This window comes from Pseudorca crassidens, chromosome 8 (genome assembly GCF_039906515.1).
Source record: "Pseudorca crassidens isolate mPseCra1 chromosome 8, mPseCra1.hap1, whole genome shotgun sequence".
Taxonomy (NCBI): domain Eukaryota; kingdom Metazoa; phylum Chordata; class Mammalia; order Artiodactyla; family Delphinidae; genus Pseudorca; species Pseudorca crassidens.
Genome location: NC_090303.1, coordinates 49,807,827 through 50,096,184, shown reverse-complemented (window position 1 = coordinate 50,096,184; position 288,358 = coordinate 49,807,827). Strand labels below are relative to the sequence as shown.

At 38.8% G+C, this 288,358-nt stretch overlaps 1 long non-coding RNA gene across 1 annotated transcript; it reads right to left on the bottom strand.

The window, feature by feature from the left end:
* Positions 1-81,229: 81,229 nt before the first annotated feature.
* LOC137229054 (uncharacterized) lies at positions 81,230-287,609 on the bottom strand. Its single transcript, XR_010945516.1, has 5 exons — positions 287,556-287,609; positions 262,395-262,508; positions 135,308-135,485; positions 101,846-101,948; positions 81,230-84,552 (listed from the first exon to the last, which is right to left on the bottom strand). It is a non-coding gene; the product is annotated as an uncharacterized lncRNA (long non-coding RNA).
* Positions 287,610-288,358: the final 749 nt, after the last annotated feature.

The following is a 288,358-nucleotide window of genomic DNA, read 5'->3' as shown; positions in this document are numbered from 1 at the left end:
GCAGATCCTGGGACTTCTTAGACTCCATAATCCCATGAGCATCCCTCCACCCTGTATAAATATGCGTTATATATATGTGTGTTATATATATATGTTAACTATATATATATTATATATATACAATTAGGGATATTTGGGTGGCAGAGGGGAGAAGGGGTATCTGGACTGCAAAGTCAAGTTTTATGTCTTATGGCTTAGCTTCACTTTGGGGGATATTTTTTCCCATCTTCAGATTCTAGAAGGTTCACTGTTGTCTTTGGTGGGGTGACTATTAAAAACTAAGTGAGAGATTTTTGTTTTGAGTTTATGCTTCAGAATGCAATTTTAGATATTATACCAGGCAAAAGAATAAACTCTACCAAATAGCATAAAGTGTTGAAAAATTTTCATACCTCCTATATGATGTGATATGATTAAAATTCACATTGCTTTTCCTACGAACTCAGGAGAAACACAGAGGAGAAATCCAACGCATTAATATTCCATGAATACCGGGGATAGGTAAATCTAGCAATTTCCTTTCAACTATGTGCTAGGATTAGAATAATATCATATAGAAAAGACAATTATGCTTTAAACTTATAACCCATGAAAATGAGTAAATTATAAACTTGGCAAATACATTTTCCAATTTTTAAAAGATGTTTAAAAATGAATTCAGAAGGGCATCAGTGGAAAAATAGAGGAAACAACTCTTGCCTTGTGACAAAATAGGAGATAAATAATTTTAAAATGTTGCAGCGCCATATTACCAATACCTCTTTCATGACTTTTATTAACATGCCCCTCTTGAATGTGTCTGTATAAAGTTTCTTGTAAGTTTGATCTGAGGATCAGATTTGGTGTCACTTCTAGAATTACACAGGAATGGGTAGAGTTGGCTGATTTGATTTTTCCAGACAGCCTGACTTGTTTTTTTGGGTTTTCTGTTCTCCCTAATAAGAAAAGAAAAAACATACTTTTTGGTTACAAAAGTTAACCATATACCAGAAACATAGGGTGTTATATTTCCTGTTGCAATGTTTAGAACATGGATATACAATTTAATATTTAAGATTCTTAGTTCATCAGGCTAATTACAATTTATATCCATGTACATTGTACTGCAGTTCTAATTAATTGATAGAATACTAGGTAGAACAGTTCTTACCATACTAATTTTGGTCATCAACTGAAATTAAAGATAAAAACAAGCAAACATTGAACTTCCTGAGCAATTACGGAAATGGTATCTGAGTAATAAATCTCAGGTCAAGTGATTAAGCCAATCCAATCCATAAATTGGGGGATTATCTAAATAATTCAAACTGACCTGCCTTTAATTATATAAATGGAATATAGGGACTGATTTTCTCAAATCAAAGTTGCACTCTAATCTTTATTGCCTAAAGTCATACAATTGAATTTGCTTCCCCTTGTACTCTATAGACCTGACTAACCAAGTAGGACTCTGGAGGGCACCTATTTTCATTCAGTGTTTCAGACTCCATAACAATGGTCTTGTCAGTGTAACAAGCTGAAAGAAAAGCATCTTTAAATGCATGCCAGTCCCCTGGATTGCTAAATTGACTGAATTTGATATACTGAAAAATGTCCTCCCTTTTTCCATGTGGGGAAAAGACGGCAGATGACAAACAAAAAGGGCAGGGAACATAAAAAGGGAAGGTTCCTCTTGAACTATCTGGGATGAAAGCTTCCTTGACTGAAGGATTCTGTGGCTAGAAAAGTGAGAGTGAGGCATCCCACATGTCAAGACCCACGTGCACACCCACAAGGAGTTGTTGGTCTTCACTCAGGTGGTACAGGTCTTGAGCAAATTGCATGAACTCTGTTAGGCCAGGAACTCTAGGCTTCTCAAATTATAGTACATCCCTCTTCCCACTCTTACCCCTCAGCAAATTTTATATACATCTAAGATCAAATGATATCCTTAGATCAACAAGATACAATCAGCTAAATTTTTCTTAACATATAAGAGCTTCGGTTTTTGCTTTGGTTTGTTTAGTTTGGTCATCAATTTTATAAGAACTTCAAGAGAACAGTTAAATAGATAAGTAATATAAAACATAATGTATTGAATGAATTTTTAAAGTTAAACCTGAGATGATGAAGATAGTTTGTATCTGTAGGTGCGTCATCTCTGGCAAACCTTCATACCCTCTGAAGTGCACATTAACTCTCTGGCCATAAGGAATGTATTGACGGATAAACTGACAAGCACTGGAATAAACTGAAAGATCCCTCTAGTTCTACTCTCAAAGAGAATTATAGGGTTTTGTCTCTAAATCTCACAGCAGAGTGGTACATTTTACATTTGAAAGAGCCACTGGAAACCTATACTTCCATGTTCTTACTTTAAAAAAAAGTCCTGTTAATGCCTATCTATCTGGCCAATTTCGGGTGCTCCTGTTTGCGTTCTCTCACGTCTACACTAAGATATGAGAAAAACTAAATAGCTTTGAACAATAACTTGGTACTATTCTTTAGTCGTTTTGTTTTAAAATAATTTTAGATTTACCGAGGAGTTGCAAAAATAGAATGGAGTTCCCATATACTCTGTCATCCAGTTTTCCCTAATGTCAACATTTTACGTAATTATGATACATTTATCGGAACTAAGAAACTAACATTGGTACAATACTACTAAATTATAGACTTCATTCAGATTTCCCTAGTTATTTCACCAATGGCCTTTTTCTATTCCAGGATCCAATTACATTTAGAGGCTATGAATTTTTGCTTTCCCTTTTTTATAAATAACACAATGGACACAACATTACTATTAAAATTTTTGATCTTTCACGATTATCAAAGGCTATTAATAGCTTCCTATTCTTTTAAAAAATAGTGTTAAATTCTTGCATTAAATAGGCTGAACTGCTTGAAGTCAATAAGAAATTTATTGAGAGAAATTTTAAAACTTGAGTATTGCAAGAAGGTGGGTTTAAAAACAAACTATAGCCATTTCAAGACAGTATACAATCTCTTTCCATCTAGCAAAATCCTTTTCACCTAAGAAATGATTTTCTAATCGGCTAGATCTGATTCACTACAGAAAGGCTCTGAATTTTTGTTAGGAATTTTTCAGCCCACTTACAGCTCACACTAGCCCTCTCTTATGAAACAAATAGATTTTGAGGTGCTTGGAGGCAAGGACCTGTTCTTATCCATTTTTGTATCCTTAACATTGTCTTAAACTTGATAAATATTTGTAGAATTAATGAACATATGAAATTTCCTAGGGTCTTCAGGCTGGAGAGAATTTGAAAACTTGACACTTTCAGGTTAATTAGACTCCAGAGCCTTCACCTCTGACTGCCTTTGGGATGTTTTGGTGTAGATAGTGTCAAAGAGGTTGATAGGTGATGTATTATAGACAGCTTCATGGAAATGTCATGAACCCTTGTAGAATACTTACTGCCAGAAAACTTGCCAAGTTTAAAATGCCTGTTTCTTTTTTCTGAAAGAACAAGAGCCCTTATCTTCTTATGAATGTGCAATCAAAATATTATAGAGAAGCCAAGATATTACATGAAGCTTTGGGCATATCCTGCTTAGTTGTAAGCAATTTCCTGGTAATGAAGGAATCATTCAAAAAAGCAATCATTCTGGGGCTCTAAATGCTGATGCGTACAGTGCAGTAGGACCTAATATGCCCAGCGATCACTCTATGATCTCAAAGTACCTGGGTTTTTTTGTCATCTTTCCCTCTCAGTTCTGGAAAATGTATTGATAGACTAAATATGTTTGTATATTCTCTTGATATTACATACAAATAGCTGTTTATATATTTTGTATATAAAATATTAACCTGCAGTACCAAAAGAATTTAAGTAGGAATGCCTTCATATAACTGTAAACAAAGAATGCCTGCCAAGCCGGAAAAAATTAATGATTTTTGTTTTGTTTTGTTTTGTTTCTCTTTAAGCCTAAGACACTTGAAAGTCAGAATAGGTTGTTGTCAAGGCTAATTCCAAAATTTAAATCTTGTGGGCATCAGTTTCTTATAAGTCTATCTTGTCCAGGCAGAGTGTCAGCTGTGTTATAGTGTGATCTGGGCCTCATATGTCATATATTGCCCCAAACACTGAGAAGACAGCCATGGGAGAGGGACCATGGGTCCATACTGCTGCTTGAAAGATTGTGGTGTTGGCCGTGACCCTGAAACTCTGGGCTATGCAAGCAGCCAGTCCCATCATTTCTACTCTGTTAGAGGCTGTTCCCAGGGAAGAGTCTACCTGGGATGACTCAGTAGGAGGTGAACATACCAGTTTGCCCATACAGGATCTTAATAAGCATTGTTGGTTTGATTGGTTTTATGTGGTAGAATTCAAAGGAGAACTGGGCATGGTTTAGATCAGGAGCAGACAAACTTTTTCCATGAAGCACTAGATAGTAAATACATTCAGCACTGCAGACATCTCTCAGTACTACTCAACTCTGCCCTTGTAGCTTGAAAGCAGACAGATAATACATAAACAAATGTGTCATTGTGTTCCAATAAAACTATATTTATAAAAATAGGTGAAAGGGGGGTGCATTTGGCCTTGGGCTATACTTTGCCAACTTGGTTTAAAATAAAAATACGTTCTGGGTCTTTCCTAGGGCAAACCCACATTTGGAACAAACTTAAATGGATTCAGACTCCTTAGAAGAACACCTATGCTAATCACACCTTGCTGTTTTGCTCTGCATTAACTGCCTCCAGGATCTTATGTCTCAGAAGGAGATTCAGGTTGGATATTTGCAGATGGTCTCCTAACATACAGCTAGCATACTGCATATGAAGGAAGAGTTTATTTTGACTCCTGACATATGTAACTCTGTGCCAATTATTTTAATTATAGGCAGATGATTGATGGTAATGGCTCACTCAAAAATGTTTTTATTTTATTTATGCAGAAACAATGCAAAAAATCAAACCTCAACTTAGCAAGAAATATTTGAGGAATGGGTTTCTACCTTGCCAAATTTTTGGTGAACGTTGGGTTAGTCAGGCTCCCATTTACGTCTCCCATTTATGTTTATGTATAAACCTTACTGGTAAAAATGTTTCTCTCCTGACTTAATGAAATGGCTTCAGCTGGCCTTAAGAAGCAGCATACCGTGGCCCTGTTGTACAATCTTTGCTTATTTGCATTTCATTCTGACCTTGCTTCAACAGCTATTACATACCTTGGTGGGAGGAGAGGAGGAAAAGACTAAGAAGCATATGTAAATCAACCACCCTTAAAGGCAGTAATTAAAAATGGTCATTACATATATTTAATATAGTCACAAAATCTGTTCTTTCATTTCCAGTGTTAGGAAATGCTTGGGCTGGGTGGAATTGAGACTTCCTTACAAACATTCCAGTGCCTTCCAGGCCGCTGCTATTAGTAGGCAATTACTTGATGGTTTCTATTAATCAATTGGTCAGGTTTAACTTGAAGTCACTTGCTCTTGTGTTCTGTCTCATAACAGTCGGCGTTTGGAATCAATTGCTGAAATGTCTTTTTCCCCCCCTCTGGCAGCAATGGAAATTAATTTGGTTTTCTTTCTGCTGTGCTTATCCTTGTGGAACATTATTTCTTCTTAGGTCTTGACATGTTGGTTGCTTGATGCATGACTCGTGCTCAGTCTTCCTCCAGGAGGGCACCTGATCCCGATGAAGAAACGGCCCAGCAAGGTGGCCCAGCAGGTGGCCTAGCAGGTACTGAACCCAAATCCTGGTCTGCTGGCCCTTTGCCCTCCTTGTACTACTTCACCGTAGTTTGGGATGAGAGTCTCAAAGGGGCTGTTGTGCAAATCGTAATTTATATTAAGAGACTCTACATTCTGGTAGGAGGAAGAGAGACTCTGAGATTAGATAGACCTGATTTTGAATTTTGACTCCTCTTATTTGTAGGACTTGGGGCAAGTCATTGATCTTTCTTTACCTCAGTGACTTTTTCTGTAAGACAAGAAACTCTCATCTACCTCATAAATTATTGTCGGTATTAAGAGAACATCCACATGCCAGCATATTTACGTCACCCAGCATGCCGGACACATAGTAGGTTAGTAGGTGCTTCATGATTTTTTACTTCGAAGGAAATGTCTTTCCTGCAACCTCAACCCAAAACGAATGGCTGTGACTTTCTGGAGGGATGTCCCCTTCAAGGTCCACTGACTCAAGTAACCTGGGCTGAGTGAAAGGATAGCCTTCTCAGGGCCCTGTGTGCCTGTCACTAGCAGTGACCTAGGGCTTGTGACATCAAGTGTTCACATTTGGAAGCTTCCTGAGGCTGGGCGAGTTTCTGAGGCTTTTGTCTAATGGGCTTTGTGAAATGCTAATAAACACAAAAACTTCTCTATAAACATGTTCCGTGTGGACCCCTGAGGCTACAGTGCCGATGAGCTTATTTTTTTAATGAAAAATAAGATGAACTGCAGGCACCCAATTAGAGAGGCTCAGTCAGATCCCTAGACGCTTTCAAGCCTGGACACAAGAGGCTGGAGCAAGATAAACCATAAGGAGAGAGACACTGAACTTGCCTTTATTCTTAGCAGTGGCTTTGTTTGTCCTCCCTCCAGGCTCAGAGCTGTGCTGCTGGGACTGAACTCATTTCCCAACAAGCTGTTTTTGTTTCTCACTTGCAATGCTCTGTGAATGGACTCTCTGAAAGGCAGGGCTCTTAGTCCCCATGAGTGCAAAGGGTTTGACAACACAATGAGTAGCAGTGGACGTTTTCCAACTCTCACCTAGATGTCTCTTCCTATTGCAAAAGACATCCCCAAACCTAGAATGGTTCTAATCCAGGAATCTCACCCTTGTCATGTTAACAAAGAGGATGAGACTGGGGAAGTGATGCTTTTTGGGCGCCTTTCTTGCCCAGTTTACAGCTCAGAGACTACCACCATGTGTGCATATTTTCAGATCAGTTTGTGAGTGATGGAGTGGCAAGCAGATGGGGCAAAACATCAGAATAAAAGTTCTAAGAATAATGATTCTCCTACCTGCAAAGTCACCTTGAAGTGCAGATATACTCATGCATTTCTGAACCAAGGCTGTACCGTTTAGTGCAGAGCCAAAGATTAAGATTAGGGCTCTACCTCTTTAATGACCTAACCAGATCTGTGACGCAGCAGCAGAGTCCTGATTACATGTGTGCCTTCCTTGTCTTCCTGTAATTGTGCTTCCCCTGCTGGCGTCTCCATCGTTGGTATATCCCACTTTATGCACATTTATGGTATGTTTTTCTTTTGGTCTTTACTTAAGCTTAGAGATAAAGATGTATTTGCTTACCTCTTCTAACTTGGGTCTCAAAGCAGAAGTCTCTGTTCTATCAATTCATCTTCCTTTCCTAATAACCTATTCAGTACAGATACTTACTGTGCACTAATACCAGCCAAACCCTGTACCAAACACTAGGATTCAATGGTGAACAAATCAGACAGACTTTTTACAGCCATAACAAAATAGTCAGATGAATAAGCAGTCATAAACTGTGATCAGCCCCACAGATGAAAAGTACAGACTATAACAAGAACTGTAGCTGGGTAGCTAATAAAGGCTAATGAGTCAGAGAAGCTCTCCTCAGGAAGTGTCCTTTGGACCAAGAACTGAATGATGAGTAAGTGCAGCAAGATGATGATCATTCTGGGTTCCAGGAACAGCATGTGCAAAGGCCCTGAATCAAAAGGAATTTGGCATATTAGAGGAACTGAAAGCAAGAGAATGTGGCCAGTAGACAGAGAACTGGGAAAAAATAGGAGGCAACATTGGAGGGGTTTGTAGGGGGAGAGCACTGGCCACATCAAGTAGCACCAAAGACATTGTGTTTTTATCTTCAAATCAGTGAGATACCATTGAAAGGCTAATAAGAAGAGAGATGTAAACAGATTTGTTAGTAAAAGATTGTGACTGCAGTATATATACTCGATCAAAGAGGGGAGTGTAGTGGTTTTAAAGTATGTCTACAAATTCTTTGATACTCCTTGCTTCAGGAAATGGAGCCTAATTCTCCCTCCCTTGAGTGTGGATGGATTTAGTGACTCACTCCTAATGAATAGGACATGATGGAAGTGACAGTGCTTAACTTCTAAGGCCAGGTCAAGAAAGACAGTGTGGCCCCCACCGCCCTCTTTAATCATTTGCTCTGGTGGAAGCCAGCTGCCATGTCATAAGGAACTAAGACCTTTAGCCAAGAAACTGGGAACTCCTGCCAACAGCCGTGTGAGAAGCCAAAGTCTGCAGCAAATCCTTCAGCCTCACTCAAGCCTTCAGATGATTATAGCCCCTGCCAACATCCTGATAACTCAAAGCCAGACCAAGCCAGCTTAGTGACTCCCAGACTCCTGACCCTCAGAAACTGTGTGAGATAATATTTGTCATTTTAAGCAGCTAAAAGTTGGGGTAATTTGTTATGTAGCAATAGATACTACTAAGGTAAAAACAGAAATAGTAGTAGAAAGTTCCTTCGGTAGTCCAGGCAAATGATGATTATGTCTTGACTTAAAGTCATTGCTACTCAAGGCCAACTTCACTTCCTTTTTGTAGGAATACACTGTGGAGACTAGAGAAGAATATATAGGAGCTGAAGCTTATGGCTCTTGAAATATCTCAGTCCAAGTCAGTACCACCATGATGGAGGTGCTACCTGTTATCATAGTTCTGAGCAATTTTCTCACCTAAATGCTTCAAGAGTACAAGCCAGGGTCATTTGTTGAAATGTTTGCATTTCTTTACAAATATATTCTACCAGTGATGTTTCTAAAAAGTGGTTGCTCTCTAATTCATATGTAAATGATTCTCTTGCATATGTTCCTTTATTTCAAGATGCCTAAGATTGTTTGGGGAAGTAGGTAAGATATAGAAGGGAGTAGGATTCCTCTATAAATCGCCAAGGTGAAGGGGCCAATTCCTCTATTTCTGGGTGGATAGGAAGCTATATGAATTAGGCAGTAGGAGAATTCTTCCCAGAAACTTAATCTAGTTGGGGTGTAGTGATCAGAAATGTTTTATGGAAGTCCTTAATTTCCAGTTGGCACATGGGGCATTACTGACTCAAAAAAATTATGGTTATATATCCTAAAAGTGGTCTATTAAATCTAAGTTAATTTTTGGTAAAATAAACTTGCCAAGGTCAACATTGTTTATATAAGACAATGACTCTGAATTTCTAAAAACTCAATTAGATGGAAGCTTTCGAGAATAATGATCACCTAGGCTTATTTAGGTGTGTTAGTCTTTATTTTATAATCATGCACTGTGATGATTGAAGTCAGTTGCCTGTTCTCAAGTAAGATTTTAATTAAATTGATAAATCCTCAGGAAGAAATCTATGAAGTGCTTATAGTTACCCCTGAGGTTTTCCTCTGTCAAAAGCCTAGCAATAAATGGTAATTTTAAAATAACTCAAGTTTTTGTGTGTGTTGCTCTAAGACCATATAAGCAAATTTATGGTCTCAGCCATGATGAGTAGTTGGTATCGGACCTACCTTCCCACTTTATATAACTATAAAACCTGTAGAAATCTTATAAAATCACTGCTTGCAGTGATAGGACTGGAGCCAAAACAGAGCCCCAATCCTTGATTCACCTCACAAGGTGAGTCCCACATATATTAAGGCTTTTTTCCTAGAGACAATTTCCAGGTTGTGGTGCAGGGAAATGGAGCCCAAACAATGAGTGTTAGATGAAAGGCCAAGTACTTTGAAAACATATTCTATAAAAGTATATGCCTTTCAACTCATTTAACTCAATACCAAAAAACAAAACAAAACAATCCTATTAAAAGTGAGCAGAGGATCTGAATATTTTTTTTCAAAGAAGATATACACATGGCCAACAGGTACATGGAAATGTGCTCAACCTCACTAATCATCAGGGAAATGCAAATCAAAACCTCAATGAGATATCACCTCATACCTGTTAGAATGGCTATCATCAAAAAGACAAGAAATAACAAGTGTTGGTGAGGATATACGGAAAAGAGAACCCTACCATACTGTTGGTGGGAATGTAAATTGATAAAGCCACTGTGGAAAACAGTATGGAGTTTCCTCAAAAAATTTAAAATAGAACTACTATATGATCCAGCAATTCCACTTTGGGGTATTTATCCAAAGGAAATGAAAACACTAACTCAAAAAAATATCTGCATCCCCATGTTCATTGCAGAAAAAAAAATACGCCCTTCATTTAAAGTAGTGTTCTGTTGGACTTAGAAATTGAGACCTGACAATTCACAGGCAAGAGGAAACATTTGCTTCTCCTATTGTGGTATAATACCTTACCAAGCATTTTGTAACCTAAATCTTTTCCTCTTTCACTTTCTACCTTGGACTTCAAGAAGTCTAGAGCTGATGAGTGGGTGGAAACATTGTAGTATATACCGTTCATATCTAATAAAATCAACCTTTTTCTAGTCTCTAAGAATAATTTATTGCATTGAACTTTGAATTAAGGAGTGACTTAATGTATAATATCTGAATGTAATAGTAGACAAGGCACATCCAAAGGTAACTGGATGAATCAACCTGTTGAATTGGATGCTGAGTATGTCTACCAAGGCGAAGATTTTATACTGACGTACTGAGGAGGAGTTATTCTTCCAGATACTTATCAGCTCAAAGTTTCTGTTTCAACTTGAGATCACTTTTAGGTTGGGATAGTAAGGATAAATCAGTAGCACTGGAGATAGGCTTCACTCTTGAGTGACGTTCACCCCTAATCTGCTGGAGGTATTAAAAGTGTGGTTCATCTTCTTGGAAGTTTTGAGGAAATAATCATTTCTTTTACCTTCAACCTCACACATCTATATTGTGAAAATGCAAAATATACATGAACTTAAAACACAAGACTTAAGAAAGGGAGCCTGTTTGGTGCATACCCCCAACATCCCATAGGCATCTGTGTTTGTTCTTTGCTGACACTGGGGAGGAAGTGTTTGGGAATGGAGAGCACATGCTGTCCTATTAGGCTGGGATTCAATCTTGCCTCAGCTTCTCACTAACAGTGTCATTTGGGGAAAGTTGTCTAAAGGCTCTGAGATTTAGTTTACTCATATTTAAAAAGAAGACACTATTATTTACCTCCAGTGTTGCCACAAATTGGAGGGGTACCGTTCCTACCTAGATGGTTCTCTTTCCTCTCTGTTCTTACCCCCTAAATTATGTGAAGTCATTTAGGTATGAGTTAAAAAGGACAAAGAATAGGAGACCAGAGTGTTTCATCACAGACTTGCACTCAGGTTTGCTTCTCAGGGGTTAATTCCTTCACCGCTTCTTTCATCGTGGTGCTGTCATAAAGGCTGGGAAGGAGTCAACCCTGAGAACAAGGCGTGTGTCCCGTGTCTGGCTGCTGCCTAGGGAACCAGGCCTGGAAAGAGTCTTCAGTTGCCTCTGTCTTCTCAATTTGGTAAAGCTGAGTAAGAGCAATGTGAAGTAGGAAGGCCATCCTGAAGTGCTCACCTGAGTGACTCTACAAGGAGTAGGACCCGAGGGTGCAATGGGGGCCCGGCCAGGGCTGCCCAGGGGTTCTGGTGGAGTAAAGTGAAGAAGGTTAGGGGAGGGGGTGGAGGAATGCCAGAGAATCTCTGCAAATGTATGGAGAGAGTTTGGGGTCAGGGGCTAAGTTGCTGTTCTGTCGTCTGGGGCCGTCTGGTGTCTGAGGGTAGCTGTAGGGTGGGAGTGAAGCGGGACCACATGATGGTGTCAGGGAAACCATCTTTAAGCCAGCCATCTTCCTGGCTTAGAAGAAGGCTCTTCCTGGCTCATTCCGGAAACGAGCCATCTTCCTCCCAGGTGGTTCGTTCATGTGAGAGGTTTTCCCAAGAGGGGACTTTGTAGTGTGGGGACTATTTAAAGAGTAGTTTGTTCAGTGATACCTTCATTTATTCCATTTGTGTAAATACGGAATCTCTATTAATGATTATTTGCTGAATGCAAAGCAAAACCAAGGACACCAAAATGAGGCAAGACCCTAAGATTACCATTTATCCATTCTTCCTTCATTCAGCAATACCTAGCGCCCACCATGTACCAGGCACTGGGAATATCAAGTGAAAAGTTCAATGCTTACCCCTAGGAATATACATTCTACCTAAGATTGTATATATCAAGTCACTCACTTTAAAAAAGTTATGTGAAATTCATATTCTCAGTATTCATTTTTATTAATGTAAAAACATTGTCAACAACTTTTTTTTTTCCATCTCCTGATCTGTCAAGAGCTCAGGGACATCTCTGGCACCATTTTTAAACAATAAAAAAATTTTAAAATTTTATGTACACATATAATCTTTGGCTTGATTCTAAACCTATTGGATCAGAATTTCTGCTCCGAAGGCCCAGGAAGCTGCTGTTTAACAGATTCCCAATGTGATCTTATGTAACTAAAAATTGAGAACTATAGTCAACTCTCTTTCTGGACATTCTCCCTTATCGTAAGATAGTTGACACCAAGGACTTTAAAAGCAAAAGCAGATGAGAGCACATCTGCCATGAAATTTCCAAACACAATCTAAGTACGTGTTGGTGCGTAAATGTATTTGTTTTGACTGATTTTATCAGTGAGGCCAATCTACAAAACAGCCATTTCAATCAAAAAGTCATTTCCTTTTGTTTGTGTTTTAACATTCACCAGCCCGGGGCTTGTCACAGGCAAAGGTTACCTGATTACATTACTGTAGCCGGCAGTTGGGAGGCTTCTGTGGGAGCTACAGCGGAGACATCCATCAAAGGGCTTTTCAGTGCGTAGGTCAGTGCTTAATGAAAGTGTCAGTGGCTTTCGCTGAAAGTTTATCTTGATTCCTGTTAACACTCTTGGTAATAAACTTCACACACTCTCTCGATAAATGTTCTTCCTAAATTTTTAAGTAGGCAAAGGTAATCAATTCTAAGAAGACCAAGTGCACTTTTTGACGGGTCGGGTGGGAGGGATCCAGAAGCCTTTTTAGCTGGCTTTTGAAAGAAAGCACAGGGAAACTGGAGTGTGCTGGTGTTCACAGCATGGTTCTCAGAGTCAGAGGGTGCAAACTCACTCTCACACTTACCAGGCTATTTCGGGCAACTTTGTTCAGCATGGCTAAGACATAGTTTTCTCATATGTAAAAGGGAGGGAATAATCACTAACACTTATTGACTGTCTGTTATGTACCAGGTCCACTCCTGAGCATTTGACACATATTCATTCATTTAGTCCTCACAATGATGCTGTAATGGAGATGGTAATATAAACCCTATTTTACAGATGATCTATCTGGGGAACAGAAAACAACTTCGTAGAGTTTTTGAGAGCATTAACTATTGTACTATTTGGAATGCTTAGCATAGAGCTTGATACTTATAAATGCTCAGTAAAGATTTCCATTAATATGAATTGATTATAGTAGCCTTGTTTTTCCTTTTTAAACCCTCTCCAGTAGTTATTTCAAAACTCACATCCTCTTTGGTCAGGACCCTTGGGCCAGCCTGTTAGTTAGGATGTATCGTCTGAATGCAACGTGGTGCTCACTCTTCACACTTCAGAGGAATACACTGAGCTTCTTAAGTTTGTTCCTGGAGAGAAAACTCTTTATTTCCCCAGTATGTGATCCTGACTCATGATACTGGGCAAGACCAGAAAGCACACACCACCAAGGAGAGGTTTAATCCAAAACATTACTAATCAGTCGTTTGGATTACTTCCAAGGGGCACCTAGCAGGTGCTTTGGCTGCATTGATGCACTTTGGACAGCTGATCCAAATGTGAGTTCCTTGATTGGTTGCCCTCAGAAGGGTAGAGCAAGAGGCAGTGTGGTGCAGGAAAAGAGTCAAATCTCTGTCAGGTACTGGGGAGACGAGGCAGAGCTGGAGCTGAATCCTGATCGCTTTCCCTCCACTCAAGAGTCCTGTGATCTGGGGCAACCTAGCTCAAGTACTTAAACTAGAATTACCTCATAGGGCTATTTTGAGAAAGTAAACGAGAGAGTATAGAAAGCTCCTAGTGAAGTATATAAATACAACTGAAATATAAAGTTTATTTTTATTATCACTAATGTTTAGATACCCTAGATAGGAGGAATAGCCTAAACCTATGACCAGGCAGCCAGCATAGAGAGAGATTACAGAGGTATGAACTCTAGTCAGGCTGGTGTATGACTGAGTAGCATACAGAAAATTCTTTTATTGAACCAGTAAATGCTGAGGCTTTTGCATATGGGAAAGCAGGGACTGTATCTAAAGACAAACCCTATTCCAGTTTTCTTTGAAAACATGGGGTCACTGACACAATCTGCTAGCTGCCTTGGTAGAGTGCTTTGAGGGTAGCTACACAGAAAAATAAGTTCCTTCAGAACGGGAATGGAATGAAAGCTGTGGTTGCCAAAGTTGTGGGAACTTGTTCTCAGCCTCCTGAAATCTCCTAGGGTTATTGACAAGACCTCCAATGGCATGTCTGCATGGTATTCCAGAGGAGCTAGGCCCTAGAACAAAGGCTCCCAGCCCCAGGAATGGTGTGGGACCCCAAGTCTGCCACAGAATGGCAGAATCACCAGAACTAAATGGGCCTCCTGGATTTCTCAGTGGTAACCAAAGCGGGCTGAAAACCTAAGATGACTTCCCAATACTTCCAGGTTTTCTAGAATTAACTCTCACCCGTGATTCAATCAAAGACCCTTGTAAAACTGTGGGGAGAGGAGGTCCTAAGATTGCCTCCGATTGGATTCACTGCCAACTTGGTAAGATGTGGAATGAACAAAAAATATACAATGTTTCCTACACACCCAATTATAGCGCAAGATTCATATTTGCTGCATATGTTAGACAGACAGTTTTTGAGATCCCTTGTTGAAATCACAGGGAGATTAAACATAAAGTAAAACTGCACTATCTAGAGTTCTTTTTCCCTTCACGAAAAGCTCCATTGAGTCCCATCTGAAAGCTGGGACCTACGTGCTTCTGCTTGAAATCCAGGATGTAGAGCCAGTTTGTATCAATACCTCTAGCACAGTGGTTTACAAACTTGAACATGCATCAGAATCACCTGGGGAGCTTATTAAAACGAAGGTTGCTAGGCTTCTCTCCTAGAGTTTCTAATCCAGTCAGTCTAATGCTGTCAGACAGTTTTCATTTCTAGTAAGTTCCCATATGATACCCATCCTGCTGGTCCAGGGAGTCTACTCTGAAAACCACACCTACAGAAGGCAGCCTAACAGATTCTGGGTTTGGATTTTCTTTCAACCTAATTTTTAGAGGAAATGCCTTTCTTATGTAGCATGAATTTATATTCTTACTGTCCCCTATCCCCACCATCCATAATTCTGCACAATGCTTGTTACAAAAATGTAGGAAAATGAAGTAAAATATAGGAAGAGAGTAACAAGAATAACCCAAGATCCTGCCACCCAAAGATAATACTGTAAACATTTGGTATTTCTTTTTTTTTTTTCCCTAATCCTGTGGTTGCACTTGTATGAATGAGGACTCATTCTACCTCAGGTGACTGATAATCTGACTCAAATGGAGCTTAAACATAAAAGAGAGTTCATTGGTTCTCAGTGCTAAAAGATCCAAGAGTAGGGCCAGCTTCAGGCCAGGCTGGATCAGGATATCCTCACTGTCCCCAGGTACAGACCCTCTCCAGGCCTCAGCTTCATTCTCGGGCTGCAGGATGCCATCCATGGCTTAGCTATTCTGAACTGAAAATTTCTATTTTTTAATGCCCATTTTTCTTTTTTCATTTTCTCTTTCTTTCTTTCTTTTTTTATTTTTGGCTGTGTCAGGTCTTAGTTGCAGCATGCGGGCTTCTCTCTAGTTGTGGCGTGTGGAAGGCAGATTGTGTGTGTGTGTGTGTGTGTATTTAAATTAGTATACACATTTTTAATCTGAAAAGGCATATGTCTCTTTAAACAGTTAATAAACATATTTTGCTTCTTAGCTGCACTCAAGAAATAGTATTTGAGTACAGTAAATCCTTTCAAAGGAAGGTAGCACTTAAGTAAATTGTTATCAACCAAAAGAGTCAACCAGACTGAGCTGACTGATACCTTGTTTAGGGAACAGAAATCAGATGGCTAAAAGCCTTTATGGCTATTGTGCCTGCTTGTAAGTGGTACAAGGCAAGGATTCACTGTTTTGTTGGGTGGGTGTAGAGAGATTATTTTCCATCCCTGTATGGCTTGAAGCTCTCTGACGGTGGTGGCATTTTGAAACCCAGAAATAACTTTAAAAACCTGCCATCTGAACTTGTGGAAAGTAATAGGCTTCAGTACAGCAGGGACATGCTATGAATTTAACAACCAGCACAATTGGTGCCAGCCCCACGCTACCCCACCTCACAGGCCCTTCTTTTTTATTTCTAGGCCTCAATTTGAGGCCAAAGAAGCTCAGTCTGATGCATAACCTGGTTCAGCTGTCCTCTTCAGACATTCATGCCTGTAGCTGTCCAAATTGTTCTGTAGTTCTTTCTTCAAAACCCGATTTCTCTGCGTATACCCCAGCTGAGCTCAAACAAAGAGCACCAGATGACATATTTCTACAAACATAGCATGTTTGTGTTGTTGTAAATATCTACAAAGACCAAGAAAGTTAAGCCAAACTTTGCAAAACCAGAGGTGCTACCAAGAGAAAGCCACTCCAGTCACCTGACAAAAGAAGGAAATGAGATTTGCCAAAGATAATAAAGAGAGAGCTCACATTTCCCCTCCTTGACATTCTATAGCCAGAGGAAAATGCAATACTGTGATGGACTCTATGCGTCTTAGAAGATGATGGACTCCAGTTAGATGCCTATTAAGGCAATTAGGGTTGCTTTATGCTTAATTCTAAATCAAAGGAAACAACCATTGTATTTATTATTGACCGGGGTTACTTCATATTGAAATCATCTTCAAATACCATTTTGCTTATATTTCCCATTATATTTGGAGATTTTCACAAAGTTTCACTCTCAGAAACAGATGCATGTACTCGGCTTAAAAAATGAAATGTTTCCAATTTCACTCGTTACTGATATAATATTTATATAGTAGAATTCCCCCCCACCCAATTAATCGTGCTGTGTGAGTGTTTGATCTAGGGATCCCCTTTAGGAAATAGAGGAGAAATATATATGAGTGAGGTCAATGGGTGTATGTGGCAGATAAGAAAGACGCATTTGACAGAGCACAAGAAAATATATTCAGGCACAACTGGAACACTAGGGAAAAATAGAACTTTTGCCTAGTGGAGGAGAATGGCTTAGAGGGAGAACTGGTATATCCTTTATATTAAAAAAATTCTCTGCATTATATATGCTTTTTTTTTCCCCCTGGGGAAGGTGGATTCTTTACCGCTAGACCAACCGGGAAGTCCCTCATGCCCATTTTTCACATCAGGGTTTGTGATAGCACTAGATAAAATTATGGCACTCTTCTCTCACATTTTAATGCTTAAAGTTTTTTAATTTGTGTTTTTCAAATTTTACTGTTAAAGGGAACTCTGAACTTGTCTCTTTAGTAGCCTTAACTATTATACATTGAACTTAAGAGTCCTAGGGTTCAAATCAGCATAGGAAAGCAGAGATTGGAATTTGTGATATATATATATATACCATCATTTTATTTTCTTCAAATACAACCTACCCAAGTCTCTTATCTGAGTTGGTTTTAAAAAGCCATTTTGTGTGACAAATTGTATCCAATTTTTTCTTGCACCCTGTAGATATTTTTTCATGGACTGATGAACAGAGTATAGAATCTGTTATAGAAATTAAATAGTGTAGTGGGTAAAAGCATGGGCTTTGCTGACAGATATACCTCGGCTCAAATTTCAGCTCTGTTCCTTCATAAATAAGGGGTGACCTCAGGCAAGTCAATTTTTCCTCTTTGAGCTTCAGTTTTTTCACCAAGTAAGAGATAATGCCTGTACTTTGGGCTGTTGTGAGGGCTGATTTAGATGATGTTAATAATAATAAGCATTCTAAATAGAAACTGTGGTTATTTCTTACAGATGATCATTTTTCCAAATCTTTTAGCCCCTTCTACAACTCACCTTTATAGTTTAGAAAAAAAAAGGTCAGTGGAAAATTAGAGAAAAAAATTTTATTTGGGCATACTGGATATTACAAGAAAGTGCTATTCACAAACTACATGGTTTTCACTTGTTATGGTAAAGTAGATGTGTTTACTCTTATTTTAGTGTTTGTCTGAATCCATATTAGCTAAGAGAATTCACACAGTTCAAGCAAATATCACAGGACTGGAGAGGACTTTTTCCAGCCACATAGATCATATTAGAATACTGGGTTAACATCAATACACATGAAACCATTTGGATAACATCTCTCTCTGCAAACACAGAATATTCATGGTATAAAAGTATTTGCAGCTTGGGTGAGACAAACCTGGCAAATATATGTAGTGAAATGCAGTGAAATCATTTGTGCCAATTTTAATAGCTTTTATCTTTTAAATGCAGTTCATAACATTATATTTCTCAGGCTTTAGTTCTATGTCATGTGAACCTAAATGAAGGTGTTCAGATGGAGCACAGCAAATAAAAGAAAATGACTGGTTCACCTAAGACAAAACCAGATGTTTGTGTTGGGAGGGGCAAAAAAATTGAAATTGATTGGCAGGGTATGGGGTAGCTCACTGAATAAAAGAAAGTGGATGAAACAGATCGGGAGGGAACAAGAAGCAGAAGAGCTCAGGTATCCTGTTCAGCAGGCTGACTCTCCTGGGTGCCGACTGCTTCTCCATCTGTAAGTCATTCTGCTCAAGAGATAAGGGTCCCTCTCCCTTGTCTGGCTCAGGTCAAGAACTCATCTATTGTCAGGAGAGAGCAGGGAACCATGATTGACAGTTCCACCTGTGCCACTGCTGCATACAATTTGTGGTGGTTAGAGGGACTCTCCCCCACCCAAATAGCCTGCTGTTACCACACATAAAAGTAATGGATGCAAAAAGAATGTAGCTTACTAGTACAAAAAGCATATAAATATATTTGTTTACATTTGTTCATTTAACTTGAAAGAAAAGATGCTATAGGCTTAAAATAACAGCCAAAAGCATCTTAAAAATACAACTCTAGCCCACAATTTATCCAAATTCTTAAGCCAGCATGCTATGCACATTGAATTATCTAAAAGTTAGTATTTAATGTAAATATACAAGATGGCAACATAAAACTCATTAAAAGGAATAATGTTCATTTGAAAAGTTAATTTATTTGCATCCAATGCAATAGCTATTTTGGTGTTCACTTTTAATAGCAGCAGCAATAAAAACTTTGGCAATCCTGCTAATTTATTGAAAGTGATGCCTAGTAAATATTTAATACAGCCCCAAACATTTTAATCCACTTTCCATTAATATTTTACTTGACAGTTTTTCTCTCATATAATCAGTTTAATATTTTTAATGCTTAATATTTTAATTGGTCTTCAATTTGGAGAGATGGAATAGGAATTTAAGCTTAAGATATGAAATTATATCTATAAGCTGAAGAAAAAGTTAAAAATCTGTAAACCCCTTAGGAAATGGAAAATTACTCTATTCTAAAATGTATGCCATAAATTTTATATTAAATGAACACTGAATCATAAATGTTTCTTCTTTCACATCTTTAATATTCAACAATTATGTCTCTCCTTAGTATCTTTGGCATTAAATTTAATTGACCTTGGTTTGTGTCAATTAGAAGCACTTGTATTATTTATGGGTTTTTTATGAATTGTCTTTATCAGGTCTGTAGGGCTTCAGGCCACTTGTTTATTCATCACCTTCTTCATCAAATCCCCATCTTAAAACAGTGGGATTTTTGAAATAGTTTCTAATACAATAAAACATCTACTTGATGCCTATATTTTCAAATAAGCGGCAAACATTTTCTGTAAAGGACCAAATAGTAAATATTTTAGGCTTTGTAGGCTACGTGCTGTCTCTGTCACCTCCTTTTCTTTCTAATAACCTTTTAAAATGTAAAAACTCTCCTTAGCTGAAGGACTGTACAAAAGCAGGCTGCAGATTACATTGGGGCCATAGCCTTAGTTTTCCAACTCCTGCACACATTCTTTCATTTTATAAAACATTGTAATACAGAAGGCTATAAGATATGTTTGTAAAAGTAAATAGTAATTTTGGAGTAAACTACCATGATAATCATCATTTAATTCAAGAAGTGGAATGTTGTAACCAAGGCCTCAAAATCTCCCTCTTTGCCTCTTGCAGAATTAATAGCATCTTTGGACATTGTCCTTCATTCATTTATTTTTATCTTTTCAGGAAATTTTTTAGTTGAATTCCTTTTAAAATTCAGTCCGTTCATCTAAAGATATTTAATAAGGATATTTTGTGCTCCAAGCATTCTTCTAGACTCTTGAGGAACTTGTAGTGATGAAGGTAAGTATTGCATACATAAGGAAATAACACAAATTTAATACTAGCTGAAGGTGGGAAATGATGGTGGCTTGAAGATAATATGATAAGTGTTGGGATATATTTTTAAAATAGTGCCATGAGACTTACTGATGGATTACGTGTGAAATGTATATGAGAGAGAAATCAAAGATGATGAAAATTTTGACCTGAGAAGTTGAGTAGGTGGTGATGCCATTTCATATGATGAGGAAGACTCTGAGAGGGGCAGGTTCTATAGCAAAACTCAGTAGTTATATTTGGGCCATGTTAAGTTTCATACTTCTTAGATACCCCAATGGAAATTTCAGTAGACATTAAGATGTTCAAGTCTAGAGCCACAGAGCTGGATGAAGTCACCCACAGAAATAGTAGATAATAAAAGTAGATAAGGAAGAGATGAGGATCCAGGAGCAAGCCCTGGAGAATTGAAACAACTGGAAGTCTACTGGAAGAGGAAGAGTCAAAGGGGGATGGTAAAACATGCCAAGTCATGTCAGGTAAAACACTGGATGGATGTGAGGGGATCCTGGAGACGTTGGGAAGAAAGGAAAGGGAGTTCAACCAAGATTTTTAAAAAAGAAAAAAGAAAAAAAACAGGAACAAGAACTCTAAGAGGTTGAGCAAATTGAACACCTTGCTTTTGGCAAGATATTCTTTATGATCTTGATAGTAGCCACTGTGGAAGAGTGGTAAGGATAAAAACCAGTAACCGGGTTGGAATGAACTGAGCAGAATGGTAGATGCACCCTTCAGAGGAGTTTGCAGTGAGGGAGCCAAGATAAGGTACTAGCTGAAGGGACATTTTTTTCCCTAAAATCAGTAATATTACATGAGCTTATATATAATTTAAAAACAGAAACGACACTCCAAGAAATGTCTTAGTGATATCACCGTAACTCTGTATCAGCTATCTGAGGCTGCATAACAAATCACTTCAAATCTTGCTGGTATAAAACAAGCATTTATTATGCTCAAAGACTTTGTGGACTGTCAACTTGGATAGAGTACATTCAGGAAAGTTTGTCTATACTCTACAACAGGGACTGGCAAACGTTTTCTGTAAAGAGCCAAATAGTAAATATTCTAGGCTTTGCAAATCCAGTAGTCACTGTCACAACAACTCAACTCAGCCATTAGAGCAGGAAAACAGCCACAGACAATACATAAAAGAAAGAGGGTGGCTGCGTGCCAATAAAACTTTCCTTAAAAAAAATATAGGTGTGGGCTGGACTTGGTCTGCAGGTCCTAGTTAGTAGACTCCTGGCCCAGAATGTCTGAGACCACATCTGGAAGACAAGATGTGAAGACTTGGGGGCTCAGGGTGGGGACTTGCCAGCTGGGGCGGGAATGCCGCCGCTCCTCAGGCATCTCTTTCCATTTCAGTGTGGTGACCTTTCCACGGGATCCCTCAAGCGTGGCACTTCAGTTAGTTACACTCTGAAAATGGCTGCTTAGAGCTTGAAAGTGAGCCTCGCAGGAAAAACTGGCAGAATCTGCATGGCTTTTTCTTACCTAGCCTTGGAGGTCATGGAATGTCACTTCTGCTGTATTTCATTAGTTGATGTAGTCACAAAGGTCCACCGAGGTTCTAGGAGAGAAGAAGGAAGAAAAGTTTTCTCTTACTGGGAGGAACGTTAAAATTTATGGACATGTCTAAAACCACCATACTTTTCTAAGAAATAATCAAAAGGTCAAGAGACTTTTTTTTTTTTCAGAAGGAAAGTTTGAAGTTTCATCATGGCTCGGATGATTCCAAAATTTATGTTAAAAGTAGAGAATTGTGGTCACACTGTCATATTGTACTTTTCTTTGGAATGGTACTGAAGAAAAAAATGGCTCCTTACATAATTCAACTATTATGGTGCTTAACTGCATTCAGACTGCCTGTTTTACTAAAAAGAGGAAACACGTTATTGGCTTTATCTTTTGGGTGTGTAGATTTAACGTCAGTTGACATTTTGTGGTTTTGGTTTGTCCACTGAGCATGAGAATGGATATCTTACTCTCAGAAAGGTAAATAAGTCTATTTGGGCATCTGTGGTAGGCTGAATAATGGCCCCAAAGATATCTGCATCCTGGAACCTGTGAATGAGTCTTTATATGACCAAAGGAACTTTGCAGATGAGATTAAGGATCTTGAGATGGAGAAGTTATCCTGGATTATCCAGAGGGGCCTTAAGCATAATCCTAAGTGTCCTTAAACGAGAGAGGCTGAGGGAGATTTGACTAGAAGAGAAAGGGAGGTGATGAGCTGTTGTTTTAAGCCAGCAAGTGGGTGGTAATGTGTTATAGCAGCCATAGGAGACTAAGGAATCCTCTTATAAAAGTTCATGGAATATTTGGTTGACACAGTTGTTTGCACATGTCATAAACTGAGATGACTTAGGAGTTTTCTATAATTCTATGACGGTTAAAATGAAACTGTAGGGCTTCCCTGGTGGCGCAGTGGTTGAGAGTCCGCCTGCCGATGCAGGGGACGCGGGTTCATGCCCCGGTCTGGAAAGATCCCACATGCCGTGGAGCGGCTGGGCCTGTGAGCCATGGCCACTGGGCCTGCGCGTCCGGAGCCTGTGCTCTGCAACGGGAGAGGTCACGACAGTGAGAGGCCCGCGTACTGCAAAAAAGAAAAAAAATTGTAAGTGGAGTGCCTGTTCATGGTAGTTGCCCAATAGATATAAGTTAAATAAGATATATGTTAACTAAATGATTAGAAAGTAGAAGACAATAAAGGCGTGAAACCGGAAGGTGGAACTGGTAAAAGCCACATGAAGGAAAGGGCACAGTGAAGCAGAGTTGAAGTTGAAAGGCCCATGAGAGACTGAAGGGTGGATCTCGGGGTCCACTAGAAGCAGGACTAAGCTGCCTTCCCCCAGTACTTGAATCAAGCCCCCATTGTGGGATGGAAGGATAAGGTGTGGCGTTTATTCATTCAGCCCTGAGGACGCATCGTGTCCCAAGGCTGTGCTCCTCCTGGACCCCTAGTGGGTAGCGGACTGTCTCCAGTCCCCAGTGCCCAGACCAGGCAAGGTTGGTCCCAACGAGTACACGTGGAGGGCAGAGTCCTCCCGCGTATCCTCACTAATTGAAAGTTGTTTCAATTTCTTTTTAAATAGGAATATGTCAAATGCCAGATTTTAATGCTTTGAAGATATTTTTACATCTTAGCTAATAAAAAGCTAAAGTTTCAAGGGGAAAACATTCAGGTTCATAATGCTTAGGCGCCTTACTGAATCTTTGTTTATATCATGTCTATTCCAACTGTACCCTAGAAGCAGCAAAGCAGAGGGCTCACGAGCATGGATTCTGGAGCAGGAATCTGGGTTTGAATCCTAGATTTTTCACTAATTAGATTTGTGACTTTGGACAGAAATCACGTACCCTCTGTGTGCCTCAACTCCCTCATCTGCCAAAAAGGAAAAATAATAGCATCTACGTCACAGGTTCTAGTAAGAACTGAAAAGGCTGACCATTGTAAAACACTGACAGTATCAGCCCACGCTAAGGGCTACATGTTTGTTGAATAAAAGTATTAAAAACTTCTTTAAGACCTCGAAGTTCCTAAGAAAGCACATTCATACTCTGTAAATTGCTTAACTTTTCCAGAGGACGTTTTCCTGTTTGATATTTTCCGTGCTTACTTTCCAAGAGTCCCCGTGACGAACTTCCACTTACCATTCAACAAATGCAGACAGAGCGCCATCTGTGAAAGCCAAGTGAACCCATATGTTGCATGAGTGTCAGTAATGGGGACAGTAAGGGCTTCACAATCTGTGAGGGAGAAGAAAGCTCATGAATGCAATCGGAAATGAGATACTCCTTCTGCCATTTGTAAATCACTTCAAACCCTTTCAGACTGAAATAAGTGCTGGGTTTGTGAATCACAGCTATTGCCTCAGTGTGGAGAGGTGAAACATGTACTGGCTTTGCCAGTTGGACAGAACTGCATTCAAATCCTGACCTAATCCTTACTATTAACATAACAAGCAAGTTCATTCAACTTTCTTAACCTAAAAGGGAAAACTTTGCAACTTTGGCTGAATCCTAAAACAGATACCTAGATGCAGTCCAGTCATTCAGCGAATCATACCTATCCTTGGCTAAACATAGCAAGGATGTTTGTAGTTTGGTGCTCAGAAATTGGAGCACCTACGGCCTTTGTCAGTGAGGAAAAGGAAAGCAGTGCTACCTCAAGCCTGTCTTTCTGCCTTAACTTTTGTTTAGCCTTTTAGAAATTGAGAGCATTCAGGCATTTCCTCTGGCACATAGTAAAGAGAAAGGACATAAACACTTTTTAACCTTTCCAGTGAGAGTGGATGTGTAACACACAAAAGGACAGTGGCAGGTTAGACAGCCCTTTCCAGGTGCAAGGTCCCAGGCATTCATCTCAGATTTCATTCCCTGCTGCTCCTACCATTGACCCCAAAGGAGGAACTGACTCTGCAAATGGCTAAAATCATAGTCATCCTCTTCATTTCCTGTGTGACCATCCCACTCTCCCCACAAATAATCCCACAGCCACATCAGCCAGTGTCAGGGTCCCAGATTTATCTCACTTCTGAGGAAAGTGATGCCTGAGAGAAAGGGCTTTTTATTTGTCTTTTAATTTTGGCTTCTTCTTAAATGAGACAGCTTTTTAGAAAGATTTTCACAGTATCAGGTTAGTGATCTAAACACTTTGTGACTTTACCCTGTATGTAAAGGAACAGGGAAGGGGGCTGGATTAGGATGATTTTGCTATGGTACATCTCATTTTTTATTTAGTTTATATATTCTGTGTTATGAGCTGTATGTGGAACAAATAGGTGTAGGACATGCATTATTATCCGTATTTTATGGATAAGAAAACAGAGAGGAAAGGCAGGTTAAATGATTTGCTTATGGTCACAAAACTTATTAGTAACCAACCCAGAACAAGAACCTAGGACTTATAACTACAAGTCCCGGGCTGTTTTTCTTTGCCCAACACCCTTGGTAATCAACATAATTGAAATCTATTTGGAGGTAAGTGGCTACAACAAAATAAATTCTGTTTTTTTTTTTTCCGGTACGCGGGCCCCTCACTGCTTTGGCCTCTCCCGTTGCGGAGCACAGGCTCCGGACGCGCAGGCCCAGCGGCCACGGCCCACGGGCCCAGCCTCTCCGCGGCATGCGGGATCCTCCCGGACCGGGGCACGAACCCGTGCCCCCTGCATCAGCAGGCGGACCCCCAACCACTGCACCACCAGGGAAGCCCAACAAAATAAATTCTTGTTCCTTTTGTTGGGTGACTTTGATTTGACTTAGATATTAAATTTTCTTGAGAAAGTCTCACTGTATTATTTGGTTATGTCTATTCTGATTTTTTTTTTTTTTTTGACAATACTTATGGCTTTGAGACTGCTGATTTACATTAAGGGAGATAGCTTTTGATAGCTATCAAAGTGGAAGTCACCCAGGTGAATCTGGGTCACCTGTGGAATTCAGACGCAAGACCAGATAAACACTTTAAGTATGCAAAGAATGGAGGGAGCTGAAGGGAGACCAAATGATTTGCTTTACTCTTGGTTTTCCCTAGAGGAAGAGGAATCCTTCCCATTTTAGACCTAAGATGGATCCCAGCCGTCAAGGTTAGAGAGCCATCCTGCCTGCTTCTTTCCAACAGTGTAATTTACTCTCTTCTTTATTCCACTTTGTCTTGTTCTACTGAATAAGTGACATTTCCTTTGGTATTGTTCTAATATCCAAGGACCAACTCACAGTGATATAAACTGGTGAGTGACCTTGAGCCCAGAGGTCTGGTGGCTCATTCCCTGTATCTAAATCAGGGGATAACATTGATATGGCCCTTAATCTCCTCTACTCTCCAGGGAAGACCCTAAACTTCCAAGTAGTAGGTAAGTAGGAAAGCAAATGAGGAATCTTGGAAAATTCTGAATTCCCAAAGCCACACCACTGTATTCTTCCATCACTTGTTTCCTTGGGTCTGCCCCCAGAAAAGTGTGTCCTTCTTAGCATTACAATAACACTTTCCATCCCATGAAAGTAAGACTTGGGAGACAGAACATTGCTATACTGTTTGGGGAAACTTTGCCTAGTAGTTGGTTGGCTTTTGTTTTGTTTTGAAGCCTGAGGTGGCTGATGAGGGGTGAATGAATAAATGTTAACGTCATAAACTATCCTGTGATAGATTATTAACTGATTATAATAAATTTTCCCAGGGGGTCTAAATTCCCCAGGAAACTCTGTCCAGGATTTCTCAACTCTTTTGAGACACCATCCAAAAATGGTGACCTGGATAAAAGAACTCAAGAGCTACATGCAAGTCTTCTGGATGCAGCTCAATTCATATTCTGCTAAAGCTGGTTGATATTTTAAAAAGCCCAGCCCCATGATAAGGGTTTTGGAATTTTTTCACTATTCATATCTCATTATATGGTAAGAATAAGGCAGAAACTGACTAAGAGAAATACACTCTAGAGCCTGGTTGGTGGAGCCAGAGAAAGATGTCATTTCCTAAGAAACAGACAGTAAGAGATATTTAAAAACCAATTGCAGAGTGAAGAACAGAGAAGTGATGAAGATGATTGGGGAGGAGGTGCATCGAGACTAGAGGCATAAAGGAAGAGATCTGTAGACATCTAATAACAAGAAAAAGGGGTCCAATGGCTGAGAGGGAGTAGTTTAGACTTGATCTGTTTGCACCCACAGACCAGTTAGTAAGGAACCCAACTTTCCAAGAGAGATTTAACAGAAATATAAAATTGGTTTGGAAGGAAGGAAATCTGACTTACTAGTTAAAGTATGTCTAGCTAAATGATGTAACTCGGCTGACTATAACTCATTTATTTGAGTATATATTTTATAGATGATGTATCAGAGTATAATAAAACAAATCCTGTACTACAAGGATCTATAGTTGTGATTTGAATGACTTGCCTGAGAAGGATGTGGAAAGGATCCCATGTCTCTTGACAGCAGCCCCCAGGTCAGCCTAAAAAGAAATAAAACATCTTACATCTTGGTTCACAGAGATGGAAGGAATTCAGAGTAAATACAGGGTCTCCTATCTGAGTGGAGTATTGTTAATTTATTGTTAGTTTGGTATCAGTGCTTTCTCTTAAAGATGCTATAAATTAAGGGTCCTCTAATGGATTTTTTTTTTTAACCTGTAAGTGTCAAAGAGTATCCTGTTACAAATCAAGCTTAATCCAGCCCTTGATGACATTGTGTCTGTAGAGTAATTTTTTTTCAGGTAGAGTGGAGTATAACTCAGCATATTTTCTTCCTCACAAGTTGGATTAATTCGTAAAAAAATAGCAAGAAGAATCATGAAAAGTAGCCCAACCAAATACTCATTACTTACTGTCACATTGCTTGGCAATTTTTTTCACTGTCATTTTTCAGTGGAAAAATACCTGAAGTTCATCTACTGAAATTCAACTGAACAGAGTAATTTTAAAAAGAATCAATAGGCATGCTAATAATAAGGAAAAGCATTCCATTGCAATACAACATTTGTTTCTAATTACCACTTCATCAAGTCCCAGTTACAAATTAAGTCTCTTTTATTTCAATTAACAATTTAATGGTGCTTTAGACAGATAAATAATGTTCTAAAAAGACAAACCTCTGATAAAGCACACCCAATTTTCTCCCAAAATAAAACATGATAAAGGCTTCAAGCTATGAAAAAAAACCTGGGGTAGATGCTTTGTGGACGATACTGTCCACCATGGGTAGGAGATGCAGGTAATGTTCTTTGTTTGTTTGTTTTAAGGCTCCTCCCCTTCCTGGGACCTTCCAATCTACTGCTCAAGTGGGTTCTGGTATCCTAGCACAGGGGAGAGGCCAGCTAGTCAGCCATGCATCTATCCAACAAATATTTATTGAACACCTGCTTTCTGCCAGGCACTTAAGTGGTAGGCCATGGGGATTCAGTGATGAATAAGATTCAGGCCCTTCTCTCAGGAAGGTTATTGTTTAATGGTAGAGACAGATATATAAACTAATAGTTTCAGTGTAATGTATCTAAGACAATAACCAAATGAGAAGAGCTATAAAGAAGATTTATAAATTTATTTACTCTGTGGTATATCATTTCATCCAGAAGTTTTTAAATGGACAGAGGAATATTTCACACACACACACACACACACACACACACTCCTATGTATGATGTGTATGTGATGAGGGTAGTGAGATGTCTGATACTCATATAGGTGACCACAAACTCTAATTCTTTGTCTTTAAGGCTGAGCTTGTTAAAAATTTTTATTCCAACTCTGGGCTGGATAAAGCCATAGCATGTTAGGGCTTCAAGGAATTGCTGAGTATGTCTAAATGACTCTCTCATTTCACAGATGAGGAAACTGAGACCTAGAGAAATGAAGTTATTTGCTCAGGAAGACATAGGTAATCATTGGAGATCAATGTTAGAGTTCAGCTTTTCTAATCCTTAGTACAACATATGGGAGAAAATGTTTTGTCTTTACTCAGATGCCAATGCCTGGCCTTATCTCACTTGACCTCCTTGCAGTCTCAGGACCCAGAATCTTGTTCTCCCTCTTCTATACTGCTGATGAAACTTTCCAGGTCAGCAGCCACATCTACTAAGTGAAGTTACTACTCCGCATTTTTTAAATAAGAGAATTAGAAGGAATAGAGATGCCCCAGATAGAAAACCATTCTGAAAATTCTACTCAAGAACTGCAGCTTGTTTTTGAAGGGAGTCACCAACCTGAAATAAATGCCTATAGGGCATGTTTCGGTAAAACGTCTTTTGTCTGATTCATGGACGAAGTATTAGTTTCCTATGGTTACTATAACAAATTATCACCAACCTGATGACTTATAACAACAGAAATTCATTCTCTCACAGTTCCAGAGAACAGAAATTTGAAATCAGTATTGCTGGGCTGACGTCAAGATACTGGGAGCCTCTCATAGAGGCTCTAGGGGAGAATCTGGTCCTTGTCTCTTCCAGCTTTTGATGACTACTGGTATTCCTTGCCTTGTGGTCACATCACTCTAATCTCTTCCCCTGTGGTAGTGTCTTCATCTCCTCATCTCTGATATCTGCTTCCCTTTCATAAGAACACATGTGATTGCATTTAGGGCCCACCTGGCCAATGCAGGATAATTCCCCCATTTCAAGGTTCTTAACCACATCTTTAAGGTCTTTTTTTTTTTTTTTCCCAAAAAGATAACATTCACAGATTCCAGGTTTTAGGATGTATATCTCTTTGGGGGGCCATTTTTTTAGCCACCACAAGTGGGTAACTGGTCATCCATTGTTTAGTTAGAGACTATGACACAGAGTTTCTTGCTTTTGCCCCATTTATTTTGCACATAATTACTGTGCTCGGATATTTCAGGGGCTTTTACTAGAATTTTTCTTTTGCTATGTACCTCAAAAATGTCTTACAATATTTTTCATAACCTGTCATTTGTGATTTTTTTCTAAGTGTTTGGCTATCTATCTTGGTCAGTGCTCTGAAGTAATCAAAATCACTTTGGAACTGAATAAAAAATCAGGAGGAAGAATCAAGAGATCTGAGTTTTACATGTTAGGAAAACTTTGTTGCTCTTTGCGTCTATTTGTAGAGTTGGAGGTAATCTGCTCACAATGACTGCTGTGTTCAAGGAATCAAGTGTTCTTATTCCCGACCACATAGTCCCTCCCATAAGACAACTGGGTGCTTTAATAATCATCATTGACACACTGTCAGATGGATCTGTACTCTATGACAACTTTTCAGTATTATAGACTTTGCCAAGGAGAAAGGCATCCCCTTATTCTGTGTACAGAAAAAAAAAAATTAGTAAATGGAGGTGACAACCAGAAATCTTATGGCAAGAAAATACACATGAAAGTGCCCTTTTATGCCTCTGAGAACTCGTATGCTAGAGATGGACTCTTCATTGTGTCTTGTCTGGTTTTCCAATTCCAGCTGATATCCAGGCACACAAAGCAGCTTTGTGGTAGGGCCAGAGGGCACCACAAATTGTTATGTATGAAGCTCAGAGTCCAGCAAACAGGCCATGCAGGGATAAGACTTAGTATTGGTCAAAGACATTGGACTGAGAACCACTGTGAGACAAGGGATGCAACCACTTCTGAGACTGGTTTCCAAAGCAGGGTGACTCGGTTCCATCCACACAGTTGACCCCTGGCCCAGTTCAGAACAGAGCTAGCTTCAAGTGGCAACTGCAGAGAGGAAGTTAGTGGGAAGGACAGAGACCCAACCCATTACTGACAGCATTAATCCCTGCAGCTGTGTTCCCCATTTTCCTACGAACTTTTTCTGTGTAACAAGTTCCACTCTTCCCAAAGAGAAAATAGTGAGTTCATCTTCATTCATGGTAACTCATCTCATGCTGTAAAAACTTAGATAATGCTGTTTGAACTTCTTAATTCCTTATCATATGTCTCTGCAAGTTCACTGACAGTAGGAAAAGAATTGCCGAGGACTTTAGTTAACATTTCTTCATATGATGGAGAAAAAAAAAATAAATTATTTTTTATATATCTACCTTGCCCTCCAAATATGATGATGGATATCTTTCCTATAAAAATTCTCCGGCCCAAAGATAACCATATTTCCCTCAGATTATTAGTTTAGATTTATTATTCTTATAAGAGATCTTCAAGAATTACAAATAGTAAGGTACTGTTACTATTTTTATTTTGGAAAATGACAGGCCATCAGACCAAGGGAGAAGAAAGGTTGAAGGTGATTTCTGAAAAGGGGGCTTTAGTATATAGCAAAAAGGATATTAGAATGACTAGAAGCCTTGAGTAACTGTGTGGTCACAAGGCTTAGCTGAGCATTAGTGTCCCAATAAGTTAAATGTAAAATAATATTGAACTTGCTGTGTTGTAAGGATAACATCTGTTTTTAAACTGGAAAATCTATGTTAGATGTTTTTAACCACGTGGCTTAGTCATGATGGAGTGATGTTCTTCAGCTGCACGATGATCCTAGTACAAATGAGTAACTAGATCAACATTTACATTCAGGTTCTAGCTTGCTGATAATTTTCTTGGCTCTTTTTCCAAATCAAATGTGCCAGCAGTTGTGACTGAATTAGTCTAACTGCTCAGACACCTGAACTTGTGTTTGGTGCGGTGATCATTCTCATCAGCATTGGCTGCCGTTACGGAGCGCTTGCAAACAGGGCGTCAGCATGTCCCTCAGAGAGCAGCTCCAAGGTCGGCCCCTATCATAATCCTACCAAGCCAGGAACCCCTTCCAGGGCCTCTTCTCTTTAGAGGCGGGAGAAAGAAAACGGGATGCCGAGGCTGGGAATGAGGGGCTTCAGCCCTGCACATTTTCTACCCTTTGTTTTATTCCCTAAGGGGATGAGGAATGTTGTTACTGCTGCTCTGAACCCTCCTCTCTTCTGTTGGACCCAGGACAGATTGGAAGCAGTATATGTGGCCTTACTCATTGTTGAAACACGATATTCTTCTATAATGGTTTGTAAAGAAGTGCTGCACAGAACTCGGAGTAACACACACTGCCAGGTGTCAACCCCAGACCTCCCAAGACCTCCTTCATTTCCAGCCTTGAAAAGGTCAGCCTGGCACAACAGGAGGTCTCCAGACCCCTCTGGCGCCCTTTATGTTTGTGAATAGCGATTTGAATGCCTCTCCTAGCTGTGTCCTCTTTGGCTTTCAGGACAATGCAGAAATTTTCAGGATAAGGTAGAGGATCTATTGCTTTCCATCTGAAAATGGTTAATTTTCATTAAAGAATAAATATTGATCAAGAGCTTACCATGTCCTAGGCATTATTCCAGGTACTAGTGATTTTTCAGATTGTATTTTATGGATTTCACAGGAGAAGACTGTAGCTCAGTCTATCTTGAACTGAAGAAGAAAACTTCCACAGGTATTTATAGATTGACTACTTTGTACTGATTATGACCACCTCCCATCACCATGACAGACCACATTCATTAACAAATGAGGTCAGAGGGCAGCTTCTCTTGGACGCTTAACTCCTTCATCCATGAAATCATACTTTATGTGATTTATTTTTTGAAAAGTCCAGGTAGTTTAATTTCTATATCATACAGCCTAGGAGGAGACAGGAACTTAAAAACCTATTTTCCTCAGAAAATGTAAAATATAGCAGATGTAGTTCAAAACAATTTTAGGGAACAAAAAGATAGCCATTATTCATCCACTTGTCAACACAGCATTAGTTGCTTCCTTCAACTTAGATCCTTTGTTCAAACTCAGAGAGAACGAAGTATGGTGATAAAAAGATTTAATAAGTTTCCTGCCTGTCCTTATATTTCCCTCTAAGTTTCTTATAGTGTTAGAATTCTGCAAGATGAATCTTCCTTAGCACTGTCACACATGGGAGGACACTTCGGAATTCTCAGATGCCACATGAATCCCAGGTATCTTTTAAGGCCTCTGAGTTACTTGACAAGATTTGTATACAGTTCACACCTAGTTAATATACGATTACATGAATATCCAGTAAAAGACAAAATAAATTGGCTCTCTGTCCACAAACAACAAGGTTGCAAGTATGACTTAGTAAAACTCGCATGCCGGAAAACAGAGCGTTGTCACAATGAGTGTGTTTGTCAACCTCACAATGAGTCATAGATTTTCTGTTTGTTCTAGGATTGTAAATATCCCTGTAAAAGAAACAGTTTGGAAAGCTATAGAAAACAACTGGACTCTGTCTAAAGTCCTCAGAGATAAGACTGTGATCAAAATCATTAGGTTGTTATAAAGAAATGTGTGTATGCTTATGTGTGTGTGTGTGTGTGTGTGTGTGTGTGTGTGTGTGTCAGAGAGAGAGACAGAGATGGAGACAGAGAGAAGTGGAGAGAGAGGATGGAGAGAAGAAGAGAAACAGCAACAGAAAGAGAGCACTCAATGAGTCTCCTTCAGATGAGCCTGGCTTTCTGAGGGCCTCTGGGAGCACTAATCGTGGATGACAAACACTCTGATATCCACTGCACTTTAGTCAAGAAGTTGCAAAACAACTCTGGATATTATCATTTCTTTCTATTTGACCCCTCAGGATGTGCCTTCATAACATAAACAAATTTCAGCCATGTTTATGCCGTGTTTCTCTTTTTCTCACAGAGAATACCATGCTTTTGCTCCACAGTTTACACGGTGGTATCATATCCCCTTCTGCATACAATCCTCACCTCATGGTTACCAGTAGGTCTGTTTGAGCTGGTGATCAAGCCACCAATAGGCACAGGTGGCTTTTGGGCTTCAGACATAATGTAGAAGTTGTTCTCCTCCTGGAGCTCAAGGCTAGAGCAGGACAAAGCAGGGCAGCTAACTTTCTGAGAGTTTTGTCAACTGCGGCATCCTTGACTGATTGGATTGTTATTAGGAACCTTCTGATTCAGACATATAACATCATTGTCCAAAGCCTCTCAAAATGAAATGTGGTATAAAGTTTTTGCTTTAGAGTCAGAGCATGGCTTTTGTAGAAGCGTTAAGGAATGGGTACATTTATTGTCTCAAAGTGCCGTCCTAGTGGGACCTGGAAAATGGTTGTGGTAACACTGAGTTATGTCACAGGCCCGTCCAAATACTTCGTGCAGCCAAGGCTTCGTTACCTCAGTTACAACCAGTGTGACTGCTCTCCTCACAGAGAAACTATAAAAATTAAAGAATCATCAAGAATTTGCAAACACAGCCTCATGGAAATGTCTAGCAGCTATGTCAAACATAAGTGTTCTTTTTCTGAATGGGAAAAAAGCATATTTTATTGGATTTTTATGATTGCTGAGAGCCTGACCAAACTGTGATTGCCTGGCCTCCATCCGCTGCATCACAAAATCTCACAACTAGCAGTAGGTTTAAATAACTTACACTGCAGATGAGAAAATGAAGGTTCCGATATATTTAATTACTTGCCTAGGGTCATACAGCTTGTTGATGGCAATGTGAGCCCTGGAAGCCCAAAATTTATGATGTCCTAACTAGTTTCTTTTCCACAAGTCCAGACAGACTTCTAACTTGGAGTTAATATGTAGGAAAAGGATGGTAAAGACGTTACCCTGAGTCTTGATTGATAGGGAACCCTGACTGACTGGCACAGAATCCTGGAGTAGGTGTTAAGAAGGGTTTTGGAGTCACATTCAGGCTTCTCAGAAAAGAGTTCCCAAGGTCAAATGCAATTTTTGTCATGGGGAAAAAATGGAAGAGAGGCCAGATGCCACATGTTTCTAATGTAGGAGCACCAAATTTTCTTACAGTCATTATCAAATGTGTTTAAACTATAGGTGATGGTTTTAGGAATTGATTTTATAAGATTTTAATGAGAGGGACTGCAGAGAATAAGTGAAGGCTTACAAATGGTGATAAAATATTGTCAAGTCAGCAGGTGTCTCCTATTTGCCTCAGCCTGTGCCGGGAGCCATGAGGGCTACAAAGAGAGTAGAAGACAAATCCTTATTTTCCAGCAACCTGTACTACAGTAGGGGAACTCATACAGCCCTCCTGATATTATCATGGTAATTTTATAGGAACATAGTGCTTTATATTTTCAAAGTGCTTTCAATGCATTTTCTTATTTTATATATACAGGGCAAAGGAATACATGGTCAAGTGCTAAATTTTGTGACGCTCATTTGTAGATGTTTTAGGAAAAATACCATTTGAAGGGAGACAGAGAAGAAGGGGAGTTTGTTTAGTTAAAAGAAAAAAAAAAAAACCTCTAAAAAATAAAGGCAGTATATAGTACCTTAAACAATCTATTAATGAATATTTCATTCAGATATTCAAAACGGGAGCATTCTGTCAATAAAAAGTGACTAAATGGAATCAGGAAGTTTATTGTTCACATTTCACTTCTTCAGAAATTGTTTTGAGATTCTCTTTCTATTTCACGGTTAGTTGCTTGTCAGTCCAAGCTGTGGAGCGGCACAGTGCCTTCAGAGTTGTCAGCACGTCTGAGAAGCCAGAGTTCAAGTCAAGCCATCCAAGCATTATTTTGATCATTGCAAATCTCCGCTACCAATTCTCTATGCTTCTGACGTCTGTCTTTCACTCAGTGAACGGAGAAAAAGAAAACTCAATCGGATCTACATTTTAGTTATTTTCAGTTGGATGAGAAAACTCCCTACTGCCTAAAAAGCATGAGAATACTAAAATTCACCGCAGAATGCATTTCACCAAGAGTTATCACTGTGATCTTCCCAGTGGCCAGAATGCCACAAGGGATGGCTCTGCTGCTGGTCAGTATTTCCTCCAATGGGTCCAGTAGATTCACGTTTCTCAAAGTGTCGTCCCCAAGCATCTCTAGAAGAATTACGTGGAGTACTTTTCCTGCTGAAAATGCCAGAGAGGGAGAGAGAGAGAGAGAGAGAGAGAGAGAGATTTATTATAAGGAATTGGCTCACACAGTTATGGAAATGGAGGCTGGCAAGTCCAAAATCTTCACAGCCAATCCCCCAAGCTTCTGTAGAACCAGGAAGAGCTTGATGTCCCATTTTGAACAATTTCAAGCAAGAAGAATCAGTATTTCAGTTTGAAGATTACCAGGCAAGAGACTTAGGGGAAGGTCATTCCTTTGTTCTATTCAGGCCTTCAACCAGTTGGATGAGGCGCACCCACATTAGGGAGAGCAATCTGCCTTACTCAGTCTATCAATTCAAAATGTTAATATCATCCAAAAACACCCTCCTTATGGAATACAGAAACACCCAAAGCAATGCTTGACCAACTATCTGGACACCCTTTGGCCCAGAAAAATTGGTACATAAAATTAACCATTACAGAGAGTATAGCAGTGACTGGCCATAGGAGCCATATACACACAATTCAGTTTCTCCCTCTGCTTAATCTTGTTTCCTTCAGCCATCAGAGATATTGTTCCTGAGAGTATCCACCCCCTCCAATAAACTTCCTGCTCACAAATATCTGTCCCAGAATCTGTTTCCCAGGAACTTGACCTAAGACAATAGGACATAGCAGTGACCCTTCAAAGTGGCCTTAATTAACTTTCACATAAAGTCATTTAAAAACAAAAAGAAATAGATCTACTTCCATTATGACACAACTTGACAGGGGAACTCTATCTCAGAAACATGTGGGGCACCCCTGGGAACATAAGGTGATGTAATAAATAAAACAACTCTGTCCATATCTGTAATCCTCAGAGTTCTTGATGCAAATGTCACATATTAAGCAGAATATGGAAATAGCCATTTTCTAAGTAGATCCCACATAATTCATATAGTACTCAGGGGTTTCCTCTAGGCCATTCTGAACTAACAATTCTCTTATGTTCATCCGAAAGATGGATTTTGGAGCTGTTGCTGTGTTCAATTTACGTGTCCAAAAAAGAGCAAGCTCTCTTGCTAGGGGCATTTAGATGCATGGGTATGGTTTGCCTCTTTCCTAAGGGTCAATTTATTGGCTCTTTACCAAAAGATACAGGATTATTTTGTAGTCTCAAAAAGGGAGATGTGTAAGTCTCACTGTGTTCAAAGTTTAACAGACATCTCACACTATTTTTCAAATTGACTGCAAATGTAAAGTCACAAAGCCTTAAGGCAAAAGTAAGCTGAATCTTGCTGACTCTTTTTAAAATACAGTACATCCAAATACTACTATTTTTTTAAATGTCTGGGACAGCTGGTGATATTTCAAGAGGAAAATTGGAAAAATATTCTTTTATACCTTTAGGCAAGAGTGAATTATTTCAAACAGCAAGTGTTTCAAAATCCCATTGAGCTCAGGAGGCTGGGTTTCCTAGGATTTCTAGTGGGCACTGTATTTGGCATAATAAACTTCCTCTCCTGCTTCATTTCCTCCACCTCAAATAGCCACACGCCCTCTAACCAGCCCTTGAGACAGACCCCAGTGTTGAATGATGGATAATCGTCATTTTCACCAATTCCCTTTAAGAACTATGTTTAGTTTTCAAGTACAAAAGCAACATGAATGGCTCCCTTAGGAAAACAGTAAAAATACAATCAAAACAGTTTAAATTTCAAAGGTCAAATTCATAATTCTACACGCAGCCTAGTTTTCTCCCCAAAGGCGATGTGGTATTACATCCCCTGTAAAGCACTGCATTCACACGGAAGGATTAGTCATAGGCTGTCAGAGCTGGCAAGGACCTTGGAGATTATCCATTTCTGCGCCTTTCTTTTACAGATGAGACAAAAGGCTCCAGGGAAGTGATAGCAGAATGGAGAGGAAAAGAGACACAAAGTCAGATACACAAAGTTTCTTAAGTTTGTTCCTAGACAAGTTGTGACCAGCCTACTGATGGAGAGCATTCTCCTATGCAGCGATTTCTCCCATTTCCTTCACCTGGGCTCCACCCCTCAGCCCTCGTTCCCACCCCACCCTGCCTGCCCTCACCTTTGTTGCCTTTCTATGCAAGCTTACATCTCTGTGAAGGCTTGAGGTGTTAAGTTAGAACCCCTCTGAGGGCAGCTACCACGCTTGTTATGGTCTTTTGCGTCAACCCTCTTTACATAAAATGGATGAGTGCAAGGCTTTGCTGATGCTGGCTGGGCCCTGAATACAGAAGCAGGAAGCTGATTATATCTCCTCTTTCTTAATCACCCTGTGTGCAGATCTCAGTAACCAATGCCCTCCTTCTCTCATGCAGGCCTGAAAAGGTCTCATCTTTGTTTTATTATCAAAATCCAAGCACTGTGATTCCTTGGTCTACCCACTGTAAACTGTCCTGTAACACCTTCTGTCCTTTCTAAGGCTTCCTGAGGTTTCAACCTCTGCCTCAACCCCCCATCACCTCTGTTCCTCTACCTTTTCAACTATACTTGCATGCAGGCACGTTTTAGACAAAAGTCTCTTGTAATCCTGGACAAAGATTGAGGATCTGGGGTGGGAGACTGAGATCTGTTCTAAAATGAAGGGTTGAGAGGTTCCTGGAAGACAAAATTCTGTAAAAAAGATCAAATCACAAGAGATCTTTTACACGTCTTTCTTTTTTTTTGGGGGGGGGGGGCTGCGTTGGGTCTTTGCTGCTCCGCGCGGGCTTTCTCTAGTTGCAGCAAGCAGGCTTCTCATTGCGGTGGCTTCTCTTGTTGCAGAGCACAGGCTCTAGGCACATGGGCTCAGTAGTTGTGGCTCGTGGGCTCTAGAGCTCAGGCTCAGTAGTTGTGGCGCATGGGCTTAGTTGCTCCGAAGCATGTGGGATCTTCACAGACCAGGGCTCGAACCCACGTCCCCTCCGTTAGCAGGTGGATTCTTAACGACTGCACCATCAGGGGAGCCCTGTACATGTCTTTCTAATGCTGCAAATCTTTGCTTTGAAGCTGTGATTTCATCACAAAAGTTAGTTTCCTATCAGGCATTTTGTATGGAGCAAATAGTGAGATGCAGTGAATTACCAAATAAATAGATTACATATATTCTTTTTATAATGTAGACTTTGTCATGTGCAAAAGACAGACTTTGGCACTGGTGTTTGCTAAATGAAGGAGTTGCTGCCGGTGGTCAATGTCTGTGCCACAGCTGATCCATATAGGAAGCATGAATGAAACCTGTGCTCCAGAGGCACCACCAACAGGAGGGTGTAGTGTGGATGAAAAGCAGGGACTGTGGAGGCAAAAAGTCCCGGGTACCAAACCTAATTCAGCCACATCTTACATAACCTTACACAAGTACTGTAACCTCACTGAACCTCAGTTTTCTTATCTGCAAAATGTTTTTTTGTTTTTGTTTTCTTCTTTGCGGTACGCGGGCCTCTCACTGTTGTGGCCTCTCCCATTGTGGAGCACAGGCTCCGGACGCGCAGGCTCAGCGGCCATGGCTCACGGGCCCAGCCGCTCTGTGGCACGTGGGATCTTCCCAGACCCGGGCACGAACCCGTGTCCCCTGCATTGGCAGGCGGACTCTCAACCACTGCGCCACCAGGGAAGCCCTGCAAAATGGTTTTTACAAAACTTACTTCATGGGTTTGAGGTGAGGATTCAATAAGATGATTATATATATGTATATACGTATAATGCGCAGATATGTATGTATATATACATATATTACCATATATGTGATGCCCGTCTGTGATATAAACAGTCAATAAATTGTAGCAATTGTTTTTAGTAATCAAAATAAATTTTTAGAGATTCAAGTTAGCATACACAATGGCAATACTTTGACAATCTAAAAACTATACTACAACATAAACTTTTAAGGCATACGTGCCCATTGAAAACAAACAATTCGTTGCTTTTTCTTTTATTTCTGCATGTTCTGCTATGCGTAAATAGTATAGAAGAGAAGAGCTGAAGTCCAGGAAACTCACAGATTAGATAACTAGGCACTGAATGAATAATTGAGAGTCAACGGAGATGAGTATGAATATTTTAAATGACATCACAAGTTGATATCCCATCTACCAATCAGATTATAATATCATTCATGAAGACATTTGATTTCTATTAAAAACTGAAGAAAAGGCAGGTGTTTTCATTCTTTTTTTTTAATAAATTTATTTATTTTTATTTTATTTAATTTTGGCTGCATTGGGTCATCGTTGCTGCACGCGGACTTTCTCTAGTTGCTGCGAGCGGGGGCTACTCTTCGTTGCGGTGCACGGGCTTCTCATTGTGGTGGCTTCTCTTGTTGTGGAGCATGGACTCTAGGCATGCGGGCTTCAGTAGTTGTGGCACACAGGCTCAGTAGTTGTGGCGTGCAGGCTTAGTTGCTCCGCGGCATGTGGGATATTCCCGGACCAGGGCTCGAACCCGCGTCCCCTGCATCGGCAGGCAGATTCTTAACCACTGTGCCATCAGGGAAGCCCTTCATTCATTTTAGAGATGAAAAATTTGAGGCTTGATGAGTCTGTGATTTGTCCAAAGTAAAAGGGCTTGTTAATAACAAGGCAAGAACTCAGATTTTTTGTTGTAAACTTTTTTTGAGCTAAAACGTATCTGTAGAAAAGTATGCAGACTTTAAGTGTACAGTACAGTAGGTTTTTATAAACTGAACACATTCATATATTCACTACCCAGATCAACAAATAGAATATTAGTAGCACCCAGTGCTACTTATGCTACTCCCAGTCACTACACTTAAAGGTAAACAATATCTTCACTTCTATCACCACTGATTTGTTTTATAGTTTTAAATTTTGATATAAATCAATATAAATGTTCTTTTTTATGTCTGGTTTCTTTTGATCATCATTCTGTTTTTTGAGATTCATCCATCTTGCTGCATGTATCAATAGTTTCTTCAAATTCATGGCTGTATAATATTCCATTATATAAATACACTGTAATTTGTTTATCCATACTTCTATAGAAAACATTTGTGTCATTTATGGTTTCTGTCTGCTATAAACATCATTGGACATCTACTTTGGTGTATATATGTGCACTGCTTCTGTTGAGTATATACCTAGGGGTGCAATTGCTCGCCAATAAGGTATGTATAAAAGAAGCCAGATCTTTTGACTCTGGGGTCAGTCTCAACCTATAAATATCCTCAGCATGACCGGACTTCCTTCTAATATACGCACAATGCAATAGCAAGACCAGGGTCTTGCTATAGCAAGTCTTAGAGTCTTTGCAGTCATTGTTACTTCTGTCCAAATTGTTCATCCCCTTCCTTTCATCTTGAGTAACTCCTGTCCATCCTTCAGGACTCATCTTAATTCTCACTTCCTCAGCACAGCCTTTTCTGATATTCCCAATCCACATTCAGTTTGCTGTTACTTGTCTCACAGAAACTTGCACTTTTCCTTTTTATAAAAATTATTTATCTTAATCGTAGGTTTATAAATGATCATTTTTATAAGTACTGGTTTATCACCTGCATCATTAGATGGTAACTCCTGTGAGGGCAGAGATGTGTCTTTCTTGCTCACCACATGTGTTTGGGGGTGCCCAAGATCACCCTCGGGTTCAATAATTTGCTAGGCGGACTCACACAGCTCAGCAGCGTTAGTGTGAAATGATACGAATATCACACTCAACAAAGGGAATACCAGGCACAAGCTTCCTCGCCCAGTGAATCCCACAGATGCACCTAATTTCCACCAGCAACGCATTGTCACAGCACGTGTGAAACGTTACCAACCAGAGAGATTCTTTAGATACTCAATGTCCAAGGTTTTTATAGGGGGCTGGTAACATTGGTACCCTCTGCCTAGCACATCCCTAAATCCCACACTCTCAGAAGGCAAGCAGGTGTTCCTCCTAAACCACATGGTTTGTATAAATAGTTCAGGCACAGTGAGCTACTCTTTTTTATCAGTTCTGGAAGTGGAGGGAACACTCCCCAAACTTATGTTCCCAGACACCAGGACATCATTTCCACAGATGGTTCTCAAAATAACGGTTGAGTTCAGGAAAATATCAGGAGGTATTGGTTAATAAATTTAATTACTTTTTGGTCTTTCTTTAATTGCGGGAATTTCAGAATCTTTAATTGTATAAATCTCCAAGGTGGCATGGGAAGAGAGAGTATATAATGTTTCCCAAATTCTTTGGCCATGGGAACATTTTTTTCCTCTCTTATTTTTTAAGGGATTAGTGTTCCAGGAAGAACACACTGACAAATGTTCTAATTCCAGCGCCTTCTTTCAGGCCAGTCACCTTCCCACCTCAGCATTCTGCTGACAAGGCTTAGGGTGCAACAGTCCACAGAACATCTTTCAGGTTTCCCATAACGTATTAGAGTTACAGTTGTTTCCCCTATTAATTCTTTTACTTTCTTCTCAGCCACTTGTAATCATGACCTTAACCCCATAACACACATCAGTGATTCTGAATCACACATAATGGAAAAGTCAGGGGTCAAGCATATATGGTCACTGATAACAAGAGAATATTCATCCAACATCCCACCTTATATGACACAATTTCTGTTTCTTGGCAGAATTTTGCAAAGGTAACTTAGATTTGCAGAGGTAACTTAATTGAAACTCATTAGCATGTTACTGACCATACAGCACAAACAGTGCAGAACAGAAGTAATTAACCATCGTTCCAGTTGAGAACCTACATTCAGTTCCTTTTTTATTTTCTTCACAGCTTCTGGGGTTGAGACTACTGAGGTGAAGGCTGTGTCAAAGAGGTCATAAATAAAGCCACTGCTTTGGATAATTAATATATAGTGCTATGATTTTTTTTCAGGCCAAGACTATTACTTTTGATAAAATGTTATGTATATTCATACAGGAACTCATTTAGAAAAATGGCTTTCATATAAACATTAGAGGAACACCTTATTTTTCTTCCCAGGTTTCATTGAACAATTTTAATACAAAGCAAATTAAGTAAAATAGGGTCCAGGCTTCTCTGCAAAGCAATAGTTCACTAAGTTTAGCTAGGTGTATGCTTAATGAAAAACCATAATTTTTTCCATCGGTGGAGGAACTGAGACAATGGTTGTTTGTCAGACAATTCAGACCGTACATTTAGACTCCCCGGCCACTTCTGAAGGTATTGGTGAATTAGCTGGCGTCAAGTCACAGCCGTGAGCAATGAATACAAACAATGCCCTCAAAACTGACAAATTTTCTTCCAATTCTAAAGATAGGGACCAAGGCTTTATATTTTTATCATGAGAATAAAAGAGAACTGCCTCAAAAATAACGTTTGGCTGGAGCCTCTTTTATGAGGTCACTAATCCCATTCATGAGGAATCTACTCTCAGGACCTCATCCCAAAACCTCCTGAGATCATCACAATGGAGATTAGCTTTCAATCTGTGAAATGGGGGTGAGGGACATAAACATTCAGTCTATAGCAGGAATGGTCCACCAACTTAGTGCATCAGAATTAACTGGTGTTGATAAATTGGGAGATTGGGATTGATATATATACACCAATATGTATAAAATAGGTAACTAATAAGAACCTGCTGTATAAAAGAATAAATAAATAAAATAAAATAAAAAGCCATAGGATTCAGGGTCAATATATTTAAACAATCTAACAACACAAGGAAAAAAATTGTAACTATGTGAGGTAATGGATATTAACTAAACTTATTGTGGTAATTTTGCAGTGCATACATACATCAAATCACTATGTTCTACACCTTAAACTCTATAGTGTTATATGTCAATTATATCTCAATAAAATTGAATATATTTAATTTCTATATACTAGCAAATAAATAAATAAATGGGTTACTCTGGCTTCAAAGTTCCGATGAGGAAACCTTAGCTCTCTTAAATAAACCCTTTGATTTATGGCAATAATAATAATTGTAATTTGAACTTATCTGATGCTTTCTTGGCAATTTTTCCTGGTCTCAGTAAGAACAACATATTTGAAGTCTGTTTTCTCAGAATGCCGTACACAGCTGTGTAATGTTTAGGAAATTAAAAGGAGTCTGTATTTTAAATGTTTCTAGGCAATTATTGTGGGACATTGTCTTATGGTGTTGTGGTGTGCTGTGTGTGTGTGTGTGTGTTTCACTGAAACACTTGAGGTGACCAACTTCATTTCATTCTGCCTGTGATATGTTAATTTCTTTAAAAAACAAATCACCAAAATTGGCAATATTAAAAAAAAAAAGAATTAACTGGTGATATTTTTTTAAATGAAGATTATGGAGCCCTATCCCAGATCTGCTTAATCAGAATCATTGGGAGTAAGGCCTGGGAATCTACATTTTTAATATGCTCTACATATGATTCTTACACACACAAAAACTTGAAAATAATCTTTTCAGATGACTGCAGGTGGACAAGATCATATCCTGTTCTCAGGGCCAGGTTAGGTGATTTTTAGCTGAGTTTTGAAAGATAAGTAAGACTTGAGAGTTAAAACTGAAAGAAAGGGGCATTCTAGGTGGAAACAATGGCACGGGTGGATACACAGAGACAGAAAAGTAAATTATATTTATTGAATGGTGAGAAGACCAATTCTGTTGGAAACAAGGTATAATGTAGGACAGTAGAAGAGAAATATGAGAAATCACACAGAGTTGAACAATGGTTGTCTCACTGGAAAGCATCTCCTTCCCATAACCAAGGAAATGCAGATGGTCCCCTGGGTATAGGTGACCTAGGCGAATAGGGAAAACTTTATAGGTTCGAAAATGGAGAATATTCATTTGGGGAGGGGGACAGGGAGAAGAGGGTTTTCTGTAGCATATGCACTGTTTTGTTTTGAGTTGTCTATTTACTTATTAATATTCAGCTTTGATCCAAAAATTTAGGAATAAGCTCTGATGATCTAATTTGTTCATGGCATTAATAAATGAGCTTTGTTGATGTGTCTGCATTCTAACATCCTCTGATAAAGCAGTACTAATGGACTGCTGTGGTGGATGGCGATAAGCACACAAAGACTGTGATGTAGTTGCCCTCGCTTTTTATAATTAATTTTGGAATCTGTTGTGCTGTTTAGGGCCTAAAATAAAATGGTAGGCAGCAAAAGTTTCATCATCAATTCCACTTCATAGCACCGATGGATAGTAGATCTTGCTATTCCATTTAATATTCTATTATATATTTTTTTAATTTAAACTGCTGATCCTATCAGAGTCTAAATTTTCATGCTTTTTCACTCTTAAACTGCTTTAGCTCCCAATTCAGGGGTGTGTGCAGATTACTCTTATCGAGTGGATGGGCTGAACTTTCCATCGACTCTCCTTGGTGGGAAGCCTGTACACTGGGAAAACAATCTAGTGCTAAGCCACAAGCCCCCTGCAGCTGTCATGCTGGAAGGACCCTGGAGCCGCGCTCTGAGCGTTTTTCCTTCTCAGCCAGTCCTTACATCAAGCTATGTCCTACAGCTGCAGTGGAAGAATAATCCAGGACCATGTGCTGCAGAGCATGGTTACCTATATAAGCAACCACCTGAAAGCTCCTCTCATATCCCTCCTTGGAAGGGAGTTGTGGTCATGATAGGTTACACTTGCGGCCTTTCCACTCCAGGTTATGAGATGCTCGGCACAGGGTATTTTAGAGGCAGGCAACCCAGTAGTATGTAACAATGGCATGCTCCACGCTTAAAAAGAGCCAATTCGGCCAAACTCACATAATGAGGGCTTGATTTGGGATGCTTGACCATGACTGACAGATCTCTAGTCCATTGTAGAGAGTGGTACTTATCTGATTTGAGCCGTAAATAGTGGTATAGGAAATGATTTCTGGCTCAAATTTGGTGGTATCAAATTCAAATTTATCAACAAAATAGATAAACCCTCCAGGAAGAAAAATCTGTGTGAAGCTCAACCAGTAGACCAGAGAGAGCACAAAGTGAATGTCCCAGCCTGAATGCAGAGGTGCTCCATGGCTCCAGCGCCTCATTCCCCAAACAAAAAAGCCGGACTGAGCAAATCACTGTGGAGCTGGAGCGACCTCTCTTATTGCAAGGCCGGGTTCTCAGCATCCACAGCTGCTAGGAGTGGGGCTGGAGGCACGTGCAGAGGACAGACCAGTGGCCCCAACTCTCTCATGTCTGGGCTCTGGGCTTCCATGGCATCGCCCCCACCCCCACCCCCGTCCACAGCGCCTAGGAATCCCACAGCCCAGGGCCCCTGCCAGAGCCAACGTGGCTCTGTGCTTCTCCTTCTTTCAGCTGCCGTCTCACTTCAAACTTCAGTCTCTGCTGATGCTAATGTTGTGACTGAAACGACTGATGAATGATTTGAAGCCATTTCCCAAAAGCATGAAGCAGCTTGTCATTCTGGTTTAACACCCAAGCTATTATTTGTAAAAGCTACTTTAACTTCCATATTTTCTCTGCTCAGAAGCAATCAACTACGGCAATCTCTCTGTTTCCAATGTATTTACCTAATATCCCCCCCATTGGGCATGAAACAATTCCATTTCCGCCCTCCTGTCTAAGGAAAGTGTGAGGGTTTTTTTGTTTTTTGTTTTTTTGCGGTACGCGGGCCTCTCACTGCTGGGGCCCCTCCCATTGCAGAGCACAGGCTCCGGACGCGCAGGCTCAGCGGCCATGGCTCGACGCGCAGGCTCAGCGGCCATGACTCATGGGCCCAGTCCGCGGCATATGGGATCTCTCCGGACTGGGGCACGAACCCGTGTATCCTGAATCAGCAGGCAGACTCTCAGCCACTGCGCCACCAGGGAAGCCCGAAAGTGTGAGTTTTTGTATTTGTCTTTTTTTGCGGTACGTGGGCCTCTCACTGTTGTGGCCTCTCGCGTTGCGGAGCACAGGCTCCGGACGCGCAGGCTCAGCGGCCATGGCTCACGGGCCCAGCCGTTCCGCCGCATGTGGGATCTTCCCGGACCGGGGCACGAACCCGTGTCCCCTGCATCGGCAGGCGGACTCTCACCCACTGCGCCACCAGGGAAGCCTGGAAAGTGTGGGTTTTAAACAGAGCAGGCAGATGCCTCCCCCATCAAGTGCTTTCTTTCTTGTTTCCGGGGCATTTTCTTATTGAGGAGTGCCTGTGCCAGGCACCTCATTTCTGCTCCTCTTCCACTGTACCTGAGGATGCCTGAAGTGGCTTGAGGGAAAATCATGCTATTTAAAGTCTGGCAGACAAGTATTAGTTGTGTGACCATGGACATGTTATTAAAGTTGGTTGCGTTTCAGTTTTCTCTGTGAGACTAGGACTGGGTGTGAGAAGTTTTGAATGCAGGGCCTGGGAAAAGTACTCGAGTGATGGCTGTCAACCTCCTCATTATTGTTATATTTATATATTAGTGAGAGAGACTTTTTAGCATCCCATGAACCTATAAAATAAGCCGTAGTGGGCCAGCAGTGGGGTACATGGAGTCACTGAATTTGTTCTGGCCCCTGAAGCTACCCCAAGAGTCAGCATTGGGCTGGAAGAGATACTGGCCAGTTAGCAAATAATCTTCCTCTATCTTGAAATTTGACTGCCTGTGTCCTGCCAGGTTAGAACCCAGATGGAAACTGAAATACCTCTTAACATGAGGGATATATTCTGCTTCTCCCCCTAATGACATCAATATGTGTCATGCATGCACATTCAGTGGTACTAATATTCTGAGTTTTAGTCATTCCTCTCCCAAAACATCTGCTTTGAAGTACCTTAGAGGCTGAAAACATCAATGAAATGTGGGTTTGGGTTCTAACAGTGGTGTGCTGGTAAACTTTTTCTCTGGAGAAAAAAGAAAACAATTTGTGGTGTTCGACAATTTCTGTGGTGTAGATATTCCCACTGAGGTGGATTTCAAGCTTTCAACCTTGAAACCATGCCCCACAGAGTTATCAGGAGCTGATAACTAATAGAAATTCTTGAACTTGTCTTACAGAATAACATAAGAGAACCTCTTTGCTTGTAAACCCTTTGATTGTAAACTGCCTTCATTGATTGTTTCAGGTTTTTTTTTCTTTCTTTCATTCTTTTCCTCTCTTTAATTGCATACCTTCCCACCTTCACGCAGCCCAGTTGTTTTATAGGAAACTGGAGTCAACCTCTGCCCAGTGCACGCTGGCTGGGGGTTGGTTGGGACCACTGACCCTAAAACTGGGCCTGTGCAGCTGTCCGATGAATGGCCTTTAGACGTCAGAGGGCTGGAAACCCGACCCTCAGGTCACGCTAAGCGCCTCCACGTTGAATACGTGGAAGCATGTGACCCAGGCACACCTGCGCAGAACACGGATTTACTCACCTTTTCCCCTGCTTCCAATCACCTTTCCCCAGCCTAAGACCACCTGCTTATCCCATAAATACCCCAACACCCTGGCCTTTGGGGAGGCAGATCTAAGACTTGTTCTCCCATCTCCTTGCTTGGCTGCCTTGTGAGTAAACTCTTTCTTGGCTGTAAAGTTGTTCATCTCAGTCTTTGGCTTGCTGCACGTCAGGCAAACAAACCTGGTTATCACTAAACACAGGATTGGAAAGAGATGAGCACAACTGGTTCTTGTGATCTGGTACAAACCAACGCTGACACCGCAGTGGTTCCAGACCAGCTCTGCCACTTCTAAGACATGTGTTTTATGAACCAAACGTTACTCTCTGGGTTTCTGTTTTCTCATCTACATGACAGAGAAGTTAAACCAGACTAAAGTTTCCCAATCTGGATGATAATAAACAAACAAAAAAAAATATGTCTTGGCTCAAAGAAACTTGGGGAACTTTGGATTCAACAAAATAATCTGATTCAACAGGTTTCTTTATGACAGGACTCCTTAGACACTTTAATAGGACTTTAATACTTTGACTCTGCCAAAGGAAGCTATAGTACTCAGCTTTTCCCAAACATTTTTTTTAATGGCACAGCTATTAACAATAGCCAGAACTCTGTACTAGATGGTATTCTTTTTTTCAGCTCTAAAATCAAAAGAGAGGAAGGAGGGAAGGAAGGAAGGCAGGCGGGCTCAAAAATTTACCAGTCTCTCACTCTCTCCTACCTCCCAACCCCAGTCCTCACTTTCTGAGTTAAGGGAGCTAACCTGTGTTGAGAGCTTACTCGGTGCTGCCTGCGAAACCCAGCTACACCAGGTGTTTTAATTTAAAGCTGATAACGATCCTGAAAAACAGGAATTGTTTTCTTCTATCCAATTTCCAGATTAGGAATCCAAGCCTCACACAAGGTCACAGTGTGTTGAAGTGAAGGAGGCAGCTGATACTGCCAATCCGAAAGGGCCTCTCCCAAAGACCCTGCTTAAAAACAAAATGAAAGCTAAGTTATATATGTATCGGAATCTGTAGGTGCAGAGCTATTTTAGCAATAGTGACACCTTGTGGCTATGTCTGCCTCAGCTTAGTAGCCAGAGAGGCTGAAAGGGACCCTGTCCTGGGCGAGTCACCCCTGAGAGCAGTGGAAGAGTAGCGACACGAACACAGCTCGGAGAATTGTGAAAGATCATCATTTTGTCATTTCAGAAATAACCTGAGATGGAAAGAGTCAGTTCTGTCTTTTCTCTTCTTCCCTTTTCTCTTTTTCCTCTTCTTTCCTTTGATTCCTATGACTATAAACTAAGAAGCAAATATGTTTGCTTTTACATCCTATCCTACCCATATCCAAAACAAAATAGTACATTTTTTAAATGCATGGGTAACTCTTTGATGTCATAAAAAACACTAATGGGCTTTAATTTCAATGGGACTTTCAGATTCTGGCATGCCCTCAGTATATCCCTTTTATGTGTTTTCAGAGAGATTGCAGATGCTTCTTAATGAGATGGAAAAACAGACACATTTTTCTAAAGCAGCCAAAGTGTTGTTAGGTTCTTAGAAGATAGCAGGGCTGTTATCAAGTCATTTGAAGAAATGTCTGGAAGGAAACCTTACTAAGATACAAGGGAAGATAGGAAAGCCAAAACTGAACAATCCAGTGGAGAAGGTGGAAGTAAAAAAACAAAAAAGACATTTTACCAGCCTTTTATTATAAAACCAAGGCCATACACTAGATCCTCAGACCTCCTGGGGAGCCAAAACATTGTGAAAAGTTCCATTCCGGGGAGTTGAAGAGGAGAGAGTTGAAGATGCACATGAACTTGATGCAGATTTTTAGGGGGTGAGGCAGCGAGGAGAGGAGAGGTTTAAATCTTGCAGAGGCAAAATACAAATGTGGAAAACGGACTTTTTTATGTCATGCTGCAGCCACACCAACTCTCAGAGCTTCTGTTAGAGCTTCTCAGAGCTTCCTCTGCAGGGATGAGGATGGCGTGGGGAGCTCAGGGCAAGGGAAAAGGGAAATAGGACACCAAAGAACAGTGGAAAGGTTAGGAATGAAAGAATGGGAGGAAGGGAAGGAAGCAAGCAGATGAGGATTCCTAAGTGATGTCAGAGTTGGGAGACCAACTAAGCTATTTTTACCAGATAAGTCTTATTTTCAAATACCTGTGTGGAAATCCCTCCTCAAAATTCCTGGCTGAAGTGGGAGTCAGTGAGCACAGGAAGGTGGGCAGGGATTATATGTCTCTGGACTGTTGCACCTGTTTGTTTTTTTCCAACCAGAATGCTCTTCCAACCTTCATCCCTAACTCCCCAGCAGCACTTCTTCTGCCTAGTAAGCCCTTTCAGATTTACACCACTGCATATCTCTTCTCCAAAATAATGGCTTACAAACACTGTGTGACAGACTTGCATGAGGCAGTCACTGGGGCACAGAGGGCATGAAGTCCTAACACCTCATGTTGTTAGGAGCTCACTGCGTGTGCGGGGAGGGAGAGCAGCGAGGAAATTCTCTGAATATCCCCCTTTCATAACACAGTGCCACATCTCTCTTGCTGTGCTTACTATTGTTCTTAAAAACAATTGCTTTATCCCCAAAGCAGGTCCCAAACTACCCAAGGACAGAGACTATATTTTAATCTTTGCATCTCTTTCTGTACTATCCCAGGACCATTGAACACAGTAGCTGCCTACTAAGTGGTCATTTGTTTGAATTGGATACCCGACTGACTCAGTGCAGGAGCCATAGCTGTTGCTTCCATTCCTAGAGTGCCACACTCCGGCCTATTGAGATAGAGGTAGTATTTTTCTGGCTGGCTTTTAGCTGGGGAAGGCTGATGTTCAGCCAGCAAAGAGATTTAGTAGGAAGCCCAGCTGGGAGAGTGTCATGGAGAAACAGAGGTCAGTGGGTAAATAACAACAAGTCTGATTAGGAGGCAAAACAGAAAGAGAAATGAACCCAACCAAGGGCTACCACAGGAATCCTGCCTACCTTCAAGCCTCATCTGATCGTTTCTTTATTCTTTCTTTCACCAAGTCCACCTCTCATGCCCAACCCTTCAGGACTGCTCTCTTGGTTGTATTACTCCAGGTGCTATTCCAACTATGGGAAGCTGTCTTCTAAGGAGTAATTTACCTGTATTAACTGTGTAGGGCTAGAAAGAAGGCAATGCGTGATAACTTAATGAACACATTTTCAGATAAGACAGCCCTAAAACAACAAAAAGAGAGAAAAAAGTCTTCATAATTCATCCTTGGAAAATGAAACTCCTTACAACAAAACAACCAAGCTGTCAGAAGCTGCATTGCACTGCTCCCCAGTCAGTAGGGCTGGGTGCAAATGCCCTGGGGGGATGCAGAGCACAACCAGACCAGCTTGTCAATAGATCCCTGATGAAGATGCAGAGAGCAGGGTTTACCCAGCAATGCTTCTCTGACCCGGGTTCCCAATCCGGCCTCCAAGATTCTCTTTTCTCTAATCAGGAAAGGTTTAGGACCACTTTACTCCCAAGGTCTCCACTATGAAGTGGGTTTATAAAAGGCCGCTCCTCAATACAAGTACCATTTAGGAATCTCTTACCTAATTTAGCTCAACTTCTCGCTGGCCTCTTGATATTACTGAACAGGTTGTCAAGAAACAAAACTACTTTGACTGAACCAAGTGACAGGTGCATAAAATACCAGAATATCTCAAAGTTCATCAAAAATCCTGCCTCGCATATGGAAAAAACAATCCATTTTCCTTCCCAACGAATATGTGGTGAAAGGATTTCCTTCTCAGATATTCATTCCAAGATAAGGAGTAGGGAGACAGAGATCTGTAAGTGTTTGATTTGGGATGGTTTCTTTGAAGGTTACTTTAAAGCTATGACAGCCCTTTATCAGAACACAATGAATGTAAATGACAAGTAGTCATTTACAGAAAACAATGTGCAGTCTTAGGAAAAGGAATAAATGTGTGGAGATATACCCTGGGAGAGCAGACTGGGGCATGGTGGAGCTTCTTCCAGTTATCTCTGGGCGTGAGTGTGGTACACTTGGTAACTGAATTTGTTCAGCCCTTTTTATCAGAGTTTTTTCATATTGTCACGGAAGGAAAGTAATAGAATAAGCCCTTTGCTGACAGCATTCCTATCGTTTGGTTTATTAGCATATATTTTTTTACTACTAGCAGCATAGAAGAAGATTCTAGGGTGGGGATATAGGAATTAAGTTAAGGAAATAGGTTTTTGTGATGTCAGTCTAAAGTTGAATCCACGTTCCCTGTATCCTTGTTGAGTGACCTTACCAAGTTGACCGGTCTGATCTCACGTGTAAAAAGGAATAAAACTAGATCGTATTTTACAGGATTACTATGAAGATAAAATGATATGAAATGATGTAAGAGACAGAATGGGTTGCTGTGAAAGTCTCGTAACTTTCTTTACATTCAAAAGGAGAGAACACGTTGTGGGGTGTTATTTGTTTGTTTTTTTGGCAGAGGGCAATGATTCTTAATTTTGGTTGCATATTAGAATAACCTACATAATTTTCTGAAGGTAGCAGTACCCAGACCCCACCCTCAAAATTCTTACGTAACTGACCTGAGATGGGGTGCAGACATTTGTGTTTTTCAAAAGCTTCCCTAATACTCTGGTTTCTCTTAAGATCGTATAAATCTTTCACCTTCCTTTAAAAGCTTCCCAGTTGGTCTGAACACACAGACAAGGTTGAGATGCGCTGATCTAAGGATGAAAGTGCTAATGGTGGAATCCCTGAGTTCCATTTTCCTGCCAAGTATTTAGGTTTTTTTAAATTAATATTTCTCATTTTCCTATCTTCTCAGTTTCCTAATTTATTTATCATCCTTTTGTATTGTGTGTATTTTTGTGAGCCAACTCAAATTCTTTTGGGAATAGACAGAGTTTAAATAATCAACTTAAGTTGAAGGATGAACCAATCCAGGCTTCCCTATATATTAAGATGTTTCTATGGAAGGAAAATATTATAAAAGTCTCAAAATAAAACTTCTTTCGCTATAAAACTTATTTTTAAAGAATATTCATTGCACGTGAATATTCATTTGCCGGTACTTTGAATGCTTCTTTTAGCAAAAGGAAACAGCAAAAGAAATAAAGAAATAATAGGCATGTATCAAAACTTCAGAAAGTTTGGATCGCTTTAAAACTTGGTTAGTTTTCCCAAGTCTCTATTAGCCTAAAATTCTGAGTGCAAAGCTTATTAATTTGTTGACTGAGCTCTTTATGAAGAGAGGAAAACCTACATCAGACTTGGATTATTAAAATAGCATAGCCACAATTATTTCAAGATCTGAAATTGTGAGACTGAACTGAATGAAACTGAATCATATGGTTCAACCTATGTATTTTGTCAGAACGCCCTGTAACGAAGCCAAGTCTCTTGTTCATAATTAAATATTACAATAATCTATAATTTTATCTTAATGAAATCTGAGCAGTCATATTAAGCAATTAGGGCACTATTAAATCTTTCTAATATAAGCAGAAAAATTACATAAAATCTTCCATAATTGATCAGATTTAATTCCTTGGCACCAAAACTTGCTACCACAATTGAAACAGGACAGAGGTGGGGTGACTGCCTTTCAGGCACTTCAAAACAATAGTAGATATAAAAGGTCACAATCTCAACATAGCAGAGGGGAACACTGCTATAACTGAAACTTTGAAATGTGAAAATATTTGGCTTATTCCAGTTTATGTATTTAAATTCAATCTCTTCCCTATTTAGGGTGCACAGAACTTCTAATACCTGAGGTTTTGATTTCCTTCCTGGCTGTGCTTAAGCATTATCATAAAAAACTATCAGAAAATCAATCTTTTGAAAACTTAATGAACTATGTTTTTCAGAACAAGACAAAGTAAAGAGAAAAAGTGGGTCCATTTTCCTGCCAGAAAGCTCACAGGGATGTAAGAGCCCTGACTTGATCATATTTCAGGCCTGCTGGCAAATTATGAGGTTGCTGGAGATTTCACAGTGTCTTTGTGGGATGGTCTCTCCATTTGTGACATAGAGATGAGGGCGTCTTCTACTTTCCTCCAGCTGATATGGAAGTTATGCGATACTGACCTCTGTTCTTTCTGGCCAAGAAAGAAGAAAGAGTTGTCTGTTGTCATTAATCTATACAGTAGGAACTTCAAAACTATATGAATTATATACGATAGGAATTAATAGAGAATTGTAAAACTCATTAAAAGCTTCCTGCAATATGTGCCAATTTATATATATATATATATATATGATGTTATTTTAAAATTATGGTAGCAAATTCAAAGAGGAATTCATCTTCCCTCATGTGCTCCATCTCATAGCCTCTGGGATACAGCATATTTCTATTTCCCTGAGTTGCTTTTTTCCCCCCCTTAATTGGCCTCTCTCCATAATTCCACAGGATAAAGAGGAAAATAGTCTCTGGGATTAGTAACACTGCACAGGTGCAAAATGTCCCATTGAAAAGCTAGTTAAACCTCAAAGGTGGAAGCTCCAACTATAAATTAAATGAGAGACACATAGCCTCATCAGAGCCCATATGCTGGTCAACTGGGGATGCTCTTATCAGAACAATCTTTGTAAATGTAACAAGGCTGTTTCAATGCTACCCACAGCATGAAGCTGATTTCTATTTTGCATGGTAATAGATTATACAGCTTCAATTTTCAGTGGGCATGCCCTAACATATTGGGTCTCTCAGGAGACACAGCAGTGGCATTGACAAGGAGGGGCAGAGGGCTAAGCAGTATCATGCAATATTTAAAATGTTTTTTCATGACAACCAGCAAACTGTGATTACCAAATGGAATGATTCACCACTTTCAGCTGTCAAAGATAATAGCTTTTCCTATTAGAGGCCTGTTACCGAGTGACTGCCTCAGTGTCCAGTTTCTAAAAGATAGGTGTTCACATACTGATTATAAGATAAAATATTTAACTTGTTATATAGGGAAAAGTAATATTGCTGCATAGCTTTGCTTTTTACGGTGAGAAATAGAGTCAGGAAGAATGTAGCATCCAGGACACAAACTCAGCACCGCACCACAGGAAATCGTGATAATACGTGCCAATGTTAAGTCACCTTTGCTAGAATGGTCTCTAAGTAGTCACTTAAAAGGTGGAAACTAGTTTGCTCAAGACTGAGTGGTTTCCTGGGACCCAGGACTTTAAGTGCTAAGATCAAGTCCCAGACAAACAGGGGTAAGTTGGTAACCTGCTGGAAGCTTTTCACTTATCATCAGTACGCACTTCAATCTGAAATAGAGTAAAACCATATATCAACTACCCAACAACTGACACCTCAGTTGGGTCACTCTTGTGGTGGAATCTAAAGGAAGACAAAGTGATAATGGATTTTTCAAGAATAACTATTATACTTTGACAAAATAGTTAAAGAATTTCTTCACCTTTTTCTAATTATTTGTACTGGAATTTGAGCACAATGATCTCAGAGATGACTGGGAAGACTTGGCAATATGATCTCTTTTCAGACAAAAGGGAAACTGAAAGCATATTAGATTGGGTTTGACTAATCTCAAACTAGATTAAATTGTTGATGTTATAATTTTAGAGTAATTTAAGACCAGATATCACAGACTTGAAAACTGTACTGTATCAGACTAGGATATTCCAACAAGATTTTCCTTCTGGAGGCCATGAGGCAAGGTGACCTGTTATGAGTAATGAGTACTCTGGAGGGAGTGGAAATTTCCACAGTCAACCACCCTGGGTACCGGCAGCTCCAGGACAGAGAATGAAACTGGGAGGGGAAATGTAAAATGTAAATCACAGACACGTCCAGAACTGTCCTGGAGAGAGGGTAGTAACACCGATGAGAAAAAAAGTCGATCAGGGCCTAGGTGGAGAGGTGCATTGTGGGGTGCCCTAAGGGAGGATGTGTTCTGAGTGAGACTAGATCTAGCACGTTCCCAGGATGTTCATCTGATGTCACTCCCAAAATCTTTAGTTAAGTGAATCTTGTAAACACCTGCAGGTTGGTCTCAGCTGGGCTATGAAAAGTCAAGCAATTTCCTCCCCCCCTTTTTTTCCCTAACTGCTTCCCTCCTCATGAAAGTTTCATGCCACAGATAGACTGTATATGTACTATATGCATTTCTGTGCCTTCTCCATTTAAACAGTAAGATAAGTAAGATGTTTTCACCCCTCAAGAACCAATTTTCACCCCTGTGGATGCAACACCCCACTGAGGATGCACAGAGAAGGGGTGATAACTTGAGAGACACTGCACTCTCAGCCTATCAAGAGGTGACCTGCAGTGGAACAAGTAGCAACTCATGGGGCAGAGTAGAGACCAGAGAAGGCTGAGACCCCAGAAGACAGCCTGGATTGGCAGAGTACGTAAATCTCCCCAGCTGAGACACTGGATTCCTTGCAGTTGAATAGAATGCTCATTCTAAGTCGTCATAATATGGTTATTAAAGGAAATGTAATTTTATTTTGTAGGTGTAGGCCAGTAAGGCCAGGGAACGTTTGGTTTACAAACATAAGTAAAACATACTTTGATAAAAATTGATGAAGAAGATGAGGCTTAAAGCTCTCAGTGATGATGGAACATCATGTACATGCAACAGTACCAAGAAAGAGGCATATGTGATAAAACACAGACAGAACATAATAATCAGGATGATTAGTGTCTCTGAAAACAAAGGTCAATGTTGAAATTACTAACCAATAGCAATGCTGTAGAGTGTCTCTATGGCCAAGGCTGGGCTGGAGTTCTGGTAAAACATAACCAGAGACAATAATGTAAGAATCAAAAGGCACAGCCTAAGAGTCATACATTATAAACTCTATCTATCTACAGTCTTTTGCACTGGGGACTGTGTCGCCTGCTTTGCAGAAAATAGCATGTTGCGTAGTGGGAGTATTTTGATCAGGAGATCAGAGCTCTGTTTCCAGCTGTGCTACCCCAGGCTCCTGGTTCTTCACTTGCTGGCCATTAGTCCTGTAATGTGTAAACTGCAGAAGCTAAAGTAGGTGTCTCTTCCACCTCTAACATTATTTGAAGGTGTAAAGTTACATGCTTCATTTTCCTATGACCCAAAGCAGCTAATACTTGGTGAGTAATCCAACAGTCAGCCATTAGGTATTTACTAAGTATGTCCTTATGTTAACTGGATCTCCTTTTCCTACTCACAAATATCTAAAATGTATTGTATACATAATTAAAGGTATGATTCAGAAGCAAATAACAAAGGGAGAGATAATACAATGACTTAAATTTATACCAAGATATAAATATCAGATCCTTTTCTGAGAGTACAATTTGGCAAAGAGAAAGGGGAGAAAGACCAGGAGATTCAGAACACCTTGACCTAGAGGCAGGATGTGTGAGTGAAGGAACAAGGAGCTGGGAAGCCAGGGCTGTTTCTGCTGCTGCTGCCCTTGACTTAATGCACTTGGATATATCCTGAGCACCCCAATAGGCTAGTGGGACAATGCTTTTGGCTTGAGTTGTATTATATTAAATACGCTTATCTAAAGGTAGATTCAAACCCTTAGCCACCCTTCTATTATGAGGGGGAAAATGACAGGGTTGGCTTCAGTTGGTTAAAATATAGAGCATCAAGTCTATAATTGACATGACCTTCAATAAAATGGAATATATCCAAATCAATGAAGTTAATGATACACATGTTTTATCACTTCAAGCTCTCTTTGTTCTTTAAAACACGAGTGAAAGTTACGTAGTTAGACTAGGAGAAAGAAGGTAACATTTGAAACCAAAAGTACCAAATAAATAAATGATTTTTGACTTGGAGTATCTTTATTACTTAATACACCACTGGCCAGACTCCAGTTAAAAAAAAAAACTGATTTATTTTGTTATATGAAAGAGCAGCAAAAAATGTACCTACCCAGCTTTTGTGTTACCAGAAGGTAACTGTGAGGAAGATACTTTTTCTTCATTATTTTCCTGTGGAATCTGCAGACCGCCACTGCAGCCCATCTTCTATAACATCCTCCCACTGCACTGTGACCTCCAGCCACACTCCAGAACTGCTTACTGACCCCTCAGTCCATGGCCTGTGTCCACACGGCAAGCATGTATCTGTTACCCACTTCTTACTACCATTAGTCACAATCTCTTTCCCCCAGGGACTACAAGCTCCCCAAGGACAGCGACCATGATTATTCATCTTAGTCTTCCCGGACACCTGGCACAACATCTGCATAATATATATGCTCAGTTAGTGCTAATTGAATGCAAGTAAACTACTTTTATTTTCAGTGGCCTTCTAATTATGTAAAGCAGTATAGCTATAATGAATACCAGAATCCTAAATGTAACATAACAGTGTTTTCTCTGTTCAAAATCTTCTAGAAATTAAAAAAGAAATGAATTTTAGTAAAATACATATTTCCTAACTTACATAAGCACAAGATATCCTTAAATTACTCTGTTTCTCATGCCTTCTTTTATATGATATATAGGAAAATTGAGCCTCCTGTTACTTTTTATTTGCTCTGTTTGATTTTAATTAGCATCATTAACATAGAACAAAACATGCAAACTTAGGAAACGGCTAGATAATGATATTTTTCATTTTTTTATCCCCAAATGTGAAGTCCTATAGATGCAGCCACTTGGTGTCTAAATATTTATTTACAAAATGTCAACAGATAGGAAAAAGTATAAATAGAAATGCTAGTGATTTTAATGAGAACTAGCTCTGAAACCCAAGATTAGCTGGGTCTCAAATATTACAAATAAATACTTATTCTTCTGGACCAATACTTATCCGGATCCAACATCAAACACTGAGCTATGACAAACTTTTTTATGACATTTTCCTGAACAATGGATAAAAAGACAAACATGACGAAGGACAAATATTAACTCAATGGTTACATTCATCTCCCCTTCACTTACCCAGGTCTATATAATTTGTTATCTGCTGTAGTGTCCATGGATAGACTTCATATGCTATCATGCCCTAAAGAACTAGGACGTATTTTTGAAGAATTGTTGATAATGCTAGCTAAATTGTTAGACAAGAGAACCAAGCTTGGGATGGCAGGTCATTTCACAGGTCTCCAAAAGGTCATATTGAAGTGAAGAATCTGTTAAATTATTTTGGAATCTGTTAATAATTATATAAAGACTCAATCAGTTTCTGAATATATCTATGAATGGATTTTTAATAAAGTTGTAATATTTGTTGTTTCAAATGTGTTTATAATTCACAACTCCCACAATTACTTGAGGTGGCTCATTATTCAAATACTCATGCAAGAGTCTTAACTATAAAGTCAGTGAGAAGAGATAAGCCATCCTGTAATGCAGTAGGCAATTTGGGGAGTGATTTTGCCCTCCAGGGGACATTTAGCAATGTCTGAAGACATTTTCAGTTATCAGTTGGGGCGGGGGAGGGGGGAGCTGGGTAGGTGGATTGCTACTGCTGTGTAGTGGGAAGAGGCCAGGGAATCTGCTAAATGTCTTACAATGCATAGGACAGCTACTCCCCGTCCTTCAAAAAAGCATTGTCTGACCCAAAATGTCAATGATTGGGCAACTGCGATGAAGAAAAAGGAACAATAATTTGACCAGAAACCACCCCGTGTGTAATTAATATAATGAAACATTCAAGTTATCTTGAGCTTTCAGCTTGGTTCTCAAGTCACAATCAATAGAATTTTGCTGTTGATAATTTCACAAAGAATGTTGAAGTGTTCTCCATATACCTGTTTTTTGTTTTATTTGTTATTGTTTTTGGATCCTCCACAAAGCCAAAAACTCAAGATTAGTTTGTCAGTTATGAAAATACTAAGGAGCCAAAATAAGATATATTAAGGATAGAACTCAGTAAGCATATAGTGATGGTTCTTGAACTTTAGTGTGCACAAGATTACCCAGGGAGCTTGTTTAAGATACAATTACAGAACTTCTGACTGAGAGATGATTATTTAGTGGGCATCAGCTCAATAGACCGTATTTTTGAGGAATATTAGTTTAGTGGAATGAATCATTAATGTAAACCTTGGATGAGCACTTCCCAAACCTGGACCATCAGAATTATCTGGGGAATGTTTCAAAATATAAAATATCAAGCATGTATGTATTGGTCTTATTCCTAGAAATTCTGATTCAGTAGATCTTGGAACAGGACTCACACAATTATGTATATTTTAAAGCCTCTAAATTGATTCTATTGATCAACCAGGGATTAAATTTGCCATCATAGTCTGTTATTGTATCATTTGGCCTAAATTCACTTTTGACAGAAGCTAGATGAAAGTCTATTCAAAACTGGATTTCTGGACAGTGCTTGGGCTAGGTATAGGACAGGCTTTGATTTACATTTAAGCCCCAGTTGCCCGCCTTTCTAGCTATGAGATCCTGAATACTTCGCTTAAGCTCTCTGAGTTCCTTTTTGGTAAAATGGGAATAAGAATGCCTACTTTGCAGTGGGATTTTGTGGATTGGTTAGTAAAGTGCCTGACATTGAGTAGGCATGCAGTAAACAACTGTAAACTTTAAAGCAAAATGGGTATCTAGGCATATACAGATATAGCTAATATATTGATATCTACATCTGCATATTAGATATAGGTGCTGGTGAAATGTTGATATTGACTATGAAGTACAAATTAAATTATGTGTTTCTAAGTTAGGAATAACTACTAGAAGAATAGTAATATTCTAGGATATAACTACACAAAAGAAGAGGTTTGAAAAGTAAGGGTCATATGTGCAATATGATACCAATAAATATGAAATGAATTGCACAATTTACTAATAAAATTTGAATTATAAAAACTGCCACAAATAAGTAGAATACCTGATTAAACCATCATCCATTGAATATATTGCAATCAATGCAGTTTTTACAAATAAATATATGCCTGACCCTCAAAAGGTACTAAATCCTAATGCCTTTATAGGTGATGTCTACCAAACCTTCAGGAACATGGAATTCCCAGCTTATACAAACTGTTTCAGAGCATAGGAAAATGTGGAAAGCCACTAAATTTATTTTATGATTCACATAAAACACTGCAATCAAATATGATACTATGAATAGTGATAGCAAATTACAGCAAACTATAGGACACTCTCATTTATGTATAAAAATTGATAGTTTGTCTAGAGACTTACATAACCCATTGTAAGAAAAAAGATGTCATTTTTCATAGGCACACAAACAACAAAATAGCTAGCAATATAACCAGTTAATTTTTCTAAATCCATGGAAAAATATAGAATGATACTGAAGGACATAAAAAATGATTTCATATATAGAAAGATATATATATGGATCCATAAACTCAGTATTTTATGACTATCAATTGTCACCATATTAATTTATCAATTCAATTAATGCCAAATAAAATACCAATAAAATTTTTCACAGTTGAAAATTTAATTCTAAAATTCATGTACAAGAGAAAATGCAAAATGGTAGCCAAGACAATATTTAAAAACAAAAGATGGATTTTCCCTGTGTGACATTAAAACATCTTATAAAGTATAGTAATTAAAACTGTGTGAAATTGGCTAAGGAACAAATACATCAGTGAAATTAAATAGATAATACAGAGAATGGCCCATGCATAGTTGGGAAATTAGACATGATAGATGCAGCATTTTATATCAGTGGAGAAAAGACAGATTATTCAATAAATGCTTTCTAGGCAACTGTCTAATCATTTTGAAAAAAATAATTATATTCTTCCTTATGGAAATTATAACATTAAATTCTGGATGGATTAAATATCTTAATGTAAAAGACAAAAAAATAAAAATAATAGAAGAAAGTAAAATTGGTTAAGTTTATGTCCTTGAAATGGGGAAGATCCTCTGACACCAAAAATTGATGTTTGACTATATCAAATGTTAGAACTTCTCATTGATGAAATACATCACTAATAGAAAAAACGATAAAGACATACGAAGAGAAAATATTTGCAATGTAATGATAAAGGGTTTTCATCAAGAATATACAAAGAATTTCTACAAACCAATAAGGAAGGACATGTGGTACAATAACAATTAGCAAAAGAAAGGAACAGTCAATTCATAGAAACTACAAATGGTCAATGCAGATGTAAAAATGTATTCATCCTCAATAACATTCAGGGAAATAACATTTCAAACAACATTCATCTATCATATGGTCAAATATTAAAAGGTTTAATGACATCAGATGTTTATGAGGGTGTGAGGAATGCGATACTCTCATACAGTTTAAAATTTCAAATGCTTATAACACATTTCCCAGGAACAATTGGGCACCTACCCTGAAAAGGTACTATGCCTGGGAAAAAGGTGACATAAGTAAAAGTGTTTGTTACAAAAAGGTAGAAATAGCCTAAGTATCTCTTAGAATTATCAATATTATACTAGTAAGAAGCAGTTAAAAAGGAGGGTTTGGACTAACATGCTTAAATTTTTTAAATTAATTAATTAATTAATTTATTTATTTTTGGCTGCGTTCAGTCTTCGTTGCTGTCGTTGCAGTACGTGAGCTTCTCATTGCAGTGCACGGTTTCTCTTGCAGAGCACGGGCTCTAGGCACGCGGGCTTCAGTAGTTGCAGCACGCAGGCTCAGTAGTTGTGGCTCACAGGCTCTAGAGCGCAGACTCAGTAGTTGTGGCGCACAGGCTTAGTTGCTCTGCGGCATGTGGGATCTTCCCGGACCTGGGCTCGAACCCGTGTCCCCTGCATTGGCAGGCGGATTCTTAACCACTGTGCCACCAGGGAAGTCCGAACATGGTTAAATTTCTAAAAATCTTTTATTGAGGTATAAAAGTATGTTGTAGAAAGGTATATGTAAATCAATATCATCTATACATTTCAAAATCTCAAAGGAAACTATTTTCCATGGATACATATATGTGCATATTAATATTTTAAATAGTCTGGAGAAAAGGGTCACCAAACTGTGGCTTGTCTGGTTTTGTAAGGTCTGTGGCTAAGAATGGTTTTTAAAATTTTAAATGGTTGAAGGAAAAATCTGAAGAAGAAAAATAGTTTGAAACACATGAAAATTATGTGAAATTCAAATTTTATTGTACATAAAATTTTATTAGAATACAGTCACAATCATTTGATTAAATTTTGTCGATGGCAAAATTTAATGATACTTTAAATTTAAATGTAGCCTGATGCTTTCAGGCTACAATGGCAGAGTTGAATAGTTGGTATAGAGACAGTAAATATAAGCCTAAAACTTTCCATTAGTTAATTAGTATTTAATTAATAGAAAACATAAGCCAAAATATTTACTATCTGGCCCTTTTTCAGAAAAAGTGTGTCAAGCCCAAAGAATAAACACAAACTAATTATAGTGGTCAAAGAGACTTCTACCCTTAACGTTAATGTTCTGGGTTTAAAACAGAATGTTTTCTCCTTGTGTTGGTTGGATTTCTGAAACAAATCACAGAGTCTTTAAAAAAGAGAGAAAATGGGGGGTGGGAGGGAGGTCCAAGAGGGAGGGGATATATGTATACAAAAAAAAAAAAGAGAGAGAAAGACATTGTTGACTCAAGCAAACTGAAGAAACCTAGGCTCAAGGTAACTTCATCTGTGGCTTGACTCAGTTTGGCTCTACTTCCCCTGGGCTGTTTCCATGCTCAGGCCCAAATTTTTCATAAGAGGAAATTGCCAGCAATTCCTGGGGCTTGGTTTCCCTATTTGAATCTGGAGAAAGAAGCCAGTTTCTTCATCATAGTAATCCTACCCAGGATGTTCCAGTTAGGGAAAGGGGCTGGTAGTCAGAGCAGACAAATTGAGAGGGAGTAGTAGTTCCTCATTAACATTTCTTATAATTTCCAGTAGATGGTCATAATAAAAAGCAACTGACGTGTACTTAGTTTTACTATTGCTTTTAAATTATCCACAGACCATGCACCCCTTTACTGTCTGCACCTGTGGCGGACCTCTGGTAGCCTGTCTTTGTTGAGCCACTGGTCCTAGAAGGAGCCTGAGAATTGCTCCAATTAGATTACTAAGTAGTTAGGTGCCCAAGTGTGGACCAGAAGAAAGAAATGACAGTGGCCAGAAGAAAGCAATACACTGATTGGCTGAGAGCTCAGCACCTGTAGGGCACTGACACCATGAAAACTAAAAGTCTCGAATAAAACTTGGGACTGCCACTAAAAGAGGGAGAAGATGCCAGAGAGGCAAATAATAAGGATGTCCACTGTAAATGTCTATCTATGTAGTTAAACATTCATGCTTTTAAAAAGAAAAAAAAGCATGTGTTTGGGCTCTAGATTCAAATCCTCTAATTTACTAGTGATGTTTTCTTGGAGAAGTTCTTGTTCTTATTCTTTCTTGGAGAAGTTCTTGTTTCTTGGAGAAGTTCTTCTTCCTTTATAATAAGTTGTACACCATAGGCTCATTTTTGAAGGTTAAAAAAGATTAGATAGGTAGATAGTCTGCCTAGCATTAATACTTGGTATATATAGCAGCTGTTTAATAAATGTTATCCAGTGTTATCTATCATTGTGCTAGCAATATAACATAAAGCCAACAACACCCAAAGCCACTGGTAATTACAACATCAGTTATAAGGAGAGGTTGATGAATGGCAGGTTGTTCCATGATCCGAAGTTAACTTTTGTTTCCTTTTTTCCCCCAGCTTCTATCATTTCATGGGGCAATGGTTTTGATGTCGCTAGTCTATAATAATTTGTCTACAATAAAAGTCATTTCCCTGAAGATTGCTTATCTCTTGTGAGAGAGACCGATTGCACTGATGGCCCAAGTAACGGTCTCCCTATATCCATACTCTTTAAGATATGACTTTGAAATTCCTATTTCCCCATTACTCAAATAAGAGATTGCCTTCTGACTTGTTTGGCCAATAGAATGTGGGGGAAACAACAGTGTACCAGTTCCAAACCTACATTCTCAAGAGATCTCATGTACCTCCACTTTCTCAAAACCTGGCCTCCACTATTAAGAACGAGCCTGGTTTGCAAATGAAACAACAGACAAAGGATTAGTCTCCAAAATATACTAACAGCTCATGGAGCTCAATATCAAAAATAATAAACAATCCAATTAAAAAATGGGCAGAAGACCTAAATAGACATTTCACCAAGGAAGACATAACAGCTGGCCAAGAAGCACATGAAAAGATGCTCAACATCACTAATTATTAGAGAAATGCAAATCAAAACTACAATGAGATATACCCTTACAGCGGTTAGAATGGCCATTATCAAAAAATCTAGAAACAATAAATGCTGGAGAGGGTGTGGAGAAAAGGGAACCATCTTGCACTGTTGGCGGGAATGTAAATTGATATAGCCACTATGGAGAACAGTATGGAGATTCCTTAAAAAACTAAAAATAGAACTACCATATAACCCAGCAATCCCACTACTGGGCATGTACCCTGAGAAAACCATAATTCAAAAAGAGTCATGTACCACAGTGTTCACTGCAGCACTATTTACAATAGCCAGGACATGGAACCAACCTAAATGTCCATCAACAAATGAATGGATAAAGAAGATGTGGCACATACGTACAATGGAATATTACTCAGCCATAAAAAGAAATGAAATTGAGTTATTCGTAGTGAGGTGGATGGACCTAGAGTCTGTCATACAGAGTGAAGTAAGTCAGAAAGAGAAAAACAGATACCGTATGCTAATGCTATATATATGGAATCTAAAAAAAAAAAAAAGAGGTACTGATGAACATAGTTGAAGGGCAGGAATAAAGATATAGACGTAGAGAATGGACTTGAGGACATGGGGTGGGAGGGGGAAGCTGGAGGGAAGTAAGAGGAGCATCGACGTATATACACTACCAAATGTAAAATAGTTAGCTTGTGGGAAGCAGCAGCATAGCACAGGGAGATCAGCTTGGTGCTTTGCGATGACCTAGAGGGGTGGGATAGGGAGGGTGGGAGGGAGGCTCACAAGGGAGGGGATATGGGGACATATGTATGCATATGGCTGATTCACTTTCATGCACAACAGAAACTAACACAACATCGTAAAGTAATCATACTCCAATAAAGATCTATTAAAAAAAAAAAGAACAAGCCTGGGCTAGTCTACTGGGCAATGAGGCACCCCCAGTTTCTAGTTAGTTGATGCTTGATTTTGTGAGGGAGCCCCATCTAGATCAGGAGAGCTGCTTACCCAACCTGCAGATGACCAGATACGCATGAGTGAGTCCAGCTGAAATTGAAGAATCATCTAGCTGCCATAGATGCTTGAACAATAATAAACAGTTATAATAAATAGTGATAGCAAACCAATTCACCTTGTCTATAATATGCACTGGACTTTCACACATTTGCTTTGTCTTGAAATAACATGTTCAGTTTCCCCATTTCTCTCTTGTAGTTCTTTAGTTAAGAAATATTTAACTGAGTGTGTAAAAAATCTAACAAAGAAGGAGATTAAATCTCTAAATTTTGAGAAAATTAGGGTCAACTGGGGACCAACTTTTGGTTGGCCTTTTTGAGTTCATGAGCAAAGGTTTGTGCCTTTTTCTTCTGTTTTTGTTGTTACTGTTGTCGTTCAAGGAGGGTAGAAATGTATAAATAGCCAGGCAAAACATGCATGATTTTTTTTTAAAAAGTGTTAACCTTCAAAAAAAAAAAAAGAAAGAAACTAATACTTTTACTTTCTTTCCTTCAGGAATTGTTGTTTTCCACCTGGGATGTTCTCCACAGTTTCAGGGAGAATTGGTTTTAGTTCTATTCCCCCAACATCTAACTCTTAGACCAGTATGTGACTGAGCATCTTTCACTTTAATTGATCTAATTTGCACGCATAATTCTGATGGAATTATTCATTGTAAAGTGTACCTTTGGGCCTCCCAGAATTCTGCCTTTTTTCTATGAATCCATTTCATTAATTTACCCACAAATTCTCCCTTTCTCTAGAGGCTTCTCCTGGTTATGTAAATACTTTTGTACAGATTTTTCATTACAAACTGTTCTGAAATATTGTGTTCTCTCATTTTTTTTCCTGCTTAGATTTGAACATAGACCTTGAAGCTACACAGTTGAAGTTTTAATGATCTCTTTTTCTGATAAATCGGAAATATTTGTCATGTATCTGCTTCACTTCAGTCCATATAGCTCACTTTACTACTGCATCAGCTTTTAATTATTTGTTCCCATGTTTCTGTCCCTCACAGACTGTGTACTTGTGGAGGACAGGGTTTTGTCTGAAATACAATGGATATTCAATTAATATTTGAGGAGAGAGGGAAAGAAGAAAGGGAGGGAGGGAAGAATTCAGCGCCTGTGCACACATGTAACTATGAATATAAGACTTAGAAAACAAAGAATAATCATACTGCAGATATTGCAGCTGGGCTTATGTTCATCAGCTTATGTATATGAGCAGGGAGGACCCATCTTTGGTACAGCACATCACAGCTGCCACTCTGAGTCTTGTGCTAGGAGTCTTGTAGACCAAGGTACTTTCGCAGGCAGGTAGGAAGTAGGGTAAGTAACTTGTTACTTTTAACTGGTACCAGCTGTGCAACACCAGTCCTTAGGTTTGGACATAGACTTTGAAGCTTCACAGTTGCAGTTTTAATGATTTTTTTTCCTGATAAATCGGAAATATTTGTCATGTATCTGCGACATCAGTCCACAACTCAGGCTGCCTTTTTGACCCTTGATGTTTATTTTAACGCCCCTTCTCCTGGCTGGTGAGAAATGAGGATAGCTCAACTCTTTCCTTCCTGCCTGCCTCCCTCTTTCCTCTTTTTCCTCCTTTTCCTTCCTGCTTTTTTCTACAAAGATAAAAGGTCTTGAAAAAGTCTCAGGACATACAGTTCTAACTTATATGCTAAGTATACTAAATACATGTCCCCAAACTGTTAATTTGGTTCCAGTTACAGAATTAGCCTGATTTTATATACAGCTAATCAGACTTGTATACTTACAATTGATTGATTTCAGCAATTTTGTATCCACGAAGAAAACATCATGACTAATCAGTTATGCTCAGTAGAAGAGACCCAGACAGAATAAAGAGGAAACTCTGTAAATTGGTGAATTGTCCTCATAGTACCTCCTGACCTAGACTGGATTGTATCTTGAAATATTAATATTCTGGCTAACAGTGAGGTGTGACTCATATAGGCTAACAGTGAGGTGTGACTCATATAGGCTGAATTGAATATGGATGAGTTTTATTAAGGAGCTAAATGATTTGCAGCAAATAAACAGCATTATACATGTTGGTGCTTATTCCTGGAACAGATGTAATCATCGGGAAGAGAGAAAGCCAACGTGTGTATTAGGAAGGAAGTAGTTTGAGGCACTACTGCGTAGGGGCTAGATTTAATTTACTTAATGATATGATGTCATACTCTAAAATCAGGACAGCCATCTAAAAGAAAATTCTCATGACCCTAACCTTTTGCTGGTTTGAACATAACCTGCATGTTAAAGTGTATTTTCTTACCGTCTGTCATAAAGCAAACTCAGGATAATTCTCCCCATATATGGTACCATGCATTTCATTCTCTTTAACAGAGCCACCTAAGTCTGTGGACAGTCAGTGTTGCAAATGGAAGCTGTTTACTTTGATGGCACTACTACTCCTGAATCATTTATCACTGCCAACACTCCACAAAACTACTGCGATCCCAACACTGTTGATAAGTTATTACATTCTGAAACTGCTACCTTATTTCTGGCATGCAGTGACATGAACTCAGTATCTAACTTTCATATTAGTTTTCTTCTCTGTTGGTAAATGGTTATTGTTAATGTTTACTATGTACAATGATGATTGTAATAAGTCAGAGGCACCCATCTTTTGCTCCAACCTTCTTATCCATATACCTTTGCCCCTCCACCTGGGGACCTCAAAAGGCTGGAAGAGTGCTTTTATTTTCTCAGTTGTTACCTTACTTCCAACTTCGCTCCACACCTCTGACTGCTCCCACAACCCCTCCAGAAATCTATCCAGAGTCTAGGGCCACCTTGGCCACCTTTATCTATAAGATAACTTCTACAGCATAGAACTGACAGGAACATGAGGGCCAGCCTTCATATTCTAACGGTTTAACATCGAATGATTTAGAGAGTGTCACCTCAGATTATAATGCTAATCCTAGCCAAACATGGTTTTGTCAAACTGTTTTCTCTCTGCTCTCCTGTCTTCTCCTCTCTTATATTTTTGATCTTGAAAATTTAGAGAAAATTTCCATAGGAAAAAAAAGAGTAATTTTAAAGATCCCCTCTCCCTCTAGCCTCAAGCCTTTTACCCAAATCTAATGTCCATAGGTCTTTTAGCTCTAAATGTCCCTGCAAGCCTGCCAACAAAGAGCAGGGAATTGAGAAGGTTCAAATTTCAAGTTGTAGAAAATACTCGAAAGGATTCTATTTCCGATAACTAGAAGCTAGTGGGGTAGTTAGTGTTGCCTATAATTTGGTAATATAAGATGTTTATTTAAGTCATTAATTCTGAAACAATAGCCTCAATTTGAGGAAATTTTTTTGTTGTTGAAGGTTAAAAATTCTTATTATTCATATTTATATTATTCTTGCATGGGAAAAATTGTGCCCCAAATCATGCCAAACAGTTAACAACAGTTATCTCTGGAGATAGAATTACTGGGGATATTCGTTTCCAGGTTTATATTTTTCTGTAATGTTTTAGTTTTATGTAATATGTGTACTAATATTTTTATAATCAGAAAAACAATAAAGACATACTATTAAATGCCAAAAAAAAAAAATGCTACCTAGTGGCATGCCAGGGTCTGTGAGCTGTATATTGGATATAAGCTATAATTCATTCTTTAGGAGCTGACAAAAATTTAAAGATAGGATTCTTCTGTTTCTCTTGCACATTTTAAACACATACTAATTGAACTCGGTCGTTAGTAAATGTCACAGAAATATTTACTGTGTTTACCTGCTTGTGGGATTGCTGGGGGCAGTGAGCTGAGGATAAACCCTTAAGTCTGGGAGACAGAGAAGTAATTACTCGTTTGCCTCTAAAGTATATGGGATAAATATGTGTGTCTCTAAGTAATTTCATTTTCTGATTGACAGGTGTATAATGAAGAAAGAATTAAAATCCAAGGAGGAACAGAAGAAAAGTATGTACAAAATTCTATTTCCCCAGGCTCACTATATTGTCTCATAAGGAAAGATGGGTCTGACTGCCAGTAACAGTCTTAAAGAAAATAATCAAACAAGTGAGACTGAGGAAGTAGCTTTCTCACATAGGTTCCAGTCTATTAGGTAATACGGGATAATTTAGCTAATGATAATTATGACGATGCCAGCGGCTATGTAGTAAATACTTATTCAGTGCCAGGTACTACTAACTCATATTATCTTGAAAATACCTCTATTGGTAAGTTAGTACTCACCATTGTTTTTTTCTCATCCCTATTTAACCAATGCAGATGTTGAGATAGAATTGGAGCTAGTATTTGAAACAGTCATTTTGACTTGCAAGCCGGTATTCGCCGATACTTTTATACACTGTTTCTATAGAAATTGAGAGTAGATAGCAAAAACAAACAACCATCAAGCAAAAACCCTTTAACCATATAAGCAAATCAAATTGAAAGTGATATTCTTGAGCTTGATCAATCACTTCATTTTGAAGAGTTGTAAGATGTTTCCAAAATCCAGAACCAGTTTACCACTATTAAGCATAATCTGAAAGAAGCCCTGTGACCAGTGAAGGAAATTTCACGTATACAAGGAACTGTGTCAAAAAATTAATGGCAGCATTTTTTATGATAGTAAAAATAGGTGTTTTAGGAAAGCTTTACAAGAGGTGTGTGAATAACTAAAATACGGTATATGCCATCAATAGAATACAAGGCAGTAGTCAGAAGTAATTAATTAGATTTAAATATAGTAGCATGAGCAGATCTCAATAACTTGATGTTGATTTTAAAAAGCAATAAACAGTATGGAATTCATATACAATGTCGGTTGATGTAAACCCCATCCACATAATAACACGTTATATTTTTTAAAGGTACACAGATATCTGTCAAAGGACACTCATTAAATAAAGAGAGAGTGGGTACCAAAGAGGAAGCAAGGAATAGGATTGAGTATGGGGAACTAAGGGAGAAGAAAAAATAATATAATAAAACAAAAATGGGGACTTTTCAGGAGACTAATAATTTAATCAAATCAATTTCATGCCTCTGTGATTTTTAAACAAACATTTTTATAACAAAAGACCCCTAAAGAGGGGACTAAAATGAGCGTGGTATATTCAGAAGATTTGTAAAGCTACCAAGTTTTAAGCCAAGTTTAGGATTTATAGACGTTCTGGTTTGAGAAAGGATGTTCCAGGGAAGAAGCATGTCATGGTCAAGGCTGGAACAGGAGAAGGATGTGTGAAAATTGTATGGGACTTCTTCTGGCAGAAATTTAATGAAAAGTTGACAGGGTGTGACAATAGATGAAAGCATAAGGCAGAGTCCCTTATAATCTGTCACTAGGGCTTTTGTTTTGATCTTCCCATAGTTTTGGAGGCCTTTGGGAGTACCCGGGGACAGTTAAACAGAACCTGATAAAAAGGAGAGCCTTAGAAGAGAAATTCTTGAACACATAGGTGCCACTCCATTTCTTTCAGAAATCATGGCTATCAGAGGTTCCATGACATTTAATTGGCCTGAGACACTGATAATAAGAGAAGTCTTCCAAAAGTACTAGGAATTATTCTTCCCCTGAAATATAAAACAAACAAATAACAACAACAAAACAGAACAAAGCAAAACCTTTGGTGGTTGTTTCAGGGAACAACCATTCAACCCACAACAGGAGAAATTATTAAGGGGCCAGCAATTAGAAAAAGACCTTACAGGGTTCTCTATTTCACCAGCACCTAGTACAGGCCCTGAAATTATTAACACCTTTTCTTTAAGTTAAAACCTTCCTCACTGGAAAAATATTCTGCTTTAAAAAAAAAAAGTACTTTGAGTCACTTTCGAAGAAACTAAATTGGCAGGGAAAATTATGAAGGGTAGTTTGACAATGTATATTGTTTTAAAATGTCAATATATATATATTTTTAAACATCTTTATTGGGGTATAATTGCTTTACAATGGTGTGTTAGTTTCTGCTTTATAACAAAGTGAATCAGTTATACATATACATGTGTTCCCATATCTCTTCCCTCTTGCGTCTCCCTCCCTCCCACCCTCCCAGCCCAGCCCTCCAGGCGGTCACAAAGCACCGAGCTGATATCCCTGTGCTATGCGGCTACTTCCCACTAGCTATCTACCTTACGTTTGTTAGTATATATATGTCCATGCCTCTCTCTCGCTTTGTCACAGTTCACCCTTCCCCCTCCGAATATCCTCAAGTCCGTTCTCCAGTAGGTCTGTGTCTTTATTCCTGTCTTACCCCTAGGTTCTTCATGACATTTTTTTTCTTAAATTCCATATACATGTGTTAGCATACGGTATTTGTCTTTCTCTTTCTGAGTTACTTCACTCTGTATGACAGACTCTAGGTCTATCCACCTCATTACAAATAGCTCAATTTCATTTCTTTTTATGGCTGAGTAATATTCTATTGTATATATGTGCCGCATCTTCTTTATCCATTCATCCGATGATGGGCATTTAGGTTGTCTCCATCTCTGGGCTATTGTAAATAGAGCTGCAATGAACATTTTGGTACATGACTCTTTTTGAATTATGGTTTTCTCAGGGTATATGCCCAGTAGTGGGATTGCTGGGTCATATGGTAGTTCTATTTTTAGTTTTTTAAGGAACCTCCGTACTGTTCTCCATAGTGGCTGTACCAATTCACATTCCCACCAGCAGTGCAGGAGTGTTCCCTTTTCTCCACACCCTCTCCAGCATTTATTGTTTCTAGAGTTTTTGATGATGGCCATTCTGACTGGTGTGAGATGATATCTCATTGTAGTTTTGATTTGCATTTCTCTAATGATTAATGATGTTGAGCATTCTTTCATGTGTTTGTTGGCAGTCTGTTTATCTTCTTTGGAGGAATGTCTATTTAGGTCTTCTGCCCATTAATATTTTTTAATTCAAGAATTTAACCCTCAGGAACTTTCTATTTCTAATTTCTAAAGAAATAATTAAATATGAACAAAAATATATGTGCATAAAAATATTCATCATAATGTGATTATAATAGCAAAAAACGAAAGCTAGCTAAACGAGCAAGAACAAAAACATTAGAATTAGGCCTTTTGTTTGATGAAATGCTATTAAATCGTAAAAAATTTATTTAGAAATATTTAATAACATGGGAGAAAAGCTCCGAATATATTGGCATGTGAAAAAGGTTATAAATATACACCAACATTGAAAAAAACTTAAATATTAACAGTGTTTATCTCTGAATGTGAGAAAACATGCAAAATAATTTCTTCATTCTTTCTTTTCCAAATCCCCTTGAGTGATTGCTGAGTTTATAAAACAAAATAACACGTTTTTTAAAACTATAAAACTGTATTGAATAAATAAGTTAAATATTGCTGAAACTGGTCATTTAAATAATTCATAAGCATTCATTTGTTAAAATATATGTTTGAATTCCTCCAGACAGTCTTTAAGAATAGAAATTTTAGGTATACATTCAGCCATATTTTGAAAATTATCCAGGAATAGTCAAGGTGCATATGCTACATGGATATGGAGGATTGGATGAAACAGAAACGACCAAATTAAAAGTGAATTTTACACCCTTAATGAATTAAAGAAAGTTGAAAATGCAACAAAATCTATGTTTTTGTAAAGCATAGTGAAGTACCTTTTTCAAAAGAGATTTATTCTAGTTTATACACCAAGCCTCAGGATGGACTCACATACCAGTTCACTGCTCAGTAACCAGGGCCCTGCTCAAGCGCCAGGTGCATGTAGCGGTGTTTTTCTTTTTTTTTTTTAAATAACAGATAGCAAAAAGAAGAAGTAGCTTGCTCTGGAAATTAAGAGGGGAATTTAAGGAAAGAAAGAAAGGTTATGAAGGCGATGAACATAACCTATTAAATGCTGGTCACCTTCTGTTTTCTTATTTCTCCCCTGGAGTTTTTAAACAAAGTATCCCCAACAACAGGTACTATTACATTCAGCCATGTCACCACCTGCAGAATTTCTGTCTAGCAGGAATCAGAGTATATTTTCATTTGCAGGAACCAATGCATTAATCCTCAACATAGAAAAATGAGCCACGAAGTATGACAGATACAAAACACAAACAGAATGTTGACTTTTCTTGCTTAGATGATAAATAGCAGCGTCATCTAGCTTGATTTCAAGAGATAGTACTGTGAGGCTCAAAACTGCAGTTGGAAGGTGCTCACCAAGGGGTAAAGTCAATCCTGTAGATTCCTTCCCTTGCATTGAGTGCTTCCAAGGCCAGATTTGTGTATTTCTGGGGTTCCTCAGATTACATATTAAAGTGAAAGGTAACTTGTTCCTGTGGTTTGCTCCATCAGCTACATATGCCTACCATCTATGAGACAGAGTGCGCATGCACTGCCCTATTTCTTAGAAGTTTCAGGAAGTGCTCTGACGTCAAGATGCCAACAGATCAGACAAATATTTGCTGTCCCCAAACAAAAGGAAGAACATCCCTCCTCACTCTTACTTGGAAATTACCAGCCAGAAATCCCGTGAGAGTGGTTAGATGCTTTCATAATGTCGGAAGACACTAAAAATAAAATCATTGCGCATCATGGGAATATTTGAATTGTAATTTTCACACAACTTTCCCAAATTGCAAGACTTCTGCTGCCAAAGAAGAAACACCTATGACTTTACCAAGGACTCAGATGCTTGGAATGCACAATGACCCATTCAAACTGAAAGTGAACATTTAGGTTGATGTTTCAAGTAAGTACCAAGTCAGACTAGAAGGCAATAACAAATCATATGGAAACTTCATAAATATAAAAAGGGCCAGACTGACTCTGAGGTGTAAATGCCAAATGAGAGTCATCTATGGCCTCCTGAAACTTGTTTTTCTGTTTTAGTAAATGGGGCTGGAATCACTATACTTGTGTGAATACAGTGTATCTCTGAAATGCCACCCTCATTTTTTTCAACATCGCCTTGGCATACTTTCAGCTTTTACTTCTGTAGTTAAGTTTGAAGATCATCCAATGTAGAGAAACTGAAAGGACTACGTTTTGACAAATAGGCAGCTGGAGGAGGAAGAAAGGAATTGCCCTGAACAACAAAAATCATTAAAGACACAGAGGATAGAACAGGATCTATTTTCTATCTCCAGCGGAAACAGATAAAGGAAAAAAGAGTTTAACTGGCAAACGGAAGATTTAATTTAGACGTCTTGAAGATCTTACAGGTTTGCCAGCTACTGATAATCGCCACCTTTTAGTAAGAGCTAAAGGCTTTAAATGCATCATAGGTATGAATTTCATGTCGCAAACCTGAGTATGTAGCAAATGTGATTTTTGTTTTTGCCGTAACTGTCAGATCTCTGATTTGAGCTCTGAGCCTGCCTCACGTAGGCAACTTAACAGTGTCGTTTCTGATTTCTTTTTCTTTTCAATACAGTGATTTTGTTTGTCCGTTCTTGCCTAGAGGGTCAGAAACTGTACAGTTTAATCTTCCTTCCAGGTTTTCTCTTTCTTCTGTTACCCAAAAGCCTGCAGGAACAAGACCAGGTGAAGCCTGGCATGCTCTGCACCCTTCCACTAGTCCAAACAAGTCCTCCTCCTTCCGCCGGGGGCTGGCTTGGTCTTCAGGCTCCTAGGATTTCTCCTAGCTCCTGACCAAGCTCTCTACCCCATAGCGCATCTGCAGTGTCCCCCCCATTCAGAAAACTGAAGCTGAAACATTTAATTGGCCTTGGTGCATTCCTTGAACTCTTCTGAATTCGTGCCTTTTTTTTTCTCAAGCAGTTTCCTACATCTAATTTTTAATCAAATACTACCCATTCTTCAAAGCTCCCCATATTTCTCCCTGATACCCTCAACCAGAAGGGAATTTTCTGAATTCACAGTCTGTCCCTCTCCTAAGAACTCTGTCACCTTCTGTTAGCACACACATTCACCTGGCATGCACCTCTGCAGGTGGAACCCTTGTTGACTGCGGGCATCTATATGATTGGGGCAGTGTTCATTCTGATTGACTCTTGGCTATGTCCTACCGGTTGTTTTGCATTTTTAATACCACCTCTGCCTTCTGCCCTAGATTATGATAAATTATATCCATGCCTTCTTCTCCTATTGTAAAGTCCCTGAGGAAAGATAAATGTCTCAATTTGATAGTTCAATTCCTTGCACATAGTAGGCAATCAAATATATTTATTAAATGAATCCTCAGGTAATACTAGACTAGGCCACAACATTGCCCATGGTATAAGAATGAAAAAGGCAGGAGGTATCATTCATCATTGGCATATAAATACAATTTCCTTGCCAGCGTTACTCTTTTCTGTCTACTCCCTAATGCCTACTTAAAGTCTCATAATTTTTAATTTGAGTAAAGAACCAGTGGGGTACTTTTGTTTTAATTTGTGGAGAAAAAAATAAAATAAAATTATTCAAACTTTGCTCTTCTATCACTGACAGTTAATAATATCACTGTCATCATAAAGGGCATATTTAAAAGTCATTTGAGAAATCCATCTTTTCCCTGATTTAACATCACATTTTAATTCTGATTTGCTCTCAGGAGGATTAAAATTCACCAGCCACTCCGTCACTTTTGTGCTCCTCCATTACCATGATATAAAAACAGAAATAGTAAATACAGTATAAGAATATTTACAGAATGTATATATATATATATGTATGACTGAATCACTTTGCTATACAGCAGAAATTAACACAACATTGTAAATCATTGCACAAAGAACTGGCTTTTGTTTCAGAAACATTAAGTGAAAACAAAATAAAATAAAAATGAGTCAGACCCGCCCTATGGTAGATACTGAAAAGCAAAATTTTTCTTATCACTTTAGAAGCCTTAGTTTGTGAGAATAGATGGAGATGTTGGTTAGAGGGCCTTGCCTACCTCCTAGCTAAAAGACTTGTGTTTACACCAGCTTTCCAGAACATGAATTCAATTTCCTGTCTTTGCAATGTTACAAATGAATATTTGAGGCACCCATGAAATCACCTGCAAACTGTTGAAACTATGTTAAATCCACAAAAGCCAGAGGCCTGCTATTCCGGCAGTCACCAACTTAACACTAACTTTAAGCATTCTCCATGTTTAAGTGGTTATTGCTGCTACCACCACCCCCCTCCCTTCTCAACTCCCCAAACTCCTGAAGGAACTGCCAACCCCCATTGCCATCCTCAGCCTCCTGGAGTCGAGTGTTCAGAAGAGCTCAGCACTTGGAGTTTAAGATTTGATGAGGTTCAGAGAGCTCAGTGTCTGGAAGGGGCTGGGCTCTCCATTCAAATTCATAGTCACGATTCTCAGAGCATGGGCCACAGTCAAATGCAGATTTTTGTTCCTGATACCTGACCTACTGAACTAGACCTCCTAGTAGACCAACCCGGGAATCAGCATTTTAACTCCTCATATGATTTTTTTTAATATAAATTTATTTATTTTATTTATTTTTATTTTTGGCTGTGTTGGGTCTTCGTTGCTGTGTGTGGGCTTTCTCTAGTTGCGGCAAGTGGGGGCTACTCTTCGTTGTGGTGCACAGGCTTCCCATTGCGGTGGCTTCTCTTGTTGTGGAGCACGGGCTGTAGGCGCGCGGGCTTCAGTAGTTGTGGCACGCGGGCTTAGTTGCTCCGCGGCATGTGGGATCCTCCCCGACCAGGACTCGAACCCATGTCCCCTGCATTGGCAGGTGGATTCTTAACCACTGCACCACCAGGGAAGCCCATCATATGATTTTTTAAAATTAAAAACAAAAAATTGCCATGTTAGAGATACTGTGTAAATTTCAGATTGCCTACAGTCCCCGAAAAATACGCTCCCAACATAAACAATTTCAGTCAAGAAACCAAGGTTGCCTTCCCAAGTAGTGCCTCAACCTGGGTAAAAACGTTCATGACATTTTAACCTGCTCTTAGAGCAAAACTAAATTTTTAATAATCTCAATACAATAAACCAACCTTTTAAAGGAATATTTAAATGATTCCTTTGTTTCCAAAAAAACCCAAGCAAAGAAGCCCCTTTGGCTATTGTTAAACCAGAAGCCCCTAAATCAGGATGACCCTGGTGACTATGCAACCATAATGGGGCCTGAGAAGGGGTTACCTTTGCCCGGCTCTGTCAGACCAAAATTATTCAGATAACTTTTACACAAATAGCACATCTGTAGTGAACATTCCAGCTATACTTGCTGTCAGCAGCCTTGAATGATAATTGCAATAAAAATATATACTCTCATCAAAAACCAAATAGAAGAGGCTACTGTTTTTCACTTTAGAGCTGAAAGATTGTATTTTAGAGAGGAATTGAAATCTTTTGTTTTTTAAATAGCATATTATAAGAATCACTTAGAGCATTTCCTTTTTCAGTTTTGTGCAACTAATAGTTTCTTCAAGTTAGTTAGGTGATTGCTAGCAATTAATTAGTAAGATTAACATTGTTTTTATTGATCAGCCTGGCAGCAGTGATTGACAACATTAATGTAATTGCTTTATTTCTCAGAAAACCTTGACATAAGAACCTAATGGTACTGGGAAATAGTTGGGAGATAAAGAAAAATAGATTATATGCTTTAGATTGGGCCAATTACCTTAACATTCTGCCTGGGCTTTGAAAAGTGAATTAAGGGCTAAGAATTCCTTCCCTTAGGCGCTAGGAGCTTGTTTTTCTGTCCTTCCCCAATAGCCAGCGTGACAGTGAATCTCCACAAACGACAGAGAAGAGGTGACTCTATGCTCTGAGCTAGGACCCTACATTACCGTTTCAATTATAATCACCATAAGCAAATAAAGCAATAGTTTATAACCAAAATTTGAAAATTCAAAGTTCAGTGGCTACATTTAACATCTTTTCTGATGAAATCAGAGACCAAAATGGAAAGAAGGACAAGTTTGCTCTGCCTTCTACCTCTCTAAAATTCCAGTGAAGTTGCATATGTTCTTTCCTATTTGTCATTCAGGTATTGAATCAATATTGGTGATGTCCCAGAATGATTCTGGATCTGGCTACAATATTATAACTGTAAGTCATCCTTGTTCAACGGTTACTAGGAAGAGAAGGTAAGAGGAAGAGAAGGTAAGACCTGAGGATCGGGTCCATCTTGTGACCCGAGTTCTTGACCAGAGTTCAGTAGTTCCTCTGGGAATTCAATAGAAACCTTCAGTCCTTTGTTGTACTTGACCTACTCCTGCCAAAATGACTAGCTTGTTATTGTACCCAACCTGTCCTTCAAAATGACTGTTAACATCTTTATCAAAGCTGCTGAAAATTTTTAAAATAGTTTTTCTTTTAGTTAAAGGGGAAAATAAGTGTAGGTGTTGTTTGGATATTTGCTCAAGGTGTTGTAAGTATTCTAGTTCAAATAACTGTTTCAGGCTACTTATACCAAACATAAAATTGCAGATCCCTCTCATTAGAATGACCACTTACTGGGCATTCTTGGTTTCAGATACCTTTCAAGATAAATTGAGAATATTATCTTCAATTCTTACAACGATCTGGCAGATTAAAACCCAATTTGACAGATAAGGAAACTAATAAAATAAATGACTAGTACAAGGTCAGGCCAGGAATAAGGCGCAAAATCCAGATCTGTCTGGTTCCAAAGCCTATGTCCTTTCTGCTACTTGGTGGAAACCGTTAGGTTTCCTTTAACGTTCCAGTGTTCAAAGGTTTAATGGTTCATTTTATTGTACTTTGTTAGAGATTTGGGATCCCTGCTGTTGGCAGTGCTATCACACACACACAAAAATAGTATTATGGTTTAGATTTTCAGTACCATGCCAGCCTTGCTGGGTCTGAATCTTGGCTCTGATCCTTTCAAGCTATATCTCCTTGTGTATGTAACTCAGCTTCTCAAGGCCTCTGTTTCCTCCTCTTTAAAGTAAAGGGAACAACCTTTCCACTTCACAGGGCTGTTGGAAGAATTATACGAACTAATGCAGTGCTCCTCAAACTTCAATGTACATATGAATCACCTGGGAGTCTGGGAAACCTGTGGATCCTGGTTGCAAGGGCTAGGGTGGAGCCTGGTGTTCAATGTGCAGGATGTGTAGACCAGAGGCTGACATGGAGTGATTTTTCAATAGTGGTCAACTATGATCATTTAATGATTAGATAAGGGAAGGTCGCTTGGAGCAAACGCTACTTTCGAACGAATTCCTGAGGGAATGATGATTGAAGAGATCCTACATTGTGCAGGCCAGCCCACCATGCCAGAACTTCTCAGAGGTTTCACCACGGCATGGCTGAAGGGTCAGGCACAGGCTACCTTCTTCCTGGAAATGGTATAATTCTGAAAATGCAGTTAGGACCAATGTGGCAGTGATGCAACCTACTAAAGAGCAATTCACTTATTGAACAAATATTTATTAAGCATCTTATGCTTTCACTGTTAGAGATTTGGAGTCAAGTAAGCATTTAGCATATGTCAGGCATTGAATTAGGCATGGGGAATCCTTGGCCATGCCATTATTTTAAAAGCTCCCCCAGTGGAAAATCCCCTCCAACACCAGCTGCGGGGTGAATGGTTTTTCTTTATGGGGAATATCTGTCCTTGCTCTGCTGCAGTGCTCCTTTTCATATCATATCTATCATTCCCTATTTATTCCCTTTGGTTCCCCCATTTTGATCTGTTTGTTTTAAGTACATCACTCTTCCGGACAGTCCCTGAGCTTATTCGCTTTCTCATCCACCCCACACATCTTTATTGAGTGCCCAGTTCATATATAATGTACAGCTGTTAGCACTGTGAGTGTTGGAAAAAATAATTAACAGGTAATTGACCATAATTTACATGATCTGTAGTGTTCTTAAAATTTTCCTATTTGCCGCAAAATAACATCTTTCTTGTTTGTATGCCTAATGTATCTGCAAGCAAATAAAACAGGGCATCTTGCCACAATAACCTGAGATCCACCTTAAACACTAACACTTTGCATACATGTTTAACTGTAATATAAAGGTGTTAGAAACTCAGCGGAAAGCAAACTTCTCAGTCCCCCTGTTTTGATAGATGCCTTTTTCACGAAACATATTTATATTAACATATTTTGTCCACTTTTACTTGTCTATCCTGTATCAGCTTCATCTTTATGGGCATCAGTCCTGTATTATCCTTAGGAGGCAGTAATCATGGTTTCAGATGTTAGAAATACCAACTTGTTAACATAATCCATAGGATTTTCTGATTTGCTGTGGAACCTTTGGTGATTCCAGCAGATTTTTTTGCACAAACTCTGCTAAATGCTCAAAAGAATGAAACAGAAGGCAGGCAGTTGTTCTTTTTCCCCCCAGCTTTATTGAGTATACTTGACAAATAAAAATTGTGTACAAAATGATGTTTTGATAATACATGAACATTATGAAATGATTACAACAACCAAGCTAATTAATGTATCTGTCACCTCACATAGTTACAATTTTTGTGTGTGTGGTAAAAACACTTAAGCTCAACTCTCTTGGCAACTTTCAAGTGTACAATATGGTATTATTGGCTGTAGTCACCAAGTTGTACATTACATCTTCAGAACTTATTCATCCTGCGTAATAACCTTTGTACTCTCTTACCAACATCTCATTTTCCGACCCACAGCCCTTGGCAACCACCATTCTACTCTCTGCTTTTATGAGCTTGATTTTTTTAGATCTCACTTATAAGTGAGATCATGGGGTATTTGTCTTTCTGTGTCTGGCTTATTTCACTTATCATAATGTCTTCAAGATTCATCCATATTGTCACATATACCAGGATTTCCTTCTTTTTTAAGGTTGAATAATATTTCATTCCATATGTACATGGAATATCATATATATATATCACTTTTTAAATCCATTCATCTGTTGATGGATACTTAGGTTGTTTCCATATCTTGAATAATGATGAAATGAACATGGGAGTGCAGATATCTCTTCAAGATCCTGATTTCATTTCCTTTGGATATATACTCAGAAGTGGGATTGTGAGATTATATGGTAGTTCTCTTTTTAATTTCTTGAGGAACCACCATATTGTTTTCAATAAGGCTGTACTAATTTGCGTTCTCACCAACAATGTACAAAGATTTTCTTTTCTCCACATTCTTACCAATGCTTGTTATCTTTTGTCTTTTTGATAATAGCCATTCTAATAGGTATGAGATGATACCTCATTGTGGTTTTGATGATTAGTGAGTGTTGTTTGCATTCCCTGATGATTAGTGAGTGTTGTTGAGCATATCTTCATATACCTATTGGCCATTTGTATGTCTTCTTTTGAGAATTGTCTATTCGGATCCTTAGCCCATTTTTTAATGAGGTGTTTCTTGTTGTTCGTTTATTGTTGATGTTTGCCACTGACATGTTTGAGTTTCTTATATATTTTAGATATTAACCCCTTATCAGATATATGGTTTGCCAATATTTGTATCCATTCCACATAAGAGTGTAGCTCTATTAAAGGTAGACCCATGGCACAGTTCTCAGGGAAAAGAAACAAGAGAAAACAGTCAATGCTCACCAAGCTTCTTCAAAGAAGGGATCTGGGCACATGGGTTTTTATTTATACATGCTTATGGAGGTACATGCTGCCATAGTGCCACCAGCACTTCCTCTTTGGAGATAAAGATGTGGGTAGAGCTGTGATGGTAGATGATAGACATAACACCTGTCTGTTATTATAGAAAGAATTCTGACTCAGAGCCAGGAACACCAGGATTGTCATCCTGATTGCTGTTAAATCCATGATCTTAACCAGTCATTTTATTTCTCTTGGCCTAAATGTATTAATCTGCTGAACTCATGGAATGGCATGTGACTTTCATACCTCAAAGAGTGTTCTGAGTATAAAAAAAATTGATAGGTGCTAGTTTAGAAAAAACTATAAATTTGCCCCAAAACACTGTACATTATGATTATTTTCATAAGCACTATCAGAGGTGTTGGGAGACTCTTCAATTTTTATCATTCACTCATTTTACTATTACTACTTGTATAATTACCACCACTCATAATATATCAGCAGGCAATTGCTTTACTTGCTTTGATGTTCAAGTTTCTCTTTTTGGAACCAAGGGTATCAGATGGAACATCTCTTATGTATATATGGAGAAGTGAAGTCATTGGAGGAAGACCCTATGTTTTTAGTCTCAAGAATTTGCTTTATCATTGACATCCTAAAAGACTCTCTAAGTAGGTTAAACTAATTTAGGAAGAGACTGAAGATAATGTTGAAGGTGTAATTCACTGTGATTAATAAAGAATCTTTAACCATAGAAAAGTTCCTCTTGATTGCTAAAAGAGTTTCAAACTTCAAATGCAAGTTTATCATTCTTTCTTAGAAAATGAAATGTAGCAGAGATGTACTTTTGCTTCAAATTGCTTTTATACTAATGAACAAATAAGTTTTACATTGTTCTATTTTCATGGGTTTTTACTGGGCCTTAGTGGACGTAGAAAACTCAAATTGTGATACCTTAATCTAATAAGAGACTTTTAAAAGGTAATGACTGTCACAGAGCCTGTTTCTCCAGTTCAGAGTCTTCCCTGATAATTCATCTAGTTTGGGTTCTCTGTAATTATATGGCATTTATATTCTCTTCTCAATGTACTCATATTACTTTTATGTCAATTGACAGAATATTTCAGGACAGAATAAGTTGAGCCCTTGTTTCCCTCTGCTGCTCCTCTGGTAATTGTTTGAAGAGTTCTGTGAAGACTTCTTTTTAATTCCTCTCACTTTGAGGTAAGCCTTTATAAAGGTGGTCATAATACAGAAAGCGGGGACTTGTGCTGAGAATGACATTGTTTCATAAAAATGTCAGTGATTATTAATTCACAGAAGATTTGTGAGGCAAGTGGAAAGACTTGATAAGCCTCATTTCCTTGACCATACTCATTTCTTACCCTGGAATATAGATTTTGTTAATCACTATTTAAAATTTCATTTGCCTTTTACCCAGCCACAACTGTGTTCATTTTAATTAGTTCAAGTTTGAGGGATGTAAAAATGTTTTCCTATTCATCAAGATGTCCCTAGAATAATACTCTCCAGAGTCCTAGGCATTCTTGAGAAAACAGGGTTCTCTGCAGCAGATCAAAGAGCACTTCTAAGGGCACTTTCCCAAGTATATATACCTAAGGAGTCCAATAATATAGAATCACAAGGAAAATAACTTATTTTCAAACCTCTTATCACTAAAAATTCAGTAATTCTAAGGAATAATGACATTAACTTACACTGTGCTCTAAATTTGTTCAACTAAATCTCCAAGAACACAAAGTACTTTTTAAAACAGTACCACACTAACCCCAAAGACTATTAAACTGCAAGTAACGTTTCTTTCCAGTACCAAGTTTTCACAGCTTGCTCTCAAATGCTGGGAATGTCCTCTGAGGCTCCTCTGTGGATCCAAAGGTCAAGGAACTGACACTTTAATATCAGCCACATAACTTTGGAATCTAGCAAAAAGATAAACGTGGTGAGTTACTTGTCCAGTCTTGACAATTAATATGGCTTGTAAAATCTGAGGCATCCCAAGTGAAAACAACAGATGTTAGTATCCGCTTTGGGTAAGAGATCCTGGCAGGTCATAGCCAGAATCGGAATGAGCATCTTGAACTCCTATAAAAAAAAAAAAAAGAAAGAAAGAGCTATTAGGCTAAGAGGATCTAAGTCCAGAAATTATATCTGCCCTCAGAATCCATATCTTGAACTCTGATACTGGACAAAATTAAATGTCAGTCTTTGGAGACTTTTTTCTGAACCACAGATATTTTTGTGCCAATCAGTTCTACAATCGAGTCTTAAGTGGATTTGAACCAAGAGAGAAGAAGAATTTTTAATGAAGGCTTTAAGAGGGTTTACATTTAACTTAATAATAAACTTTCCTCCAAACATTGCTGAAATGGACATTTTAAAACACATATTTAAGAGTTTGGGATTAACAAATACACACTACTATATATAAAATAGATAACCAACAAGGACCTACTGTGTAGCACAGGGAACTCTACTCAATATTCTGTAATAACCTATATGGGAAAAGAATCTGAAAAAGAATAGATATATGTATATGTATAACTGAATCAGTTTGCTGTACACCTAAAACTAACATAACATCGTAAATCAACTATACTCCAGTATAAAATAAAAATTAAAAGAAAAACACATATAGCCATTCAAATACATCATTCTAACACAAGACTTCCTAGTCAGATTCTGATGAATGCTAAACCTTTCTAGAGCAAAGAGTTGGACTCATTCGTCTTTTCCTCACAGCACCAGGCAAAATCTCTTGCCAAAAGTGGTGCTAGTTGTTGAATAAAGAACACTTTTAACATATTATTTCCTTGCTGAAAAACCCCTAAGAGACCTCAACCCCGTGTCTATCGTGTTCAAGTTGAAACTCTCCTTCAGTCTTGTTTCCCACCACTCTCCGCCTCCCCCACTGTTCTGGGACTTATTTCCTTATGGTATTCCCACTACTGCGGTTGTGTCCCCTCTTTCCCATTGTTTTCTCAGTCCTAGCCATCATCAAGTCCTAATTCAAGTTGTATTTTGTCCATAAACTCTCCTCCTACTGCTTAGCCCACAAAGCTCTCTGTGTGATTGTTTCACCCTTAGAATCCAATGCTTCTCACTTAGCTCTTCTCTAATCACCAGATGCATGTTAGGCTTGTGATACATCAGAGTGTAATCACCTTCAGGGTAAAGACCAGGTCTTCTTGGCTGTCTTTCCCCTTAGGTTCCGGCCTAGAGTGAAGAATGAGTATGAATATTCATATGAATTAATATGAGTAAGGATATGATGGTGTCCTGAAGCACTGGATTAAGAGATTCTCATGGAGCCAGAACAGCCAGTTAACTTGAAGATTCTGTTCACTTCCATTAATTAAGAAATCAGGCTCAGATTTAGGTTCAGATCATGAGGACTACTCCAGACCCTCCCTAAATCAAACATGTGTGATCTTCTTGTACAGTTATTGCTAACTTTCAATAATATGTGACCACATACCCACGAATTCAATCTTCTGGGTTTATAAAACTTCTGCATTGATACCAATCTCTCTCTCTCTTTCTAGTTTCTTAAAAATCAGATGTGCTGATGTTTGTATCATAACCGTGAGTTGAGACTGAGCTGTAAAAATATCTCTTACACTTCCTGGGGGAGGTATGCAATTCCTTTTGGAGAATAAGTTTGCGTTGTTGAGATGTCCACATTCTATTTCAAACTCTCCTCTTGTATACCTGTGACTCAAAGATCATAGCTGGAAGAGAAAAGCTGCCTTTTCCCACTGACTAAGCTAAAATTTCTACATAGAAAGAGAGTCAGTTTCCTTTTAACCCAGAGGTTTGTGACATTAACATCTGTAAAGAGAGTCAACTAGACAAAATGGATCACCATCCCTATGGGAGGATAAGGGCTGATAGTTTATACACCCTGGATCGATAAGAAATGCAAAGGAAAGCCAGAAAGAGAGAGTGAGGAAGAAAAGGAAAAAGAGATAAAAGACAAGATTAACAGGTGATGTGAACTAAAATTAGTTCTAAGGTAGTACTAATATACAACTGTACATGGAAGCTTTGCCCCTCTTCCGCTAACATAGAATAGGATTCAGTCTTCACTACAAACCTGCTGTAAATTTTCTCAAATTGTTTCAAACACTTGACCAGTTTCTGAACTCCTAATGTGTGCCTGGCACTGTTCTACATGCTGGTATATCAGTGAATGGAACGAAGTCTCTGTCTTCATGGTGTTTAGATTCTAGTGAATGACCAGAATCTATGTATCAGTCTATATTTATATCAATAATAATATGCTTTAATTGAGTAACTGCTAAGTGCTAGGTTCTTTGTATGTCATTTTGGATTTAATTCTCAAAATAATCCTAAGAGGTAGAAATATCACTATCCCCATTTTACAGATGAAAAACACTGAGGTTAAGAGAGAGCTAAATAACTTTTGCAGTGTCACACAACTACTTAGAAATGGAGCTTGGATCTGAACCCACCTTCCCTGACTGCTAAGCAGGAGGGCCAAACAGGCTTTAAATACCAGCATGTAACTCAAATGCTGAATAGATTCCACTTCATACATGCAATGTGTTATAAGGAAAAGTCCAAACTGGGAAAGATTTGATACATTCAATTTCTTTTATATCATGAGTTTTATTTTATGTAGAGTTATTGGGATAGTAAATAGCAGGGTATTTGTTTTCATGTTAAACCTTTTAACCATTAAAATAGTGTACATTATTGTAGCCTCCTGTAATGTCCCTAATCTTCCATTAAGGGCAACATTTTGCCTACAAAGTCTAATTTTTAAACATTTCTAAAAATCTTCGAATGAAAAGTATTCTGGTGATCAAAAAAGACTGTTCAGTATTTCCTTTGAGCTCTCTTTGGCTTCCCTTTGGGTTGGTTCTCACCTGTCAGCTTTCACAGGCATCTGGGCCGTGGTCCAGGGAACCTATAGGCCGTGGCAAGTGGAGCTCTGGGCAGTGCTGGGCTCACCACCAAGCAGGAGGCTGGCAGCTGTGGGCACCATCATTTCATAGGTTTCCAGAAATGTGTGCTGTTCTCCAGGAATCTGGGATTCCTTCACATGGACAAGGGCTTAGCTGCCTGAGAACTGTTAATGAGAATTTTGCAAGGGGGTGGGAGAGGAGAGGCCCAACCTCGGGACCTTTTTAACTCTCAGCCCCTGGGACCCACTTATAGTTCCTAGAAGGCCTTTGGGAAAATGAGCGCCAGAGAAAGCCAGACAATAAGACCTGCTGTGGACCTGCAGCTTACAGAACATTATGCTACAGCACAAGGAAAACAATATGCGTTGCTGCTGCCCCAGAGGATTTTATATTCTAAAGGAGGAAGGAAAATATTTTGAAACACCTAACTCAGTCAACAAGCCATACATCTAATTAGAGCTATGTAACCACTGGAGAAATGTATGATAACTATAGCATCCTCCTTTCCAAAAGGACAGTTTCTCTCCAGAAGTCGCATAATATCATAGTTGGAAGTATAGCCTCTGGAACCAGACAGCTTGGGTTTAGAGTCCTGATCTGCAACTTTCTAGTCGTGTGACCTCAGCTGAGTCATATAGCTTCTTGTGCCATAGTGTCCTTATGTGTAAGACACAATAATAAAAGTATGTCACTTGTGGCACTGTTGTGAGTATTAAATGAGTTAATACGTAGAAACCACTTGTATTAGATGAGATAATATATTGAAAGTGCTTGTAACAGTATTTGACTAATAGAGCTATAGTAAGTCTAGGTAGTGTCACATTCTATTTATTTTTAAGACAGATCTTAAGACTGAGTGAGTTATTATTCTACAGTAATAATAGCAATTTTTCACGTGTACTGAATGCTGAATGTGTAATGGGACATGTCCTGTCTCACTTAATTCTCAAAACAATCTTAGGAAGTAGATACCATTTTAAATTATACTTGAATATGAAGAAAACAAGGCTTAGAGAAGTTTAAATAACTTCTCAAAAGCTCAAACCCAGATTTGTCTGCCTCTTCTGGAACCCATATTCTATTAAGATCTCTTGCTTCCTCCCCTCAACCATGAAAGAATGTCAGAGACTATTTTGGCATTTGAGATGGGACTTGATACTAAAAGAAAGTTGGTAAGTGGACAGAGGAAGGAATTGAACAGCTCTCTAAATCTTATAATTTAAAGCAACTGAAGTGCAGCTATAGCAGCAGAGTTTTGTTACCCCTGAAGTTTCTTTAAGAATCTGACACACATTGGAAGTCCATTCAGATTATGTTTCCCATTTCTAAATTTTCTGCCACTAATATTTATGACAAGAGAAGGAAACATGGATGAAAAAGGCGGCATTTCTGAGGCCAGAGTTACTGGTACCTTACTCAGGTTTTGATCAGAAAAATGTAAAAGCTGATGGAGCTCTTAGAAATGTGGTTGAGGCAGACAGGAGGGAGAAAAGGGGTCTGTGTCTTGGGGACAAACCTGCTGGGCTGCATTAGAGCAGTAGGTGGCTCTTTACAACTGGTGACTGCATTGCCCATGGTCAGCCGGTCTAGTTTTAAAAGATCTAGATTGAGAAAAGAGCTTTCAAGAGGCATTAAGATAATGCTGAAGTTTCAGTCAGTCCTTTGGGGCAGACTGAAAAAATAATAGGTTTATTAAAATTGCCTGTGCATTATGCTATGAAAACTTCTACAAGGATGCACAGATGGGCTTTAATTTGGACAACACTGTTGCTGCATATTAAAGGCCTTTGATTTTAATATCCAGTAATGAATAAAACTACTGGTGGGTGTCCTCCTGTGTCATAATGTAATCGGAGGAGAATGAATCTGGCTCTCATTTCGTTTTGCTATTGAATATTTGCTCTCAGACAGATGTACCTATGCTGAAAACACAACAACGAATCATTCTATATGTAGTGGAGGAAACCAAGGGGATTTCATCAGGTGGGAAGCACGAACTGACTAGAGTCAAATAAAAATGTGGCTTTGAAATTATGGGGTTTTCTAGAAGAGATCAACTCTAGGTATCCACAGTCCTTCAAGTAAGCCAAAACTTTCCTGTAATAAAACATAGTTTACTGAGAACTGCCACCTCCACTCTCTACCAGCCGGCTCAGCCCCCTGCTCGTCATAGATGACTCTAAAGGTAGAGCTTAGCACTAGGATTTAGCACTACCTGCCTTCTCAGGTGCCTCAGAGCTGGCTGCTGTTTACCTAGGTTACTGATACCTGATACGGCTTCTCTTTATGATCCCGAAGACACTGCTGCCTGAATGGTGCGTAAGATCTCTATGTGCTTTGCATCCTTTACCTTTCTTACTTGGCAAATTGCATTTTCTTAGTTGAGGTAGTTTGAAGCCAAATACCACTTCCCTTATGTTCTTTCCTGTCCCCAAGTAAAGCCATTGTGTGGCCCCAGTTCTTCACCCTTTCTTCTGTGCACCTTCTTTTCCATGTGATTTTGCAGTCCCTTCCTTCATGTGGTGGAGTCTATCTCTCTACCCTCTGATTTGACTTGACTGTCCCCTTGACCTGTTTCTGCCAGTAGATTGTGGAAGAAAATGCAGAGAATGCCAGCTTTAAGCTTAGCCCCAAGAGGACACGGACACGTTGGTTATCTCTATTGCTCCCCTTCCCTCAGCATCTCATGATGCTCTCTTGTTCTCAACAAGAACAGGCTAGCCTGCTGGAAGATGAGAAGCCACATGGAGTAGAGCCAAGTGAGCTCAGTTGTCCCATCAGGTCCCAGAAAAAGTCTACCCCAAATCAGCAAAGCCACCCTGATGATGGGAAGCTGACGTGATCAAGTGCCAATGCCTAGCGAAACAACGCAGCCATCCTGATGACTCTTGAGGAGGGAAGGTATGATAGCTGTTTAAAGCCACTAAGTTTGGGGGTAATTTGTTACATGACAATATCTAACATACAACCACCATGGTGTATCCCCCAGCTCTGAGCTCTGACATGCACGCTTGAGTGTGAGCTATCTTCAGCTCCTAGTATCTGACACTCAGTACCTCTCATAACATAATTACTAAATAAATGATACCATCAAATTCACATCAGTGAACATCTGGATTGCTCTCTAATTTGTAATCAGATCTAAGTTTATTTTTCTTATTAATCAGCATCCTCCTTTGCCAACTGTGTCTCTTTTGTATTCTTAATTTGATGTCCTCCCTGTTTCTGTTTCCCTTTCACTTAGATAGAAATGAATAATATATTTAAAAGATTAATATACTTTTAAAATTTCTTTGCTGGAGAAATTTAGAAAGTAGAAGGAACCACATGAAGGGAAGTGCAAATGATCCAAAAGCAAATGAGAATGGAAAGTTTGCCTTGATCTTATGAATTTGATGATGAAATTCTGAGTCACCAAACAATTATTAGGGGTATTATTGCCTAATAACAAATCCTTATATTTTTATTTATTCATTTATTTATTTTTCATTTCATTCATTCATTTTTTTTCTGCATAAAATCATCCTTTATTTTTTTTTAGCATCTTTATTGGAGTATAATTGCTTTACAATGGTGTGTTACTTTCTTCTTTATAACAGAGTGAATCAGCTATACATATACATACATCCCCATATCTCCTCCCTCTTATGTCTCCCTCCCACCCCTCTAGGACACAAAGCACCGAGCTGATCTCCCTGTGCTATGTGGCTGCTTCCCACTAGCTAGCTATTTTACATTTGGTAGTGTATATATGTCCATGCCACTCTCTCACTTCATCCCAGTTTACCCTTCCCCCTCCCCTCAAGTCCATTCTCTAGGTCTGCATCTTTATTCCTGTCCTGCCCCTAAGTTCTTCAGAACCATTTTTTTTTTTTTTTTTAGTATCCATATATATGTGTTAGCATATGGTATTTGTTTTTCTCTTTCTGACTTACTTCATTCTGTATGATAGACTCTAGGTCCATCCACCTCACTACAAATAACTCAATTTCATTTCTTTTTATGGCTGAGTAATATTCCACATATATATATGTGCCACATCTTCTTTATCCATTCATGTGTCGATGGACACTTAGGTTGCTTCCATGTCCTGGCTATTGTAAATAGAGCTGCAATGAACATTGTGGTACATGAGTCTTTTTGAATTATGGTGTTCTCAGGGTATATGCCCAGTAGTGGGATTGCTGGGTCTTTTGGTAGTTCTGTTTGTAGTTTTTTAAGGAACCTCCATACTGTTCTCCATAGTGGCTGTATCAATTTACACTCCCACCAACAGTGCAAGAGTGTTCCCTTTTCTCCACACCCTTTCCAGCATTTATTGTCTGTAGACTGTTTGATCATGGCCATTCTGACTGGTATGAGGTAATACCTCATTGTAGTTTTGAGTTGCATTTCTCTAATGATTAGTGATGTTGAGCATCTTTTCATGTGTTTGTTGGCAGTCTGTATATCTTCTTTGGAGAAATGTCTATTAGGTCTTCTGCCCATTTTGGGATTGGGTTGTTTGTTTTTTGATATTGAGCTGCATGAGCTGCTTGTTATTTTGGAGATTAATCCTTTGTCAGTGCTTCATTTGCAAATATTTCCTCCCATTCTGAGGGTTGTCTTTTCATCTTGTTTATGGTTTCCTTTGCTGTGCAAAAGCTTTAAAGTTTCATTAGGTACCATTTGTTTATTTTTGTTTTTATTTCCATTTCTCTAGGAGGTGGGTCAAAAAGGATCTTGCTGTGATTTATGTCATAGAGTGTTCTGCCTATGATTTCCTCTAACAGTTTTATAGTCTCTGACCTTACATTGAGGTCTTTAATCCATTTTGAGTTTATTTTTGTGTATGTTGTTAGGGAGTGTTCTGATATTCTTTTACCTGTAGCTGTCCAGTTTTCCCAGCACCACTTATTGAAGGGGCTGTCTTTTTTCCATTGTATATTTTTGCCTCCTTTATCAAAGATAAGGTGACCATATGTAAGTGGGTTTATCTCTGGGCTTTCTATCCTGTTCCATTGATCTATATTACTGTTTTTGTGCCAGTACCATACTGTCTTGATTACTGTAGCTTTGTAGTATAGCCTGAAGTCTGGGAGCCTGATTCCTCCAGCTCCATTTTTCTTTCTCAAGATTGCTTTGGCTATTCGGGGTCTTTTTTTTTTTTCCATACAAATTGTGAAATTTTTTGTTCTAGTTCTGTGAAAAATGCCCTTGGTAGTTTGATAGGGATTGCACTGAATCTGTAGATTGCTTTGGGTAGTAGAGTCATTTTCACAATGTTGATTCTTCCAATCCAAGAACATGGTATATCTCTCCATCTATTTGTATCATCTTTAATTTCTTTCATCGGTGTCTTTTGGTTTTCTGCATACAGGTCTTTTGCCTCCTTAGGTAGGTTAATTCCTAGGTATTTTATTCTTTTTGTTGCAAAGGTAAAAGGGAATGTTTCCTTAATTTCCCTTTCAGATTTTTCATCATTACTGTAGAGGAATGCAAGAGATTTCTGTGCATTTTGTATCCTGCTACTTTACCAAATTCGTTGATTATCTCTAGTAGTTTTCTAGTAGCATCTTTAGGATTCTCTGTGTATAGTATCATGTCATCTACACACAGTGACAGCTTTACTTCTTTTCCGATTTGCATTCCTTTTATTTCTTTTTCTTCTCTGATTGCTGTGGTTAAAACTTCCAAAACTAAGTTGAATAATAGTGGGGAGAGTGGGCAACCTTGTCTTGTTCCTGATATTAGAGGAAATGGTTTCAGTTTTTCACCATTGAGAATGATGTTGACTGTGGGTTTGTCATATATGGCCTTTATTATGTTGAGGTAAGTTCCCTCTATGCCTACTTTCTGGAGGGCTTTTATCATAAATGGGTGTTGAATTTTGTCAAAAGCTTTTTCTGCATCTATTGAGATGATCATATGGTTTTTATCCTTCAATTTGTTAATATGGTGTATCACATTGTTGGATTTACGTATACTGAAGAATCCTTGCATTCCTGGGATAAACCCTACTTGATCATGGTATATGATCTTTTAATGTGCTGTTGGATTCTGTTTGCTAGTATTTTTTTGAGGATTGTTGCATCTATGTCCATCAGTAATATTGGCCTGTAGTTTTCTTTCTTTGTGACATCTTTGTCTGGTGTTGGTATCAGGGTAATGGTGGCCTCGTGGAGTGAGTTTGGGAGTGTTCCGCCCTCTGCTATATTTTGGAAGACTTTGAGAAGGATAGGTGTTAGCTCTTCTTCAAATGTTTAATAGAATTTGCCTGTGAAACCATCTGGTCCTGGGCTTTTGTTTGTGGGAAGATTTTTAATCACAGTCTCAATTTCAGTGCTAGTGATTGGTCTGTTTATATTTTCTATTTCTTCCTGGTTCAGTCTCGGAAGGTTGTGCTTTTCTAAGAATTTGCCCATTTCCTCTATTTCCTCCAGGTTGTCCATTTTATTGGCATAGAGTTGCTTGTAGTAATCTCTCATGATCCTTTGTATTTCTGCAGTGTCATTAGTTACTTCTCCTTTTTCATTTCTAATTCTACTGATTTGAGTCTTCTCCCTTTGTTTCTTGATGAGTCTGGCTAATGGTTTATCAATTTTGTTTATCTTCTCAGTGAACCAGCTTTTAGTTTTATTGATCTTTGCTATTGTTTCCTTCATTTCCTTTTCATTTATTTCTGATCTGATCTTTATGATTTCTTTCCTTCTGCTAACTTCGGGGTTTTTTTGTTCTTTCTCTAATTGCTTTAGGTGTAAGGTGAGGTGGTTTATTTGAGATGTTTCTTGTTTCTTGAGGTAGGATTGTATTGCTAAAAACTTCCCTCTTAATACTGCTTTTGCTGCATCCCATAGATTTTGGGTTGTCGTGTCTCCATTGTCATTTGTTTCTAGGTAGTTTATGATTTCCTCTTTGATTTCTTCAGTGATCTCTTGGTTATTTAGTAGTGTATTGCTTGGTCTCCATGTGTTTGTATTTTTTACAGATTTTTTCCTGTAATTAATATCTAGTCTCATAGCATTGCGGTCGGAAAAGATACTTGATAAAATTTCAATTTCCTTATATTTACCAAGGCTTGATTTGTGACCCAAGATATGATCTGTCCTGGAGAATGTTCCAAAAGCACTTGAGAAGAAAGTGTATTCTGTTGTTTTTTGATGGAGTGTCCTATAAATATCAATTAAGTCCATCTTGTTTAATGTCTCATTTAAAGCTTGTGTTTCCTTATTTATTTTCATTTTGGATGATCTGTCCATTGGTGAAAGTGGGGTGTTAAATTCCCCTACTATGATTGTGTTACTGTCGATTTCCCCTTTTATGGCTGTTAGCATTTGCCTTATGTATTGAGGTGCTCCTATGTTGGATGCATAAATATTTACAATTGTTATATCTTCTTCTTGGATTGATCCCTTGATCATTATGTAGTGTCCTTCTTTGTCTCTTGTAATGGTCTTTGTTTTAAAGTCTGTTTTGTCTGATATGAGAATTGCTACTCCAGCTTTCTTTTGATTTCCATTTTCATGGAATATCTTTTTCCATCCCCTCGCTTTTAGTCTGTGTCCCTATGTGTGAACTAGGTCTCTTGTTGACAGCATGTAGTGGGTCTCTTGTAGACAGCATATATATCTTGTTTTAGTATCCATTCAGCTAGTCTATGTCTTTTGGTTGGAGCATTTAATCCATTTACATTTAAGGTAGTTATCAATATGTAGGTTCCTATTACCATTTTCTTAATTGCTTCCGGTTTGTTATTATAGGTCTTTTCTTTCTCTTGTGTTTCCTGCCTAGAGAAGTTCCTTTAGTATTTGTTGTAAAGCTCGTTTGGTGGTGCTGAATTCTCTTAGCTTTTGTCGAATCTGAGTGAGATCCTTGCTGGGTAGAGTAATCTTGGTTGTAGGTTTTTCTCTTTCATCACTTTAAATATGTCCTGCCACTCCCTTCTGGCTTGCAGAATTTCTGCTGAAAGATCAGCTGTTAAACTTATGGGGATTCCCTTGTATGTTATTTGTTGTTTTTCCCTTGCTGCTTTTAATACTTTGTATTTAATTTTTGATAGTTTGATTAATATGCCTTGGTGTGTTTCTCCTTGGCTTTATCCTGTATGGGACTCTCTGTGCTTTCTGGACTTGATTGACCATTTCCTTTCCCATATTAGGGAAGTTTTCAACTATAATCTCCTTAAATATTTTCTTTTTCTCTTTTTCTTCTGGGACCCCTATAATTCGAATGTTGGTGCATTTAATGTTGTCCCAGAGCTCTCTGAGACTGTCCTCAATTCTTTTCATTCTTTTTTCTTTATTCTGCTCTGCGGTAGTTATTTCCACTATCTTATCTTCCAGGTCACTTACACGTTCTTCTGCATCAGTTATTCTGCTATTGATTCCTTCTAGAGAATTTTTAATTTCACTTATTGTATTGTTCATCATTGTTTGTTTGCTCTTTAGTTCTTCTAGGTCCTTGTTAAACGTTTCTTGTATTTTCTCCATTCTATTTCCAAGATTTGGGATCATCTTTACTATCATTACTCTGAATTATTTTTCAGGTAGACTGCCTATTTTCTCTTCATTTGTTTGGTCTGGTTGATTTTTGCATTGCTCCTTCATCCTCTGTGTGTTTCTCTGTCTTCTCATTTTGCTTAACTTACTGTGTTTGGGGTCTCCTTTTCGCAGGCTGCAGGTTTTAGTTCCCGTCGATTTTGGTGTCTGCCCCCAGTGGCTAAGGTTGGTTCAGTGGATTGTGCAGGCTTCCTGGTAGAGGGGACTAGTGCCTGTGTTCTAGTGCATAGGGCTGGATCTTGTCTTTCTGGTGGGCAGGACTGCATCCTGTGGTGTGTTTTGAGGTGTCTGTGACCTTATTATGATTTTAGGCAGCCTCTCTACGAATGGGTGGGGTTGTGTTCCTGTTTTCCTAGTTGTTTGGTATAGGGTGTCCAGCCCTGTAGCTTGCTGGTCGTTGAGTGGACCTGGGTCTTAGCATTGAGATGGAGGTCTCTGGGGGAGCTTTCGCCATTTGATATTACGCGGAGCTGGGAGTTCTCTAGTGGACCAATTGCCTGAATTTCCTCTCCCATCTCAGAGGCACAGGCCTGACACCCGGCCGGAGCACCAAGACCCTGTCAGCCACACGGCTGTAGTCCTCCCCTTGGTGCTCTGCGGCACAATCAGGAGAAAACTCTGAGTTCCTGGCTTCTCCCTTTGGTGCTTTCCAAGTCACCCCGATTCTGCCTCCAAAAAGTCCTCTCTCCTTTCCTTCCCTTCTTTCTTGTTAAATTCTATATTTTTATTTATGTAGTTTCAAATATTTGCTACCTGTCCTACATTTTATTCATTGTACTATCTTTTGATTTTTCTTGAAACTTCACTCAGAAGGCCAGGCATTAAAGTTATTTGTAAATCTATTTATTTGGTGATGGGGTCCTTCTGCTTAGGAGAATTCAGGACACGGCTATGTTTTCTATATTTTTCTGTATTTTCTCCTATCTTCTAATACTTTGAGATCTTCAGCCAAGGAACTACTTTTTTATGATTGTCAACAGTTTCCATTCACAAAAGGTGCACAGACGTGCTTTTTTGGGCATGAAGTCTTCAGAAGAGAACATTCTACAAACGTAGACTGGACATACAATGCAGTTTTTTGCATTATTTCTCCTTTGGGATAGAATCCACCAAATTCCATTATTAGTTTAGGTGGCAAAGTAATGAGTGCTTTTGAGTTATTTGCCCCTCTCTGCATCTAAAGCAGTGTGCAATGTAGGCATTAGAAAGCTGTTGTACTCTACAGAGATGCTGAGGGTGTTGTTCCCGTGCTGTGGCTGAGGACTGGCTGCTTGTTTCCCTTTTCTACAGAGACAAGTGAACTTGCAATCAAAATGGGCAATTCAGAAAAGGAAGAATAAAAAGGAAGTAGCCATGTTTTTCTCTTAATTATCCCATTAGACTGCAGCAATTTAGTAAGGTCTGGCGCTTGATTGCGTTCCTTGTCTCCTGAGGAATAGGAGCATTTCCCGTCGTGGCTTGGCTATTGATGCAAAGATTCTGTGAAAACCTTGTTCTTGTCTCATTCTTTCTCTGCCTCATTAACTTGTTCATTTTAATGACTACATCTTCATAAAGTCTAACATTTCAATATCAAATGTTCTGTTCTTAAATTAAGCATTAAAAAATAAGGAAGGGAGGGTTGATCACCATACAGTCTGTCCTTATCTATTTCAACACTTACAATGATTCCACTTCATTATTTGAGAGATGTGCAGGGGTTTACGTATCCCTGTGTCCTTACCATCTATTAATACAACTCCACTTTCCTTTGTCCCTGTATTTGACACACATTTATTGAGCTCTTTCAATGTTCAAGGCCCTGGAGAGAGGCTTTGAGGAAAAGAAGGAGAAGTATCGAACCCTCCTAAAAAGAGCATGTATCTCATTCCCTACATGGGATCAACTTTGAGGAAACCCTGATGAAGAAAGATAACACACACTAACGTAAAGGAGAAAAGACTTGAATAAAGGCCTGGAAGACTAGGAGTAGACACAGGAAATGAAAAGTATATTCGGGGGATTCACCAGACTTGTCTTCAATAACTTGTTAAGCTCTATATTTATATACTTTTCTCTATATTCATTATATCTGCAATTAAAAAATATCAATAAGATTAACGTATACTGGTAATGCTTCAAAAGGAAAGACAGGAGTATAGTTACCAAAAAATGATTGGATGCTCTTAGGAAGCTAAGGACAATTAATTTTCAGGAAGACAATTAAATTGGTATCTCATTTCAGTATAATTTAGACCCATAGTAAGATTAGAAGATATTCAGGTATGATTTTATTATTCTCCCCAAAGAACAGAAATATGGCCTGTGTGTAGGTGTCATTAATTAGCTTTCTCTTATACCCTACTCTAAATGCAGTCTGTCAACATTAATTTTTTATGTCATCCAAGTTAACAGATGTTGAATATTTGATCAATTAAATATGCTAGCTTGTTTTACATGGGAACAAATACCTCTTTGTCCTATGCAATTGATCTTTTTCATCTAAATTAGGTCTTTACAACATCCATAAAAAATTTGATCTGTATAATTCCAATCTATCTAGATTATTTAAAATTTTTTGATTTTATGTCAATTATTCACTCTACCTATAAGGTTTTTTACTCACCATTTACTAAATTATTCAATAAGTATTTATTACGTGCTTCCTATGTGCTAGACACTATTTTAGGTGCTGAGGAGATAGCAATAAACAAGACAAAGTTTCCTACCTTCATGGGACTTAAATTATAGGAGGGGAGACACATAGTAGAAAGAAGACAGAGAAGAAGACAGTACATACGAACTGTGGAGACAAATAAACTAGAATAAAGGGTTTAGGGGATGTAGAGGCCTCTAGGTACTGGTATCAGCCTTGTGTTTGGAGAGGAATGGTGATGAGGTCAGTGGCTCTAGCAGAGGGAAGGGAAGAGGCAGGATATGAATACAAAGATATGAAGAGAGCTGTGCCCTGAGGGCCCTTGTGGACCGTGGGAAGGCTTTGGCTTTTACTCTGCATAAGATGAGAAGCCATTGGAGAGTTTAGGTCAAGTTGTAACATACCTAACGCACATTTTAATAGATTTTACATTTTTAAAAAGTTGTGCTGAGAATAGATTGAAGAGGTGCAAGAGTAGAAACACGCAGATGTGCTGACTATTGCAGTAGTCCTGGCAAAATGATACTGGTTTGGACCAGGTGGTAGCACTGGAAGTTGTGAGAAGTGGTCAGATGCTGAATATATTTTGAAGGTTGGATTATGTAACTTGTTGACTGGGTATGAAGTGTGAGCAAAAGAGAATTCCAAGTTGAGTCCACGGTTTGAAGCCTGAGCAAGCAGAAGGGTGGAGTTGCTGTCTACTGAGATGGGGAAGGCTGCAAAGAGAAGGCTTGCAGGTGGGAGTTAGGAGCTGTGTTATATTTGACATGTTTAACAGACATACAAGTGGAGACATTAAGTAGACAGTTGAATAACTGAGTCTGGAGTTTAGGGGGAGAAGTTCTGGCTGGAAATATAAATCTGAAAGTCATCAGCGTATAGATGGCTTTTAAACCCAAGAAACGACATTGAAGCACGTAGGGAACTAGTGCCCAGAGAAGAGGTGATCTCCCAGGACAAAGCTCTGGAGAATGCAAATGCTGACAGGCCCAAGAGTTGAAGAAGAATCAGCAGAAGAGAGTAAAAATGTGTAGCCAGTGTAGTAGGAGGGTGTGAGACATGCTCTCCTGTATTTGATCAGGGTGGCTCACTGCACAAGTATTTTCAATGAACCCTTTGTGTGTTACTGAATCTTTCCTTTTTCTACGCACTACAGCATTACAGCTACGAAACACCTCCCTGTACCCTTCTCCTTCCATTCCATTCTCTCTCCCCGCAGAGGTCACCGCCACTCTTTTAACGTTGATATTTATTATCCTCGTGCGATATTTTCGTATTTAAGTATAAGGAAGTAATTTTGTACTATATACATGTGTTCACATATATATGTATATATGCATATAATATTATTTTCCAGGTTTTTCAGCTTTTTCTGTGCAACCTGTACATTGCCTTCACACCTCTTGGCTTGTGTTTGCTTAGTAGTATATTTTTAACATGTTGTTACATGTAGTTTGGGGTCATTTTTTAAAATGTGATACCACATTTTATTTTAAGAATATGCTACACTATATTTCCCCAAACACTTTATGCAGGACATTTATGTTTCCAATTTTTGCTGTTTCCAACAATGATGCTGCAGACATTCACATGCTATCTTTAATGTACCGATGTGTGTGGCTTTCTCTAGCATAAAAGTTCAGAAGTGAAGTTGCTGGTTATACGGTATGTGCATCTTTATCTTATTGAATGTCATTATATTCTCTTCAAAGCGGCTGTGCCAGTTTCCACTGCTATCAGCAGTGAAGGACAGTTCCCTTTGCTGGACTCCTCAGCGATCCTTAGATCTGATGGGACCAAATAACATCCATTGCTGTTTTAATGTTCTTTTTTCTGAGTACCCATGAAAATAAATTCACATTCTCAAAAGTTTACTGTCCTTTGGGGTTTCCTCTTCTGTGAATGGCCTGATCATATCTTTGTCCATTTTTTGATTTTGTTTGCTAATGCTCTACAAATGGGAAAATTCACATTAAATTCTGGTTTTTGCTTTTGTTGAAAAAACAAGATCTGGAAGTAGCCACCAGCTTTTTTACAAGGCAAGAGTTGATGGGAACTCTTGAGCTGAAGCATACACTTTTCACTTTGCCACAGTCTGAAATACTCCTAATTGCATTACTACTAGCCTACTTCACTCATTTATTCTAATCTACCTGACCCCAAGAGGCATCTGAATGGGGGATCCTGTCTTAGAACCACCTGAACCAAGGTAGGGATCCAGGATTAATAGGGTTTCTCTTGAAAATATTGTTTAACAAGGTTAAACACGTAGGAATGCTATTCTTAAAAAAAAAAAAAAAAAAAAAAACCCAAAACCCCTTAGTTTATTTTACAGACATATCCCTGCTTTAGGTAATTCCAAAGCATGAAAATCCAGATTTTTAAAAGCAGAAGGTGATTATTCTCCCTGTTCTAAATACTTCTGTAGGTGGATTTTAAAATTTATCAAAACTCACTATGGGATTTCTTTTAACAAAGCAACCTCCCCTAATGCACGTAAAACATGCATTATTATTCATTCAACATAAACTTAACAACCTACCATTACCGCCCGTTTTCTAAAAACATCTATTATGGGAAATTACATGTACACTTAGATTGTGACAACATCTTCAGCTGATTAAAAAAATCATACATTCATTAGCACCTGCCTTACTTAAAGGTTAGAATGATGGCAAAAATAATAGAAAAACTAGAAATGAGAGAAGGAGGAAAAGTATGAGAGGTTTTGAGTGGCAATCAACAAATGAGTTATTCTGGGGCATTTCTTCACTGATAAGAATCTGGGATGCAAGGCTGAGCCCAAGGAAGTGAATTATTTCCCCAGGGCACTATGTCTGCTCTTCTGTTAGCTGCTACCACATAAATATTAATGTCTGTTTTGGGTAGCATAGCCCCAATTACTACACTCACTTCAGGCATGGGTAATGCAGAAAAACAAGATATGATACATTATTAACTTCCTGATGGTCTTTGTACAAAATAAACTTTAAAAATGAATCTACCTAAACTGATTAATTTGTACTACGATGTTATATTGTTATATTATTATTAAAGCAAGTATGAAAAAAATAATCTAAGTTCAAATTGAATACTCTTATCACTTATTTGTTAAATTTCCTTCAACAAATACTTACTGAGTACCTACTATGTGCCAGGAACTAGAAATAAAACCTTCAAAGATCTCTGCTTTGTAGAGCTTATGCAATGCTTGTCCAGCCCATTATATGGCTCTACCGCGTGTGTATTCGGATATATCCTCGGCTACTGCTTACCTGGTATATCTCTACTCCTCTTGGAAGTTTAGTGTTCTTTCTGTCTCCTGTGTTCTTTCTTTCTTGTCATTAGTCAGTCCCAAGAAGTGGCAGAATTAGATGCCTGAGGAAAAAGAGAAAAGAGCGTTCTCTAAAAGTGGTGCCATTTCAGAGAGATACAGAAACAAAGGCAAGACAGGCCCACTTGCTACCATACTCCAGGCACTCGCACTTCATCTTCTCCCAGGGAGACTTCAGAAAGGTACGTGCTATGTCTACATGTTTTGATACTTTCTCCTCTGCTAAGCCAGGACTGTTTAGGGCAACAGCTTGATCTTCATTTGATGATTCCAACAATCACACTCAAAGTCACCAGAAGACACAGGGCAAGAAAATCTAAGGGAAAGAAAGTAGAAGGATTCAGAGGCAAATGAACAAAGAGCAAAAAAATGTAAATGATTGTAAAGATTAGGAAGACTAGCAGTTGGGAGATTGAATTAAGATGACTGGCAGAAGCAAGATGCCTCTGGTCCTGGAACTAACAAGGAAGTTTACCAGTTCCTTAATGGAGAAAAATTTGAAGGCTATTAAGAGTTTAAAGCAGTATTTAAGGATATTAAAGAAGATTTTGAAAATATCCAAGTTTTCTGCTTCCTATACCACATTTGAATTTCTATCTGAAGAAACATTCCCTGTACAGAGTACCTGAAATGCATGATAAAATGTAAACATCATCTTTTTAAAAGCATGGCTGAGCTTTTCAGAATGTTCAGGAAATCACCAGAGACCAGAGCTGTAAGGAATCATGATCTGGAAAGATAAATAAGTGCTGGATAAATAGGTGTTTATTATGGGCATATCTGAAAATTCCTTGTGGTTGAGAAGGTGGATTTTGAAGGTCTGTGCATGCAGAGAACAAAAGTCAAACCTGTGAGCTAGATCAGAGACCAAAACAATCAAAAAGTGGTACTTTTAATGGCAATTAAGCTAGGTAGCTAGACAGACAGCTAGACAGAAGAAATCTCTCCATGGGCAATGCCTAACCATATAAATCTAGACATTCCCCATACAAATTTGAAGCTGTAATTCATAGTAATTATATAACCAAAAAGCCCAAGGTAAATATGAATTTTAAATAGTCCCAAATTACCTACAAGAATGACAAAAATGTCATGAAGAACCTAGGGGTAAGATGGCAGTAAAGACACAGACCTACTAGAGAACGGACTTGAGGATATGGGGAGGGGGAAGGATAAGCTGTGACAAAGTGAGAGAGTGGCATGGACATAGATACACTACCACTACTAGTGGGAAGCAGCCGCATAGCACAGGGAGATCAGCTCGGTGCTTTGTGACCACCTAGAGGGGTGGGATAGGGAGGGTGGGAGGGAGGAAGATGCAAGAGATATGGGAACATATGTATAACTGATTCACTTTGTTATAAAGCAGAAACTAACACATCATTGTAAGGCAATTATACTCCAATAAAGATGTTAAAAAACCTTACACTCATCAAGAACAATAGAAACTGGGAAAATTTTTTAAAAAATCTTTAAAGTCTTGATAGAAAATAGCTGTCACTCTAGAATACCCAGAAAAATGATTGTTTTTATTTGGAATGAGGGAAAAATTAAAGATGCTTTGAAGCATTAGTAACAACAACAAGAATTGAGTTTACCAGTAGCAAACCTTCACTAAAAGAACTTCTAAAATTATACTTCAGGAAGAAGGAAAATGATCCTTGACGCAAAGTCTGAAATTCAGGAGACAACAGTGAGGAAAAAAAAACTGGTAAGGACAAAAACAGAAAAAACAGAAACAAAACAAAACAAAAAAACTGGTAAGGCTGAGGGAAAAACTAAACAACACTGACTGTTAATAATAATAGTAATAATAATAATATCTCACTGTGGAGTTGAAAATATGGGGGGAAAACTACCTCTCAAGAAAGATGGCTCTTGTGCTTTGAGGCAGCAATACTTAAAAGACATAATTTAGACAGTGTCATACTGACACATGAGTAAGTAAACAAAGCAATGAAATAGGAAAGGGAGCCCAGAAAGAGACCAACATGTACGTAGAAACTTGTTATTTGCCTTGGCAGATCAGTGGGGGGAAGATGGACTGTTTAGTATATTGATTTCACAACTGGAAAAAAGCAAATCAAGACCACACCGTGAATTACGACTCACACCATACATAAAATTCAATGCCAGATGGACATACCTGTGGAAAGCAAAACTCCAAAATGCTTGCAAGACAATATAGGAGAATATTCTTCTGCCCTCGATTCACAAAATTATTTCATTTAAGACCATTTACAAAAGCACAGAACATACAGGAAAAGAGTGAAAAATATGTCAACATTTATATCTGGAACTGATTATCATCAAAGACATCATAAAGAGAATAAAAACACAAGCCTCCAGCTGGGAGAAGTTATTTGCAAAACACACAACTGTCAAAGACGAGAAATCAGAACATAGCAAAGACTTCTATAAATCAACCATAAAAAGTCAAACCAAGAGAAAGAACAAAAGGTGGTTCATGGAAGAGTTAACATGAATGGTTTGTGAGCAAATTAAAAGATGCTTAATTGTATTAGCAGTCAAGGAGAAGGAAAATAAAATCACCGTAAAATACCGTCTCACCTCCCACAAACGAGGGAAACAAGAAAATATCTTATTAGAGTACGTGAGGCAACAAGAACACCCTTCGAATACCGGTGAGAGTGGAGATCAGCACAACTTCTTTGGAGACAATTCTCATCCCTTGGTCATGCTTAACAACCCTTTGATGTAGCAGTAACTCTCTAAGGAGTGTGCTCTATGAGTGAGAGAAGAACATACCCCATTTGATACCATGCTTCTACTGTATAATAGAAGTAAAGCAAAAATCACAACATTTGGTATATTCTATTTCTTAGGTGGGTGTTTTATCACTTTTCTGTAAACTGTACCTACATGTTATATATAGCCTTTGGGGGAAAACGAGGTACCTATTAGAAACTATGTATTGTTCTATGTTACAATGCATAAGTAAATCAGTTGGTAAACTGAAATTCTCATTTCATGGTGACTTCATAGCATGGATGTAATGATTCTAAATCTGTCATCTACGTGCAATCCTGTGTCAAAGACTGTCTCCTCCCCACATAGAGATAGATCTTGGAATTGTAAAGATGCCTCCTTCCACTCCAGTTCAGCCCTGCCTCATTAGCTAGCTGAGAAGGAGATTTGTAGTCCCCTGCCCAGTAGAAGCAGATAAGGCACGCAGTTTTCCTGGGCCCTAGACTCTGTGTGGAGGTGTGGCACCTTTGATTTTACACATCCTCAGCTTCTCCTCCAGAGCACACACGCAGCCAGCGTGCCAAGATGTGACCTATTCAGACATCAGTAACCTCACAGAACCTGGAACCACCCTCACTTTAGAACCTCAGATACTGCTTCTGGGTCTGGCTTCTTGTACCAGCCTTCTCCTTCTCTTGCGGTGGACTCTTCTACAGACAGCCTTCCCCCTCCTCACCACCATCACCACTTTTCTCTACCACAAGGCTGCTCAGCTTCCAAGTATTTCAGAAAAGTACATAGCTACTGGAGAGGGAGGATCACTGGTGTCACACACCCAGGCTTTACTTGGGCCCTTCAGGAATAATCCACAACAGGGATATCACCTTTCCTGGTAGAGTGAAAGAAGCGAAGTTCCAGAGTTTGATGGTTTGTATCAGGTTAGAAATTTTCCAACATCTTCAACTGTATTTCAATCCTGACATTGGATTGCTTACTAACTCTTGTAATTATTTTATCTGTCTATTTTGATATGCATCGTTTTAGAATTCTGATAGGGTGGGTTGTGATAGCCCCGGCAAGTAGAGTTAATCATCATTAATGCCAGAGGGTTGCAGAAAACATTGAAAGGGGAGAAGCCGCAAAAAAATTCCCAAACCTCATGCCACCCCTTCAAAAATTATTAATTATACACAACTTAAAAGCTTTCATTTGAAGGTGGTTGATTCACTGTGGCTGTGCCGCTATAATCCCCTTTATCCTTAAGATGTTCCGTGGTCTGACACCAACATCACTTTGGCTTGCAACGAGTTAGTCCTGTTGCTTTTCCAATTTATATAAGACATATTTCCTTCTGAATTGATCCCCCTGGACAGTGGTTTCCAGACTTTTTAGCTTGCAAGTCTGTATTTGATTTGAGGTAGACTCATCGCTTTCAAAGAAGTGTTGAATGCCACATAAATATTTAAAGACGATAAAAAGGAGTTTTGAGAATTTGAGGTCGAGTTCTTATACAGCTAAAAAACATGGTTGAAAGTCACTGACAAAGTGTATAGAAAAGCACAAGAATAGAAGACAGACATGTCCTAATTAGGATGTCAGTGTTTTGGTGTAGAATCTTCCAAAATGAATAACACTGTGCCCATCATTCTCTTAAGTTTGGAATAACAAAGCCGACAGCCCTGCACTGACATCTTCTGTTCCACGTGGGCGAGTCATTCTTTTATTCATTGTGTTATTCATGAATATCATGATCCTAATCTGACTCATATTTCAGTAATTAAAGAAAAACTTAGCTATGCTTCTCAAAAAAAACATGTCTCTGCTTTCAGCTTTTTTTCTTTTCTTTTTTTTTTTTTTTTTTTTTGGTGTGTGTTCTTCATAAACTTTGGGAGTTTTCACAGTAAAGAGGACTATCAGCTGTAGCATCCTCATTAGGGAGATGCATCTGTTTACACTAGCTTTTTTCAGCAAATATAAGAAGTGTATTAAAAATGCAAAATATGATCTCTGTATCTGCCTCTCCTAGAAACTGCTAAATGTTATCATCCATAATGCATAAGAGTTGGTAACTTTTTGCACATTTTCATTTTCTCATTATTTCCTTTCCCAAACTTAGAAAATTAAGTTGGCAGACTGAAATTTCTCAAAAGCTTCAGAAGGTGGTTTCTTGGTCTTTGAGTCATTGACTTAGCATCAAATAAATTGTAGAAGAGGGGAAGAACTTGGTGAACATGATTAATATAAATAACCATATATGTAAGTCCAAATCTCCCCTTTTTCCTCAAATAACCTTTATCAAGGCTCAGACAATTACCATATTTCCCATTCCACTTAGCTTTATGAATTGGCTTCTGTTAGTTAGTTTGAATTACTATTGTTTTCTTTTTAATTATAAAATAATTATTGTTCTTTTTTGAACATCTGAAAAATACAAGAGACTAAAGAAAAATGTTAACATCTGCTGAATATTCCACCTTCTAGAGACAATAAAAAGCTTCTTCACAGCCTAGGGAACAATTAGAATGAAACAGCAACCTACAGAATTGGAGAAAATGTTTGCAAGTCATATAGCTGATAAGGGGTTAATATTCAAAGTATATAAGAAACTCCTTAAACTCAATAGCAAAAAAAAAAAAAAAAAAAAAACCTGATTTTAAAACGAGCAAAGGACTTGAATAGACATTTCTCCGAAGAAGACATACAAATGCCCAAAAGGTGTATGAGAAGATGCCCAACATCACTAACCATGGGGAAACTCACAATAAAACCACAATGAGATATCACCTCATGCCTGTTAGGATGGCTATTATAAAAGAAAAAGATGACAGGTGTTGGCAAGGATGGGGAAGAGGTGGAACCCATATTCACTGCTGGTGGGAATGTAAACTGGTGCAGCCTCTATGGGAAACAGTATAGAGGTTCCTCAAAAAGCTAAAAATAGGGCTTCCCTGGTGGCGCAGTGGTTGGGAGTCCGCCTGCTGATGCAGGGGGCACAAGCAGGGGACACGGGTTTGTGCCCCGGTCCAGGAAGATCCCACATGCCGTGGAGCGGCTGGTCCCGTGGGCCGTGGCCGCTGGGCCTGCGCGTCCGGGGCCTGTGCTCTGCGACGGGAGAGGCCGCGGCAGTGGGGGGCCCGCGTACCGCGAAGAAAAACAAAAACGCAAAAAACTAAAAATAGAAATGCTATATGACCCAGCAATCCCACTGCTGGGTATATATCCAGAAGAATTGAAATGAGGATCTCAAAGAAATATTAGCATTCCCATGTTCATTGCAGCATTATTCACAATAGCGAAGAAGTGGAAACAACCTCCGTGTCCATTGCCAGAGGAGTGGATAAAGAAAATGTGGTTCATTAAACGGGATGTTATTTAGCCTTCGAGAAGGAAATCCTGCCGTTTGCGACAACAGGGATGAACCTGGAGGACACTGTGCTAACTGAAATAAGCCAGTCACAGAAGGACAGATACTGCATGATCCCACTGATCTAAGGCATCTAACCTAGTCAGACACACAGAAGCAGAGAGTAGAATGGTGGTTGCCAGAGGCTAGGAGGGTGGGCGGGATGCGGGACCTGCTGTTCAGGCATAAAACTCATTATGCAAGATAACTGATTAAGTCCTTGAGATTTGCATTGTGCTTAATAGCGCTTACTAACACGGTAGGGTGTCCATACAATTCTGTTGAGAGGGTAGATCTCATGTTAAATGTTCTCACCACAATAAAAAAGAGAGAGGGAGAGACAAATAGATTCTGTCTTAACATTCTCCCTCTCTGTTGAATGTTGTTTTGTTTTCAGAACAAAACATGAGCTCTTTAGTACTGCATTGCCACTGAATTACCTTGAAATGTAAAGTTGATATTTTTTGTGAACTGGCACACTGTTCTTCCTGTTGAATTTTAAAATTTGACTTTGCTGAGGGGAATTTCATTTTCTCTCATCTGAAATTACAAACAGATCTCTTCTGTGCCTGAGTTCAGCATGAAATTGAGGTAATTAAAGATGAGTAAAGCTAAAAGTTCCCTGAGCAAAATCAAAGTAAAAAAAAAAAAAAAAATTTAAAGACTGTTGTGACTGAAGTAGCATTACTCATAAATCTTCTGGGGGTTGTGTTTTTGTCTTTGTTTTAATTTTTTCTCTGTTTTCTTTTTCCGTGTAGGTTTAGATCAACATTCGAATCCAAGAGACTGGCTGGAATGGATTGCAAGCAGGTGGGTTATTGCAGTGGTCTTTTCTTCATTCCTGTAAACGCTTGCTTGTTTGTCGAGCAAATGTTCATTATGTGCCCATGGCGTGCCATTCCACAGCACTAAAACGCCAAGGCATCACATATAGGCAATTGCCAATTTATGAATTCCTAGCCTACTGTCAGTGCCCTCAGCCAGAGACCACCAGGAACCCCTTTGTAGCTGAACAAGTTGGGTTTATTACTCACCACAGCACGGGGGACCACATGACATGGGGAACCGTGGGGCATCTCAGTAAAGTCAGAAGGAACCTGTTACAAGACTTAGGCTTGGATTGGGTGATTGGGAGAGGGTCTAAGGAAGCAGAGTTTGCGCCGGATGGGATGTTGTTAGAAAAAGAGGGTATTTCTAGGTTTGGGTGTTGTATTTGGTTATTTTGGCACAATAACCATGTTTTTTTGTCTGTGTTTAGACAGAATTATGACGTGGTCTTGCTCTGTTTCATTTTATCCTTGTCTCAGGGTGATCTCATCTGGGGTTAGAGATTTTGTTTGTGTCCAACGGGAGAATAAAATGACCTGGCTCTGAATGTCAGACCAGCTTGTAATAGCATTGAGGTCTACCTGTAAAACTCAGTTCCAGATATCGAGGGCTGCTTTTGTCTTTCTTCTGTGCTGGCCTGGCCAGGGATTCTCCTCCTCACTGGCAACAGACCCCTAGAGTCACTCTGTTCCTTCATCCTGCTTTGCTTAGGGTGGCTCACTTTCCAGCCTTGCCTCTGCTGTGGCCACCTGCCCAGGGACTCCTTTCCTGCTCTGTGGCCTGTGCCTGAACAGGAGCACAGTCAAGCCCTCCCACACTGCCTGGATCAGATGAGGAGGCAGGTACACTGCGGGCATCCCTTCCTGGAACTTCAAGGGTCCCGGGCATCCCAGCTCCTCTTTTCTCCTCGCTCCCCACAGTTCATCAATCTCCAATCATCATTCATTCTGCGGACTTGCTACCATGCACTTCTAGTCACCTTCGTTGCCAATACCTTAGGCCAACCTACTGTGCACTTTCAATAGCAGTATTAGCCACCTGGTCTCCCTGCTGTCATCCTTGACCCTTACCACTCCTCCCGTAGACTGCTTCTAGAATAATCTTCCACAAATGCAAATCTGACGCTGTCCTGCCCACCTTTAACTCTCCACGACATTTAAGACAAAGACCAATCTCATTCCAAAGCTTGCCATGATGTGACCTTTACGTCTCTCTCCAACATGTAGCTTTGTCTCACTTTATTCATAGTGCTCTAGCTGCAAGACAGTTCTTTCTGCTACTCACATGGCCTCTATGTGCATATTTCCTCCCATGCCTTGACCTTTACACATGATCTTCCCTCTACTTGGAACCCATCCTTCCTCCTTTTCTCTCCACCCTCCAGTTTATATCTAATTCACCCTTAAAACCTCAGCCTAACCCTGCCTTAAATAAGAAGCCCCAGCCCAAGCAGCTCCCTTGTTGAACACTACCATAACCCACGGTCCCTCTTCATAACACTTAGTGCCCTTTATTATAATCACTCAATGTCTGCTTTGCCCCAAAGACCATTCACTCTGTAAGGAGAAGCTTATCTGAGTGGTTCATAGCTATACCCCAGTGCCTGGCATGCAGTGGATGCTCATCATAATATTTGTTGAGTATGTGAACATATTAATCCATTCATTAAATTTGGCATACAAATAAAAATGCTATAGTAAGTGCTACTACATTATATATCACTGTTAGTCCTAAGGCCTGTTTTAAATTTGATAAAGAGGATTATACAAGCTATCTAGGGAAATTGACTTATGTCAAATACTGTTCTGTGGGAAGATGGGACCTGAATTCTGGTCAAAAAAAAATCATAAATAACTTTCCATAACACATCTCAATTATAGTAGGTGGGCTGTCCATGATTTCTCACGTATCTTTGTAGTAAATTCTATTTTCTGTTGTGCCATTTAATTTTTATATTTTTTGTCTCCTTTCTCTTCACATAGATCATAGGAACCTTGAAGACAAGGAATACATCTCTCATTTATTTGTATTTTCTAAAATTCCAAGCAGTTTCAGACATACACCAGGACTAGGGTAAATGTTGGTCTATTAGATTTGATTTCTGCCCTTAATGAATTGGGCTTGCTTAATAAGATAATCAGTTTCGGGCTTCCCTGGTGGCGCAATGGTTGAGAGTCCGCCTGCCGACGCAGGGGACACGGGTTCATGCCCCGGTCCGGGAAGATACCACATGCCGCGGAGCGGCTGGGCCCGTGAGCCATGGCCGCTGAGCCTGCGCGTCTGGAGCCTGTGCTCCGCAACGGGAGAGGCCACAACAGTGAGAGGCCCGCGTACCGCAAAAAAAAAAAAGAAAAAAAAAAAGATAATCAGTTTCCATGAAATAAATGACATCTGCTTCCTTTTGGTCTTGTGAATTATTGCTCATTCATTATTCATTTGGCCACTCACTGTTTATAGGACCTTTGCATATGGCTCTATGTTAAGTATTTGTTGTACAATACAAAGGAAAAGCAGCTGTCTTCAGGGGTTAGTAAATAAATTGATAATCATAATGTGAGATAAATGTTAATGGTATATAAACACAGAAGAAGCATCAACTCTGACTAAGGGAGTATATGAGGTCTTAAAGAGGGGGGAGGAGAGTGTGCCCAAGTTATTGTTTCCAACAGCATAGAGGTATACAAGAGTAGGGGAGTTGGGGCCTTCCCTGGTGGCACAGTGGTTGAGAATCCGCCTGCCAATGCAGGGGACATGGGTTCTAGCCCTGGTCCAGGAAGATCCCACATGCCGTGGAGCAACTAAGCCTGTGCACCACAACTACTGAGCCTGCGCTCTAGAGCCCGCAAGCCACAACTACTGAAGCCTGCGCACCTAGAGCCCGTGCTCTGCAACGAAGAGCAGACCCCGCTTGCTGCAACTAGAGAAAGCCCGTGTGCAGCAATGAAGACCCAATGTAGCCAAAATAATAAATAAATATATTAAAAAAAAAACAACAAGAGTAGGGGAGTTGATTGGCATCCAGGGTACAGGTAGGCTAATAGTAGAGAATAAATTGGGAAAAGTATGTTGGATCTGTCTTTGGACTGTGAGCTATATTGTTATGATTTCATCCTGTCAAGTGGTGTGTAGATGCCATAATGTGCCACCCAGATCCCCCTTCAAAAATAAAAGATTTAACTTCACCAACTGCTTCCAGCAGAAAGCCCTCAGCCCTCCCTAACTGGCCCCCCTCCAGGGACTGCCTCAGCTGAAGGAGGCCATCTCATCAAAGGTCATGCCTCCTTCTCATGGTGGCCCACACTCAATGACTGACTGACATGGGCAATAAAGCCTGGTTCCTTGACCCCAACTCAGGACAACTCAGATGGGTTATCCCAACCTCAGAACTCCTCAGATGAGGCCCCATGGAGACAGATTCTCAGTGTCACTTCTCCCCCTGCTTAATTCTGCAATTTTTTCTTCCTTTCCATCAGTGTTGATCCTAAAACCATTCCCTAATAAAACTCCTACACAGTAACAGAGTTTCCAAGTCTTCTTACCTAGGAAACCAACCTGCAACAGGTGGTGGTAGGGAGTCATCAAGGGGTCTTAAGCAAGAAAGTGATACAACCAAATATATATATTTTTTAACATGAGCTTTCCTGCACTTACGAACACTAAGTTTTAAAGAAAAATGCACATCAATTAATTTATTTCATTAGGGATTATTCCTATAGGGCTGAAAAAGCTGGTATGGCAGATGCAAAAACATGTAGTGTGGATATTTTTCAGTGATGGATCATTTCTCTTCATTACTGACACCGTATTCATCTTTTCAGGTTTTTTTTTTTTTTTTTTTTGCGGTACGCAGGCCTCTCACTGTTGTGGCCACTCCCGTTGCAGAGCACAGGCTCCGGACGCGCAGGCCCAGCGGCCATGGCTCACAGGCCCAGCCGCTCCACGGCATGTGGGATCCTCCCGGACTGGGGCACGAACCCGTGTCCCCTGCATCGGCAGGTGGACTCTCAACCACTGCGCCACCAGGGAAGCCCCAATTTTGATTTTTTTTATTCTAACAAATCCTAACATCTTGTGTAATTCTCTGCAATAAACCCTCAGTGTATGAAGAAACAATTCTGAATGACATAGAATAGTATTCTGGATAATGAAAGTGCTGGATGTAGAAGTTGAACTCATGATGATAAAGGAAAGAAAGAAAGTCTTATCGAAATTAAGTCATTCAAATATATTGGAACTTTATGATTTTTGCAACATGATTATCATTGTAAAGTGCTCACAATTTCTCTTAGGAATAAAAACGTGAGTTGTATCTGACATATATTTTGCCTGTAAAATTTATACCTGAGATAATCTGTTCAGTTAACTGCGTTATGTTTCACTTGAGTCATCCAAATTACGTTAGTGAAAAGTAAATTACTCTAAAATGCAAATTTATTCAGCGTTTTATAAGTGTATTCTACTGTCCTTCATATTAAATGATGATATATTGAATGATGAATAGGGATTAATTTTTTTATGTTGAAAATTACAGTTTTTTTCATAAATACAATTCTCAAAGGTTTTTTTTTTTTGCTTGACTTTGTGTCACAAATCCTCTTTCCACTTTTAAGATGATAACCCTTTTAATGTTTTACTATCACCTTTTGTCAAGAAAGACTCTAAAGTATTAAAATAAAATTCTCAGTAACCTTTTAAATAAATCTCCCTCATCCACACAAATGCTTAAATCTTGTTTCTGTGAGATAAGATGATTCTCAAAATTTGGAACAGTACTGAATCAGTTATTCTTTTAAAAATACATTAATAAACATCTGGAACTTATGATAATCTGAGGGAAAAGAGTGGGGTACTTGGAAACAGCAGCAATTTGTTCTCTTCTCCTTGACATTTACAAATATTTGATGGCTTCAATTCGTCCTGAGGTGTGTTAGCAATTAGAGAAATTCTAGAATCTCTTAAGGCAGACATTGCATAATAATTTGTTTTGCAGTATCTCCCGTCTAAATTGTGACCGCTACAGGGTTCAGAAATACTGAGTGAACTGTGGGATAGATCCATATAAGTCTACGCGTACAAGGAATGAAGAGGGTTCTTGGAAGGAAAATCATTCCAAGAGAAGGAGTTGGACACGAAAAGGTTGACAAAACCTTAGTTACTGAAGGTAAGAGCAAGTCTGCATTCAGCATGGTGTCCCTGTCCCACCTCATTTCCTGTGCCAGCATGAGGACTAATGCCTGAGGGAGTAAAATGGAGACCCCCCCCCCAATGACAGGGGGAAACACAGAACAGGGAGGAGCCATCCTGCTCTTTGAACTAGACACAGCCTTTTGACAACTGCAGCACTCCAGTGCTTTGCCTTGGGGCGGAGGAGAATCTGGAGAAACTGGCATGAGAGAATTTCCACTCTTCGAAGCCTAGGGAACCCCAGGGGTGCCTTCAGGAGACTGTTGTGCCTGCAGCATGTAGAAAACTCCCATGAAAGTAAAAGTGGTTGTACTCAGCACTAAGGAGCCAAAGCAGGGGAGGAAGGAAACAGGATCACCAACACAGCAGCCGACCCCATGGTGTTTGGATTTATGGGAACTCATGTGAGACACTCCCAACGACACGTGAGAAGGAAAAGTCAAGGGTTGGGTCTTCCATTAGTAGGTCTGGATGGGTTTTATTTATGACCAATCTCTGTAACTTCCTTATAATAGATTCTCAATAACGGTAGATTGAATGAATAATGTAAAGGTAATCTGATAATTTTCAACAGAGGTGGAAGAAAGAACTGAGAATACCGAAGGGCAACTGCAACCCTTATTCAGTATGATTCTGCATTGGTTTACCTAATCTGTCTTTAGGATTTAAACATTTGGAAGACAGAATTAAAAGGATGCATTTTTCAATCATCTGATCGTGGAACAAAACAATCCCATTGTGTAGAATCTAAACAATTTTGGTCATAGTAAAGTCAAAGAATTTTAAAAGCTAGTGTAAATGTTGGGGAAAACTTCTTGTTTTCCCATTTTATACCTAGGATGATACATCAGGAATGTGTTTTATGTCTTAGAATAATTCCCTGATTATCAAGTTCTACATATAAAGATTTTACTTTGTAGTTCTTTTGCTGTCAAAGTTTAATAAATTCTGATGTTTAAAAAATATCTTGAGGGGCTTCCCTGGTGGCGCAGTGGTTGAGAGTCCGCATGCCGATGCAGAGGACACGGGTTCGTGCCCCGGTCCGGGAGGATCCCACATGCCGCGGAGCGGCTGGACCCGTGAGCCATAGCCGCTGGGCCTGCGCGTCTGGAGTCTGTGCTCCGCAACGGGAGAGGCCACGGCAGTGAGAGGCCCGCGTACCGAAAACAAACAAACAAAAAACAAAAAAAAATCAAAATTGTATTTGAGTAGATGGCAACAATAATATTAACTATCTGCATTTCCAATTCCAGATAGTTAGGACTACTTGATTTTTAAAGACATATAAGGAAGAAGTCTACAACCTCCCTGTATCACCATTTCCAGCAATGAACAGCCCATATTGCAGGAAGTTTGACACAAGTGCTGGTTTTGATTTACAGACTTACACCCTGTGTTTCTTTAAAAAAAGTAAGTTAATGTTATCACCTTGTCTTTTCTTGAAGGCCTGGGGGTTAAAAGCCTAGGAGAGAGAAGTCAAAAGGTTGGTGATGTCTAACAGAAGCAAGATCTGCACAGAAAAGCAGCAGTGCACTAAGACATTTTATTTAGTTTGAATTTGGAAGTGGTCTTAAAAGAGCTTAGAATGCTTAAGAAAGAATGATCATTTTTTTTTTTTTTAACTTGGAACTATACAACCCTATTTGGAGCAATTGGACTAATATTGCTACGAGCCAACTGGGTCTTTACAAGCGGAGTTCATTGAATCTATGCTACTCATAGATTTCTAGACAAGTCTCCCTTACGCCTTACCACTTGAACACATGTTCAACACATGAACAGCTCATTCTTACTTTTAGCAGATACAGAAATAGTTATAAATTCTAGACCAAGGTGACAAAATATTTAAATTATACATGCTAGGCTTGTACCTTCCAGAGACCACTTAACTTAAAATGTATATGACTGTTAAGGTTTTTATGGGGGGAGGGTGTATGAAACATATGCACACATTTGCAACATATATGTCTTTTAACCTCCAGATTTTGAGAATACTTCTAGCAATGTGAGCTGTATTTTTTTGCTTTTGGTCTACCTGATTTCAACATTAAGCCATGTGTAAAAATTAACTGTAATGACATTTATAGGTCTCCAGGTAGCATTATGAGAAATTTAAAATTAGTGTATATTTTTAAATATAGCATTAGCAACATTGTCAGTCGATAGTAAATGATAAAAAGAAAATCTTTTGCAAGTTTCCCCATGTTTCCATCAATAAAATATAACTACTTATTTGAGATGTCCATACTCTTTTCAATTGAAAATATTTTTGTAAGAAAAGAATTCTTCCTTCATATTTTCATGCATTTAACTTATTATTTAATAAATAATCTATTAATTTATTAAATATTTATAACATGTTACAGTGTTTAATATTCATTAATGTATTATTATTATATTCATTTAATTTAGTTCTTTGCAGAATTTTAATGACCATGGTCTTTGTGGGCTCCTCTGTTGATGTATAATTTATACAGTTTTAAATTTTATAAGGATACTTTGTAAGAAGCATGTGCTCAGTTTTGTTCATTGGGACCAAATATATTTTTGTGGTGCTCATATTTTCACGATTCTCACAAGCCATTTTTTAACGTAGAAAGGCAATTTTAACATGATTTGTGTTGATTTCCAGAAATCCAGGAAGTTTAAGCAGATTTAAACATTCACTTCATACCATTTCACAATGAACCTCATGCTGCGGCCAGTTGCATTTAAATCTTATGACAATTCTCATGACAAGAATTTGTTCTGTGATTTGAATGTTTTGTGTTTGAACTTGATTTTTGGTTTTGAACACGATAAACCATTATTTTAATCCTCATTTCTGGTTATTATGCCTTTGATTCAGTAAGGAACTCTCATTCATTAGTCATTAATTCTTAATTTTATGGACCAAGCAATTTAATTGTGCATCTCTAAAATAAATACGGTGAAGTTGAAAATATTCTCTGAGGAAAAACGTACTAATGTTTACTAGCAAATTTACTAATAATTACTGGTATACCGGGCTTCCCTGGTGGCGCAGTGGTTGAGAGTCCGCCTGCTGATGCAGGGGACACGGGTTTGTGCCCTGGTCCGGGAAGATCCCACATGCCGTGGAGCGGCTGGGCCCGTGAGCCATGGCCGCTGAGCCTGCGCGTTCGGAGCCTGTGCTCCGCAACGGGAGAGGCCACAACAGTGAGAGGCCCACGTACCGCAAAAGAAAAAAAAAAAATAATAATAATAATAATTACTGGTATACTACCATTAATGAACTATTACAGATCAAATGCAAAAGATACAGTTCATACATTACATCTTCTTTTAATAAAAATACATCTCGGGGGCTTCCCTGGTGGCGCAGTGGTTAAGAGTCTGCCTGCCAATGCAGGGGACACGGGTTCGTGCCCTGGTCTGGGAGGATCCCACATGCCACGGAGCAACTAGGCCCGTGAGCCACAACTACTGAGCCTGCGCGACTGGAGCCTGTGCTCCGCAACAAGAGAGGCCGCAACAGTGAGAGGCCTGTGCACCGTGATGAAGAGTGGCCCCCGCTCGCCGCAACTAGAGAAAGCCCATGCACAGAAACGAAGACCCAACACAGCCAAAAAATAAATATAAATAAATAAGTAAATATTAAAAATATATATAAAATAAAAAAATTAAATAAAAAATAAAAATAAAAATACATCTCTAATACACAACATATTCTTTTGGGTGTGACAAACCTTAATACACCCTCTCAAATGATGGCTCATTTCTCCTGTCAAAATCCTAACTTTACCACTGGGTATTTTGGGATATGTTACTTAACTTCTCTGTGCCTCAGTTTGCTTACCTGTAAAATGGGGATAATAGTAGTACCAATTCATGGGCTGCTGTCAAAATTTATATTCGTTTTCTATTGCTGCTGTAAATAATTATCACAAGTTTAGCTTCTTAAAGTAACACCCATTTACTATATCTCACAGTTCTCTAGGTCAGAATTCCAGGTAGAACATGGCTCAGCTGGGTCCTGTGCTTAGAGTTTCACAAGGGCAAAAACAGCAAAACTATGTTCCTTTCCAGAGGTTCTAGGGATGAATCTGCTCCTGAGCTCATTCAGCTTGTTAGCTGAGTTCAGTTCTTTGCAGTTATAGGACTAAGGTCCTCCCTTCCTTGTGGACTGTCAGCTTGGGGTCAGTCTTTGATTTTACAGGCTGTCATTATTTCTTCTCATGCTTTCCATGTGTCTCTCTCCAGCTATGGTGGATTGAGTCTCTATCATACTTTGAATCTTTCTCACTTCTGCTACATCTCTCTGATCTCCAGCCAGAGAGAGTTCTGTGTTTTTAAGGGCTCATGTGATAAAATTGGCCCATAAAGATAATCTCCCTAATTTAAGGTCCATAATCATATTTATATCTGCAAAATCCCTCTTGTCATCTATGTAATATATTCACACGTTCTGGGAATTAGGATGTGGAAATCTTTGAAGGGCTATTATTCTGCCTATACCACAAGATTAAATAAATTAATTCATGGAAAGTACTTAAAACAATGTTTGATTCAAAACTGGTTCTTATTTTTTATATTTTAATAACTGGAGTTTCATATATACTGTGTACCATGACATCATCTGCATCCAACATTCTGTACTGACCCATCATCAGCATTTATTAGTATGATGGGCTGTGGCTGTATTATTAAACCACAACATTTAAAAAAAAAATCACTCTGCCACAGTCATTTTTTGTGGTGTCAAACTAAAGTGATATTTAAAAATATATTTAAAAGCTAAAGTCAAATTAGAATATATCTTTCAGTTGTGAGTTATCACTTTAGAAGAGAAATTTTATGTATTTAGGAAAATAATTCAGTCTGAGCACTTGACAGGCTTTGGGCTATTGCTATCACTTTGACATTAGAAAGTTAACAGCAAGCAGGCAAGCTTATCAATGCATTTAAAAAAAAAAACACGTTGTTTTAGGGTGCCAGTTTGATCAAAAACTCAAACACAGATATATTTTAAGTCTACAGCAGTTCTTGGTTATAGGAAAGTCATCTCAATGTTCTTGAATAGGAATCTATTAATATTTCCAAAAGGTTTTTGAAATTACAACATAAAATGTAAAATATCTCATAGGAGACTAGAACATCCCTTCATAATACATGGAGTCCAGCTGGAGAAATATTTAGGCCTGAGGAAGGTTTTTGTAAAAATATATTACAGTTGTTTATGTGAATCCTTTTCTCTGGCTTAAGCTCTGAAGAAAGAAACTGTGCTTCTTTTTACATTTTGGAATCCTTAATTCTACATAGAAGAGTTTGTTAAGTGGAATTTAACATGTTGCCTAATAAACATGGCAAAGTAAAAGTAAAATTAGCTAGGCTTCAATACCCATAAATATGTTAAGATTTTCATTTTGGCTTTCATATGAAGTATGCTTAGTTCTTCAATTTCACAGAGTAAAAATCAAAATGAAACAAACAGAATTTCTAAGGTACTATTTCCCTCCAGTCGCATTACAAGATTAAAATCTGTATATCTGGAGTGTTATATATTTTCCAGATGCTTTTCAAGCATTTAATTTTCTATTTATTGCTCTAAGAGTCTGTCATTACTCTGATGTGGCAGATGAAAAGCCCAGAAACTATTTAACATGCTAAAAGCTAGTAGGCAAAACAAAGCAAAAAATTATACACACAAAAAGCCCTAGGGCTTCCCTGGTAGCGCAGTGGTTGAGAGTCTGCCTGCCGATGCTGGGGACACGGGTTCGTGCCCCGGTCCGGGAAGATCCCACACGCCGCGCAGCGGCTGGGCCTGTGAACCATGGCCGCTGAGCCTGCGCGTCCGGAGCCTGTGCTCCGCAACGGGAGAGGCCACAACAATGAGAGGCCCGCGTACCGCAAAACAAAACAAAACAAACAAAAAAAAGCCCTAATGATCAATATGATCCTCATAGACTTTTAGACTGACATCTCTCAAATCCTTTAAGTAACAAGATGATTGATAAATAAATACACACCTTATTAAATACAATGGCAAATTGATTTGTTCTGAGAATAACCTCTAGGGCTGAGAGGAACTAAGTCTCCCCGGTTCTGACTCTGAAATCTATACTAAATGGAAAAGGTCAAATAGAAAAACAAAACTTCAATAAAGGGGGTGTTGAGGGAGAACTAAAAAGGACACATTAAAAAAGAGAAACAAACAAAACTGTTCAGAACGTGCCCATGGAGCCATTTATAATTCCTGGGTATAACTCACTATTTAAATTACTTGTCTCTTAATTATCTGGGCTGCAATTTATCTCCTGGTCACATGTTTTAGGCAGAACACAGCCTAGACCAAAACAAAATAGTGATCAATGGGAATTAGTTCCATGATGTACTGTTGATCGCATATAAAACAAGGAGGATTTAGGGTTTGTCAGTTTGTTGAAAAGAGTTTGTTTTCTTCCACAGATGCAGCCATTAGTTAGGAGCAAAACATATGGCTGGAGGGTAATTAAGATGCTGGTGCCCAACAGAATATGAATAAATAAACCCCATTACATCTCTCTGCCCCTACTGGCCTTTGTAACAGAACTTTGGCCCATAAATATCAGTTCTATTTAATGACATGGGGAATTTTGAGGGAAAAGCAAGTTTAGGGAAGAGAGGAGAGGATATCCAGAATATAGTTTGCACATGCTAAATTTAAGATGTCTGTTAGACATTCATCTGTTGGGATCAACAGACAGATAAATCAAACTCAAGAAAAAGGCTGGAGATATGAATTTGGGAGTTAAGTATATGATGGTATCTAAAGCCACTGGGAAAGAATGAGATTACCCTGGGAATAAAAGACAGCTGAGGACTGAACCTATGGTTCTCTAGCATTAGATGTCAGGCAGAGGAGAAACAAACAAACAAAGGGAGACTGATAAGAAGCAGCAAATAAATAAGAAGAAAAAAGAATGGTGCCCTACAACACCAGTCCTGAGGTGTTCTAAGAAGGAGGGAGTGACCAATAATGCCAAATGACAGTGAGAGGCCAAGTTAAATGAGGACTGAGAACTGACCACAATGTTTGGGAACATGGAAGTTGTTGATGACTTGAAAAAAGTAGTTTTAGTGGAAGGATGGGGACTGCAGTAAGATAAGAGAGTGTCAGGTAAGGAAACGAACATCATTGCTCTTTAGATATTTTGCCATAAAGAGGAGAGCTATGTGGTAGTAGACAGAGGATCTACCGTCAAGGGGCAGAACTGTAATTTTTTTTTTTGATTGGAGATTTTAGAGCATTTGTGTATGCTGCATTGGGAGGGAAACACTGATAATGCAGAAGAGAGGGATAGTCATTGTAAGATCAGAGTTCTAGAGCAGCTAAAAATGGTACTCCTGGAGGAATTAGTCCTAAACAAAGCCAGAGAGTTCATTGTCCATTACAGGAGAGCAGTTATTGATAATGACAAGGGCAAGAAGACAAGAAGGGCTTGACTGCTGCAGTGGGTGACTGACGCCGGGTGGAGGACAGGATCATTGGAAATGTGAATATGAAGGAACTGAGTGGAGGGTAAGCCAATGGACGAATCATCTTGGCACAATCTACGCTCCACGGGCAACAATCATTAGAAGTTCCTAAAGAGTGTTTTACACACAGCCATGAATGAGAACAGAGTGCCTCTTGCCTTTGATCATAGCTACTCTGAACTCTTCCCATGCTGGCTACAGAGGCTCCTAACTTAGAGTTGGGACAGTTCTGCAGTCTGATTCAAGACAATAAAGGGAAAGGTTTACCCTCTGCTGTAATTACACTGTTCAAGTGCTGCACCTGAAGGCACTGCTCTCACTTTAAAATCACAGCGTGTGTCTTTGTGTCTTCAATTTCTTTCAACAGTCTTACGGTTTTCAGTGTACAGGTCTTTAACCTCCTAGATTAATTTTTTTCCTAGATATTTTATTCTTTTTTTGCAATTGTAAATGGGATTGTTTTCTTAATTTCTCTTTCTGCTTGTTCATCATTAGTGTATAGAAATGCAACAGATTTTTGTATATTGATTTTGTACCCTGCAACTTTACTGTATTCATTTGTTATTTCTAATATTTTTGTGTGGTATCTTTAGGGTTTTCTGCATATAAAATTATGTTATCTGCAAATAGTGACAGTTTTACTTCTTCCTTTCCAATTTGAATGCCTGTAATTTCTTTTTCTTGCCTAATTGTTCTGGTTAAAACCTTTAATCCTATGTTGAATAAAAGTGGTGAGTAGACATCCTTGCCTTTTTCCTGATCTTAAAGGATAGTTTCAGTTTTTCACCATTGAGTATGATGTTAGCTATGGATTTGTCATTTATGGCCTTAACTATGTTGAGGTACATTCCTTCTACAGCCATTTTATTAAGGGTTTTTTATCATAACTGGGTGTTGAATATTGTCAAATGCTTTTTCTATACCTATTAAGATGATTTTAATCTTTTATTCTGTTGATGTGGTATATCACATGTGCATTATTTAAAAATTAAAAAATGAGGAAATGAACAAACCCAAACAAACAAAAACAAACACATAGATACAGAGAACAGAGTAGTGATTACCAGCGGGATAGAAGGGTGGGGAGAGGGCAAAATGTATATAGAGGGTCAACTGTATGGTGATGGATGGAAACTAAATTTTGGATGGTGAGCATACTATAGTGTATACGGAAGTTAAGATATCATGTTGTACACATGAAACTTATATAATGTTACAAACCAATGTTACCTCAATTTAAAAAAATAGAAGAAAAGATAAAAAGAGACACAAATCACAGCACGTTTTCTCCCTGGGGGCTGAGAAGAGGCTTGGTCCAGGTGCTCTGACTACACTCCCCCTTCGAATTTCAGATCTTGTCACAGAATCCCGCTCATTGTGTCAGACTCTTTTTTTCTTATTATAAATTTTCTCTTTGGGTACCAGTTATTGGAATTATTTATGTTTCTCCTACCAAAAGAGTACCAGCCCCATGTAAATTAGTCATTGAAAATATATAATGGGTGACACCTGCAAGCTATATCTAAGTATCAGTTACAGCCCTGCTGGGAAAACCAAGGTGCCCATCATACGAAATAATACAAATAAGTAGAAAACATGCAGGTCTTAAAATATAACGGTAGAGCCCAATGGTCAACATTGGAACAGGCTCTCATGCAATTTCACAGAGCATTGCTTGGTGAGCCTTGATTTTAAAAGTATCCTTTTGCAAAAAGAATATTCTCCTGTTCAACCAAAGGTCCTGTTTGGATGGGAAATATTTTACATGGAATGGTGAGAAAAATGGGGACACAGCCTGGCCAGATAGATAAAGTTATCTTCTGATTAATGAGTGACAGATACTACAGCTCAATCACTTTCCCAAGAAGGAGGCTGAATCCATACTCCTAAGCTCCTGGAGACAGCCAATTTGGGAAGGAAAGCAGGAGTTACCAAGAGGAAGGCAGTTGGTTCAGGTCTCCTAAAGATTTCTTGTCTCAGTCAGGACTGCATTCCAGGGACAGAGGTTGATAATACATGACCTTGACTCATTGTTAGTATTGCTGATAAGTTTTATAAGGCAAATGATTAGAGATGTCAAGAAGGAGAAGATAAACATATTAGCAACTGATCTGAAGTTATAAATAGCATAATTTATGGATATTAAGATGTGTAATGGATATTGGGATGATTTTCAATATAATCTTCCATAATGAAATCAGAAATCATAAAATTAAAGTCACAGCTAAAAAAGGTCAGAATTAACTTTTTTTTTCCTTTTTGAGGCAATAATCTTAAGACTTTGGAGACACAGAATCTAGGTATACATTTCAATGAATCTCAATTTATGAGACATTTCGCCTAAAGCGAAAAAATGTACCTGTTGGAAGTATATCTTTTTTTTTTTTTTTTTGCCGTACGCGGGCCTCTCACTGTTGTGGCCTCTCCCGTTGTGGAGCACAGGCTCCGGACGCGCAGGCTCAGCAGCCATGGCTCACGGGCCCAGCCGCTCCGCGGTATGTGGGATCTTCCCGGACCGGGGCACGAACCCGTGTCCCCTGCATTGGCAGACGGACTCTCAACCACTGTGCCACCAGGGAAGCCTGAAGTATATCTTTTTTTCTTTTCCTTTCAACAGGAAAAGTTCAGCTAGCTTGAGAAAGAGACGACTGGAAAGTCTACATCGCTTCTATAATTCACATCATGACATTTCACTGTCAGCTATTATTTCTAAACTACTAACTTTTATGAAAGCTTTTTGGACAATGATGTTGATGTTTAATAATATTGACTTCAAAAATATCATTGGATAAAGGACACAGTTCTCATGGCAGTTCTTAAATTCTGAATATTTCCTTTTTTTTTTTTCCAGAGGAAAATGTTGGGGCAATAGTTCAGCATCATCACGTTTTCTTTCACTAAGAAGCATAATTTTTTTTTTTTCAGTATTAAACACCTTTAAGATTGATGCTGCCCTGAGAGGATCGTAAGAAGATTTTCAAACTTCAGGTTAAGATGACCCCTGCAGGTGGCTGCAGAACCATGGTGATGTACACAGTGCCTGGCACACAGTAGGTGCTCAAGAACCAGCTGCTGAAAGAGTTATAATAGCTGGAGCAGGTACCTTATCCCAATTGAGACTTGATAGTGATTCAAATATTAGGCAGGAAAAGCCAAAGACAAAATCAACACAAAATATGCCTCTTACTGCATTAATTTTTTGGCTCTGCATTTCCTTTCACAGTTTCTGCTCATAATGTTGTAAACAGTTCCAAATTCCTAAGCCATGCCAGTTATTAATTTCTTGAGAAAATTCAGTTTTATTTTATAAAAAAAGCAAAAATTTCTCTAAATCTTGTTAGTAGAGTTATTTAAGTTTCACCTAACTAACAATATAAACTCAGGGATTTTTAAGGATATTAACTAGGGATACTTTTAAGGATACTCGGGCATTTCATGAAGCATAAAAAGGAGTTGTTACACTCTAACATTTGAACTAATATTTTTCAAATATTAGTCCATTAAGATTTCATTTCTCTGATCTGATTTTTTTCCTGAGGCTTAAAAAAAAGATATATTTGTTTATGTAAAGGATCAATAGAAAAGTGATTCTCAGAAGGAAAATCATTAAATTCTTCTCCCCAGAGGTAGATAGAGCTCTACTCAATAAGGCATGAAGTAGTTTTATTTCTTATTAATAACTGCAGATAAAGAATTCTTATTTTTGAATGTGTCTGTATCTCCAGGTTTAAGTTAAAATGCTCACATTCCTGTTGGCCACTGTCTCTCAAAGCACAAAACAGAGTCTGGGTTTTTGTGCATCTTCATAGGGAAACCTCAGAGTATCCACTCGGGAGAGCTAATTCCTCTGCCTGTGATCATAAAAGAATCCCAAACTTCCAGGAGGTGTCAAGTCCAGGAGGCAGGGCAGGGACCACAAAACCATCCCTAACACTTTTGGTGCAACACAGAGGAATTTCAAGGCATTACCAAGCAGCATTCAAAAAAGAGCCAAATGTAGCCAATCCTCCTTGTAAAAATAAGGTCTGCTGGAGGCTGAGTGAGTGGTCTCTGTCTAACCAGGTCATCATTTTTGTTCCTTTTATCAATCTGTAATATTAACTTAAAAATTTGAAGAAATATCACCTGGAACTCATATAGCAACTTTCAATTTTCAAAAATATTTTTATTGATGTCTTCCCAATGTGATCCTCAGAACCTATCTGTAAGAGATATTTTGTAAATGGGATCACTGGTATACAGAAGAGTAGAGTAGCTGTCAATGGAAATTGGGTGTCCAGGTGCCACTCAGATCTCATGATTCTGAACATCAGGCTCTGTGCATAGTTCACTGCTGCCCTTTTGCAAGGAAAGAATTTAGAATTCTCATCTTTGCTCTCATGACAGAGACATTTGGAAAACACAGACTCACTAATTATCTACATCCTAGAGCAAAATTTGAGTTAATTGACACCATTTATTTTCATGGAGGAATTTAGTCAAGTAATTATGAAAATTATTTCAAAGAACAAATCTGTTGGCAATGATGGACTCTAATGAGCAAATATTAAGCTGCTACATTAGTTCTCCAAAATTAGTGCCCTTTCTCTTTCTTCTTTAAATGTAGCAATTTCTGTAAGAAGAATTAGATCTTATTAGTCCTTGACATCAAAAGCCACACGGAACTAATTACATAAAGTTGAATGAATACCTAACTTTGTTGTGTGGAAGGCCTTGGCCAAGCTGATTCATGAAAAGCCCCTAAGTAGATATAAGTGGAAAACACCTGGACTCTACAGACAGAGAACTGTGTAACTGTGGCTGAAAATGGCCAGTTGTCCACAGAACCCTTTTCCTCTTCCTTCTGTGCTACTCACTAGAGGTGCAGGTAGCCACCTGACTTACTTCTAGCCTACAGAATCTAGAAATAGAAGTGATGGGCATCAGTTTCAGGCCTGGTCCATACAAACGTTTCCAAGCCCTTTCCCATTTACCAGCTTGATGAAACAAGCACAATGGCTTAGAAGGCATGTGCTGAAGATGACAAAGTTGCATAACAGTACAAGCCCAGAGCCCTGAATCACCACATGGACAAGAGCTGTCTACCAATCAGGAACACCAATTTTGGAAGTTATGAAAGAACTAAACTTCTATCATGTTTGAGCTATTACACATGTAGGGGTTTGTTTGTGACAGCAGGTAGCATTAGCTTAACTAATGTGTGTAACACCAGCACATGCACAGAAAAGAGGAGTTTGCATTAGAATGGTTCAGCAAGATTTCAAGGCTTGGAATATGAATTGTTGGCATGCCATGATTGTGCTGAATAACAGAATTATTGTCTTGTGTGGAATCATAATCACATGAGTATTAGTGTGGCCCTTTCAGGAGGAGTGAACCTTAAAGTCCAGTGCAGCCCTCCTTTCCGGTTCCCTGAGACTAGGAATATTCCTCTCCTGGAGCGGGGCATAGACCATCACCACCCCTCCACTCCCCCACCCCCACCGTGCATCCTCACGAGGAATGAAAGGAGGATCACGAGGCCGTGATCACTCAGATGAATCCATTGTCCATGCTCTTCTCATAACCCCTTGGTATCTGAATAAGCTTGTGAGTAGGATTACTTGGTGCTGGTGATTTCTGCCATCAATAAACTGTGTCCCAGCCTTAGTCTTCTCTGATCATTTATATGTGCAACCGCTGTGTCTAGGAAGCAGAATTTATTGAATGGTAATCAAAAAGCAACTTATTTTTATCCTCATTGTACCTGTAAAAGTATACTATGGGGGCTCCTTTGTCCTCTTCCCCTGGATGAAAGTTGGGAAATACCATTTTTCTGGGTGTTATCATATAGAATATAAGTGCAATTCAGTCATTACTTTAAAATTCTATTAAAGATTCATGTTTGGTCCATTTCATTCTTCTGCAGGAAAGCCATCTGCAGGGGGAGAGTGGAACATTTCTCTTCCCCTTCCTTGTATTTAAAACTAGTTACAAGTATTTAGACTGAGAAAAATAAAAGGTCTGCAGATTTAATTATGTGGAAATATAATATCTGATATCTAATAATCCAAAAGTATAAAATTAATATAACAAAAGTGAAAATGTCTAAACAGAGAAAAATTAAATTAAAAAACTTTCTCTGTTAATGGTTATAATCATTTCTTAGCTACTACGTGTTAGAAACTATTGAACATCAGCCAAATAATAATCTTGAATTCTAGACCTTAAATCCTAATTTCATCCAGAACACTGGTGTTTGTTCTTAGGGAAACATCATATATTTTCTCACTGAATTATAATTCAGTGTGAGAATGTGTTACCTCAGGCAACCATATGAGATATTATTAAAAATGCAATTTATTCTACTACATAAAAAATAACTAAAAATGCTCCAAATCACAGAAGTGATGCAACCAATGAACTGAAACATATTTCAAATCCATTAAATTTCAAAAGTATGTTCGTCCTACATCTAAACACAAACTAGCACTCAAGAAAGTCAGTGCTGTTTATTAAAATCTAAATTTCATTATAAGAAGAAGCGTTTTGAAAACTGTTGATAATTGCTGAAGCTGGGTGAGGAGTGCGTGGTGATTCATTATATATTCACTCAATTTTTACGCATGTTTGAAAATTTACATAATAAAAAATTTGTTGTGACAATCGTGAGAACTCATTCAAATAAAAAGATATTTATACTTGAGCCAATTTATTTCACTACTAGTAGGAAATCAGAGTGGCTCTTTCTCTGGAAGTCAATTTCCAAAAAGAAATAAGTAAAGAGGGTAAAAAATATGGAACAGAAATAGTTGCCAATCAAAGGGGCAGACCATTTCTAGGAAGTGCAGAAGGCTGGGTATCACTCCAACACTGGGTTCAGGTGTAGCATAAGAACCAGAAAAATCTGAAGTTATCACATTAAGTGATAAGTATCACATTAACTTCATCAAGGTGAAAAACCTCAAAGGTACAAATTGATCTCCTGTGCCAATCTGAATTTAAACGGCCATTAGTGTTTCAACCATTTTGCAATGTATAACCGCCTATAGAACTATGTATAACCAGAATCCTGACTTTTGTGACGAGTGCCTTGTTTCTTAATAATGTTACCATATATAGATTCATCCCTAAATGATATATTGCTTAGTTTCGTACTTCTGAACTTTATGTAAACAGAATAATATTATATGTATACTTTGTTGACTCGTTTCTTTCATTTAGAAAATCATTTGAGAGGTTCATCCATGTTGATGTGCTTAACAAGTGGTAGTTGCTCAGTTAATCAAAAAGCCAGTTTAAAATGAGTAGGTACACAAGGAATACATACATTTTAAGCATTTCTACTTAAAAATATACAAATACATGTTCATTTGCCAATCTTTTCATGTGGAGCTTTTTCATTAAGCATGGATCAGATGATCGACGTTCTATATCATCTTTGAGCAAACCAATATTGTATCATCCTCAAGCTTCAGTTTCACTTTCTTTAATGTGGAGCAAAAAACCTTTAATGTGGTGTATGCAACTTAGGTTCCATAAAATCCAGGACTCTTCAAACATATTTCATTGGTTTGTTTATATCTAATGAAATATCACAATTTCAATGTCACACACATTTGGCACTTACAGGTTTGGTAACGATCACAACTTACACTTAGTAAGTGTATAACTCAGTTGGAAGTAGCAGAAGTACGTGGGCTGGCCAGAGAGTAGCCTCATAGCCATATAGGTACTCATAGTGGCAGTTAAGTTGGCCAAGTGGTTAATTCAAAGTTGGTTAAGGAAGCTTCTATTGTATTTCCAAACCCAAAGTGTTAACTGAATTATTCTCAGATTATCTGTATTCTCCAAACATTAATTCATTCACTTTTCCAAAATGTTATTTAATTTTCATCTAATGCCCCTTCCCCAATATACCTGCCATTAACACCTACTGATTCTAAAGTATTGTGGAAGAATTCTGTTCTAGGTGGTCATCACCATATTATATTTTTTCATAGAATGAACACATAGAGAATTAGCCAAAGTAAGTGTGTGTTTGTGTGTGAATGAGGGAGTATGTTATATTGGTGGAGCAAAATTCAGGAGATATTTCAAGCATCATACATTTTTTTAAACCTCTGACTTCTTTCAAGAAATATCAGTGTTTCATGGTGGCTGACTGAGTTTTGATGTTCCTCTCTCTTTGTTTCTCAAGGATTAGGGATGAACTCACAAACTAATTTTAGCCAATATGGGATTATTTTATCACTAATTACAATTTTACATACCATGGTCAAGTACCATCATTTTAGGAAAAGAAACTGTGTTTTTCTCAAGGAATCAGAATAGATAACAGCTTAGAAAAAAATAAATACTAATCAAATTCTTTGGCTTGGAATTAAGAATGAAAAATTTTAAGTAAATTTCTGAGGTATATATATTAACTTTTCTTTGAGAGTAGAAACACACAGTAGGAAAAGTGAATGGTAGAGAGAGGTAAGCACCTCCTCAATGTTCAGCACATCTTCCTTTCCTCAGTTTCCAAGTGCTCTCAAAATATGGATAAAGTTAAGTCGGAGCTTTCTAAGAATCCCAAGAAGAGAGAGATGAGTAGCAACTCCTCTAAATGCCTGACTCCCAAAAAGGTCAAACTGATAAACTGTAGTAAAAACAATCTCTCTCCCCACAATATAATCCACAGGAAAAAAAAAAAAAAAAGCTCTAGATATCATGCATGTATCATCTCAAATTATGCATTGTTAAAAGAGACAACTAAATTTGATGGAAGAAGCTCTGGAAAGTTCCACCGTGTGTGTTGGCTACCTTAGTAATTCCACTTCCCAGCCCAACAGAGAACATTTAGTGAGCCCAAAGAGAAGTCTCAAAAGGTTTCTCTTTGACCTTGGACAGCACTTCTTCCCCTAAAGACTAAAGTATGACTTGACATTCAGTAGATTGTCCTCACAGTGAGGAGGCACTCATCTGCCTCTCCCACAGGTGGAAGAAGGAGTTAACGAGATTGACTCAGGACTGTCAGGCTCTGTCACGATTGTTCCCAATCTTGAAAATGTACCCACAGGAGACTGAACAAAGTACATTTACTTAATCTCGTAAGACATAATAAATTATACTAGATACAGTTAAAGAAATGATTGATGTTAAGCTTTTCTTATTCCTTTAATATATTTTGGATATTTTGAAGTTGTCTTAAAAAATCTAGCAGGGTATTTGGGCCCCTATCCAGCACTCTGTTACTCCACTGTATGAAAAGGGACCCAGCACTGTGAGAAACACACATTTCCTCTTTTTAATAATCACTCAAACTGATTTTTTTAAAAAAAGAAAGAAAAACTATTAAATTATTTTAATTGTTTAGACTAGGAAAAGAGATCTATTGGCAGGAAGTAAGCAACACAATAGTCTTTCAAAACCCGTAGTATTTAAGTAATAGTCAAATTTACCAAATCCCAAGTCAGGAGATGTGTTTTGATCGATATGAATATATTTATGCTAACATACCTGAACAAATAGATTCACAGAGGACAAAACTAAACAATCAAAAATTAGGACAAACAATTTTCAGAAATTTTCTAGAAAAGGTATCAGTGTGTTCGCAAAGTTCACACTGATTTCCAAAAGTTGTCAGGATCAGCCTTCAATAAAACTACATTTTAGTACATAACTTCAGTTCTCTCTGTAATGGCTAGGAGTCAGGCTCATAATAATAGCAAGATCTGTAGAATAACAGACCTGATTCCATATCTATTGATTGCTAACTAGCTCTTTTCATCTTGAACAAGCCTCTTAAATACTCTGCTGCAATTCCTTCCATTTGTGAAATGAACAACAATAATTCCTATCTATAAAGTTAGAATGAAAATCAAACAAAATCTACAAAAATGATTTGAGAATGAATTATAGTTACATATATACAAAGTATTATTACTGCGCAGAAACCATTCTTTAAGGTAAGAGTCAGCTAAAGCCATCTCAGCTCAGGGTGTGGCACAGCTGAGATCCTGACTGCATAACTAGATCACCCATCACCATTTCCTTTTCTCCATTCTTTCCTAATAAAACAAATCTCTCTTTTCTGACTTCTTCCACAGCTTCTTAGGCAATCGCCACATTCCAAACCCTTGTCCTGACATTTTGACACATTCTTCTAAAATCCTCATTGATCCCTTTCAGTTTTATTCCACTTGATAGAATCACACCTGCCTGATCTCTGACACTGGTCATATTGATAAGTAGGGGAGGCAGCTACAGGCTCTCTTCTCACGCTTCTTGATCTACTTCTCATCCTTCTATTTTAACACTTACATTTCATACTCTAATTATTTACAAGTCCATCTCCTGGTCCTCAAGGACAGAGCTGTGTTTTAGTGATCAGAATGTCCCCAGGGCAGCAAACAAGACCTGGAATGTGCTATAGATTCCACAGATATTTATTGAAAACGTGAATGAAAAGATAATGGTTTAGGTTTGGTTTCTTGAGTATGAATGTAGAGATATTAATTACAGTTGAAAATATAGATCAGGATCACAGAGATGACGCACAGATACGGATGTAGGATTAATTTACATCACTGAGAAACAATGTATAGCAGAGGGGGGAAAAGGAAATGGACAAAGGTAAAGGAGGCAGGAAAAGAGAGCAAAAGCAGTCCCTAAACCGGCTGGAGAATCAGGAAAGAGTAGTTTTATATAAACTCAGAGAGGAAGATAGTCCAGATGGAGGAAGTTGTTAATGGCGTCAAGCAAAGCTGCTTCCTTCTCTATAAAATGTGGAATAAAACACCTAACACACAGGATTATGTTGAGGACTAAAAGGAATATGTGACAATTATTAAAACAATGCCAGGGACAAAATGGTGACTGAATAATTATTTCAAAATCAACTACAATGAAAATGGAGATGAGAAAATCTGGCAATTAGGAAGTAGATGGAGATGACCATTGTGAGAACAGCTTTATTAGAAAGGAGGGGATGGAAGCTAACTTTCTGTGGGGTGAGCAAAAAAAATGAAGTGAGAAAATAGAAAGCAAAAAGATACTTTCCTTTTAAGGACTGTACTGATGAGAGAGACAGAGAGTTTGGTGGCCTCAGGGAGAGGCAGGCTTGAGTGGGAAATGTTTGGTTGTAGACATGAGAATTTTGAGCACGTATGTGACACAGGCGAAGTAGCCAATAGAGAGGAAGAAATATTAGACCAAGGGAGGACAGAAAAGAGGCTTTGACATAGCTGTACACTTAATGGAAAGTTAAGGGAAGTTACAAGAGTTCTCTCTTTTCCACAGGATGGGAAGTTTCCTGATAACATTCAGGGTGGTTTTGGGGTTTAAGAGAAGTCGTTAAATGTGTGATGTGGCCATGATAAGACTGGGAAAGGAAGCTGTTGAGGGGTAAGTAAAAGCAGATTATTAAACTACTTAATTTAACCTTAAATTAAATTTACCTTAAATTATTATTAGTGTCTGTCTGTTGCTGTCTGCCACTCTGATCTTGCCCACCTGACCCCAAGTCTTGCCTGCCACCTGCAGGGTGAGCCCCTCATCACTGAGGGTCCCTTTGTCCTGCTTGGAAAGCCGGATGAGTCAGGTGATGATCTCTTATGGACCAAAAGTCACAATGGAGCCCTGGGCACTGATAGCTGGTTCATGTTGCCCACGGGACTGAACCAAGCAGATAAATTTCCAGAGGGTCAAGCCAAATGAAAGATAACATTACCTGGATTCAGTTCACGGAATAATTTTTTTAAAGGTCATTTTCATTTAAATGATATAAACTGACCCTAGTGTTTTGAACATGAAGCTCCCAGTCTCCCAAAGGTGACCCAAGGTCTCTGACTCAAGGCTTCACAAAGTCTTCTACAACTTTAATTACAGGAAAGTAATTTTCATGTGCTTTGCTGCCTCCAGGTCATTTCAGCTTTCAGTAAAAGCTCTGCCATGGGAGTCAGGGTCCCCAGCTCCACTACCCACCCCTCCCAATCAACTTCAATCAGGGACCCTTATGGAAGAGACTTCATCGAATACTTGAATTATGAAATAAGATAGGTCTATAAAGTGAACATGACCTGTGAGGAGTAACTTCTCCATTCAGATAGCCAAAGGGTCCCAGGCTCTTTCTCAGGTGCATGCGGACTTTGGTACACTGCCACAAGCCCAGAGACTCAGCTTGCTTCCGTGGTGTTTAGCAGAGGCCAGCAACCACTCTGTCCCCTTGGTTTCTGGGCCCCCCACCATGGGTGGATGTAGAACCGGTACATTCTTCTCAACTCTTTCCACCTCCATCCCTTCTACCCACCCTTCTCATCTTTCCTTTGCCCACACAATAGACAAGTGCCCTGGTATTCTTACATTTAAAGGTGGAACTGCTTAACATTAAGGAAAGAGACGGGAGGTGATCAATATAACAAATGGGTACGTTAAGGTATCTCACAAAGTTTTTACAGGAAATATCCCTGACTCCCTGGGCAAGGTGGTAACTGGAAGCCTTTGGGTTTCAGCTCTGTTTTGACTCTCCCAAGGCTACATGGATGTCTGATGTCACCCAGCTCGTGGGCAGACCAGGTCCTTGCCCTCAGGTGCACCAGGCTCCAAAGCCCATGTCCACAACAGTTAAGCGACTCTGGTTCAAGCAGAGCTGGAAAACCTGCTGGGCCATGTTACCTTTATTTATGTGACAGGTATTATCTGTATTTACTTGACAAGTGTTACTCTTGAGGATGGAAACATTTTTATAACGTTCACATCTTTTTCTTCCCCCATATTACTTGTAAACATGGCTGGTGGGAATCCACCTATATGCTGGTGTGGGTCTCCTAAGCACCCTCACATAAAGGGCACGTGGGTGCCTTCTGGCTTTGCAAGATGGGTAGATCTTCCACTGTCAGAGCAGCTAAGGGTTGTACTGGAAAGCCGTAGAATATTCCCATGGGCCTTCACTTTCTCTAGGTCCGACTATGTGACCTATCTATATGAGAGTGGGCAGGGGGAGGGGGAGGCTGGCAGATGTTGTACCTTCCTCCCGTACCCAGAAGAACACTGCGTCGGCTCTTTGTATTCAGTTTCTGTTCGCTGCTGTTATAAAGTACAGAAATGTGGTAGCTTGAAACGATCCAAATGTATTATCTTTAGATTAGAAGTTCAACATGTGTCTCACTGGGATAAAATTAGGAGGTCAGCAGGGCAGAGTTCCTTTCTGGCGACTCTGGGCAAGATTCTGTTTCCTTGCCTTTTCCAGCTTCTAGAGGCTTCCCCTGCTCCTCGACACATGGCACCTTCCTCCAGTTTTAAAGCCAGCAGGGCGGTGTCTTTAAATCTCTGATTCTTCCCCATCCCTCCTCCACTTTTAAGAACCTTTGTGATTACATTGGCCCTACCTGGATAACCTAGGATAACCTCCCTTTTTTTTTTAAGACCAACTGATTAGCAACCTTAATTCTACCAGCAACCTTAATTCCCCTTTCCCATGTGAGATAAAATATTTACAGATTCTGAGAACTAAGACAGAAATACCTTTGGAGACCATTTCTCTGCCTACAACACTCTTTTAGGAATCAAACATGAAGAATAGGCCAACCATTCCAGGAAGGCCAGAGACAAAATTAGGTGGTCCATAAGGAAGCATTCTTGAAGCAGAAGCTTGAAGTCAAAACATCTCTCCTCTCTCTTCCTCTCCCCTCTGCTCCCCACCCATCCTCTCCTCGCCTCTCCCATATATGAGACATTAAGGCAATATTCCAGCCAAGAGTAGTCTTACAGCAGGCAGAAATCCAGAGAGAAGAAAATAGGTCATTCAGTTGGAGGTGTACAGAGCTGCAAATTGCCTACCTGAAACCAGGGTGGAGAATCTGGAGCTTTCATCTTTCTCATCTGTAAACTGGAGTTGCTGTTTGCCTCTCAGGTTTGCAGAAGGACCCAGCGACATAACAGATGTGATGCACTCAACACACAGTCCTGTCACGTGGTGGACTACCTCATGAGTGTGGGGATGTTACTGGTTTCAGATCTGTCCAAGGACCAAAAAAAAAAAGTTCTGTGAGACAGCAGGATTTAAATAGCTGGTTCATAGCAATGAATTATAAAAGTTAATTAGTGACATTGGCCTAGGGCTTATTGGTTAAGAACATCTTTATTTTATTCAAGCGGATACAAAAAATGAGGTTTACTACCATTTAAGTAAAGTTCCCTTGCAAAGGAAATTTGCCTAATCTTTAGGAAAGGCTGCATATAGTGAAAATAGGTATTTATCATAATTCTTACTGGCAAGCACCTAAAATTAAGTCCTGCAGAGTTAGTAATGATGTTAAAACCCATAATACTCTTCAATTATTAGAATATTTTACCTTTAGCAAATGCACTACAAGTTTCAAAACACTCAATTTACACTGGTTCACTTTTAATGCATGCATAGTTCTTGCCCTAATCTCATTTCCAGTTGGCCCGTAAATTGATTTATTTATGCTACTTAGCCCTTGGGATTAATCAACTTTTGCAACTGTTTTGAATTTATCTAAATAAATAGGGCTTTCCTGATACAATTAGTCCAGATCTTATGAAGTAATATAGGATTTAATATGAAAAATGCATGTCTTCCTAGGAAAAGTCAGACTTTCCACAGTATAGTCTAATCAACGTTAGCCTCCTTCCTCAGCCCATTTAGCATTTACAGTATATGCATAATAGCAAACGATGCTACACCTCCTAATAAGATAAAAGTTCTACTTAATACCTGTGCTCACAGATTTAGGATTTTTGAAGACAGCATAAGAATTTGCTACTATATTGCTAAATCCACTTGACAGAATAGAACCCTGCAACAGGGATTTCACATACACTGAGCCATAAGCGAGTATCAGTTCCGCTAAACCAGCTTATCATTGCTGGTTGTCGCCTCTCCCTGTGTGTAACTGATGGAATGGACTTCTCTCTGTAAGTCTGAGATCATCTGAGCTGGACCTGTAACACGTGCTCAGCTTTTGTTTCCTAACCCAGGAATGTTCCAGTGTCGTGATGCAACTCTCCTGCGCTCCATCCAGAACATTCTATGTGTATTCACAAAAGAGATACATGGAACATTTGGCACATGCTGTGGGATCAGCACCCTAGACTGGAGGAGAGGAGGGGAGTGGGAATGGAAATGCAGGGTCAAGGTTACCTGCTTCCTGTTAGATCAGAATTCTTGGAGCTGTACCAGTGAGGGGGTGTTTTAAATCCATTTGGTTAGAAATTACTGACTTTATATTTAGGATCAAAACTGAAATTGGACTCTCTCCACTGCATGGAAAATGGGTACAATGCATTAGACGTTTCCATGGAAGAAGTGCCTTGGAACGCTTCCAATAGCTTCATACCCAGTCTTACACAGCTGAATGCTAGAAAACGGTATGCATTACAGTGGAAAGCATTTAATTTTTTTTTTTTTTTTAAATTTTTGGCCACACAGCGTGGCATGCGGGATCTTAGTTCCCCTACCAGGGATCAAACCCACACCCCCTGCAGTGGAAGCACAGTCTTAACCACGGGACCACCCAGGAAATCCCTTTTTAAAAACTTTTTTAAACAATGTAAAGCATTTAAATAATCATTTTAAATAACTTTTTGCATATGATCAACATGAATATTGAGTTTGTTATCAAACTATATATTTTATTTTTGAGATATTTGTAGTGAGGTGGATGGATCTAGAGTCTGTCATACAGAGTGAAGTAAGTCAGAAAGAGAAAAACAAATACCATATGCTAAAAATTATCTTAATTTTTAAAATTCGGAATAGCTCGTCATCCAGAAAACCTTGAGACAACATGATAGTGATGATTATTTCATCTCTTGCCCTGTTGCAGTAATTGAATTCTTACAAACACTCTATGTCTACATTATGAACACATGTACACACATATGTATGTTCCACACACACATAGAGTTTCTTGTGTTAACATTTCCCTCAGCCTTAAGTTTGTCATATGGAGAAAAGTATCCAATCTTAAATAAAAGTAGGATGTGTAGGTAATTATTTTGAGATTTTCTTATCAGTGCCTGACAATTTTTGTAAACAATCTAAAAGATGACACCTAAAATACATTTATTTTTAATATAACAATTTGCCTCTAGCCAGTTCAGACTGAATTATTAACAATTTTTTCCCTATTCTCTCCTATTTAAACTTACTTGATAATGAAATGTCATATTGTTGTCTTGTTTATTAAAATTTTTTAATAACAACACAGGAAGATGAGAATCCTGTTGCAGAGAGTTTCAGAAAAACAGCTCAGGTCAATAAGCTGATACATATTTTCCTGGGACCTAATTTGAAAACTTGTAACAAACAGGGAAAGTAAGGCTAAGAGACACAAACGAGTCAACAGTGTTACCCAGAAACCCGTGACAGGACCATGAAAGCACCTCTCGCCTCTGTGGTGCAGTCCTCCCCGCCTCTCAGCACTGCTGCCCTGTGCCCTTTGGTAGCTGATGAAATGGAAGAAGCTTCCTGTCCAAACCACATGTGGTTACAGTTCCCTGATCTCTATAGTAACAATGTAAAGATAGGAAAGCAAGTTGACCCCACTGCAAGTTAACTAAGACGTTAGAAATTCTTCTGAGCTGATTAATCATCCTTCTGCTAATTGAACCTTCCTGTCTTTAAGAAATTCTGTTTGCGCCACACTATAAAAGTGAGATCCCAGACGGCGATGTCTCTCGTAATGAAACAAAAAAATTACGGGGACACAGGCATTCATGTAAAAGTTTACTATTTGTTAGTGTAAATTTGGAGTGGTGATGTTTGGTCAAATTCCCTGTCATATAAACAAGCAATTTGGGAAGAGCATTTATTTTCATCAAAATACTATTACATACAGGATCTGTTTACAATAAACTTTAAAAATCTGTCTAAGTTTGTTGGATAAAATATTGTTTGAAGTTGATGGAGTTTCAGCTGGTGACTGATCATCATTTTGCTCCACGGAGACTTGTTTTGGTAATAGCTTTACTGAGATATAATTCACATACCATAAAATTCACCCATTTAAAGTCTACAATTCAATACTTTTAGTATATTCACAGATGTGCAGCAATAACCACAGTCCGTTTTAGATAATTTTCATCACCCAAAAAGAAACCCCTGCACCCTTTATTTACCACTCTCACAATTGTCTCCCAACACCCCCATCCCTAAACCCCAGCCCGAGCCAAGCATTAACCTACTTTCTGTCTCTATAAATTTGCCTATTCTGGGCATTTCATATAAATCAAATAATATAATATTTGGTTGTTGGTGACTGTCTTCTTTCACTAGCATAATGTTTTCAAGGTTTATCCATGTTGTAACATGTATCAGTACTTCATTCTTTTTATGGCTAAATAATATTCCCCTGTATTTATATTCCACATTTTATTTAACCCTTCATCAGTTGATGGACATTTAGGTTGTTTCCACCTTTTGGCTATCATGAATAATGATTACAATGAACATTCTTATACAACTTTTTGTGTGGACATGTTTTTACTTCTCTTGGTTATATAACTAGGAATGGAATTGCTGAATCAAATAAGTGTTGTTTAACTTTGTGAGGAATGGCCAGAATATTTTTCAAAGTGGCTACAGCATTTTACATTACATGGAAATTTAATTTATCAGAATTTGACCCTGTCATTAGTTGCTGCTTCAGTGTTTTGAATTGGCACTTAGTCTAACATATATTAAGGTTACATGTCTGGTCACCTCAATTATCAAAACTCCAACAAATCAGAAATCAGATGAGAAGGTGTGTGTGTAGCGGGGAGGGACCCCTGAGGGGCCAAAACCAATACTAAATAGTCTACTCACTAAAATTCATATCTATATTTATCCCCAGAAAAATCCCATAAGTTCTCACTCTTAGTAAATTTACACTTTGTTTGGGCTAGTTATAAAAGCTTCTTTTCCTGATTTCCTGAACTCTTAAATATTAGAAGAAAATTAGAAAATTGGTGAGAGTTTCTGGAGACCAGATTATTGATGGCAGCAAGAAAAAACAGCTAAATATCTCATAGTGAGAAAAGGAACTGAACACAGAACCGTAAAGGAAAACCTAAGGCCTCTAAACACTGAGAACTGTTTAATTTCAGGGGAGATGTCCCTATAGACCTGTAATTACTCTAAGATGTCACCGCATTGTATCATTGGTGCAATTATTGATACTTAGATTTACAGTCTTCAGTAATCAAAAATGGATACAATCATACCATTAATAAAATGTGGAAGTTTTCAATAATGATTTGAAGGGTTACATCCAAAATGATGCAATTTTTGGAAGTTCACCTGCTAAAATCATAGACTCTCAGGGCTGGATGAGACCTTAATGATTGTCTCCTACTTAATGTGATGCCACAGAACAATCTAATGGGATTACAAAGAGAACTGGTCGTAGGTTTGTAGGTCTGTGAACTTGAGCACAGAATAGTACATTTGGATCCTACTTTCCTCATACATGAAGTTCTGGATCTGAAATGGATAATACACAAAGCTGCTTTTAGATTTTTTAGTCTAAAAAACTTATTTATTATTATTTATTTAACCTCATCCTCACAAGGAAGGCTCTATGAAGGATTAGGAATATTCTAATTTCCCAAAAGGAAAGAACAAGATACTTAGAGAACCTGGAGAATGTTTTTGAACTCATAGACTCTTCATTTAGAAACAGTCATTCAGGAAGCATTAAATATCTAAGTGTCAAGCTTTGTGATAGGCTCTTGAGACAGAAAGATGAATGAATGAAGCCTAGTTCTTTCCCTCAAGGGTATACAGACCATTTATCATGTAACTGTCACTGTAGATGACAGAAGTTATACAGAGGTAATAAGGCTGACAGTAGATCTCATTTATTGGTCATTTACTATGGACTAGGAATTGCACTAAGTGCTTTATACACTTTCATAATTTAATTCTTATCACTTTGTGAGTCAGACACTATTACTATCCTCAGGCACAGAGAAGTCAAGTAAGTTGCCAAAAATCAAAGGGCTAGTGGTCTGGTTCTGATTCCAGAGGGAAAGCAATAGGAAGAGAACAATTAGATTGGGGGTGGGGGGTCAGCTGGACATTCAACACATTTAGTCCTTTTCTTTCCTAAGCCCTTCTGGCAGCATGTGATAAGGATGTATTCTACTATTGTGTAAAAGTTCAGTTTGCTGGTAATAGAAAATATGTTAGGTGTTTTAAGCAGAAAAGAATTTAATACAAGAAATTAGAAAATAAAAGAATTTAATACAAGAAATTAGAAAATAATTTATTCCTAATACAGGGAATAAGGTATTTACAAAATTGTTACAAGAGCTGAAGGATCAGGCTCTGGGCCTTCAAGAATGATTCCCAGAACCGCACAGTAGACGTGACCTGCCAAGAGAATTACAACTTCTGGGAGAGAATTCAAGAGTCAACTCCTGACTCCGGAATCACCCTTGGCTTAGCTGTGATCTGAGACCAAGAGACCCACCATTGCCACTGTTGGACCCAGAGTCACGCAAATCCTACTGAATCTGCACCCGCAAAATTAGTGTCTCACACGCTGGGCCTCACTCCTCCATTAACTCAATTCTGAACATAAGTGCCATTTGAGAGCATCCGATCAGCAGGACCGAAATCACATCTGGAATCCTCACTTCGAACCCATCTGGGATTTTTTATTTTTATTTTCAACCTCTGCTTATTAGAAGGAAGTCGAATCAGATGTTTAAAAGAGCCAATCCAGCATATCCACCATAACCAAGAAAGAATTCCTGGACAAACCCCACAGCCCTCGACAGTATTTCTTCCAATATTTAAAAAATCCTTGTGGTTTCCTTCACTGTTCTTGATGGGTCTTCCCACATTTCAAAATGCATTTCTTTTTAAACATGCAGTATCATTACAACTTCAATTTTGTTTGTTGTTGTTTTGTGTCTATGTATAAATGGACAAGCAAGAAAGATTTTAAATAGAAGTATCTATTTGGTGGTTCATCCTCTAAATTTAACTTGAAAGTTACAGTATTTTTTTAAAAGAGTAAGCGTTTTCTAATGTTCTTTTTTTCCACACAAGCTGTCATTTTGTCCATAGAATTATTATTTGTATTTGAATCTAGCAGGCCACCTGAATATTTATGATGTCTGTGATGATTATGAGGTCTGGGGAGAAACAAATGGAGGAAGTTCCAGGTTTCTTATGCTCCCTTTCTGTGCAGGACATTCCCACAGTGCTGACGTTCAGTTTTCTAATCTATCCTCAGGACCCCCATTGCAATGCCCGATATTACCGGGGTTACAAATTCCATCAGCAGTGCCCCGCCTTAGAGATCACTGGATATCACTAAGATCCTTCACTAATCAACCCATATTCTTGTCCTTTGACAATTTCACTTCCTTGACCCAACACACAAACACACATCTCTGTTAAGTAGAAAACTGGACTCATGTACAAAAGGTAGATCTCTCACCTAGAGAAACCAGCCCAACTTTACTGAGTTTCTGAATTGATATTTCAATAGTGCATGCAAAGGAAAGCTAGGTTTCCCCAAATCAAATGAAATCTTGATGAACTCCTATAATTTATTTCAGACTTTTAAATTTGTAATGGCATATCTTCAAAAACTATGAAAAGAAAAATATATTCTGTAGAAAATGTTAATGAAATAAGGCTTATGCATCTTCCCTAAAATTTGGAAAGAATATCATAATTCAAAGCAGAATACCTGAAAATGCTGATAGACAGTACACTTTTTAGCAATGTCCGCTTTACCTCTTATTTATTTAAACTGCTAATTTTTTTCCTGATTTTTAAAAATGTGTGTCATTTAAAGAAAATATCCTGGAGTACCCCTTACACCCGAACTCTGCTGTTATGTAGAAGGTAATGAGGCTGCAAATATGCTGTTTTCCATAGCCTATTTCCTGTTTTCCAGCTTGACAAGGCAATCTTAGGTACTTGTGCTTGCAGCCAGAGTCACTATATGCTTCTGATCGTTTCTAAATGTCATCTACCATAAAAGAAAATAAATAACAGGACAGTGTGCCATTTTCATCACTTTACAAACCACTTAATCACTATCTTAAGTCCCAGGCTCTGGGTGCTGCTAAAAAAAATTTAGTGCCCTAAGAAACAGGCCAAGATCACATGCTAACCAAGTATTCCTATGACTGAACATACCATTAGGTACTTACGAACCTGGTTCTCTCCCCATTCTGAATGTGATTAAGATGCATAAATAAAATCACGTGTGTGTGTGTGTGTGTGTGTGAATCTGTGCATGTATGTGTGTTTGGCGGGGGGGGGGGGGGTGGTATTTTTTACTTGGCCAATCTCATCCAGTAACAAAAAAAAGATTTGTAATCCCTTTTGACAGCAAGACTAACCGGGAGACATGATGGGTTTCAGTCCTGGTCTCCTCTAACTTGACCTACGTAACCATGGGAAAGCTCCTGATGCCTGCGGGATCCACACTTTTTCACCGGCAAAAGAGGAGTTAAAATCAATGCTAAGATTCTATGTGTCTATAACTGAATATGACAGAACACCTTTAACTCAAAGTAGAGTATTTGAAAGGTCTCTTAGAGGAATCTACTGGAGCTGCAGGTTTAGCTGTTATATGGTCCCTAACTGCTTGACTTGATGTTTTATACTTTCAGTCTTCTATAATGCTTTTTCAATTCAATAGGCTACAAATATTATAATTTGAAATCTACAAAAGAAAACGTATTTGGAGAATAGTGAGAAGTGTACAATTCTTACTAAATTCTATCTTGTTGCATTTTCTGAAATACCTAAAATAGCCATTAATAATCACAAGGGCTCCTTTCCTTATTCTACTCATTTGGGTTTTTGAGAAACAAAGTAACTCACTGGGTTACCTCAGTCGTAATTTCCCTACATATGATTGCAGTTTTCTAACAGCCCCCTTTCAGAGTCTTTCATAAACTGTATTCCTTGAAAAACTTGGAAAATGTGTTCTATTATCATCTTGAAACCTCTTCCAAGTTATGCCTTCTTGATCAATTCAAGTAAAGTGTTCCTGACATTAGTTTAATTGTATCAACTATTTCCTATTTATAATTCTCCTAGAATTTAATCCTTTTTTAGGATGATCCAAAGACTTTTTTTCTTTCATACAATCATGGTTTTAGCAGCAAACAACATACACTGTATACTAAACAGCATCATTTATTTTTAAGGAACATTTACATAATGTTGCCATATGGATACTGAAAACAAGATGGGTAATGTAAGCCTATAATATTGCTTAAAATATATTATGAGCATAACTAAAGGAAATATTGAGCCTATTTGTCACAGTTGTTTATTCTAAAGTAAAGGGGAAAAAAGCCTTTGTTTTATAATAAACAGATGCCCATATCAGTGTTAGAATTTAAATTACTTTGGTACTCCTTTTACAGATAGCCTAGTTTATTTGTTGTTACTTTATCAATTAGATATTTTTCAAAAGAGAAATTTTAATTGATAAATTCATTGAATGAATATTAAGATGTTTATAGTTGTGGAAATGAACATAATACAATGATTTCCTACAACATATGGCTTATTCCAGAGTTGAGCAGATTTTTTCTCACAAGGGCTACATTCTCCTTTATGGTTATGGCCCACTTGAACTTCTAAGACATTCTGGATACTTATTTATCCAATATATATTTGCTGAGCATCTACTATGTGCCAGACATTTTTGGAGATGCTAGAGAATCAATAAAAGCAAATAAAAAGGCTGAAAATCATGCTTTCATGGAGGTATAGTTCTAATGGGGAATGCAAACAATCTGCAAAGTAAAATTTATTGTATTTTAGAAAGTGACAAGTGTCTTAGGAAAAAAAAGAGAAGGAATATGAAATATCAGTGGAGGTAGCTATTATGAAATGAATGTTTGTGCCCCCCCCCCCAGAATTCATATGTTGAAATCCTAACTCCCAATGTGGTGGTATTTGGAGGTAGGGCTTTTGGGAGTTAATTAAGTTTAGTTGAGGTCATGAGGGTGGTGCCTTCATGATGGGATCAGTGCCCTTACAAGAAGAAGAGACAGGAGAGCTCCCTCTTGCCCTATGCACATACACCAAGGAAAGGCCATGTGAGCCCTCAGTGAGAAGGCAGGTTTCTACAAGCCAGGAAGAGGACCTCACCAGACACCAACCCTGCTGGCACCTTGATCTTGGACTTCCAGTCTCCAAAATTGTGAGAAATAAATTCCTGTTGTTTAAGCCACCCAGTCTATGGTATTCTGTTATGGCAGCCAGAGCCAACTAATAATAGCCAAGTTTGAAGTTTTAGGTAGAGTAGCCAGGGAAGTAAAGATATGAAGGAAGTGAGGAAGGGAGCCATGTAGATACTGGAGGAGGAGCACTCCAGTCAAAGGGAAGAGCAAGTGCAAAGACCTTGAGGGAAAAAGAAGATGGAATGGAGGAGACAATAGGGAAGGCAGTGGAGTATGAGGACAGAAAAGTAACCATGAATGGTCTTGTAGCTCAGGGTAGCTATTTGCGTTTTTATTTTGGGTGAGATAGGAAACCACTGGAGGGGACTCAGCAGAGAAAGGGGAGACATAATCTGGTTTATGTTCTAATTATACACATTTTGCTCTTCGTTGTGAACAGATTGCAGTAAACCAAGATCAAAAGCAGGGAGACCAATTTGGATTCTATTATCATCATACAGATGTGAAATGACAGTGGCTTAAGCCAGGCTAATAGCATTTGGGATGGTAAGAAGTGGTGGGATTCTGAGTGTGTTTTGAAGGTAGAAATGACAAGATTTACTATCAGACTAGAATTGGTTTATGCAAAAGAGAAATTAAGGATGACACCAAGGTTTTTGGCTTGAGCAACTGAAAGAGTAAATTTGTCATTAAAAAGAGTTGGTTTTGTGGGAAAAAATACAGAAACTCAACCTGGGTCATGTGTTTCAAAGAGGAAAGAGTGATCAAATACTTCTACTTATCCTTTCAGATGAAACCTGAGAAATGACTTTTGGCCCTGATAACTGGGATAAGAGCAGTTTTAGGGTAGTCGTAGAACAAAAACTAGATTTGAATATGTTCAAGAAAGTATGAAGGAGAGAAATTAAGGGTAGTGAGTATAGATTCCTCTTTCAAGGAGTTTTGCTGTATGGGCTTCCCTGGTGGCGCAATGGTTGGGAGTCCACCTGCCGATGCGGGGGACACGGGTTCATGCCCCGGTCTGGGAAGATCCCACATACCGCGGAGCGGCTGGTCCTGTGAGAGCCATGGCTGCTGAGCCTGTGTGTCCGGAGCCTGTGCTCCGCAACGGGAGAGGCCACAACAGTGAGAGGCCCGCGTACCACAAAAAAAAAAAAAAAAAAAAAAAGGAGTTTTGCTGTAAAAGAGAGCACAATATGGGGTAGTGTATATAGAGGGAAGGTGATTTAAAAGAATTTTTTTAGAGGGGAAAAGTAGCAACATATTTTTAACGTGCTAGGAATAATCCAATAGTGAGTGAGAAATCGATGGTGTCCCAGGATGGGAATGATGAATGAACAGGTGAAAGAGGGTAGAATCTAATGCACATATGTAGGGGATGGCTATAGCTTAAATAACCTCTTTGGGAAATTGGGTGAATCTAGGTCAAAGGTTAGAAATGTGTAAAGTGAGCCTAGGACCTTTAGATGTGCCAAAAGGCAAGAAACTTGTCAAAAAACCACTGGAGTTGTATCAAAAGAACAGTAGAATCAATTCAAAGGGGCTTCCACTAAGCTGACATAGATAATTTGTGCAACAAAAGGATAATGGCTGCAATAGATTGAAACACATTAAGAATATGAAAACCCACAAGTTCATAATGATATAAGCACCATACATACATTCAATGACCACCATTAGTCGCTTCTGGGAAACCAACACGTTATTCTTAAAAAATAACAAATAAAAGGCAAAGAATCAAGCCAGTCTTAGCTGTACCAAATCTGTTTCAGTGTAATCAATTAGTTGGTAAGGGAAAGTTCTTTAAAGAATTCCAGCTAGGGCTTCCCTGGTGGCGCAGTGGTTGAGAGTCTGCCTGCCGATTCAGGGGACGTGGGTTCATGCCCCGGTCCGGGAAGATCCCACATGCTGTGGAGCGGCTGGGCCCGTGAGCCATGGCCGCTGGGCCTGCGCGTCCGGAGCCTGTGCTCCGCAACGGGAGAGGCCACAACAGTGAGAGGCCCGCGTACCGCAAAAAAAAAAAAAAAAGAATTCCAGCTAATAAATGCAAAGGGAATGAGGGAATGACAGAATTAGAAAATCACAATTTTGTAATCCTTAAGGAAATAATGGATCTATGCAATTGTCAACATGGATATAAAACAATTAGTGAGGAGTTGTTGGGGAACTTTATAATGGGTGCATCACACTGACAACACCTGGACCCATCTGGATCTTATGTAAACAGAACAATCAGGCATTTTGCAGCAGGAAGCACAGGGCATCCCTTATGCAACACTCTGGTCAAAAACTTTTAACCAAGCCTATATATCTATCATTTTACAGTAAATATAAGGAAAAACAAGTTAAATAGCATATTGGAAAGCCAACAGCTGAATGTGTCTTGTGAGAAATTCTACACAAGAATATAAATGGGTATGAGTATAAAGGAGTATGTTTTTTCAATTAATGAATGGCATTTAAAAAGAGGGAGAGGAGGAACTGTTACAGATTTTTAAAGAGAAGAAACTCAAAGGCATAATGAACCAAATGTAATATATAAAACTTAAGATCTTAAATCAAACAAACCTAAAATTCTAAACAGAAATTTTTGAGAAAATTGAGGAAATTTAAACATGGGCTGGGTGTTAGCTAATATTAATAGCTTTTATTCAAGTTATGTTTTATTACAAAGTCTTTATTTCTTAAGTATACATACCACAGTTTTAGGGAGTATATTATATTGTTTTGGGCTTACTTTAATAAACTCTGTCTCCACACTCAAATGAAAGTACTAGCTTTCCCAAATAAAAGTACAGGAGGAGACAGACAAAATTAGCAAAATGTTGACAATTGTTGAAACTGGGTGATTTAGTTAATTATACCATTCTCTCTTTACTCTTGTATGTTTAAAAATTTTCCATAAAAGAATCTGTCCTTTTTTTTTTTTAACACAGGAGAAATACAGAAGCAGTGAACATCACTGTTCATAAATCCTTGTGCTCGTGTTTATTTATCCACTTAGAATAATTACTTAGTATAATTGCATTATTTCAAGTTTTGACATATATTTCTAATTTGTGTTCTGGAAAAATGTGTCAGTTTTTATACTCTCTCCAACAGTAAATGAAAAAGTCAATTTCCATTCTCTTGCCAATCTAAGTTTGATCAGTCTTTTAAAATCTTTTAAAATTTACTAGTCAGAATTGTGTTTATTTGAATTCATTACATTACTAATAAGGTGGAAAAATTATATAAAATTCACTGAACATTTTTTATTTTTTCTTTGGTGAATTGCCTGTTTATATCTTTTTACCTATATTTCTTTTCAGAAATTATCTATTCTCTTTTCAATTTTAACAGTGCTTTGTATACTTTAAACACTAGCTCTTTTTTCTATCACCTTGCAGATATTTCATGTTCATCAGCCTACGTGGTGTTTTTTTGAAAGTTTTCAATTTTTACATACTCAACATTTTAAATCTTGGTTATATATCTTTCTGGCCTTTATTTCAGGCTAAGAAAGGTCTTTACCATTTCAATATTATAAAGTATGCCTTTATAGCTTCTTCTAGTTTTTTAACAATTTTATCTTAATACTTAGTCTTTGTTCAATCTGGAATTTTTCTTTATATGGACTGTAGTAATCTAGCTTTATTTTTTTTTTTAATGGCTGGTTAACTATCCCAAAACTTTATTAAAGAATCTACCTTTTTTTTTTTTACAAATTTTAATACCACGTTTACATATGCTTATTTCCCATATACACCTAGTTCTATTTCTTGTCTACATTACTGATTTATCTGTTAATTTATGCATCAAATTGACACTGTTTTAATTACTCCAGCTTTATAACATGTTCTAAAAGTCACTTTTCAGAACTTTCTCTTTTAATTTCTGATTATTCTCACATATTTTGTCTATATCAACATTGGAATAAACTTGTCATGGTTCAAAAACAAAATAAAGTCTCATTAGGATTGGTATTACTAGTGCATTACGATCACAGATTGATTTAGAGAAACCGACAATTTTATACTGAGTCTTCTTATCCAATACTAATGATGCAAGATGAGTCCCCGTCTAGCTAAATATTCTATATATATCCCCAATAGAGTCTTGAAGTTTCTTCATAGTTGTCCTTGATATTTCTTGCTAAGTTTATCCCTAGGTAATTTATATTTCATGCTGCTATTCTAGATGGCATCTTTTTCTTTTATATTTTTATATACAATAAACTATACTTAAAGTGTACAATTTTGAAAGTTTTCATATATGTATACAGCAGTGAAAGCAACACTACAATCAATACAGTGAACATATCCATCACCTCAGAAGTTTTCTTGTGCCTCCGTACTGCCCCCCTCCTCACTGTCCCCACATTTTGTCCCCAGGCAACCACTCATCTTAGTTTTTTTTTTTCTTTCACTATAAATGAGTTTGCTTTTTCTCAAACTTTATATATATGGAGTAACACAGTATATACTTATACTTTTTTGCCTAGTTTATTCCACTCAGCATCATTATTTTGAGATTTATCCATATTATGTACATCAACATTTCATTTTTTTTGTTTTTTTGCTGAGTAGTTTTCTATCATACGGATATACCACAATATGTTTAGCCATTCATCTGTTGATGAACATTTGAGTTGTTTTTTAACTTGGCTGTTAAAAATAAAGCTGCTATAAACATTCTTATACAAGTCTTTGTATGAGCACGTGCTTTCATTTCTGTTGGAGAAATACCAAGGAATGGAATGGCTGGATTATATGGTAGGTGTATGTGTAATTTCTTAGGAAACTGCCAAACTGTTTTCCAATGTAATGTCATTTTACATCCCTACCAGCAGGGTCTGAGGGTTCCAGTTCCTCCATACCCTCACTGATACTCGCTTACTATGTCACTCTTTTTACATACAGCCATTTGAATAAGTATGTAATGGCATATCATAGTTTAAATTGCATTTCCCTATTCACTAATACTATTGAACACCTTTTCATGTACTTATTTGCCATCCATATGTCTTCTTTAGTGAAGTGTCTCTCAAATCTTTTTCACATTTTTCTTCAGTTGTTTATTATTGGAGTTTTGAGAGTTCTTTAGGTATTCTGGATACAAGACTTTTTTTCAGGTATATGATTTACCAATATTCTCTCCCAGTCTGTGGCCTGTCTTTTCATTCTCTTTACACTGTCTTTGACGAACACAGACTTTAAGTTTTGTTCATGTATAATTTATCAGATTATTATTTTATGGGTCATGCTTTTGATTTTCATATCTAAGAAATTTTTCCTAACCTAGTCGTTTTCAATGAGAGCTTATTTTTCTCCCTAGGAGAAGTCTCCGGAGACTTCAGAAAGTCTGAAGACATTTTTGCTTTACACAAATGGGAAGGTACTACCAGCTTCTAATGAGCAGAGACCAGGGATGCAGCTAAACTTCCCACAATGCACAGGACAACCACTCACAACAAAGAATTATCTGGCCCCAAATGTCAATAGTACTGAGGTGTTTTTTTTTATGGGTTTTATTATTTTCTTTGTGTTCTCATCTCTTATCAGATAACTACTGTGTTGTTGTCACTGCTGCTGTTATTGTTTTCCATCCCTACCTGAGCAACTGGAAGGTATTCAAGCAGTTTTCAGCTCCATTTGTAGTTACCTGCTCTTGAGGTGAAAACACTCTCTAAACGTTCTACATTGGAAACATATGCCTCTTGACAGTCATTACTTTTCACAGAAAACTCTTTGTTGTCATTTAACTGTCCCTGTGTCTGTCTTGTATTTACCATAATCAAAAACCTGTAGTCTACGCTTATTCTGTTATTATTATAGTCTTTTGGACCGTGCACTGGAACTTTTCTTTGAACATCAGGATATGGTGGCAAAGCTTCATCCAAGGGCATTTTACACATATTTCACAACGGGACAATCTTTATCTTGTTTTACTTCCATCTGTTAAAATACAGACAACAGTTTTTCCTCACGAGTTTCAAGGGTCTTATTATTCCAAGGTGATTATGACTTGTCCTGAAATGAATAATAACCATCTTGGTCTATCTGTAGCCAGATATAAGGGTTACATTAAAAAGGAATATATTCTATGAGGTTGTTATCCTGACACTTTTGTCAAGCATCTGCACTAAGATGAATATGGCTCCTAATATTATTTCTCTTCAGAAACTTGTTTCAGTGGATCGATTTATTGTTTACTTAGAGGACGGAAATGATGGTCTGGCTGAACACTCACATAGCTTTTGATTTCCAAAGAAACGTTCTGCTTTTTAAGCAGACTACTAATTTCTTTTTTTTTTAAATACATCTTTATTGGAGTATAATTGCTTTACAGTGCTGTGTTAGTTTCTGCTGTACAACAAAGTGAAACAGCTATATGCATACATATATCCCCATAACCCCTCCCTCTGGAGCCTCCCTCCCACCCTCCCTATCCCACCCCTCTAGGTGGTCACAAAGCACCGAGCTGATCTCCTTGTGCTATGCAACACCTTCCCACTAGCTATCTATTTTACATTTGGTAGTGTATATATGTCAATGCTACTCTCTCACTACGTCCCAGCCTCCCCTCCCCTCTCTGTGTCCTCAAGTCCATTCTCAACTTAGCAGACTACTAATTTCTTGGTTCAATTCTGAGCCAAAATCTAACTTTCAAAGAAGATTATGTGCTATTGGTGGACAGTAGGTCTATAAGCCCTTTAGGAAGCTTCAGCAATTGTCCTCAAAGCTCCCCAAAGGCTGAAGGAGAACAGAATATAGCATAATATAAGATTTGAAAGTCAGTTCTTTGGTCAAAAATAAGTTGAATAAATAGGCAAAGAAGTCTCTGAGAAAGCCTTCATTTGACAAAGTAGAAGTATCCATCTTCTCTCTCATTTATACTATGACTTAGAAAATACATTTATATTACAAGTCATTCCTTAGACAGTGTATCCAGATAAACAGATACCAGAGCTGGCTCTCTTTTTGCTTTACCAAGCTTTATTTCCCGAAGGCACATCAACAATGTGAACTAAATGGTATCATTCCACAATTCACTTCTCGGTGCTTAAGTCAGGTGGTGACACTCCTGAGTTTAGCCACCTTGAATAATAGGTTGGAAAAAAATATATAAAGGGGAGTTGGAAGCTGATAAATAGACTCAATTCTTCTATTTCTCAGATGGATGAACTTAAAAACATATCAGGCTAATCTGAGACTTCACTTGGGAGCTGTTAGTTCTAAGTTTAAGCTGCCACTGAATAATGTCTTGCCAAAAAATAAAGTCCTGCAGTCAATCCTTTAGCGTATGTCTCATTCCAAGGCACTGCCTTCATGACTTTTGTGCTAAGTTGTCACTATGATTGAATTGTGAACTTGTTCTCTTTGACCTCTAGAAACTTTGAGACTTGTCGCAAAGATTTTTTAAGGTCAAGATTATATTGAGAGACATTATTCTATGTAGATAAATCCCATGGAAAGAAGGATAAAGTAATGAATTGTCAAGACATAAAAGATTGTAGAAAGAAATATTAAATGTAGAAAATGTTTTTTAAAAATGTGTGTGTATGAATGAGAATCTTCTTCAGAAAGCAAGCTTGCACTCTGAAGGAAGATAAAAGTAAAAGGACTGGAGAACTTCCCCAAACAAGGGATTATTATAAACCCCCTTACATCATAAATGAAAACATATTTAAATCATTGATTAATATTTAAAAATTCTTAATTTAGGAATGCAAAGTTATTTTTTTTTCTGAGAAACTACCCCAGGGGTTGAAATTGCTCAATAAGAACATCTGCACATCTGTTCTGAAAGCTTTGAGTTCAGAAGTTAATAGCTAGTCAATATATTGTGTAACTTGTAGGGATGGAATAAATTAGGTCTTTAATAATAATTAATTTTCTCCAATATTAGTACACCATTAATATGGCATCTAGAATTCCCTTAAAATGTCATTGGAAATCCCCCGTATATATTTTTGCACCGTGAAAAAGTCAGGAAATTATTTTGAGGTTATCAAAGTGATGTAGTTGCCAATATTGCTTATTCCAAAGCTAAGTTAAGAAATCCAGGGACTTCCCTGGTGGCACAGTGGTTAAGAATCCGCCTGCCAATGCAGGCGACGCGGGTTCGAGCCCTGGTCTGGGAAGATCCCACATGCCGCGGAGCAACAAAGCCCGTGCGCCACAACTACTGAGCCTGCACTCTAGAGCCCGCGAGCCACAACTACCGAGCCCGCGTGCCACAACTACTGAAGCCCGTGTGCCTAGAGCCCGTGCTCCGCAAGAAAAAGAAGACACCACAATGAGAAGCCCGCACACCGCAATGAAGACCCATGCAGCCAAAAATAAATAAATAAATTTATAAAAGAAAAAAAAAGAGAAATCCAAATTCCTTCCAATATATATAATATACGGTGGAAACAGGACTTTCTAGAATGATATTCCACTGGGTGGGACATACATAAAGAAGAATCTACAGTAAAAGGAAAGGGAAAAAGAAATGCTCAGGGCTTCCCTGGTGGCACAGTGGTTGAGAGTCCGCCTGACGATGCAGGGGACACGGGTTCGTGCCCCAGTCTGGGAAGATCCCACATGCTGCGGAGCGGCTGGGACCGTGAGCTATGGCCGCTGAGCCTGCGCGTCCGGAGCCTGTGCTCCGCAACGGGAGAGGCCACAACAGTGAGAGGCCCGCGTACCGCAAAAAAAAAAAAAAAAAAAAAAAAAGAAATGCTCAGACATGATCTAATGATATAAGGGACTTCATGATAAAGAAGATTTTAATACTAGAAAAGTTAGGAGATTTGGAATTGCATTTAGCTCTGCTGTTTCTATGCAATAGAAACTTGGGAAATTTACTGGCTCTCTCCAAACCTAAGTTTCTCCTTTCGTAAAATGGGTTTAACGTTACTTATCTTGATGCATTATTATGAAGATTAGGCAAAATAATGCAGTCAAAAATACTTTATAAGCTGCAAAGCAGCTGCTGTGGTTATTGTTGTTTTTGTTGTTGCCATTCTGTTGTTCACGTGGTTTGCATACACTTTATCAATTGTTCTCAAACAAGGCTGTGCATTAACATCCACAGTGGAACATCTTCACGATTCACATACCTGGACTCCATCTGAGTGTTGAAGGTGGGCTCTAACATATCTATTTGGAAAAGGCTATCCAGACAATTCTGGTGTGCCGCCCTTAAGAACCATGAGGTTTATACTCTACTCTCAGGCCTCAGACTTCCTGGTTCCTAGTATTTTATAACTACCATGAACTAGACCACAAGCAGGCATCCTTTCTTACATGCCAAAAAACAAAAACAAAACAGTTTGGCACACATTTTCAGACTCCTTCTATGCCTATACCATGTACACACATGCACACACAGTATTTTACATAAAAAGTATCATACATCAATTTGGAAATCCACTTTTTTTTTTTTTTTTTTTTTCGGTACGCAGGCCTTTCACTGTTGTGGCCTCTCCCGTTGCGGAGCACAGGCGCCGGACGCACAGGCTCGGCAGCCATGGCTCACGGGCCCAGCCGCTCTGCGACATGTGGGATCTTCCCGGACTGGGGCACAAACCCGTGTCCCCTGCATCGGCAGGCGGACTCTCAACCACTGCGCCACCAGGGAAGCCCAGAAATATACTCTTTTTACTCAACAATATATTATGGACACTTTTCTATGTCATATATATTTTTATGCACATAGTATAACAGTGGTATACTATTGAATATATTCAGTACTCTTAGAAGAAATAGCAATGATATAATACACTGAAATAAGAGAGCATCAAAACTGCAGGGTAATCCCAGACCTTTCCACGGCAGGAAATGACTGCACTAAGCCATCTGGGAAGGCCCTACATCATGAGCCAATATCCTGTCAGCTCATAGTTGTTCATGTCTCAAGTGTATGAGGCCCCAGGAAAAGGAAAACAGACACATGATTACCCTGCCTAACTCTAAACTCCCTTTTAGCCATCTGGCTTCATCATTCCTGGTTTGACTTAATCATCCATCCTGAGGTTTTAATTGAAACTTCCATTGATACCACATGGTCTTTAAATTAGCTTCAGTTTTGGTTCCACACACGCAATGGATGTTCATAAATCCAGCTCAAATGAGTGGGTAGCATACATAATTTGAAGGCTCCACCAGGGATAGAGCTAAAAAGCCAGACCGATAAACATATCCATATTAAATATTCAGTAAAGACAACAGTGGAGTCAGAAGACACAAATACTCACACTCACATACACGAGAACAGGCTAAAATATAGACCAAAATCAATAAAAATCAAAAGTTTTTGAAGAACATCACATGTTAAGACTCATCGCATTTAATAGGAAGTAATTTCGAAACAGGAATGAAAGAAAAATCTTGGATCCTGTGCTGTGTTTGAAGTTCTGAGTCAGTTATCAATCAACAAAGACATGTGGAATATATGGTTTCTGGTCCCATCATGACCCTTCCAACGTGAAAAAAGCAACACCCTCCTCCCCCAGCCACTGGGCCCAGTACTCAGCTTCATCTAGGCTTCCTTGAAACTAAAACTTTTAAATAAATTCCCAACATGTAAGACCTCTACTCTCAATCCTCCACACATCATAATTTTCATGATACTGTGCACTTCCTTGCCCTAACCCAGGCTCTCTCTCTTATCCCATCTTTCATACCCTTCCAGGGACCCTATAAAATTGTTCCAGAATTCATTCGCTAATTCCTCTATGTCTTTGCCCTCTTCTCCAAATATTCTATCCACCATCTACTATATCTGCAACCCAGCTCTTATCTTAAAAGTCTCTCAAGTTATCTCAAGAATAACATCACATTATTTTCTCACATCCCATATACCCTCAATCTAGGAAGCAGGACTGATGTTCTCTTGTTCTCCATTGCTACTTTTGGATCACAATCTCTTCATTCTCCCGAAATGGAAAAGAAAGGGAAGGAAGGGAAGGGAAGGGAAGGAAAAATACTCTTTGAGGCTTACATCATTTAATGACATCAAACTCTCCACTTCTTAAATGCTGTTATCTTCTGAAGTCAGGATCACTGTCTGCAGCTCACTAGGGAATTTGATTCCTGGTTTGTAATTGTCCCCACCATCCCCAAGACACCATCCTTGTGTGTCATCCAAGTCGCCTTGGATCACCTGGCTCAATGCTTTGGCCTCTCAGTTCTTCAGTCTCTACACCTCCGATGAGCATGATCTCGCCTTGGACTTCTCTATGTCCAAAGCAATAATTCAAATATACCCTATTCTTTGACTATTAACTCTTATCCTCTCAGCTTGGTTTTTTAAAATTACTTCTGTTACAACAATCCTTTGACTTCATCGTGGTCTCCAGTCTAATGCTCACTCTACTTCCTCCCAATTTATCTCTGTCTTTCTTCTATATTTCCCTTCTGAGACCGTTTAGAATACATGCTTCATTGTTTCAATAAGACACTTGGCAATGCTATACATTTCACTGCCTTTCTGCTTTGTTCATTACTCCCCTCTAGGAAACCCCAAAACTGAATGTGTGTGACTCTCTGCTTTCCTGATGCCTACCTCTCAGCAGTTGAGTGCAGTCAGAGACAATCACACACCAGGCCAGATCAGCTCCATTATAAACCCTCAATCACCAGCCTCAAATGGGATCTTCAGCACTGCCTAACAACCTCATCACCTTTCTCTGGTTCGGTTTGTTCACTCTTAAACTCACCTCAATGATTGTGTCACAAGTTTTCAGTTCTCCTCAAACCACTCTCCTTGTGTCTCAAACTCAGCAAATCACCTTTTCATAAAGAGGTAGGAACTTTACAAAGAACATAAAGACCATCAGGAAGGATTTGCTTCATTTCCTTGATACCAGACAAATGTCCATCTACACGTCCAATCATCTAGATTTCTTTTTTCCTGGGAAAATAAAAGAGCGGTCTCTTTTTCTAACTCACTCTAAATTCTCTACCACCTGTGCGTTGGACTCGGTGCTTTCCTGCATGAGTTAAGAACGTTTTGCTACTTCTCTCTCCTGTATATTCCCTCCCAGTCAACTGAACTTTTCCATTAGTTTTACATAAAGTTTCTGCCATTAAAAATGAAAAGTCCGAGCTTCCCTGGTGGTGCAGTGGTTGAGAGTCCTCCTGCCGATGCAGGGGATGCGGGTTCGTGCCCCGGTCCAGAAAGATCCCACATGCCGCGGAGCGGCTGGGCCTGTGAGCCATGGCCGCTGAGCCTGTGCGTCTGGAGCCTGTGCTCCGCAACGGGAGAGGCCACAACAGTGAGAGGCCCACATAACGCCAAAAAAAAAACCCCACAAACATCAAATATTCCCCCAAACCTGGTCATTTTTCATTATTTTTAAGCTCAGGACATAGCACCACCACCCAAGCAATTGCTCAAACCAGAAACCTACATGTTTGTATTGACACCTCACTTTCTCTCTACGCTACATTCCAAATTCTCATCAATTTCTGTTAGAATTATGTCCTAAATATCCCTTAGCATTGCCCATTTTGTCCATCTACACCACTACTGCTCTAGTCCAGGCTGTCAGGAACCCTGACCTGAACAGGTAGTTTCTCCATCTCTATTCCTCATCTACCTTCTCTTTACCCAGTTTCTGCCTCAGTTCACTACTCAATCGTCGTTCTTTTCAGGGAAGCCTTCCCTTATCTTCTCCACAAAGTCAGTTCCTTCTATCCTCTATCTTGGCTCTCTTCACAATTGCATTTATACATTTGTTTGTAAAATTATGTGATTAATGTCTCTCTCCCCATGTTCAATGGTAAGTGACCTAAGGACAAGGACAAATCTGTTTTCTACCCATTGTTTTATCCCTGGATTTAGAACAGTCTTTAAGCACATAGCCAAGCAGTCAGTAAATATTGGTTGAATCAGTGAACTGCCTGAAGAGGACTGAAACTCTCCTAACTCTGGTGCAGCACTGTTTTATCCAAGAGAATTATTTTATGAACCAAACAGCTCCCAGAGTCAGTTCTCAGTTCTATGATTCTATACCCTGTGATTCTATCCCTCCTCTCAGAAGCCGGCACTTCCCCTCTCTTTGCTTACCCATTTGAGAAACATCATCAATAGGGAAGATAAGTAAGGAAAGCAAGGAAAAGATCAATAAAAGGCATGTCCCTATTCTTCTATTAAAGATATAAAAGTTAATTTTACTGTGTACCTGGTTCAATGTCATCTCCTTAAAGTGTCTTCAGGTGCATCCCACAGGACACTAGAGGATATAGGCCTAAAGTAAGCTATAGACAAGTTGTTCCTCCATCCTAGGGGGCAATTTAATGAAAAATCCATGCATGGAATAGCTTCATCTATTATTTTAGGAAACAATATGCTTGAAACAACTCAGCACTATTTGTCCTTATGATATGGTGTGGAACTCTCATCTTTAATTGTTTATCTAACATATTTGCAAACTCACATTGCATGAATTTAAACTCTGCCAATCATCACTCCTACTTCACTCTATCACTGATGGGTATGGTCTGCTTTGGTCTAGTTAGCACATTATACTGGATGACATTCCAAAAGAACAACTGTGCATTTTCTCTAAGCACACACGATGGAGTACTATCCCAATAGCTTTTTGGGCACAAATGTTGACTCTGGTAATTTAACCATGACCCTATCTCTGACTTTCATTATACAGCCCTTGAGCACTTTGGTAAAGCAATAAGTCTCAATCAGCCAAAAAGAGGTAAAATGCTTAAACTATAACACTCCAATCTTGGAACCAGCCATTTCTAGCAGAAATTTCATAGAGAAGATCTTTAATTTAAAAAGAAAACAAGATAAAACCTCAGTCACAGGGGGTATAAATTGGTGAACTAGCACAACCCCAGACTGCTGCAACAGAGGTGGCATGTGAGAGAGATGCATGTAGCAACCTAACTTCTGCGCTGTGGTGGATCCTTTTTCATTTTAAATTTGAGCTACCAGCTAATCTTAACGCAAAAGAAAAGCCCCAACCAGTACAAACCGGTACAGTCCTTCTGGGAAGAAGTTTAGCAGTATGCATCTAGACACCTTGGATCTTAGCAGAGATGGAATTCAAACACTTGATTTTAATCATCACTGTAGTCATGATTCCAGTGCCTAAAAGAAGTAAGCCAGATAAACTGCCCTTCTTTGTTACTGAATGGCAGTTTTCCTCTGGGTGTGCCAAATATAACAGCAATTGCATGCTATGACCAAAAGATTTTAAATCTATCCACTGCTCTTTTTTCAAAAAATCTGCTTACTGTTTAGACACTGGATGAAGTTATGGCAGTGTTCTCTAGAGGAAACTGAGTTTGACAACTTTTTGAAAACCCCTAGAATAGGCAATTTCTAACTGGACTTTGAAAACTGAAACTATGTCTACCTTTTCAAATATAAAAAATATTAAAGTTAAGAAACACGTTTGTTTCCTAGAAAAATTAACCATTTCCCAAAGACCAGCAATGCTTAGCATTAATGAAAGTTGCTATCACCTGTTATAACCTCTCTCCAAACAAAGTCTAAATACTTATACAACTGGCAGGCTAATTGCTTAATAAACACACCCCAGCAATGCTGTCAGCTCTGGAGAAAAATTATTTCACTGACTACACCTAGTCCTAACAGGAGAGAGGGACCCATGTGCCAAATCAAATGAAATGTGTGCAATGGGAGCAAATCCATGGGCTCTGGTATTTTGGACAAAGAGGAGACTCAGAAGAGATTTTGGGGAATTGAGGGTAATTCTGAGACACAATTCAGAAGCAGGTATTCTGAGTTCTTTACACTCTGTAGTCTCCTGTCTCACTTTGAGAATCAACTGTATGGAGTTATCAGTCCCTTCTTTAGAAGATCCAACACAAAATATGTAGTGTGACTCTGCTCCACATCTTTGAGGCTGGATTGCCTCCTAAGTCGGGATGTATGTTTGCTGATTAGTGGATCAGTTAGTTTGCTAATTCTCTCTACGTTCAATTGAGTACTCATTACCTGTTTATGTAATGAAAATGTTTTCCCTTTTTTTCATGAAAGTGCTACTACAATATAACAGGGATATATTAACTTTGATGCATAGTCAAGCTAACTTTTAAAATCTGAAGAAATATTTGTGCAAAAGAAGGTATATTCTACATGCTAAGGTGACAGGGAGGAGGGTGATTATTATAAAGCGGTGATGAGGAAAGGATTTAGGGCTTTTCACAATTACCAGCTGATCAAGATGATAAAAGCTTGAATAGATCTAAATTTCCCTGCCCATATTTTTTGGGGGAGTAGGGGGGGTACTGGTGGTTGAAGACAACATCTTTTGCATACACCTTCTGACCTCTTTGAGAGGGTAGGGGTTCTAACGCAATTTTATAACCTTTCCTAGGTCAGAAATGAATCACTCAGTTAACCTCAAAATTCTATTACCTTTCATGAGATGGATGCAATAGTTAGGTGCCTCTTTTCTCTAGCAATATTAGACAGCAAACTGCAACTTGACAGAGAAACTTCTCACTGGAAAATCTTAAGAATTAAATGGTTCATTTGTTACAAGACGTAAAATATATCGTCTGGGAAATATGCACAATAATCTTAGTGTGACTAATGTTAGAGCCACAGATGAAATCACCATTTGTGAATTCCATTGCTTCCAGAGAGGGGAAAAAAATCATTAATGGGATAGCAAGTGTTAGAAACTTTAGCCCTATAAAGGAGCATTTTACTAAAGCTTTCCTGCAAACATCTGGTTTAGATAGTATTTGGCTGGTCGTGCCCTGGGAAGTGGAGTGAAGTAAGCAATAGCTTACGTGATAGGATGTGAAGAGGACAAAAGAGAGCTTTTCCCATTAGGACAATATAGTGCCTAAAATTCCCATCATTAATCGTTCCTATGAGTAAAATGTTTTGTATATTATATATATATTTTTTTTTTCAGTTACTTATTTCACACTGCATGTGTTTGTATTCACTATAATCCTAATAAATTTGCATTATATTTAATGGACCATCAGAAGATACAAGTTATAATTTCATCACAAATGACATAGGTAGTAAGACCCAGGTGGTCTTTCTCTTAGTATAGGACTAATAAAAAGCATATATTTTGCAGCCTGTCAGGCTGGGTTTGAATCATAACTTCACCCCTAACGTTTGGTCTTGGACCTCACATCCCTCATCTGTAAATAAGAACTTAAAAAACCTACTTAGAAGGCCATTCAAAGATTAAACAAAATAATCCACATCAAGACATAACATGTACAAATAAGTATTAAATGTTATTACACAGAGGAAAACAATTCCATAAAAATCATGAATATTTCTGCTTCTCTAGTGCTTATAGCTTGGAATGTCGTACATATTCAAGATAACAGAAACCACCTGCAAATAATTTTTAGGTTTTTGTTGTTGTTGTTTTATACCTTCTTCTAGGGAGGGCATGTCACCTCCATGTCACCTCTCAACACCACAGCTTTCTCATCCATTAAATCAGATGTACGGATTAAGTGTGCAGATTTTTTTAATATTTGATTTTTTTAGTTGACGAGATACTGTTCATTCAAATGAAAATTTCCCAGAAGCTCAACTAGTAGGAATAGATAAAATTGAAGCTGCTCTGTTTAAAGTTGGTGTTGGGTTGGTGGCAGAACTTACTACCTTATTTCTGTCAATAGTGTATGATCCTAAATACGAACTCAATGTTTTTTCAAAACCATATAGGGAAAGATCAAAGGCAACTGCTGGTAAATGAAGTGACACATCAAGAAGAAAATTTTAATAGTGTTATTTGCTTACTGGTTTCATTCCACTGGTTATTTTAAAACTAGGTTTTAAAGACACAGGCCTGAATTTCCTATTGCAAAACTCTTTCACGAAGCCATGTTCCAACAACAAATGAAGAGAATGGCACTGTGGAATAAGATCAAGTATTTTTAAGTGCTGAAATTATGAAGAAACAGTAATAATAGCTAATAAACACTGAGGACCTAGTTATGTATCAAGGAGACAGTTCTCAGCATTTTATACGGATTAGTCCATTTAATTCCCATGACAATGTTATAGAATCAAATGCCTTTTATAACATCCTGTTTTACAAATGAGAAATCTCAACAATATTAAGTAACTTGATCAAGGTCATATAGTTTGTAGAGCCGCTGGGATTTGCACCCGGACAGTCTAAAACTCTACTAATGTGGTCTTAAAAATATTTCAAAGATCTTATTCGATTTTGACAAATAGAAAGAGAAGAATCTCATAGAAGTGTACATGAAATAATAATGTAAAGTCATGTACATATAAATAAAATACACTAAACTCCATAGAGGTTAGAGAACTTATTAGTTGGTGATTAAGAACCTTTAAAAATTTAGTTGTTCTTTCATAATATCTAACATGTATTTCTATTTCATTTTCACCATTCAGTTTTTTAACTGTAAATTACCTTACAAAGTAATGTTTAAAAAGAAACACAAAATATTAAACTGTAATTTTTTTTAACAAAGCAGATTATTGCAAATTATAAAAACTATTTTGACCCTAAGAAAAACTGGACAAAGTGTTAGATTTCACTGTAATAATATTTCCTACAGTAGGTCTATAAATAAGCTCAAGAGCACCCTCTGTGTGGCCCTCCTTTACAGAAAAGGAAGCGATACTAGCTGCTGAGAGGTAAGGACTTGTCGGTTTTCCCTTGATGAGGGCTACTCTACTTTCCTTTGAGACTATCCCCATCTTGTGGAGTCTCCGACACCCTAGGGCCTGCCATGTGGAAATTCCCGTCTGCTTTCCAGCCAAGAGGCTGGAGGGTCCTCTGACCAATACAATCCCTGATGACCTGGGCAGTAATCCCCAACTCCAAAGGGATGTCTATACATTCTGCGTGCATGCGTCCCAAAGCGTCTCAGTCTGAGAGACCTAGAGTGGTTCAAATGGCTCCAAACCGTCTTTTGAAGTCTTATCTCCTGCCTGTTCCTATTACTTTGGTTTACCAGCAGGAAGACTGTTTTGCTCAATTAATGCGCAGGAGATGCGAGGGAGATGAATGTCCTCCCTATTGAGAGGGCCGGCTGCTGTGGCAGATGCTGTCTGTTTAAACATCTCCGCTCCCAGACGAAGTGCCCCGGTGCTAAGAGTGCCTGACACCAGAATCAAGGTTGTCAAACTCCAGCACCTTCGCCCCCCTGACGGCTTTCCTCCCTCTTCCCTGGGTGCCAGTGGCGCTTCGCAGTGCCTATTCTTTACGACGGCGGCGTTAAATTCACAGCCCCGGAGGCTTAATAGCCAGGCCCCCGCTGGGAAAGAGGTGAGGTTATTTTCGGGATAATCAGTCCATATCATTAAAAAAAAGAAAGAAAGAAATCAAAACCTTCGGAGCGACAAGAGGAATGTTTTCATTTCCGATACGTGCAATCCAAGTCCTTATATAACACGAAGGCAACCCATCCATTAAGCATCAACTACTTTAACGCTTAGGAATGAGGACAGCTGAGAGTCTTGTTAGGACTCCCAGTGCACATGGGCGAGGGTTGTTCAAGGGAGGCTTTTAAAAAAGTAGCTTATGACTTATAAGTGAGCCATGAAATCAATTCCGTGAAGGGAAATAATCAGGTTTTAAAAAATGGAAAAGAGCGAAGAATTAAAACACCCACAACCATATTTTAAATGTCTTATTTACTACAACACACTGACTATAGGTAACATACATGTAAGCTATGAAGCAAATAAAATCATGACCCCCTAACGCTGTTACTTGAATACTATCCCTACATACAACCTGTGCGGTCCTTTCCTATCCCATCTCTCCCCTCCCCATCACCACCCAGAGGTAACTGTTATCATGAATTACGTTTCTCATTCTTAGTGTTCATGTTCAGAACCACAATAATCCCTTATTGAAAACGCTTAGAACTGTATGTGTCTCAGATTTGGATTTTTTTTTCCCCAGAAAGATGATATAGGTTATATCTTCTGTATTATGAACACTCCTAACAGATCAACAGTCTGGAGAGAATTCTGTAGTTAAACTCATTAATATACCCAAGGCAAAATGAGTGAGTATTCACGTCTCTAACAGAGAAACATTACTAATAGCCTCATGTCTGTTTTTGCCACCAAATAAGGTTGCATATGAAAATAAACTTTCATATTTCATGGACTTATGGGTTTTGCAAATGCAGTTAAAGGAGCCTATGTCTGCACTTAAATGTACCAAATTTTCTTATCTAGCTCATCCTTTTTGTATTTTGTTTAAGAAACCTTTTCTACCCTGGAATTAAAGGCATTCTTTTAAAATGTTTTCTCTTATTTGTAAATTTTTACCTTTCCTAATATATTTAATTTATCTGGAAATATATTTTTTCTGTATGTTAAGTGAGAGCGTTCTAATTTCTTTCTTTTCCTCTATGGATAAATAATTATCCATACTTAATTATAAGACACCATCTTGGTTATATATTTTATTTCCATATATGAGGAGGTCTATTTCCGGGCTTGCTATTCCACTGATCAATTTTTACCTTTGCACAAATACCACACTCTCTTAATTAGCTTAGCTTAATAGACCTGGTAGCTGGTAAGGCAATTCTCTTAACCTTATTCTTATTCATCAGGAGTATCCTGACTCTTCTTGACCCCTTGATCTTCTATTCAAATATTATCATAAGCTTGTCAGGTTCCTCAAAAGCCCCTTTTGGGAGTTTGATTGGATTTGCCCTGAAACTCTCATTTAATTTAGAGAAAATTGACATCTTAGCAGTATTGATTCTTCCTAACTCTGATATCTCTGCATTTACTTATTTTGTAATGTCTTTCAATAATGTTTTATAATTTTCTCCATACTGGTATTTCACTTATAGTGTTACATTTATTCCCAGGTACTTTATAATTTTTGTCTATATTGGGAATAGTGTCTTTTAAGTTGTTTTCTCTATTTGTTGCTGGTGTTCAAAAATGCAGTTTATTTTTGTATTTGATCTATCCAATCACTTTCCTAATTTTTCTTATTAACTCTAACAACTACTCGATACGTGTTTAGATTTTCTATACAGTTATCCTATTTGTAGGAAATAGTTTTGTTTCTTTCTTTCCAAAAGTTATATTCATTACTTTTTCTTATATTTCATTGGTCAGAAACTCTAGTGCAATGTTGAAATAAAGAGCAATAATAGCAATTCTTGTCTTGTTCCTAATTTTAAAATTCATCATTAAGAATGATTTTTTGTAAAGTTTTGATAAATACTTATATTGCTATGTTGGAAAGGATGATAATTGTGAATGAATGTTCAATTATCCTGAATGATTTTCTGCTTCAAGTGAGATGATCAAATGGCTTTCTCCTTTCATCTGCAAATGTGATGAAACATGGTAATTGGTTTTATAATGTTAAAATACCTCTACATTCCCGGAATAAGCTCAATTTGATCACAATGTATTATCATTTTTATACACTGCTGGGTTTGTTTTGATAATATTGTTTTTCTTTTTGGCACTAATGTTCATGTGTAAGATGGTTCTATAATTTTCCTTTCACATACCGTCCTTATCTGTATTTTGGTATTAGAAGCTTGTACTAGAAAATAAGTTTCCTCTTTGTTACTTGGAAGACTTTGTATAAGGTTGGAATTATGTGTTTTCCTTAAAAATTTAAAGAATTCATTGATAAAATTGGGCTTGCTATTTTCTTTTCTTTTCTTTTTTTTTTTTTTTTTTTGCAGTATGTGGGCCTCTCACTGCCGTAGCCTCTCCCTTCGCGGAACACAGGCTCTGGACGCGCAGGCTCAGCGGCCATGGCTCACGGGCCCAGCCGCTCCGCGGCATATGGGATCTTCCCGGACCAGGCCATGAACCCGTGTCCCCTGCATCGGCAGGCGGACTCCCAACCACTGCGCCACCAGAGAAGCCCGGGCTTGCTGTTTTCACTGTGGGGAAGTTTTTAATTACTGATCTGGATTTCCATTTCTTATTGAGTCAGTTTCAGTAAGTTATAGTTTTCTACAAATCTATTCCATCTATTTTTTCAAATTTTTGATAAAAATTTTGTTACTATTACTTGTGCCTTGTCTCTTTGACTTGATAAATTCTGCCACAGGTTTATCTGTATTACTAGTCTTTTAAAGTGACTAACTTTTTGTTGTTGTTGATCCTCTTCATTATATCTGCTTTCTATTCGATTAATTTTTCTTATTTATAATCTATTTTCTTCTACTTTCTTTGGATTTTGTTGATTTTTTAAATAAAATCTTATTAATAATCATCAGATAAATTTTCAGCCTTTCTTCTTTTCTATTATAAGCATCAAGAGCCATATAAACACATATACACACACACAGCCTTCAAAATATTCAGTACTCTTTGTTTTATTATAAGTATTTTATTATTATTCTGCTCTAGTTATTTGTTATTTTCCAAATGGATGATGGTTGTAAACTTTATCCTTTAATCTATTATTTCTATCTTAATAGTATTAAATCTATATAATCCAATTTTTTGAAATGCATAAAGGTCTAATATATAAAACTTCATACGTAGTAGAAAAGAATATGTATTCTCCAATGGTTGGAAATATGGTTCTATGCACGACCATTAAATCAAACTTGCTAATACATTGTTCAAATCCTCCATATTGTTACATATTTTCTTCTGTTTGTCCTGAAAATAACCAAAAAGACAACAGGAATTGGTGAATTGGTGAATTCCTTTATAGTTCTATCATGTTTGGTTTTATGTATTTTAGCGCTATTTTGTCAGATCCACGCAAGTTTAGAATTGTTATATTTTTCTGGTGAATTGAACTTCTCTCTGTTTTACAGGGATTTATCCTTAATAATGCTTTGTGTTTTAAATTTTATTTTGTTCCATTTTAATACAGCTATCACAGCTTTCTTCCTTGCTTCCTTGTTTTTTTTCTATTTCTTTCTTCCTTTTTCTATTTACATTCACCAAATTGAGCAATAGAATATCACCAGTTCCCCAGGAGCTCCTTGGTGTCCCCTACCAAGTAACCACTCAAAACTTCCTTTATTCTTTTGTTTACTGTGTTTCTGGTTATCTTGTCTTTCATTCTTTTATCATCAGTCTCTCTGGGTTTGTTTCTCTTAAATTCAGTCTGACAGTCTCTATCTTTTAACTCCTAGTAGTTAAATTTCTATAACTGGGAAAATCATTACATTTCTGTTTATTTATAATATAAATAACCTGTGAATTTAATATAACTACATATATTACTCTTTTTATCAGATTGTTGTTTATAAATATTTATGTCTTTACTCTTACATCATGAAAGGAGAATATTTGCCCATTCCATCAATCTTGGGATTAGCCATAGGACTTGCTTTGGCAAATAGGATGTTAGCAGTGTAGGATGTTAGCAGTGTAGCACTGAATTATGCTTATATGTTTCTCCACTGTAGCCATGAGGAAAACACCCCTAGGTTAGCCAGCTGGCTCTAGGAGGAGGGCGAGAGACATGTGGAGCAACTCCAAACCATTTTAGCTCAGCCAAACTGGTCACCAATCCTTAAATTTGTCTAAAGACCCATGAGCGTGGATGCTTATATATTAATCCACTGAGTTGTGGAATGATTGTTACTAAGCAATTTTGTGGCAATAGTTAATGATACATTCTTATCGATATACTACTTTGTTTCTACTATTTTGACTTCGTGCTTCTTATTTGTCCCACTGTTATCTCCTTTTTCTTTATGTAAGGTGATATGATTGAGGTCTCTATTGGCTTGTTTATTTGCTCTTATTGTAATTCATCCTTCTATTTATTTGGAGGTTGTATGTTCTAGTTCTCTTTCTTGATAAATACTCTTGAAATTTTATGACACATCATTAAAAAAGTCTAAAGTCAATATCTTATCTTTTCTCCTAAAAAAAAAAACACAAGAATTTCAGAATAAATTGATTTCAATCATTCCTTCCCAGCATACATGCTACTGTTTCCTAGTAGGTCAGGTTTTTTTTTTTTTCTCCCAAATTAGGTGTTATCAAAATTAGTATTTCATACAGGTTATTTTTGCCTAGATTTTTTTCATTCTTTCTTGCAACTTAGACATTTCATCTTCTCTTTTCTAAAATACAGCTTTTGTAAGTGATGGTTTTTAATTGTATATTCTGCCAGTTTTTGTTTATTCTGAGTATCTTTATTTTACTCTTGTTTTGAAAATCAGTTTTGACAGGTACATAATTAGTTTTCCCAGTAAACTGGAAACATCATTCTGTCTTTTGGCATCTATTATTGCTATTGTAAAGTCTGCTGTTAGTCTAACTGTTACTCCTTTATGCCTGATATGTATTCTTTCTCTGGCTATTATTAAGATCTTTTCTTTGTCACTAATATTCTATGAATTTGCTAAAAATGTATACTATATGGATTTATTTTTAGTTATCTTGCTTGGAATATAATCAAATTCCCATATTGGTGAATTTCTGTATTTGGTCAAGTCTGAAAATTTTTTTAGCCATTGTGTTTTTAACTATTTGCTCAAGTTAGATGCATGTTAGTCTTTTCACTCTAGCTTCCATAATAATGAAACTTTCATGTTTTTTATCTCCTTTTCCTGTGCTGCTTTTTGGGGAGCTTATTTAGATTTATATTTTAGTTCAGTCATTCTCTCCTCAGTGGCTAAATTCTGTGGTTAAAATATCCATTGAGCTTTTAATTTCAACATTTATATTTTTTATATGTAAAGGTTTTATTTTGATGATTTCAAATATGCCTGGCTATTTTTATATATTCTTGATTTCGATTCCATATTTTACATTTAAAGTGTTTACGTATTCCATATCAGCAAATTCTAGTATCTGAATTTATTTGAAGTCCTGGGGTGGGGTGGGGGTGGGCAGATGTATGTGTTGTTTGCTGTTCTTCCAACTTTCACTCATAGTAGCTAGTTTCCTTGGCCATTTTTACTATGAACTTATTTTGTTGGGCTTATTCTGTGGGAATCCTAAGTTTCTAATATGGACATACTTATATCCAGAGAAGGTTTGTACTTACTTCTGCTGAGAGTCAGAAGTTACTGCTAAGCTAGGACACTTTATCCCACTTTGAGGGTCCTAAATTAATATGAGAATCTTGGATTCATCTCTTTTGTCTTGGTACTCACCCAAGATTTATTCTCCACTCACGAAACTGGCATAGACTTTTGCCAGGACAACCCGAAATTTCACCTCTGGGGTTTGTTCTCAGGTTCATATTTAGCTCACTGCTATTTTTTTTTTTTTTTTTTTTTGCTGTACGCGGGCCTCTCACTGCTGTGGCCTCTCCCGCTGCGGAGCACAGGCTCCGGACGTGCAGGCTCAGCGGCCATGGCTCACGGGCCCAGCCGCTCCGCGGCATGTGGGATCCTACCAGACCGGGGCACGAACCTGTGTCCCCTGCATCGGCAGGCGGACCCTCAACCACTGCGCCACCAGGGAAGCCCTCACTGCTATTTCTGTTTTATTTTTTAAGTGTCATTTTGTTTTGTTGAATTGCCATAGAGATTTCCCTTACTCCCTAAGAAGAGCAATAATCTATTAAAAATTCTGTTTGTGTAATTATTGTAGGACCTAAACATACTTTAATGGTAAGACTTCAAATATCTAATGACCCACATTGTCCCAAAATATTTTCAGTACATAATCTTATTAAAGCTTTAAAACAATTTTGTTGATGATGCTGCTGCATTATCACCAATATCAGATAATAAAGTTGTCTCAAGTAAGTTATTATTCTAAGGACACAGAATGCCAAGAATAAACATTTATCAAGGCTGGTACTTTGGAGATAAAATAGAATTTATGCGTTGTAGGACTCTGACCCAAAGAATCTTTCAATGTAATGTGATATTCTTATTAAATCAATATTTTGTTCAGATGAAAAAACTTCATTCCAATTAATAATTAATAATATCCTTTTTGAGTTTTTTCATTTTTATACTTGAAACCTTTAAAAATTATTTAAAAGTTTTCTAACTTACTATTTAAATGCCTCAAAAGTTACAAAATTTGACCAAATGCATCAATAGGCACTAGGATTTAGTGACAGTTTAACTTTTAAAATTATTTTTTGCTGTAACTTCATGGAGACTGAGATAACAAAAATGCTGACATTTTTTCCTCCGAATAAGCCAGTGCTCCAGAGTAAATGATTTTGAAGCCAAAGAGAGATTGCAATTTCTATATGGAGCCTTAACCATAACTTCTCTGGGGAATTTTCCAAGTCTGCAAAATAATACTTCAAAATAAATACTTGCAAATCCATAGCACTATTCATGTGAGCCTAAGCACCATTAAGCCTTAGATGACATATTCCATCCTGCAGACAGTGATACAGAAACACAGAAGCATTAAGTGACTTTGGCAATGCCACAGAAGGTCAACCAAAGCTTATTCACTAGCAATATATCTCAGAAGTATCTAAAAGGAGAATCAGTTTCAGGGGATTCTCAGGCTTAATAGACTGAAATATCTTAGGAGGGTGGTTCACAACATCACCTGGGAACTTTGATAGAAATGCAAATTCTCTGAACCTAATCTCAGACCTACTAAATCAGAAACTCAGGGTAGAGCCAAGCAATCTGTGTTTTCACAAGCCCTTCAGGTTATTCTAGAACCTCCTAAAGTTTGAGAGCTACTACTTTAGACAAAAGTGCAGACAAAAGACATGATCTCCCTCTTCCCATCTCCCGAGACCAGTGGTAAGCTGCAAAATCTTTTAGAAAGGAGATGAGAAGCAGAGATCACAGATTGCAAGGTCCAATGATGACCCCAATATGATTCTCTATAGAGATTCTTTGAAGGACTAATCCTCAACCTTGATGTCAGGTTAGACTAGCCTGCCATTATTTGTAAGGTAAGATGTGTGTTACTAATATAAAATAATGAATTTTATAAATTATTAATTTTATGTAAATAGAATTGAGTTTAAAGATATCCTTACAATAATGTCCTACTCAACTATGCATATTCTGATCTATTTCCCTAAATTCAAGAGAAATATGTGGAGTTACAGCTAGAGTGCTACCAACTTGTCCAACTTGTCTTAACTATGCTACAGCAGATAGTGAGAAACCATTAATAAATCGTGCTAATGTTTTGGAGACTCGAGATTGTTAGAGTACCATACTTCTCAAAAACTCTGTATACATTGATAGAATCATTTTCCATAAATACAATTACATATGCTAACCTAAACCTACCTCCTTACCCACCCCACAATTTTCTAATTTGAAGTAATCTGAGTGATCAGTACAAAGCAATAAGGGATACAGAAGGAAACAAGCAAGTCATGATCTGGAAGAACCAAGTAACATTCTATTTAGCATGGGGGATAGGGAGCATAGACAGAGGAGAGGAAGGCCATGTCTTGTATACTTTTGCCTACAGCAACAGCTCTCAAGCTTTAGGGTGCACAAGCATGACCTGAAGGGCTTGTTTTCCTTTCCTCTATCCCAGTCACACAGACTGCCCCAGAAAAAGCATGTGACATAACAAGTTTAACTGCATGTCAGAAATTGGACAGTATCATGTTAGGTGGTCCAACCTTATAGGCAAGTATGGCCAAGGAAGAGAGCTGACAATGACAAAGACTCTGGGAGGGTAAGTCAGAGATCAGGAGTGCAGGAGACCACACAGGAGCCTAGAATCACCAGGGCAACATTACGGACGATTGAAGGGTGGTTTAAGCTTAACTCTGCAAGAAAATTTGGGGTAACCAGGTCAGAGATTAAATGCCAAAATAATAAAAGTCTAAGATGTCAATGTAAGTACCAGAAAATTAGTCCAAACCAAGATATGGGAAATAAGATTCCAATGCAGTTATTGTAGAAGAGCAGAGAGATCAGCAGAGACCCCAACTGAATACAATGAAGAAGACAGTATTTTATACAGAGGAAAGGAAAGAAAAGACGGTGACCACAAACGAAAATAATTAATTTTTTTCTATACTCTCTCATCTGATGTTCTACTTCTCCTCATTCTCAACTACAAAGATGTCTCCTGCCACCCTTAACTTTTCCCATATTGTGCATTTGCTGCATGTAGACTACACAGCCAAAAGCTAAGGCCAGGCTCCTGACTCCCAAAGTTTGCATAGTAAAGCAATAACATCCAAATGTAACAGAGGAGAGATCTGCTTTGGGCTGTGACTGAGCAATTGGTTACGGTCTTACCCTCCCACCATAAACAACAATAAAACTTTTCACTCATCAGATCAGTCAGTGCATGAGGGGAGTTCCATGTTAGCTTGGGCTTTTTGTCTTGGGGCAATTTCCTGGCCTCAGCACAGAAGACTGAAGCTCAACTGGAGAGCAGTGGTCTTGCTGAGCTGAGGAGACAGAAATAGGAGTTCGGGGCTGCTGAGTTGGCTTGAATTTGCCTGACAAGATATAAGAGAAGAGGAAGATTCACAGACAGCAAAAACAGCAAAAGTTTGCATGGGGTTTCTGCTTAGGCTGACGGCTGATGAATGGGATGTCATGCACAGTGAGAACTACCAAGAGGCCAACCGGAAAATGACTGCAATCAGACTGAAAGCTGAGCACAGATTTTGGAGGTCACGCAGTTCCGGGAGATGTTGGAGTTCTGGCCCAGCAAGAGTAAATAAATCTCACCGAGCACCTCAGCCTTTCACTTGGGACCTTGGAAAGGCCATACCTTAATGAAATAGTCATATCCTAGGACACCAAAGACAGAATAGAAATAGATCTACCCTGACACAGCATTAAAAACCAAGCATGAGCGTATGAAGAAGATATACCAGTAATATGACTATCTACTGCAACAAAATTAAACAACTTCTAAAGGAAAACACCATAATACAGATTCCCTACAGTGTCCAGCATACACTAAAAATTACCGGTCATGTGAAGAAGCAGAAAACGTGACCCATAATCAAGAGGAAAAGGCAGTCAATAGAAAGAGACATCAAGATGATCTGGATGTAATAAGTAGTAGACGAAGACTTTAGAAGAGCTATTATAAATATGTTTAAGGACTTACAGGAAAGATTAATGTAATGAGAATGCAGATAGATAATCTCAGGGGGAAAATGGAAAAGCGGGAAATTCTGGAGTTGAAATGCACAATATATGAAATAAAAAACTTACTGCATATGCTCGATAGCCAAATGGACACAGCAGTAAAAAGGGTCAATGACCATGAAGATAGGATCAATAAAAATTATCTAAACTGTAGAACACAGGAAGAAAAAGATTAAAAGAATTAAGAGATCATCTGTGACCTGTGGAACATATGAAGTATCTTAATAGTCTTGATACTTGATAGTCTCCGAAGGAAAGGATAGAAAGAATGATATAGAAAAAAAATTTCCCAAGTTTGGGAAATATGTTTGTTTCAGGAAGCAATCATGCAAAAATTTCCTCAAGTTGGAAAAATGTATCAGCTTCGGGAAGCTCAGTAATCTCCAAACAGTATAACTACAAAGAAAATCATTCCTAAGCATATCATAGTAAAATTGTTGAAAACCTAAGTGAATTTAACAGAGAGAGAAAGAATGAAAAGGAAGAGTATCTTAGAAAAAGCAAATGTGAGATTGACTGGTACTGAACTGAAAGGATGCTTGCAAGATTTAGTACATGCAGCAGAATTCTAGGAACTGTCAATGAGCTGAATACACATTTTACATCCTTGCTTAGGGAAAATTTACAAAATTCTCAGTAGTGAATTGGTTTACAGGCTGAGGTCCCCCATTATTGCTTCTTGTCTTTAGGCAATTGGATACCAATTTTTACACCCTTCAAACTGGGGTCTATATATCTCAGCCTGAAGAGTAAATAATGCTCTACAGCAATATTCTCAAATCACATCACACAAGATTAGTAACTCTAATCTCTATCACCATTCCATGATATATCCAGGAACTCTCTAGGACAGAAACTCTTTTTTAAAGGGTCATGCTTATAGTTTCCCTCCTTGCTACTGGAGGTATACATCAGATAAGATCCCTTGAGCTTGAACGGTGTCCCCAACAATGCAAAAATAGGAAGCCAGAAATTTGATGTGGTGTTAATAGGAAACCCACTATAACTATTAGTGTTGGAACATATCTTTGCCAGTCTGGTCTTAAGGTGTGGGATGATCCTCCTATAGTTAATGATGTTTACATTGATGCAGATCCTTACCAGGACACGGGGAGTTATTCAAGGTGTTATTCATTCAGGGGTACCGCACTTCACGGAGCTGGGCTCCAATGTTTCTGCCTTGTAATTTGCCTTCACAAATTAAGGCCACCTTGATACCATACAAAGCCTTATTGTAACCTGAGGAAAATGTGTGCCTTTATACACACTTATCAATATACCTTTCCATATTTTGAACCAAGTGGAAATAAATAAATGAATAAATAAATAAATAAATAATAAAATGTCTGCAATCAAAGCACATGATGACAAAAAAAACCCCTGCACTGCCCACTCCCTTCACACACTACTGTAAACCCTCAGCTGTGGGCTATTTGGAAGTGACAGTTCTCTTTGCATAATAATAACAGACCACAAAGCAAACAAACAAAAACAACCTATCTTTATCTTCAGTTAAAATTTTGATACTTTTTTCATCATGGATTTTCTGCATTTATTTTTGTCAAACCAAACACTGAGCACTGAATCAATCCCGAAAGGGCAGAAGACAGTGCACTATTTACCAGTCCCAGAGGAGGACTCCAAACACTTTAGCCCATTGCATCTTGGTATTGGGGTTGCCAAGGGAAACACACAACAGTTAAGCTCTGGATGGAACAATGCTTTACTCACACAAGAGTAAAGAGTAAAGCATCTCTTGTCTCACACAAGAGACAGAGCAAGATAAGCTCCAACAGTGAGCATAGGTCCTTCATGGCTGGCAGCCCTTGCAGGGCAAATGGCCAGTGTATATCCCTCTCATACCACAGTAGAAAACCCCAACCCCTCTGCCATGGAGTCTGACATACTGAAAGCTGGAGGATTCCTGATAGCCATTGACATACCTGCTTAAGCAGAGAAAAGGAGCATACATTGAATCTGAAACAGGGAAAGATATTCCCACACAAGGCAATAACCCCAGCAAAGGCTGTACGGGCTCTTTCTTTATCTTTTGGTAAGCAAGTGCTCAAGACCTGAGGGCCCATTCTTATGCATCTGAATGAGGGTCAAAAGACTGCATGCATGAAACTGCCTTCCTCAACCATTTTGATTTTTTTTAAATTGCTTTAAAATATTATTTACTTTGATTACTGAGTTTTGGCATCCACCTAGATTTTGCACTTGAAGAGAATACCCATTCTGGAGATTATTGTTTTAGAGACTAAGAGCTTCCATCCCAGCCTAACAACCCACTGCCGCCCATGATTCTATTGGTAGATGGAATAATGGCCCCTAAAGATGTCCATACCCTAATCCCCAGGACCTATGAATATGTTACTTTATGTGCAGAAAGGACTTTGCTGATTAAGATCAAAGACCTCAAGATGAGGAGAGTATATTGGATTATCCAGGTGGGCCCAATCTAATCACACAAGTGTTCCAAAGCAGAGAGCTCTTTCTAGCTGCAGAGAGCTCTTTCTAGCTGCAGAGAACCAGAGAGATGGCAGCGTGACAAGGACTCAATTTGCCATTACAGGCTTTGAAGATGGAGGAAGGGGACCATGGGCCAAGGAATGCAGGAGGCCTTGAGAAGCTGTAAAAGGTGTATAAATCTCCACAAAGTAATAGAGCCCTCCACCATGATAGCAGCCCAATAAGAGCCACGTGGGACTTCTGACTCACAACATTGTAAGATAATGAATTTGTTGTTTTTAAACCATTAAGTTTGTGGCAATTTATCATAGCAAAATAGAAAAGTAATGCAACCCCTCTCTCTCTGCTAATTGCACATCTCTGCCCTGGGACTCGGGACCACCTGGGTTCACTCCATAACAGGTTTCCATAACTCAAAATCCCCAATCCCTAAAAGAAGAAATTGATTTCTTGGTACATTTTAATCCCCAAAATATTTCTCTTCCAAATTTTCCATGACCCTCCTCCAGAAACTTTCTAATTCCTCAAATCAATAGCTTCTCTCCAAGGAAAACAATAGTACAAAAATATTCACATTCTAGAGATCCTGCTATATATATATATATATATATATATAGTATATTCTCTGTTTAAGAAATGCTTAAGATTTCTTGAAATGGAATAATTTGTCCCCCCCAATTGCATTCTTTAAATTAACTACCTACATGGTTTTATGAAATATTAACTGAACTGTGGTGCTACAGAACGCTTTCAGTAGTTAAGGAATGAGGGTCAGTGGGCATAGGATTCAGGTGAGGCTCTGTCCAGGTCACATTAATTCCCTGGGATAGGTTTGTCTTTATGACTGACTCCTCATGTGAACACCCTGGTCCTTTCTTTTGCAATTAAAGTATAACTTTTCTTACAGACCCAGTTCAAACCCTAACACTTCATCTCTCAGGCCAAGATCAACTTAGAGACCAACTTAGAAGCAGTGGACTGGATATAGAATAGTTAGAAATGGGAGAGCAGACGAAGGAATTAAGAGGGGTTGGCCCAGCAGGAGATGGAGTTGGGGGCAGGAGGCAGGTGATAGCATTAACCACTTAGAATATCACTTGTACAGTTCAGCCCTTCACAGGGCCTAAAACGTCTAGATAAAAAATGGGCTCAATAAAAGTCTAGCCACTCATATAAAGAGTGTTTTAACTTAAGGAAAAAAGAAACTTTTAAAGCCCCAAAGGTGATAAATTGCAATCTCTAATATTAAGCTTATTCATGAATAGTTCAATTCACTCAATTTTTACTAAGCTTTAAAATATGAAATGCATCCACAAAATCAATTTCCCATCTGTATTTCTAGGTGAGAAATGGAAAGAATAGAAATAGTTTTAACTGGAGGTCCTTTGTTTTAAAAAATGTTTAATAAACTTGGCTATAGGACAGTATCTGCAAATTATAAGGGACTGTTCTACATAATAGAAAATTGTGTAATCTTGGCCCAATGCAAGACATTAGCAGAATGGTTCAAATTTGCCATCTGCACCTCCTAGTTTTGGAAGTGATTCTCAGACGTATATTTTCACATCCACATGCAAATAAATGTGAAGTGTCATCAACAGCTTTTCTGTTGTAATCTAAAGTATTCTTTCTTTAGCTTAAGAATAGGGCCTGAAGATTTACCAAAATCATGAAAATTAAATACCATGTCAATATCCCAGGGTTCTCTTCCACTCAAGTGACAATCTTTTTATTTCAATTCAATATCTGGAAGCCAAAAGAATATTATTATGGAAACCCCAGGAATGTTGTATTGAAAAAAAAGAAAAAGAAGAAGGAGAAAGAGAAGGCGGCTCTCAGGGTAAAAACAAATTAGTTGGTGGAGTTAGATTCTTCTTCACATTTCCGGGAAAGGGAAGCCAGGAACAGGGATCCCTTTGGAATTTTTAGAGAACATAGCTTCCTCCCACTGCTGGCTGCAGAGAGCACTTGTGATTCCCAAGGCAATTCAGCACTGCCAAGAAAAATCTGGGTTCCCCCCACAAACAAATGAGCCTCCACTGACAACTCAATAGCAAGAGTGTACTTTTGTATTTCCTGGGAGAAAACAATGGCTCAGGTGGAATTAAATAAATAGCAGGGAAAAAAAGGCTGTAAGTCTTCATTGTTCCTTAAATTATCTAACAACTGAGCTTCCTTTCCAACATAGTTAACAGGAAAACTATTTTAATAAGGTATAAGATGAAAATTTTAAAAGCTTGGCAACATCTTAAAAAAGACAGTCTTAGTGTGGAACCTAAAAACTAATACAAATGAATCTATATACAAACCAGAAACAGCCTCACAGACATAGAAAACAAATTTATGGTTACCAAAGGGAAAAGGGAGGAGGAAGGGATAAATCAGGCGTGTGTGATTAACAGATACAAACTACTATACACAAAATAGATAAGCGACAAGAATTTACTATATAACACAGGGAACAATATTCAATATTTTGTAATAACCTAAGATGAAATATAATTTGAAAATAGATGAAAAATAACTTGAAAATATCTATCTATCCATATATATATATAATCTCTCTCTCTTTATATATATAAACAGAAACACTCTGCTGTACACCTAATCTAACACAATATTGTAAATCAACTACATTTCAATAAAAAACTTTAAAAAAGAAAAAAAAAGACAGTCTTAGAAAACACATATTCCTACCAACAGGCATTTTTCACACTTGATGTAATATTATTCCCCCATGTTTATCTGAAAAAACTATGGGGCAAAGAAGCATTTGATTTTTTCTTTTGATGAAGTAATAATATCAATATAACCCTACAGTTATATTTTATGTGCATATGTTGCATATAAAATGTTCATGTATATTTTATTGATTTTTTTCTTTTTAAAAAAATTTTTATTTCATTCTGTTTCTGTTCAATACTTTCTACTAACAAGACACCTGGATCTAGGGCTCCATGAATTGGGCAGCAGCTATGCACCCTCATATATTTGCACGTATATGAGGCAAGATTCCCCACCTTTAAAGTCACAGCAGCGTGCATTTTCCAACCTAGGAACCATTTCCCAGAACTTAAAAAAAGTGGCTTTTTTTCTTATATTAGAAAAGTGTTCTAATATGTCTTCAGAATTTTTGAAAACTTACAATTTTCTTTTTTTAAAAAAAGTTATTTATTTATTTTAATTTTGGCTGCATTGGGTCTTCGTTGCTGCACGTGGGCTTTCTCTAGTTGCCCCAAATGGGGCTACTCTCCGTTGCGGTGCGTGGGCTTCTCTTGTTGCGGAGCGGGGCTCTAAGCATATGGGCTTCAGTAGTTGTGGCACGTGGGCTCAGTAGTTGTGGCTCGCAGGCTTAGTTGTTCCGCGGCATGTGGGATCTTCCGGGACCAGGGCACGAACCCATGTCCCCTGCATTGGCAGGCGGATTCTTAACCACTGCGCCACCAGGGAAGCCTCCAAAACTTATAATTTTCATATATCAATGGCCGAATCATATATGGAGACTCCATTAATCCTTTCTTTGGTTTAAGAGAGATTTCTATTCAGAAGACTGGTACTAAGAGAGCTAGTCCTCAACTTCAAAAGCTCTACACTTTGGAGATTCAGATATGATGATATATATATACATATATACATACATTCATTATTTTTTCTGAAATGTATGGTTGTGTATTTATACAGTTACATCTCTCTGGTGTTAGGTAATGTCAAGCAAAAATTCCACTGGATAAAGTTAAACAGGCCAGGAAGACTGTATTTAAGTTATTGCAATGGGGGAGAGAGATTGAACTCAATTTTTGCAGAAAGAAAAGTTAGGAGCGTTTTTAAAAGCCGGGGTGAGCTAGTGGAAAATACGAGAGTACGGTAGTGGAAGTTTGATCAAGGTTATGTATGGAGAACACTGAGTTATTCCTGAGTTTACAAATGTTTTTCTCTGTGATGAGCCATCTGGATCTGCTGGTTGCTGCTGTCAGAGTTAGGCTCCTCCCCTCTCACAGAGACAGGGAGACGGGGTTATCTCTTTATGTTTACATGCCGAAGACATGTTCCCCTGGTCCTTAAGAAAGATATTTCCCGGAGAAATGTTTATACCATTTCATCAGTGGGAGAAGGTTTATATCATTCCAAAGAGGCAGAGAAAGAATTTACAAGTTTTCTGAAGTAAATATTTTAAGAAAAGGGAGGTCAGGAGCATAGAGTCTGGAAGAATCTAAGTCAAGCAAGGGGCAAGAGTGAGGTCATCTTGGTCAGTAACAAGAGAAGGGAAAATCTAACACTGAAAAAGTTGCTTTCAAACAGTATTTTAAAAGAAGAAAGGCCGTATCAGAAGGAAGGGGAAGTGGTCCAAGGCTGAGGTGGAGCTCTGCCAAAGGCAAGCCGACAAGTGTCATCTCAGGACTGGTAAACAGAGCCTCAGGGTCCAGAGCGAAAAGCCTGAGCTGGTCTGAGGGTACCCATTAGTTACAGGAAACCAGAGGGTGAAGTGCCTTGACACCTGTGATTAAGAGTGCTAATTTGGCTTGAGAGGTAATTGGGCATTGGCACAGGACTCTGAGAGGGAGAGTAATGCAATCAGAGAGACGGCCGAATAAGAGGATTGTGACAGCTGTGAGGGATTTGAGGGTGCAGAGGCTGACATGGGAAGACCAATAAGGAGGTCATTATCACGCTGCCCAGACTGCCCCATCTCCCCACTCACTCCCACTCTGTCCCTTTTCCTTCTGTGAAGCACTTTTCCTGTCTCTCTCCTTAATTATCTTTTCACACTCCAGTCCCTATGATGATCATTTTAAAAATCCAACTGCCCTTCTTGTTTCTTTGCAATCCCTGCACAAGGCATACTTCAGCCATGAGATTTAAGATGTAATTAAATTATCAGATCCTTCAGGCGGAAGATGCAAAGCAGTAATTATGATAGTTTCCTAAGTTTGCCTGATCATAAAACTCAGCCTGGGATGTTTTTTTAATACAATATGTTTAATATATTTGAGGGCTTCTTAAAATACCTATTCCTCAGCCCCACTCCAAACCCACTGAAACAGTGTTGTCCAGGGGAGGGGTATAGCAATGTGTTTTTCAAAGAGAGTGCCCTAAATGACAGTTATGTTCTGGCAGTTCGGGAAATATGTTAAGGAATAGCCTGTAGCTGGTAATGTCATGAGAGAGGCTTCATAGAAGAAGTGAGTTTTTAAAGAATTCGTTTTTAAACTCCTTTCCTCTCTGTTTTGGTTCCTGATGGCAACAGTACGTTAGGCTAATGGTGGATACCTAATAAATGGTGTTACCTGGAAAACTGGTAAAACCCACTGGAAGTATGTTTCTGCCAAACATTGGCCTTAGGGAATGAGGGCAGTAAGAGAAGAGGAATCTGCAGACGTGTGAGAAAGACTCTACAGGCAAAGCCACCGGATTGGGGGTGAGCCGGAAGCTGAATTCTCATGAATGAGAGTTCACTGGACACACTGCCACCGAAGTACCATATTTAAGCTGAACTTCTGTGTCTCTTTAGCCCTGTCCCAGCATAGAAAAACAGTAGTAGATAAACATCTGGACAAAGAAATGAATATGCCACCATACTGATGCTGCCAGGTCTATACAGTTGTGCACCAAATGAATCAACACTGAAAATGCTCCTTTAAAACTCTGAACAAACATGAAACAAAATTCTATTCTTGAAGGAATAAAATTTAACCTGCAGGATTATTTGAATCAGCCCAGTTTTCCCCACCAGGAAGAGCCATGAGAATATCTATCTGGGGCCTTCATGAAAACAAGTGGAAGGAATCCAAAGGGAAAACTGAAGGAAGCACTTGGAGTCACGTATAAAACAAAGGGAGGGTCTAGTGTCATTTGCACTTTTCCATTAACCGGCTGACCACCCAGCTTCCCCTGGCCTACAGTGTACCACTGGTAGCTGAGCGTACCACTGGTAGAACAAGATGATAACTCTCACCAACATCTATCACTTTCTGGCAAGCTCTGGCAGGCCCCAGTGCTCATCTGATTGTTCACAGATCCTATTTGTCAAGACTACCATTCTGCCTCTCCAGCTGATCCAGATGTCCTGCTGAAACTGAGTGATTTTCTCTTTTCAAAGTGCTGTCTTCTTTTGGTCATGACCCTTACCTAATTTTCAAACAGAAACAAAATAATAAGCAGTCTCTGCGGAGCCTTCCGTGTCAAAAGATCTTATACTCTAAGCACGTGGGGGAATTATGTGTGCAAGGTTCATGTACAGAGTGACATGCATTATGCTAACAATAGCCCCATCCTGTCCTCTGATGGAGAGCCCTTGGGATATTTAATTTGATTTACAAATGCAATGGAAAAATTGAAGGGTTTTTATTCCCCTTGCACTTTCTTCTTTCAATGAAACTATTGGTCTGAAAAGACAAAAAAGAAAACCGATAGGTAGAAAAACACAAACAGTACAGAAGAAATGAAATGACAGAGAAGGCAGGGTATTGAAGCTCTAGTACTGCAATCTAATATAGACACATTCTAGAAAAGATTTTTTCCAGCTTTATTGAAATTATTTGGCATATAACACTGTGTAAGTTTAAGGCATATGTGTTGATTTCATATACTTACATATTGCAAAATGATGGCCACAGTAGCGCCAGTTAGCACCTCCATCACTTCAAGTACTTACACTTCCTGTTTTGTGGTGAGAACATTTAAGATCTACTCTCTTAGCAACTGTCAAGTATATATCACAATAGAGTACTGTTAACTATAATCACCATGGTATACATTAGATTCCCAGAAGTTATTCATCTTTTTTGCTATCAGCCTTATTAAGTTATAATTGGCATATAAAATTGTGATATATTTAAAGTGTACATCATGGTGATTTGATAGACATACCCATTTGTGAAAAAGATTCCCCACATTTAGTTAATTAATACATCCATCACCTCACATATTTATCTCGGTTTTTCCTTTTTTTTCCTTTTCTTTTCCTGGTGAGAACATTTAAGTTCTTCTCTCTTAGCAAATCTCAATTATATAATACAGTGTTATCAAGTATAGTCACCATGTTTTATATTAAATCCCCTCAGATCTCATTCATTGTATAGCTGAAAGTATGTACCATTTTACCAACCTCTCCTATTTTCTCCATCCCCTAACCCCCGGTAATCACTGTTCTAGTCCCTGTTTCTATGAGTTTGTCTTTTTTTGTTTTTTTTAGACTCCACACATTAGTGATACCAGGCATATTTCACTTATTTCACTTAGCATAAGGCCCTCAAGGTCCATCCATGTTGGCATAAATAGCAAGATTTCCTTTTTTAAGGCTGAATAATATTCCAATGTATATGCATTGTACTATGCCTGACCCCTTATTACTGTGATTAATAAATATTAAGTTAGATTTATTTTAATCTATTAAATAAATGATTGAAGCAAATATAACATTAAAACAAATTAATATTTGCCTTATTAAAGCAAATGTAAGGTTTGGTTATGATATTTATGAATAAGCCACTATATAGCTTGGTTTTAAAACATACTTATGAAAAAGGTCATAAGAAAATTTAAATCGCAAATGACAAACGTGGAAGAATATTCACAAAAATTAAAATGAAAATATCATTATTATAGAAAGAGCTTAGTGATACAAATCACTAAGAAATGTTGTTAACATTGAAATATAGGCATAGGCAGATCATACTCAGAAGAAAACTACCTATGAATGAGTTCAATGGCCTATTCAATTTTATAATAATTTGCAAATTAAAAATGCAATTATTTAATGAGAATATTCAAGACTGGCGAAGGTGCGGTGACATAGGCAATCTATTTCACATCTAGTGAAAGTATAGATGGGTCTAACTTTTGTGAAAAATTCTTTGGTAATATGCCTGGAGGTTTAGAGCTGTTGATTCAGTAGTTAAACAACTAGAATGTTATCATAGGCAATAAGTGATGTGAAATAATACATTTATGATCTTAATTGTATATTTTAAAATATATTTACCCACAAGGTCTGCTACTTTGGGAGTACTTACTTCATAGTCCCCGATTTTTTTCATATTACAATAGCATATGATTTCTCCCCAAGTTCAGTTTTTACAGTGCCTAGAACTTATTACTCTGGTGTCTGCATAATGTAGGGTTTTTTTGTTTTAGACCCATTCTATTACAGAGCCAAGTCACTGCCAGATTCCCTAATCCATTTTTAACTGGTCTAAAATTTTCTCGTACTTTTCACTCTCCTTTCATGTCCCTGGCACTAGATGCTGGTTTTTCTTTCAGGATGATTTTTACCAACAAACAGATTTTTCTTACTTTATAAGAGTAAGAGATTTGGAAAGAAAAAAATTCCTTCATAAGAAGCAAATGTTATTCTAGAAAAGTTCTAGAAAAATTTGGATATTAAATCTCAGATGCAGAGGGGGTACTAAAGTATATTTATCCAAAGGGGCTGGAAGGAGGAAATTACGCTGTGGTTATCCAGGTCAAAGGAGACCAAAGATTTCATTATTTATTTATTTATATATACTTCTTTATGTTCCACAATTAACAGGTTTTATTTATAATTATAATATTTTGTATAATTATGTTGATATATGTTATATATATGATTTGTATATTATAATATAATTATGTTATAATTATAAGCAAATAATGCTTATAAACAAATTATATATTTGTTTCTGACTGTAAAAGGCAGTATTGCTGTATGGGTATAGGCACTAGTTCTGGAGCCCTGCTGCCTGTTCATATCCTGGATCCATTATGACTATTTGAGTAATCTTACGTAAGTTATTTATCCTCTCTGTGCTTCAGTTTCCTCACCTGTAAAATGGGGATAATCACAGTACCCTACATCATCAGGTTCTTGTGATGATTAAATGTGCAATGTGAAAGGCACAGATCAGTGACAGCCAAATAGTAAGTGCTGTATTAAAGCTCAACCTTAATTATTTTATTTTAAATAAATGTGTTCTAGAATGTTCTGAAAACTAAATGACCTAAAATTTAAAAATTAGAACTAAGTTTGGAAAACAGATAGAGGTTCCCAAGTACTGGTTAAAAAGTACAGTAATACCACTGCTAATTAGTTATCATTTACTTGTTTTTTACTTTGTGCTAGAGACTATCCTAATCATTTTACATATATTTACTCATTTAATTATCACAGAAAAAGTTGTGAGTTATGGCATTATTGTCCCCATTTTATAGACAAGGACACTGAATAAACACAGGTTTAGAAATTTACCTAAGGTCATAGAAGAAGGACGTGAGATACCAGAATTCAAACCCAAGTCTTCCTGACCCCAAGACTAGAGTTCTTAATCATTATGGGGCAATTAATTTTTCTGGCAAGTTACAGCAAATTAGTGATTGCTATAACTGAAATTTATAATATTCTTTAAAATTTTGTCTGACTATTATTAATTAGTTGATATTAATGCCTGTTATTTATTTAAAGAGTAGGAGTCATTTATTATAAATAATAATTGAATTTTAGCCACGCCTATTAAAAATCTAATTGTTTGTACAATACAGTATAACCTTATCACCATTATTTCTGTGGTGACTTTTACCAAAAGACAGTGCTAGGGGAAAATAAATATCGCCTGATTACTTACTCTCATAAGCTCAAACCTATACAATCATGAGAAGATATAAAAATTCCAATGACATGGTTACTGGCATGAGCACTAGTTTGTTTTGTTATGGCTGTTCCTTATATACTAATGCACCATTTAAAAAAAATAATAAAGTTGGCGCAGTACCTTGAATATTCAAATAGTTGACCCCAGTGGAGAGAATGTCTACTGAGGGACCTTCTTAGAAGTATTATAATATGGAATATTTGAGGCCCTGCTTCTTATTCTGGGAGTGGGTATCAAGGTCCACTCCTCATTCCCAAATATGTATGGATGCACGGGGCTGCAAAATGAAAGACCAGAGAAGGAAAAGTCCCAGGTACTGCTCTAGACAGTTAACGAGCCATCAAGGCAGAGATACTCATCTTGGGACGTCAGCAGCACCTCTCAAGGCTATGCCGTGTATTCTAATGAAGACATTCTTGGAAAACTCTTCATTACTAACAAAAGAACTAGCAAAGGATTGACAAAGTCTTAAAATTATCCTGTCCCTAGTATAAATTGTAAGCTCTTCATTAAATGCATCAGAATATGGTCTAATGAGGAGTTTGCAGCTTAGGGGGGCTGTTCTGCCACTCTCTGTGTTGAGACTATTCCAGGAAGAGTAGATTCTATGATTAAAGTGATTAAGGTAATCAGCCAGGCTGATTCAGACACTCAATCTAGCTGCTGCCAGTGAACCTACTGGTAATCACCAGAAGAGTGAACTTTGGAGGAGAATTTCTCTCTACAAGTACCCTTGTGTTTGTTCAAGTCGAAACTAAGTTGGAGAATGAACTGTGCTTGAAAGTTTTCTGGCTGCACAAACTACAACTTGCATTACAGTGTGTCCCTGACCACTGGGCCCTGCTCATATACTAAGCAGTACACGCTTTTGGCGTCTGTACCCCTTTCGAATAAACTGCTTTGCACACAATGAGCCCTGGATAAATTGTTGTGACTGAAAAAAACTCCAAATTGAATTAATCAAGGTCACTTAAATTTTATGTTTGTATCATTAAGGCCACCATCTTGGTGATGTGCCTTGATGACGGCTACCACCCTTGAGAATTTTTTTTTCATACCAAGTACTGTGCTCTTTACTACCCGTACTGACAAAGTCCCTCCCGCCCAAAAGTTTTAGTCCCAATACCCTTCTCTTCTTCTATCGATGCTATCTAGATATTCCTACTTGTGGAGACCCTATAGCTTCCACTTTTTAATTTTAAAGCTGGAAGAAACCTGAGAGAGAATTTAGTGCAACCACCTCACAATATAGGTCTGCCTTTTCTAGCGTGGGAGCCACTAGCCACATGTGGCATGAGGGGAAGGAGCCAGAAAGGCCATGTCTGGGCACATCAGGCACTTGCTGGGGAAAGGAGAGAGTACAACTTTCCAGTTCGGGGAAAATCAATAGCCTCATGAAATCATCCCTCACAGTTATTTACAGAGTCTTGAGTTTTGATGTGTGTAGTGAATTTCCGATGTGAACAAATTTCCCAAACTCTCAAAACTGTAATCTTCCTCACTACTTTCACTGGCTATAGTACAAATTTTATTCGAGAAAGACTTGAGTGAAAAGGTAAGAGCTGTCACAATAAAAGATTGTTTAATCTCCTCAGTAAATTTTCTAATTTACTGATCCTTGAGCTAATCCGATAATACCTTCCAATCTTGCCAAGTCACATTTTACGGAGCTACAGGTGTTGGTGGCGCTACTCCAGTGATCTCTCAAGCAACCCCAAGTGTTCATTGCATGGTCAACAAGGCGACAGGAGAGGCTATAATGCACACATTTTATTTTACTTCCCAAATCTAATGTCCCCGGGGAATATTTAGTACTTTGAGCTAGACTTGAGAAGTCCAAAAGACCTAGGATCAGACTGACAGTGTAGATGTAGAGGGTAGAAGCATCATCTTCACAGCAAGCATGAGCAAAAGTGGCTGAAGGGAGGTGTCTTCCTTGAGGAGCTGACAAATGCCATCAGCAAGACATCCTCCCAGAAGAAGCTGGCACAGCTGTTGTGAGCACATGAGAGGTTGCCTGGGAGTTCTAGAAATACTTGGATGGATTTCTGGAGGGTATGAAGCAAGGTCTGAAGTATCATGGTTTTGAAGATGGAGGTAACAGGTCAGCAAAATCTGGTTATAAATGCTAATGCAACCTTGTCACCACAGAAGCACACATTCTGGAGTAGCTTGAATTGCACTTGGCAAACATGTCCCACCTTAATCTCACACACACCCTGTATTATCCCCGTCAGCTATCACTGCCACTTCACAATGGAAGGTCCTGAGGTTCAGCAGAAGTGTGTTTCTTAACTTGGTTCAGGATCCATTTCCCCCAACATTCCCAGATCCCAGATTTCTTTTGAGGTATCACCTTCGCCCGTTCCTTGTGGGCAGACTTTGCAGAAGAGTAGATCTAAGTGCCTGCCCTCCCACTATGGAAACCCGAGACTCCTCCTGCCAAAATTTCCTCCCGTCGCCACACCAACATCCTGTGCTGCTGAGGAATGGACATGTGACCCAAGCTTGGCCAATAGCACTTTCTCTTCTAGAATCTTGAATCTTGAGTTTGAATTGCTCAAGGATGGAAGAAACAGAGTCCATCTTCCCAGCTGCAGGGCCTGGGATAGACTCTTGAGCAGTCCCAATCACTTAGACCTTTCAAAACTGCCTTACACCTTTGCAATGAATTCCATTTTTCACTTATGTAAAAGTTTCTGTTATTTTTAACTATTATGGGTTGAATTATGCCCCTCCAAAATTCATGTGTTGAAATCCTAATCCCCAAGACCTCAGGATGTGCCCTTACTTGGATCTACAGTCATTGCAGACGTCGTTAGGTAAGATGAGGTCAGACTGGAGAAGAATAAGCCTCTAATCCAATATGACTGGTATCGTTACAAACAGAGAAATTTGGACACACACATACAGAGAACACCATGTGAAGATGAAGACAGAGATCAGGGTGATGTTTCTACAGGCCAAAGAACATCAAAGATTGCCTGCAAAGCACTGGAAGTTAGACAAGAGGCATGGAGCAGATTTTTCCTCACAGCCCCAGAAGGAACCAAATCTGCTGACACCTTGATCGCAGACTTCTGACCTCCAGAACTGAGAGACAGTAAATTTCTGTGGCTTAAGCCACTTAGTTTGTGTTACTTTGTTATAACAGATTTAGCAAACTAATGCAATAACCAAAAAACCCAACCTGACTTTTTTTAATAAAAGGATGAATATTCCTGGGGAGTTTAAGTTATTGGTTAGGAAAGACTTGAGCAGCCTGAGGAGAGGAGTTACTATACTGAGAAATCTATATAGAAAGTTAAGAGGCTGGCCCCTAAATATAGATAAAATGCCTATGTTTTCCCTGAATTCACAGGAAAAAGAAAATTGATGAGACCAAGCAGATTATTTTGTAGTTAGCAGATAAAGGCTGGAGATAAACAATAACGCAATTTGAGCAGTTCAAGTCTGAGAAAATGATGCACAATTCTCAGGATAAGTTTCTCTGTTATAAGCACTAAGTTTTTTGCTTCTGCTTGGTGTCTGAAAATGATGGATTATATTCACTATTCTCCAGTTGATTCCTTGATGTAATGTTAGCATCTGCTCTGAGTCACAAGTTAATACGGCGTGGGCAGAAAGCCCGGTTTTGATCTGATTACGGTAACTAACTTTATCTTTTTAGTGCCCAAGGATTAAATGGCCCCTAATTAACTCTTATTCTTTCATCAAATAGCTATTGAGTATATACTTGGGGACAGGATATGATGGTGGGTAAGACAGGAAGGTTTTCAACCCCACAGGGAGCAGCAAATGATACAGGAATTAATAGTGAAGTGTATTGTGGGGAAGTAGCATGTCACCTGCTAAGTGCAAGTCAAGTGAGAATTAGCAGTCCAAAGCAGGGTACAATGTTTGGGGGGAAAAGTGTTCCTGGCAGAGTAGAAGGTACTATGAAAACCTAGAAATGAAAGGGAGTACTTTGGCAAGGTAGAGACACTGAGAGAAGTTCATCATGGACCAGAGACGAGGCTGGAGAGACCAGGAAAGCTAAATGAGGGAGTCTGGATTATCCTAATGGGGAACCATCAAAGAGTTTTAATTTGGGAAGTGACATGATTAGATGTCATTTCCTTAAGATGCCTTCCTTAAGATTATTCTAGTAGCTGTCTGGAGTCTAGATGTACAGAAACCAATTAGAAATCTGCTGGCATGGTGAGAGAGAGAGAGAGATTGAACTAGATACGATAAGGGCCATGGAAAAGGAGAGAGCATTAAGTGTGGGAGAGGAAAATGCCATGCCCCCTGACTGGGGAGGTTGCATTTCATACCAGTCTGGCAAACCCTACCATTCTTGCTTGTTGCCATGGGTTCCATGAGGCCACCTGGGAGCTCCAACATGACCCACTGCTGAAGATCAGTGAACCCCCTGATAGATTTCCCCAAGCAGCGACCATTTCCCATGAGATTTGCATGGGAACTCTGGGACTTCTGGCAGATGCCCAACAGACTGTCCATAATCCAGTACCTCTCACCCCTGGTGGCACAGCAGATCTGGCAAGCCTACAGCCCCCATCTCATCTACTTTTTTCCAAATAACACTTAGAACCAGGAAATGTTGGACTGTGGACAGCTAGGATGAGTGTCTCAGCCCCAGCCCTCCCCTTACCTAGAAGTTCTGTCACCTCTCTACTGAATTGCCTTCTTCTTCTTTCCAACAGTTACAAGGGGAAGGCAGCAAGTCTGCTGGCTAAGCAAATATCCAACTGGGAAACAAAATGTGAGTGGGGTGCAGCCATCTTCAGGAACACTGAGTTTCCCAAAAGGGAACTCCTTCTCTCTCTCTAGAAGTCCTCTTCTATTGATTGGGGGTTGCTCGTACTTGTAAGGCTTATTTTCTGCAGAAAGTTGTTTAGTCCCAGAAACTGTTGGTTCCCTGAGTTCAGAATTCTAGGTATCTAGTACCTTTTCTAACACAGACTTGGGACTAGCTACAACTCAGAGCACAAGTTAAAATCCTGCTCAACTTCTTACCATAGTAACTCAAACGTTTGATTCTAAAATTCTTTGGGGCACCTAAATATGGGAACATAAAATTTTAGTAGGACCTTTTTTAAATGGCAGGATGGGTCGGCTGTCTACATTCTTAAAGCATTTGATTGAGCTATACATTCTTAAGCATTGAAATGCCTAATACTTTCAGGTACGTAACCTACTCACTTGGTAGGGAGTCACTATTGTAAGCACTTTGCTGATATATGTAGCTTCCTTGGTGAGACTGACAAAGAAGCAGCATAACTAATTGAAAGAATGGCATTTAGCTATGATAAGGCAGAAAAAAAATTGATGAGTGGCCGTCTCAGCCCCAAATCACCCATCTCAATTTTTTTTTTTTAATTAAGAGTTGATTAATAGACCAGGTCAGCCTGTCAGGAAATAAAATGTAAACTGATATTTGAATCCACTAAACTTTAAATTCCAAAACTTTCCACCAGTCGAAGGTGGTATTGCACTCAAGTGGACATTGAGTTCTCTGTATAATTAAGGCTGATGCTTCTGGCTGTCTTTCTGAGGTCACCATCCTTATGAGGCTGATTAGATTCCACTCCTGAGAACAGATACTAAACACATTTCCAATGACAGCAAATTGCTTTAAATTCCTTAAAGCCTTCAAAATAGAGAATGTTTAATTTAGAGCTCTTAGTTAAAATAATTAGCAATTAAGGCTTCAGGAAATTACATTTAAATCACTCCTGTAGAATCCTTGAAAACTTCTAAACCAATTCAGAAGTTCCTATATGATAAAAGAGTAGATTGCTCATTGTGAAAGTTTTTGAACCACCTTTTCCTCTACCTTTTTAACTGAAATCTAATGTACCCTTAATGTAACTCTAACAGAGCACTAGGCTCAGTTCCAGGATCGCTGAACCGGTGAAAGGGCACCCTTGCTGGGGTATTTTCTTTGGCAATTTAATCAATGGCTCCTCTTCGACTTCATCCTAAGATAGGGATATCACCCCATCACAGACCCAAAGATTTCAAAACACCCTTCCTGATTACAAAAAAAGTCTAAACTCCTTCTGCCTCCAAGAAGCAGTTCCTCATGAACTGGAATTTGAGACGTGATTCTGGGGGCTGCCCTCATGAACTGGGGCTATGCTTGTCTTTAGTTCTGTCCTATCCTCCTCTCTCCACCCTTCCCCCTCCCCAATTCAGGATCCACTGTTCCCAAGCCCACAGTGCCTTCCTGGTCCTTCGAAATGGCAAGGATCTCCTCCTACCTCATCTTTTGAGCAAAACTACCGGCCCTATGTCCCAGAATCTATCAGGGAGCCAACAATTTGACATGCTTATCTTAAAAGGCAGTTCTATGAAGGCATTAATGAACAACAATGGCATAACTTCCTCAGAAAAATATTTGTTTACGAATTTCAGCCTTCAGTACCTTCCTCCGAAACAGTGGCACTCTGGCAAAGACAGAGAAAGAGGTATTGTGAGACAAAGGGGCCTCCTCAATTCATATATTCCAGTCAGCGCTTAGTTTTATGATTGACTTCACTCACATATTTCATAAAATTATGAAATCAAGAGCTGGAAAGGATTTACAGATAAGTCCACACTTCCACTTCAGTGATAACCAACACACCCCCACCAAAAAAAAAAAAAAAAAAAAAAAAGCAGCACAGAAAAGTTAAGAAAACCATCCCACTGTTACTGAACAGAGAGAGAAGCCAGGACTCCTGGCTCCAGTTCTGACACTTGTCCCCTTATCTCGCAGGCTTTCTGTTAATGAGCTTTCCAGAAAATATGTGTGCACTACTAATTCTTTTTATCTGTCATTCACAATTGGGCAAGGTGAGATGGGGTTGGAAAGAACGTTGATAGCATCTCCAAAAGGCACGTTCAGATTCAAAAAGCATAATTAATATTAGAATATACTTCCAAATTGGGAAAATGAAAATGCTATTGCTTCGATAACAAAAACTACAGGTAGTAAATTGTAACAAAATACTGGCAGGGAACAATTTCATTCTGTGCATATCAATGATTCTCAAAGACTAGAGGCATATCAAAACCTCCACAGGAAGAATGAGGCTCTTAGCTTTATCTGAAATATATAAAATATTTTGACTATCTTTTTAAAATTTTGGTTCTGATTATGAAATATTTCCAAAAAATAGAAAAATATAGAAAAAGTATACTCATCACATATTCACTCCCCACACTGAAAACATTAATTGTTTGATCGTATTTGCTTAATATGCCTCTTTGTTTACATTTTTTAAATACATAAAACATACAGGCACAGATAAACTCCATCAGCAATGTGCCTTCCTGCCTCTCTCTTTGAGCGACAAGCACCTTCATCAAGTATGCAAATCTCTTTGCCTTTTAATTTATTCTATTTTACCACATATGCATATATGAATAAATAATGCATGTATTATTTTTAAAGTTTATATAAAGGATACTACTATTGCATTTATCTTTTTACAGCTTTTTTTTCATTAAACATGCTACTCATGAGATCTTTTTCATACTGATATATGAGATCAAGTTAATTCATTTTAACTGCTGTACAACATTTGATGTGTAAATAAACCCAGCTTATCTCTCCAGTGTTCTACTAAGGTACAGTTATACTGTTTTCATTTTTGCAAACAGTGTTGCAATGAAATTTTAGTGTATGACCCCTTGTGCACATGTGTGAAAGTTTTTCTAAGCAACATAACTGCAAATGGAATTTTAGAATTCAAGGATACATGCATTTCCATGAATACTAATAATGAAATACTGTTTTCCAAAGTGTTTGTGCCAATTTATCCTCTTGCTAGCATTACATGAATCCTGTTCCCCCACAGCCATACCAACATTTGGTGATATCAGATGTGTCTTTCTTATCTCTTGGGGATGAAATAATATCTCATATTGTTTTAATTTGTATTCCCTATGTATCACTGAAGTTGAGTATATTTTCATATAGGTATGAAATAACCCATTTCCCCTTATGTGAACTGCTTTTTCATATCCTTTTTCCATTTTCTAATGTGTCATTTTCTTCTTCTTATTGATTTATAGGAGTCTTTATGTATTCTGAATACCATTCCTTTGTCACTTATATAGACAGAAAATATCTTTTCTCAGTGTGGGTTGCCTTTTTGCTCTGTTCATGGTGTATTTTATCATGCACAGGTTTTTAATTTAATGAAACAAATTTATCACTATTTTGTTTTGCTATTTTTATTTGTTGTTTAAGAAATATCTCTTATCCGACATCATAAAGTATTATTCTGTATTATTTTTTGAGTTTTAAAGGTTTGCTTTTTACGCTTAGATTTTAGTCCATCTGCAGTTTATTTTTGTAGATGGTATTAAGTAGGAGTCTAACATCCTTTTCTCTAAGGATAGCCCATTGTCACAGCACCATATCTTACGAGCCCAGCTTTCCCCCACGGGTTTTTAAGGTCACTCTATGCTACAGATCTACAATAGAGATGGGTCTGTTTCTAGGACTCTAGTCTCTTCCATTGATCTATTTGTCTCTCCCCGTGTCAATAACACTGCTTCATTTAATATGATTATATAGTAAATTTTACTCCTGGTGGGATCTCTTCTTTTTATTCTCCTTATCTTTCTACACCTTATTCTCCATCTCTTCCTATAAAATTATTTTAGGCTACTCTTGGGGATTTTACTTTTATATGACATTTAGGGTCATCTTATAAAGTTCTGTGAAATTAAATTTACTTTATAAATCAATTAAGAGGACTGTTATCCTCCTAATATTAAGCCTTCTAGTCCTTCCATATGTCTTCTCTCTATGTATTTAACTCTTCTTTTGGGTCTTTCCATAGAATTTTGTAATTGTCTTCATAAAAATATTGCACTTCTTTCGTTAGACTTAATTTTAGGTATATTTACTACATTTTATGGAAGGGATGAAAGGACACTACTGATTTTATACATTGATCTTGCATCCATGAATCTAGATGAACTATCATTGGCACTAGTAGTTTGTAGATTTTCTTATATTTTTCCATGTAGACAATCATATCATTAGCAATAATAACTGTTTTTCTTTTTCTTCCTGATTTTTTCACATTAAAAACTGTTTAATTACTTAAATTGTCTTACTACACTGGCTAAAATCTCCAGTACAATATTAAAATGAAGTGGTGATAGTAAGCCTCATTTACAAGGGGCTTAAATGGTGTTTCTAATGTTTCCCCATTAAGAATGATATTTGCTGTAAATTTTTGGTTGATATTCTATATCAGATTAAGGAAATTTCCTCCTATTCTAATTTTGGTATGAATGTCTGAATTGCATTGTTTTTTTACCCTGAATAGGTACTTAATTTTATCAAATAATTTTTCTGAATCTGTTGGGATAATTACATTTTTCAGCTTCAATTTGTTTATATGATTTGTTTAATCTAAACCATGTTGGTATTTTTCATATGAACCCCACTTGGTCATGCTATATATTTTAGTACATTTTTGGATTTTTTATTAATAGTTTATTGATGATTTTGCATCATTTTCAGAAATTAAATTAGCCAGCAGTTTTCCTTTGTGGTACTATAGTTCTGACAAGTTTGGGTTTCAAACGTTTACAGTCCTTATGGAACGAATGGTAGAGCATTTCCTTTTTTTCTACTTTCAGAAAGAGTTTGTACAAAAAAAGTAATTATATCTTTCTTAAATGTGTAGAACTTGCCTGTAAAACTCTCTGTGTCTGATTAACTTTATCTGGATTTTCTTTTTTTTAAACTGATCCAATTTCTTTAACAATTATAAAACACTACATCTTTTGTGTAGTCATTTTGGTAAATTTGGAATTTTTTTTAGAATTTTATTCTTTTGACTAAAGCTTTCAAATTTATTACCATATAGTTCCCAAATACACACACACACAGACTCAATCTCCAGTTTTTTTTTTATTCCTAATATGATTTAACTATGCCTACCCTCTTGGTTTCTTTCTTAGTCTTGCTCAAAATCTTACTATTTTGTCTTTTCAAAGAACCAATGTTTGGTTTTGTTGACACTCATTATTGCGGGGTTTTTTTTTCTGTTTCATTAATTTCATTATTTCACTAAATTTCACTCATTTTCTTTGGACAGATTGCATATAAATGTCTAGACTTGGGGTTTCCAAAACAAAGTAAGAATTGTGAAATCAAATCTAAACTCCAGGGAGGCAAAGGCAAGGTCTCCTGACTTCCAGGGGACACGTCTTCATTTCTGCTCAGCTTCTACATGTCCTAGTTGTCTCCCTATGCTGCCTGGGTGGGGGTTTTTTAAGGTCACCTTTTCATTTAGACTGAAAACACTTCAAAGGGCTTGTCTCTAGGTGACAGTTCCCGTTTTATCTTCCTTTCCTTGCCTGGACCCAAGGCCCCCCTCTCCTGACTCCATCTAAGTGTTAAATCCAAAGCATCTGGATTCCCAGGGACCCCTATGCTCCTCCCCAAGGCAGAATTAGCCTTCCTCAGTTGCCATTCAGGTTTCCAGTCTTTGTTCAGTTATTGTACATGGGGAGAATTCCATTTCTTCCTTGGGGCTCAGATATCCAATAATTTTGTCGTTGTTGTTATTCTTACACGTTTTCCTGTCTTCTAGCTGTTTGTAGCAAGAGGGTGTCTCTGTTATCCTAGTTGACCATCTTGTTGGAATGGCAAGTTTTCAGTTTAGATTTGAAGACACATAGATTCAATATCTAGATAATTCATGCTTCTGTTAGATGATATTAATAAATTGCTACCATTTATAGCAATGCAACATAGGCGCAAGGTGCTTCATATATATTGTCATATTTAGTTTTTACAACAACTATTTTACAGATGAATAAGCTGAGGATTGGGGTTTTTAAAGTTTTGCTCAAGATCTCACAGTTATTCAACAGCAGAGCCAGGATGCAACTCACATCTGTCGGACCCCAAAACAGATGTGGCTGATTCCCAAGCCCTTGGGAGTTTTTTTGGTTGTTGTTGTTTGTTTATTTTGGTGTCTCTGCATTGTGTTTTTTGTTTGTTTGGTCAGTTGGGGGTTTTTAGGCTCTTCTGCTGTTCAACATCATCCTTTCCTTATACAAACCTACTACTTCCAGAGATTTCAGTAAAAACCTGAAAGGCAACTGTTTGCAAGGCAGAAACAGAGACACAGACGTAGAGAACAAACGTCTGGACATCAAGGCGGGGAAGGCGGGATGGGATGAATTGTGAGATTGGGATTGACATATATACACTACTATGTATAAAATAGGTAACTAATGAGAACCTGCTGTATAGCACAGGGAACTCAGTGCTCTGTGGTGACCTACATGGGAAGGAAATCCAAAAAAGAGGGGATATATATATACATATAGCTGATTCACTTTGCTGTAAAGCAGAAACTAACACAACACTGTAAAGCAACTATACTCCAATTTTTTAAAAAAAATGAATCTATATAAAACAGACAAAACTCAAAAAAAAAAAAAAAGAAAAACTCTCCGTGGACTTTCACCTTAAAGTGCCTCTAGACTCTCTACTTACCCACTGAAAATTAATAACTATGTTTTGAATAAAGATTTATAATCACAAATGTTACAACTTAAGGAGAGAATTAAGAAAGGAGAAACGGATTTCCACAACATCCACTGGATCATTTTTGGAGGTGAATTCCAAGCATGTGAATGTACTGCAAACTTTCCCTGAGGACTGAGTGAAAAGCAGCTGGCTGGTACTTCTAAGCTTCTCACAGTTCGGCACAGTGGCTCCTAATACTGGCAGAGCCCCTGTGTCACCAGGATCTGCAGAGCGTGGCAAGCCAAATGAAAGTGGAAGTTTGCAATTAATTAAAAATAAATGAAAACAAAAATCTTGCCCCAGTGGTTTGTTTCTCGTCTTGGTTGCAATCCACAGTCAACATGTGGAGGCCATGTGGGGCATTTACCAAATGGAAAAGGGATAAGACTGTATCAAAGAGACCACAAACTGTGGCTCTGGACCACACTAATAATTCTTTTAAATCTTCTCATTCCACCTCATCAGGAGACACAGCAGCATTTTAAATCTGACTGACCCATATAAATCACCTTTCTACTCATCCGGCTGTGAAATTAATAGTGGAGGAAGACAGGTCTTGTCAAGCTTGCTGTGCTGAGCTGCTGAAGGGTTCAGAATAAGTGGGGGCGGGGACAGGAGACATGGGAGGAAATGAGGAGCCTGAGCTGTGATCTGCACAGCAGCCTCTGTTACAGGTGCCTGCTGTTGTGGATCCAGTACCAGCACTGGAAGGGGGTTTACCAAGAAGGCACAAGTGGTCTGGCATCGTCTGTTCCACTGAAGTGCTGAGGGCAGCGAGACTAGGGGCCCATAGCAAAGGTGGCTGGACCAGATGTCACACCCTCCAACAGGTTAAACCATTGGAATTCAAAAGATAAGCCCAGGGCTTCCCTGGTGGTGCAGTGGTTGAGGCTCTGCCTGCCGATGCAGGGGACACGGGTTCGTGCCCCGGTCCGGGAAGATCCCACATGCCGCGGAGCGGCTGGGCCCGTGAGCCATGGCCGCTGAGCCTGCGCGTCCGGAGCCTGTGCTCCGCAACGGGAGAGGCCACAGCAGTGAGAGGCCCGCGTACCGCAAAATGAATGAATGAATGAATGATGAATGAATGAATGAATGAATAAATAAATAAATAAACCCAGAGGTACTTTCCATTCCAGGACACTAGTGGCACCTAAACTCACTAGTGTCCTGGAATAGGGTATTTAAACTTTCTTGATCTTGTTTTCCTAAATTTTTAAGTAATACTCTTACTAGATGTTAAGAAGAAAAGAAAAAGAAGCTAATTCACAATGAAGTTACATCAATAAATCACTAAATCATGCTGTAATTTTGTGTTGTTTGAAGACGTGGTTTAGAAGAGGTAGAACCAACCTCTTACTCCTAAACTCCCATAATTTCTTCCACAAACTCACCAATCGCCGCCATGACACTGTCGATGAGACAGTGTATTGCCTCTATCCTCATATTATATCTGGATAGCTAGCCTGACTTTAAGAAGAACTGGGGTTTATATTTTGTTCTACAGCAAAGACCAGTCTTATCATCAGATTCTTACATACTAGAAAATTAAAGAGAGTGAAAAATCACCTTGCCAGCTCTCCACCACATGCCTGTGCACACATGTGCACAGATGAAAACAGAAATCTAGATGAATGTAGATGTAGCAGCACCTATGAGGCTTTGGGCTGCACTCTGTGTGATTTGGCCTGAGGCCAGCATAGAAGGGCCTAGGCGAGAATAGCTATGATTGCATTGCATGCCGGTAGACCAGAGAAGCACACGCAAGACTATCAGTGAGCAACTGCTGTTAACCATTTTATTAATATCATGGGTACGAAGGATTATGCTGATGGCCTTACATTTATGATCCCAGGTTTTCCTCAAAAGATGTGGGACAGGATTTATTATCCCTTTTTCATAGATGAGACACTGGCTCAGAGATGTCATGTAATATCAAAGATCACAATTTATAAGACAGAAATTGGAATTTGAAGCAAAGTCTGATGCTAAAATGTCACAAAGACTTTCAACTCCACTCTATAGTCCGTTGAAACTCAGAAAGGAGAGATAAGACTAACACTGAAATAATCATCTTCATCATCATCGAGCATTATAGTTCCTCCCCTCTTCTCCTTCTCAAAGCTCCTACTTCTAAAAGAGAAAACAAAAACAAGAACATCCTAAAATGTCTTGTTCGGCTCAGGCTATTAAAACTGAAAAACCTTGGAAATCACTACCCACACTCCTCTTTCGCACAGGGGAAACCTGAGGCTCAAAGAGCTACTTGCAAATGGTCTCAGTCTTTAATGGCAGAGTTAGGACTAGAAATAGGCAACATAAACTCCCAGACCAATGCTCTTAAGTTCATACCCCCAAAAAAGGGAAAGCATTTTCCAGATCAGGAAATTGCTTTCCTCATCTTTCACCTTTCTCAATAGTCCTCAATACAGAAAGTCCTAGGAAAAAAGTGGAGAATGGCAAAGTTTTCTTTCTTTGCATACCCAAATCATGAAGTTATAACTGGTGCTTTGCTTCAATATGCAGGAGGAAATAAATCAAGGCTGTTACGTGAAAAAATGTTCTGTCACTTTTCTTTAAAGAGAGAAGGCTGTATTTCAACATCAATATATATATTTTTCATCCTTAGCACACTAACAAGGAAAGTTTTGTATGAGATCAGTGGTGTTAATTCTACTTCAATTTTAACTTCCCAAGCGAGTTAGTCTATAATGTTTCTATTTTGGTAATTTGAGTTTTAGTAGTTAAGTTGTACTCATATTCTGTACTCCATGAAATTAGACACTAGAGAGAATACATCTGAGGCATGAAGAAGTCTCCAAAGAAGAAATTCATAATCTTCAAGCTAGAGGAAATTTGATCTAAGGAAAGTTAAACAACAACAACAAAAAAACCCAAGCAAAATAAATAGGAATGACTGTAGCAACTCTTCCTATGCGCTGCATATGAATAAATAGGCAAACATTCACGTTAGGAATTTAATCCTTCTTTGAAAATATGATTGAAATTGATCCACCTGTATTTGAGTTTCTAACTAAAGTTAAGAAAAATGAGTTTTTGAAGTAATTTTCTGGGCCATTTTCTCTCAGTTCTAAATCCATCCTTCTTTACTCTGTTTTGGGAAACTGGGGCTGGAAGTCTGCAAAATATATTTCTCCTTTGCCAGTTGGCTTCTTGTTCGGTTCTACAGATAGGAGGTGCTGTTGGGGCCAGCCTCTGGTTTCCTTAGGTATTCCCAGAACCAGGGTCACCACCCTCTGCCCATGGATAAGACCACTAGGCAGGCAGCTCCCCAGACTCAAGTGCTGAGCCTCCTCCAAGCTGCCGAGGTGCTGGCACCCACATGCACCATCCTCTTCCCAGTTGGCTGATTGCCAGAATCACAAGGCTTCTTCCTGAACGAATGAGGTGTAGCAGCAGCCTTCAGAAGTCTGAGGGCCAGCTGCACAAAGCTCCTCGTGAGGCTCCTGAGAAATCAGAGCAGTCCAGACAGCACCCCCTCCTCAACCTCAGCTCTGTGAGACCCCTCCGCCAAACAACAGACTTTCCTGTGTGTCCCCAGCCCTACAGCGAGAATTGCATCCTGTAGTCATTACCTCTGTGTATCTGCTTTTTGCTTTTTTCAATCCCCCAACTCATATTCAACCAATTCCCTATATTAAATTATCTTGTGAAATACCATAGAGTGTTTTCGGTTTTCTTGACTGTACCCTGACACAGAAGTAACAATAAGAGAATTCATGAAGAAACAGGTGAGTTGGTGGCCCAAAGGAGTTGGACTGAGGAACACTCAAGCAGAAAGCTTATGACTATTATTTTGAATCTGATGAGAAAATGAGGGAAGGAATCTATCATTTACTTTAAATGCAACCAAATGTTTTTGGTTTTCAAAGGGCTACCATGTGGTGGAGAACTTATAGTACTACAAGGTACCAAGAAGGTAGAACAAAGCAGCCCAGAACATGGCAGCATGGCAAAATAGAACTTCATTTTCTATGAGAAAGAACTTTCTAACAGTCATCCAAATCCTTGGCTGGGAGGGTCAGTGGATAGGAATATTAGAGAAGATTCAATTTAAGATTCTCAAAACCCTAAGAGTCAATGCTTCTAGAAGTAGTTGGAAATAAATAGAAAGGTAAAGGAGGGCTGTGTTTTAGGGCATCCTGTATGCTAGGTTTAATCTTACAGTCCAGAAGCAAGCAGAGACCAATCTGATTGCCTGTAGGGTCATATTGATTACCCAGAAATTGATCTTTAAAGTGACTGGGAAAAAGATGCAAGTGATAATTGACTAATGTAGTGGCCTCCTGTCAGATATACCAAAGGCAATGTGAAAAGTGAGGTGTTATTTTTAAGAATTAAATAATGCACCAATTGTTTTCTCCTCAGCCACTCTATCATAGTTGAGTTCCATCGCGGGGGGGGGGGGGGGGGGGGAGGCGTGGTAAACTAGCTAATGTGCAAGATAAAAAACTCGAAGCACAACTCATTTTTTAAAAATTCTTCTGATATTCTAATCTAAACGCGGCTCTGAGGACTCCTTGCTCAATACTGCATTTAGGCAAACTTGCAGTCAAGAATGGCCAAGGGGCTTCCCTGGTGGCGCAGTGGTTGAGAGTCCGCCTGCCGATGCAGGGGACACGGGTTCGTGCCCCGGTCCGGGAAGATCCCACATACCGCGGAGCGGCTGGGCCCGTGAGCCATGGCCGCTGAGCCTGCGCGTCCGGAGCCTGTGCTCCGCAACGGGAGAGGCCACAACAGTGAGAGGCCCGCGTACCGCAAAAAAAAAAAAAAAAAAAAAAAAAAACCCAAAAAAAGAATGGCCAAGGATGGCCAAGGGAGATTTAATCTCTGATAAAGTTTATTATAGAAGAGAGAAGTGAAAATGAAAACACAGAGCCCTTAGAATCAGCAGTGTTTCTGTATGCTGCCCTTTTCTTTCCTCTCATTCCAATATAAGTTTTCTTCCCCAATCCATGTATTTGTACTATATTCCAGTGTTCTGAACCTGAATTTTCAAGTTCTATGGTACAAGTTTGGTTGGCCTTTTCCTCTTAGAAAAGAAGATTCTTAGAAAAATAAAGGAAAAGAAAAGAAGATTCTCAGCGTATTCAAGCCATAAGAAATTCCCAAGTAACAATAACTGTCTGCAGCAAAAAGTTAGTGATAAAAGGCCCAATAACATGTATGTTTAGCGTTTTAAAGGCCATCTGAATTTCAAATGTTTGTCTCTCAGTAAGCTTTCTGAATGTAGGTAATCAACACGGAAGGAAAAAAAATACATCTCACCTTTTCATTTCTTCTTTTTCTCACTCCCTTAAAGTCCTCTCTAAATCCCGTAATTCCCTAAAAGCAGTTCAGAATATATGCCCATGATGGGACTTTCATTTGATTTTGAGAAACATTTCTGCTTCCTAAAAAACTCTTGGGAAGTATCAGTTTCCACACTCAGTCAGAAACAATTGGAAGAAAAAAGAACCAAAAGCAATGCAAAAGAACTAAAATTTAACTCAAACTCCAGAGCCTAAGGATAAAGCTCTATGATATTTTATCCATATTCTCCATCTAATAAATATTTACAAATGCAAATATAACAAGACCCATCCCAAGAAATAGCATTATAATGCTACATCTGAACAGCTGTTTCTTAACATACTGTCTGTTACTAAGAGGTCTCACAGCTTGTTTGCATCCTTTAGAAAACAGATTCTTCTGCATCTCTGTAACTACAATTACATGTGATGGCTCTTTAAAGTTTAGTTTAGTTTTGTTTTAACAGATATTAACACCATGGGCTTCAGGTTTGACTTTCCCTTAAGCTTGCTCAGAGAGAGCACCGAGTTCTGGTTTTGGAGACCTGCAGTCAGGAAATCAGGTCTGCATGCCTAAACAGGAGCATAACTAAATGCAAAATGAGGTAATTTAATCGGTACCTCCACACAGTTGTTAAGCATATGGGTGGCTAGTTACATCTCTTCATTTAAACAAAAATGGAATCTGTGTGATTACCCTGTGAATTCAAAGACAACATAAAATTGACCCTCTAGAGGGCAATGATTGCTTTCTCTGAAAGTTCTTGCTAACACCTTAGGCCACCATGGCCACTCTGGAGACCATGTCCATGAATCTAGAGCTGATAACACACAGGATGCAAAAGCGATCATTGGAGTTCTTAATTTCACAGGGATGTGGCAAAAGTAATTACGCAGATAAGGTTATTATCACTAAAGAATTGAAATCAACAAAATGACTCTATCCTCATAATAATGCTGAACTAAGTTTCAGAAAGATTAAGTTATCTTCCAAATATTCCACATCTTGCAAGTGGCAAGGTTGACGTGGACTCAAATTTGACTCCCAATGTGTGGTCCTTTCTAGGATTCTACCACATATAAAGACAATGGTACAGCATCCTTCACTTTGATTCTGCAGAATAGAACTAACATTTTTATCTTCACCTTTCTCATTCTTTAAGACTCAGCTCAAGTCCTACCTCCCACAATAAACCTTCTTAATTATACTCAGTTAGTATTCTTTTCATCCTCTGAAATCTATAACATATGTTACTTACCTGAGGTGGCAGTTATCTTGTCACAGGCATACTGTCACCTCCCCAACCAGGTATAACGTTTCTATACAGCTTCTAGAATACCTAGTGTAGTGATAAAGACTAAAAACTCAAAAACCTTGCTGACTGGAGAATCGATTAGTTGAAGGTTTTTATCCAAAACTATTTTAAATATTCCCTCCAACCTTCAGTCCTTTTTTTAGTAGGGGGAGTACCTGGATTATTCTACCACTTTGGTATTCCAATTTACCAGTCAGTTGCCCGAGATTCTACCTTGGTTTGCACATGTAGACTCAGCCCAGGGATGATATTCAAAATACTTAAAACCATTCTGCTTGAGTACTGACCAAGCAGAATGGAGCAGGGTACCTGAGGCCACCTATTGTGTCAGGCATAGGTCCAGGGATGTAAGGGGATGGCCAGAATGGCAGGAAGATACTAACAGGGTTAGGGGGCTTAGGGCAAGGTCTCTCTACCAACAGGAAGTGGAAACTTTAATAGTTTTCAATAGTTTAACAACTAGTATGGCCAGAGTGGCACAAATTATTCATCACCCACCTTGGCCTGGCCCCAGCATCTTCAAAAGTAGCAACTGCCAAAAGGGAAAGGAAGCAGCAGTCAGGCAAGGTCTAACGAGAACTGAGTCCTTGCATTTTTATGTGGAGGTTTTTAAAAAAAACAAGTAGAAGAATTCCCTATCTTTTCTCCCAGGCTTCTGTAGCAAGAAGTTACATATACTTCAGAATTAATTGAACAAGAAACAAGCAGAACTGCATGTTTCTAAACTACAGCTTGAAGTAATTTATTTTAGGATTACCTAATGGCACCTAGTTTTTGAATATTAATACTTGTTATTTCTTACGCTTTCACTGACCCTGCAAACATTATTATGAATAATTATTATCTATATATACTTCACCTTGTTCCAAGAAAAATATTTATGAAAATTTTTAAAAGATACAATGCATCAAGATAAAACATACTTGTTATAAGTGGGATGAATGAGATAAAATAAAAGTAAAGGAACAAAAGAAAAAATTAGGAGTGATGTTTGTATTCAAAGTACTTGCTATAGAGTCTGATAAATTTGCAAAAAGTGAGCTATGAATTTGGCTCTAATCTTTCTAGTAGATACAATGCAGAGCGAAACGTCAGTTATAAAACACACAGAATCCACTGAGATAAAAACAAACCAATTGCTCAGAGAAAGACACTGATTCATTCTCCTGAGACTGCTATCAATAATGGAGTTATCTGCTTGAAATGGAATTATTTTACACAGCTGTTTTCTTTAATTGAAAACTTGATGTAAAAAGCTGAGAAACAAACAAAAACTTAACTTTCACAGGTTTTTATTTAAACTGAACTTTGTTTATTCAAGCCTCTCTTCTCCCAACGAAGTTCCAAGAATGATCCAAACTTTGAAAGGTAAATAAGCCAGTCTTACAATTTTGAATACCGGACTAAGTAGTTCTGAGCAAAACAATCATATTAGAAGTGTTTGTTTCCCCTAAAGTGTCAAAACCTAAATGAAATAGACACAGATTTATATAACATGTTTTTGGCCCTCGGATCTCCTAAAAGATAACCATAGTCAAAATGTCAGGGACAAGCTCAGACCTTGTAAACATGCTACAGTACTGCCAACCTCAGACCCAGAATCCCATTCTGAGCAATTACTAGTAGGCCTGTTTAATTTGAAATTCAATTTATGTAGCTCTTAATTCTAAGCAACCCCAGTATGAGAGACAGGCTTTCATAGTATACATTTGGGATATGTCCCTTTGTGTTTCTGGAGAAGAAACGTGTTTTAGAACTTTTTATGATAGATTGATGTAATTGGCTTTAGTGATTCAGAAGCAGCATTCATTTCTGAGGCATTTATGGAAAATACATATTAATAAGCAAAGACTCATTCTCTCTCCCCCCATATCCCAAGAGGTTTCTCAGAGGAAATTGGAAGGTGTGATTTCTTTCAGTCATTCCATCACACTCTCTTTTCTCGTCTGATATATACAAAATCACGTAACCACAAAGAGCAAGGATTGGGGCAGGGTTGGAAAAGACATGGGCTTATGCATCACCATGATCACAACCTTCTTGAGAACTCAGTGCCCAGGAACTAAAAGTCCAGTGACTGGCACTGCAGTGCCTGGGAGGCATGCAGTTAATATTGTGTGGGCCAAAAGTTTCGTTCAGTTTTTTCCGTAAGATGGCTCTAGTAGCGCTTAAATGTCTTTAACTTCATTCAAAACAATTTTGTTAGATTGTATGTGACAGCTGTCATATCAGTGTGCCTTTAAAAAAAGACTTATCAAAACTGGTGAATTTGGGCTTCCCTGGTGGCGCAGTGGTCAGGAGTCCGCCTGCCGATGCAGGGGACACGGGTTCGTGCCCCGGTCCGGGAGGATACCACATGCTGCGGAGCGGCTGGGCCCGTGAGCCATGGCCGCTGAGCCTGCGCATCCGGAGCCTGTGCTCCGCAACAGGAGAGGCCACAACGGTGAGAGGCCCGCGTACCGCAAGGAGGAAAAAAATTTTAAAAATAAAATAAAATTGGTGAATTTTTGTGTAGCCATTTTAATACTGAAGACGGAAGAAAAAAAGCAACATTTTCTACATATTATGCTTTATTATTTCAAGAAAGGTAAAAATGCAACTGAAGTGCACAAAAAGAGTTGTGCAGTGTACGGAGAAGGTGCTGTGACTGATCGAACATGTCAAAAGTGGTTTGCGAAGTTTCGTGCTGCAGACTTCTCGCTGTACGATGCTCTGCAGTAGGGGAGACCAGCTGAAGTTGATAGCGGTCAAATCAAAACAATATTTGAGAACAATCAATGTTATACTACACGGTAGATAGCTGACATACTCAAAATATCCAAATCAAGCATTGAAAATCACTTGCCCCAGCTTGGTTATATGAATCACTTTGATGTCTGGGTTCCACATAAGTTAAGCAAAAAAACCCTTCTTGACCGTATTTCCACATGCAATTCTCTACTGAAACGTAACGAAAACGTTCCGTTTTTAAAACAAATTGTGACAGGCGATGAAAAGTGGATACAGTACAACAATGTGGAACAGAAGAGATTGTGGGGCAAGCGAAATGAACCACCACCAATCTCACCAAAGGCCGGTCTTCATCCAAAGAAGGTGATGTTGTGTATACGGTGGGATTGGAAGGGAGTCCTCTATGATGAGCTCCTTCCCGAAAACCAAACGATTAATTCCAGTGAGTACTGCTCCCAATTAGACCAACCGGAAGCGGCACTCGAGAAGAAGCATCCAGAATTAGTCAACAGAAAAATGTATAATCTTCCATCAGGATAACGCAAGACCACGTTTCTTCGATGACCAGGCAAAAACTGTTACAGCTTGGCTGGGAAGTTCTGATTTATCTGCCGTATTGACCAAATATTGCACCTTCAGATTTCCATTTATTTCGGTCTTTACAAAACTCTCTTAATGGAAAAAATTTCAGTTCCCTGGAAGACTGTAAAAAGACACCTGGAACAGTTCTTTGTTCAAAAAGATCAAAAGTTTTGGGAAGATGGAATTATGAAGTTGCCTGAAAAAATGGCAGAAGGTAGTGGAAAAAAAGGGTGAATACGTTGTTCAGTAAAGTTCTTGGTGAAAATGAAAAATGTGTCTTTTACTTAAAAAACCGAAGGCACTTTTTGGCCCACCCAATATGACACAAGGGTGGTGAGGGTAAGAGTGCAAGAGCAAGAATGCATATCACATTGATGATTTTGCTGTTGACCTCTATGGCTCCGTCGATTTTTATGGTAACTTTCACAACACATGATAAGGCTGAATGAGGTATATTTGCAACTTTTTCTAAAATTCATAATGTATGATTAGTAATAATTTGCTTATTTTAATTGTCCTGAAACTATAGAGGACTCGAGGAACTATAAAAAATTAGTTGGTTTAATGAACTCAGTTTTCAACTTATCTCAGTCACTAATCTTATTTCCCTTAATAAGGGCATGAACAAAACTCCCCTGGCTCATTAATTCTGAAATCAGAAGTCGACTCCAAAGGGAAAATTACTTAGCATACTTAAAGTGTTGAACACTTTTACAGCCCTTTCTCATACAAAATCTTATTTAAATCTATCTGGTGAGAAAGGATTTTTTTTAGCTTGAGTTTTTTCCCTTAGCACAGGTGTCCTCAATGGGCATATAATAGACCATTAATAAATAATTAATGGAAGGAAGGAAGGAAGGAAGGGAGGGAGGGTGGGAGGGAGGAAGGGAGAAAAAGGTTCATTTTGTGTATGAGAAAATTCAGGAGTTAGTGATTTGTCCAGATATATTGGATGTGGAATTGAAACCCCAAATCTTCAAATCCATCATTCTTCATTACTAAAAACAGCTTTTGCTCTGCCTAGAAAATCAAATAAGATATTGCAATTTATAGAAAATCACAATATCGTATCTCCAAATATTTGTTCACCGCTAACATTTGATTCCAACTCTTCACCAGTCTCTTATTCTTATTATTTCTATTAATATTCCACTCACTGTAATAATTTCTCAAATCTAGCTGCAAACATACTCTCAAATTAGACCAACATAGCCAAATGTTACTAGCAGCTGTAAGGCATGACTTCAGTATTTAACTTTCTATGTTAATTCTTAATTTGGTTCCAAGGCTTTGGGCAGAAATTTCTCATTTGCAGCTCATACCAGAGGGACATGCTTCCTTCCTTTTTTATTGTTGCCAATTTCTCCATGTCACTCATTATAACTCCTAAGCAAATAACTGAATTTTTCATTTAAACCTTTCGGACACATCATAGTAAAAATAAAAATACATAAAGATGCAAGACAAACATGGAAGATAATATGGTTTCCTCAGGCTTAAACAGAATAATAAATGTATGATCATATTATTTGTTTCATACCATTGTTGATTGCACAGTCCCACTGCTGTGGACTGATTTATATCCCCTCAAAATTCATGTGTTGGCGCTCTAATCCCAATGTGATAGTATTTGGAGGTGAAGCCTTTGGGAGGTAATTAGGGTTAGATGAGGCCATGAGGACAGGACCCTAATGATGGAATTAGTGGCTTCATATGAAGAGGAAGAGAGAGATTGCACTCTCCCTACCATATGAAGACACTGCAAGAAGGCTGCCGTCTGTAAGTCAGGAATAGAGCTCTCACCAGGAACCAAACTGGCCCAGACCTTGATCCTGGACTTTCCAGCCTCCAGAACTGTGAGAAAACAAATTTCTCATGTTCGAGCAAGCCACACAGTCTATGGTATTTTGTTATAGTAGCCCAAGGAAATTAACACACACCCCCCAACAATTTTACTTTAAAATCTGAATTGTATTTAATCTGTAATGAATGAGATGATTAAGATGGTATTAGGGCTTCTAACATTTAGCAAATGTTTCTGGGTAATTTTCATTATTAATCTTACCAGCATCACAAGTGACATGTCAATATTCTCACCTCCTTTTAATGAAGAACCTTGATGCAGGCAGGGCTATTAAAGTAGCATGACAGTTTGCCAGCTCAGCCATTGAGCCAACCACAGACACCAGACTTCAATTTGGGGGGTCAAAGCTTGTTTCTTTAGGCCTACTCAAACTCAACTTTGAGTCACCTGTTTCTGGAAAGGGCATTCAATGTTAAGGAATCAGTGGTATAAATTAAATTGCCCTCCCTCCTTGACCTTGTATGTTCTTCTACCAGTTCTTATAATACCATAGTTCTACGTATCAAACTCTCTCTGCTGGGCCCGGATCACGTCTTATTTGCTGTTGTTTTTCTTCTTATCAGCTGGCATGGAGCCTGGCGCAAACTAAACTTTCATAATTGTTTGGTGAGTGAATAAAAAATTGAATGAGAAGGCTGAACTAACATACGAAAATACCATGATGAAGTGATTAAGAGTGTGAGCTTTGAAGTCAGGCAACATAGATTTGAATCCCAGTTACGTAATGTCCTAGAGGGGTAACTGCAACCTCACTAAAATTCCTTTCCTCATCTGTAAAATGGGACTAGTAACAGTATCTCACTCAAGTGAGGGTTAAACAAGGTAATACATATAAAGGACTTAATGCAGTATCTGGCATAACCTCTCATGAGTTGTCCCACCTCTGTAAATACCTATGTTGTCTCAGGACATTTTTTATCTCTCTTAGTGCTAGTTCCTAATGGGAAAAAAAGGGGGATCGTGAGGTTTAGCTTAGAGGGTTGTGAAGAAAATTCAGTCAGAAAAGATAGTGAGTTTGAAAATGTAATAAAAATGCTAGGTATGATTATTATTATTTCACTGTCCAGAAAAGTAATCTCTCTGGAAAGCAGTTGTGATAAAGTAGAACAAGCATCAAACTAGGATTTGAGAACCAGGTTCTAATGCTGGTTCTACCCTCATAAACCTAGACAAGGCACTCAACTTCCCTGGGCCTCAATTATCCTCTTTCTATAAAATAAGGTGGCCTATATAATTTCTCAAATCCATTCTACCTCTAAAATTGTATAAACCTAAATCACTATCATTTAAAGGTCTGAATTTTTACGACTTGCCTGCTAATACAGATATGAAACATCACCATGATGAGTAGTCAACAGATATTCTAGAGACGGGCAAACTGAAATGCTGTCTGACCAGTCCCCAGTCCAGCCAAGGTCACTGGTAGAGGAACAGATTCAAAAAAGAGATGCTTACACCCAGTTCAGGAAAATGCTTTTTCCACTGAGTTTCAACTGATTCTATATCTAAAACTCTCTTAGTTAAACAAGTTGTAGTACCTGTGTAGGATTATGATACTCATTAAAGTGAATTTTTAATACGGTAAAAAGATACTGATGAAAAATTAAGTTACAAAATGAACATTATATATTCAGTATGTACACACACACACACGTCATTAGAAATATTGACAGTCTCTGAGGATAAGAAGACATGAAGGCTCATGTGGGGGATATGATAAAGAATTGAAAGTATATTAAAAGTCCTGAGGATCAGGCCAAAGGGTTAAGTGTCTCTCTGCAAGTGCATGATTCCCCAATACTTCAGATTTTGTGTCTTGTTTGGAACCTATAAATGTGGATGCTATTGCTTGCTCACCAGTTTTTTCAGAAAATTAAATGAGAAAAAGTATATTAAAGCCTCTAGCCCAGTGCCTGTCCACACAAGGTGTTGGAGAAATGTTAGTTCTCTTCCAATCCCTGTGCGAGGCTCTGCTTAGTAAGGGCAAGAAAAATGTAATCCTGTATTCCTTCTCCATAATTTAATCCCATTTCTCAAAATGGGATTTTTAAAGAATACTTCCTAAATAAATGCATTTCTCCACTGATTTTACCGTGAGTGTCCTCCTGCTTTTTCAGGTTGAGAAACAATAGGTTTTCACTTCATTGCTGTATTTCTTCATTTTGATCTAACTCTAAATACTTACTGTCTGGACATATTTTGATAGAAAGATTGTATAAGGTGCAAAAGCAAAGCACTAGTTTTTGCTGTGCCTACAACAGAGTCGCGTAATATATAGATTTTATAACCCACTCTTTCATCAATGTCTCTTTATGTCATTAAGCATTTTTCTGAGTCTACTGATATTCACTCTTTATTGCTGAAATTTCTTCATTTCTGACACTTTCCGCTGCCCATACACACACATATTCCTTAGTCCTTCCATGCTTTTTTTCCCTAACTAATCACTTATTAACAAAAAAGAAGGGGATGTTCCAGGGATAGAGTAAATTAGAGATGCACAAACTGAAATTGGCTTAATGAGTTACGATATACTGTTGTACATAAAAAATATAAGTCTTTTGTTAATTTCACTGTCTTAATTATTTTATTTAACTAAGGTATTATGCTCCTGTTTCTCTCCTAGGAAACTACTATTCCTTCTCTCAAGGTACAGCCAATCGTTTCTGACGACCTCACAACTATACTATCCATTTTATTTTCCAACGTTAGCTTATGTGGGTATAATAATAATAAAATGCCTGAAACAGCTAAATCGGATGCAACTGCAATTTGTGTATTCCCTAAAATATTAAGATTTGGACTTCTCTAATATCCAGCTCTCCTGAATACTATGTATCAAACCACACCCAACAATTTAGCTTAAAAGAGATAATCACCCCCACTATCTTAGTTCAGGGAAGTACAGAGGAATGTGGGGAGGAGGACCAAGGATTTGAGAGATCTGTTTACTACCGTGAAATCCTGCCAGTTCCCTTCAATACATACAGGTCTAGGATATTATGCTAAGCCTTACTCTCAGTTAAAGAAATACAAATTAAGATAATTATAAGGCAGTAGTTCTGAAGCTTTAGCGTGCTTAAGAATTGCCTTGAAAGCTTGTTCAACATGGGGATTTTCAGATCCTGTCTCAAGAGACGCTTTGAGTAGATCTGCAAGAAAGCTAGGTTTCTGAAATTTTTAACAAGCATCCCAAGTGATTCTGATGCAGAAGTTTCATGTCCCACTCTTTGAGAAAAATTGCTTGGTAGTCCAAAAACATGCCTGATAAATTAGCAAAATAAGCAAATATTATAAAATCCAAAATTGGCGGGGCTGTGAACAAGGACATTACTAATTGCATTATGGATTTGCTACAGATTAGAGAAGAAGGCACAGCAGAAGCTATTAAAACAACCAGAGCCTGTTTCTTTCTTTTAGGGGAACTATAACCCAAGGAAATATCCCAGAATATTTATTTTAAAGTTAATATCCAAAGACAGTCAATGAAGTACTATTTATAATACAAAAATATTAAACAAAAATTATCAACACTAATGCAGTTTGTGTATTTAATATGTGTTTATTTAGCACTTACTATGAAAGATAAAGTACTAAGCCCTCTACAAATATTACCATTTAATCTCATTTTAAGAAAACCTTATTATGGCTAAGCAAATAAGATTTATTAACATGAACATATATTATGTGGATTTTAAAATCACACATGTGTGGGTCATAATGATTCACAGAGATATGTAAACTAATATAAGGCGAAAATGGCAGAACACAAAATAGTAATAACCTAATTACAACTTTTTAATAGGGACATAGGGATTATCAAATGAATTAGCGATATAAGAGAAGAGTAGTTTACGAGTAGCAGGTATTTTTTCTATTAAATTATTTGCGTTATAATTTTTTTAAACACAATTCTGGATATTCACAAGCTAAGACAAATGCTGAAAATTTACTGTATGTCAACAATATGAAGATTAGAGAATGGAAATTATAAAAACAACCAATACCTACAAATGAATGGTGGTATTACAGATAGCGAGAGTAATGAGTTTTTTATATGGTCTGATTACGATCTGAAGTTCTAAGTTAATTCTAAAAGATTTTTTGAAACTTAGAAATGTGTTTCAAAAGGTTTAGAGTAAACTTTAAAAGTCAACTAAGCACTGGATTTTACTACTTCCCCCTAGTTTCTTTCATCAGCATTGGCGAGCAAATGCTGGTCAAGTTTTTCTTGCCATCATCAAGTCCACCTGGATTCCATCTCCTAGACTCCCTTCTTTCAGTAGTAAATCATGATTTCAGTTATTCCCATATATACTGTCAAAGAAAAGCTACAAAGGCAGCTGCAAAGATAACCCCTACAGTGGCTCAGATCCAAAATGACAGTTTATGTGCAGCTCAATCTTGCACTGAGATTTTTTTAAGTCCTTTTACATTGGTACATTGCCAGAGAGGCGTTGATATTCTTGATAATTTGTTTTAGCCATATATAAATATATATATGTGTGTGTATATATATTATACATATCACACACACACACAAACACACACACATGAATTTGCACTGATATCAAAATCCATAGGAAGTTATTTCAAGTTTACTGACATTGAGCCACTTGGAGGAAAACTGGCAGATTCATTCCAAAATAATTAATTTTTGCTGAACACACTCAGAGGTCTGTTTTCCCAAAGCAGCCCCGTGAGCCATGTGCTGCGCTGGAAAGGGCATACTTCATTGGACACCATCACTGCTTTCCCATCTGGCAACAGGTGGCCATTAATATGAAACATCAAACTAACACTGAAATGAAATCCTTGCATAATCAGTGATTTTGGAGAGGGCATAAGTGTTTGAAAGTCTGAAAACTGCTCATTTCTCTGAACAAGCAAGCTTTCATTCCCAACCCTTCAAAAAGAGAAAATGAGCCACTGCAAGCAGCTGTAAGGAAGTGGTTACTTTTTGCATTTGCAGAAATTAAATCATCTGGAAAAGTGAAGTGTAGAACCAGAATCCTTCTGGTTAAATGCAGAGTGAGCACAGTGATACCACCACCATGACGGCACTGCGGGTCATGGTACTCCACGGGGCCCATTTTAGCAATCACTGTTCTGAAGAAACCTTTTGGACCCTAAATGGACTCTTAGGCTTCTAAATGTGGTGGCAGGAAAATCAGGCAGAGAGTAGCTCATACCCTTGACTCACCGTGAGGGAGAAGCTTTGATAAACTGTGGCTTCAGCCCTTACACACATCAGTTCACGTATCTGGGATGCTCAGTCAGCCATGATCCAAACTCAAAATGGGTGGGAGCACATATCAAAACCAAGGGTTACTCTGAAGAACCTAGATCCATGCCTTTGTTGAATTCTGGAATTATGTCTTTGCTTTTATCAACGATTGTTATCCAAAATACAAAGAACTCTTATAACTCAACAATAAGAAAACAAACAACCTAGTTTAAAAATGGGCCAAAGACCCGAAGAGAAACCTCACCAAATAAGATATACAGATGGCAAATAAACATATAAAAAGATGTCCCACGTCATATATCGTCAGGTAAATGCAAATTTAAACAACAAGATACTACTAAATAGCTATTAGAATGGTCAAAATCCAGAACACTGACAACACCAAATGCTGGCGAGGATATGGACAACAGGAACTCGTTCATTGCTCGTGGGAATGCAAAATGTTACAGCCACTTTGGAAGACAGTTTGGCAGTTTCTTAGAAAACTAAACATACTCTTAAGATCCAGCAATTGCACTCCTTGGTATTTATCCAAGGGAGATGAAAACTGATGTCCACACAAAAACCTACACATAGATATTTATAACAGCTTTATTCATAATTGCCAAAACTTGGAAGCAATCAAGGTGTACTTCAGTAGGTGAATGGATAAACTGTGGTATATTCAGACAACGAAATATTGGTTAGCCCTAAAAAGAAATGAGTTATCAAGCCATGAAAAGACATAGAGGGAACTTAAGTGCATATTATTAAGTGAAAAAAGCCAATCTAAAAGGCTGCATACTATGTGATCCCAACTATATGACATTCTGGAAAAGGCAAAACTATGGAGACAATAAAAAGATGAGTGGCTGCCAGGGTTTACAGAGTGAGGAGGGATGAATAGGCTGAGGACAGAGGGTCTTTAGAGCAGTGAAAGTACTCTATATGATATCATAATGGTAGAAACATGACATTATGCATTTGTCCAAACCTATAGAATGTACAGCACCAAGAGTGATCCATAATGTAAACTATGGACTTTGGGTGATTATAATGTGTCAATGTAGGTTCATCAATTGTAGCAAATGTATTACTCTGGTGGGGGTGTTTATAATGGGGGAGGACATGCATGCAGGGGAGCAAGGGGTATATGGGAAATCTCTGAAACTTCCTCTCAGTTTTGCTGTGAACCTAAAAGTGCTCTATAAAATAAAGTTATATTAAAAGAAATATTCCAAGCAAGGCAGACTCATTGGACTACGGGTCAATCCTCTATATGTGACGTTCATTTACATGTCTAATGCAAATGTGTCTAAGAAGTCTCAGTGCCTCAGAGGTACATCCTATAAAGAACATGAGCTCAGAAACAAAAGACCTAGATTTTTGGCATTCCTAAATGGTCAGTTGTGTGCGTGTGCACGTGTGGTTGAGCACGCACCTGTATGCCATGCTCACACCACTGCAGCATATCACAAACCTGGATATTCTTTGAGTTTATAGGACAGTATATTCAGTGAACCCTAATGTGAAAAATATTCTGCCCTAACCCTCAGAGAATGTGTTGTGAAAAGTCAGGTTTGTTAAAATTGTGTTCTTCTGTTTCAACGCGTCCCTTTGATGCAAATGAGCCTGACTACGCGCCGCAGCCTGTTGTCTCTTCTCACCAGGATGCCTACTGCTTATTTCTATTCTGTTTGTCTCAAGTTTGAAGTTTGCCAAGATCACAAGCTGCTAGAAAAAGCTTTCTCTTTTTAATTTTCTTCTTTCCTAACTAAATCCTCAATTGTCAAAAATATTAAAATGGATATAATCTTTCACTGGAGTATTTGTGAAAATTATAGAGTCCTCAGTGACTTCCGGTGTGACTGGGACCAGTTGCTAATAGTAACTCAGATAACAATGCATTTCAAACAACTAATCTAGTGAGGCTTTCTAAAAATATTAATAATAAAGTCCAAGTGATTTAATTTCTCTAGATGAGTATAACGCAAACTCACTGGCTCTGTGTGTCATCGGGCTCTGGTTGCTAGGAAATCCATGAATAGAACTTAATATGCATTCAGCAACAGGCTGCAGACGCAATTTATCTCCATGGATGCTCCCTCAATTGCCTTTGAAATGACACTAAGATAACTTTGAAGCATTCGAGACAAGCCAGATTCGGTGAACACAAAGGAAACAAGCCGTTTTTGGACAACCATCTGGACTTCCGGCACAGCCCTGTGAAGTTCACACTCCTCGGGCTGTGCATATCTAAATGTATATTCTATGTAGGTAGGAACTGTGAGTCAGGAAACTAAGGCCATATTTTGAGGAGCAGATAAGGGGCAAAGAATGATGCAGAAGTGTGAGCTTTGGAGGCAGATGCATCTAAAATCAAATCCCAGGTCAGTGACTTACTAGCTCAGGGATATAAATTTTTCTGAGCTTCAGTTTCCTCTCCTATAAAATGAGAGTAACAATACTCACCTTACAGAATGATTGTAAGCATTAGACGTATGTACCTAAAGCCCCTGACATACAACAGCAGTGAAACTAATGATATTACACAAAATATGAACACAAATATTAACAAAAATAGTAGAAATAGCAGTAGTAGGATTAGTAGAATCACAGCAGAAGTAGAAGGTAGTCATTGCTATCAATACCACCACCACTATGATAACCACTGCTAGTACTAGTACTACTATTACTACTACTACTATGGAAATAACTATGTAAAAAGAGAAGAATCTGTTAGCTTTAAAACTTTGCACCATCACTGTGACCTAAAAGCAAACTAAAATGATAGGTACTTCTGGCAGACTAGTGTGTAAAGAGCCCCAAAACTGTCAGTTTCAGCAAATTTCACTACTTTTTTTATTTTATTTTTTTTTTTGCGGTACGCGGGCCTCTCACTGTTGTGGCCTCTCCCGTTGCGGAGCACAGGCTCCGGACGCGCAGGCTCAGCGGCCATAGCTCACGGGCCCAGCCGCTCCACGGCACGCGGGATCCTCCCGGACCGGGGCACGAACCCGTGTACCCTGCATCGGCAGGCGGACTCTCAACCACTGCGCCACCAGGGAAGCCCTCACTACATTGGTTTCTAATTCTACCCCTGAAAATGAGGATTTTTGAAAAATATCCCATCTTTTCTTTAGTAAGTGTGAAAAGTTAGGGAGTTTCATTTGCCTGTTTGTATTTTCTACTCCCTGAAGAGAGGAGAGCATGAAGCATATCAAAGAAGTAGGAAGAGGGTATCCAAGAAGATCTGACTTACTCAGTGTGTATAGTTCAAGGGTGGCAACCTCTTGCATAAGGGTTAAATGCATTTAGAAGTACTCACACATTACACGGATCCAGGAAATAAAAAAATCACAAGTGACATCTAGACAGCTGGTTTTTAAAAAGCAGTTTGGCTTGAAATTGTTCAATTTGAGCAGGAAATTACAGAGCAGTGGAACAAAAGGGCTGAGAGGGGACTGGGCCTGGCCCTGGGTCTGGCCTCCGCTGGCAGGGTCGCTGTCTGGTGGGCATGGAGCCTTGCTAACCTTCAATTCCTCATCTGAGAAATGAGAAAATCAAACCTGCCCTCACAACCTTCTGAAAGAGTTGATGTCTGTTAGAGACAAGAAAACTCACTCTCAGAAAGTCCCAGAAACAGCCAAGTTCACAAAGCTGGTCAGAAAAGAGCCAAAATTCAACACTCAGGTCAGCTCACGCCAAGGATGACATGCAACCTATGCTCTGTGGTCACCTGCCAGGTGAGGAGGGAAGTAAGTGGCAAATAAGCAGGGATCCAGAACCTTCCACTCTTAACTTCAGCAAGAGCAGCTCTACAAAGATCATTTGTATATATTGAGTTTCCATACCCGGTTTTGTTCAAGAAATTATTCCCTAGCTAAAAGAATACATTGAAAACCTCTCCTGTACCATGCTGCCTTCCAACACATGCCTTCCGTTTCTCGAGCAGTGCTTTTCCAATAGGGTTTTCAGTGATGATGGAAATATTCCGTATCTGCCTTGTTCAATACAGTAACCAGTAGCCATCTGTGGCTACTGAGCACTTGTATTGTGGGTAGTGTTATCAGCAAATGAATTCTTAATTGTATGAAGTTTTAATTAACTTAAATTTAAATACTGTAGCCACATGTGGCTCCCAGTTACCATATGAGACAGTGCAGTAATCTACAGCAAGAGCTGAGGAGGGAAGGCCCTAGAGTTAACCAATATTGAGCTAAAATTTCTTTTTAAGGTTAAACACCTTTGTTCAGAGTCATGAGAAACTGAAGTGCTTTCCCTTCAACAAATGCAATAAGCCGATAGTGTGGCTTCCGTTACTGTTTGTTGTTTTCTCCCCAGAGCTGATTAAACGGCTGCCCTCATCTCTGTAATAGGCAGGTGAGAGTTAAAGGGAGGGTACCTGTGTTCTCTGCACGGCAGCTTGCCTACACTGAGGCAACTCTGTGTGTCTCTGTAAGTTACTATATATCCAACTTGCTATTTACAAAACAGGTGATTTTCTAATGTAGCAATATTTTTTCTGTCAACAGGATAATTGAAAGACTAATCTCAATTTGCTTGCTCTTGAATTGTTTTAAAGCAGACCCCCTTCCCCCTTCTCCTGGGCTGTGTTCCTCTCCTACCTCCCCTGGTGAAAGCCCAGGCACCTGGGTTTTATTCTCTGCTGATCAAATGACCCTACCCCAAAGGGAGAAGGGCCTGAGTCAGGGGGGCAGGCCAGGGAGAATTCCCCACTTCAAGTCACTGCTCACAGAAGTGAGAAAGTCTTCAATTCAAATGTCTGTCTCTAATGGATTATTGTTACAGCTAACTTCTTCAGTGACTGAATAAACACAAAATCAGATTTCTTTTTTTCACCTGATTCCAAAGAAACTAGCGCATTCATAGCTCAATTCTCTCCCCAAAGGTGTACCCTTCCCCACCCCCCTCCATATCTCAGTGAATCAAGAATCAGGCCACCTGACGGCAGAGGCTGGAGCAATCATTTCTCATATTGTCATCTGATGAATGCCTGAACAATGCTTCGTTTAAACAAAATCTGAGTCCCGCAGTTTCAAAATGCCAGTCCCTTTGCCCCAACCAATTCCACAGTGAGTCTGCCTTAATTCACTCTGACACACTGGAGTTAGACATTAAAATTAAAATAGTCTGACCCAGATTATTCCTCTCCATTGAAATGAAAAGGGGTCAATGGACCAAAGCTGGAAGATATAATGTAGCGCCCAGACAGAAATAAGACTTGTTAACTTAGGAGTCTTTAAGGAGACTGCTTACCCAGTTTAACCCACCATAATCTTGACTGCAATCATTATGCAGGGCCCACCAAACTCCTCTATGGCAGGCATGATCATGGGGTCGTCAGGGTACACTGATGACAAGTCTCTGCTCTCACAGAGCTAAGATTTAATAAAAAATTAAATAAGTAAGAGAATTCACAATTTTGTGAACATCAAACTATGAAGGCAACCAACAGGATGATGCTGAGAGGGGATGCAGCTCCTTTCAACTGCATGGTCCTGGAAGGGATTTCTGAGAAGGTGATGTTGACATTGAGACCTGAAGCAGGAGCAGGGGCAAGTCATGGAGCTGGCTTGGTGATGAGGGTCCAAATGGAGCATCAGAAAGCAAGAGGCCAAGCCAGAGAAGAGACTGCCATGATCGAGGAAATGTGACCAGCACCCAGAGTGGGTGACCAGTGGCACGAGATGAACTTTGGCGGCGGCAGGAACCACATTCTCCAGGATGCTGAGGGTCATGGGGAGAAGTGAGATTTGCTCACAAGTGCCCTGAGGCAGGTGGTCAGGGTTATAAGCAGGAGGGCAGTAATAACTGCAGGACTCTGTGAAAATGACAATGAGGATTTCTGAGAATGACCAAGCCAGAACTCTGTAGGAGGTCAGGTTCTCTCTGTGAGGCAGGAGGAAACTCTTAGCACAAGGTTAAGGAAAGAGTTCTGGGCCCAACTGTCTTTTGCTTCTGTGAGTCCCACTTTTCAGACTTCCTATACCAGCCACACCAGCCCCCTGCAGAACCTGGTCCTTTGCACCTGCTCATTGTACAGTCCTGAAGTTCTGAGCCTCTTCAAATGCCCTGCTTTTCCCTCTACCTGGAATGAGCTTCTCCATATACCCACATGCTCCACACTTCCTTGCTTTCTCAAGGTCTCTGCTCAAATTTCACACTACCGGAGGGGATTTCTCTGACCACCCAAGCCAAAAAAGAACCCCTTGTCCTTCTCTCTCTCTCTCTCTCTCTCTCTCTCTCTCAATCCCCCTTACTCTGCTTTATGCATCTTTATTTTTCTTCATAGCAATAATCACTACATGGCATGATATATATTTATCTGTTTATTGTGTGCCTCCTGCAGATACAGTATAAATTTCTAGACGGGAAACCTGTGTCATTCACTTGTTCCTCCTCCGTGTTTACATTAGTGTCCGGCAGTAGTAGGTAACTGATAAATATGTGCTAAATGAAGTACTGCAGTCATACTTGTCCTTTTATACCTGAGAGCCCAGAATTTGGTGTAGGCAAACTTGTCACCAGTCAGCATCTTCTGCAGTGGGAGGAGGAGGTGGCGCCCGTTCCAGAAGGAAAATCACCTCTTGCTCAGACACTAACTCAACACGGATGCCCCCACCGCATACCCACAGATGCCCCAGGCAACCCTCAACTTTCCCCACTGAGCAGTAGCTCAGGAGCTATGCTGTTTAAATTCTTCATGCCAGTATCTTCTATGGGTCTACCTTGAAAGACATTTTTCTTTGAAGAGAGGAAAAGATTAACACATGGATCAGCAAGAAGAAGTGTAGGTCTATTCAAAACCAAGAAGAAGGCATAAGAACCAACCTCTGCCCATTATACTGTGATTTTTCTCCATGGCAGACCCCATAATTGTTCACCAGGGCACCCCCAGCACCAAGGAACCTAGTAGATTCTCACTATGTTTTTGTTGAGTAACAAACACTGTAGTTGAGGAGACATGATTTACACACATAGAAATCAACTGGAGAGCAAGCTCAGCACAATAGGACTTGAAAGCCAGGGAGTCCCGACTTTTCCTAAGCATGAGTCACCCTCAGAGAAATGAGTTCTCCAATGTACAAGGCTTGCCTCCTCCAGGAAGCCCTCCCTAACTGATCTAGTCCAAGCTAGATTCTTATTGTCTTCATAGTTGCTGCCACACCTTCTATCACTTAGCAGTTTTCCAACACTTTAAAACAAGGACTGCTTGCCTCAAAGGCTAGTATCTCTGAGAGTCAAATGTCAAATATTTGTGTCAAATATTCATATACATGTCGCCCAGTGCCCAAAACCATGTGGGGAATGTAAGTAGTAGAGAGTGTATTTTCTAGGGGTGTGCTGGTTAATTAACAAGCAATCTTTTTTCCATTTTCATTTCTCTAAACCATAAGCAACTTAACTATGTTTTTCCTCTTATTTGCATATCTGCTTACAATGTCATCGTGTTTTACATATATATGTTCAGTTTGTTTACACAAAAGGAAGCTATTTTTCTGCAATTACTGGAATACTGTTAACATCCAGAGCCTAGAGTTTCCCATCTGGTTGCAAATCCCACAACAAAGAACCTTTTGGAAGCTTGGTTAAATCCTTAAAAGAGATGCATTTCACAGCTCAACTTTTATCTGATGTCAACAGAAACATATTTTTGCAGAATGTGGCTCGGATGCAAGTATGTTGAATTCCTAGTTTAAAATGCAGAAAGACGGAAGGGGTTGCAGGTAAATTTAAAATTTTAAATTAAAAACATATTTAGAGAGTAGTCGAATTAGTAAAAGCCTCTGGGAGGGCTTGAGCCATGACTCCCCTGGTCCAGGCCACAAAGAGAACAGCTTCCAATTAATTAATGTGGCCAATATTTTTCAAACCCCTTCTCTGGGGAAGACACCCTGCGAAGTTTGGTGGGGAGAGTTCAACTGGAAAAGATAGATAAAAATCAATAGACGAATACAAGCAAGATGAATTCTTTCTTTTTTCCTAGATCACTATTTCACTTTCTGTTCTCCCCTCAAATCTCTAAGCCTCTTCTCTGCCTCTCAATCTCAACTGAACTGGCTTCTCATTTCACTCGGGGGGCGGCGGGGAGGAGGGGAAAAGCAGTGAGAATTGAATTTCCACAAGCACCACTGTCACCACCATCTTGACCACCACATCTAACAAGGTGCCAGCATCTGGGCCCATCTACTCTGACTTTGCTCCCGTTGCAATGGATAAGTGGTCAGTGCTCCTAAGGCCAAGTCCTCTCTTACCTGTTAAAGGACACAGCTGCTGCAGCTGTTCTCTCTCCTACGTGTGTCATCAAGTTTTCTGTCTCTACTGGATCAGTCCATCATCATGCAAAAAAGTGTAGGACCCCCCACTCACATCCCCTCTAGCCACTTCCTGAGTTCTCTGCCTTGCTTTACACTACAGCTCTAGAATCAATTGTGTATATTTGCTGCCTCCACTCTACTCTTCTCATTCAACTCACTCATGGGGTCAGGATTTTGACCCCATTAATCCACCAGTAATGGAGTCCCCAGTGAGCAGATCACTGCTGACCCAAAAGCAAATTCCTAGTTAACGACATTGACGCAATTAAGCACTACTTTCCTCCCTGAAATGCCTTCTTCACTTATCACTGGCTCTTAGGTCTCCTTCCGTCTTACTGGTTGCTTCTGTGGGTCTCTTGTGCTAGTTTTTCCTCTCTTTCCAGAATTCAAGTCTCCCTGGGGTTCAGTTTTGAGACCCCTTCTTTTTTTCTGTTCTCATTCAATCTAATGACTTTAAAGTGCCTTCTAGACACTGGCGATTCCCAAATATATACATTTTCCCCTGTATATTACACTTGTATGTCCATCTACCCACTTCATGTCTCCATCTATATATCCAATAGCATTTCACACTCAAGGAGTCCAAAACTGAACATGTGATTTTACCCTCAAACTTGCCCCTCTCACTGTCTTTGTCAAGGAAATGGCAAATCAATTATTCTAGTTTCTCAGTCCAAAGTATAAGAATATAAAGTCCTTGGGGGCAGGGTCTTTGTACAGTTTGTCTCCCTCATCTATAACAGTGTCTGGCGCATAGTAGGTAACTGACAAATACATGCTAAATGAGGTACTACGATGGAGGTCTAAGTAAAGGACATAGGAAAGGGCCACTAATCCTAAACTTAAGGCAAGAGGAGAGGGAGCAGTCAGGAAATGCTTCATGTAAAAAAAAAAAATTCTAATTTGGTCTGGAAGGATTAGCAAGAATTTGACAGGAAAATAAAGAGAAACATTCCTGGCAGAGAGAACAGCATGAGCAAATATAAAAAGATGTGAAAATGTGTGTTATGTTTAGAGAACCAGAACCATGTCACCGAGGTATAGGGTAAATGACAAAGCCCACTGGGAGATAATTCTGGCAGAGTACTTTGAGGCTGGATCTTGGAGAGTCTTGTTAAAAAACGTGGAATTTATTTTATAGGCTAAAGAAAGCCGTAAAGATTTTTAAGCAGAGGAATAATACTTTATAGTACAGTGTTGGGGACATAGTAGATGATTAATAAATGTGTCTAGGGAAACAAAATCAGGAGCATTTTGTTTGGTTGTTGGTGTGAGGGTAATAGATTGGGGATGTCAAGGGGAGAGAATCAAAGTATGGGAATCTAAGGCAATAGTTACAGCAGAAGATGGAGAAGCATGCACTAAACTGTGATGATAAGAATGGCCAGGAGAGGGCAGCTATAGGAGTGGCTGTGGAAACAATTGTTGCTGGTCCCTTAAGGGTGAAGGAGGTTAAACAGAGGCACAAAAGGTTACTAGTCTCCAGACTTCTTCCCTGACTCCCCAGAATCTTTTAGAACAACAGGAGGAAGTGTGTCCCAAAGTCCTGGCACTCTTAGATGCTGAGAGCCAGATGAAGGACACACCAGCTATAGGCAAGGACTGGCTCCAGGCACTCGGGTTGAAGTCTGTTCCCAAGGTTTATAGTCATTTCCTCTGCTCAGTGATCCAATGGGGAAGCCAAGTAGCCGTTTCTCCACCATTCTGGCATTACTTTTCGGTGGGATTCCACCACAGAGGTCTAAGCCAAAGTTAGGATAAGTGGCATGCCAAAGACTGGAGGTGAGAGAAAATGTCACTATTACTAAATGTTGCCGGTAATCAGCGTGGCTTCCAAGAAAGAAAAGAAAATTCTTTCTCTGTTTCCCCCCTGCATCATATGGCTCAATTCTACCCTGAGCCCCCAATTCTTGCTTGTTCTATTAGTTTCATGTTAAGCTGTATTATGGTTTAAAGAGATTTGGAGGCAGAAGCTAATTGGAAAACTCAATGTCATTCATAAACCTATTACTATTAGGAAGAATGTGCTGAGTTTCTAACTACAAATTTATAAGCAAACTTTTGGTACTTAGTCCATTAACACAGGAAATAGGATTTCATGTTCTGTTCTTTATGATTCGTATTTCTACTTCTCCATCAATTATTCATTATTACACAGCTTCTAAGAGGGCACAAAGTTAATAATAACAATTATATTAATGATTGAGTTATTAAAATTTAGTTTAATAGCCACTATATTTGTGATGATAATTACAGTTATGACTATGATTATAGCAGCCATTGTAATCATAATAAGCTCAAAGATGGTTTAATGCTAATTGTTCCATCATAAAGAAATTAGAATATAGAACTGTTAAATGGATATGCTTATGATTGTAATGCAAAAGAATATATGTGGTTATTAGTTACTAGATGTTAGCCTCCTCTATGAAACTAGAGCAAAGAAAATTTTGGTAAAACCAGAATTGGTTCAGATCTGCTATAGACCTCCTGAGAAAAAAATGGGTATCGTTCTTGAAACTAAATGCCTTACATTGAAACTAATTTGACATTTAGGGAATATATTGATAAGATATTGGGACCTTATTTAATTTCAAGTGGGCTAGAGATAGAAAGCAACACCATGGACTACAGCCTTTGAAGCACACTAATGAAAGAAACTGCCCAACCATCAAGATCCTATGAAAATATCTAGAAATGGGGCATTTCTATTGAAAAGACTCCTGGAGCTCTCTCCTCTTTTCATGTCTCTTCATACAGTATTGGGCCACTCTGGGGACTGACAATTGTAGAGACGGATGGGTGAGATTTTGCAATTCATAAATCTTATAAAAATTGGCATCCTTGCCCATTGATTATTTGTCCTTAATTCTATCTAACCTTACTTTTTCTCCTGTGCCAGAAAGATGCCACTTTTAAAAATTTCAAGAATAGCATGAGTGGGCTTCCCTGGTGGCGCAGTGGTTGAGAGTCCACCTGCCGATGCAGGGGACACGGGTTTGTGCCCCGGTCCGGGAAGATCCCACATGCCGCAGAGCGGCTAGGCCCATAAGCCATGGCCGCTGAGCCAGCACGTCCGGAGCCTGTGCTCCGCAACGAGAGAGGCCACGACGGTGAGAGGCCCACATAACACACACACACACACACAAAAAAAAAAAAGAATAGCATGAGTAAGCCGTTAATTTGGAGTGAGTTAGTTTACCTTTAGGCATCCAAGGTAGAGGAAGACGAACTGAGCCAACACGATCCTTATTAGATAGAAGAAAATTTCAAGTACCATGCTTTTAAAATAAACACAAGATACACTCATTTTCACACATATTTGCTACAGATGGAAATTTCATTTAATGATGAAAATTTCACTTAATTGTGGACCCTGGCCAAAGGCTTGTAAATACCAAGAAGACATCATTACATGAGATAGCTTCACTCATAAAGCAGTCACATAGAGACCCCAAGAACACCACCAAAGCTGGTTTCTGATGAAATATTTGATGATTACAATGACATCAAGTTGTTCCATTTGAACCAATATACATTGTTATGGAATCATAATAAAAATTTGCATAATGAGAATTTTCAAGGGAGTTGAAATTCTTAACAATTCAGAAAGTCCTGATGGAGAAGGGAAGGAAGGGATGAATTATTTCTGATTTTCAAGGGTATGAACTTAAATAAGCTTCAGTTACATCATGGGTGATGAGCATAAGAAATCTTGAATTGACTCCCAATCTGTAGTGAATACACCAGCCAAGAATTTTCCAAGGTTTTGTTGGCTATCCCAACTCAGAAGGCTTCTCAAGCCTCAGAGGCCCTCTCACCAGTAGAGGATGCTATTCTTCCATGCATCGTAAGCCCCCACCAACCCCAACTCCATCCAGAAAACAGTCCGTACAGGGAAAGGATTCCTACCGGGCCATTTTGTCTAAGTGTGGTTTTGCACTTCAAACAAAAGAAAGGAATCTTTCATTCAGCTAAAGTTAAATATTTTGGCGGTGATTTCTACATCTATCATTTTTCAAGGAGGTGAATATATTGGGGTGGAGTGGGAATGAACTATATGCTGCTGCCTAAAACACAAATATCAGATATCAGACACTGTTTTCTCTTCTGTGAATTTCTAGCTCCTATTAGTGAACCCGAAAACAATGCCTTTCAATGAAAGGAGGGTGCTTCTTGAATTGATCAGAATTTTCCCTCCTGTGAATACAGGAAAGTAAACAAAATAAAGGCTGTGGGCTGGAGAACAAATGAAAAAAAATAGTCATTCAAATTAGTAATAATATATATATATTTAAAGCTGAAAGGGGAAAATCTGTCTCCAGGGGAAATTTTTTTTAAAAATGGAGATGGGATTGGCCAGGAGGGAAGGAGAGATAAAACATAAAGCTCAAGAAAATGAGTATAACAAAAAGGAAAATCGGAAAAGGACTCATTCCTCTGGTTTAAAAAAAAAAAAAAAAAAAAAAAGCTTATAAAAATACAAGCAGGATAAAATTAGACAGGGACCCTTTCTCTCCCAGTAAGTAGCCTTTCATTCATTTGACGAGCATTTCTTGAGTGTCTCACCTTTGCAGAGAACACTAGAAATGCACGTACAAAGCTGAATGGCACCCAGGTCCTATTTCCGGGCATCGTAGAATCTAAGAGCAGAGATAAACCACATAGAAATTGTAGTGTAAAGAAGAAAGTAATAAATGTTGTGAGAGAAATAGGTAGGAAGTATTGTTATGACAAGTAGAGGGGGAGTTGTCCTTGTATTGATGGATGAGTCAAAGAAGACTTCATAAAAGGAACAGCTTTTCAGTTCGACCATTAAAGAATGAGTAGGATTTCGATAAGAGGATTTGGACATCCCTTACAGAAAGAAGGAATGACATGATTAAAGGTTCAGTGATGGGAAAGTAATTTGTTTTTAACCTGTGAGTGTTTGAGGAGAGAAGTAGTAGGTGGCAAGACTGGTGAGAGGCTCTTAGAAGCCAAATCATAAGGGCCTTGGGAAGTCAGGCTCACAAGTGTAGACTTTTTTCTTCACGTAAAAGGTTCTTAATGTGGGTTTGTGTATAATTTTCAAGGGGCCCATAAACCCCTTATATGTTTTTGTGATTGAACATTTTCTCCTGGGAAGAGATCCATCAGTTTTCATCAGATTCTCAAGTGAGTTCATAACTCAAAACAGTTTAGAACATAGGGAAGACACCTCTGATAAAGTACCTGTCCAGCTCACAAAGATTCCTCTATTTTTTGGATATTGACCTTGACAGACAAGGATGTGGCCTCTAGCAGCCAGAGCTGTACTGTCTGACCACGTCACAACAGTCGCAGTTGAACGAGGCTAGGGAAACAACTGACTGGGAGCTGGCCCAACCAGATTCCGAGGGTATGCAGATGTGACCTGGAAAACCCTGACACTGGAGGTGTGGGAATTAGAATTCTAGAGAAAGTATTCATGAATTAATTATTTTCAGGTATTTCTCACTACTTTGATTTCTGCCCTTTATAGCGCTAGATTGTCAAATCTTTCTTGAATTCCGTGAGACAACCCAGTATCCTTTTAATATCCTTTTTGTGTGTGTGTTGGGGGGTGTGGTTTGCTGGGAGGGGAACTGGCTTCCTTCACTTGTAACCAAAAGAACTTTAATTAATACAGAAACTGTATTTCAAACACTGAAATGAAGCAGTCAGCAAAGTATTGAAATGTGTGCACAGAAGCATGACATTATCTAAAAATTATTTCAGAAACGTCAGAGTTATCTTTAAATTTTTTCTCTACCCCCAATCTTCAACATCAAATCAACACTAACTTTCACCCGTTTTGCTTGCACACAATGTCTAGTATCCATTCTCACTATAGCTATCCTGGTTCAGGTCCTAGTCATTTTTCTCCTAGACCATTGAAATGAGCTTTTAAATGGTCCCACTAACTCCAGGCTCCAATACATTCCCCACACTGCTGACAAGTGTCTTTTGCGACTCATAAAATCATATGCATCAAAATCAACTCGAAAATCTTAGCCCACACACTTCTAGTGAAAAAGTCTAAACTCTTCAGTCCACTATTCAAAGCTCTTCAGAATCTGGCCACAACCCACCTTTTCAACATTACCAACCACAGGTAATAACTCTCACAGTCATCAGATTCCATTTCGGATCAGATTATGGGCTCCAGATCTCTACACATACTGTCCCCTATGTTTGAAATGACATTTTTCTTCTTCCTACTCTGGTCACTCAACGTAAGTGTCACCTACGTTGTCCTTCCCTGCTCCATCCAGTTGAAATTATTCTCTCCATCCTCTGTATTCTTGTAGCAGGGGATTCTATTACAGTTCAACTTAATACGGATACTTGCTCACCTCTGCCTCCCCTCCTATCCTATAAGCTGCTCCAGAGCGTATCTTACTTATCTTTATATTTAGGACCTAAAGCAACACCTTCCAAAAGTGGGTATTAGATAAATATTTAATGGACATGCAGAAGGAATTGGGAGATGTAAGAACTAATGAAGGTAAATAAAGAAGACATCTGTGGAGAAGTATAGCGAGGACCTGGTATGGAGCATGGCTAATCTCAAAACAGTTCCAGAAGGTGGGATTGGCCAATGGGGTCCAAGTCTGGAGAGCAGTGAAGGAAAGGATCAAGGGTAGGAGAGGCTCCTGAATTCAATGACGGGAGGCCACTGTTATGATCTATTCATAATGTGGAGAAGAATGACTGGAGAAGCTAGAATGCCAGTGCGTGAGGAGGTGGGAAGAAAGCAGAAGAAAGAGAAACAGTTTACTTCTTTGGGAAGTAGGAAAATAAAATGAGAGGGACAAGTCCAGGCCAGTGAGGCAAGGAGGAAAATGAGAAGCGTCCTAGAGAAGAAGGCAGAAGCTAGAGGAGCTGGCATTGTCAAGACACAGAAGAGCCGCCTCTTTGAAACAGAAAATAAGTCTGGATACAACAATTACTTTGGAAGAAAAATGAGACATCTTAAATCTAAGAAAGGGATAAATAGAAAGGACTGCAGTCCTCAGTGTCATCAGTTTTCACTCATCAATACAGAGTATTTATTTCCATTGCCTCTATCAAGAACTCTCCCCTGCAAGCAAAGTTCATCCAATATAGTGTCAAGACAAAGGTAGAATAACTATAATTTTGTAAACGGGAGACATTAAGTACATAAAGACAGCAAAGATCACTCGAATTGTATCCGTTTCACGTCAAGGGCACCCTTATAATCACATTTAGTTACACGGGGATGGGCTGTGGAAACAGCTGGGTGGACCTTAATTTAATTTAATTAATTGATTTATTGGTTTCATTAATTGCTGTCAAAGGATATAAATACTGTCCCCAAGGGCCACAGTTTAGTTGGTCATCACTACAGCTTCTAGAAAAGTAATTGGATTTCTTAGTTTAGCCCTCAAGGTGAGCTATCAAAGAGCTAGCAGAATTTAACAATATAGTGTCATGGAAAATAAAGACAGAGAACAACCTATTGATGTAAACAGCGCCTCCTTCTTTTTCATTTTCCTCTGACAAGGTCTTTTTCCATTAGTCTTTTTTAATTCCTTTTTAGCAGAGTAAATTACTTTCATTTCTTCCCAAGCACTCTCTCTACTATCCTTTTCTTTGGATTTCATCTTCACTTTTAACCTTGGCTTTTCTCTAATTATCTTAGATGCCATCAAATCTTCTTCGTACATAAATGGAATATGAATCAATAAATAATTGATAAAATTGTTAACTCAGAATCTTAAACTGACTGTTTGGTTTCCCCTGTTAAATTGCAGTCTCTGGACATAATGCTAAAGCCCAGAACCTTGAATTAGAGATATTTCTCTCTTTTTTTTTGAGTAAAATTAAAATATTTACCCAATTACTTTTAATAAAAATATAAAGTTTTGAGAAGAAAATAAAAATAATTCAGAATCTCAGATTTATTACCTTTTGATCTTTTTCCTATGTACGCCTGAATCTCAAGGAAAAAGAGCTACAAGTAAAACCTTCAAATGCTGCTTTACTCTGTAACACACCAAGGCATAAGTAGTACTTTTAATCATGAAACAAAATCAGGGAGAAAAATGTTCTCTTCCCTTCTTCCATCTTCCCTGCCTCCTTCCCTCCCTTCCTTCCCTGTGCATATTTGGCATCTCTACGATGCTAAAGAACCGGTGTTAGGGCCCCGTAAAAATTAGCAGTGCCAGACACAGTAGCTAACACCCCTGGGCAAGCATAAGCATCACTAGGTGGGGAACTATAATGCTGGGCAAAGCAGAGGGAGATGATGTACAAACGTGTAGCAACAGTTCAAGGGAAGCTGCTTATATCTGCACACATAGGAGACATCTCCTGGAGATACTTTTCAAAACATTTGGTAGAAGGATGGGCACTTCGAAGCTGCTTGAGTCCAACCTCAGTCATGTAAATCAAATGATCCAATGAAATCTGAGTCATGGCCGTTGCTATGACCTCATTCATCTGCCAAGGCCGGAAGAGCCCAGGGAAAGTCAGGTATTAAGATATTTTTAGACTTCAAGGACATAATAAATTTGTGCCCCATTTCACAATATGTCTTCTCCATTCTCCATACACCTTCTATAATTAATGGATATGCCCCATTGCGAAATGCAGATTTCCTTTTAAATATTTAAATTTTGATTCCCACATTAATTTAGGATTCCATTTCTTCTGAGAGCATGGATAAAAATTATCTTACGCTGGCAGGATGAATGCAACCATGTGTATTGTGATTAATGCAGGAATAAGAAGGCTGAAGCACAGGGATAATTTCAATATACCAATGTCAGCTCACAGTCTAGAGGAAAGGTTTTGCAAGAGAAACTCTCTGATGCCCAAAGGACTGCTAGAAATAAACATGGCTAGTTTCAATCTACAGTTCTCAACTCTCCTATTTAGTTTGTGCCTCAACACTGCCTCTCATGCCATTTTATACTTGAGCAATTTTGTTATATATATAAACTCTGGTGCCTTTGTATTAACCCATATTGTTGTTATATTATTAAGGAGCTATTGAAATACTAGAGTTCAGTCCTTACAAAATAATAATCATATGACTTTAACTGCCTGTAAAATAGTTTGCTTACTACAGCGACATTCATACCGAATTACAACACAGTTGTGCCTTCTACAATTTAAGACCTTGATATGCTTTTAGCTTTTATGATTATGATTTGTTTTTAACTGTACACGTAAAATATATAGAAATATTTGATGTAATGAATCAAATGATCTCAATATGCTAAACTATAGCCCAAGAGAGTCGGAAACCTTTGAAAACTACCTCAACGTTTTCCAGCCAGTGAACTTCCTTATCAGCATCACAGCTAACATCATCTTGTCATCCGGGAGGCCTTCTGACAGAAGAACTTGTTAGGCAGTGTTGGGTGGAAATATCACAACAGTAGGATCTCAGGTGGCTGTGCAGTTACCTAGACTCTCTCTGGGCGATCAGCCCTTTGGATAATAATTCTGAAAATGGATTCATGGGCTCTTACAACTAGAAAGTCTCTTAGAGATCATCTAATGTAGCTGGACTCCCTCAACTGGTACCTGCTTCTAGCCACATGATGGATCTTGTTCTACTCTCATTATTTCTCTCGTTTTGCTTGTACAGTACCTCTTCCTGCTCAGAATTCAGAGCTATAGCAGGAGTCTGAATACTTATCTCTATAATGCTTCCCAATTCTACTTCATGTCCATTAACTGAAAGCTGGCATTCCTACAGTGTAGCTCTTTTTATTTAATGTGAAGAATGGGAGCCACCAGAAGAGAAACTGGATGAAGCCAGAGGCAGCTGGCACAAGAAACTAAGGCTGCACAGCTCCAAGGACTAGCTGCCCACCTCGCTGGAGCTTTCCCCAGCAACTGCTAGTGAGCTGGGGATTAGTCAAAGACGACAAACCGACCAGCCGTGAATTGTCTCTGATATGAGGACTCTAAATCGTGCTCATTCTTCAAAACCCAGTTTAAATATCTCATCCTCCTTACGAACTAATATTAATAATTAATAGCATTTCCCCCGAGTCCCAAGCACTTTGTATATAGCTGTACTGTAGTTGTTTAAGAGTCTATCTTCCAGTGGGATAATGCAGTTTATTGAGGAAAGTGACTCTATCTTATCACTTTCGTATCTTCAGTGCCTGGAATAGAATAGCTGTTTAATAAATGTCTGAATGTAGAAGAAAATGTCAAAGAAAAACATGAAGAAGATAGCATACTCTTTGTATTGAACATCAGGGAGCACTGGAAAAAGAATGTAAAAATATATGAAATCTCTTCTCCTCTTTGTATGACCAGAAGAAGCCTACAAATATAGTCAGACAATCCTAAACAGTGTAGTAAAAACACTTGTGAAAATGAGGGATATTTACATTGCCTCTGCACCTCTGATAACTCTGGCCAGTGTTATTTAAATTGTTTATTATTTGTTCAGATAATTCTCAATGCCACACATGCTTCAATAATGTTAACCGATTGCACACTTGAAATACATAGATGGATTGCAGAAAAGTGCCAACGTTTTCTTTTGTAAATACATAGCACATAGCATTGTCATTGTAAGTCATTTTATTAATGTCATCTGAAAAAGAGATTGCGTTCAGGAGCTATTGTCTGTGGTATTTTGCTGCTGTTTTTCTCTGTTCAGTGTTCTGTACTGTAGTCTTCACAAAAGAACACTAGAGGGATCAGCTTCATAGTTTTCAGAGGCCTTTGTGTTAACCAGCCAAGTACAATTATGGCTCTTCCCAGAAGAAGGGAAGAATAATGTTGGCAATAGTGTGTTACCACCCAGAATCACACAGAAAAGCTGCAAATGTAACCAGAGTGGCTTTCTCAGCCTTTATAAACCCAGAAACCTACGTGGCACTTTCTACAGCCAGAGGCAGCACTTTGGGAAATTACCTTTAGAAAACTGGGTAGAGGTCTATCGGAGCTTTGGAAAGAGCCCGCAACCCGGGGAGGGATTGAAGGAATAAATAAGCAGACATGTTGTTTAATAAGGCTGCCAATTTTTTTTTTTTTTTCCACTTCCAAGGGACAAAATCAAGTAAATGTCAAATTTTTCCCAGCTGGCAAGCACATTCAGATTTCAGACTAAAATCCTCCAAAAGGAGTAGGGCTGATAATGAGAACATAAGAAAAACATGAATTGTTTCTTTTCAAAATAGGATAAAGAAACAATTCAGTCATCTTTAGTCTGGCCCATTTTTATTTTCACTGTGTCTAAACCGTGGTGATGAATAAACACATAAATGGATGAAACAGTACAGTTTTGGCGTTTATGGACACAAACGAGGAGAACTAATCAAGCTGGTGATCCAAGTCTGTCAGAAAAATTACAGGAAAAAAAAAAACACAACCCTTGTCTGTAGGGTCACACGGTAGCTTTAATGTGTCAGTTTCAGAAAGACCTTGGCAGCTCCTAAACTGGTTTGGTTAGTGAATTATCTCATTTGCTGATCCTCTCATCCCCCTGGTCTCTGTGGTTTGTCTTAATTAAAATAAAAACCATACTGCTTTAATAATTTGATCGCATCATGTCTCTTCTCAAAACTTTGCAGTAGCTCTTAAATTGCACTGAAACCTGGAATCCGATATAAAATCGATACGGGGGCTCTAAGTCCATGTCTCAAATGTTCTCGTGTCTCTGACCCAAGTGCTGGCCTCCCAGCTCTACGCAGCCAGGGATGTCACTCCAGGCAGTCAATCTGCTTGACTCCAAAAATAGCCTGACATGATTCCCCTTTTCTTGGTTGTACCTTTCTCTCCTCCAATAAATAAACACTCAGAGTGCAGCTGCAACAGCCTGTTTTTGTTGGCCACGCCGGGTTGTCGTTGATAGGATTTGATGTGCAATGTGTCTTGTCTTGTTTCTTCTGCAATCATAAACTCCATGCTTCTTGACTCCTCGATAAGTCCACAGCACTAACACAGCACCCGGGGCTCCATAAAAGTGGTCGATTCTTTCATTGGAAGAGCTCTGAAGGGAAGCTCAAATCTTTGTCTTTATAAGCCAAGAGTTACAATGTAGATTCAAAACTTTCTGGAAAAGCAATGTGATTCCCTTCAGCCATGCCCCTTCATCCCTCACTGTTGATTTGGTCCCTCCCTGTAAAAAATGGGAAAAGAATCCTGGCTTTCCTGTATGATAGAACTTTCCAACAATGCCCTTCCATAAAAGGGATGGGTCTTGTATCAGAGCCAAGGGATCTGTCTCCAACAGCTTGGCTGGGTGGTGGTGGTGGTTTTTTTTTTTTTATATACTTTTAGACAACGTGGAAGTGTCTGGAATGGTGCCTTCAGCCCCAGCCATCTTAGGCATTACTCAGTGTTTCAGGGCCCTGAGCCAGTAACTGCCTCCCAACCGCTGCCCAACCACTTGTGCCACGTTAGCTCTGACAGGGAGGTTGGTGAGCTGTGGACTCTGGAAGGCCCGAGTGCTGGGGTCTCCCAGGCTGAGAAACACTCTACAGGATCTACACCAATTCTCAGAGGCAAAAAGCACCCACCCTCTTGCCCTACTCCACCCCCCGAGAGCGAGTGAGTTGTTCAGACCTCATTCCCATCCAAAGCTCCCCAAAGTCTAAGACACCAAGACCCTGAGAAGCAGCCGCACCCACCCAAGCACGCTGGCCCAGAGCTGCACTCGTCCAGATGGAGCTCCTTGTCCTAATCTGTCAGCTGAAAAGGGAGACTTGGGGAAGGATGCCTTTTACAAGTTTCCTCCAGTGGTGCATATACCTTATCGTAATAATTCCACCTACAAAAGCCATTTTTCCCTAATTCCCTCCAAGAAGCCCTATAAAGTGGCAAGTGACCTGGCCTTTAAGTGTGAAGTGCAGCTTCACACACTGAAAGGATTCACTTGTTTTTTGGGGGGGCTGGGGGCAGGTAGCACGCTGGTCCCCAGCTATGGTGTCTGTGTCACCTCCTCTGCAGCTGTCAAGTTGGTGGATGCTCCTAACATCACAGGATCCCCAACCTAGAGTTGGCAAACTTGAACCAGATACACACCAGGAGTTTGAATTTTTAATGAAATTAAGCATGAATAGAAAGGTGAGGCTTGTTGGGCCACGTGGGTTCCGCCAGAAACATGGATCTCTTTGGTTCCAGGCAATCTGGCTAGGTATCTCGCTCCAACCAGCTTTACTGACCCATGTAAAGAGCTACTCCCTAACCAGCAGGTCGTAATGTGTTCTTAAACACACACACACACACACACACACACACACACACACTCACTCTACACACTGTGAAGCGTGGGTTTGAATCTTGCTTGCCTCTAACACTTATACCCTGGGCATCTTATTTTCCATGAATATCAGTAAGTTCATCTATGAAACGGGGTAGAACTGATATCAAGCCCACTCCCCCTGCCTCATGGTTTATCCCCACTTTCCCAATATTTTAACATGGGTTTTCCACAGGCTCCCTTGGTAATCTAGTCTAATGTCAAATCACTGTTCTGGTCGTGATGTAATCTTCCTATGGGCAGGGACCTCATCTGTTGGGTTGCTCTGTATCTTTAATACCTAAAAAAGTGCTAGGTACAACAAACATTGATTGAATTAATGAATGTCAGGAAAACCTACTGTCTTTAGTTTCACCTCTGCTACAAACAAGCTATAAGTAATCTCAAGCAAGTCATCTGAGCTGTCTTGGCTACCATTTCTTTATCTATAAAACAAAGTGTTTGCAGTACAAAGATTTTGGTTCTCTAAGACACTCTTTCTCAGTTAGGAGATTATTTTGACCTCCAGTTCTTTTCTCTGCTGAACTTTTATCATTTCAGGCATATCTCACATCAAAAAGACATCTCATCGTGTTTCAGAATACAGACTTCCAAGCCAGACTACTTGGGTTTGTATCCCAGCCCTCCCTCTAACTAGCTCTGGGATTTGGGACAAGCTCTTCACCCTTTCTGAGCCTGTTTCCTCATCTATGAAATGGAAATAATAATAATACTACCTCAAAGAGCTGTTAGGATGAGTGACTAAATTCCTGTAAAGAATCACAAAAGTGTATGATAAACAGTGAGCACGCAATAAAAGTTCACTATAATTACATGACCATCTTCCACTCCCATATTTTGAATTTAGATAACTAATAGTGGCTGGCATTTGGGACTTTCCAACAGCATTCCAGGTTTTACTTCAAACTTCTCTCTTTTTGATCAATGGTAGTCTAAATTCTACATACAGAGTATCAAGAATAAGGATAATAAAAACATCCTGGATGCAATATGCATCTTATTCATCAGGAATATGACTAATAGCATCTTCTAAAAATCACAGTGAATGTGTCCTTATGCTGATCCGAAGCCACAAAATGCAGGACTTCAATCGGGGTCAGCCCATCTTGACCTCCACATCTTTACTCTCATGAGGAAGATCTTCATTTCCTTACATTTAAGATCGGTTTTATTATCTTCTTCATTAAAATATTAGGAGTGAAGGGAGACGCAAGGGGGAGGGGATATGGGGATATATGTACACGTATAGCTGATTCACTTTGTTGTACAGCAGAAACTAACACAACATTGTAAAGCAATTATAGTCCAATAAAGATGTTTTTTAAAAAATGGACAAAATTACATTGTTTGTTCTTAACGTTTTTATTGTTACTGTTAGTAATCTTGCTCCAGCCATAGAACCGGAACATAATTTTCCCTTTGGTGGAACTTGGTCATTTTGCTACTTTGAGCAGAGTTTGTGAAGACTGAAGTTGAAAGAGCTGTGAACTACGGATAACCCATATATTCCTTAATGGTTGTTACATTATTATTTTTCTCACAATTATCCGGAAAAACAACCCCCACAGATTTATTTGGAAAGACTCAGAACAATGAAATAAATACAGTACTGATTTCAAATGCAAATGTCATGTCATTTCTAAATGAGTCAACCTTCAAAAGACAATGATAAATCAACCAGATAATTTCTGCGTTTCAAAGAGTTTTAAAGGTGATAGCTAGTAAATTGAAGTACACATCAAAGTTTCTCAAATAAAAATGTTAAATATAAGTTACTTCGTCATACATATCTAAAACCTGTCGAGTTCAGGGGAAAATAATCTGTCCCACCCCCACCCATTAACTGAACAGATCACAGACATAACTGGCATCTTTCCACCTCCCAGGAAGCGGCCTCAAGGTAGAGTGGCAGCTTCATGGTTACAGCTGCCTGAGAGTGGTGCTGAGTCCCAGTCCCTCCAGCACCAATCGTGGCAGGGCGGCAGCACGTCCAAATCCAAGTGGCAATGTCCAGGATGCAGTCAGAATGCCAGATTCAAAAGGCATTTCTGAATCTGTCAAGGCTCTAGGCTGTTGGGTTCTAGCATATTGGTCATCTCAGCCAGAAAGGACAAGGAATGATTTATGAAGATATGCACACACCCCATAGAAATGCACTTGGATTCTCTAGACCACTGAACTTCCTGCACTCAAGCAGGCAGGGTCTTGGACTTAATGGTGTGGGTGTTCAAGTTAGTGACAATACCTATTTTCACCAGCTCATGAAGCCTGAGCCCCCCAGGTTACATGTGTCTTACATATTTTGAAGACAGATTGATGCTACCTGTTGTTAATTTATGAAGTGAGTGGGCTGAGAATCAAGGAGGCAGAAAACTTGTGTGATGTGCAAATGACTTTTCCTCCCCCTATGGATCAGAATCTTAATCATACAATAATTCTTATTCTCCATGCGGATGATGCAGGTGATCTCAATTTCACAAGGGCATATAAAATTCAATCTGCCTTTATCCACTCCCAAGCGAACGGGATCTTGAGTAAATTATTGCCTTTTTACTGGAATTTATGTTTAGCAACAACGCAGCTGGAAATTACAGAGCAGCAGCCCAGTTACTTGTTAGCACCCATCTCCTCTCTTAAGCCGGAATCCATGTGCTGTGCCTTTAACGCAGGGGGTCTAGCTGGCAACTCAGGGCTGAACTCTGCCCTCCCTGGGCAGTGAGTCAGACTCTGCAGGCTCAGACAAACGGAATCTCCCTCCAGAGAGTCCATAGCCTTCCACAGAGAAAAGACATCAGAGTGCCTGAGGGGAATGTCTCCCCTGCCAACTGACCTCCCAGCACAGAGGCCACAAGCATTCTTTCCTGAGAGGACCAAGACATCCCAAAAGCCTGAGAAAATGTAAAAATGTAATTCATGATGCAAGCAAAACTTTTCCCCGCCTCCATCACCTAGGACCACATAGGAAAATACAGACATGGACTAATGCCAGGTTCAGGCAGAGGGGGACCACAGCCAACTCTTTTTCAGTCTTTCCACAGTACCTACACCACACACACACACACACACACACACACACATCCATACTATAAATTATTGTCTAGGGTTTGGTGAAAACGATGTTTCAACACGTGCGTGAGAAGACAAATTATGTGAGAGACTACAACTCTCAGCCCAAAATGTGTGTGTGACTGTGTGTATCTGTGTGTAAGAGAGACTCTTACATCTAAAAGGTGTAACTTTTAACAACTTCTTAGATTGTTTTTTTTGTAGCAGCATAACTTTCTTTAATCTTATTAACCTAACAGCAAACTTACCCACTAATCAAACACAGTAGATAATATATGAAAAGAGAGAGAGAGGAAAGAAGGGAGGGAGGGAGGGAAGAAGGAGGAGGAGGAGGAGGGAGGGAGAAAGGAAGGGGGAAGAGAAACAGGGACTAGGCGGGAGAGGGGAGAGAGGGATGCGGAGAGTGAGGTGATAAACGGAAAGAAAGATCAAAACAAACTCCCTTCTCCCTTCCTCCCACGCTGCTAGATTTGTAAGCAACTTCCAACCCTGTTTACATTCCCAAGGGCAAGCTTTAAAAAAATGCTCAAGAGGCCCATGAAACTCAGTGCTTGGACACACTGGAAACTTTCTGAGATAATGGTCTGGATGGCAGCTCTTAAACTGAGCCTTCTAGGAGGTCTGTGACCTGGAATGCTGCTCTTAAAAAGAATTCTGTAGCACAGAATTCTCTGTGCTCTCCCTCCTAAACCTCCAGGATAGGTAGTGGGGTAAGTTCGGCCACTTTCTCCGAAGGCCTGGAGCTCAGGCATTTCAGTGGAATTCCTCTCCCCACCCCTGCACTGGCTGGGGAGAACATCACATACTTTTGTTTATCAATGTTTCTGTCCTGTTTGTTCAAATGTGGGCAATAGTATCAGCAAGAAACCAAAAGGAATAGCTCCTTTAAATACAAAGAAACAGTTGATGTGAATACAGATCAAGTGAAACAGGACTTTACTTTGCATCCCAAATTGAGGAAATGGGATAGATTTTTTTACATAAAGTCTTCCTAAAAGCAGAAATTAAAGTTTACTTCAGCTTTGCTTCATAACAGTTTAGTGGAGTACTAGCTTGTAATCTAGTGTTTATAGTTACTTGGTTCACATTCTGTAATGGTATTTTGATTTAAGTTTGAAACACTAAGATGGAAGTTAAAGATTGGCTCATAATTCATTCTTAATCAAAGGATGCAATTCAAGAAGTTGTAACTTTTAACAGCTTTTTAGATTTTTGTAACTGTAACCTTCTTTAGTTAATCTTATTAATCTAGCAATACATTTATTCACTGATTAAACATATTAGATAATAATGTGAAAAAATTCAGAAACCATTGCAATGTACTATTGATTTTATTTCCCTCCTGAAGAGATTTCCATGGGCTTCCTTTCTCCAACCAATTCTTTGCCCTTGAATTCAAAGCCTGATGCTCTGATTACAACCCTTTTTTTTTTTCTCCTACTAATGTCCTTAGGAATTTGGAGGCAGCTGAATCCATCTATTTATCTCTCCACAGCATCCCTCATGTTATTTCCCTCTTCTGGAATGACTCCCCCCACCCTACCCTGACCATTTTAATCCTACTCATCCTCCTAAGTCTAACAAATACTGCCATCTATTTAAATTCTTCCAACTGGGTTTTCAGACATATATGGTTCATGAATGTCCTCCTTTGTGGCTGCCTATATTTCTTATGCCCCTCAGTACATGACATTTCCTGTGTTCTATTCATTATCATATCCACCTCCCCCCCACATACACACCTAGCATAATCCTCCTCTGTGTTTTAAAAACAAAACAAAATAAACAAATGAACAAAAAACCCTTAATTCCTTAATCCTCCCCTCTTGTAAATGAGCAAAACAGAAAACACCAGAGCAACAATCAAAAAAATTTTTTTTCAATTATCGGCTCACATCAGCAGATGAAGTTTCCTTTAGTGTATCCAGTTATCATCCGTACGTAATACAAACAAAGCGAAATGCTAGGTCTCAACTACACAGAGCTGCCGAGCAAAACGAGCAACTTGAAGAATCATATCAAGCCGGATCCCCAGAAATGCTCCTCACCCTGGGTCTCCGTATCACCACCACATCGTGCAACTGTGGAGTTGCGCCTCAGAAAATTGAATTGACCAAATGTGTCCATTTGTCTGATTTGGTTTGCTTAATCAATACAAAGCAGGTTTACTGCAAGGACCAAAAATGCTCTTGTCCATTCCTCTAGAAATCCTAGATCTTAATCTGCTTTCATAGAATCAGCTACTGGAGGTCTTTATTTTCCAGAGTTTATTTTCCAGAGTCTTCCATTTAACTTATGAAGCGCTCCACCAAATTGCCTAAAGGTAGATATTAATTTACTCACAGGAACTGAACTGTTTTCCCCTTAATTAAACACTGCCTTCTCAACCCCATTATATGCTTTTCAAAAGAAAAAGACAAAACTATATATATATATATATATATATATATATATTTGCTGAAAGGGTTGAGGACTTTTATGAAGCATTTCAACAGATTTGTCAGAAAGCAATATGCAGTACAGCTGCTCTCTACCCCGAAAGCTGGCCTCTCAGATTTCTTCCAGAGCCTTTCTTCCAACCTCTCTCCCGCCTGCCTTCAGGCATACTTTCCGTCTCTGTTATTGCTCTTTCTTGCTTTCTCTCTGCCTGCACCCTTTCTCTCCCAGCTCCTCACTGGTGTGTCCCAGAGATAGAAGGCAGGGGTGTGAGTAGAGAGCACAGTCATTTCGGTGCACGACCACATCCTTAATGAACATGAGAAGAATTCACTAATCACTCAAGCGCAACCAAAGCAATAAACACAGAAGAGATACAGAAACAAATTTTCCAAACAACTCAAAATGACACACAAATTATCCTGCCCTTTACAAGGTTAAAAAAAAAAAGTACACTGCTCAGGGAAAATAATATATACCTCAGAAACTACTACCAGATATAAATCAATGCATTTCAGAAGTCTAGATTTTCTTGAATAAAATTCAGAACTTGGAGTTTGATTTCCATATTCCTAACCAAACAAACACCAAGTCCAAGAGAATTTTACTTAAACTAAAAGCATCTCACGGATTAAGATATTCTTCTTCATCAGCATTAACTGTTTTATGTGTTTCTCAGGAGTAAATTAAGAAAATAAATCAGGGACTTCCCTGGTGGTCCAGTGGTTAGGACTTGGAGCTTTCACGGCAATGGGCCCGGGTTCGATCCCTGGTCATGGAACTGAGATCCCACAAGCCGCATGGCATGGCCAAAAAAAATAAATAAATAAAATAAAAACATTAAAGAAAGAAAATAAATCAAACACAATCCTCGACCCTTCAAAAATAAAATTCAAATGCTTGATCTACAAGTATAAGTGATGCGTTTTGTCCAAGGTAGAAAGGTAGGGGGTCAGAATGAAGAGACAGAGGTCTCCCCTGAGAGTTTATAGGTTTTACTGGTCCTCACAAGCGTCAAGGGTATCACAGAGTTGTACTCAAATCTAAATAACAGAGCCAGGTGACGAGTATGGTGTCTTCCACATAAAATGTAATCTATTTATCTATCTATCCTCCATGTTTTTACATATTTATTCAACTCCATATTTTTGCAGTGCTTATAATATTCTAGGCACTGTTTGGGTTTTGCAGACATGACAAAGAACAAAACAAGGTCTCTGCCCTCCTGAACCTTACCTTCCAGACAGACAAGGGAGAAATAAACAGATAGATAAATGGTATAGCAGATGGTGATAAATGTTAAGACAGTGGGAGCAGTTGCTGCTTTACATAGGTTAGTTTAAAAAGCCCTAACAGAGAAAATGACATTTGAGCAGAGACCTGAAGGGAGTGAATGAGTAAGTCATGTGGATAATTGTGGGAAGACTACCAGGCAGAAGGAACAGCAAGTGCAAAGGCCCTGAGGTAGGAGCATGGCTAGCTAGTACATTTCAGGAACAGCAAGAGGACCAGTGAGGCTGGAGCAGAGTGAGAGGAAGAGAAGTATGAGGTAAGAAAGGTCAAAGGGAAGAGAGTGCACATCCTGCAGAGCTCTATCAGCAAAAAAAAAAGGACTTTGGAATTTATTCTGGATGAGATGGGAAGAGTTTGGATGACTTTGAGCAATGGAGGGACAAGACATTAAATATTTAAAAGGAGTATCTGCCTGCTATGTGTAGAACAGACTACAATAGTGGTGGCAAATAGCAGTAATAAGTAACGATGTACCTAGAATATAGAGCTGCCAGGATTCAACTGGTGCAGTGGATGGAAAAGGGTAGGGGCAGTGAAAGAAAAAGAAAATTCCAAGCTTCTTAGCTTGAGCAACTGGAGAGATAGATTTGCCATCCGCTATAATGTAGGATACACTGGTGTCAGGAAAGGGGTTCCTTCCCTCCTTCCTCCCTCCTTCCTCCCAACTTCCCCACTACTTTCTCCCTCTTTCCTCCTTCCTCCCCTCCTTCGTCCTTCTCCTTCCTCCCTCCTCTCTCCCTCCCTCCTTCTTTCCTCCTTCTATCCTCCCTCCCTCCCTCCTTCCTTCCTCCCGCCTCCTTCTTTCCTCCCGCCTCCTTCCTTCCTCCTTCCCTCCTTCCTCCCTCCCTCCTCCTTCCTTCCTCCCGCCTCCTTCCTTCCTCCTTCCCTCCTTCCTCCCTCCCTCCTTCCTTCCTTCTTCCTCCCTGTCTCCCTCCCTTCCTTCCTTCTTTCCTTTCTTTCTTTTCTGATTTTTTAAATGACAGAAATTGCAGCATGGCTGTATTCTGATGGAAATGATCCAACAGATAATGAAAGAAATGATGGTGCTAGAGAATAAGGAAACAATTATAGAGTAATGTCGTTGAGGAGGGGAGAAGAGATGAGAGTGGCTTTAGTTAAGAAACATGGCAAGTTAGTCCATGTAACAGGAGTGAAGACAGAGCTGCAGGTGGGTTAGGAGAGGTGGTGGTGGGAGGATATACAAATTTTCTTCCATTTGGTTCTATTTTCTCAGGTCTTCAGTGAAGAGTGGGGGTAGGGCATGTTTCCCATTATCCTTCCTACTTTGCCCCTGACCAAGTTGCCACCTCTATACCACCATCCAAACCCACCACTGTGCCCTCTGGAATTGCTTATCCATAGCCAGCAGGCCCTCCCCTGCCAGTTATTCAATGTTTTCTCTCAGCCTACACCTCCCCATCTACACTTGCATCTACATTGCTGGGGCTGGGAGATTGCAAACATATTTTTGCAGGCCCCCTGCTGGCTGGCTTCCTTCTGCCAATAGAGGATAGTGGAGAACAAAGGTGGGAGGGAGGGAGCAGCTTCTTGCTTCTGGCTCTGAGGGTATGATAGCTGTTGGCAATTGTGATGTGGCAGTAGGAATCAGGGGGTGCAGCCCAGTTTCTCCAGTAGCAGAGCAGCAAAGCCTGGTTTACGGTCATTAGCAGTTTCTGACCTCTGAGAATCTACTTCCGTCTTTAGACTCCTTCCACCATCTCACCTCTCTCCTTTTGTTCCTCCAGTCCTGCCAAGAGCTTTGTAACCAACTCCGTGAATTAAATTCCAGCAGTACGAAAGACATGGAGTAGTTTCATTTCCTTGACAATGGGTCCCTGTCTGATACACAGTCAATACTTCAGCCCCCTTTTCAAGGGTTTCCTCCATCTTCCTGCTTTATTTAAAATGTATCTGTGTCTCAATGACACTGTTTCTCTGCAACACACTCATAGATCACTGTTTATCATCTCATGTCCCAGCTATTCTAGAGCCAGGAGGTAGTGGGGCCAGGTAAGGAGAAGGCCATGCCTCCCCATTGCTGCATTCAGACAATTATTCTCCTATTTGTCTTCTCAAATCCTTCTCAGTAGGACCAATTCCATTTGACTTTACTAACATTTAACAATCCCATCTTTACCCAAGCCACCACCTTGTTATTCCCCTTCTTTAATCAAAGGTTTTGGCATCCAACCCCACACTTGGTCTTTATCCAAGCCCTGCTGAAATCCTGAATGATCTCAGCGTCTACATGGATGACCAACTGACCCATTCAACGTACTGAGCTTTCAGCATCTTGGACTCATCCAGGTTCTTCTCCACTCCATTCAGTCCCTCTTTCATGTCATCACCTCTATTTTACCTGTTTCATAACCAAAATCATTAATTCCCATACTAACTTTTTACTCTCAGACTCTCCTATATTTGACATACTTGATTGGGTACCCCCTGGCCTTTATTCAACCTAATCAGCACTGCCAGTGTATCGATCCCTCTATTTTCTGCTATTCAATCAACACTTTCTTTCCTTTCCTCATTTCCCTCCTGAGATAACTGCACGTCATGACTCATTGTTTCAGCAGCACTCTTGTCAACATCTTAACCCTCTTGCTATATTATCTTCTCATCATATAAGTCCAGCAAAACCCCAATATGAGTTGTCCAGAGTTGCCCAACTCTTTCTGCATGTCTGTACCTGAGCATCTAAATATAGCTAGGAAAAAAATCATGTAACATGGCAGATTGCTTACTTTCTTTACAACTTCAAAAGCCCGATCTCAAACAGGCTGAACCGAACCAGCTCCAACTATCTTAATATTTATCTCTGGTCTACACTCTCCCACTTTCTCTAATAACTTTTTCAAATACAATTTCTTAAATTCTCCTTAAATCTTTAACCCAACCTTCAGCCCCTTTGCTCTCAGCACATGATCTCATGTCAACTCATGGAGAAAAAAGATGCCATAATAGGTAGGGTCTCTCCTCAACTTCTTGATAACCAATGCCCAAACCCATCTATACCTGTCCATCATTCTTACTTCCTTCCTGTTACAATATAAAGGAGCTATTCCACAAACTTGTTTTAGGCAAGTCTCTCCACTTTTGCTTTAATTCTCTCTCTTCACAAATTCTCAGAAACCTACCACTCCATATGAAAGCTTCCCCCTGCTTTTTATCTGGAGTCTTCCCAATAACTTCTCTTTTCTTTCTTTTTAAATTGAGGTAAAATTCACGTAACATAAAATTAACTATTTTAAAGTGTACAACGGAGTCACATTTAGTACATTCACCGTGTTGGACAGCCATTACCTCTACCTGGTTCCAAATATTTCATCACCCCAAAAGGAAACCCCTTATCCATTAAGCAATCATTCCCCATTTTGCCTTTCCTACAGCCCCTGGGAACCACTAATCTGTTTTATATCTCTATGAATTTTTCTATTCTACGTATGTCATATAAATGAAATTATACAATATGTGACCTTTTGTGTCTGGTTTCTTTCACTCAGCATAATATTTTCAAAGTCCACTTACATTGTAGTAAATATCAATACTTAATTCCTTTTTATGGCTGAATAAAATTCTTTGCAGGGATATGGCACATTTTATTCACCCATTCATCAACTGATGGACATTTGGTTTGTTTCCACCTTTTGGCAACTGTAAACAGTGCTTCTATGAACATTTGTGTACAAGTTTTTGTTTGAACACCTGTTTTCAATTTTTTTGCATGTATACCTAGGAATGGAATTACTGGGTCATGGGGTAATTCAATGTTTAACTTTTTGAAGACTGGCAAACCATTTTCCACAGTGGCTTCTCATCAACTTTTTTAAATGCTCATGTCTATCCAATTTAAAAAAAAAAAATCTGAATCCCATGTCCTTCAGCTACTGATCTTTCTCTCACCTCCTCTCAGAGAACTTCTTGGAAAAAGTTGTTTAAAGGCTCAAACTTCTTTCCCCAGTTATAAAATGTTGGCCTCCTCTAGACCCAGTCCTATGCCTTTTTCTTTCCTTTTTTCTATATTGTTTTCCCCATTGATTCTGGCATCCTGCCGGTCTGTTCTCCTAACTACAGCCAGTGTGACCTTTTCAAATGCAAATCTGATCATGCCACCCTTTTTCAAACAATTAAGAGATTTCTATTGCTCTTAGGTAAGACAAAAATCCCTAACCCACCTGAGCCTGCATGGCCTCACTCCACTTACCCTCCGGCTATTCCTGTCACCAGGTGCTCTGTCACACTAGGAACACAGCCATATGCCCCCTCTTGTCTACCATAGGCCTTTGTTCTCACCATGTTCTCCTCCTGGATTATACTTTCTCTACTCGCATATCTTCACTTGTTAATTTCTATTCTTCACATCTCTGTTCATTTCTACAGAGCCATCCTTGACCTCCATGATTTGGTAAAATCCTATCATTTCTTATAGCACTCTTGACTTAGCTCATGCTGCTATAACAAAAATACGGTCGACTGGTGCCTTAAACAACAAACATTATTTCTCACAGTTCTGGAAGCTGGGAAGTCCAAGATCAAGGCACTGGCACAGTGGTGAGATCCTGCTTCCTGGCCTGTATCAGCCACCTTCTCCCTATTTTCCTCACATGGCTGAGAGCAGAGAGGAAGCAAGCCCCCACTAATGAGGGCTCCAACCCCATGACCAAATTACCTCCCAAAGCCCCACCTCCAGATACTATCACATTGGAAGTTAGGCTTCAACATATATATTTTGAGGGGACACAAATATTCAGTCCGTAACGACTGTAATAGGCTGGACTGTGACCCTCCAAAATTCATATGTTGATATCCTTTAACCCCCCAGTAACTTAGAATGTGACCGTATTTGGATATAGGGCCTTTAAAGAGGAAGTTAAAGTAAACTGAGATCATGTGAGTGGGCCTTAATTCAATATGACTGGTGTCCTTCTAAGAAGAGGACATCAGGCCACAGACAAGACACCAACTGAGGGGCAGCACTGTGAGTACCCAGTGAGAAGCCTGCCGTCTCCAAGCAAAGGAGAGAGGCCTCAGAAGAAACCAGATCTGCTGGCACATTGACCTGGGACTTCTACCCTTCAGGACTGTGAGAAAATTAATTTCTGTTCTTAAACCACCCATCTGTGGTATTTTGTTATGGCAGTCCTGGCAAACTAATACAATCACCAAGGTTCTTTCTATTTTGACCCTCAAAGTCATCTCGTTGTCTAAGATGGCAGCTGGAAGAAAGAAGAAAGGCAAAAAGATTTTTTTTTAAATGAGTGTTCCCAAATAAATCACTTTCCTGTAAGCAGCTCTCCTAGAAGTCACACACAACACTGCCACTTCGCTGGCCAGATGTTGGTCTCATGGCCACCCCTAGATGCAGAAAGGTTGGGAAACGTAATTTATAATATCTGGCCTGCTGCTGCCCTGAATAAAATCAAGATCCTGTTACTAAGGAAGAATGAGAGACTGGAAACTGTATGGCAGCTGGCAATCTCTGCTACAATGGGTAAGTGTCATATAACCCTAGAGAATTTAGGCATAAATATATAAATGATGAAGTAAACTAAACCCACAGTATTAATTTGGGAGTTACATATGTGTATACTTGTTATTTTTATATTTTTAACGCATAAGAGAATTTGGCATATTGGAGTATCCAATGGGTTAGTTCTGTGATTCCCATTTAAACTGTATAATCAGATAATTTATTAATCGTTTTGTTTTCATTGCAAAGGCATAAGAGAATTTTAGCATCAAGGCATTTAAAAAGAACTTAAATTTCATCGATTTTGAAAGTTTATTAATTGGATTTCTTAAGATTTACTTAAAAAGATTTTACTTGTCAATCAGATAATTTAGGATCTTTTAAAAATCAAGTGTTTTAAATTTATAAATTTAGTTTAAAATGTTTAAACAATTTTAATTAAGTGGGTTTAAAAATCCCCTTGAAAGTGGTTGCTGAAATATGCTACATTTTTAATAGGATAATAAGATTTCTAAGTTGAATGTAAAAGATTGAGGAAAAATTAATTTGAATTTGTAATATGTCAAATATTAATATGAAAACCCAAAAGAATCACAAATAGTCTTTTCTGTGCATAGAAGCTGCCCTCAAGGACACTAGAAAAACTTCACATTGACAGACACATGCTTACAGAAAGCTTAATGACTTCCAAGTATTGGGGGCTTTTTTCTCTAAATAATGTGAGTTCATTGGAATTCTTGGAGCAAAAGAATGTCATGATCACATTTGGGTTTCATGAGATAATTTGGATGACAGTGAAATGCCCCTTCCTACTTTTCTGCCCGGTGAATTCTACTCAATTCTTCAAGCACCAACTCCAGGGTCACCTCCTCCAGGAAATCCAAACAGATACACAACCACAGGCAGCACTGTTTCTTCCCCTACAGTGTTGTATTTATTCATCCTGTACTATGAGCATTTCATTTTATTGAAGTTATTTGTGTCCGTCTCCCCTAGTAAACCATGAGGCAATACTATCTTATTCATTTTTAGATTTTTTTGTGCCTAACATGGAGCCAGATACATTGCAGTCATATGATATGTATTTCAATTGGATAGAATGCAATTGAAATGCAAAGTTTAGGACCTGATTCTGAATTCAGTACAAACCCACCAAAGTATAGCGGTGATCTCTCCTTTCCTCCCACTTTCAAATTTTTACTGCAATTATAATTAAATAAATAGTAAGTCATAATGATTAATTATTTGTGTCGAAGATACATCTAGCACCACAGAAAAAGAACTGGCTCTTCCAACATTTCCTATCAACAGGTTTTGGGCCGTGTACTCACTTGCAAATGATTACACATTCACAGGAAAGAAATGTGTTTTGGTTGGGAAAAGTCCCAGCAGGCCCATTGGGTGGGCATTTGATTCCTTGATAAAAAGCCAAGTCCTGCTGTCTGGAAAAGAGGAAATTAGAAAAGGGGCAAAGGACCATTTGCTTCAGGGCCTGAAATAACACCAATTTCAGCAAGAACCATGAGCAACAAGATAGATGAATTAAACAGCGGAGAAAAATTGCTATCTAAGGCTTCTTTAGCTATAAAGGAGCTTAGAAAACAACTTCAGAATAATTTCCCAGCCCACAACAATATTTTGACGAAGAATATATTGAAAGGAGATTTAGCAAGATGTTTTAGAAGACTTTAACACAGTAAAAGATATAATCTTTTTAGATCCAGTAAAGATAAACAAATAACAATCCAACAACAAAAACCCTTTAACGTACCTTTTGATCCTGAGATTATATTTTGTGTATGTGAGTTATTTCCTTTGTGTATATGAGTATGTGTCTCTTCTCTCCCTTTCTCTCTCTCTCCACCTCTCTTTTTCTGTCTCCCTCTCTCTCTCTCTCTCCCCCTCTCTGACTCTCCTTCTTTCTCTCTCTGTCTCTCTATCTCTGTCTCTCTCTCTGTAATTATACCGTAAAAATCAAACCAGCAGGAACTGCTTCTTAACATTCAGTCATTATCTACCCTGGCTGTTGTAAATTTTTTTCTTATCTTATTATGGAGCAATTTTTCTCTCTATTGCCAATACTTCTCTCCAGCACATTAATTATCTTTCCAATGACAGGCCCCTAATCCGTTTTTTTTCCTGTGAAATCTGTAGCACTTAATGAAGATTATTCTCACTTTGTAAAGGCTTTAGAAGGGACTTTTCAGGTCCTGTCTAAATGAGGGCCTCTTAAGTCATATGATGAGCTGAGGTTGGAGGCCTGTTCTCTCAGATTTGATTAGCAGGTCCCGATGGCTTGCTACTACTTTTCTCGGCTCTGTGATTTTAGCAAGAAAAGAAGCAAAAAGAAAAACAAGAGTAGCTATCTGGATAATAGCAGGTACAAGTCAGGGAGGGGAACATTCACCTGCCATATGCACTATAACTGAATACAGTCATTAGCTACAGATGCCCCGTAATTTGAAATGGGGGCCTTTCTGCCTCTTATCTGGGGTAGTCTCAGAGTTGAGACCAGTATGTATAAATAAGAGCCTATTCATATTCCACTGGGGCTTAGAATTAGGGATCCTAGCATGTGGTTTTCCCTTCCTGTATCTTCATGACCTCTCTGCCTTTTAAACAATCAGGACTTCCTGATTATGGTCTGCTCAGGTCTGCTTTCACTATTCTCCCTCAAGAAGAAAAAATATATAATGCATTAAGTCCCAATTCTGAGAAAACAGGGTCCAGATCTAAAAAGCAGATGTCATTGTGATTGTCACTAAGAGCTTTGATGACACGCTTCCCATCTTCTCTCACTCTTGGGGGGAAAGCCATATTCCAGCCTTATGCTGTCAAAAACACACACACCTTACCAGGTGCTAATTATATCTGGAGTTTCCAATATTCAAATATTCCCCCAAATTAGTGATAAACGCACACCCAGGGGTTTTAAATCAGAGCTATACATCTGGCAACCTATGGACCACCTGCCGCTGGAATGGTAAAATCAAAGTCTGGGAACAAGATATCATGATTCTGAAATAAACCTAAAGAACAGAGAATAGGAAATGATGGCTTTTTTCAGTAATGATAATTAAACTGGCTTCTCCTACCCCTTGGAATCAGATGAGATAGGAATAATAATAACACAAACAACAATAACTAACCTTTACCAAATGTACTAAGATACTTCTTTCACTAATTCTTTGAATCATCATAACAAACCTATGAGGAACATATTTTTTATTATGGTTTCCATGTTAAATGTATGTGGGAAATAAGTTGTAAATTTGTGTTAACTTGCCCAAAGTCATAGGTTTTAGAAATACAAAAATTGAGTTTCTAGGCTAGGGTTTTATGTTAGAGCTTAAACTCTTAATTAATCACTACTTCTTCTCCATTAGGGTCCTATCATCCTAGGGCCCTAAGTTTACCAGAGCCCCAGGTAGAGCTTTGCCCACATGCCTACTTCCAAGGCATATAGGAACCCGGGCCCATACCACTGGTGAAATCCCACCAGCCAACAAGCATGAAAAACAGTACAACTAGATTGCAAAATTTTTGTCATGTTGATAAGCATGACCCCAAAAACAAACATAGGAATACTATCTCCCATAAAAAGTCCTTTCATAACCTGATGCCTAAGGTAATCAAAATCCTAGAATGTAGCCTGAAACCTTTTACCTTCCCGCCTTCACAATACTCTTCCTCAGCCTAGAAAATTCGCTTTTTTTCCCTCACTCCCTGCTCCACCCCAACTTCGATTGGAAATTCTTATTTCTTGCTTCCAACTCAACTTAAAACTTACTTCCTCCAACAAGCCTTCTGCAACCCCCTAGTCCAGGTGAGAAATACCCATTAAGGGTTTCTGTCATCCCTATACTTTGCTTATCGTAACATTTATCATCATTTATCATATTTCGTTTTATTGCCCTTCTTCCTTACTAGGTTATAAATTCCCTGAAAGTTGTAGAATCACATTTGCCTTATGGCTTAATACATAGTTGGCCCTATATACAAAATTGTTGAATTAATGGGTAAGTGAATGAATGAAGAAGCAACACGTCTTTTGACAATACCAAGTATTAAATTCTGAAATACCTCTTATAGATAAAAGATAGAAATGTTCTTCACCTGAAAACCTAAAAAGCATGACCCATGGTTATTTATCTAAGCTTAGTTAACTGTCCTTTCTAGGTCCCTTCTAGTTTTATAAATTTTTTTTTTTTAACAAAACTGCCAACGCAATCTTTAGATTACTAACAGCAGTGTTGTCATTATTTCACCACTTGAGTAGATGAATGCCTGCCTGGCACAGAGGTGAATAGCAAGACTGGCCTCCATCTAATCAAGTGCTCAACAGCACTCGTCTCGAGGTGTGATGGCAACCCTTCCACTTCTCAGCATTATTGCCATTTGATGAAAGAGGCAATAAAGGCATTTTCTTTAAGTAGAAGTCTTTAGTCTGTGTAATTTTACCCTCACCACTGATTAATTTATCAATCTTAACTCCTTTGCTCCAGGGTATACAGATTAAAAAAAAAAAAAGTTGAAGACCCATATTAGCTGTGTGAATTCCCGCACAAGTGTTTTAATATGTTCATTGAACAAAGACAAGTAATTTATGACATGCTATTTTTAACAATTACCTCTGCCAATACAACTGATTAATCTGCAATTTGTTTCAGAAATTGGACTGACCAGTTTAATGCATAATTTTTAACATAAAATATTCAACAAACCTTTCTGCATTGATTAGGGGCCACTGAGTATGGAAAGTTATATTATTAATTTCCTGCATCACCCCAATGTAAAACTTGACAGTTTACCATTGAGTTTGTAAACTAGAATATTCAACAAAATCTAAAAACGAGGGGGAAAAGATCATCATTCGTTAACATAAAATACTCCTTGTAAATTCCCATATTCCCTGAAGGAGCCACCTGAACCCATTTAATCTATGTTAGTTGAGAAAACTGAGGCACTGAGAAGTCTAAGTCATAATAAATTTTAGTAATCTGACAAGAATTTTAATGTTTGTTCTTGACTATCTTGATACAGTGATACTAATTTGGAAGAAAAAACATAAAGGACCTAGAAAGTAAACTGAATTATGAAGTTTTTTAGATACATAGATCTAAGGAAAGGCATTGGACCATGAGGTCTTTGAAAACAATCTATTGTCTTCTGCCCCGTACTTCCCGCCCAAAGTCTGGGGTATATTTAGTGCTTTATACAAGTCAAATAAGTGAATGAATAAATACTGGTAATATGTCCATTTCTCCTTCATAGATGTTTAAAATTCTTAACAGGGTTTATGACGCTCCTCAAGACCTGTCCTTCACTTATATCTCCAGAGTCCTCTCTCAACAGCCCTCCCTTGCTGACTACCCTCCAGACAGACAGAACTTCTTGCACTTTTTCAAATGTGTTTTGCATTCTTTTGCACACTTGAAAACTTCAAACATGAGGTTCCCTCCACCTGCACTAGCTTAAATGACACTTCCTCTGGGAAGTCCTCCCTGGAGGTTCAGCTTCCTTGTCTATGCATTCCCAACACCCGCATTTCCCAGTCTCAGCACCTATCCCACCACTTTGGCTTTGCCCTCCTACCTCTGGGTCTCCAGTAGACTTTCCTTGAGGGCAGAGACTGTGTCTGTTTAATATTAGATCTCTTTATGTGCAAATGAGAATAAAAGCTACTGAAACTCAGCTAAGCTAAAAAGGGATTTAATAGCTATATATTCAGGCATTCCAGATCCTTGTTTGAAGGTATCAAATCTCTCTCTTCTCCATCTGTTTCTCACCTGTGCTTTGCTCTATATGCCAGTCTTCTATCTCTGTCTCCCTTCATCTTCCATGTTCTATCTCTATTATCTCTTCATCTCTCTTTCATTTTTGTTTCTCTCTATGATAGTCTTCTTTCTCACTGCGGGGAACTTCCTCCACGTGTCTGAGAGAAGGTTGTGCGTGGTTTGGCTATGAACAGCTCCAGGTTACATCATCCCAACTTAATGATCATGAAAAAAAGGGTCTCTCTCTCTTGGCATTCAAGTATAAAATCTGAGGGTGAAGTCCTGGATTCGGACCAATGCTCTGGGATTGGACTAATGCTTGGACCAATCACTGTAGCCAAGGGAAAGAACAACTAAAATCAGTCCCACAGCATATTCCCAGGATGTAAGCATCCTGGGCCAGTGGGGTCATGTGACAGGCAGCCCTACCAGAATTGGAACTGGGAAGGGACAGTGTCCTCAAATGAAAAGAGGTACTGTTACGAAGAGAGAGGAGGAAGTAATGTTGTGTGAACAAAACAATACAGTTCTACCCATACTTGATTAACATTGTATTCCCAGACCCTATCATTAAATCTGGCATATGATTGTTGAGTAATAAATATGTAGTGAATACATGAATAAATTAACTTAGGAAAGGATTTGGAAAACAATATTCTTGATGTATTAATATCTGGAGTAGTGTAACTCGTAAGTGAGAATGAAAAGAAACACACGATATTTCTTGTTACAACAAGAAAAAGAGAGCAGCATATTGCGATGGCTAGAAAGCAAACACTATGCTTGGTAAAAGATTTGCAAAAGCAGTATACCTAAAGTCACATCACAGGAATGTCTGGTGGAAGGTTAATATATTTTGGTGATTCCTCAGTCCTGCCTGGAACCTATTCCTAGACCCAGGTAAGCCTGATTAGCAGTTGTGCCTACAAAAACTCTTCGCCTTTAAGCTCAGGTCTTTTTACTGGGCCAATAAGTATTATAAGCACTGGGTATATATACATCTCAATTTTTATGGTCCTCTATCTCAGAACTGAGGCATTCTTGTGACTTCAATGCCTTGGGCCTAGATACCTACCTTCTGTCTCATCTGAGCTTCTGTACACCCGTACCCTGACCCCAATCATCCTAGCCTTGCCTGTGTCTTCTTTCATATTTGAATCTAAGTGGTAGTATCCCTCTTTGGTTTGCTACAAGTTCCTTTGATCATTGGACTTTGGATACGTTCATGCTTACTAGATTTCCTTTCATTGTCTGTTCCATTCCTAGCTGGATTGAAATGGTAGACCTAGAAATCTGAACCGACTCACCTCACTGTACTCTATTCCCCTAAAGTGATTTTCTCATCCTGGATCCTTTTTACATGCTCATTGCTCACAGATGAATAGCTCCTGGACATAAACCTCGTTTTGACCTGTAAGTCTGATGGGCCCTTTCCATTATGATCTATTTTTTGGCTACTCACTCCAATTGGGATAAATAATTAATTTTCCAGAAAATTTTGTTTTCTGAGATTCTAGAATTAGTAAATAGAGATACATTTAAAAATGACTTCCATTATGTAATCTAACATTAGAAATGTACCACGCAAAAAGAGTAGAATATTTAGCATCATTTAACGCACCTATTAGCTTTCCTAGTAGGATGACGCATTGTGCTATTTGACTCTGAAAGATCCTCATAAAAAATTGTAGTTGGGTCAAATGCTTCCTTGCTCCAGCAAAGAAAAGCCTAAATGATTTACTACCCAGTGTTTTATCAAATATTAATTTCTTGAGTCTCATGAGGATACAGCACTAGCTTTCAATTATATCCTTAATATAATTTCCAGAATATGCTCATTTCACGATATATTTAAATGTCTGTCTGGCTTTTTGTGTTTATACCATTAAACATACCATCCCTAGGGGTATCTTTCTAAAATCACATAAACTTAATAGTTCCATAACCTGAATGTTGATCAAGTTCTATATTTCTCTGGTCTACATATATGTGACAGAAAAACCAAAAAGTAACCACTAACTTAGTCACTTGGAGTGGGGAACTGCTTCTCCCTTACCTGTCAAAGTAATGATAATTTCAGTCACATGTCAATTTGAATTTCCGAGAGGAAGAATAAACCACCTCATTTTTCTTTTAATTTTTCAACAAGGACATCTGAGAACTAGTGGGCAAAGTATGTCTCATACATTCATTCGATTTTATATTCTCTATCATGACAATTGGTATTCATCCATTAAACAAATATTGGATGCCCAATATATATCAGGACAATACTAAACACTGCTTGTAATATTTAAACAGTAGATTTGAGCCCTTAAAGTCAATATTGTATCTCACCACTAAAAAAGAAATGCCAAGAGAAATTTTCTTCCCCCATTGTTTGGTGATAGAGCTACAGCTCCTTACCTTTAGTTTTAAGAAACTCAATTCATATTATCTTTATCATGACTCAGATTCACACCATAAGTCTCACACATGAAAAACCCGAGACATACAGATTTTTAAAAATTAATCCAGTAAGGGCTTCCCTGGTGGCGCAGTGGTTGAGAGTCCGCCTGCCGATGCAGGGGACACAGGTTCGTGCCCCGGTCAGGGAAGATCCCACATGTTGCGGAGCGGCTGGGCCCGTGAGCCATGGCCGCTGAGCCTGCGTGTCCGGAGCCTGTGCTCCGCAACGGGAGAGGCCGCAACAGTGAGAGGCCCGCATACCGCAAAAAAAAGAAAATTAATCCATTAAAAATTAGGCATTAGAGAACCAAAATAAAATTTCAGATCAATTTGTCAGCATTCTCAACATTTACTATTCCTAACTCCTTAACAAGGCATTTTACATTTGATTGAAGAACCCTCAGTTAATTTTATGTAAAATACTCGTGGATGACTAAGGAATATAGTAGAGGAATAAACTTCATTTTGTCTCCTTGGAACTATTGAAATGAAATGCAGTCATTTGGGACATTACCCTCCTCTGATACAGGCAGTAAGAGGTCCCCCAGATGTAGGTACAGAGCTTTTTCCAAGGTTGACTCTCTGGATTCACCAGGGGTGGATATCACACAGGACCTGACCTCTTTTGCTTTCTCTCCTTTTGGTTCAACTGCTGCACATCTGTTAATTTGGGGGTCTGATTCAGGTAAAAAGGTTTAGTAGGGAGAGGCTAAAAGTAAGAACTATAATAAGAATTGAGATTATCTATGAATATAAGTTTCACTTTTGCTGTGACCGCAAATAATAAAGAAGACATTTTAAAGGTTAATAATTAAAGGCAACTCCACCCCCTTTCTCTTTGGTAAACAGGGAAAGCAGGCACTAAGATGGTGCAGTCTGCAATACTGTGGTTCTAAGGAATGACTGCTAACGTGGTCTCCTCCCTCTTGGAACGAAACCTGTATCATTTGGAAAACCTTTATTCATTATGCAGAACCTGAGAGACACACAATATTACAGCTGGTTTCAGAGACTAATGTTACCAACAGCCACGTCACCTTCTCTCCCTTTCTCTTTCCCTTGTTCCTTTTATTTTTTTTTCTTTCTTCCCTTGCTTAACTCCTTCCTGGATTCCTTCCTTCACTTCTTCTTTCCTTTATTCATTCCTTTCTTCCTTCCAAATGAGTGAGTTTCCAATTTTCCCTGTTATTCTTCATTTCCATAGCTTGTGTTTGGAAAACTTTTTTTTTTTTTTTTTTTTTTTTTTTTTTTTTTTTACATGATGGCAAACAAATCTTACTGGAGACATTCAAGGGTTGGGCTTTTTTTTCTCCCCTATAAATTTGCCTTGGTGCAGTTAAAATGGATGTTACTAAATCCTTTTAGAAGGGCTGTTTCCACTGCTCTAGAGAGTTTGCCCTTTGCAGCAAGAACCAGGGGACATGAGGTAGAGAGGCAGCATGCAGCCAACCAAGATTTAATACCTACAGTTTCTGGGACCCCATCCTTGACTGGAGGAGGAGAATGAGAATATAACAAGGAATGATTGATCAAAAATGAAAAGAAACTCCATAAATTCAAGACTATGTGCTTGTGTGTACTGAGGGGAAATTACTTTTAAAAGGAGAAAGGAATTTAAATGAAATTAAATTCTGGCTACAAGGAAAACACACAAAATCCCAGGAATTTATAACTAAAAGTGTTTCTCAGACTCTACAACTACTCATGAGCTTTTAATCTTCTTAAAAACCTCTCTAGTAATAAAGAGAAAAACATTATAAGTGTTGAGTTTCTATAGTACAGCTTATACTGGTCTGCCTGCCTGGAAACACCAATAGTGACATATGATTTCAATTAGATTCAGAGTTCCACAAAATATCTTCTCTACGAAATAGAAAAAGAGCTAGAAGTTACCAGTGTTGCTAAAGACCTCTTGGCTTATCCTTGGGCATTTTAGTAAATTGTTCCTGATAGATTTTCAGTAACAAGACAATGACATTCCAAAGCCTCAACAAAGCCTAACTTGGAACAGTATATAACATAAATGAATGAAGGAAGGAAACAAGCAATGCCATTAGTCACATAACTCAATAGGAAATCAGATGTTGAATGGTTGAGTTCTGGAGAATCTTTGCTTCCATTTTCTAGGCTCTGCTCTGTGAAGAATGGTTATCTCAATCTTATTTGTTTTTTATTCTCAAAGGAACTTTGTGAGAATTTGTTGGGTAATACCTCAAAAATATTTTGAAAGCCATACAAATGTAAATTTCAAATCATCATGCCCTCAAGTACCAAAATTGCATCAGTTGTAGCTCTTATACCTCTCAGCTACAATTCTTCTCTTCTTTGTCTCTAGTTCCATGGGGTGGGGGGGGAGCAGAAAATATCTTTTTTGTACAATCCTTCTGGTTAGTCACATAATCATACCCCAGAAGCTATAAGTATTCACACACCTAGAAGATACTGCTTACAAAACTCATTTGCCTTAATTCCATACAGAAATAGTCTTTACTGATTAAGGTTATAGTTTAATAACTATGTTTAAGTAGAGTTCACAAGGAAAAAAATGACTCATTAACTTGATAATTTAAATTCGTTATTATTCACTAGTATCCTTTGTAAAGGAAAACATAAAACTCATCTTTCTCAGAGTTGAAAGCACTGAGCACATTAGACCAGAAAAGAACCTTCCCTCCAAACACACTGTGAATATTTACATTCAAATATTCAGACACCTACAATCTTCTGATCATTCTGGTCAGACATAACAAAACTCAATAACAAGAAGTTTTCAGACACTCGAAGACAAAAGAGCTGTTGTGTTTATGCATTCTACTTTGTCTTCTTTACATAATTATCTAACACTGAAAATAAATGTACAGGTATGTACCCTGGAGCCATACTCACTCTAATCTAAACTCTGAAGCCTCTGTAGGATGGCTAGGAACATGAAGAGAACTAGAAAAAGAAATCCCTACAATTACATTCAATGGGAATGGTACCACACTACACAAAGCCAAAGGAGTTATAACTCCAGTCACCAACTGGCCTATAAATATTTTATACAACTAGATGAAGAGTCGTGACTAAGGGGAAAAGTGTGTGATTTCCTCCCATAAAGGGAGAATTCTAAAACTGGAAGAGAACTTGGAGATCATCTAGCACAATAGCCTCATCCTACGGATGAGAAAACCAAGGCCCAGAGAATTCAGTTTCCTTTTTCAAGGCCTCCCGATGATTTAGTGAGCCAAAGCGAACTGGGACCAGCAAAAACAAAAGGGATTTTAATAAGACTTATTTCGGAAGTGTAACAGTTACCTTACAAAGCATCCCATGTCACATTTTAATATTTTAATATTTCCTGTAGGAGCTGAGCTTCCAGGAAAATGGAGTCTGTATCTTTCACTGATGATAGATTTTCAAGCCCAAGTACAACTAGTTTATCAGTGTCAAATTGGTCATAGAATTTAAAAAAATTTAGAGCTCAAAGAGCTTTATGGGACATTTTGCCTAAACTCCTAAATTTCTAGTGGGAAGCGGAGACCTAAAGAGAATAAACCCATTGTCCAGAACATGAAGAGAACCCGTGGATATGAATGCAAGATGTGCACTTTCCACGCTAGAAGCGCAGGACGGTCATTTTCAAAAGGCATTAGGGAAGACCTCGTTAAGAAGATGCCATTTGAAGAAAGACTTGAAGGAGGAGAGGAAATGAGCCATGTGGGTATCTGGGAAAGAATTTTTCAGGCAGAGGCCTTTTCCAGGAACAACAAAGAGGCCAGTGTGGCTGATGCTATGTGAACCAGATAGAGGGTAGTTGGAGATCAGTTCAGGGAGGTTATGAAAGGGCAGATCTTGTAGAGCTTCAGCAGCCATTTTAAGAACCTTCGCATTTACTCTGATTGAAATGGAGAGCTCCTTGAGGTTTCTGAGCAGAGGAGTGGTGTATCTTTTATTTTTAAAGGATCGGTCTGGCTGCTGTGTTCAGAACAGCCTGCAGGGGGGCAAAGATTAAAGCGGAGAGACTACTCAAAGGCTCTTCCCATAAATCCAGGCAAGAAATGGTAGAGGCCCAGACCTGAGTGGTGAAATGAGGTGGTAAGAAATGGTCAGATTCCATGCGCATTCTGAAACCTGACGAATTGAGTGTGAGGGAAAGGGAAAGAACAAGGATAACTCCCAAGTTTCTGGCCTGAGCAACTGGCATGATGATGTTGTCATTAACTAAGATGAAAAAGACTGTGAGGGGAACAGGGGTGGGGGTGGGATAGATGAGGAGTTCCATTTGAGACGTGTGAATTTGGAGATGTCTATTATACATAATGTGGATTTGTCAAGTGCACTGTGGATGTACAAGTCTGGAATACAGGAGAACGTCCAGGCCTGACATGAAATTTGGGAGTTGTCAGAATATATTTGGCACAGGTGGTACTTCCCTTTTCTTAAGCTAAACAAATACAAAAACGACATGTAATACATGAATTGCCCTTGACTGTACATCATTATCCACTTTAAAAAGCTAACAAAAATGCAACGAAAGAATGAATCAAACCTTATGAAATTTCAGGCTCCCTTTGCGATTGTGTTTCTGTGCTGATCCTAAATATCGGGAAACACTAATTTACTAGATGAAAACACAATCAGTCAACAAGGTACCACAGGGTTGCCTTCTTATGATTTAACTAATTTCCTTGCACATATACATCAGATTGATATTATTATTATAATTATTGTATCAAAGACGACCTCATCCTGAGTTCCTACACAAAATGATATTTTAGCCTGACATCTAATTACAGTTTTCTTCACTTTTCATGATCTGAGGAAATTGAGACCTAGCCTGATCTACTCTAACATCTTGCCTTTTCGCTAAGAGAGCAATTCAGAAAATACACAAAAGATGGGTTTCATGAGTATGTACTACCCATTAGCAAACAACATGAGGATCAATTAATTAATCATTAAATTTTCCCTATTAAGTATTTTGGCTTATACCTCTATAGTAAAGTCACTAATGAAAGTCACATATGCTGAAGTTTCATTTCCCTTGAGAGAATACATACTAAAGGGTTTAAATTAGCCTTCTTTAAATATATATAAATCACTCTCATCTAGAATATTTTAAATAAAACTTCCCACCTAGATTTAGGGAGCCTCTCTTTTAAAAAAAATTAGATAAGTCTAATTAATATCTATTCCCAGAAGGAAAATCTCCCTACCGGTTTTATTTTAAACTGAGAAAATAATGAATAATTAGAATGGTGTTGAAGAAGATACTTAACATGCGACGAATCTTTGTGAAAAAATGGAGGTATGTGAGTTCCACAGCTATTCTTTTAAGAGTAAATTTTTGTGCTGAGACAAGATTGATAGACTTGTCTGCTTTCTCTGCAGATTCTTGCCTCCCCCAGAAAAAAAAAACGTACTTAGGATGTATTTAAAGGAGATGGGAGATCAGAAAACAATACTAAAGGAAACTCAAGTAGAGGCAGCTGTTGGATTTATTTTGTTTTGGCAGTGTAGAAAGGTAACTAAAAACAGAAAGGCATATGGAAGGGGAAAAAATACAAAATTTACAAAAGGCATAAGCCATCCAAATACCCAAAATACACACTGAAAAATCAAAACACTTTACACACAGACCATCATCAGTGAATAAACAATCTGCACATGACATGTGTTCCCCTTTTCTACTCTTATTGTGAGAGTCTCAACTGTCATGTATCAGTCATTCAGTCAACAAATATTTATAAGCATCTCCTCTATCCCTGCACTCTGCTAGGCACTGAGGATACAGCAAGGAATGATCTCATGGAGTTTCCATTCTAGCAAGAAAGATACATATTAGAGCAGGCAATAGAAAGAGGGTGAGTATTTCTAAAGGGAAACCTCAGTCTCCCCTTCTCTCCACCGCTCTCTTACTACCATCACCTGTCACAAGCGATTCTCTCACTGCTGTCTTCCATTCCCCCTCTGTCCAGTAATTTCCACCTGATCATCCAAAGGAGTTCAGAATGCTACTGCCCAGGCAGGGGAAGTAAGCTCTTCATCTCCTGCATTGTAATTGGCATAAACTACTTATACAAATATTTCAATTCATCTCATATACACCTAGTCCCTTCTATGTACAAGTCACAGGAAGGCCCAGAAAAAATAAACCATGTTCTCTGCTCTTATGAAGTTGACCCTCTTAATCATAGACAGATATGAACATGAATAATTCTAACGGAAGGCACCATAAGATAAAGCATTCAAAGTCATGTATAAATGACATTGTTTGGAGGGGTCTAGGTTAAGGAGGGAAACACTCCATTCAAATCAGGAAAGACTACCCAAATAAAGAACGATATCTGAGATGTACCATAAAGTGCTTAGAATTTCAATAGACAGAGAAGATAAAGGGCTGTCCAATCTAAAGAAAAAAAAGATAGCAAAATCACAGAAATGGAAGAATAGGGTGAGAAGAAGGGACAGCAATTGTCTGGAAGGGCTGGGCGTGGAAAGAACATTTGGCTTAGTCTGTGTTTGTGTTTGTTCCCTTGTGTATCTGTGGGGGAGTACTTGTATACTTCTTGCATTTTGATGCCCCCATTACATTCTCAAAACTATGAAAGTGGGACTTCCCTGCTGGCACAGTGGTTAAGAATCGGACCACCAATGCAGGGGACATGGGTTCGCGCCCTGGTCAGGGAAGATCCCACATGCTGTGGAGCAACTAAGCCCGTGTGCCACAACTGCTGACCCTGTGCTCTAGAGCCTGCGAGCTGCAACTACTGAGCCTGCATGCCACAACTACTGAAGTCCACACGCCTAGAGTCCATGCTCTGCAACTACTGAAACCCACACGCCTAGAGCCTGTGCTCCGCAACAAGAGAAGCCACTGCAATGAGAAGCCTGTGCACCGCAACAAAGAGTAGCCCCCGCTCACCGCAACTAGAGGAAGCCTGCGCACAGCAACGAAGACCCAACGCAGCCAAAAAAAAAAAGTATGAAAGTGACAAAGTACTGACCTTGGACTCAGGAAACCTCGAATCCAATTCCAGTGACTGTGTGACCGTGGGTAAGTCATGTTATCTTTCTGATGTCAGGTTTCCTCTTCTGTGAAATGGAGAAGATAACCATATCTGAAAAAAAAAGTCCAGGGCTGTAATAGACAATATACCTTTGAAAACATCCCACACTATAAAGAAGACCATGAAAATGCTTAAGATCTTTCCTAATAGGTGCTCATAAAGGGTTTCGTTGTTTCATAAGTCAGTACAACCAGCCACAAGTCTTTATTTAATTTTAAGTTATCTGTTTCACTTGACAGTTTCACTGGAGATCACTCTGTCACAGCAAAATTGAGCCCACCATTACTCTTCTAAAATATTTTGTCTTCACAAAGTAATGATACAGATATCAACACCATCTGTAATATTTAACGGTATTTAATTTTGGGTTTGAGATTTCTGTTAGGGAGAGATGGTATATCACTTTTATTAAAAAAAAATCACAGCATCTAACATGGTTGTTATCACTTTCTGCAGGAATATTACAGTTTATGAAAGTTCAGCATAGCACTATAAATTCTTAAAATTAAGGAGGAGAAGAAGAAAGTGCAGAGGGGATAAAGGAATAGTTAAGAGGTGATGCTATTTCATTTCCTCTCCATGTCTGGAAGACATCTTGGGGAAAATACACATGAAGTTCAGGAACTGAGATAAGAAGCTTTATTGTTTTAAACTCATATGTAAATCTAGATTTAATAAAGACTCTCTTTCTTAAATCTCCAATTAAAAAGTTTGAGTTTTTTCCCCTAGAGTGGCATTTTGGTATATGAAACTTAGAAACTCACAACTGCTTTAGAAAGTGTTCCATATTAGATTGTCTCTGTGAATTTCTATCATTATGAAATGCAAAACAGTTTTCTTTTGAAACTCATATTCAATATCATTTCAATTTCATATAATTCTAATGCTTCCTTGTGTCCACAGTGGCAAGCAGATATTACTAAAATGAATTTTAGTAATATTTTCTTTTTTGAGTAGTCCATTGAAAGAGGAGGCCTACATCTCAATGAAATAAATGGTATTTAGTACGTATCATGCTTTCAAAATACTGTACAAATACCATTTGGTACAAGCAAATAAAAGAGTCACCTCCAAAACTGACGTGGCTACTCATATATAAGGACAACCCTTGTCACTGGCCTTGCAATGACATCTAATGTGATGGATAAAAAAAAAAAATCTAGGTAGAGTCTACTGTGTTTGCACATTAGGTAGAAGACAGCAGGACTTCCTGGAAAGAGCAGTGGTTTGGAAGCTGGAGAACATAAGTGAGCCATTGAACTTCTCAGGACCTTGTTTCCTCCTTGACAAATTGAGAGGCTAGCCCTAGACAGACTTCCTAAAAGCAAAACAAGCAAGCGAACAAACAAACAAACAAAAAAACCCGCATGATTCTAATCATCATTTATTTTCCAGTTACAAACCGTAAAGATGCACAGGAACTCCGTAGCAAATGGTCTCAGAAAATGACCAGAAACGAAATCAGAAAAAAGTCACACTGTTAAGAACTACAAGTCTTAATATCCTCATCTTTTCTCTCCTTTGCTCCCACCCTAGCGGGGGAGGTGGGGTGGAATGGAAGTGAATTGTTGGAGCAGACTACGAGAGAGTGCTGGAAAATCTTGGGAAAGAAATAAAGCTATTTAGTTTGTCACGTTTGGTTCCAAATGGATCTCTGGTAGTCATCCTTTAATGCGTCTCACTTGGCAGTCGCTGAGTCAGATGGGAACCTGTCTCTCTCTTAGATCAGACACAGCTCCTAAATTGTCTCCACAGTGAGTTCTTCCACCTCCATAACTCTCGGAGCACTTAACATATACTGACATGTTATTGCAGGCTATTTTTAAAGTATAAAACTTTCTTCTTAGATAGAACAAAGCACGCTGCATACTGTTTGCATTTGGGGTCTTTCTGAAACCACAGTCCCTAGAGCAAGGCTTTCCATACAGTGGTCTTTAATAAATATTTGCTTGTAAATTAATAAATTAATGTGGTAGGGAGATTCTGTAACAGCTCCCAATAATCCCCACCTCCTAATATTCATGCCCTGGTGTTATCCTTTCCCCTTGATTGTGGGCCAGACTTAGTGATTCTAATGAACAGAGTACAGGAAAAGTGACGGGATATCACCTGCCAAGATTAGGTTACAGAAAGAATGTGACTTCCATCTTGCTTGCCACCTCTCACTCTTTCTCGGAGTGCCTGATCTAGGGCCGTATTGTGGCCATATTGTGAACAGCCCTGTAGAGAAACCCATATGGCAGGGAACTGATATCTCCAGCCAACAGCCATCATGACCATGCCAATAACCATGTGAGTGAGCTTGGAAATTGATTATCCCCAAGTCAAGCCTTGGAATGACTTAAGAGCCCCAGCCAACACCTCGATGGTAGCATTGTGAGAATTTGTGGCTCACAGGAACTATGAGACTATAAATGTTTGTTGTTTTAAGCCTCTAAGTTTTGGGGGCAAGTTGTTACACGGCAATAGATAATTAATGCACTAGCAAAGCAATGAAAATCTCCAAAGAAAACATTCAGGAGTGAAACATTCAGGGATGTTTAAGCTTCTTGTATTGCTTTTCTTTGAAGCCATATTAGGAAAAACATCCCATCACCAATATTCCTCACCTCCACTCCATACATACATACACACATGAACCTTCAAGTAAAATGAACCAAGAACCTGTTTCTATACTTGTCATAATTTTGTGTTGGTCTATAACCAATTACATGCCATTAGAAAGATCAATCTTAAAAGTAAGAATCAAATCGAGAAGGGGGAGGTTTATGTAATCTTGACTATGAAATAATTAAAGATATGATTCATCCACAAGCACAGCCCATTGTAACCCAGGTGAAGAGGCTAAATAGCTGCTGCTTCCTCTGTCCTCAAAACCAGTCAACGACTGAGTGCTTCTGCCTGGAACTCTCCCCTTGGTTCTGGGTAGAGGAGGCAGATGGGGATAATATGAACAGTATCCTACTCCAACTCAACAATTCAGTCTTAACATATAGAAGTATGAAGCTTTATACCAATTCCTCTAATTTGAGTTAAGCCTGCATGTCCAGAGAGAGGAAAACATTAGGGCTGGTAGCAGTAAGCTCATGGAAAAAGAAGAGCATACTTGGAATGCACCATGAGCGCTCAAAACCTTTAAATATATTCTGGGAAAAGGGGAACAAAAAGAGCATCTGGGTTTCTCATTAAGGCCAACATACTCAGAAGACTGGCCATTTTCTGCCAAGTTCTACTGCCATATGCCAAAGGGTTTTGTTTTATTTTGTTTTGTTTTTTAAAGCTTTCTCAGCTCACTGCCTTATACCTCACCCATCTGGGGCACTTTCCGGTGCATACGTGCAATACTGTGGAACCACTAAGTCCAGGTTTCACCACCTTGAGGAAAAAACAGCTATACCCCAAAGCATAGCAACCATGACTTCCTGCTTTCCTAAATAAGCAAGAAGTTCTTCTTTCTCCAGGGTTCTACTAACCTTTGTATGTATAAAATCCTAGAAGTACAAGTTGGTTGCCCTTGGTGCTAGCTCCTGGAAATGCACCCCAGGAGCTGTATGCGCTAGAAGCTAGAGGAGCTGAAGATTAGCACGTCAGGACTGGGCCCTTAGGCAGAGACCCAGTGATCACGGCTCACAGAGCAGAGAAGACATTCATTCTTGGATGCTCAGTTAAAAATGAGTAGAAAGGTCATCTAAGAGGCACTCCCCAAAAGGTCACAGTCCTACAAGGATACCTCTCTTACTCTCACCATGTACCTTGATTCTTCTTTTTCCTCACACCCTTTATCCAATCCTGTTGGTCCCACTTTTAGAGTTTATCCTAAATCCAGCCACTTTCCACCATCTCCACAGCTACCAACACGAGTGGCTCTCTTTTCTGGACTACTGCAAGCTTCCTACCCCTGCCACCCTCAATCACAGCGCCAGCGATTGTCTAGAAACACGAAACTCAAAACCTGCCAATGGTTTCCATATCAGCACAGTATTTCAGGATCCGCTGCCTTCAGCAGAATGACCTCCCACTACCTTCCCCCTTGTTCTCTCAGCCCTCAGGCTCTCACAATGCTTCTCAATATGGCAAACTAGCTCCCCCCTCATGTCTCATGCCGCTTTTTCTGTGGTGTGTGCTCTTACCCACATGGCCAAGTGGTTCACACTCTCACTCCATTTCATTTTCTGCTCAATGTCCCTCCCTCAGAAAGGTGTTCCCTGAACATCCTGTCTCAGACAAGCCCCCCCAATACTCACACTCTTAATCACACCCCAATTCCTCATTTTTACCTGAAATGATACTGTATATGCATTTATTTCTAGGAAATGAGCTTCATGTTGGCAAACATTCTCCCTGCCTTTTTACTTTTATATCCTAAACACTTAGAGACGTACCCAGCATATAGTAGATCCTCAATTAATATTCTTGACTAAATAAAGGATTGAACAGCTATCCACGTGAGCTAAATGACCCAGTGGTCCCACAGGGACACATTTCTGACGAGGCATCTGCCCCTGCTGCCCCTGGTGTCTCAGCTGTTACCACCATTAACCTGGAGGCATACTGATAACAACTGAAAAATCCCCAGGTGGACCACACCCACTCCTGTGCCCAAACGCCATAGCCTGCTCACGGCCCTCACCAGAGGGGCAGGGCTCTGTCTGTTAGACCCAGCCATGGCATTCACCTAAGTGTGAAGGTGATAGAGTGTCCCTTTGATTTTATGCCCAATTAAGGGCACTTCATGCCAAGGCTGGCTTGGATGCTTGGGACACAGCTCTTCAATTTTACTCACATTACCACTTTTCTTGGATCTAAGGCTGCTACCAAGAGAGTGAGGTCAGGATGGATTCTGGTAGCGACTACCAGGAAGAAACCTGAAGGAGGTTTTTCAACACTTGACCGTCAGCAAAGAAGACAGTCAACATGCACCCTTCTCCCCCAAATTTTGTTCATTCAATCCTCAAAAAAAACTCAATCCTCTAAAGAAGATGTTGTATGTATATACAATGGAATATTAACCATCAGCCGTCAAAAAGAATGAAATAATGCCATTTACAGCAACATGGATACAACTAGAGTTTATCATACAAAGTGAAGTCAGTCAGAAGGAGAAAGACAAATATCATATGATATCACTTATACGTGGAATCTAAACTATGGCACAAATGAACCTATCTACGAAACAAAAACAAACTCACAGACATAGAGAACAGATTTGTGGTTGCCAAGGGGGAGAGGGAATCGGGAGGGAAGGATTGGGAGTTTGGGATTAGCAGAGGCAAACTATTATATGTAGGATGGATAAACAACAAGGCCTTAATGTATAGCACAGGGACCTATATTCAACATCCTGTGACAAACCATACTGGAAAAGAATATGAAAAAGAATATATAAATATAAATATATATGTATAACAGTCACTTTGCTGTACAAAAGAAATTAACACATTTTAAATCAACTATACTTCAATAAGATTTTTTTAGAAACTCAATCCTCAAAGCAGATTTGGAGTGCTGATCAAAGCAGATTTGAAGTGCTCCTCCTGTAAGTCACACCTGATTTTTATATCAATTTGTAAAATCAAACAGACATGACTCCGTTGAGCAGTTTCCTAACTCCATATATCAATGGATATATTAAAGTAAGGTGATGTACACGTAGATAGCCCCAAGCCCAAGGCTTGAATGAACCAAATGTTGTATTAACCATGGGAAAAATAGGGTACTTCTCCAAAGTATGACATTAGCAAATGCTCCAGATTGAGCATCCACTTTATAATAGGCCCTTTGCTCAACACAGGGGGATATAAAGGTAAGTAAATATCACCTCTGCCCTTCAGGAGTTGATCTTCTAGTAGGAGAGAGAGATACAGTGATATGAGTGATGAAACCCAAGTTTGTGCTAGATAAAAATTGTATCACTGGGCAAGACCAGGAAACACTTTACAGAGAAGATGATGGTTAAGCTGAGTCTAAGAGTGAGTAGGAGGCTGCCAGGTCATTTCAAGCAAAGGGAACAGCGTCAGCAATGGCCTAACAGAGCCTGACTGTTAAAGAAATTTACCTCTCCAGCCTCATCTTCCAACACAGCTCCCTGGGCCACTTCTGCTCTAGCCACAATGATCTACTTTTTGTTCTGTGAATAGGAATAATCTGCTCTTTCTCACCTTTGCAAATGATGCTCTCTCTGCCTAAAGCAGTTTCTCCTTGCCCTCAACTCCCAAACCTTGAATGTGAATAACACCTTCTCAGCCTTTAGGTTTTAACTTGGTATAACAGACTTCTATGACCTCCCTAAGTCTGAGTTAGATGTCACTCCCACATTCCCTGACTGCATGCCATAACTTCCCTACTGTAAAGCTAAACATACTCTAGAGTATCCTGCAGACTTTTCTATATTCCCTGTAGATTGCACATTCCAAGAGGACAAGACCATCTCTCTCCTGATCACCATTGTATCCCCAGGATCTAGCAGAGTGTCTGCCACATAGCTGGCAATGCATGCAGAATGAATCAATTGTTCAAAATTTCCAAGCATAGGATGGGGTTGGGGAAAGGTAGGTTATAAGATTGAATTTATAGATTAAGAATTAAAGCCTGAACGACCATGGGTGCCCTGCTGAGTCTATGTGTTATCCACTGTTCAACAGGAAGTCATAGAAGAGTTATAAGCAAGAGGAGAACAGCAAGGCAGCAATAAGAGGGCCTGAAATAGTGGCAGGGGGCTGGAGACAAGAAGACCAACTGCAAGAGATGCTGCCTTTAAGAAGTCATATCTCTAGGACCTGATGATTTATCACATGTTTAGGTAAGGGAGTAGGAGAGCAAGGATGACTCACAAAATTGGTGAGATGCAAGATCTATGGGGAATATCTTTATTTTTCTCTTACACGAGAGAGATGAGTAATATAAACAGTAGGATGGCCCTGGGTATTCCAGACTAAAAATGCGTCTGTTGTTCATTACTACGTGCCTTGATATCGGCAGCTCTGGAAGCTACGGAGACATTTGTACCCCCACGGGTGGAGAATGCAAAACTTCAAAAGGCTACTTTATAATTGAAATAGGAGAGCAATAGATAGGATGCCTTTTTAAAATAACACAGAATAAATCATCTTTAAGCTCTTTAAGAAATGCATAGTAAGTGGAGGTTGAATCACTAAATCTTGACTTAGGAAAATGACAAATTATCAGCCTAGTTTTTATATTACTCTTTGCCTTCAGATTATGAACTTTACCAAAGATGAAAAAAAATAGGCAAACAACGTCTCTCAGGAGATGTTTATCCAAGTGGAAATGCTGAGGAAACATTATAATAGAGATGGGGAAAGACACGCTTGATAAGTGAGAGAAAACTTCAGTGTCAAGAGAGGAAATGGTTTTCAGGAAACATTTTGAAGAGATGAGAGGGGACACCAGGCAATAACAAAATGCTTTCATATGGGTGGGAGATGGAGTTTCTGAAGGAACCAGAAAATCAAGAGGGATTGAGTACAGAGAGAGAATAACTTTTAAGAAAGATGAGAAAAATAGGAGGGAGAGATGGAAGCAGGCTTGTGGTTGGAGAAAATTATAAAGTAGCCCCCCGAATCTCACCCTGATCTGGAAAGAACAGAGAGATTGCAGACAGGCTTAGAACACCATCAGAATTCTTAATTTGGTAATCAAAGCCTTGGTTTCCTCATCTATAAAAAGGAGATACCATTAAGGTTTGTATTAGTCATCCCAGGCTGCCATAAAAAAATACCATAGACTGGGTGGCTTAAAAAACAGAAACTGATTTTTTCACAGTTCCAGAGGCTCGATGTCCAAGATCCCAAGGTCTGGCAGAGGTCGTTTCTGGTGAGGGCTACCTTCCTGGTTTGCAGACTGCACCTCCTCACGAGGTAGACAGAGAGAGAGTTGTGATGTCTCTTCTTCTAACGGCACTAATCCCATCATACCAGGGCTCTACGCTTATGACCCTATTTAACCTTAATTACTTCTGTAAGGGTCCCATCTCCAAATCCAGTCACATAGGGGCTTAGGGCCTCAACATATGAACTTTAGGGTGACACATTTTGGACCACAGTAAGATTGTTATAAGAAATGTGTGAAATGATGCAAAATGCATGTCTGGCACATAGTAAGTGCTAAATAAATGTTGGTTGATTTCAGCCATAAAATCATCATAGTTAAAGGCATCAGCTCTAAAGTAACCTATGCTTTTTCTTTTATATTTTCTAAGGAGTGGAAAAGACAACTGCTTCCTACTGCTCCTGAAAACTGACCAGCTGCCTAGCACACTAACATGTCCTCAGGCCCATTCTAGAAACATCACCCAATGTAGAAGTAGACATAAAAGAAGTAGAGATATGGTGAGACGTTGGAGGAGGAGAAGAAGGTGGGGAGGGAGGCAAGGACAAGGAAGGACTGAGGTCCAGTAGATTCGATCTTCGTCTCACACACCTACAGTATGCAGCTAAGTTATCTGATGAAAGAAGGGATATTAGAACTACCACCACCAGGGGTGTTCACTGCAAATTTCTACTGAGGAGGAGATAAAAATGCCACTTTTAAGACACTTAAGCACTAGTCTCATGCTATTCCGTTCAGAGAGACCATGGTCAATAGATCAGGCTAACATCTCAGGTGGGCACAAACTTAATTGGAAGGTTGTTTTGACTTACGAAAACCTCAGAGTTTGGAAAACATGCTGCTACTTTTACTCAAAGGGAAATGTATAGAACAGGTTCAAAGGCTAAGACCAGCTATGAATTTAAAGGGTCCATGGAAGTATAAGAAACACTTTTAAAAGGGCTATGAATTTTCCATTCCCTATTGTAGATTTTTAAGTAAAAATACAGCTAGAAAGCCACTATATTGAAAATCCAGGAAAATGTAGTCTGTTTGAGTTACTTAAATTATCACAAACCCACCTTCATATATTTTGAAACTACCTTCTGAAAAGGGTAAGATGTTCTAAGTTGAAATAATGCCCTGCTTGGCTCTACTATAAATAGAATGGCCATCATTTTTTAGTGCCTAGAATGGCAGGCACTTTACAAATACTGTCTCATTCATTTATTCCTAAAAACCCTGTTAAGGTTGCTATTATTTTTACCATTTTACAAATAAGTAAACCAAAGAGGTTGCTCAAGGTTATACAACTAATAAATGAAGGTTAGAATTCAAACCATATCTGACTCCAGATACATCTTCTCTCCTTTACCCCCAGACTCATCATCCTTAGGGTGTTGGAACATGTGAGCGTGACTAGAAAAATGGGTCAGGCTGGTTTAAAAGAAAAAGTTAGCATTGATTCTTAAATCTACGTATTTATTTTTCAGTATCATTCTTAAGAGTATTTACTTACTCAAATTTGTAAAAGTCACCTGAAAAATACCTCAGGACTGAAAAATTGCTCTACCATTCTAGTCACTTGATCATATAATGGGCTTTTTAGCTTTGATGCTAGAGCGGAAGATCTGGGTTGCAGTTCAGTGTTGCTGCTTCATAAGTATGTCATTTCGGGCAAATTGCTCATCTCCTCTCAGGATGCATTCTCGAGGGAGGATTATCACCTATGTCACAGGGAAATTTTAAGAATTACATAAGGTGAAGTCTGAAAAGCATAATCAACTGCCACATCAATGTTTATATTTTAAAAGCTGATGAAAACACTGCCAACATCTCTATTTCTGAATAAGGGCAAACAGGAGAGACTGCAAGAATTTTTACAAAGAACCCTAATGCCTGAGATTTAGGACTCATTACCATGTAAACTCCAGACACAATCAAAGTTGTTTTCAAACTCCATTGTTCCAATCTAGTTTATCTCTTTTCTCCCCCAGTTATTCTGATGGATTTTCACAAACTATGCAGACTTCAAAAACTCACTCTCTAATAACATACTCTGGATAATTGTTAGCTTCATGAAATGCAATTGCCTATACTTTTAAGTTATAATTAAAGGCATTACTTAAACCCTCAAGTGGCCTTTGGAAATCTGAAAATGGAAGTTGAATTCATAAATACTAGAGAAGAATAGGAAATCCCAGAACCCTAAATCAACTGACTCAAATTCATGTGAACTCAACTGAAAGAGAAGCCACCTCCTGCTTTGGTTATCACCACAAGACTTATACAGACTAATGTAACACCAGTGCTACAATTACTAAATGAGAAAACTGGACTCTTTAAAGTTCAGTACATTTACTGATGGAAAAACACTGTGATTCAGCTGAACAAAGGAAATGCAGTTTTAGAAAGACCCGTTGAGTAAGGGGCAATTCTAATCATGAAGAAAGTCCAAATGTGCCTCTGTGGCATCTGATTGAATGAGAATGGTAAGGATTGTAAGTCGGACATTCTATGATTTGGTCAATCTGGGACCATTTACCTCCTTTCTCATGGTATTATTCACTGTTGTCAGAGAATGACCTGATGAGCCATATAGAAAGACCTGTAGATTATTGCCATCATTGTCAGCTTGGGCATTCTACTTTTTAAAGAAATCAATTATTTGTCCACATTTTAATAACTCTGTCAGAAGAATTCTATGTTACCCACTATTCCAAAATGAAGTTAAGATCATCTCACCCTAAATTCCTGGTCCAAGTTCTATCTTTTTTTCCATGACTGCTTAAGCCTTAATTCTCTAATATCTACATATACCACAATAAACTAAATTCTACCCTTCCTACCTACCCAGACCATTAAAAGTAAAATATGGGCTTCCCTGGTGGCGCAGTGGTTGAGAGTCTGCCTGCCGATGCAGGGGACACGGGTTCGTGCCCCGGTCCGGGAAGATCCCACATGCAGCGGAGCGGCTGGGCCCGTGAGCCATGGCCGCTGAGCCTGCGCGTCCAGAGCCTGTGCTCCGCAGGGGGAGAGGCCACAACAGTGAGAGGTCCATGTACCGCAAAAAAAAAAAAAAAAAAAAAAAAGTAAAATATAAGTCTCTAAATATAGAACTAAACTCCCCTCTCAATAGTGAACAATTGTTTTGATTCTCCTGTTAAGCTCTCGCTAAAACACATTATTTTTTTACTCTTATGGCCCAAGTGTTGTCACTAAGATGAATAAGCCATGAACACTTCCCTCAGAGAAGGGTTTTTCACAGAAAAGTAAAACTTACATGACACCTCTATTATAAAATGTAGATGGAGTACAGTTCATACTGATCCCATCTTTCTTTCAAGACCTATAGTCCCTGATTTTCTCTTAGATTATCTCTTGCTATATCACTCCACTAACATTATTGTCTGGACCACTTTTTTTTCCTAATTAGAATCAGATTAATAGAGCAGAAAATGGCCTGACGTCATTGAATCCAACCTCCCACTTCAAAGATGAAGAAAATGAGATCTACTACAATAACACGTGTGATTGAGAAAACAAAACCATTCCCGTTAACCATGTAGAAATGTATGATAAATGGAACAGAAGAAGAAATTGTTCAATACATAGCCTGCCTCAAGAGAAAGAAAGAGGGATCCCCAGAGCCAATAAGAGAATGGAAATCCATTCTAGTAGGAATAGTAAGTGCCAAGTAACACTGCCATAGTTAGAGGTTTTGGACCTTACAACTGGTCAGATCTCTAGTGCCTCAGTTTCTCAGGCAGTGTGGACCGACGTGATAACTGTTTGTAGTGGCCATTGAGGTACATTCCGGAGATCTCCTTCTAGAGAACTATGCAGGCCACTTAGTTGACTGAGAGCCCCAGCTGTGTCCCTTGGGATTCATACTTTCCCTGGCTGCCCCCAGCCCCCCAGGCCTGAGCATAGCATGGGGTACGAGAGCCAGCCTGTTCCTACCTGACACTGGGCTCCTCCAACCAGCAACCTTTAGTTGAGGAGTCTCCATTAGCTTGGCCTATGTTTTCTGAGAACTGTGCTGTGGCTGAGATGCTTGCAATCCAACCCTCCCTTTGCTCTCTTCTTTCACAGGAGTCAAACCTACACTGACAAACCTAAAGGCTCTCCCAACCTCATCCTACTCCTTCCCCCTTTATCTTTCACAAGCACTTTCCAAAATATATGTTTTGCACATCTAATCCCATCTTGGTATCTGCTTCTCCAAGGACCTGAACCGACACAGAGTCTAAGCACATTTTTAATGTGGTATGATACATCAATTGGGAACTTGGGAAGCTCTGCACTAGAGAAATTTTCAGACATGTGCATAAGGAGACATTATGCAATGATGTTCATTACAACATGGTTTAAAGAGTAGAAAATTGGAAACAACCTAAATGTTTAAACATAGGGAAAGGGATATTTGGGGGTATATTTATTTAATGGTACAGCATATAAAGAGAATAAATAGAGCTACTGGTATCAACATGGAAGAATCCTACCAATATAATGTTAAGTGAACAAAAGTTGCAAAAATAGCCACAAACAGTGTGGCACAATTTATTTAAATCTAAAAATACATAAACAGTATTATGTAGTTTTTGAAAATTACAATAATTTGGGTAGCAAGAATACATATCAAGTTGATAATCTCTGGCATAAAAAGGAGAGAAAATAGGATAGGGTAGATTTCAATTCTTTCTGTAATATTTTATTCCTTTTCTTCAAGGACAGCAACTGTTAAATTTTATTGGTGAATACGTAGATGTTTGTTATAGTACTCCCTGTACATTTCCCTCTCTATATATATTTCTGAAATATTTCAGATTTGTCAAATGAAATAAAAATTTGTTGAAGGAAAAGAAACTGAGGTTCAAAGAAAGTAAGTGACATGACTAAGTTTACATATTTAGTTAATGACTGGCTCCCAGTCGTCTTGGCACCTGGACTGGCTCTCTGGCCACCACATGCTGCCTCTACTGTTATGTGTCCACCTAATGAGGAAGACTATGGTCAATGTGTCTTTCGTATCCTTCACAATACTTGGTACTGTCCTGGGTGTAAGAAAGTACTTAAAATCTACTAGATCAAACTGAAAAATAAGCATTGAACCTCTAATGCAAAATTATTTTACCCCTGGAATTATACTCCAAGAGAAGAAATCTCATGCTACACTTCTGGCGGCTAAGTGTTGGGGAATGTGCAGGTCATGCACTCAGCAGGCCTGGTGGGCCTAAGTGTCAGCCCAGATTTTGTCCAGAGGCACCAAAAAAATTGGGAGGGAGTTGCCTAAAAAATCAGACATTAAACTAAAAATCTGAAGGCACTTGAAGTCTACCCATAACATATAGGTGATTTTGGAGAGCTTACAGTCTTCCTCTGAAGATTTACATTTACAAGAGCCCTACCACTCGCTGTACTCAGGAACTCCTTTGTTCAGAAACTGGGAACTTCAACGGCTCCACTCTATGCCTTTCAGTGATGAGGCAGGCTCCTTCTTCCCTGAACAGAAAGTGACCCTGGATCCTGTGGTCCTACAGAATGCAGCTGAAGATATATAGTGTCCATTCTCAAGAGCTCTCCAATCTACAACACGTGTAAGGCCAACAGCAGCCCAAACAAAACATACTCAGCTATTTTAAACCTAAAAATAAATGGGCTAATAACCACACACAGAAAAGAACAATTAGGTTGTACATGTATTAGAATCCTTTTTTGCATTCCTATTGTGAAAGGTGATTTTTTTAATGTTAGTATAACCTAATACCTTTATACTAATTTTGATTACATGAAAATTTGAGGTGAATATGTCCTTGAGGGTAAGCTTTGTCTTTTTCATCAGTATATTTTTAAAAGCTGGCCAAGTGCTTGGCACATTATTAATGTTTGTTGACTGTATGAAAGGATGAATAAATGAGTATAAGCGAAATTAAGACATATTTCTTACTGACAGACACTAATGACTAAAAAAGGGTTCCAACAAATGAGCAGTTGACAATTAAAGTGTAAATAGGAATCTAATGAATGTTCTAATTGATCTTCCCTGCTTTAAAATGTAGCCAGTATTTTTTAACCTTGAGATACAATGCTCAGCAAATTAGTAGACTGTCCTTGTGCAAAAATCTCTTTCATCAATCTAATAGTTTGTCTGCCCAACTACAGGCTTTAAGACCTCTGCCAAAGTAGCGTTTTGTTTTGTTACTCTTAATAAGAATTACCTCTTAGTAACAGATTCATATACAGATGTGTAGTTTAGCACTTTGGACTTCTGTGACAATAGTGAGAATATGTTAAATTTTTTTTAGGTCTTCAAAGTTAATAAACCTGAGAGGGTAAAGAAAACTTTCATTCTTTCTGGATAATTCTGCCACCAGGAAAACAATATACCTCTAGTGTCTGAATAAGGTTTTAACAACATGTCTTTTAAAAATTGATTCTTTCTCTTTTGTTTTACAGAAGCCTCAAGATAATGGGTGCTAAACATTCTTAAACCCATTGAGGAGTTTGATACCATCTATACAAGGACTGCTAAAAGGTGGTAAAAAATTTTTTCTTTTTTTTAAAAATTTTAACCCTGACTGTAGGAATTGGAATTTTAAAATAAGATTTTGTATAAGAGCTGTTGGTGAGTACTGAATCCCACTCAGTCCCCAGGCAGGAAGGGTTAGGTACGCTTTCCCTCAGCTCAAACCCCAGGAATGTGGCTTCACTGGAACCACTTAAAGAGCTGAAGCTACTGCCCCAGCTACTGACAGAGGACCATGGAATATGGAAAAACTCTATTCTGATGGAAGACAAAGAAAGACTGCCACCAAGAAAGATAGCAAAAGAGTTTCTTGGTGCAACGTATGTGTGAGAGTTTACTGTGAATGCAAGAGCAAAGAGCTAGACTTGGGGTTCTCTAAATACTGCCCAAAATGACTACCTCAAGGAACAGAGTAACCTTAACAAAGGAGTGTGCCACCAGAGTCCCATGGACAGGGGGAGAGCATCACATAAGCACGCAGCCACAATGATGAATTTCCTAGGATATCAAAAGAACTGCAGGTTAGATACCCCAGTGATTTGGGGTTGGGGGGCGGGCAGTTTTCAAATAATGCACTAAAGTTTGCCAAGAAAAAGTGTCAGCTTTCTAAAAAAGAAAAAAACCTGCCATGTGCAGAGAACACAGACGTCAGCTCATTTCAGCCCTGATCAAATAATGCCTTTTCTTTCCTCTGACCTCCTCCCTCTCCCTCAGCCCCCTCCTCCACCAAAGGGGTCAGAAACTGCAGTTAGCAAAGCTGAAGGAGGAGAGGGCACAGAAGCAGGAAGTAGAGAATCAGAAACAGAGCTCACCAGGTCGGCCTTCCCCACTTCAGGCCTTCTTTCGGACAGACCTAAGCTGGAAGAGATGAGATGCCTCACCTTCAAATAATAATCAAGGTTATTACTACGTGGAAGTGGGGATTTTAATGACCAACATAAAACCTCTTGGGTGGCTAGAAGAGCACAAAAGGTTTCCCTGCCTGGAATTCATGCAGGGCCAGAAAAGAATCTGTCCCACTGAGCAGGTTGGAACAGGAAGTGGGGAAAAGATTAAAGCTGTCTTATGATTCTCAAGAAGACTTGCTTGTTCACTATAGCAAGGTTATTTGCCACATCAGAATTCCAGTAAGTTCTGTCTTCTGGTCTTCAGGATAGGTATTCCAAGAAAGAATGAGGCAAAGAGCACACAATTTTTTGATATCGACATGGTTCAGTGGGGAGAAGAGTTAGGGACAGGTCATGAAAGATTCCTCCCAGTTTCTCTAGCCAAGTCCCTCGCCAACTCAGACTCAGGCTGGCAAACAACACTGTGAATTCACTTTGCTGCCCAGAGTTCAGTATCAGCTGAGGCTGAGTTTGCTTTCTCCCTCCCTTAACCCCTTCCCCCCCCCCATTTCTCCTAATGGCCCAAACTGAACACTTTCTTTTTTGACTGTGTAATGGTAATCTGCTTTCCCCAGAGAGACTGGGACCTGGACCCTCTGTCCCAGGTGCCCTGCCACGAGCCAGGGTCACTTTCCCAATAGACTAATCTCCTAGGTTCTGCCTGCCTGACAACACATTCTACCCACCCTCTGTGTTTCCTCTGCCCTGCCCCACTGACCGGATTCCACCTCTTTATAGCAACACCCGCCCACAATTCTGCCACACCCCTGAGGAAGAGCCTGCAGCCATGAATTTTCTCAGCTCTGACTTCAGCCTCTACCCACCAGCCTTTGCTACTAAGATCCCAGTATGCCTTGCATCTGAACCCATAGAAAGTTGGAGCCAAAAAAGAACTTGGAATGACTCATTTGCAACTGTTTGTCATTAAAAGTGGCACAACCCTTAAAGAAGAAAGGTGGGAGGTAAAAATTGGGACCTCTGTTATCACATAAGACTAGGAAAGTAGCCACAAAGTGTTCATAATGTTCCTCAGTGGTTATCATTTCAAATCAGACTCAAACCAGGAAGATGCAAAGATAATCATGAAATATGAGGCTCATTGCTGCCGAGCACCAGTTAGTTCCAAATGTGTTCATTTATTCATTTGCAGTAACAGCCTCTGAAATCAGTGGAGTGGTCTCTAGAAAGTAGAGGAATAAAATAATTTTCCAACTCTCATAGTCAGAGGGCTAATTCAAGTTTCAAAAGCAACACTAACTTGCTTAAAGTACCATAAAAAGAGAGAGTGGAAATTCCATCCTGCTTTAATCACTGTCCACTGCAAGTTCCCTTAATGATTTCCAGCTGCCTCCATTTAAGTTGTTGCTTCGACAGAACTTTCATACAAGCTTGGAACATTTTAAAGTTAAAAAAAAAAAAAAAAAACCTTACTTTTCCCTCAACTGCATTCTAACCAAAAGCAGATTTCTCTTGGATTATATAAGAATATGATGAGCTGGAAGGGAGCAGGGGAGGGGAAAGGAGTAAAGCGTCAGCCTCTGCTTTTTTGCAGTCTCCACAAACCATTCCACAGGAGGCACAAAGAAAAATGTGGAAACCCAGGGAGAAGCCCACACCCTTGTGGAAAGTCAAAAAATGCTTTTACTTCAACATACCACTGCATTCCTAAATGAAGAAAAACTATGCAGAATTAAGGCACCATGAAATAATTACCTCCAAAGTCGTATAAGTTAAAATTGTGTGTGTGTGTGTAGTGTGTGTGTGTGTACTGTGTGTGTGGTGTGTGTGTGTGTGGTGTGTATGTGTGATTTGTGTGTGTGATGTGTGTGTGATGTGGGGGTGTGTGGTATGTGTGTGATGTGTATGCGTGAGTGTGATGTGTGTGTGATGTGTGTGCGTGGGGGGTGTGTTTGTGTGATGTGTGTGTATGATGTGTGGGGTGTGCGTGTGTGGTATGTGTGTGGTGTGTGTGTGTGTGTGTGTGTGTGTGTGTGTGTGTGTGTGTGGTGAGTAAATGGAAGTATTTACAGACAAAATTGTACTGGCCAAATAGCCTGTAACCCCAAATAATTCATTCTTTGCATGTGGGACGGAGTGGAGAACAATGGAAACATGGATACACAATATAATAAAAGATTAGATATTAACTATCAAATAAGGTATTTTGTTACAAATCATGAGCTTGAGGTTTCATGCCCCTTTAAGGTCGTAGTTTTCTTTCCAACATGGTCGTATGCTCTTAAAAAGTAAAGAGCAACCATTTCTTAGTAATCTTTGTCTTCCACCACAGCCCCTAGCACTAGCATCTCAATGAAAACCCATTAAAGTAGACAAAGGAAAATTTTCAGAGACTGATGTTAGTTAAGCAATAGGATATGTGAATGAAGAAAATACAGATGGCTTGAGAATAGATGAAATAATAGATTCTTTCATTCTCATGATTCCATCAATCTATAATTTTTTCACATATCATTAAGTTTTCCATGTAGATATAGTCCTACATTGTAGGGCAGAAAGGAACCTTAATAGGTCCTCAAATTTTCCTCTAAAAACTATCCCAGACTACTGAAAATCTACTTTCCTTTAAAAAAAAGAGATCTATAAATTAACCTGTTAATATTTTTTTCTCGTCCACCATGTCTGTAAGGAAAAACTCTACCTATCCCAAATCCTTTATTTTGCACATTGAATCCTTTGATGGTGGGGGGAGGGATTCTTAACAATATTAACAAATTCATAATAGTGTTCTATTTAAAATCCAAAACAGGTACAAAGGATGTACAAGAAATAATAGCTAAGTCAGTCTTTGAGTCACTTCTCATCCTCATCTTCATTCATTTTGACAATGATTTTTGAGTACTTCGGGTGAAGCAGATGTTGAAAATCCCATAGATGTTCCTCATAAATCTCATTCCTATCATTTAGGAGCAACTGGAGACTCTAGAATTTCTATCTATAAGGGCCCTGGGGATAATAATCTGGTTGGCTGGCAAGGATGTCAACTTCTGAAGCTGCAGTGAATGCAGCTTCTGCATGCAGTTCTGAAGCTGCATGTGAATACTGAGGACACTGTTTTACTTGCATTGCATCTTTATTTGAGGGCTTGAAGGGTTAAATTCCCCCCTTCCTCAAGCCACTTGGTACTGTCCCTGTTGAGGATCTCATTTTAATACATTTTTGAAATGTTATTCTGAATCTTTCCAAGCTCTCCATATTATTCTCAAATTCTAGTGCCAAAAATTGTACAGAAGACTCTAATGTGGGTAAGCACATTAGATGAAGACAAATTCATCAGTTTATAATTGCTGGGTTTTGCTTATTTGGAAGCCTCAGTAATTACACTTTTCAAACAAATTCACTGCTCTTTTGATTCCTTATGACTAGATAATTTTAGCTGACTATCACTGCAAACAATCATTTATTTTCAAAAAAGTGTTCTGCATTTGAAAGCCGTCAATAATATAGAATGTGAGTATATTATATCCGTACTGATCCTTTCTTTTGCCTACTCTTTCTATACATACCTGCCCCTTCCATTTCTTCTCTTATTTTTCTTTCTGTTAAATATATTAATACATAAAATACTATTAATAAATATTCCTGTGCCACATGTTTTTCTTTCATGGTCTATGTGTTTTACCTTCTTTACTAGATGTAAGTTTCTTAATTATAAAGACATTGCCTAGTTCATCTTTGCATCTCAGTGGCCAGCATCTGGCACACAGAAAATATTAAGAATGGTTTGTTGAGTGAATGAATGAAAATACCAAAACCTGAACCCTGGAAGAAAGATATAAAATAAATCTTTAATACTTTAATAAATGGATTCAAAACGTGTTTCAGATAACTATTAGCAAGTCCTCAAATCTAACACTTCTAGGAGGCCCACTAGGGAGGGTCAACATAACCCCATAAGGGCATAAACACAGCTGTTGTTCTCTTCAGGATATGATTAGTTTTGATTTATTGCACACATCCACCTGCAAGGCTTCTCAAGCACAGAGAGTCATAATCTCCAAAGTCACCTGGTGACAAGTGAGTCCCTCAGCTCCATTGCTCACCTGGATCAGCAGCTCTCATTTATCTGTCAGGCAGCTCAGAACTGCTCGCAGCCTCAAGGCCCACAAACTTAGGCTTTGTCAAATCAAATGGGTAATAATTTACAATTTAAGTATCTTTTACAGGATAGTGAGTTATTTCTCTTCTTCATCTTTTTTCCTACAAAATAAAACCTTGGAATTATGGACCGCAAATAGATATATAGTTAGTGCTTTTCTTTTTGAGAAGATAGGTGCATTATCCTGTCATTGGTCACAAGGAAGATGAGGCAGGGAATTTAAAGGATCCAAGTAAACATATCAACACTTCCCCCAGAAGGGCTCAAAGTGCATGGATTGGTTGCATACGGCAAGCCACAGAATATGCCAGAAGAAAGGAGGGAAATCAGGTAAAACTCAGTTTTGAAACTGAGATAGAAATGTAAAATAGGAATGGAAGACAGAATGTCCGCAAGGAAAGCTATGCTCCCTAAGGAGTTAAATCCTGAATCCTGAGATGGTAAATTCTAACCAGGCTTTAAAACAGATCAAGTTACCTCACGTACATATAACTTACCTCTTCTGTGAAGTTTGTTCTTACTTCCAACTAAAATAATGCATGGACAATAAATACTTGACCACGTGCAAAGAATACCACAAATGAAGAGCAGACCCAAAAAAATGTGATTCCCCAACGGAAAAAGGAAATTATCCTGTAGTTATCCTACATCATAAACACCACTTAACACAGGATCCCTGAGTAAAGTATGCCTTGCAATTAATAGTCTCATCCATATCCAAAGTCTGGCCCCTTTCATCTTTTCTTAGCAGTCTCTGCAAAGAGAAGGGAGCATTTCAAAAATTTATTTACCCACTGATAGGACACTGAATTAGGAATTAAAATTCATGTTTGAATCCTGGTTCACTCTCTTAGCACTGTGTGAGTTTTTAGTAAATTACTTAAGATCTCTTCAATTTTTTTAAATGATAAAATGGGGAGGTTAATGACACTTGCCCTAATAACCTCTCATATGGTTGAGATAATCAAATGAGATGCTATATTTAAATGTGCTTTGCAAGCTCTAAACTGTCATGCAAATATAAGATATTAATTGAATACGTTTGATAACATAAATGGCTTTCATAGAAATTTTTCTACCATTCTATAAGACAGAAAACTGCTGTGAATCTTTCCTATAACAAAAGAACATAAAAATAAATAGCTCTAATGATACTTAAACAGCTTTGCCCTATCTACAAACCATCTGTCACTACTAAAAACAGCTACTAAAATTACAGAGGTAAGCAAATTCTTCCAGGTAGCTCCTTTCTCTTGTTTCATTGAGCTTTGGGGAAATATTTTTTAAGTTATAGTGTATTCCTCCTAACTGGTTTCTGATGTACATATGAAGGATAACTCTCCAGACGCTCACTCTTTCCAGAAAGTATTTACTTAGAGAAAATTAGAATTTAATTTATACTGGATGATCAATACAGACCTTTATGCATGCAATACATCTAATACACTGCAGCCAGATTAATTTCCCTAGTCAGTGATTAATTGCCTTCTCTGTCCCAGGCGCTGGAGAAGGTGTCTGGAATACAGCAGAGAGCACAGTGGGCAGGGTCTCTGCCCTTCTAAATGTCAAATCCGTAGTTTTGTTTCAGAGCTCATCTTTCTCCACCTCCATGACATTTGATTTTGCTGCCAATTCACCTTCTTGAAACTTTCTTCTCTCTCAACTTTGAAGACACTATTCTTCCTTAACGTAGCGGATACCACTGGCCAAATGCCCCAACCTGAATTTCCAACCTCTTCTCCTTCATCACCCTCCATCTAGGGTTAGAGATGTGATGCAGTTCTGATTAATTAGATGTAAGATGAAGTCTATGCTGATGTTCCTGCAATACACAGGAAGCACTCCTTCCTCTTACTGATTCCTTCTGCTAAAATGTAGATTACTATATAGAGCTATAGTCGCCAACATGCTACCATGGGGGAAAGTCATGGCAGTTACAGTCTAGGAGTTAATTAAACTCAGCTAAGTCAAATTCACTGTCAGTCAGCTTACATCTCCTCAAAGAGACCTCCCCAAACCTCCCAATCTAAATTAGCACCTCCTACTAGATATTTTCAGAGCACTTTGTGATCTTCCTTAATATAACCTATATATTTTTAGTTCTATAGTTCACTGTGATAGTATTTATTTTACATCTTTCTCCTCCACTGGAAAGCAAAGGAATAATTAAGTCTCTTTATAACCATTCCACATTCAGTGCCTCACAGATCATCTCGCACATGTTATGTGCTTAGCAAATATGTATTGAAATTTGATGACTTCTCTAGACTTATGTTTCAAATTACCTTCTGGGTATATCTACTTGAATATTTTGCAGCGCTTTCAAAACAAAGACCCAAAGTAGATTTTATTTTTACTGAATTTCTATTCCCAGTTAATGGCATCACCAGAGACCAAAGCCAGAAACCTCCAAATCCTCCTTACCTTTGACTCCTCCACTCCCCCTTGCAAGCAGCTTGTATCTCAGCCCTCCCAGTTCTGTCAATTGAATATTTCTTCACCCTCTTCTTCATCCCCTTGGTACTGTGCATCCTTCCTTACTTCAAGCCCTCATTATACCTGCATTACTACAGTATTACTATTGCAGTAGGCTGCTCATTCATCTTCCTGTGTATTTGAATTCCATCCTTATTCATGATCTTCAACTAAGTATCATGCCCATTTTACAGATCAGAAAGACTAAGGCTACAAGAGTTCAAGAAACTTACCTCAGGTCACCCAACTAGTAAGCAGCAGAGCTGGAATTTATACTGGTCTATATCCCTAAATCAGGAGACTTGGGAGAGATCTTCTAGACCTCAGCATGACCAAATGCCCCAATCCAGGCAACCTGAATTATAAGACTATGTTTATACATGGATCAGCCCCAGAAGTCTGTGCATTTCTTGGGAACAGAGAAAAGATTTTCATTTCGTCCCTCTCCATCATCCATCACCGCCCCTTCCCCAGGACACAGCATAGTATTTGCTCCATTGTAGATTAGATTATCAAAGGATGTTTGAGACAGAAAGGAGAAAAAAAAAGGAAAGAGAAATAAGGAAGGATTCTTCCAAGGGAGAGAGAGGGAGAGGGGTCCAAAGCAATAAGACATAAGAGAAAGAGACAGGAACAGAAAACATAACTCACTTAATTTAGATTCTTGTTCAGAAGTTATGTTTTTTCAAAAAATGTTAAGTTTGAATTTCGGCTGATGTTTTACTTAGTTCAGCACAGGGAAAATTCCAACTTGGCCTTTTCCCTCAGGAACATTTATGAAGAGTTAAGAGTTAAATGATGATGTGAAGTAAGAAAAGTCAATTCACATATACCCTTCCTCAGAGTAAAAGTGAGCGGCTAAGTGCCACCAAGTAAATCACCTCTCCTCTAAAAGCTCTACCCTCTCCCCTTCAAAACAATTACGGTCTAAAAAGCCAGATTGATTTGTCACATTTTTATGTTTTTACCATTTTGTGCTTTAAAAGTAATTTGGGACTGTATTTAGGGCTGCAATTTCTCCTCTATAGCAACTAAATACCTTAAACCTTTCAGTCTGATAATTAACCTACCAAACTATTTCACCCAAGTAATCTTCTGGAAATTTAACAATGTATCCCCCAAATCTTTTGTAGGCTGGTTTTGCCTCAGCACCACTAACTCACTCAGTATCATGTTTCTCATAGGCGGCAGCTGAAATGAAATATGCATACTATGTAATTGGAAAAAGATTCTGTCTCATTTGCCTCAGCTGTTCTTCCTTGTTGGAAATGCAGAGGGAAAGAAGGCAGTAAGAAAACCTTCCTGCTGACAGTTTAGAAGAAAAGCCATCATCACAGGGCCACATCAGCAGGGGTGGGCCTGAGTTCTCTGCAGGTTTCTCACAAGGCCCTTAGACCCCAAGACACTCATCATGGTCCCTTGACACTAAATGAGAAGCGTTTCGATAAAACAATATGGTGTGCAATTACAAAACACATCGTAAGTGCCCCCTACTCACTGGGTCTGTTCCATTTCCAAAATGCTCTTGTTCTGCTTTTCAAAAAAAAAAAAAAAATCACCTCTAGCCAAAGTGCCACATGTGCAGAGAAATAACACATTCTGTTTTTATTCTTTTATGTGTTTCCATAATCCTGGTAATAAAACATCAAAATGAGAATCTCTCTCATTAGGCTGGGGTTTATATGGGAGACAATTTAAAATTTTATAAAGTTGCTATCACTTATAGCTTCAGTTCCCTATTATTTAGAATTTAATTGTTCAATTCATGAAATAGTTATAGCTAGCGCTTATTATACTTTCCACGTGCCAGGCACTGTTCTAAGTAACTCATATATATTAATTGTGTCCTCAAAAGCTCCTATGAGGTAGGTGCTATTATTATCACTCCTATCTTTACAGATAACTGAAGCACAGCGAGGTTAAAAAACTTGCCCACATCACCAGCTAGTAAGTGGTGCCGACACCATAGTGCCTCTTACTTAGATAGGTTATCATTTATGTGTCCACTACTTCTTTATTCCTCCTTTCTGTGTTCCCTTTGGCGCCATTTTATTCATCTATCCATTTAGCAAATGCTTACCCTTAGAGAGTGTCATCAGTATATGGAGGAGATATGAGGCACAACCCCAAAGTCACAAGAGAGGGAAATAAAGTAGGCTCAGAGAATCCTTCAGAAATGTGGCAGAAGCAGTCAGTGCTCCCTGAATATCCATAGGTTCCTTACTTTTCCAGCTTTCCTTGAAGTTGGAGGGAGCCATGTGACTAGCTCTGGCCAATGAGCAGAAGTAAAGTGAAGTGAGAAAGCGTACAGAAAGACAGAGCATTCAACTATGTCAAATGCCACTGGTAGGTCAAACATGGTGGGAATTGAGAATTGATTGTGATACTTAACCATGTGGAGGCTATTATTGAGCATGATTAGAATAGTTTCTCTATAGAAAGTCATTAGCAGCATTATTGAGCCAACAATATAGAGTACAAGAAACTACTTCACCAATGGGTACAGAAGACAGGTATATAGAAGTTAATCAATAATTGGCATTGAGTTACAGAACCTAGATCCTTCTCCTCAAACGTATGTGGTTCTCTTACCTAAGCCACTCAGAATCCTCTTTTGTTTTCCTTGTTCTATTACACATCCACATACTCACACACATATATCAAGTTGTCGTAAATTGAATTATTGGTCCAAAGTCTTTTACTCTCCTATAGTAGTGCTATCCACCTGTAGTTTTGCCATGGTCTTATGGTAAATAGAGTATACTTCTAAGCCCCTTAACTTTGGACTTGGTCATATGATTTGCTTTGGCCAGTGGGACATTAGCAAAGACAACCTCAGCCTAAAAATCGAAATTTGCAAAAAACAAAACAAAACAAAAATGAAAATGAGCAAACCAAGCCAAACAAAAACACACAGATACAGAAGAACAAATTAGTGGTTACCAGAGGGGAAGGGGAATGAGGGGAGGGCAAAATGAGTAAAGGGGGTTAATTGTATGGTGACAGATGAAAACTAAACTTCTGGTGGTGAGCGTGCTGTGGTGTATAAAGTGGAAATATAATGTTGTACACATGAAACTTATATAACATTATAAACAATGATAACTCAATTTCCAAATTAAATAAATAAAATTTGAAGACAGAAAAAGAAATTGAAATTTACCTGAGCAATTGGACTTGCCCTCTTACAGGTCTACATAACCCTGAGATAGTCCACACACCCAGGATATTCCATTGGTCCCATACAGACACCCCAAACTAACCTGCAACCTGGAATCCAGTCCAGCCGACATCAGCCAAACTTCAGGTGACCTGCAAAGGCATGAGTGAGAAATAAATGAATTTTTTGCTAGAAGCTAACAAATTTTGCAGTGTTTGTTATACAGCATTACTGTGAATATAGCTGACTAAAACAAAATTAAAGTTATAAATCTCTCAAATGTCCTGAAAAAAATAAGGCACAAAGTTTTGCCTGGACTCTTCTCTAATTATAAGCCTCAGATTGACCAGTGCATAAAGCCACTCCACCCAATACCCACACCACACAGTAAAATTGTTTCGTTCTCCTCTTAAAAAATCAAAGACTAGGGCTTTCGGGAAGATGGTGGAAGAGTAAAACGCGGAGATCACCTTCCTCCCCACAAATACACCAGAAATACATCTACACGTGGAACAACTCCTACAGAACACCTACTGAACGCTGGCAGAAGACCTCAGACATCCCAAAAGGCAGGAAACCCCCCACGTACCCGGGTAGGACAAAAGAAAAAAGAATAAAGAGAGACAAAAGGATAGGGACAGGACCTGCACCAGTGGGAGGGAGCTGTGAAGGAGGAATGGTTTCCACAGACTAGGAAACCCCTTTGCGGGCTGAGACTGCGGGTGGCGGAAGGGGAAATCTTTGGGGCCGCGGAGGAGAGCACAGCAACAGAAGTGCGGAGGGCAAAGCGGAGAGATTCCCGCACAGAGGATCAGGGCTGACCAGCACTCACCAGCCCAAGAGGCTTGTCTGCTCACCCGCCGGGGCGGGCGGGGCTGGGAGCTGAGGCTCGGGCTTCGTTCGGAG